This window comes from Acomys russatus, chromosome 19 (assembly GCF_903995435.1).
Source record: "Acomys russatus chromosome 19, mAcoRus1.1, whole genome shotgun sequence".
NCBI lineage: Eukaryota > Metazoa > Chordata > Mammalia > Rodentia > Muridae > Acomys > Acomys russatus.
Genome location: NC_067155.1, coordinates 23,668,558 through 23,924,321, shown reverse-complemented (window position 1 = coordinate 23,924,321; position 255,764 = coordinate 23,668,558). Strand labels below are relative to the sequence as shown.

General features: G+C 45.2%; 1 protein-coding gene across 6 annotated transcripts; it reads right to left on the bottom strand.

Moving 5' to 3' along the window:
• Positions 1 to 29,665: 29,665 nt before the first annotated feature.
• Stard13 (StAR related lipid transfer domain containing 13) lies at positions 29,666 to 243,330 on the bottom strand. Of its 6 annotated transcripts, none has more exons than XM_051162822.1 (14): positions 243,116 to 243,330; positions 84,737 to 84,808; positions 80,444 to 80,525; positions 60,742 to 60,805; positions 51,338 to 52,710; positions 49,763 to 49,936; positions 48,316 to 48,532; positions 43,424 to 43,622; positions 40,075 to 40,285; positions 39,136 to 39,250; positions 38,015 to 38,236; positions 37,294 to 37,511; positions 33,971 to 34,147; positions 29,666 to 30,933 (listed from the first exon to the last, which is right to left on the bottom strand). In XM_051162822.1, exons 1-14 carry the CDS (start codon positions 243,237 to 243,239, stop codon positions 30,816 to 30,818), a joined length of 3,366 nt encoding a protein of 1,121 aa, XP_051018779.1. In that variant the 5' UTR covers positions 243,240 to 243,330; the 3' UTR covers positions 29,666 to 30,815. The 6 variants fall into 6 exon arrangements, with proteins under 6 accessions (XP_051018779.1, XP_051018781.1, XP_051018778.1 ...); XM_051162824.1 differs by having other exon boundaries at positions 48,316 to 48,475; positions 243,116 to 243,329; XM_051162821.1 differs by lacking the exon at positions 243,116 to 243,330 and adding an exon at positions 189,991 to 190,307.
• Between the last annotated feature and the right edge of the window lie 12,434 nt (positions 243,331 to 255,764).

Sequence of the window (255,764 nt, the reverse complement as noted above, 5' to 3'; positions counted from 1 at the left end):
ACTCTGATTCGATTTGTCCCACGGGCTGGGACACGTCAGCTCTACTAGCGAATTTGCTTTACAACCTGGAGTACGACTCCTTTTTGCCCGGCATTGTTGTTGCTGTTGTTGTCTATGAGGAGATGGAATTGATTAAGACCCATGGGTTCCAATCTTAGCAATATATTCCGGTCACCTGGGAGCTCTAAAACAACCTCAGGCCCATTAGAGCAGCCTCTCTAGGGGTAGGTTACCACGGAAGCTAAAACAGGAGCTAGTAATCTCATCCTGGCTTCTCCAACTTTTAATATTGTTCAGACAGCCTTACTCTGTTGCCCAGGCTGCCCTGAAACTCCTGGCTATCGTCTAGGTCAACCTCTCGAGCGCTGGGATTACAGGTGTGAGCCATCATGGCCAGTGGCAACTTTAAAGCACATAAGATTTTACATGGGCATGGTGGTCTAAATGAGAAATGAGCCCCCTAAACTCAGGCATTTAAATACTTGGTACCCAGTAGGCGGCGCTGTTTTGAGGGACATTTAGGAGGCGTGGCCCTGCCGGAGGAAGTATGTTACCAGAGGTTAAAGCTTCACATCACTTCCAGTTCGCATGCTCCTGCCGCCACGCCTGCTGCTGGCTCTCATGCCTCCTCACCATGATCCACTCTTATTCCTCCAGAACCTTAAGCCAGAAAAAACTCTGGGTCTGCATGGGAATATTCGTTGTTTTCGCTCCACGTGCCTCTCTCTTTCCGCTGATTTACTTGCCAACCCTTGTAAGCTTAGGTGTGGAGTTTGTCAGGGTTTCTAGCAGCCACTCTTCATTTCAAGCTTGCAGAGGGATCTCTTGTTCTCTTTTTGGATTCTTTGGTTACACTTTTCCAATCATCTCCTACCGGTTTCCTGTGTCTTTGACTTCAGTGAGCAGACCTTCCTCACCTCAAAAAATGTCCTCTGTCCCTCTGGCTTGCTCATCCGGAAACCTCACAGAACATTCTACTTGGAACTGAGTGATTATTTTATTTTATTTTTTCATTAAAACAGGTTTTCCAAAGTGAGATTGTTATCTTGTTTGCCACGTTGTTCTGTAGGAGGTTTATTACTCACCCACTAAACATATCTTATATAAATGAACACCTAACGAGTGGAACAAAGAAATAACTCTTTTTCTCCACCCCTCCTTAATTACCTGGGGCCCAGTGGAATTCTTACAGGTATTTTGCCAACCAGACGTCTCTTTACCAATACGTGTGATGGTGATGGTGTTCGTGGGGACCACGCCCAGGCTGGAAAAGTCTGGAGTTTCTCAGTCATTTACTAAGGACCATATTGGGATATTTATTTTATCTTAACAGATCATCATGGACTGTAGTTTTTCAAGATTAAAATATAATAAAAATCACCATAATAGCACAGTGACCATTAGTTAGTTTAACAAATAATTAAAACATACTTAATGAGTGCAGGATAATAGAATTATCAAATATAATATTCCAACCTAGCCAATTTAGATATATTTGAAAAGCTTTGGCTATCAGAGGTGCCAGATGATGGTTTGCTGTAATTCATATACAATGTGATATTTAGTTATCTTCTTGGTAGACATTCAGCAAAAATGGTTTTTTTAAAAGATGTATTTATTTATTACATATACAGTGTTCTGCTTGCATGTACACCTGATCACCAGAAGGGGGCGTCAGATCTCATTACAGATGGTTGTGAACCACCCTGTGGTTGCTGAGAATTGGACTCAGGACCTCTGGAAGAGCAGCAGTGTTCTTAACCTCTGAGCCATCTCTCCAGCCCCCAAAATATGGTTCTTTAAAATAGTGCTATGTGGGACTGGAAAGCCAGTCCTTTGGTTCTGCTCACAAAGAGGACCTAGGTTTAATTCCTAGCACCTATATGGTAGTCCACATGTTGAGGACGGGCTATATGGCCAGTGTTCTTCCATCTTGTCAGAGCCTAGGTTCCTATTTCTCCAGGAGCCTGTCATTTACCAAAAACCAGCAATGGTTCACAACCTCTGAGTCTTGACCCCTTTGACCTTTCTCAGGGTCGCCTGAGACCACAGGAAAACACTGAACTTTATTATGAATTTATTAAACAAAGGTACCTCCCTTACAACCCGACTACCCTAAAGAGGAGGGAAAGGAGCTTAAGGAGAACAAGAATGAAACCTTCTGGGTGTCAGTTCCGCGGGGTGAATCCCTTGGCGTAATTCTCTGGGAATTTAGCAGATCCTCTACCTGACGGAAGAAACTGCACCATTCATGGGCCAAACCTCCAGCCTTCTTTTTCACACTCACCTCTTGCTCCTCGATTCAGCAAGCACTCAAGCCCTCAGGTCACCCTGGTTCCCTCCTCCCATTGATGTCATGTTGCAATACAATAGCCTGGCCTGGAGTCCCCAGGCCCCTGTCTTCAATCCTGGACCCATATGCCTCCTCTCAGCCTATCACAGATGATTATCTCAGTGGGTCTCAGTGGACTCAAGCCACCCAAGACTGCTTTCACCTTGGGCCCAGTCTAAGGCAAGGTCACATTCCTTCCACACATAACCGTAGCAAAATTACAGTTATAAAGTAGCTACAAAAATACTTTTATAGTTGGAGGTCAGCACAACCTGAGGAACTGCAGACAAGGGTCACAGCATTAGGAAGGTTGAGAACCACTGTATTATAGTGACCTTTACAATGAGGTTGAGTCTTTAATTCTTTGCTTTCCTAGTATGTGACAGTAAAGGACACAGTGACAACTTATAAATTTGTATGGCACAGCCTGGCGTGGTGGCACATGCCTGTAATCCCAGCACTCAGGAGGCAGAGGCAGATGGATTGCTATGAGTTCGAGGCCAGCCTGGTCTACAGAGGGAGTCCAGGACACAGAGAAACCCTGTCTGGAAAAACCAAATTAAATTTTTTTTTTTTTTTTTTGTCTGACACTGCCTTGAGCCATATTAAAGAAGCAGGGGTTTTACCCTACTGTTTGAGTCTTTCTGAGGTTTCATCTTGAATAAACTAGCATATATGAAGAAGGTCTGGGAAAAGGGCGATGATGAAGAAGTTAAGTTAAATAAAGTTAAACAAAGAATTGTTAAAGGAATAAGGAAAAGTCTCCAAACATTAAGAATGCTCTCGCTGTGCAAAGTGGAAGGGATGTGACAATAGTACAGTCACTGACACTAGTCTGTGAAACTCTGTAAGTCTTAAGGATGAAATACAAAATATGTAATGTGCAACACTTTAAGTGGAATTCTATGGTGTGGCATCCCTGCACACACTGAAGATGCCACTCGCTTTTCTGGGTGGAGTATAGGATGATGTGTTGGTGTACTCTTAAAAACTTTTTATTTTGGGTTCCTTATATCTCTTTCTCCCTTCTCCACCCCAATCCATTTTAGCACTCCAACACCAGGTAGGGGAGAAAGAAGGTTAGTGGGGAGAGGGGGTGCAGTTTCCCTTAGCTACTTTGTGCTGTTCACGGTCGTTGTGGTCTTTGGAGAAAATTCAATCTTCAGTTCAGGAAATCTCCAACTTCTTCTCATCACTGCATCAACAGCAACCAGGAGCAGCAGGGGGAAAGTTCCAGCAGCCTTCTGCTTTCTCAGAGCCCCCAGACTCTTTTTAGGTCTGGCTTTTATCTCCACAAAGATCACACCCCCACCCGAGATAATTCACAGCTGACAGACATCACATGCCCTCTGTCAGCAGCCCCCATACCCCACACTTGGGATTAAAACAAAAACATGTTTACATAGAAACCAAAACTTCCCCAACAGTGATGGGCATGAAGGGCTGGGGTTCAGGGAGAGAGCACTAGACACTTTAGTAAATTAAAGGATGAAGCCTGTTACCAACAGTATCATCAGCACACATGAGCCCAGCAGTTGCAAAGCAGAGGCAGGAGGAAGGTCACAAGTTCAAGGTCATTCCTAGTTGTTGCACGTGAGTTTAAAGCTAATCTGGTATACAGGAGACCCTGTCTTAGCCTCTGCCCCTTGGCCCCTAGAAAACAAAACAGCAAAGAATGCTAGTAATATAATATCATAAGCATATGTGATATTTATACCAGTGTTATTCATAGTTGAAATTCTGAAACAAGGCAAGTCCCCATAGAGTAATAATTTAAGCTATTTTTTTTTTTTTTTTTGTCACGTAGTACTTTCAGTCATTAAAAAAAAAAATCACAACCAATCAAGTTAGTTAGGAACCCTTTGGAGCATTCATGAATGAGAAACTCTAGCTGCAGAGGTAGGCAAGGGTCGAGGAGACCACAACACCGAAATAAAGAACAGCAAAGGACCCAGCTTATGTGGGGGGAAGCAGAGTACAGAGTTTTATTCTTAGCTGTATTCTACCATTCCAGGTCTGACTGCATAAGAGAACAACTTGTAAGGCTTGCTTCTTTCTCGACAAAGTGCAACTTTGTTGTTGTTGTTGCTGCTGAGACAAGTTTTCTCTGTGTAACCCTGGCTGCCCTGGAACTCTCTGTGTAGACCAGGCTGGCCTCAAACTCAAAGAGATCCACCTGCCTCTGCCTCCTCAGTGTTGGAATTAAAGGCTTGTGCCACCATGCCCAGCTAAGGTGTATTTTTCTTTCTTTCTTTCTTTCTTTCTTTCTTTTTAAAAATAATCTGAAGTACTTAGTAGGTTTCTTAGCACGCTATAATGTCCTGTCCAGCAGGACCAGTAATTACGGGGTCGCGAGGGGAGCCATACCTGAGGGATGAGATGGGAAAGAAAAAGATGAAACCAAGTAGCGTTCCTATCAAGGTCCGTTTATTGAAGCAAAAGCAAAAGCTTATATGGGGTGGAGGCAGGAACTAAGCAGTAGGGGGGCGGGCACGAGAATGTCTCCAGATAATACCACCAGGGGAACATCCTGTGGTTTTTCTCAGAGCAATTTCTATCTTATCTTAGCTAACTATCTCTCAGAAAGCCCCGAGCTAACCTGCTAAATAACATCTGCAGGGGGTTAAGGGAGGAAGTTATGCAGAGGCTGAAAGGAAGAAGTTATGCAGAGGCTAAAAGGAAGAAGTTAGCTTTGGATCGGGGCATCAGTATCTTTCCATAGCCAGTAGACTCTTTTAGCCTTGAATGACCCCGGACTGGCAACATCTCCCCCTTCTTTATTATGTAGAAGCAGAGTGAGAGAGAGAGGGGGGAGTAGAGGCCTGACCCCCCTCGAGATGGGCGTTGCATTAAGAGGTTAATGCGTGGCCATTTTTTCAGGTCACACATGTCCCCAACCTCCCAGATGCGTTTGCGGCGGACAGGAAAAGGATAGTAACATCCTTTATTCGCGTCAGCCTGTATGCAGTCAGGCGTGCTCCTCAGGAATCTACCGTGGTGTCTGGCATGGTTCCCTGCAGTGCTTAGCCTCGCACCCTCTCAAATGAATAAATGACTCAAGCCCTTAGTTCTCAGCTTGTTGAAGTCGAGGCCACTTTTAGCCGCATTATCAGGGGCGGCACGGTCATCCGCTTCGGGGTCGAGTCGTTGGAGCCTGTGGTAATGAACTTCCACATGGGTGGGTCCCTTTATGGCAGAGTCTATCTGGCGTTTGACAAAGTCAGTGATCTTTCTGAAAGTCCACAGTCCAAAAGATATTAGTAGTAAGAACCCTATAAGAGGTCCCAGCAGCGAAGGGAGGAGGGTAGTCAGAAGAGGAGAAGCCCAAAACCAATTTTTATACCAGGATTCAGCTCTATCTCGCTCCCGCTTGCGATTTTCTAAACTTTCTCTGACCTTCCTCATGCTATCCTCTACGATGCCAGTTTTATCAGTATAGAAACAGCATTCTTCTTTGAGTGTTGCACATAAAAACAGCAAATCTAGCCCTCTCCTATTTTGCAGTACCACTTCTGCAAGGGAGGAAAGCGAATCCCTTAAAGCTTCCATAGCAACCTGTATTTCAGCAATATCCTTATCTATGGCTGTACTAAGGTGGTGATAGTATTGATTGGAGATCACTAAAGAGGAAATGCCTGTCCCGGCTCCGACAGCCCCAAGCCCCAGTAGAACCACGATGGTTGCGGCCATAATAGGCTTGCGTTTGATCCTGGATGGTGTACCCGGAGGAGTCCAGAATTTGAGAAATTTATCTGTAGAATAAACTGTTAATCGAGGAAGTAGCTGAACAAGCACACAGTAATCATATTGTTACAGGAAGGACTGTACCACAATAAACGGGGTTAGGCCAGTGGAAAGTGCCAAATAGGTATCACTTGGGGCTACCAGGCAGGTGGAGCCACCACTGACCTCAAGGGTCTGATTACACAAAGGGAAAATAATGGAGGGTAAATGCATCCTGGGTCCCCTGATGCAGAGCCCCGGGCCTGAGACTTGGGCCAGGGTCGTGCCTTCCCTGGCTTCTGGGTTCCAGCGAACCAGGGAGGAGTCATTAGTAATGGTAAGATCGCCAAGGATAGCAATGCCCTCATAAAAAGAGGGGAAGCATAGTAACATAACCAATAATCATCTGCAAGGTTGGGACGAATAGAGTGCAGGGCAGACCAGGATACATTAGCCATGGTCAGGATAATATTAACAGAAGATGAGGGACTGGGAGGTATGGTGGGTTAAAACAGGGTGGTATGGGGTGTAACAGTGGCTGTTGGGTGGCGTGCACCCATAACAGACTGCTGGTTCTGTAAGACCTGATTTGGGCCAATGGCCACTGGTTTTGAATGGGGAATGGTCTTGAGTAGTTTAATTTTAAATGTGATGCCAGGATCATATCCAATTGTATATAACCTAAGTCTCCACTCTAGGCCTCGGTCCTCCCAGGTGGCCTTCCTTCCTTTGTCAGTAAAGGTAATCACAAGGGGGTTACATCATTTACTACAGTCACGCGTGCCAGAGGGGTCAACTGTCTCTGGGGGATCCTTTCTTTTAACAGTTATATAATCCCAAGAAGATGAAGGTTTCTAATAGGTATCTCCCATGGTCTCACATCCTCAAGCGACACAGTAAAAGTCACTAGAGAAGCCGCATTTTTGACCAAGGGAGCGGTCTCTGTGTCCCCCAGGACACACATAAATGGGTATTGCTCCCAAAAAGCACCTTGGCACTTGTCCACCACATCCTGGTTGGACACTCTTAGGCTGGAGATCCAATGGCTTATCTTGGGGCATATAATGGGAGGGGTTCCCCAGGCCTCGAAGGACCCCAAGGCCAGCATACATAAGTCCAATTCCAAAGTAGGCCAGGGTGTTTGATGAGTGGTAGAGGAAGAGGAGTTAACGATGTCCCCTGCCCCATTCATAATTACCCAGGTATAGTTGTACATCTGATAGGAGGCAGACAAGGCTGTGCGTCCGAGGCAAGCCAGGAGCAGGAAAAGGCTGAATGAAGTCATAGCACAATTAAAGCCTTTCCTCAGGGCATTTTTCCCTGGGTGAATCAATCTGTTTAATTAGGCGCTCAGGTAGCCAATGGGCATTTCCCTCCTTTGAGTCATAGACACAGGCATGTCCCTTTCCCCAGATAAGAATAGGGTTGGGACCCTGCCACCAGGAGGTGAATGGATCTTTCCATAAGGCTTGGGTATAAGTCTGAGAGGTTGTAGCATGCCATAAGCGATCCCCTGCTGATCTGTGATTTTTGTCTAGGGTAAAAAAATTTTGGGGCCAGAATGGGCCACCTGGAGGGCAGCTCCTATTGCCAGATGTACACTTTGGGATATTTTATGGGCAAAGGGGTCAACATCAACACAGAGTCTGATATAATCATTAATATCCTTACCCCTCATATGGCTGCGCAAGGTGGTTTTATAGGCACCATTAGCATTTTCATAAGCAAGCTGTCTTAAAAGCTTATTTTCAGATTCGTCTGGCCCCAAGACCCACTCTGCGCTCTCAAAGAGACCGATTGGCCAAGTTTGAGCCACTCTCCTGGGACAAGGTAGCCCTCGGGGGCTAGAGAATCGAGCAGAGAAAGAGTAAAAGGAGCAGTGGGCTCATAGTTTTTAACCGCACTATGGAGTTCCTTTAGAATCTTGAATTTTAGGGGCTTAAAAATTGGATTGGGGTCTGAAGGGGAGGGGTCAGAGCCCCGCTGTTCCTCATCATCTGAGCCATGACCATCAGTAACTTTTAAATCATTGGCCGTCTTGTCACCCTGTGGCGGAGAATCCTCAGTAGAAGCCTTGGAGCCAGAAGACTCGTTGGAATTGGCTTGAAGCCGAGTCATCACAGGAAATGCTAGCATAGGGCATTTTTTAGAGGGGTCCTTGGGGCGCTGAATTGTGGCCCCTATCGTGGGGGTGGGAGGTAGAAGGGCTTTTCGGAGGGCATCTTGGAGGGATTGGACCCCCATAGAAAATTCAGAGTATTCTTTTTGAAGACTAAGAACCTCTTTAAGGTCTTGACTCTGTAGTTTTAAGTTGCGTTTAGCCAACTGTAAGGAGGATTTACTGGGAAGGTGAGGCTGAAGTGCGGGGGCAATAAAGGGAGGGGGCCGATAAGGGGGCAGGAAAGGGGCGGCCAATTTGGGTTATGGTACCTGGTGGCCTCTTCCTCTAAGGTAGCTTTCCTCAGAGGAGCTTAAGTCATCCGAGGTGGGGACTGTCTTAACAACAGGATAAGCCTGGGTTGCAGGGTCCTGGCTAGTGGGGGCATCATCTGCTAAAGAGAGCTTGGACAGGGAAGGATATAAAGGCTTATTGGAGGCAGAAGGGTCATCCCCCATGTCTAGGACAAGAGGGGCAGGGAGATTTTAGGGGTTGTAACAACTTGTAGCCGTGCGACTCCAAGGAGGCCAAGGAGGCAGAACGAGATAAAGGCCGAATGAAGGCCTCAGCTGAAGCAACCATGGAAGAAATGTCAGGGGTATCAGAAGAGATAAGATCTTTAACTAAAGTCCAGTAATTAAAAGTTTGAAGAGGAATAGTCTCAGGACCATGTTGGGAAGAATAGGAGTCTAACTCTCGACGAATACGGTCCCAACGGTCAGGATTAATATTAGGACCATCAATGACAAACCAAGGACAGGCTTGTGAAACAAACAAACAAAGCAACAACAACAACAACAAAACGTACAAGGTCTTTTTTCTTAACTCTAACTCCTCTTTCCCTGAGACAACTTTTTTTTTTTTTTGAGACAACTTTTAAGGTGGCAAATAAATTGCGCTTCCTTCGAGAGACTTTTACCCATTGTATTGACAGAGACGAACACTTACCTAAGTGCGGAGAGGTCCTGTGAGCGGCAGGCCCTCACCGGAGACAATCGGAGGTACTTTCAGTTTGACCTCGGCGAGAAACTTGACCGCGGCGGTTTTCGAACTATTGCCCACAAAGGGTGTCTGTCGCAGTAGAGAGCTCGTACCTCGTGGCCACGTTGGGTGCCACTTGTCCCGTCCAGCAGGACCAGTGGTTACGGGGTCGTGAGGGGAGCCATACCTGAGGGATGAGACGGGAAAGAAAGATGAGACCAAGTAGCGTTCCTATCAAGGTCCGTTTATTGAATCAAGAGCAAAAGCTTATATGGGGTGGAGGCAGGAACTAAGCAGTAGGGGGCCGGGCACGAGAATGTCTCCAGATAATACCATCAGGGAAACATTCTGTGGTTTTTCTCAGAGCAATTTCTATTTTATCTTAGCTAACTATCTCTCAGAAAGCCCCGAGCTAACCTGCTAAATAACATCTGCAGGGGGTGAAGGAAGGAAGTTATGCAGAGACTGAAAGGAGGAAGTTAGCTTTGGATCAGGGCATCAGTATCTTTCCATAGCCAGTAGACTCTTTTAGCCTTGAATGACCCCGGGCTGGCCCCGAACACTATAAGAAGAAAGAAATGTTGGAAGGAAGGGGGAGAGAGGACAGAGACTGAAGGGTCTTCGGGCAGTGTGGTGAGCATGGCTCACTCTGGCAGGCCTTGCCCTTCTCCTCGTCTCCCTGACTTGCTGAAAACCCTCAGAGTACATGCCTGAAGCTCCTCTCCAAGGTCTAGTTTTTTGTTTGGCCACTTCCTCCTCCTGAGGCTGACTACCAAGGTCTCTTGGTTGGCCACTTCCTCCTCCTGAGGCTGACTACCAAGGTCTCTTGGTTGGCTACTTCCTCCTCCTGAGGCTGACTACCAAGGTCCACTTCCTCCTCCTGAGGCTGACTACCAAGATCTCTTGCTTGGCCACTTCGTCTTCCTGAGGCTGACTAACTACCAAGGTCTCTTGTTTGGCCACTTCCTCCTCCTGAGGTTGACTACCAAAGTCTCTTGTTCGGCCACTTCCTCCTCCTGAGGCTGACTACCAAGGTCTCTTGGTTGGCCACTTCCTCCTCCTGAGGCTGACTACCAAGGTCTCTTGGTTGGCTACTTCCTCCTCCTGAGGCTGACTACCAAGGTCCACTTCCTCCTCCTGAGGCTGACTGACTACCAAGGTCTCTTGTTCGGCCACTTCGTCCTCCTGAGGCTGACTAACTACCAAGGTCCCTTGTTCGGCCACTTCCTCCTCCTGAGGCTGACTGACTACCAAGGTCTCTTGTTCGGCCACTTCCTCCTCCTGAGGCTGACTAACTACCAAGGTCCCTTGTTCGGCCACTTCCTTCTCCTGAGGCTGACTACCAAGGTCTCTTGTTCGGCCACTTCCTCCTCCTGAGGCTGACTACCAAGGTCTCTTGTTCGGCCACTTCCTCCTCCTGAGGCTGACTAACTACCAAGGTCTTTTTTTTTTTGGCCACTTCCTCCTCCTGAGGCTGATTGACTACCAAGGTCTCTTGTTCGGCCACTTCCTCCTCCTGAGGCTGACTAACTACCAAGGTCTCTTGTTCGGCCACTTCCTCCTCCTGAGGTTGACTACCAAGGTCTCTTGGTTGGCTACTTCCTCCTCCTGAGGCTGACTACCAAGGTCCACTTCCTCCTCCTGAGGCTGACTACCAAGGTCTCTTGTTCGGCCACTTCCTCCTCCTGAGGCTGACTGACTACCAAGGTCCAGCTATCCAAGTACTGGAGTCCAGCAACCAAAAGCCCCCCTGTGGCTGCCGGAATTCACCTGTACATTTAAATTTTACCACCTCATCCTAACACCCTCCCCCCCCTTTGCCTTTATAAACTGCCGCTTTCCTACGTGTCCCTCTGAGGAAGACACCCCTCCTCCCTCGCCCTGAAGTTCCCTTCCCCTTCTCTTTCTTTCTCTACCCTCTGTCTTTGTTCTTCCTTCCCGCCCTCTGTCCCTCTGCGGCAAATAAATCTCCTTTGTGCTGAGAACTTGGTCTGGGTTGGGGCGGGGGAATGGTGGGGCCTGAGCGGATACTCAGAAAGAACAGAGGTATTGACTCTCAGAGGCTCCCTTTTTGAGTGATTGTCCAGCTGGTGGTGCCCTGTGGAGAGGGTGCGGAACTGGGGTGGGGCCTAGCTATCAGGTCAGATCAGTAGGAGTGGGCCTTAGAGGTCGAGACCCACCACCAACTGCTCCAACACCCCCCTCGAAACCCCTCCCTCCCTGTCAACCCTGCCACTGGCTCTGGCCTCCCTTACTGCTCGTCTGCCTCTTGTTACACGCAGACTCGCTACCATGTTCTCCCACTGCCACGACCTTTACCAGACTCCAGTTCTCACAGTGACTGCCTTATTGGGGGTTTCTATTGCTCTGATGAAGCAGCACGACCAAAGTTAGTTGGGGAAGAAAGGGTTAATCTGACTTACCTATCCCAAGTCACAGCCCGTTGAAGGATGTGCAGGAAGCAACCAATGAGAGGCAGAGGCCAGTTCAAAGATTTGTAACAACCCTATTGGCTACTTAACATAACCTTTAATTCTATTGGGTAATTCTATAACTATGCCTCTGACCTTTAATTCTATTGAGTAGTTCTAAAACTATGCCTCGGCCCGAGGTGTTCACAGTCAGAGGAGATCTTGTTGTTTTGGCTGGGGGGGGGGGGGGGGTGCGGAGTCGCCAATGGGGTAATTTCCTGATTGTGTGGGCTAGAACTGTCAGTTCTGCAGGGTGGAATTCCTCAGGGCCTGGCCCCCTTTTGACCCTGCTTCAAAACGGAGTTACGCTGGATCTCTCAGAAGTCAGGACAGGAATTCAAGCAAGGCAGGAACCAGGACACAGGAGCTGATGCAAAGGCCATGGAGAGGTGCTGCTTGTGGGCTTGCTCCCTGTGGTTTGCTCACCTGCTTTCCCCAGGACCTCCTGCCCAGGGGTATTTCTGCACACAGTGGCCTGGGCCCTTCTACATAGGTCATGAATTAAGAAAATGTCCTACAGCTTTGCCTGCTTACAGCCTGATCTCGTGGAGACATTTTCTTAATTGAGGCTCCCTCTTCCCTTCCTCTTAGGTGGCTATGGCTTGTGTCACGTTGAAATAAAACTAGCTGTTGGGGACGATAGGCCATATGGCCAATGTTCAGCCATCTTGTCCAAGACTGTACCTTTAAGTTTCTGTCTTTCCCAAAGCTTGCCTTTCACCAGAAACTAGCTGACTCTGTTGTGAGTCAGCAGCTAAAGGCAGATAGGGATGGAGCGACCCTGTTGTGAGTCAACAGTTAGCCTAAAGCTAGATGAAGACAAAACAAGATACCCTGTGTGGCAGGACACTATGACCCTGCTTGGAATTCCCTGTGTTTTGAGAAATGTCTGCAGCTGGGTTGCTATAGCAATATGCTCCCCTGCCTTCTGACTTATAAAAGCTGCTGCCTGACTAATAAAGTTTGAGAGTTTGATCAATCAGACTTGCTCTCCTTCTTTGTATCTTGCAACAGGTGACCTTCCTCCCGAGTTTTAGTCGAACCCCGCAGGTCGGGTCACTAGCCTGCATGATTATAGACAGAAAAGTCCTCTGAAGCCAAGAGCCAACATAAATCCTTCTGCCTTTGAGTCCTCTGTCAAGTGCTCTGTTACAGCAAAGAGAAAATAACTAGTGCAGGAGGGAAAGAGAAAGATTGACAGGTGATGTGCCACAGTTATCTCCAGATCCTGAAGGGGCCTAAACAACTCAAAACAGCTTCAGGAAGTGCCTGAAACTGACCAGATTCACCAGGCTCCTCCCTGTCAGAGTAAGCAATACACGCTGAGAGTCCATCTAAGACTAGTGAAATAGAACTGCCAAAAGACTCAAGAGGTATAACAAGCTACAAGCCAGGTAGGGGTGGTGCAGGCCTTTAAACTCAGCACTCGGGAGGCAGAGGCAAGCGGATCTCTGTGAGTTCAAAACCAGTCTGGTCTACAGAGTGAGCTCGGAGCAGCTGCCTGGAAGAAGCAGAAACCAGCCGAGCTGCCTGGAAGAGGTTTTGGCCAACGGAGGCACCTGGAAACTCTGCATTCTGTCGGGCTGCCTGCAGGCTGTGCAGTGTGCGTTAGGTTCCTAGCTTTTGTGGATCAACACCCATGCCTGGGAGGACCTTGGTGATGTTGCCTTTGAGTCATTTCTGCTCCTCTAAGTAACCCCTCACCCTTATTCCTGTTAGGGACCCCCCAATAAGACTCACTGGCTCACCAAGGCGGACTTTGATGGTTGCCCAAACTTTGGTCTGTCATGGCTTCCCTGTCTGGGGTGAGTAGATGTGTGTTGTGTCTCCCCAGGAAAAGGTTTGTCACATAATCGCAGAGGAGAACAGAGAGAGGGGGTGGAGTGAGAGGGGGTGAGGGAGAGAGGGAAGGAAACAAATTATTGGAAAAGCCACCTCCATGCTCCCCTACACACCCCCTTCCAAGGCCCCCTCCTTCCCCCCCCCCCCCCCCCCCCGTACACGGTGTGACCTTCATTTACATTCTGCTCTTGGGATACAAGAAATAAGATAAAGCTTTAGCTGCCAAGACAAGGTTCAGTCCTCTTTGTTCTGGTAGCTGTTACTCACCTGTCAGTAATTATTTTCCACCCAGCATGCTGGAAGAGTCTTTTTTTTTTTTTTCTTCATTTTCCCAACCTATTAGCTAAACACAGGAGCGCTGAGTTTCTTTATGGCATCGTTTGTCAGGCTGCGTTCTTGCCATAGAAAGAAAGAGAACATTATATGGTCATTTTGCTGAGGCTGGCAGTTTAATGTAGCAGCTATTTTACCACCTCTATATTTTAGAATATTTTAATTCCTAGGGGGCGGGGTGGAGGGAGAGGGGAGTGATCTTACATAGCTACAGTTTTCTCAGTTCCTCGAGGCTTGACACACTAGGAAAAACAGGAATCTATGTTGTACAAAACAGTGGGACCAGGTCTTTAAAATGCTGCTGGGGACTAAAGAGTGGTATGGTGGAGCAGGCTGCTTCCAACACAGCTTTTCAGTTACCTCTGCCCTCTGACTTTCCTCTCATGAGGCCGTTAACTCCTCGCAGAGGACCACTTCTGTTTTGGTTCCTTAATAAAAAGCTTAGGAGGGGCTGGAGAGATGGCTCAGTGGTTAAGAGCTGAGAGCGCTTTCCTGCTCTTGCAGGGGCCCTGGCTCGGGTCCCAGCATGCACACACTCCTGTAACTCACGTTCCAGGGGATCCCGTGACCTCTTCTGGACTCTGTTGGCCCTGTGTGCGTGTGGTACACAACACTCAGGCAAACACTCTTATATGTAGCTTTAAAATGATAAAATCTTTTTCTAAAAGAAGTCTGAGGAACTTGAAGACCCACCTGCTGTATTTCTTTATAAATAGTTCTTATCATGTATATATATGTATTTATACATATACATACATATATATTTATTTATTTAATTATTTTACAACCTGGTCCCAGCTGCTTCTCTCCTCTCCTCCCAGTCCTGCCCTCATGCTACCCCCTCCCCAATAACTTTTTATCTTTTTTTAAACTTTTTTTTTTTTTTTTGAGATAGGGTTTCTCTGTGTAGCCCTGGCTGTCCTGGACTTGCTTTGTAGACCAGCCTGGCCTAGAACTCACAGAGATCTGCCTGCTTCTGCCTCCCAAGTTCTGGGATTATAGGCATGTGCCACCATGCCCAGCCCTATAACTTCTTATATTGTTTTTTGTTGTTGTTGTTGTTGTTTGTTTTTTGAGACAGGGTTTCTCAGTGTAGCCTTGGCTGTCCTGGACTCGCTTTATAGACCAGGCTAGCCTGGAACTCACAGCGATCAATCCACCTGCCTCTGCCTCCCAAGTGCTGGGATTAAAGATGTGTGCTACTACGCCTGGCCCGGCTAACTTCTTATTTTTAGTGATGATTTATCTTTATTAACTAACCCTTGAGGCAAGTACCGCCTTTGAATGACTCCTTTCAAAGATAAAGGTGTCAGATCAGTCTTGGCGGTCACTCCATTTGCTTCCTGAGAGACTGAGAACGACTCTTTTATAGCTTCTCCTTTAAAAAGAAGACACACACGCACACACACACACACACACACACACACACACACACACACACACACAGCTTTTGTGAGGCTTCTGGCTGCTCAGAATCTGTACCTAGCATGCTGCCAAGAACAGTTCTGCTCCTGCAGAGGTGGGTGATTATGGGAAAGTAATTTTTAGAATGGCCACATTAAACAATAACGAAGAAAGACTCCCTGGTGAATCTTGCCGCTTTGTGTGTGACCTTCCTTAATCTGAATTTCAGAGGTGATAACGCACCAATCAGAATGGCTACTGTGTTTTTGATTTGCATAATGATGTTCTGAGCATAAGCTCTTTGGAGATGGCTGGAGAGTGAGCTTGACAGTGAGTCAGCAGGCAGCCCCTGTGCCCTTGGGTGCCCACTCTTGAGGACTTCCTGCAGAGCTCTTATTTTTGGACATGCGCAATCTCACAAACAAACACTGCATTTGAAAACGGTCGCTGTTTATCATTATCTATGGCCTTCCTGTGTCCTGCCTACCAACCCTTTACTCAGTGGCTCAGGGATGCACTGTGGGAGGAGGTAATGCTCTCAGTAACCCAGAATCCCTGTTGATGGAGAGGGGGTCCCTTTATCATTCATCTTTCTGGAGTGTGCACTCAAACTGCATCTCCCAGGAGGGAAGCATTTCCTAGATGGTTGCTGTGGGGAATACAGAATTAGGTGAAGTAGGCGGGTGGGATGCTTGATGCCTCCTGTTTCTCAGAGAGGACTGGGAGACAGTGGGCAGGCTCTGGCAGCCATCGCCACACTCCCAGCATTCACCTCTGCCCTCAGGACCGCTGCTGTCCGTCTCCATAGCTTGTGGAACCAGCTTCCAGCGTTCTGAAGTGGCAGCCATTGTGCGCATTAAAAGTAGCAGCATCCTTCTGCTCCCCCCCCCCCCCCCACCACACACACACACCACCCACCGTTGTCCCTCTCCGCATGCCTAAGTGCGAGGGTGTCCCAGGACTTCAGTTCTGGCCACTTGGAGAGGAAAATGGGTTTCTGCCGATCCCTCCTCCTTAATTAGTGTGGGAAGAGCTTAAACAGGAAGACGGTGTCCGGAGAGACCAATCCAGGACCAGAACAAGGTGGGATAATGCTGTATTTCACCTCGGAGTGCTTGGCGCAGCCTTCCCAATGGCCACAGTCTTTTGGCAATCTAAAACAGTGAAGTGTTAAACGCTTAACAATGTACTCACTGTTGTAAAAATGTACCTACACATACACGGTGCACAGACAACTCAAGCGTATACATGCACGTTAAATGAATATTTTAAAAATTAAAACTGCACGTTCTATCAAAGTAACAATTGACACCCACAAGTGTGGGCGCCCTTCAAAAGGTGGCAATGATAAATGCTGCTGTTGATGGGGATAGAGAGAAACCAGAATCCTCAGGCTTAGCTGGCAGGGGCATAAAATTAGCTCTTCAACTTTGGAAATTAGTTGGGCAGTTGCTTAAAAGCACTAAGCAGGAACGGAGCACAGGACCTTGCAGTCTCATGGCTGACACCCGGAAGTTCAGTTCCACCCACACAAGTCACTCGTGGGTCTAAAGAAAGTTCTGGGACTGCGGGAGCTCACATTGGCTACAGCTGCACGGGATCTTCTGCAGAAAGACAGAGACAGTTACAGCTCATATAAGGAAAAATTGCTTCTCCCCATTTCTCATTACGAGATCAGGCAGAGCTGGTCTCTCTCTAGTCTTCAATTTGTACTAAATATGTTTTCAAAAGCTCTTCATAGCCAGGCATGGTGGCACACGCCTTTAATCCCAGTACTTGGGAGGCAGAGGCAGGTGGATCACTGTGAGTTCAAGGCCAGCCTGGTCTACAAATCGAGTCCAGGACAGCCATGGCTACACAGAGAAAGCCTGTCTCAAAAAAAAAAAAAAAAAAAAAAAGAAACAAAAACAAAAAATAGCTTTTCGTATTATTGTAGTCAGGTTGGGCTGCAGGCCTCCTGTGTTCACATCTGGCCGTTATGTCCACCTTTGAACTTGTTCCTAGTCTATTGGCTTGTTACAGAGTAGCAAGGGGCGGCTGGAGACTCAGAAAGCTGAATTCTCAGTTGCCTTTTTATAAATCCCTCCAACCGAGCTGGGCGTGGTGGCGCAAGCCTGTAATCCTAGCACTGGGGAGGCAGAGGCAGGCGGATCGTTGTGAGTTTGAGGCCTGCCTGGTCTACAAAGTGACTCCAGGACAGCCAAGGCTAACACAGAGAGACCTTGTCTCGAAAAACCAAATAAATAAATAAATAAATAAATCCCTCCAACCAGGGACTGATAGCATGTGTAGGAGCAACTGAGTCCCCAAGTGCCTTGCCACTGACAGCTGTTCAGATGACTGAGGTCTTTAGTCAAAGGCCGGGGTTGCCAGCGATAATCTCAGTCTTGGGACTAGCCACACCCAGACACATCACTGAGTGAGAGCTTGGAGGTGTGTGTTGGGGGCGCTGTGCATAGGGTGCACCCCAGAAATTCTGAATTCATCAGGAAACTTGCTATGCAGGTCTGAGTCTGCCACGTTTTCATTACGGAGATCATCTGCAAATTATACTTAAAGTTTTGTTCTGTCTCGGCAAGAAAACTCCAAGGTGTCTGCTCCGGATGGCTGCCATTACCCCTCTGGAGAGCAGCCTGGTCCTCAGTGAGGCAGCAGAAAAAGGATTCAATTGCCAGGGTTTCTGTCCCGAGTGGGTAATTTCAGGAGAGTTTCCTCTGCCTTGTTTTATTCTTTAAAGCACCATGGGAGTTAGTATTGGACTAGTGCATAAATTCTGCGTCTGTTTAAATTACGCAGATGTAGAGATCATGGATTCGGTGCATCTGTAATGGACTCACACAACAAAGCCTGGGTGTATGCAGGTGCGGTCATTTTTTTCTTAAGGAGAGAGTAGAGCTTTCAGCTCCTGAGGCTCTTCCGAGTTGCAGAGCCCTCAAAGTCACCTTGAACAACCTATTTCCAATCTCTGCATAACATCTTGACTTTGGAATGTGCAAACTGGAGACACTGTTTGTTTTATGCTCACAAATCCTTGAACCGGAATTACAGCATGTTCTTCTGTCTTCCCTGGGAAAACAGGCCCCCCCACCCTTTCCTAGTGGGTTCCGTAGTTCTGGAGCCCGGCTGAGTGAGCTGTTTAAAACCCGCCCCCCAAATCCCCATCTGTCCAAGTCCCCTGCTGGCTGTCTGCTTTGCATCAAGCTGATCCCAGAAAGGCATCTAGTTCACCAAGACTGGACAGGGGTGGGGCCCTGTAGACCTTGGGGATTCATGGGGAAAGTGAAAACAATTCCTCAGCTAACTCCTGCTTGCCTCTAAGAGGCTGCAGGGCTGGTTAGAGCCTGAAGCTGGGTATAAACACTGCTGGGTTTTGTCCCAGAGCTCCTCAAAACTGATGGAATCTGCCACTTCCAAGTTGCTGTGGAATAAAGCGTCCCATTGGCCTGGGAAATAGTCATGTCCTTGGTCTTCCTCTGGTAAAACCAACTTGACAAAGCTGTGTCCTCTGACACAAAGCAGGCTTAGCAAGGGTAGGACTTCCCCACAAGCAAAGGTTTTGGGGTTCTCCTAAATGAAAAGACGAGATCCGGGCAGCTTCTGAGAAACTGTAAAATTGTAAAATACAAGATGCTTGTTCGCTTGTCCAGCCTTGCTCGCCTCCCCCAGTTCTCATTAATGCTAACTTCAAAAGTTCCACCCTAGTTCCCAGAATAGTTACATGTAAGTTTCCATATATCAGATGTCCCCAACGGCTTTCAGTAACCGCTCTGGAGACCCACACCCAAGCCCCCACAAGGAGCTTCCCAATGCCAGATGTCCTAATGTCCATATGGTCTAACTTGATAAGCAACCCCACCTGCTTTGCGGTTTTAGCCTTTAAAACTAGCCTGTAACAGCTACTCGGGGTCCTTCACCTCCCGAGTGCTGAGGGGCCCTGACACATCGACAATTGGGACTTCTGATGTGTAAGTAATAAATTTTACCTATACCTCCAGCCTGTGTGACTTGAGTGGTCTCTCGCAGCGACCTCCTTCCTGAATTGGACTCCAGGGTCCAACACTTCGAGGACAAGACAAGGAGAGAGATTGGAGACATTGTGTGGCTAACCATAGTTGTCACATTGGTTACGCTGAGGAATATGTAGTAGATTACTGACACATACTTCGGGGTGTGCTTCGGACTTGGACCTAACGAACAATGGAGTCAGTGTGTGACTGCAACTACAGCTGAAGTTGGGGAGCATATTTTGGGCTGAGTCTAAACCAGGCCTCTTCCTCCTGCTCTGCTTCCACCCTGAGGTGAATGGCTGAAACTTTTGAGCCCAAAATAAAAATGTCCCCTCTCCATAGGTCATTTCTGCCAGGATGGTAAAATCAGTAAATGAAGGCTGGGTCAGGAGGAGGCTGCCAGGAAACACTCTTCTGAAATCAAGGCAAAACTGAACTCGTCCTAGAAAGTTCTGGAAAAGCACAGCTCCCAGGCTTCCAGAGAAAGTAATATCTCTCTTGTCTTCCCCTTCCTTTTTCCCTTCTTCTCCCCCCGCCCCCCAGTCTGTCTCTCTCCTGGACAAAGCTTTTGGCATGTTTGCATCCCTCACTCTTTCTCTGAAGAGCCAGTGTGACCACTTGCTGATCTTGAGTGCTCATGTCTGCCTAGTGCAAAAGACATGGCCTTCTCTCTCTTCAGTTTCCTCCTCTGAGCTACGCCGAGACTCACACCTTGCCTGGGTTGTTGTTGTTGTTGTTTTTGGTTTTTCGAGACAGGGTTTCTCTGTGTAGCCTTGGCCATCCTGGACTCACTTTGTAGACCAGGCTGGCCTGGAACTCACATCGATCCACCTGCCTCTGCCTCCCGAGTGCTGGGATTAAAGGCATGCGCCACCACGCCCAGCTAGGTTGTTGTTGTATTGTTTTAATTCTAAATGAATTGTCCTTGTGCTCCCTTCCGAGTCTGTTCCTAAGCTCTGTGGTTAGTGAGACTAACAACCCAAGAGACAACCCCCCAACACACACACACACACACACACACACACACACGCGTGCGCGCGGGATGGGTACTCAGCACACTGATGAAAAAGCAATTTCCATTCATGCCATTTTAGCAGCTGTAGCATAATAAAGGATGGGTACTGAGTATCAGTATCCTCTGAGCAAGTCTCTACCACAGCCCCTCCTGCTTGTCTTGTCTGTAACTGCAAAACTTTCCACTGTTTTTTATCTCATTAATTATTGTTATTGCTGCTGAGCGTGGTGGTGCACGCCTTTAATCCCAGCACTCGGGAGGCAGAGGCAGCGGATCGCTGTGAGTTCGAGGCCAGCCTGGTCTATAAAGTGAGTCTAGGACAGCCAAGGCTACACAGAGAAAGCCTGACTCAAAAAAACAAAACAAAACAAAACAATTATTGTTACTGCTTCTTGGCCATTTGCTCATTAGACAATGTGCTTGTTAGATTTTATTTTATTCTACTTTTTTTGTTTGTTTCTTTCAGCTTGCCACAAGCTAGGGTCATCTGGCAAGAGGGAAACTCAGTTGAGAATATGCCTCCATCAGATTAGCCTGTAGGCAACTCTGTGGGACATTTTCTTGATTAAGGATTGATGTGGGCTGGCTAAGCCCACTGTGGATGTTACCAACCCTGAACAAGCCCCATGGGAAAGGAAGCCATGAGGGAGCAAGTCATGGGGGAGCAAGCCATAGGAGAGCAAACCATGGGGGAGCAAGCCATGGGAGAGCAAGCCATCAAGGAGCAAGCCATGGGTGAGCCACGGGGAAGCAAGCCACAGGGGAGCAAGCCACTGGGGAGCAAGCCATGGAGGAGCAAGCCATGAGGGAGCAAGCCACTGGGGAGCAAGCCATGGGGGAGCAAGCCACGGGGGGAGCAAGCCAGTGAGCAGTGTTTTCTTTTCCATGGCTTCTGTTTCCATTCTTGCCTCCAGGTTTTGGCCCTGACACCCCTTGATGATGGCCTACGATGTGGAAGCAGAAATGTGAGCCCGATAAACCCTTTCCTCCCCTAGCTGCTGTTGGTCATGGTGTTAGTCACAGCAGTGAGAGTAACTAATACAGACAATGAATTCCATAAAGTGATGCCTCACAGACTTCCCGTGGATGTTTCCTAATGAATGAATTAACTAAAGGTTCCTATTGATTGAAAACAAATGCTCCAAGTTTGAAACATGTTCCATATTAGAAACAGTCACAGTTAGCTTTTTAAAATACCAGCTAATTCTCTATTCTTTGCACTACTGGGTTTTGTTGAAATTGTCAAAACGCAGTGCAAAATATGTTACTTTCTTAGATCATGAGTCTTCTGTGGTGTCCCTGTGTATAAACTGAGAACATGATGGCTCCATGGTATGGTTAAAGAGAAACTAGATATTGTTGGATCTGTTTCTTAACAGTTAAACTTTATTATACAACTCAACTAGCTTACACACAAGGGAAAAAAGGTTAAAGGGAAAAAAGAGTGAACCTTCCAGTATCCATTTCAGGGGACAGGTCCCTAGGTGTCTCTGGCCTGCGCACTGGTCTGGCCTGTTCGCTAATCCTCTTTCTGATCCATGTGTGCTCAAGCCCAGTCTGAACCTGCTGCTCCTCTCTGTCCTCTCTGCCTGTCTGTGTCACCTGCGAAGGGTGGTCTCTCTCTCCCATTGAGGGTCCATTAGAAACACAATAGTCCAGGTAGAGTCCCCAGGTCCTCTTCCTGAATTCCAGGGCCAGGATGGCTCCACCCAGTCTATCTCAAGGTTAATCTCAAGGAGTATCCGTGGTGTGTCCAAGGGCAAAGCCCATCAAGACTGCTTTCACCTGTGACAAAGCTTACACTCCTTCCCACAAGATATGGTAGAAAGAGAGAAAATACCCAGAGATATCAGAAAAATCCAGAGCAGAGAGAGAAGTAGACTGAACATGGCCAGCAGACTGGACCTGGCAGTAAGAGAAACAGAAGTGTGTGTGTGTGTGTGGGGGGGGGGGGGTGTTAAGGGGAAGAGAGAGAAAGAGGGAGGAGGGAGAGAGAGAATGAATGAGAATATGAGAATAATGAGTAGCTAGGTGGGGGACACCTTGAGCTGGGGGAGTTTAGGGTAGGGCATGAGGTGAAAAGGGCTAGGGTGCTAGCATGGTCTCTGAAATGTGTGACTGAGGGAGCCTGGAGGCTGACATGAGCTTTATTATGCTAAGTTTTTGTAGGCACCACAGGTAGCCAATAGGTACCACAGGTAGCCATGTGTCCCTTCTGCCTTTTGAATTTGGGGAGATGGAGTTTCCTTTGGACCTGACTCCTTGCATAAGAGCTTTCATTTTATGATACCTGTCATCTTTATGCATGGGTCATGGGCCTGATTGACTTGGACAAACCAATGAGTGACATGTCAGAAAGTGCTCTACACAGTGGGGAGACGTTAAATAGAGGCCAAGTTCTTTGAGTTTGTATTGAGTGGGAGAGTTATTGACACGCAAGAAAATGTTTGTTTCATACAACCAAAGGGATGGCTCCTTGGGTGAAATTACTTGAGATTCATGTCATGGAAGAAAGCAGCTTACTTGTGCAAGTTGTCCTCTGACCTCCACATGCACACATGTATGAGTGTGCATGGCAGTGAAAGAGCACGCACACGCTCTCTCTCTCTCTCACCTTAATAAATAAATAATGATAAATACATGTGGTTTAAAAAAGAAGTATACACAGAAACAAGTGTATGTGACAGGGAATGTTAGGAAAGACCGTGGAGGAAGTGCCTGAACAGGATCTCAAGGATACGTGGGAACCAGTGACCACCAAGGTGGACATATCAACTTGAAGTCACAGAGATATCAAATAAGGGTTACGAATATAACATAAGTGCATGGACAGGAAAGGAAGGGATGGCACTTGACTATGCAAATGAGCCAAGTGACATATTTCCAGCCTTGCGTGCTTGTCACGCTCCTGAACTTCCGACCTGTGCAGAGACAGAACCAATAAAAGATTGTGTATGTGTGTGTGTACACATGTGTTTAATATATGTGTATATAATATAACTAATTACATATCATTGTTATTATGAAGGTAATATTAACAATCATACATCACATAAATATACATCTTGGGTCTATAGGATGATATCAACGCATGAAGTTACAGAGGCTGAAAAAGTCCCACAATTCATGGTGTACAGGCTGGAGACATGGGATTTGCTGGTGTTACCTCTCAGTCCAAGTCTGAAGGGTTGATGGAGGCTGCTGTTAGGAAACCGAAGCCCAAAGCAGAAGGCATAGAATGTCCCAACTCAGTAAGGGAGAAGTACAAGAGAAAAGTTTTCTTTTACTTGCTATTTGTGCCTTCTGTAGATTGGATGACACCCAGCCACCTTGCGGTGGGCCATCGACCTCACTGACTCCTCTAGTCTGTCCGGCCACCCCATGGTCCACAGAGAGTGGACCATCATAGACCTGTATGCTCAACTAATGGCTTGGCATCCCTGCCTCGGATGGGCATGGGGGTTCATGGCAAGTGCTGTGTGAGCAAAGTTCCAAGATCATCTTTTCCACAAGGGCTCCCTCCCTGCCTACTGCCCGTCTCGAACAGGCATTTCCTCTCCATGATTTCTTTTTCCATTAAGAACTTTTCCATGTGCAAAAAGATTCAGAGATGTGGTTTGAGTGAGAAGTGTCGTCCCCCATAGATTCGTGCGCTTGAGCACTTGATCTCCAGTTGGTGGTGCTGTTTGGGGATGTGATGGAACTTTTAGGATGTGGAACGCTGCTGGAGGGAGTATGTCCCTGGTGGGGCAGGCTTTGTAGGTTTACTGGCTGGTGCCACCTCTGCTCACCTTCTGGGTTTCCGTTGTGTGTGCATAGAAGTTCGATTAGATCGGCTAGCTTCCAGCTCCTGCCGCCCACACCCTTCGGGACTTCCCTTCTGGAAACCTGAGCCACATTCTTCCTTCTATAAGTTGCTTTGGGTCATGATATTTTTATCACAGTAATAAAGAGTAACTAATAAAAAGAGTCATTTTGAATGAATTTCTTTCCCCCTTTTTCATAGCCAGCTGTTAATACAGTTTATTAGTTTTGGTTCTATTATATCATTGAAAATATACCCACTCACTTCCCCACAAACGGTTCTTCCTCTGGGTTGGTATAGCCACCTTCTAGTGGGATCTTGTCATCACTCTACCCTTCATCCTGCAGACATGTTCTCAACCTAACTGCTGGCTGTTCAGGTTACCCACCCACCTGCAGCCTCTCCTCAGCACCCAGCAGGCTTTGGGCTAGTTAGAGACGGGCAGACTCTAACCTGAGAAGTTCCATGCGGGAGCTGTCCTGGAGTCAAAGCCGTGGTTACAACATCCATGGTGCATTCCCATTTCTATCGTCTGCCTGAACATGTCCTGATGTGGGAAATGTGGGGTATCCTTGAGTTTGATAGCGACCTTTGTTCTTGTCAAGAGTTAGGATGCCAGAGCTCACAAAACTTCCACAGAGTGAGTGGCCTCCGTGTTCTTGTCTCACTAATTTAAAGAATGAAATTCACAGAGCACAGCAGGTGAATTGTAGGGAGAAGTTTATTATAGATTAATAGGTGGGGGCTACAGAGAGCAAGAGTGGGGTTGAGGCAGAAAGCAGGGATGCAGGGATGAGGTACCATTGAGATGTTGGTCTGGGGCTTTTTAAAAGACTAACAGAAATTGAGGTGAAACATGGGGAGGTGGATGAGCCGGTCTGTCCAGTTGGCCCAGCCACAGGTGTCCAGCTGGATCCTCTTAAGTAGGCCTCCTCATCACACATGCAGGCACAGGTAAGAGATAACAAGAGACCAGGGAGCCAGATCTCTTGTCCTCTGGTATTTCTGGTCTGCAGCGAAGAAGACATCATTGGAGTTGTTGCTTGGGGTGCCTGCTCTACCTGGGGTTCTAGCTCCTCATGCAATGCTGAGTGGGCACTATGCCGATGAAGCAATGCTTTCTGCAACCAAGCTGGCTTTGGAGCTACATACAGTTCTGGAAAGGCAGCAGAGGCTGATGGGGGCGGGGTAGGGGTAGGGGTGTGAAGCGGGTGGGGGTGAGGGGAATAGCTCTCTTCAGTAAATGGAATGAAATCTCTGGCCCAGTAGGGGCCTGATGTTTTAGTTGGGCCAGTCAGTCACCTGACTTAAGGGGGCTAAGGGACCCCTTAAGGAAGCAAGGCTACCTTTAGCCATGCTAAACAGATAGTATGAGTCACTGTGAGTTTAATGAGATACTGTACTTTTCTTACCAAGAATTCCTGGCCCCTAGCACAGTCCTTCCAGAGTCACCATGAGGTTCTCTGGGGTCTGCTTGCTTTTCAGAAGTCTATGTTCTCTCCTGTCTGCTCAGAAGCTGGCCAGAGCCTAAAGTATGCTTTCTCTGGTACCTGTAGAGACCAAACCAACACCATTTTGTATTCAGGGCCTAGCACCTGAACACCACCCCCTCCCTGGAGTTTCCAGGGAGAGCCACAAACAAACAGCTAACAACTGTTCCTAGGGTAGCCCTGGTCCCCCAGCCAATCAGCTTAATGGGCTTAAAGGCCCGCCATCTTCCCTTCTCATGAGGGGGCTGACGGTCCAGGCTCTGAGCTTGACTAATAAACAAGACTTTGTGTGATTTGCATCCAGCAGGTTCCTGGTGGTCTTGGAGGTGGGGTCTCATGACTAGGGCATCACATAACCTTTTGCTTTTTCTCTAAAGCATCCCACCCACCCCACCATGTGGCTGCTTGTCTGCTGCGTGGCTGGCCTCCAGCCTAGCTCTAGAAAGGCATGATTTTTTCTCACTTTCTACCTCTGGGACAGAGCTGTTGAGATTTATAGCTGCCCCCTTGTTTCTCTCTCTCTTTCTTTCTTTCTTTCTTTTCTTTGTTTGTTTCATTTTTCAAGACAGGGTCTCTCTGTGTAGCCTTGGCTGTCTTGGACTTGCTTTGTAGACCTGGCTGGCCTTGAACTCATAGTGATCAACCTGCCTCTGCCTCCCGAGTGCTGGGATTAAAGGCATGCGCCACCACCGCCCAGCTACCTCATTTCCTGGTTTTGTTTTTTCATGAATAAAGGTGTGCTCAAGCTACCCTTTGAAGTCATTCTTCAGTTCTCATTATGAAGATTAAAAATCACCAGGGAACCCGGATTTTTCCACTTCCTTGCAGCGTCTCTGCTGAGACTTCCCTACATTCCCAGCAGCAATACTGGGAAGCCGAGTGTCAGCTGTGCACAAGGAGGGTGTGAGCTCATGTCACCAAACTGGTGGCTGGGATTATCTGAGGGAAGCTGACCATGACCCATGGCTTCGTGACACGCAGCAGCACACATTCATTTGGATTTTTTTTATGACACTCCACTTGCCACGCGGAAGGTAGCACCTCTATTGTTTGTCTATGGAGGACTGACAGCAGAGGTGGGATCATTTTGGGTTTTTGTTTGTCTTTTTAATGGGCTTTATGTCATTACACTGCTGTGGCTTTAAGAACCTTTAGCAGAGGGGCTCAGTAGTTAAAAGTGCTTACTTTCTTGCAGCGGATGTAGGTTCACTTCCCAGCGCCCACAACAGGTGGCTCACAACTGTCCAACTCCAGCTCTCAGGCTCTCACAGGAATCTACACATAAACTCACACAGGCACACATACATGTACATATTGATTTAAAAACAAATACAAGCAGACCTGTAGACGAGGCTGAGGGTACCTTACCTACCTTACTTACCTAAGGGTACTTTAGTTTTTAGAGAAGGATCAGGCATAAGGCTGAGGCATCTGTGACTATGCTTCATGCTCTTCTGGCAAAGAGAAGGCATTTTTATCAACTCTCCTTTTCATGTCCATTTAACAAAAGTAAAACATAGCTAATAAAGTTGGATGTGGTGCTCACACCTATAATCCCAGCACTTGCGGAGTCAGAGGCAGGAGGATCTCTATGAGTTCGAGACCAGCCTGGTCTACAGAGTGAGTCCAGGACAGCTAAGGGCACACAGAGAAAACCTGTCTTGAAAAAAAACCAACCAATGCTGTAAGTTTGAGGCCAGCCTGGTCTACAAAGTGAGTCCAGGACACCCAAGGCTAACACAGAGAGACCCTGTCTCGAAAAACCAAAAAAAAAAAATAAAAAAAAAAAAGAAAGAAAAAACCAACCAAACAAGCAAAATTAACTAATTAGTTTACTATTTGATTAAGATAAAACAAAATTTTTTAAAATGTCATTGTTGTTTAGTAGTTAACATAGTCAATTCCCCTGAACCTTCCAATACTACAAATATTACTACTTGTTAGGATCTTTTTTAAAAAATATATTTTATTAATTTATTCATATTACATCTCAATTGTTATCCCATCCCTTGTATCCTCCTATTTTCCCCTTACTCCCCTCCCCTATGACTGTGACTAAGGAGGGGCCTCCTCCCCCTGTATATGCTCATAGGGCATTAAGTCTCTTCTTGGTAGGCTGCTATACTTCCTCTGAGTGCCACCAGGCCTCCCCATCCAGGGGATGTGGTCAAATATGGGGCACCAGAGTTCGTGTGAAAGTCATACCCCACTCTCCACTCAATTGTGGAGAATGTCCTGTTCATAGGCTAGATCTGGGTAGGGGTTTGAAGTTTACTGCACGTACTGTCCTTGGCTGGTGACAAATTTGTTTTATAACCTCCAGGCTAAAGAACAATTAAATATGTTTAGAATGCCCCTATTACTTTTATGCCTTAGACCCAAGGCATAAAGAATTACTTATCATTAAAAAAAAAATTTTTTTTTTTTTTTGAGACAAGGTCTCTCTTTGTTAGTTTTGGCTGTCCTGGACTTGCTTTGTAGACCAGGCTGACCTTGAACTCACAGTGATCCACCTGCCTCTGCCTCTCAAGTGCCAGGATTAAAGGCGTGCGACACCACCGCCCAGCTAAAATTTTTAACTAATATTTTCATACAATATATCTTGATATTTTGATCATATTTTCTCATCCTCCCAACTCTTCCCAGATCCACTTCTTTTCTCCTTGTATGTGACTGCATGCATGCATGTGCCTTTGGAGGTCAGAAAAGGTCATTGGGTCACCAGGCACTGGAAGTACAGGCAGTTGTGAGCCACTGTGTGGGTGCTTGGGAACCAAACCTCGGTCCTCTGGGAGAGCAGCAAGTGCTCTAACCACTGAGCCAGCTCTCCAGCCCTGACACTGGACATCTAACCCGTTAGTCAATGAATATCTGTGGACATCTTTGTGTTTGGAGCCAAAGGAGTTAATCTTATGGAAAACTGCCTTCTGGAGAAGTCTTCCCACTGAAGCAAGCTTTCTACTTACAGAATGAGTCATGAAAATCCACATGTATTTTATAGAAAATAGGAAATATTTAATGTATATAAATTTATCTTCCTTGGCAATTATTTATTTACAACTGATGATTGATACCAACAATTGAGGTAAAAATATACATGAGGTATAAATATAATATTTTAATGTAATATTTTATTTCCATCAGCAAGTAACAATGAATAAAATACTGTGGCACTTGACAAACAAGCCCGATGCATCACTTCCTCCCCTCCCGTTTCCCTTTATTTTAAAGATAAACCTTGTAGTTAGCAGAAGTGGTGAGTGTTTGCATAAAACTGAAGTCAGGCAGGCTAGAAGGGAACAGGGGTCGAGGACCTACAGTCACACTACTTTATTCAGTGCGACATATTCCCCTGCGTCCTGGGCTCGCATGGCGTGTCCTTGAGGCCAGCATCCCTCAGGCTCATTAGAAATACAGAAGGGCAGGCCGGATTGGAGCACTTTAACAAGGTCTTCCAGGGATTCCCAGCCCATGCAAAGTAAGGGTGCTCCTTGGGGGACAGTGCCACCCATCCTGGGGTGCCCATCCTGCTTTCAAAGGCATAGTGCCCCAGCAGGAACAGTGTTGGCCCAGACCAAGCTCCACTGATGATCTTGCCAATACATAAAGTCATCCAGCCTGGCATGCATGACACAATGGCAGAAGGAAGTTTGTCCACTCCACAGAGCACTGCTCAGATGGCAGCTTGTGGTCTGACTGCCACTCTCCCAGGCAGACATGAGAACGAAAAACTCCTACCCTGGTTCTCCTTGTGCCACACGAAACATACAGAAAATATCTCTATTCCTCCCAATAAAATGATTGCACACCACAGATAAAACATCACAGTAGTGTCCATAACACAACGAGAAAAGCCCTGAAAACACACACTTGTCTTTCCCTTCTCTTTCACCACTAATTGCTGAATCAGTCTCTGCCCAGACAACCTAAGAAAAATCTCTCCTGGAAGCCAGACGGTAAGTGACCTCTCTGCAGATGTTGCATTACAATAAAAACAGTAAATCCACTCTCACTTGGTTAAGGGAAGCCAGTTTGCTCAGTCTGTACAATAATAAATAAGGTTAGGGGCAAATGCGCTGGCACCGGTGCTGGGTGATAAAGAAGCTGGAGTTGGTACATCTGCCTGGAATTTTGACAAGTAACCAACGGCACAGTTTTGGTCTTCCGGTTAGTTTAAAACCCCGTCTTTTAGATGGCAAGGTTTTCAATGACTTAGACTGTAAGAGCGTCATATACAGGACACTTGGAATTCCCTGAAGCTGTGATGACCCTGGATGCTCGATGGACCACCATCTCACTTTGTCTGGTGTCCAGAATCAAGGTCAGTGCAAGAACATGTTGAATAACTGTGGCCATTGAGGCCACTGGTCGAATAGATCGCTAAACAGCATTGTAAGAACTGTCTGAATCTAGAGAGGGCATGCGGCTCCTTTTGGCTCCGTGGAGAGGCTCCAGTGTTTATTCCTAAGGCGGGTTGTGTTAGTACCAGCTCTGTTTCGGCCCCTGGTGTTAATTCCAGCAGTCGCCAGACATCTCACTCAAATTTCATGGGATGGGCCCAGAGGCGATGCAAAATCTAGTCTTGGATTTGGCAATAAGCTCTCACCTGCTGCTTTGTGTTAAAGAGAAGCAAGTATTATTTCCCCCACTTTATCATAATACCACCCACTCCAGTTTTTAAACATCACAAATACGAGGCCAACACGTGGAAGATGATTTTAACTTCGGTTTTCTTTGGTTAGCTAATCTTTGGGTAAGCATCTGCAGACAGACGAGACTACACACTTCATGCTTTGGTGTTTGGCAGCAGGCTCTGCTCAGCTGGCAGGACAGGAGGGACGTAGGGTCTGCAGCAACCCAGAAGTGCCATGTGAGGAGACTCACAGAGTCAGATACCGAATTATATACAAAACTGGTATTTTACATATATACAGTAAATGGAGATATACACACATATACAAATGCTACAGTACAGTTATTTACAGCCAAGACATGCTTCTTAGAAGCCTTTAAGTAGCAAATTAGTCAACGTGTAAGAATAATCCATTTAATTTTAAGCATTATAGATAAATGTTCCGACAGGTATTAGTAGGGATCAGCCATCTCCAGGCAGGCTAAGAACGTTCTCCGTGGTCTCCTGTTCCCACAGTGACACACTCTCCTTCACATTCACGCACCCTCCATGCTGTGAGGCTTTATCACTTCCGGTTCATCACTTCCTGTTCCCTGAGTTTGGTGTCACACTGGGGAAAGATCAGATCTTTGTTTCTGGACCCTCAGCAATGAGAGGCTGGAAAGAGTTCCTAATTCTGGCAACTTCTGCAGCACAGAGGTGTCCAAAGCCTTTGCTGTACCATTCTGGGGAGTGACCCCTGCCGGGAGAGAGCAGAAAGGAAGTGGGAAACTTGTCAGAGGACTTGGGGTGCTGGAGGAGGAATAGTCCTTGGGCTTGGAGCAACAGTATTCTGGGAACAGCTTGTGGCTGTCGTGTCAAGGGTCTGAGGACCTCATCTTGTCACCCAGTATTTCTGTCACCAAGCACTTTGTCTTCGCAATTCATCAGGTGCTTCAAAATGTTACCAACTTCTCAAAGGGAATGGGAAGACTCACACGGAATCTGGAAATTGACCAAAACCCAACAACAAGCTGCCAACCCCAGCACTGGGGAGGCAGAGGCAGGCAGATCTCTGTGAGTTTGAGGCCAGCCTGGTCTACAGAGTGAGTTTAAGGACTGTCAGGGCTACATAGGAAACACTGTCTTGAAAAACCAAAACCTCCAAAACAAAACAAAACAAAACAAAACAAAAAACCCCAACAGTTTCCCAAACCCAATAACAAAATGCAACTAAATTTATATCTACCTAAGCAACGAGTTCAGCTTTAGCACCATGAATGCCTTAAAGCATTCAATTTAAATTAGGATCAGTGGTGGGTGGGGAGGGCACGTGTAAAAAGCAACACAAGACAGCCTGAAGAGAAGGCTCCTCCAATGAAGAGTTTGCTGTGGCCAGGCGTGGTGGCGCATGCCTTTAGGCCCAGCACTCGGGAGGCAGAGGCAGGTGGATCGCTGTGAGTTCGAGGCCAGCCTGGTCTACAAAGTGAGTCCAGGACAGCCAAGGCTACACAGAGAAACCTTGTCTCAAAAAAAGAGTTTGCTGTGCAAGCTTGAGGCTCCAAAGCAGCAATCCTCAGCACTATGAAAAACACTGGGTGTGGCACAAACAGGGGCGCAAAGGTCTCTGCTCAGTGTTCAGCCAGCTGAGCTAGTGAGTGAGCACCAGGTTCAGTGAGAGATTCTGCCTCCTCCCCTCCTCCCCTCCTCCCCCCTCCAGGCGCCCAGAGGGAGAACCCGAGAAAGACACCTGGCATTGACCCCTGGCTTTCACATGGGCACGTGCAATAAAATACATACACATGAATAAAAATAAGAAACAGAATAAAATTCACAATTACTGAGGCGTGATGTATCTGTGTGTTCTGCATGTGTCCTCAAAATAGAAAATAAGGACGACACCAGGAATTATTCACAAAGGGCTGAGCTGTGGGATTACCCTAATGTGAAGTGCTATGTGGTTAGATAAAGCAAATATGGCAACTATAATGTATCAGTGGCTCTCATCATAGTTATGAAGTAGCAATGAAATGATTTTATGGTTGGGGGTCACCACATAAGGAATTGTATTTAAGGGTCACAGCATGAGGAAGGTTGAGAATAACTGGTATCTATCATCTATCTATCTATCTATCTATCTATCTATCTATCTATCTATCATCTATATATCTATCTTTCTATCATCTATCTAGTCATCTATCTATCCATCCATCCATCATCTATCTATATATGTATCCATCATCTATCATCTATATATTTATCTTTCTGTCATCTATCTAGTCATCTATCCATCCATCCATCATCTATCTAGTCATCTATCATCTATTTCTCTGCCTATCTACCTGACAGTTCTTAGTCATCTTTACCACAATGAAGCTGAAGGATGTCACTATGTTCAACACAAGAAGCTAAGTTCAGAATGCTGCGTACTGCCTGCCCTCGCCTCTACGTGGACCCTAGAAACATGGAGTTCCCTGGTTTACAGGGTAGAATGGTGCTGCCCAGAGACCACATAGAGAGAGGCGCTGATCATATGAGGCCAACTGGGTTTCAATTGGGTTGCGGCTGTGAGCAATCATGATGACTATAGTTAACTTTCCTCATGGAGAATTCAGAGATTTGTGGCCCGCGTGCTGTAACCAGCACATGGTAAGGCGTGTCTCCACTTCTTTGACCACTGGCTACACTTCTCTGCTGGGACCTGTGTGCCCTTCTAGTTGTTCTGAAACATGCTGCAGGCAGCTGTACCTGTGCCAGAGAAGCAGCAGGAGCGTTTTGGGAGCCTCTGGTGATTTTCACTCTAACACTCCATCTCCTGACTCTAATGACTTCCATTTCACCTCATTCCACAAGGTTGACTTGCTGGCCTCCGAGAGTGGTCGTGTGCTACTTGGGTGACTGTAGGGGAAACAACATGTTCTTGTTTTTTTTTTTTTTTTTTTCCCTGAGACAGGGTTTCTCTGTGTCACCCTGGCTGTCCTGGACTTGCTTTGTAGACCAGGCTGGCCTTGAACTCACAGCATCCACCTTCCTCTGTTTCCCGAATTCTGGGATCAAAGGCATGTGCCACCATGCCCAGCATGTTCTTGGTCATTGTTAGATATTTTATTTATTTATTTTTGGTTTTTTGAGACAAGGTTTCTCTGTGTAGCCTTGGCTGTCCTGGACTCACTTTGTAGACCAGGTTGGCCTTGAACTCACAGTGATCTGACTGCCTCTGCCTCCCAAGTGCTGGAATTAAAGGCGTGTGCCACCACCGCCCGGCGTTGTTAGATATTTTTATAGCTTGGCTTGGTGATTCTGCTATGTGGACATGTGTCGAAACATCCTTGTGTGTGCCACAAACACCACACCTTTACTTGTTAGTGAAAAGAAAGGAATAAATTAGAAAAAGAAAAAAGGAAAACAAAGAAAAGCAATTTCTTTCTTTTTTTTTTTCTTTCTTGGTTGTTGTTTGTTTTTGAGACAAGGTTTCTCTGTGTAGCTCTAGCTGTTCTGGACTCACTCTGTAGACCAGGCTGGCCTAGAACTCACAAAGATCCACCTGCCTCTGCCTCCCTGAGCGCTGGGATTACAGGTGTGTGCCACCACGCCTGGCAAAGGCCAAAGGTCAGCATTTTAGGAAGCAGGAAGAAGTAAGATGAGGGCATGTGGTCCTCTGTGGAAGCTGGTTCATGTTGGTGAGAACAGACTAGAGGAAGAAGAAACCAGAGCAACAGACGGGGTTCGGGTGCACACACCACGAGAGCAGAGGCTCCTGAGGACCCTGTCTACCAACATCGGGCGTGGCCACTTACTTCAGGTCTATCCTGCAGATATGGGTCAGCCTGGACTTGCCAGAACCGCAGGGTTCTATCAGGTACTGAGAGTCCATCACTGCCGCCCGCACACCACCCATCAGCTGGGCTTCTTCATGCTCCACAGACAGGGACACCAGGGTGCACATTCCTTTGGGCAAGTCAGTCTTCCAGGTCCTGGAGACAAGCAAGCCACGAATGAGAGTGATGTCTCCCAGCCGCTCCAAACCTGGGCTCTAGGCGCTGGTGTTAGGCACTTGGATTAAGCTAACTGCTTCTGTGAGCTTCTGTGAAGTTCACACTGTGAGGTTCAAAGAATGGATCTCAGCTTCCTACTTCCAGACTTGGGTTTGGGACCCTAAACTGAGGCCCCGTCCTGGTCTGCCAAAGAAGCTCCTGCCCATCATCGAAGGGACTCCAATTCTGAACCAGCACTTACTCATCTAATTGCTCTCTTTGTCTATTGAGTGCACCCATGTGCTGGGCCTGAGAAGCAATGGAATACATGATGATGCATTCAGTGTTGGAGGAGAGACAACCTGAAAAAAGTGCAAGGTGTGTCTGGGGGAGGGGACAGAGGAGGAATACACTTCCTGGAGGAAGTGATAAAAGGTTTAGCAACCACAGGATCTGCCTAATTTAAAAGAAACTGAACCTTCACCAACCCAATAGCTTGGCTCAGATAGCTGAGTAGCTCTTGAGTGGGAAAAGAAATAAATAGAGTTGCTTTGAGTCCAGACAGAGAGGCAGGAGGGTCATTAAAGCCCACTAGGGGAAAGAGATGCCTAGCTGGCATAGCCCCTGTGGATGGCACGGGCCCCACGGTGGATGATGTGGTCAGACGGTGGTTAACTCAGGTTAATCCGCTCTTGGGTTACCTGGCGAATGAGTTAACAAGTTACTAGAGGAATGGCTTTCCCATGGAAGAGCTTTCTGTGGCAGGACTGCTCTGTCCTGCCATGGCCTCTGCTATGCTGTGGCTGGGTGCTCTCAGACACCTCAGCCCTCCAGACTCTGGAGCCAAATCCCTACCTACTCCCTGTAGAAATCGCCACTCTAGACTATTTCATCACAAGCAACAGAAAAGCGAAGAGGCCTGATGAGAATCTGAGGGTGCGGGGGCCCGATATGTCAGAGAGATGGTGCCGTCCTCACCCTGGTGAGACTGCTCCTCTCTCCTCCCTTTTCTCCTTCTTGAATCAAACTTAGGGCATTTCTGAGGGCATGAACCAGGTCTGGGGCCGAGTTCTTGCACTGAGTTTCACAGCCCATGTACCTTTATGTGTATGGGTATGTATGTACGTATGTATGTATGTATGCATGCATGCATATATGTATATATATAAAATGTGTGTATATATATATTATGTGTGTATCTATATATGGTACATATAATATATATTTATATATAATATATTATATATGTGTGTATATGTAGCCTTGGGCTACACACACACACACACACACACACACACACACACACATATACATGTATATATATATATATTATACAGAAATTCTATCCTCACTCTCTCCTCATGTTATTTATTCCCTCTAGGATAAGTAAGCCTGTATCCTTTTCTTATTTTTTATTGTCTGTCCCCAGCAAAATATGAAGCGGGTCTGAGGGGATTGCTTAGTTGGTAAAGGAGCATAAACATGGGGGACTGAGCTTGATTCCTGCTCTGACACAAAAAGCCAGGATGGTGCAGGCCTGTGACTCATCACTGCGCAGGTGGAGGCAGGATGCTTCTTCCCTGGGGATTTCTGGCCAGTTGGCTTAGCCACTAGCCACGGGTCTGAGAGAGAGAGAGAGAGAGAGAGAGAGAGAGAGAGACCCTGCCTCAAAAATAGTGAAGTACATGGAACCTGATCCTAGGCACGTGTGTGCAGGCATGCACACTCCTATCCCCCCCCCCACACACACATACACACTCAGAAACCTAAACTCTGAGAGGAAAGCAAGATAGGTCTGTTATGTCCACCCACAGCACCCCTTGGAGCCAGAAGCTGTGACTGGAGTAAAGTATGAGGGGATGGTCTACAAGAGACAGTAGGCTGGTAGGTTCCTTGTAGGGACCCCCTGTCAGTGTCCACAGTGTCCATTCTTGACAGCAGCTAAAATAGATGATGCCTTAATAACTGACCGGAGGCCACCCCTAGCTAATGGCCTACCTTCTCATCAGGACATGACCTCTGGGATCCACAGATATGTATGGGTTTTTTTGTTTGTTTGTTTGTTTGTTTTTGTTTTTTGTTTTTCGAGACAGGGTTTCTCTGTGTAGCCTTGGCTGTCCTGGACTCGCTTTGTAGACTAAGCTGGCCTCGAACTCACAGTGATCTGCCTGCCTCTGCCTCCCGAGTGCTGGGATTAAAGGCGTGGGCCACCACGCCCGGCACCCTCACAGATATGTAGGAGAAACAGCCACTTAAAAGTTAAGGTCCTAAGGATCCAAACCAAAGGCACAAAGGACTCATATGAAGAATCACCTCTGCTTTGCCCTCAAAACTCACTTCATAAGGCGACTATTTCAAATATACATTTGGGGATTTCGCCAGCAAAGCCTCTTACACTGCTGATCTGTGAAGAGATTGCTTGTGTTTTTAATAAAAAAAGATATATTGCTGTAATTACATTTTGTTCATGTTCTTAACTCTCCCAACCCCTGCTCTTGCTGGTGACACAGTGCATTTCTTGTGCAAACTTCCTGTGATTGGCTGAGCATCCCACTCCACACCAAGAGAGCAGAGGTCTGGGATTAAGCCCTAAGCCCACCAGAAGCATTATTTGAACAGGAGACACGGGGGCCCAGGACACTTTGCCGAGACTGAGCTCTAATGGAATGCCTGGTGTCTCGGCACGCTTGGACTTCCAGGGCTGAGCTGGAATTTCCATGCAGGGCAGTTAGCTGTGAACATGTGAGTTCACATACCCTCCCATCTCCAAGTTCCCCAAAATGAAGACCTGCTTTCTTCCTCAGGGAGAAAGGCCAAACCAGGAGTAAGGCCAGTTGGCTTTGGTTTGCATAATTTGGCAGACAAACCTGACAAACTGCACTATTCTGAGGCCTCTGTTCTAAGGAAATGAGTGATATTCATGGCCCAATAAACTGCAGGAACCACAAGGAGAGGGGCTGTCAGAGAGCTGGGGTGAGCTGTAGATTGTGGGAAGATGCCGGAAGTCAGGCATAACTAAGGCAAGGTCACAGAGAGCTGAGTTTAGAGCCCCAGAGCAGGCTGGGAGGACTCCAAGAAGCCCTTCTGTCATCAGCTCTCATCCGGCCTTTGGAGCAGGACCGTGTACGCCACCGAGTCAAGCTTACCTGAGAACCACGAAGTCTCTGGAGGGATGTGGGGCCATGCTGTTCAACACATACTGGTAGATCTCTGTTTGCCTGTCCAGCGTTTCCACAACCTTCCACTGCAGGAAGTGCTCATCCCACAGGTGGCGCTCTCTTAGCACACGATTCAGCACCACGGAGGGAGGTGCCTCCACCTCCACAGATGCTTTCCACAGCTTCAGCGGGTTCCCGTCCCCCACCTTGGTAAAGACACAGGGGCAGGAGCTGAAGAGGTTACTGGGGACCACCCAGACCTACCTCCTTGTACTGGGCATTCCAAACCATCACTGGATATATATAAGGTGAGTAGGCGATGCCGTACCCAGAGTTAAAAGGCACACGCTTCAGTCTTTGAGCTGATGAGGAGAACGCTAATCAAAACAGCCACAGGCACAAACACACTCGAGCTGTGTGAGCCAGGCACGCTTTAACCTACTTGACTTGTACGTGGTTCTCCTCTGCCAGGTTCTCTTAGAATGTTCACCTTCACAAGCGAAACATGCTGGTCACTGATTTTTCCCCCCCCCGGCATCATACAGAGACAGGCACAAAGCAGACTGGGACCCAGAAACCCTCTGGTCCAGCCTGGGCTCTGATAGGAGTGCTACTGGTGGCTTTCTGAACAGCACCCGGACCGTCACCATTCCGGCAGGTGTGAAGTCCTGGGGTTCAGCACGCATTCTGCAGCAGAAGTAAACTCTACCTTTTTGAAAGCAAGGTCTGTGTTGTTGGGACTGGAACACGTGACCCATCCTTTGAATTTCTCCTTAGCTTCTTTCTGGAGGCCTTGGACAAGATGCTCCAGGTATGTGTGGAAAGTTGCCCCGCTCTCTGCCAGCTGTGCTCCCAAGTCTTCCAGGCTGGGTGCATGGATTTCGGCCTCTAAGTATGAGCTCTGAGACTGGGCTACCATCTCGTGTGGAACCTGAGCCAATGAATGCACGAAAGAGCAAAGCAGTTGGGTTAGAGACGCTGAGAGGGACAGAGGAATCCAAGTCATCCCGTCCACAGTCAAGGTCCATCTGAGATCAGGTCCAAGGCTGAGAGAGACCTTCTTAAAGTTATGAAACACACATGTGGTCCTGGCCTATGTTCATTATGCAAAACACTGAGACTCCTTCCCAGTCCTGTGTTCCATTTTTCTTTTTATTCCATCTGGCAAGAGTGGGCTCAGGCAACTTCACTCATTCATATACACTGACACACTGAGGGAAAATTCAGTTATAATTCAGAAATGGATGGCTTCACAGTTTTCAGTACAGTTTTCTCACTGACAAATGCCAATGTTGCCACAGAGCGTGTGCCTGGTGTCTCATCCACTTGCCTCTTAATGCATGCACGGTTACCTTCATAGGCTGTCCTTGATTCTAGTGACTGGGATTGCTCAATGCTCATATTCAAGTACATGTGCGCACACACACACACACACACACACACACACACACACACACACATGGAGAGAGAGAAAGAGACAGACAGACAGACAGACAGACAGACAGACAGACAGACACATAGAGAGAGAGGGACAGAGACAGACAGACAGATGCACACACAGGAGAGGAACAGAAAGAGAGAGAGAGAGAGAAAGAAGGAGGAGGAGGAGGAGGATGCTAATCAAGTTTGGGGTAACAAAATATATTGTAATTGGCCAACTGGCCTTAAAGCTCACAAAGGAAGCAAAGTTTCTATCTGCATTAGAAACTTTCATCATGCTGAGCCCCAAGCAGCCGTGACTGCCAAAGCCTGACTGTATAGCCAGCTCTTTATAGTAGAGTGAGGGCTAAGACTCCCGAGTGTCTGCTCCTTCCCAGGCCAAGAGCTCACCTCAAAGAGCCGGTTGCACTCTGTGATCATGTGGGCGAGCCCCTGAGCTGCAGCTAGATTTTCATTGAGGTCCTTTTGATCTGGCTTCCCGGTGGCATATTTCTTCTGGATGACTCTGTAATTGAAAATGAATGTGCTGAGCAGGTTCCCCAAGCCAGAGTGTGCTGGGGTTCCCTGATCATCCCATCTGCTTGACGTTTAGCCCCAGATGCCGCTCAGATCCCAGGCTTTCTCATTTCCAAATAAAAACCAATGACCACACATCTTTACATGCTCCAAGTCAGGCTGGCAGGCTGGCAGCTCACAACCAAAAGTCATGGAAAAATACAATGACAGGAAGAGCTGTAGGTGGGAAAATGATTTTTTTCCCCACTTAAAACCGCTCAACTGCAGGTTCCCATGCTGTTTTTTAAATATAGCCTTTTAAACCAATGATGGTGAAATACCTTTTTTTGTATTTTCCTTCTCCTTCCCACTCAAATAAAATAGGACAAAACTTCTCAGGCTTTCCGGACCTGAGCTGATGCACTTCAGGACTACCTTGGGAATGCTATGAGTCCCTGCCCAGGAATGAGGGCAAGTCATTCTGCTCCCACAAGTGTCCCCGTGATCATCTATCTGAACTGGACCAGAGAACACTTTAGTTTAATTTTACTTCTTAAGAAAATGGGTCTTAGCCGGGCGTGGTGGTGCACGCCTTTAATCCCAGCACTTGGGAGGCAGAGGCAGGTGGACCGCTGTGAGTTTGAGGCCAGTCTGGTCTACAGAGTGAGTCCAGGACAGCCAAGGCTACACAGAGAAATCCAGTCTAAAAATAACCAGAAAAAAAAAAAAAAAAAAAAAAAAAAAAGAAAGAAAGAAAGAAAGAGAGAAAAGAAAATGGGTCTTGGAGGAGGGACCTGGTTTGGTCTAGTGATGCTGTCAACGAGGAAAACTCACTTTGGTGAACTTTCTTTCTTCAGTAAGTTCAGGTGGAAGAGGGAGGGGGCCAGGCACACGGCCAGGTTCATGGGCGTCATCTGATTCTCTTCCACTAAGTTCACCACATCATTCAGGAAGCACAGGAGTGTCTGCAGGGCCTCCCTGTTCTCATCCGCCAACAGCAGGATGGCCGCCTGCACGGCCTGCAGCCGCTGCTCTTTGGGGACATCTGAAGAGAAGCGCAGGTACCAGGTTATCAGAGGGACAGTGGGGAAGAATGCATGAACAGTCTTTTTTCTTTTTTCTTTTCTTTCCCTGAGACAGGGTTTCTCTGTGTATGTAGCCTTGGTTGTCCTGGATTCACTTTGTAGACCAGACTGGCCTTGAACTCACAGCCATCCACCTGCCTCTGCCTCCCAAGTGCTGGGATTAAGGCCATGTGCCACCACGCCCGGCTGCATGAACATTCTTGTATTCCAGACAGAAGACACTTGGAGACATCAACAGAGCTGGAGTGTGAACCTCATCCGTCAAACTCCAGGATCTAAGTGTCCTGCTCACCCTCTTTGGCCAGGTAGCTTGGGTAGCACCTTCAGGGACAGCCATGGCTGGGAAGGACACAGCTGTGAAAGCCACTGGGTAAAAAAAGCAACAAAGACCTGGCCTCTGCCTACCACAGTAGAGTCCCAGGCCCTGTGGTTGGCATGGCACAATGAACCACGAGCAGGGAGTGGGTGAGCTGTTTGCCCTCGGCCACTCATAGGGAGCCAGTGCTTCCTGGGTCAGCCTGTCCCTGTAAGCCACCAGGGCTCAGTTTGCAGAATGTGCTAGCTTGACTTTGAGTGGCCACCCCGTGTTGCCTTTTTAAAGCGTGGGCTTTGAGTTGTGTTTGAGGAACAGGAGCCAGGTCCCCTGCAGCTGTGGGGAGTGAATGGCATCTCAACCTCCCCCAGAGTGACTCCTGTGGAGGCGGTGGGCATTGATTATATAGGCTCGAGGCCAATAGCTCAAGGACACAAAGTGGAAAATGGGAAAATTGCAACAAGTTGGGCTTGCATTTTGCTGCCCTTCCGGTTGTGTTGTTTTCATGATCAATTAGGTTTGATTCAGACAGGAGCCCACTTTGGTGAATATGGTTATCTTCCTTAAAAAGCCACACCCAGAAGTGGAGGTCTCCAAGGTAGGGTGTTTGCACACCTGGGTCACGGGGCAGGGTGGTCCTGACAATCCCTTGCACTTTCAACTGTGCTTTATAATGTGCAAGCAACCTCAGTGTATATCACGTGTCTTTAATTTATTAAGGAAGGAAAAATAGACACTCAGATATTTATTACTGGGGGAAGTGTGTGATAGAAAAGAACGGCATTGCCAGGCGCGGTGGCGCACGCCTTTAATCCCAGCACTCGGGAGGCAGTGGCAGGTGGAGTGCTGTGAGTTTGAGGCTAGCCTGGTCTACAAAATGGAGTCCAGGACAGCCAAGACTGTTACACAGAGAAACCCTGTCTCAAAAAAACCTAAAGAAAAGAAAGAAAGAAAGAAAGAAAGAAAGAAAGAAAGAAAGAAAGAAAGAAAAGAATGGCACTGGCTGCTCCAGAGCCACAGGTGCCCCCTCACCCGCGTCCTGGCTCTGTGTGTGCTCCTGGCCTACTCTAGCATTGTCCAGAAGGCTAGGAAATCCAATCTCTAGGACAGCGTGATCACCCGCTAGTGGTTCGCCCTGTGTTTTGTGTCCTGGCTAAGCTCTGCTGCGCTCAGCACCGCCCTGCTCTGTCAATGAGTGCCCAGATAAAATGAAACCTCTCTTCGACCTGGCTTCTTGGTTGTAAGCCTAGGCAAGAGCCAAAGGAATATTTATCTCTTGGAAACAATTGAGCTTTGCCCATAGATAGTGTCAACTTCAACCCAAGGACTGATTAAATGTTAACACTCATATCCATAAGGACGTCTAATGGAAAAACAGAGCGTGACCTCTCTCAGCAACATGGCCCTGAGCTTTCTTTTGGGCTCTAGGAGCCAATATCATTAATTCAGTTTCACCTATTCCCTTTGACGAAATAATATTTATTTAGGGTGTCATCCCTTCATTCTGTTTTTACAGGTGGTACTTAAAGTCTTCTCTGAATCTGCAATATTATACACCTTTTAAACACATTTGCTATGGAGTCTCTCGAGTGTGGGGGGGGCGGGTTCTGATTGGAGCAATTCCTTCTCAGGACCCCCTTGAGGCACATTTTGGTGTAAAAATCAAAGTCTGTGAGCCAGTTTCTCCCTAAGAACTGGTACTTGGGCAATGAAGCTGTTAGCCAGTTGTAATGATTTCATTATCCCAGTGAGAAAAGACCTGCGTGCTCATTTCTCACGTCTGCCTTTGTAACTTCATTTAGCAGAATGGGCTTTTAAATCAATTGTCCCTCTCATTACTACGTTAGCTAAAGTGGCTTTGTGAAGAACAACTGATTTAACGTCACTTCAAATCCTCCAAATGAAAAGTATAAGTTAGCCGAATTAAGGTATAACCTCGGTTTGGTTTGCTATCATTTCACCAGATGAAATGCATCCACGTTCTTGTTTGTTTCCAGCCTTCAGGATACATTTGACTATAAATCTACTATCACATTTTATATCCAATTGAATATTTACCTTTCAAAAAAAGTAAGACAGGTTTAACACACACACGTACACATACACACAATTCTATTGGGTTCTTTTATGTTCTAAATATATTAGAAATACATTGGAAATGAGCTTGAGGATGCACACAAAGGTGCAGTGAGTCAACATGTATGGATGTTGAGAAGGTGTGTTTAGACACATACAAAACTGAGCGAAGGCTATTTCTGAAGAGGTAGGTTTGTAACTTTTATATACTTTTTCACAGGTTCCTGAATTACTTGTATCATTAAAATGCCATCTTTTATGGGGCTGGAAATGTGGCTCAGCAGCTAAAAAGTGTTGAACGTTTTCACAGAGGACCAAGGTTCAGTTCCCAGCACCCACATGGTGGCTCACAACCACTCGTAACTGCAGTTACGAGACATCTAGCAGCCTCTTCTGACATCTGTGGGTACTGCATGAGTGTGCTACATATACACTCACACACACACACACACACACACACACACACACACACACACACACGCAACAAATCAGTCTTTAAAATTCCATCCTTTTGGCCGGGCGTGGTGGCGCACACCTTTAATCCCAGCAGACGCAGGCAGTTCACTGTGAGTTTGAGATCATGCTGTTCTACAAAGCGAGTCTAAGACAGTCAAGGCTATACAGAGAAACCCTGTTTCGAATAACAAAACAAAACAAAACAAAAACATCATCTTTCGACAGCCGGACGCATGGTGTTATTGGCACTTACACTGGTAGATGTGGAGGAAAGTCTCACTGAGCTTGTTGGTGAAAAGGGGCTCGGGAAGGTCCCGGAAAAACTGCTTCACCATGTCTGCCACGTCATACGCAGACTGGTCTTCATAGTTCACGTTCGCAGGGAAGTTCTCGTTCATCTGGCGTAGGGCGTGGATGCGAGACTTCACTCCTGACTTACGGAAAAGACCCACCTGAAATGAGTCACAGGAACACGTCAGCCAGGGCTCCTCTGGGTAGGACTCCTGGCTGTGACGAGGTAGCCTGGGGCCAGGATCGGAGGAGCTGGGAGTCAGACCATCCTACCTCAACCACTCTGAATTTCCAGTATAGCTACTTTAGGTAACAGCCAAGGATTGACTCCTCCCATCCAATAGAGACACACAGAGCTACAGTGGAAACTCAATGCGGAAACACACTCAGATAGATATTCTTTCTGAGTTGTAAACTCTTGTGTAATTTTGTTCAGTTTTTTAAACAAGCACCTGTATAAAGCATATACTAGGAGTCATTAGTGAACAGAGAAGGCAAAAATCCCCTGCACACATGTGGCGGCTCACAACCCTTTATAACTACAGTTCCAGGGGATCTGATGCCTTTTTCTGGCCTGTGTGGACACTGGGCATGCACAGAGTGCATATACACACATGTAAGCAAAAAACTCATACATATAAGATTAAAACAGTTAAACCTTTTAAAAAATAAAAAGGAAAGAGAAATCTTTTTTTTTTTTTTTTGAAAGAGAAATCTTACATTTTCATTTTGTATGGGGTCCCAGCAGGCCTGCTTTTTACCTGCCTTCAACACATCTCCAACACATACTCTCGCTCTCTCTTTTTAAAAAAGATTTATTTCCTTGTTATGTACAATGACGCTTTGCCTGCTGTATGCCTGTGTGAGGGTGCCAGATCCTGTGGAACTGGAGTTACAGACAGTTGTTAGCTGCCAGGTGGGTGCTGGGAATTGAACTCAGGTCCTCGGGAAGAGCCGTCAGCACCTTCTTTAGGAAGCAGCTGGTGCTAGGTTGTGAAAACCCCACTGCACAAGGACCTCTCTTGCCTGTGAGCTCCCCACCGAATGACAGAAGGCTGAGTGGTGAGTGTCCCTTCAGGTTACTTTCACCTGTTTCTTCTCTTTTGTTTTCAGTCCCTAGCTACCACAAAGGCAGGGCTCAAACAGTAGTTTACATAGATGGTCCCAGATCATCTTTCCTGTGTCTCAGGTAGTCAGCTGCTGAGCACCCGGAGTAGAGAATGCTTCCACTCAAAATGTCTTCCCAGAATTATTAGGCTTTTAAATCTTGAGGCTCCATTAGAAGAAGTGGTTGGGCGTGAGTGCTGCATTAGAATTCAAATTTCATCTAAATAGTATTAAATCTCCTCCCTGGTGTGTGTCCCTTATGCTAATCCTTGCAGGGCTTAATGATGTTTATCAGGGCTTCCATTTCCTCTTCTTTAGAAATGGGCCCGGCTAATGAAGAAAGGTTAGCCTTATTCAGAAAGCAGTGTGTGTGTGTGTGTGTGTGTGTGTGTGTGTGTGTGTGTGATGGGCAGTGATTCTGCACCGTGTTGGCTGAGCCTCTCGCTGCAGGAGCTTTGTATTTATCAGGAGCCAGGATTAACCTGTGCTGCAGCACGTGGGTGATTTAGGACGGATGTGAGAGCTCATACAGCAAAGCAAGGCTAGTCACGCGGGCTACCATGTCAGAAAACAGGTGGCTGCAATTGAAGGCTAACCCTCTTCACTCCATCTACGAGGGTGAAAGGGATACACTGCACTTCCTCATACATAAACTGCACAGCGCTGGGGAGTATGGGGGATACGGGTCAGCAATGACTGTTTCAGGGTTCCGTGCTGCTGGCTTTGATAGCCTTTTGATGAGTGCTGGTATTTCAATGACTGTTTAGCCTTAGGGAAGGGACCCCACAATTACAGGTGGCCTCCTGAGGTGCTCAGTGCCAGAGCCATACATAGACCGTGGCTGACAGGAAGGTTGTTTGAGGGTAGTCTGGTTTTCCACAAGCCTGGACTGAGAGTGCAAAGTCCTGTGCAGAAGTGAATCTCTTCAGTTCTGACAAGACCCAGTTGGCAAGGGAAGAGCACCTGCTCCCTTGCCCTCCTAGTCCTGCCTCCTGCTGTATGGACTCATTAGCTTTCATCTGCTCTAGAGCACCAGGGCAGCCTGTCCCAGCTGCCTTGGCTTCTTCCTGCTTCTCTAGTTTTCCTTGTTTCTACTTTCCTGTTACTGCTCTTTGCATTATGTGCTCCCCTATACACGACATGCAAAGGGAAGGCGATACACACGGCACCATCTATGTCCCTTTGGACAACCCACGGCTGCTTGTTATCTATTTATCTATTTGTTTGTTTGGTTGGTTGGTTATTTGCTGACCCAAGAGAAGCATCACCTTCCCAGGCAGGCTACATTGCTCATCAGTACCTCTGCGCTCAACAGGGTCTTCTCCTACAGAGGTCTGTACAGAGTTTTTCCACCAAGGGACCCTCTCAGACTGACATCGGGGAGAAGCCAGTGTAGTCGGTCTGAAGAAGTCTGTATGCCCACTCTCCTCTATTCCTATGAGTTACTTTCTCTCTCCAATTTTGGCTTCAGAAAGGGAGATGGGCCCAATCATAGGAGTGATTCAAGTGTAGATATGGCTAAGACTCCATGGGCAGCGGTGTTTTCTACCCAGTGACATTACAGTTCATTCATTTACATCCAAACTGGTTCAAGAAACAGCATGGCTTATAATGATCTATGAAAGGGACTAGAAAGGAATATTACAGCAAAGAAAAAATAAAAAGGAAAAAGGGGGAACTCAAGCTGGGAACGAGGTTGCAAGAAATTTGTGGCCCGGAGAGGTACCTACATTTCCTATAGGCAGGATATGCCTCTGCTTCTGAGCTTTCTAGTAGGCAGTACAGAGAGGAAAACACACCCAGTTAGATGAACTTGGAGTCTACAATACAAAACACAGGCCAGTGGGCCAAAAGAAACACGGTCCTCCAGTACCGAAGCCATGGACTTCCTCTCGTTCTCACAGAACAGGCACACCCTGGCCAATATCGCCAACAGCATCTTGACAGTGGATTTATCAATGATGGGTGGGGGTAGGAGGCATCATGCCCAAGTCTGGTGGGAAAAAGGCCTCCTAACAGTGCAGTGACTACAACAACAGGAAGTGAGGCTAGGTTTAGATGTTGGCCTCACTGTGGGGACCACGGTGTTGACACTAGCTGGGGTAGGGAGACCGAGAACAGACTGTAGTATACTTGTCTGAAACAAGCTGTGACAGTTACGATGGCTGCTCAAGCGTGGATGGGCTGCACTTCCTTTCCCCGGTCCCCAGCACATGCTGCTTGTCCTCTGAATGGCTGTACTGGCCATGCCTTTGGTATACACTTTAGACCTCAGGAAAGGACAGAGTAAAGAACTCCCAGGTAACTATGACAGGGGTGGGTCTGGTCTAAACCTTCAGAAAAATCGAGAGGTCTAAAAAAGTATGTTTGCATCCAAGGCTACCTACTTTCCACGAGCCAGAATCTTGGACATGTGCCAACCAACCAGCCCAACAGAATGGGAGCCGTTCTATCAGAGGGCATGGCTGTAATACTTTTGCCATTGGACAAGAGGTCCCAGGTTTTTCTCAGTAAGACACCAATGGGATGTCATTAACTCTGACTGTATGTGTATTTAGAGCAGAACCAGGACTGAAAACAAGAACACGTCCGTAGCCAGATTCATTGGTTTGCTCTACTAAGATGTTACAATAAATGCCAGACATTTTACATTGAAAACAAAAACAGCTACCTACCCAAATATCCAAAATGGCAGCCACCTGCCCGGTACTATGACATGAAAACATACAAAATTGTGAAATCATAGTCTCTAGGGAATAATGGTCAAAGAAGGTCACTAGCCAGTTCAGCCAAAGATGCTTACAAATAGCATTCAATTCGGCAAAGGGTCATTGTGATTTTAAGGACGGTCTCTGTTTCAACATCTCTACACATGTCAGGAGCCAAGATCTCTGAGTTCACGCGGCTTAGCCCCTTCTTGCCCACTGAGCCACAGAAGAAGGTAAATCAACCAAACACAGAGAAGGCCTCTCTGGGCTCCTCTGAACCTTGAGCGTGCTGGGTGAAAGCTGCTGCAGAACGCTGGAAGGCCAGCTGCTCAAGGGGCAGTCTATGAAGCCATTCGTTTTGGGGTGGAGTATGGAAGACAGGAACGAGGAGCAATTTGGAAGAGCTTTGTATATTATGGTATGGATCTCATTCTGCGCTTGGTCAGAGCCCACCATTATAAGGGTCCTTAAACTGTCCAGCAGGCACAAAATGACCGGACTATTTCCTTCCCGTGAACTTTCCCATCGACTCTTAGGGTTTATGTTTCAGCTGATATGGCTTTCACATTGTACTTGTGAGCTTTGGAAAAAAAAAAAAAGTAAATAAATCTGTTTTGCTTATTGGGCTGCTTTGAGAAATTAATAAAGGGAGAAACAACTAAATTCTAAATTTGTTTTTTCCCCCCAGAAGCAATGTGACAGAGATAAAAGAACGTTGTGCAGTAAATAGTTGCACTGGGATAATAACTTAAAATGCACTGCAGGTCACAGTCTACTTCCCAGTTTCAAGGGAGTGTACATTAGACATAGATACAAGGTACTAATATCAACTCTCTTTGATCGGCCAGGTTGTCACTCAACCAGCCAAGGAGTGAACACCATGGAAAGCTAGGCGGGGATGCAGCCTTGGCATACTGAACCTCGGCATTAAAGACCTCAGCGCTGTCTCCTTTTGCTGAGGCGTGCCTTGTACTGGATAGGCCTGACTCAGTCTACCATCCTCTCACCCCAAGCTCACGTTTGGGATTTACCACTCTACCTGATCCAGACAGTTGCTACGTAGAAACCTCAGTGCCTGCTGGATGCTCTGAGGCAGGGGCTGTCCTGTTCTCTGGACATGGACGATGAGAGGAACACCGAAGACGGTCTTGTCTTTGTAGTCGGGAACTTTCACCCTCTTCATGAACTTTGGAACGGACCTGGAATTCACAGAAACCAGGTCATGCAAGGTTCCTGGGGCGCACTGTGCTGACAGGCTGTGGAAGCAAGCGAGAGGGAGGCCAAATTCCTGAATAACTCAGAGGCAAAGGCAGAATTAAACTCTCTCTATGTCAGACAATCACCATCCCTGGGGCTCTCTGCTGGGCTGTCTCGGCCCTTCCCTATGTATCATTTCTGTTAGGTAACAAGATCCACATTAGCAAATGGCCCTTGTGGCTCTGTTTCCAAGTCGGGGGTGGTGAGCAATTTTTCCAATTTAACTGTGGCTGAAATAGCTCTTGTGTAGCAAATACCTAAAACTCCCCAATAGAACAACAAAAACAAAAAAAATGTATATAGCTGGGCATGGTGGTGCACGCCTTTAATCCCAGAGGCAGGTGGATCCCTGTGAGTTCGAGGCCAGCTTGCTCTACAAAGGGAGTCCAGGACAGCCAAGGCTACACAGAGAAACCCTGCCTGGAAAAAAACAAAACAAAACAAAAAATGCATGTAAAAATTTATAAGAGGAAGAACCAGCTTGGCTGGGGTTGAAGAAAGTGGAGGCAGGCAGAATTGAGCCACATTTTCTTGGCTATGTCTTTAACCAGAGCCAGCTCTACATCTTAAAGGGAATTTGAACACATATGCATATATTGATTTGACCACACAATTTATAACCTTTGAAAACATTTTTATAAACACACATTGGTTCATCTATATTTACCATATGATATAACGCTTTATATATCACTCACTCATTTATCCGCAGTAAGTCTGCATAGAGTGTTGATTTTCATTAGATCCTTAACTCCAAAGACATACTGCATAATCTCATTTTTACTTGCCAAGGGAAACAGAAGTGTACTTGAAGAATTAGCAAATTAATGCCGTAAGGGATTTGCTCTGTGCTGGCCACAAGGAACAAAATGACAGATGTGTCTTCATAAACTGCCAGCAATATTTTATGGCAGGTTTATTTCCAAGTCTTCTGCTCACAATTTATCACTCTTTACTGGCCTCTTTTTTCTTTTTTCTTTTTCCTCAGAACCTGACTCCCTTCCCTGGAAACCAACTAAGAGCTACAAATAAAGCAGTGTTTCCCGTTTGCTTCACCAGGCCTAGCCCGGCTACCCAGAGGGCAGAAGTCAAGCAGAAGGCTCCGTGGATTCCAGGAGAAGGTAGCACACAGTGCTCCATTCTCTGGACACCAAAATATAAACACTGGAGGCCTTTTATGGCTGTCCACTTAGCGCTGAACACGTGATCCCTGTGACCGTGCTACATACCAGGTCCAGCCGTGCTTGTTGGACATGGAGTACCTCTCCATGATGGCTGTGAGGCGGAGTAGCGAGAAACGCTGGAGCAGGTTCAGCTGGGCGGCCGTCTGGCTGCTGATGTGCAGGGTGGCGGGAGATGGCTGTGGCTGGTGAGAGAGCTGGAAGCTGCTCCATCGTAGGCGCCTGAAACAGATGGTCAGAGCTGCCAGTCACCTGGTGGATGGGAACTGGGAAGCTCTTGCCAGCCCTTTGGTACAAATGGCTACCCAGGAGTTTCTGTGCCAAGAAAATAACAGAGCAAAAGGAACAAAGACAGAGCTGCAGACTTAGCAAGTTGTAGAAACCCAGAATAGGGTATATTGACTGTTTCATTACGGGATTTAAATAAGAGGCAGTGTATTTTTTTTTTTTTAACTTTGTTTGCTTATTCTCAATTTTGCTCCTGAAGTGTTCAGGGCAGCTAATCAGGTGCATGTGTGCACGTGCGTGTGTATGTGTGTGTGTTTGTGTGCACCTGTATGTATGTGAAAGAGAAAATAAAAATGAAAGAGAGACACATGAAGACAGAGACAGAGAGATGGGAGAGATAATGAGGCAAAGAGATAGAGACATAAAACAGAGGGGTCATAGAAAGGGGGGAGAGGGAGAGAGGGATGGAGGGAGGGAGAGAAGGGAAGAGAAGAGGGAGAGAGGAAGAGAGAGAGAGAGAGAGAGAGAGAGAGAGAGAGAGAGAGAGAGAGAGAAGGAGGGTGGGGGGACGGAGGGGGGTATGCCTAGGAGTCTTAACACATTGAGTTTGTTCAGTATTTCCTACTTTCTATGCCTGCCTCCTCACAGTCCTTCATGCTGAGGTGGCATCTGAAGGTGACAGGCACAGATGACATACCAATGAGTCCTACGGTACATCACAGCCTCAAGGACCTCAGCGATGACCCATACAATGCTCCCAACTACAGGAGTCAGATCCCTTAGTGCACTTTCTAGGGTGCTTCTGTCCAGCGGCTTTTGTGCAGTCTATGAGCAGTAACTGACAGCAAAGGCCAAACACAAAGCATAAACAAGCCTTAGGTCTCAAAGAACACACAAAAAAAGCTATGCACAGGGACTGGGCCACAGTTGTCTCTGATCCCCCAACTACAGTGCTTGCTTAGATTTGTCTTGTACAAAACAAAGTTTGAAATAAAGGGTACACAAAGAAATGGATATGAGCTACTGACATGGATTTAGTCTTTCTGTGTACAAAAACAACTCCGTTGAAAGAATTCCTAACCATGTGCGTTACTCAGAACGGCCCCCAGGTGATGGTATAAGCAGTCTGTCCACCTTGGTTAAAAGGGATAACGAAAGATGGGCTGGAAAGGTGCCTCAGCAGCTAAAAGCCCTGACTGCTCTTGCAGAGGACTTGGGTTCGGTTCCCAGCACCCACATGGCTGGTGCCCTTTTCTAGCCTTTGAGTGTACTGGAGACACATGGTGAACATACACATATGCAGACATACATGCAATCACATACAAAGTCATAAAGAAGTACAGTCAACTACTCCGAAACAGAAGATCGGCAACTTCATAGCAGCATGTGACCCACCTGTTTGGCCTGGTCAGAGAGGCCCCCACACCAGAATCTCTTCTTTCTCTGACCCCAGTGGCCTCTGACTCATTCAGAGAAGCCTTGTCCCTTTCCATGTCACTGGGTGTTGTCCGACCTTCCGAGACTGAGTTGCCTTCAAAATCTAAAGTGATCTGATTAGGAGACAGGGATAAGCCAGGGTCGCCTGCCAGCGCATCCTGACCCTGCAGTTCAGGCAGGATGGTTTTGGACCAGTCATCCACCACCTCTTGAATGCCACTGACATGCTGCAGAATGTCATCCAGCTGCGGGAGGAGGCCATCTTTCTCCAAGTCCAACAGATCTCCTGTGCTGGCGTACAGATGCGAGCCGGGAACGTTGTCATAGATACTGACTCGGCTGCCTCTGTGGCAGGATGACATGAGCCTGGGCTCCCTCATGCCTGGGCCCTCTTGTCTGTCCAGGGAGACACCCCCGGTCCTCCAGTTTAGCACACTGCTGTCTGTGGGTGAGAGGCTTTCTATGGACAGTGCCTTGGGGAATGTCCCTGGCTTGTGGTCCTTGGGAACAAGGACCACCAAGCTCTCTTGGGAGTGAAACCCATGCATGTGGTTTTGGTCCCCTGTATCTGATAGTGCTGTCCCTGCCAGCACGTCCAGGTCCTCCAGATACATGCCCCCACGCTTGTTGGCCTCATGGTGGCATTTGCGTTCCTTCATAGATGGGGTGCTCACGCGGCTGCTGTTCGCCAAGGGGCTGCCGTCGCCACTTGACTTACTGGAGCATGGGTGACCTTTTCTGCCGGCAGCCGGAGGTGACGTCTGCAGATCTCCATTGGGTATCTGGATGCACTGCATGGCCTTAAAGGACTCTGGCTCCTGCTGCAGCACAGGCCTACTGATGAGCAGGCCGCCTGTTTGCGCCGGCCCCTTATGCCTCCCGTGTGCTCCCTTTGCTCTCAGGGTATCCATGCGCTTCAGAAGCGACTTCGCCCTGGCCCTGGCGGGTTTCTCATTCTTGGTGTGAAAAGAGTAGCTAACACGGTCTTGGGGAGACTGCGTGAGGCCACCGCTGCCCAGGGTGCCCTCCAGCACAAGTGCACCGTCTGTACAAGGATGCCCAGACTGGCTGCGGCTGTCACTGCCCCCGCTGCGGCTGTCACTGCCCCCGCTGCTTTCGCTGTGAGTGGAGCCGACTTCTGGCTCACTCAGATCTGTGAGCACACTCTCACTGCTGGTCGTGTTTCTCATCCTAGGGCCTCCTGGGGACCCGTTTCTGTCTGCTCCAGGGAACAGTGTGTGCAGGTCATCCACACGGGACCACCTGCGGCTGGTCCTCTGGAAAGTCCATTTGTTGCTGATGCACAGATCTTCCTCATCTGAGTCGTCACCCTGCAAAACATTAGGGAATCGTTCATGTCCACAGAGCATGGCTGCATGCTGCGCCCATCTTGTTCCCTCTGTCTTCTCAGTCAAACCAGGAGGTGTGAGTTTCTAACCAGGAGGTGTGAGTCTCTAACCCCTTCACTCCCCCGAACATCTTGTTTTTCCCTGGCGGCCAGAGGGCTTCTTCTAATTTACCAAAATTTCATCCTTTCACATATAATGTAAGTATGTATGTATGTATATGTGTGTGTATATGTAAAAATTAAATATATACTTTTTCAATCCTTTGGCACACAGTCCCCCCCATCCTTTCTTGGTTTCTAAGGAGTTTCCCCTGGCTGGTCATAAAGGGCGGCAAGCACCAACTGATAAGACAGCAGAGACAGAGAGTGTCCTTTCCAAAGTAATTCGTTCCCACCAATACATGACATTTTTTCCTCCACAGACACCACTCTGCTGAGTTCGAGGACCACTATTTACATCTCTCCTTCGCTGACCCGTGGCCTCATGGCACCTCAAAGTTGACACTTCTTACCTTAGTCTCTGAAAACCCCAATTCTTGTCATTATCCCTCTACGCATTCCCAGCGAAATCCCAGGCTGAGTTCCTAAAGTAGTGAGGTCCACAGCAATCTAGAGATTACACTTGAAGAGAGTCCAGCCCAGCCGCTGCGGCGACCAGGCTCCTTATGGTCAAGGAACCTGAATGAGAGCACCTTTAGCTGTACACATCTTCCAGTCACTGTGTTGCAAAGTCTTGCATTTACATGTCACACACTGACCTGTCTGTTTTTTGTTTTTTGTTTTCCTGGAATTTGCAGCCTGTGACACACAGAAGTCTGCATTCCCTGGGGCTACAGTGTCCCTGGTTGGTTTTGTCTATTTCTTGTGCCCAGAAATTATGAACTGAAACATCAGCTCCCACCCGCTCCTTACCATAATCATTACTAAGACCCACTGTGGAACCGTTTTTCAAATCACTCCCCAGGTTTGTGCCTTTGCTCTGATTTTCTTAGTCTGGGCCCTTGGCACCTCTCTCTGGCTGTATTACAGGAAAAAAAGAAAAAAGAAAAAATCAGGCCAGAACCCTGATCTCCAGAATGTTCCCCATCTAACCAGCTTCTCTCAGTATGATCCATTGTCTCAAGTTAGAATTCTTTGGCCTGAGCCTGCACTTCCAACTGTCAGGAACGGGGCTGTTTGTTTATTTTGCTCATAGTTAGATCCTCCCCAATACCACACCCCTAAGAACTGTTTAATTCTTGTTGTTCATTTTGTTGTTTCTTGAACTTATCTTCCTTTGGAATCTGGTTTATATAAACCCAGGCTCTGAATGACAGTGGTACCACAAGCCCCTCCCCTCCTGGGATGTAACTCTCTATTACCTATAAAGTCAGGCTAAAAACAGCCTCTGACTCACAGAATTTCCTCAGGGAACTAAGCAAGGTTGTGCATTTAGCAGGGCGGTTTTGCTCTTCTCAATGTTTGTTCCACTGTTTGTCTGTTTTTACTCATCTAGCACCCACCACAGCTCCCTGACTTCACCTCCCAGTGTGTGTGCATGTGTGCGTGTGTGGGTGTGTCAAAACACACAGATTCACAGTCTGTACTCACTGGGTCTATCTGTTTGTGTTAGCCTCAATTTGAACATTGAAGCACAAGATGGAAGAAACTTTCAAGAACTGCAATGGTGGTGCCATGTCAGTGAAAAGATTTAGCTTTGATTTTTTTTTCCTGAGACAAAGTTTCTCTGTGTAGCCTTGGCCGTCCTGAACTCACTTTGTGGACCAGGCTGTCCTCGAACTCGCACTTGCTGTCTTTGTCTCTCTGAGTGCTGGGATTAAAGGCATGTGCCACAGTGCCGGCTGATTTAGCTTTGATTTAAAACAACAACAACAACAACAATAACAACAACAAATGTGTGTAAAGTTTTGGTGACATAACTTGAAATATTAAAACTGCATGTAGAGCTAGGATAACTCAAAATAAACTTCTGATACTTACTAGTTTCTCTCAGGATTTTTATTATAAAACAAAACAACCACAATAACAATAAAACATTCCAAGCCAGGCAGTGCTGGTGCACACCTTTAATCCCAGCACTTGGGAGACAGAGGCAGGCGGGTCTCTGTGAATTCAAGGCCAGTCTAGTCTATAGAGCGAGTTCCAGGGCAGCCAGGACTGTTACACAGAGAAAATCTGTAACAAACAAACAAACAAACAAACAAACAAACAAACAAACTGCTTCCTAGAGCTATTGATACCTAAGGCTAAGACTGAACCTCTTGCACTTTCAACAGAACATTTTTGGGCACTTATGAGAAGGTGACAAAGTTTTAGGGCAGGCAAACTTAATGTTGGTTTCAACCACCTCCTCTCCCCTGTTTCTAACACTAGAAAATCACATACAAGTTCGATAAAATCTCCTTCACTTAGGTTAAGAAAGGATGCCAAGGCAGGTTCTGAGGACTGGAGCCAGAGAGCTAGTCCCTTCTGTGGAGCTCCAAGATCTTATTGCACCAGCCTGAGACAACAGGAAGACAGTCACAGCCCAACCAAGGCATCTGACAACATGGCGGACTCTGAGAAAGAGGAACAGTAAAAGGGCATTCTGCAGTAACTAACTTCTTTGAACCAAAGCAATTAAAGAAAAAAAAAAGTTAAGCCATGCAAAATGAAAACTGCACCCATTCCTCCTTAGCGCCCTGTGCAGAAAACAACCACAAAACATCCCAAACTGCTGATGGTGACTAAGGATTTTCCATCACAGCAGAGAAGATGCAACCATACCACACCAACACACAAAACATCTTGTTGTAAAAACCACTCTCATTTGCTCTTGTTTGTCTAGCCTGGTCATCCCTAATCCAAATAATTACATTCTAAAATGTTCTAAATTCCAAACTTTTTGAGCACAGACATGACACATTAGATAAACATCTCCACACCTGGTCTTGTGTAACGGGTTGTAGTTAAAACAAACAAACAAACAAACAAAAAGAAAAGCAAGCACACTAAAAATGTACATAATTACCTAAAGGTTACATGATAAGATGTTAATGAAATATCAATTAATTTCACACTTGGACTTTGTCCTCAGCCCCACATATTATAGATGTTACATATATAAAACATATATATTATATTTATGCTAATATATATCGTGTACAAAATTACCAAAAATATTGCATAAAATCAGCTGTAAATTCTGAATAACAGCAAATGTGGAAAAAGAGTGAGTTTCATGTAAGACTTGGGCCCATCCCTAACCTGCCTTTCTGTAGGCATAAGTATTCAAAAATCTGAAAAAAAAAAAAAAAAAAAAAAAAACCAAAAACAAAAAAAACCCAACAACAACAACAACCTAAACTCTTTTATTCTACAGCATTTTGGGGAAGGAGCAAGGAGTGCCAGGAGTGGTGGAGCACGCCTTTAATCTCAGCACTCAGGGGGCAGAGGCAGCCGGGTTGCTGTGAATTCGAGGCCATCCTGGTCTACAAAGCAAGTCTGGGACAGCCAAGGTAAACACAGAGAAACCCTGTCTCGAAAACAAACAAATAACCAAAAAAAAAAAAAAAAAAAAAAAAATGTACAAGCGCTGGGGGTGGGGGATGGGGAGTAGCACACGCCTTTAATCCCAGCTCTCCGGAGATGGAGGCAGACGGATCGCTGTGAGTTCCAGGCCAGTTTAATCTACAAAGCAAGTCCAAACAGTCAAGGCTACACAGAGAAACTTTGTCTTGAAAAACAAAACAAAACAAAAGATGTACAAGCTCTTGATGGGGCTGAAGGATGTCTGTGAAGAAGCTGAAATTGCATGGTGTAAAATATATATAATTACTCTATCTTTTAAAACTGGTTTATTTATTTTCATTTCATGTGTAAGGTCATTTTGTCCGCATATATGTATGTGCACTGCATCTGTGTTAGGTGCCAGCAGAGGCCAGAAGAGGACATCAGATCCAGAATTCCCTACCATAACCTCCAGAGCATCATGTGAGACCCAGTGTTTGTTTCAGGCAGAGATCTGTAGCTTCATAACTGTAGGACAAACTCTGAAATCACAGCACTACGTGACTTCATTTTGAATAGTAAGTATTTGAAGGAATAGCCTAAGTTTTGAAACAATGCTAAAACTTTGTTCTGCACTGCTCAGCATAAAGCGAGTTTCTTTATGATGGCTGGTATTAGAACAACACAAGAAATACTTTAGCTCCGTGTTAGCCCTTTTGAGTCCCGTGGCCAGCTAGCTTCATTAGGCTGTATGTGCAAAGCTTAATTGTATTAAATACCTTATGTACTCAGCGTTGGTGGCAGTGCTCACATAGGCATTTATTTAATGGAGAGTTAGAGGCCTGCTATTGAAATAGACACTTTCTTTCTAGTCAATATAGATGAAGAACAAGAAGTTATCAGTACAATAATGTACATTTATTATGCACACTTTCAGTAAAATATGTACAGTTTTGTCATTTTCATCTATTTCTTATTCTATATTTTCTATACTCATTTTCCCTTTTAAAATTATAAGGCAATTTTGTACTGATCATATCTAATGCCAAAAACATTTATTCTTGTACTTTCTATTTATTTCTTAAAATTCATGCTTGGCAGTTTATTCGTATTAAAATTTATTTAAAAAAAAACATCAGTGTTGACTGGCAGAGAAAATAAAACGGACAGGCAATTCACCACAGGCACTTAGGGAAACTTTGTTCTAGACCCATTATCTGTGCAAGGTCAGCTATAGGTAGTTTAGGCCATAAGGTCTCTGTTGGAGCATCTACCCCACATTGCTGGGGATGACTAGGTTCTAATAAAACTTTATAAGAACAGGAGCAGCAGCTGGCCAGCCTGTGTGTTAGAGGACAGAGTGGAGGAGCTGTTATGGTGAGAAAGAACCCTGATCCTTTCTAGAGAAAAATTGTAGTTTCAAGTTCTGTCTGTCTGTCTGTCTCATCATTTGGCCTAGTCTATTGAAATGAGTGTTTTTGGTTAGTAATAAAATCAAGGAGCAGCCTACCGCTTATATCAGGGCCAGATCTCAGTGGTGGGTGCTGCAACACGATACACTCCTCTGTGGAACCAGCCACAGACACTTGTCAGGAGTGGGAGTGACTATCGAGGGGAGACCACACGTTGGAATGTTTTTTATTTGAAAACCTAGCCTATGAATCTCCAATTTACAATGTGAAAAGCAGTATTCTATTCATGTGCACGCATGTGTGAGGCCTCCACAGCTAAGTGGGGAGTGAAAGGGTGCATGCCACAGGCAGCTGACACATATCCAAGTACGTCAGTCTACCAGGGGGACTAATGTGTGCAGGCTGGATAGCGAGCCTTGAGGAGGTTGTTCCAGGATATCTTGCCTGACGGATCTGAAAAGCAGGTGACAAGCCGGGCATGGTGGCGCACGCCTTTAATCCAAGCATTTGGGAGGCAGAGGCAGGTGGATCGCTGTGAGTTCGAGGCCAGCCTGGTCTACAAAGTGAGTCCAGGACAGCCAAGGCTACACAGAGAAACCCTGTCTCAAAAAACCAAAAAAAAAAAAAAAAAAAAAAAAAAAAAAAAGCAGGTGACAGGGCAAAAATCCCATCACTTCACACTTCAGGAAACAGCATGTGCCATTAGTTTTTGATGTTCTCTTTTGTGGGAGATCTGCACAGAGCAGCCACCTACAGAGCCTTGTTTTTAGACTCACAGGACCAGTTTCGGTTTAATAAGAACCATGTGTTACAATCAAAACAACATCTGACCCGCATGCTTCAAATAGTAAGTGCACTTCTCAAGGGGTCTGTTTAGCCAGACAGCTGTTGGGAGGTCTGTTCCCACATTTTAAATTTGTCCATGGCCTGGATAATTCATCCATGTTTGAATCTCTCTTTGGATATTGTTTTTCACTCTCTTACCTCCTCAGCTATAATCCTTGGTTTCCAGCTCCAACCCCAAATTGCTTTTAAGGTGAAGTCAAGCCAAACTGATTTAAACTCTTTGAGGGGTGCTACTTCAGAGTAGAAAAGGGGGGCTGGGAGTGGGGCTGGTTACCACGGTGAGTTAAAATGCATTAGGTATACTTATTGCTCTGTGGGAGCCAGAATAAAGGATGCTCTCTTCTTTAAAATAAGCCCAGATTCAGCCGGGCGTGGTGGCGCACGCCTTTAATCCCAGCACTCGAGAGGCAGAAGCAGGTGGGTCTCCATGAGTTCAAGGCCAGCCTGGTCTACAAAGCGAGTCCAGGACAGCCAAGGCTACACAGAGAAACCCTGTCTCAAAAAACAAAACAAACGAGCGAACAAAACCCAAAACCAAAACAATAAACAAGACAAAGAAATAAAAGCAAAACCAGCCAATCAACCAACCAACCAAAAATCCAGATTTGACTCTATACACACAGAGGTGCTACATTAAAAAAAAAAGTCCTCAGAGATTTCATCCTGAAGTTCCTTGAGAGGACCCATTCAGTGAGATTGGATGCAGAGTGGCTCAGGGAGGTGGAGCCTTGGTGTTGGAGCCAGCTGCTCCTCAGTACACTCCTGAAGTCAAAAGCTTTCCCAGTGACTCACACAGAGGCGCTGAGCACATGACAGCTTTAGTTTCCTCGTACAGAACTCAGAGAAGCTCTACAAGAATGAGATAGTGCAATGAGCTCCGTCCTTGGGTGGCAGTCATCAGCAGAGAGTAAACAGGGTTTCCCTTCACCGCTGTGCTCAGCACCCCGGAGTGTTTGGCTCGTTGGAGAGGGGTCTTGTTTGATTTTGGAATATACTCCTGGATTTTACTGCTTAATCAGAAACTATGAAATCCGTACTTGTCGGAGATCCAAAACTGTTGACCATCAGAGTGGCATTCAAACAATTTGGATTTTATAAGTGTCAGTTTGCAGCTGTCTCAGCACTTGGGAAGCGGAGATGGGATGGGAGTTCAAGGCCAGCCTTGACTACGCAGCAAGTGCAAGGCTAGTCACCCGAAACCCTGTCTCTAAGACCTTAAAACAAAGAAACAACCAGAAAAGGATTTGGGGCTGTCACAGACTTCAGATATACCACAGATGCCGAATCCTCTGTTCCTTTCTTCATTTCTCCCTCTTTCCTCTTTTCCTTTTCTGAACTGCAAATTGACTCTTAGGGCCCCAAATAGTGTGCACAGCTGCTCAGCCGCTGAGGTGTTCCTCCAGCTTTATGGCTTCATTTCAAAATTGGTGTCCCGTGAGAAGCAGCAACCATAGCAACTGTTAAATTCCTCGTGACTGGGGTAGAGTGGTGAAGATGTCGTGGCCTGGGGTGACACTGTCCCCCCATTCCTGTACTCCCACCACCAAATCAACCTGCTTGAGAATGGGTGCATCGCCAACTTGCACTTGGAAGAAAAGCTCTAAGACGAACCACCTAGAGTATGCTTGGCTCGGAGCTGTCAGCCCTCCCTGAATTTTTTTTTTTTAAAGATTTATTTATTTATCATATATACACAGTGTTTTGCCTGCATGTACACCAGAAGAGGGCACCAGATCTTATTATAGATGGTTGTGAGCCACCATGTGGTTGCTGGGAATTGAACTTAGGACCTTTGGAAGATAGCAGCCAGTGCCCTTAACCTAGCAATCAAGGTGGAGAACTGGAGTCAGACGCCGGTTGCCAGTTACAGCTGCGCAGACTTTGGAGCCACCAGTGAACCAAGATATTTCTTTATCCGAACCCTCTGCTAGAAACAACAGCAAACCTTGAAAGAACTGAAATTGCAAAGTCCATGGTCCAGCACGGTCTTAATACAGACCTTTGTGGGATAATGGGGATGAGATGGGCTATTTGCAGAGGAAACAGATAGTAGGTGGGCACATGAAAATTTTGCCTTGGCTCAATGCTGTGTGTGTGTGTGTGTGTGTGTGTGTGTGTGTGTGTGTGTGTGTGTGCGCACACGTGACCTTTGGAAGAGCAGCACTTGCTCTTAACCACCAAGCCACCTCTCCAGCCTTCATGCTTTCCCAGTCTGTGAACACTGGCTGTCTGTTGCTGTGGTCATGGTCTCCGCAAGGCACACCCACCTTTTTCCTTTGGAAGTTCACATCAAGTCTCATTGAGGCACACTTGTTCAACGTATTAAGCCGTCTAAAAAGAAAGGAAAATGCAATGATTTACTAACAGACCCAAATCTTCCAGTCTGCTAACCTTTCTTTACTTCTGGCAAATCTGAAAGGGAAGAATCAACTAGTTAGTTGTGTGGCCGGTCAGGCAGCACAGCACAGCCAGAAAGTGTGCTATAAAACGACTGAAGAGTTGACTGTCCTCCAGCTGCCTGACCAGAGAGGCTGCTGGTCGCCAACCCTTTTCCTGGTCTAAATCTGGCCTTTCCTGGTTCCTCCTCCTTTTCTTAGAAACCATTTCGATCACTTTAACTACACTTCCACCAGTCCCTTCTCCATCGCACACTGTTCACTTCTGTCAAGTCCATCCTGTTATGGATCCCCTCAAGCACATTTCTGTCTGTTTGTCTGTTTTCCCTCCTGCTCTGCATCAGTGAGCACACACAGGAAAACAAGTCATGCCACCATGAGGGCTGAGTCATGTTGTGTTTTCCCCACAAACTTGTATGTTGACGTCGCTCACTGTGAGTACCTGAATTCGGAGTAAGGATGTCACTAAAGCCAAATAAGGCCAAAAGAGAGGGACCTTGGTCCCCTGGGCTTAGCATCATGTAAAAAAAGACACCAGGGTGTGCGTGTTTGTTCTTTCTTACTTCAGGATGGCGGGTGAGCATGAGATGGTGGCACGTGACGGTGGCTTAGGGAGGAGGTCACTGGTAACCAAATCCTTGACCTGGACATGTCCAGCCTCTTGACTTGTTAAGCTGCACAGTCTGAGGCAGTCTGCCGTCAGCTAATACATACATTTGGTTTTTCACTCTCAGCTGGTCTCTCAAAATTGCTACCGAGCAGAATTCTTTCTAGTTCTCGCCTCCCATGGGGCTCTCAAACTCAGACCATCCAGGAGTCAGCTCCACATCTGATACTTGGCCTCAACTTGCCAACTGAGAAGGAAAAACAAAACAGCTCGCAGGCACATGCATTCTCGTAACCATTCCTTCCTTTTGTCATAAATTGTGTCTCCTTGTTTGTTTACCTGGCCGCTCTGGCTGCTTCGAGGGAAAGATGGTCCTTTTGTTTTTCTAACTAGCTCTGTAATCTTGTTTCTGATTGATTGATTAAATGTCAGAATGAACTAACGGGCGATGAAGCTATAACGCAGAAATGCAGGTTTATCGAAGCTGCACAGGAGGAAAAGGGAGATGCCATGCTGGGGGTGGGGGAAGCGAAGGAGAGAGGGCAGGGAGGAGGGAAAAGGGGCAAGCATGTCTGGCTTATGTTGTGAAGGGTCTCTGGGAGAGGGAAAGCCCCCGTCCCCAGGCGGACTGCAGCAGGCCTAACACTGATGACAACGGTCACTGTGGCAGCTGAGACTTAGCTGTTTACACCTCCCATTCTCTCACCGCTGAGCCCATTCTGTGTGCTTCTGAGTACGCGAGCAAGCGGCCACCACCCTCCTGTTCTGCCTCACCCGCCGCTTATGATGTTCCAACGTCCCTCTTCCTTTTAATTCTTTTGGCAAACACCTTTGTCATTTTGTTTTTATTTATTTAAGGTTTGGCTGTGGCTTAAGAGTCACTTACTAGAACATTCTCGTAGCCTTACCAGTCTTTTAGCAGTTCTTTTAGCTCTTTCATTTGGCTTTTCTCTCTAAGACCATTTTTTATGCTGCTAATTCACGGCTTTCCAGTTTGGGTGACTACACATGGAGTTTGTTCTTTCAAAGCTAAAGATTCATTTTCTTTCACTTTCCATCCCCCTCCTCTGCCTGAACCATCTATAGCCGTGTTACAGTTTCACACGCTTTTTGATAAATCCATACTTGGCATTTACTATGACCATAACATTCTATTTCTACATGTATCAACTTGAATAATTTCCATTCTCGATGTTCCAGTGCCCCTAGAGTTAACACCCATACAGCTTGTTTACTTAATATTCTCGTGTTTATTCCAACGATCTAAACCCTGTGAGACAGTCTATCAACTTAATTCCCGCAGGCAGATGTCTCTCAGTTCCAATCTGGGTTCACCACTCTTGTTTTGCCTTTTCTCAGAAGTTGATCATGTTTCTTACAATTAAGAGGTTTTTTTTTTTTTTTTTTTTGAGGGAGTCCAGGGTCCTGAAGCCCAGTAGTACAAAAGGCCTGGGGACATTAACACTCAGAATACAGGCTGACTGTCGCTGGGCCCTGTTTCTAACAGAGTAGCCCACCTTGAGCTGTGCCTGCTGCCTCAGCTTCTCTGTGGGTCAACTTGTGTTCTTTTGCTAATGGGAGGGAAATAAATTACCCTCATATACACCAGAGATATAGGTCAAAGTAGCTCCCCGCTTTCTCATATAATTTCAAACACCAAGCATCTCTCCTTTTAGATCTCCTGAGTCTTTATCACTAATTTGTTTGTTAGAGATTTTTTTGTTTGTTTGTTTGTTTGTCTTTGTTTTTTTGAGACAGGGATGCTATGTGTAGCCTTCGGCTGTCCTGGAACTTACTCTGCAGACCAGGCTGGGTGACCTCACTCCGGGTGATGCTTTTTTCAGTGCAGAGTGTTGACATGACCTCTTTTCTCAATGTAACCCGCCACATGCTTATAGATGTAAAATGACTCTCATTTCAGCCACTGACAGTCTAGCCGCTGACTGTGCACTCGTGATCGTGTCAAACAAGATACGTGGCTCTGGATTAGAGGCTGGTCAGGGAGTCCACAGCTGCGTTGGTGTTTCTCGGATTTGCTGCTACACCTGGCAGGTTGTCTTCCTGGTCAGTTCCACGGATGTGAACAGCTCCAGTTAAGGGTGGTGTAGCCAACAGTAAGGAGCTCACACTCCCATAAACAGCCCATTTTTAAAAAATTTTTTTATGCTTTTGGTAGTAACTTCAATACAATTTGTTGGGTCACCAAAACCCACAGACATAGAAGGGGACAGGAAGAGGGTTAGAAGTAGCTGGACACGAGAAGGTTATGGAGGTAAATGTGACCACAACATGTCATGCATACGGCTGGTGTCAAAGGAAACCCCATCACTGTGGATAATTAATTACATAATTAATGTGTACTAATGAAACATTAAAAGAAGGTGTCCCTATTGTCCCTTAGGCAGCTGTCCCTTGGTTGTTTAGGGAAGGGCCACAGGCTGTTTATACAATACACGTATCGAGCACACTTGCTCCTCCGATGCTGCTGAAGGCGCAAACAAATCGTCTGACTTGGAGAAAGAGGTCTTGACTTTCTACAGGTACAAGGACATCAAAGGGCTCATCTGTCTTACCCTACACATCAGCTCTACATTCATGATACATGGAGACATTTAAATATCTTAGACAGCTGGAAGGGAGACTTATCCCCATAGACTTGGTCTTTTAGTCACGCCTAAACTCAAAATTGTGTCCTCACTTAAAATTACTTCTCTATTTAAAGAAAAACTTCAGGAAGCCTTACCTATACATATATACATCTATATATGTATATAGTATCTGCTAAGGCACTTAGTTCAGTAAGTCAAACAACTTGATATTTTTGTTTTTACAACTTGATTTTTTTTTTTTTAACATGGTCTTTGTGAGGAGATTCTAAGAGACAATACGCAAATGGCTTAATAAGCACACAACGAGATGTTCACCATTTATATGTCATGGGAGACATGCCAGAAGGCTCAAATTAAAAATACTGACAACAAAAGCCAAAGAGACAGCTGAGTGATCAAAAGCACTTGTGCTTTCAGAGGACCCAGGTTTGGTTTTCAGCACGCACCCGGTAGCTCACAGCCATCCGGTTCTCTGGGATCCAACGCCCTCCAGAACTTCAGAGGCACCAGACATACATACACAAGGCGCACAGACATGCTGGCAAAACATCCAAACACACAAAATAAAATAAGTGATTTAAAAAAAAAAATAAGAAAAAAAAAAAAAAAAAGACAGCTATAAGGAGGGACCAAAGACACAGGAGTGCCAATGTATTCTTGACAGAGAAGAGAGAAAATGGAGACTGGCGCTCCCCCAGTTCAAGACTGATACGGAGGCAACACCAGAGAAATCAGAGGTGGGAAAGTAGACAGTGGACCAGCGAGTCAGGGCTCAGAGCAAATGCGGTCACCAAAGGAGCAAAGGTAAGAGATTTAAAAAAAAGTCTTTTAACAAATGGTGTTGAAACATCTAGATTGTCATGTGAAAAAAAAAAAAATCAATCTAGACGGACTTTATGCTCCTAATACAGACGAACTGCGAATGGTCCACAATCCTAAACATAAACACACAACTGTAGGGTTTCAAAATGAAAACAGGGCGAATTTACATGGCCTTGAGTATATGATGACTTTTTGTATTCAACATCAAAGGTGCAGTCAAGTGGTAGAATTTAAAGCATCTGCTCACACAGAGGACAAGAAGATAAAGTAGGCTGCAAGAAAACATTTAGGAAAGATAGCTGATAAATTACACGAGGGATACAAAGAATTTGGAAACCCACGATAAGAAAACAAATGTTTTTTTCCCCCTCAGATTAAAAATAGGTGAATTATTTTTACCTCCTTCCTGCCAAAAACAAAAACAAAACTAAACAAAACAAAAAACAAAAAACAAAAAAAAAGAAAGTAAGAAAAAAAGGAGACACGGTAGTAATAGTAAAATGTAATCAGGCTGGGCGTGGTGGTGCAGGCCTTTAATCCCAGCACTTGGGAGGCAGAGGCAGGTGGGTCTCTTTGAGTTCGAGACCAGCCTGCTTTACAGAGTGAGTTCCAGGACGGCCAAGGCTACACAAAGAAACTGTCTTGAAAAACAAAACGAAACATAAAAAAAAAAAATAAATAAATAAATATAAATAAAATGAGTATTGGGCTGGAGAGATGGCTCAGTGGCTAAGCCTGCTATATGGGGGAGACTGACATCCACGCCGTGCCTCCAGCTCCATAGTTTCTGATGCCATGTGCAGGTGCGCAGACAGACAGACAGAAGCACAGACACAGACACACACACAGACACACATAGACAGACACACAGACACACACATACGCAGATGAAATAAGAGACAATTTAAAGTGTTCGGTATCACATGTTAATTGGCAATTAAAACAGTCATGAGCTACCGTCATATAGTTAACCAATGCTGGTGAGAAAGGGAGTGACAGACACTCTCACTCTTCTCTGGTGACAATAGAAAATGGCTCAGGTAAAACAGCCGAACAGTTTATTACTGTGAAACACACCCTTCGATGCAGCAACCTAACTTTTTGGTATTCACCCAAATGGGTGTAAGATTTACTTCCATGTGTAAATGTGTAAACAGTTGGTGTTTACGGCCACTTTAGTCATCATTGGTGAAATTCAAAAGCAATCAGGATGCCAGGTGAATGGAAAGACGAACTAGGATACAACCAGACGATAAGAAGTTGATAATTAGAAATGAGTTATAAAGACACAGATGGCATGGCAGGTACTTCAAGACCAATATGGAAAGTCTGTAAATTGTGGTTTGAGTTATAAAGTACTGTGGAAGAGTTAGAATTATGGAGACAGGAAAAAGACCAGCGGTTGCCATAGACTACAGAGATGGATGGATGCCTAGGCAGGACATAGGAGTTAGGGTAGTGAAACGGTTGTGCGTGCCACAGTGGTGGAAGCATGCCATTATACACCTGTCAAAACTGCAGAATTAACATAAAAAGCATGAGCTGGTGTGTACACTGTGTCCTCCTGCTGCGGCAGATGGGCCGCTCTTTGGGGGATATTGATAGTGGTGGAAATGCCTGTGTGTCAATCCTTTCTGCTGAAGTTTGTTATAAACCTCCAAGTGCTCTAAAAACAGTCAATATTAAAAGGCATAACCTTATTTTCCTTCTTTCTTCCTTTCTTTCATTTTTGTTTTTGCTTTAAAGATAGGGCTTCCCTGTGTAGCCCTGGCTGTCCTGGACTTGCTTTGTAAACCAGGCTCATCTCGAACTCTCAGAGATCTGCCTGCCCCTGCCTCCTGAGTACTGGGATTACAGGCACGTGCCACCACTATTATAATTATTAATATTAATTATTGGGCTTCGGAATTTGGAGAAAATTGGAGACTTTTTCTTTGCATGTGTATGTGAGGCCATGTGTGTATGCACATTCTCTTATGTGTGTCCATGTGCTTGCACATGCATGTGCGTGTGTGTTGTGTGTGTGTATTCTTATACATTAAGGCAGAGTCCCTCATTTGAACCTCAAGCTCATCAACTCAGGCTAGAGCAGTGGTTCTCAATCAACCTTCCTAATGCTATAACCATTATTTATTTATTTATTTATTTTGCTATAACCCTTTAACACAGCACCTCATGTTGTGCTGACCCCCAACCATATTACTTCATGACTGTAATTTTGCTACTGTGATGAACTGTAATGTAATTATCTGTGTCTCCTGATGGTCTTAGGAGAGCCTGTGAAAGGGTCGATGGACTCCCAGGGTCTAGAGAGTCAACTTGAACGCGCCCCCCCCCCCCCCCGCCGCTATCTGTGTAGCTCATGTGCGAGGATTGCAGGAGGGCCATGCTCCCTGAGGTTTACACGGGCACTGTCTCCAGCTCAGTGTCTAATTAGATCTCGGTCCAATGCGCAATACTATCATCACTGGAGGCATCTAGAAATGCTGGGTACAACTTCATTCACCCTGTATACAAACCATCCTGAATTTTGTAAAACATTCCAGAGGAAAATACCCTTTAAGGTAGTCTGAAACTATGTTCCTCTTCGTGGTGTGATATAGCACTATTGGCTTGTGACTGATTCCACATAAGGTGAGGTAGACAACGGACAACCCTTCTAAGCACACAGAGGAGTGGACGAAACACATCGTAGAGATTGAAGAGAGAAAGAACTGCCTCTCTCAGATCTGGCTGCCATAGGCAGGAGAATACATCACACACCAGAAATGTTCACTGCACTCTACCAGAACTGCTATACCATTCAGGTGTGAGTGAGGGCAATCTTCAGTGAGGACAAATACATGGCTCTGCCATTTCTTTCCATTTAAACTTAATCTTAAGTCGTAAGACAAACGGTCGTATTACTCAGATGGTCTGGGTTGATGTAGTCGTGGTTGCTGGCAGGCTGTTCCGACAGGAATGAAAGTCTCAATTATAGAATATATTTGCCTTCCACAAACTAGAGCGTTTCTCAAGCTTACGCCATAATTTAGTCTTCTTCTAATTCCCAGAACCAGTGGTTCTCAACCTTCTGAATGCTGTGACCCACCTCATGTTGTGGTGAGCCCAACCATAAAATTATTTTTGTTGCTATTTCATAACTGTAGTTTTGCTATTGTTTGGAATCGTAACATAAATATGTGTGTTTTCCAATGGTCTTAGGTGACCGACCCCTGTGAAAAGGTCATTCAATTCCCAAAAGGGTCTCGACCCACAGGCTGAGAACCACTGGCCTAGAAGGACCTTCTATATGAACGCTGTTTGCAGGACACCATCGGTATCTTCCGATCACTGCAGTCCACTTGGCACAGGTAGGACTACAGAATCCATTGTTACTGAACACGGTCGCCTACAAGCGGCACCTGGTTTGCCTCTGTACTGCAGAGCAAAGAGACAGGACCAAAGTGAGTGGGTTCAGCGGATGATATGCTGCCTCCTAGGAGGACCATTGGCTCAAGGGAGCCAAACATGAGTGATATCGGGCTGGATGTTGGCCTATCTCCTTCATTTATTGCTTCTGTCTACCTCAGGGATCATTTTAGTAGATCCTAGACAATAGAATGACGTGCCTCAAGCTTGGCAGTCCCTTTCCCTGTTTACCTCCTGTTTAAAGAGAAAACGGTGAAGCCTGGCCTCTCTGCGTTTGTAGCTGTCTGGGTTCAGTTATTAAGGCAAACAAGGTAGTCTTGAGCCTTTCAGGAAAAATGGCCAAAAATTTTTAAGTTCTGCTGCTTTTGGCATCATCTTGTAGATGAACGAAGTAGTGCTTTCATTTCAGGTGCCGAACTTGGGGTTCTAATGGGGAAGTCAGAAGGGAGAGAAAAGCTGATATCCGTCCGTCTAAGGGGTGATCTGTGCCCCAGGAAGAGGCTAGCACACAGAGATGAGACAAAGGTAGTTCTTGTCCTTGAGTCTCTCATCGTCCCATGTGGGCTGTGGGCATGCTAAGTAGGAGAAGAAGTAAGGGTGCTAGATGAAAAAAGATAACATTCGAGCAAGATGGTGAAGAACTAAGAGAAATCTGCTGCCCTGTCTAGGATAAGCATCAACAGGATGATGTTACCTAGGAATCGTGGGTACCTGGATGGGAGAGAGGCAGGGGCTGGACCATGGAGGATCGGAATGAAAGGATTAGGAGCAGTATGTGGGCACTGAGGAGATATTATATGTAATATAAAGATATATAATATGAAGGACATGACACTGGGGAATGTTATCATACTGAGATATGTACCTAAGGTGGGACAGAGGAGGAATTTAAGAGGGACGGTTGAGAGATGGTTCCAGAATCTGGATGAGATACTGGCTTAGTAGTCCGGAGCACATGTTGCTCTTGCCGAGAACCATGCAGCACCCACACACACGGCTCACAACTACCTAACCCAAGTTCTAGGGTATCTGACACACTCTTCTGGCCTCAGTGGTCACTTGCATGCATTTGGTGCACATAAATCCATATAGGCACACACATACGCATAAAAAAGAAAATAAATCATATTTTAAAGAATCTAAGTGATGCCAGGTGTGGTGGTACACGCCTTTAATCCCAGCACTCGGGAGGCAGAGGCAGGTGGATCATTGTGAGTTTGAGGCCGGCCTGGTCTACAAAGAGAGTCCAGGACAGCCAAGGCTATACAGAGACAGCCTGTCTTGAAAAACTAAAAAAGAAAAATTTAAGTGATACACTTCTGCTCTTTTCTTAATAGCCAGAAACTGGAAATGGTCTAGATGTCCATCAATGGAAGAATGGATAAAACAAAACAAAACAAAACACACTGTACATTTATACAACAAAATATTACTCAGTTGTTTAAAAAAAATGAAATGATGAAATTCATAGGCAGATGGATGGAGCTAGGAAAAACAATTGTCCTGAATGAGGAACCCAGACTCAAAGAGACAAGGATGGTGCGCATTCACCTATATGGACGTTAGCTACTAAGTTTTTAATAAGAAGGCTATGATCCGTAACCACAAAGGTTAGGTACTGAGTCAGGGACGAGGGGGAGGGATGGATCACCCTAGGAAGGAGAGAGAGAAAGAGAGAGAGCAGGGAATTATGGATGAGAGGGGTGGGGGCTGCAATGGAAGTATCAGAAGCAGAAGGGAAGGGAAGACAGGGGCTGAAGGAGAAGAGGAGGGAGAGACAGCTAACACTGAAGGCTGAAGGCTGTTTGAGCTCTGGCTGGCCTTGATCTCAAAGAGATCCACCTGCCTCTGCCTCCTGCGTGCTGGGATTACAGGTGTGTGCCACTATGCCTGGCTGACACCTCCAGTTCTGGGAGTGGGTTACATTTAATTGAGTTGTTGGCTAACGGGGTCCCATGAAGAGCCCCAAACAAACCAGGCTATTGTTTGCCAAGACTATTGGTTTCTCTCCACAAACTGCCAGTAAGGCTCCATTGATGAAGACAATATCTACCCAACTATTGAACCCAGAGAAGTCAAGCTGGTGCCTACTTAGAGCCTTCACCCCTACTCATTAGTGCTCACGGCCCTGGAAGGTACTCTGTACACTACTGGAGGATAAATGTGAACACCAAGTAAGCCACAAAGTCTTAACTCTACAATGGTGGCCTGCCTGCAAGACACACTGGTGTAATAGTGACACACGCTTCTGAGAGTAACCAGACACTATCTGATTGGATTTAAGACCCACCCATGAGATAGAACCCACACCTGACACACTGCTTGGGTGGTCAAGAACCGAAGAATAACTATGCCAGGGACTTAGGGGAAAACCATGTGCTACTGTTTTTTAATGGAATATAGCAATAAAATCACTCCTAATGACACTCTGCTTCACTCATACATCAGTGCTTGCTCAGCTTCCTCCTGCAGCAGGTGGGAACAAATACAGAGACCCACAACTGGACAGTATGCAAAGAGTGAGAGACTGTTGAACACTCAGTCCTAAATGGGATGTCTCCATTGATCCCTCCCTTTTCTGTGGAAAAGAGGTGAAAAGACTATAAGAGTCAGAGGGGAAGGAGACCACCAAAAAAACAAGACCTTCTAAACACAGTAGGACCAAAGTGTCTATGGTGGCAGCACAGCACGCACAGAGCCTGCCCGGGTCTGCACCACAGCACGCACAAAGCCTGCCAGGGTCTGCACCACAGCACGCACAAAGCCTGCCCGGGTCTGCACCAGCTGAGGTCTCAGTGCTGAGAGGGGCAAGTGGCAGAAGCCTCCATCTCTTAACCAGAAGCTCTAATTGATAACTGTTTGCAAATGAAAAATTAGTTTTCTCTAAAGGAGTTTCACTGGTTGTACAAAACACATGCGAGGGCAGGCAGGCCGTGAGGAGCAGTATATGGCCACCACAAGACAAACTCAACAGTTACAGTAGTTTGTCCATTTTGTTTGTTTTGTTTTGTTTTCTTTGGACATTTTGCTTATATAATATTGTCGTGGTTTTTTATAATATGGTTGTGGTTTTATGTTGTGTGGAAACATGCATGTCTCTATAGCTATATGTATTTCTTAGGGTATTTTTCTGCTATTTGTTTTGTCGTATTCTGATTTGTTTTTATTTTATTGCAATTTATTGTATTATTCTTTATTGTATTCTAATGAGGGAGAAAGATAGGTTGTGGATTTAAGTGGATGGGGTGACGGGGAGACTCTGGGAGGAATTGGGGGAAAAGAAACCATCATCAGAAGATACTGTCTACAAAACTATTTTCTTTCCTTTTTTTTTTTTTCTTTTCCAAGACAAGGTTTCTCTGTGTAGCCTTGGCTGTCCTAAACTCGCTTTGTAGACCAGGCTGGCCTCGAACTCACAGTGATCCACTTGCCTCTGCCTCCCGAGTGCTGGGATTAAAGGCATGCATCATCACTGCCCAGCAAAAACTATTTTCAATAAAGAAAAAAGAAACCTGAATGATAGACAGCAAAGTGGTAAAGAGAGCAATGTGTCCATGAGGGTGGGCTGTGGCGATCAGCTCATATGGAAGATGGGGAGGCAAACAGAGGGTGAGCTCAGATTTCAAGGTTTTGTGAATGTGCTATCAAGTGTTGACAGCAGTAAACTACGGATCTCAGTGAGAGGCAGGGATATGAGGGAGAATGAGCTCTGGTCTGTATATGGTAAAGCTTGGGGCTCTTGTGGTCCAGACCCACTGGCGAGTTGGTAGGATACAGATGATAAGTGGACGGCATACACAACAGAGGAGATCGATCCTCTATTTTTTTGGAAGATTGGTTCCAGGGGCCCCTGTAGACACTCAAGTCCTCTTGTGCTCAAGTCCCTTATGGAACATAGCACAGCATTTGTATACACTCCTTCAATCCTCTCGTATATTTTAAATCAGTCCTGTATTGTTTATAATATTTTAAAAATTTATTTATTATGCCTACAATGCTCTGCCTGAATTTATGCCTGCAGGCCAGAAGATGACATTAGATCACATTATAGATGGTTGTAAGCTACCATACAGTTGCTGGGAATTGAGCTCAGGACCTCTGGAAGAACAGTCAGTGCTCTTAACCTCTGAGCCATCTCTCCAGCCCCTTGTTTATAATATTTAGTACAGTGTAAACATCGTGCAAGTGGTTGCTTCATGCTTAATGTGAGGTCGGTTGAATTCAGGGATGGTGACCCCATGGATATCAAGGGCAGAATGTAACTAAAACCAAGTAAACTAGGGAAACAAATTCAGAACCCAGGTGAACTCCAGTGTTTAGGACCTGGGGCCAAGGAAGGAAGCCAGCCCGAGGAAGGTAAAAGTCCGAGTGTGCGTGCGGGCCACCACATGCAAGCCTGAAGCTAGGACGCACCCAGTGCTATCTTAAGAAGTCTGTGAAGGCTGTGTGTGTTGGTGCTCACCTTTAAGCTTAAGCAGAGGCAGGTAGATCTCTGTGAGTTTGAAGCTAGCCTGGTCTACATGGCAAGTTCCAGGCCAGCCTGGGTTGCATAGTAAGATGGTACGTGAAAGAGGAGGAGGAGGTAGAGGAGGAGGAGGAGAAGGAGGAGGAAGAGGAGGAAGAGGAGAAGGAGAAGGAGGAGGAGGAGGAGAAAGAGGTTTTTAGCAAAGGACAGCATATTAAAGTATTTTCAAGAGAAAATAAGGAGTTTATCATCATATATTTCCTATCCAAAGAAACAATATAATAATTTGTGGGCTGAAAGACTATTTCTGCCAAGTCCCAGTTAAACTTAATGGATATTTATGGACGTCCCATTTGGGACAAGGCCCTGTACCCACAACGTGCAGCTGTGTAGGATGAAGTCCATGACGTGGAGCTGAAAGTCTGTCACAGCTCAGAGGAGCAGAGCAGGAGCCAGGCAGTGGTCAGGAAGGGAAGGCAGACAGAGAGGAAGTCCAGGGCAAGGGAGCAGCAGTGTCAGTGTGAGGGGCTAGGCGCAGGTTGACAGGGCCTGACTCATGCTCTACAAACGCCTGGGGACACCACAGGCTGTCCACCCTCCCTTAGCGACCACAGGAAAACAGTAGGTCCTCTCCTTCCTTCCTCATACTTTAGGCTTCTGGTGGCTATTGCCACTGCCAGACCTCAGAGGGGTCACGAGGTTTCCTACCCCGATCTCACGGCTCCTTTCCTGTGATATTCTCTATTTTCCTGCCAAAGGCATGGGAGGGGCAGCAAGCAGAGATGGGCGGTAGTCTCTCCCAGGCCATTCCGATGCCATTCCAACGGCCTGAACTTCTTACCCTTGGCTCCCCCGTCAGGGTGGAGGATGGAGCCCTGTCAGCTGAGGAGTGTTCTGGGTGGGAGCCTCAAAGACATTCAAAGAACCACAGTCAGTGAAGATGTGCTGTCTAGCTTGGGTCAAAGCCCAGCCCTGATGCGGGGGGTGAGGGGAGAGGAAAATGGGGGGAGGGAGGAGTCCTCCATGTGCTGTGACCCCAGGGTGTGGGAAAGGGCTTGGTGCTGAGTGAGTCTGGCAAGCACAGATTGCGGAGAGCAGACTGATGGCTCTAAGCCACACGCACACAACTCTGCTAGGTAGCTCTCAAGACTTGAGGGTGTCCAAGAGTCACAGGCCATGCGTCGTCGGAAGGCCTCATGTGTCTGGGGGTGGCATGGGCATTAGAAAGTAGTTTGAAGGAAGCAAACGACTGTCACCACGCCATTGTGGAGCCAGCAGGAAGTGGATGCACTTCCCTAGGCGTTCCCTTTGGTGGTCGTCCCCCCCCACCCCAAGTATCTGCAGCAGGAGCAACCACTGCTGTGCTAATGGTGAAACTCCGGAACTGCCTCTGGACATCAGCTGAAGTGTGAGCAGAAAACAGGGTAAAGGTCACCTACACAAATGGAAAAAAAAAAAAAAAAAACCCGTGCAGGCTGTGCTGTCAGACAGGGGCTGTGTGTGACATAATCAGCTTGCACAAGACAATTATTGCCATCGTCATTGTTTTATTCTATATGTATGGGCGTACTGCACGTATGTCTATACCACTTGTGTGTCTGTTACTCATGGAGGCCAGAAGAGGGTGTCGGATCCGTTGGTACAGGAGCTGCAGTTGGAGGCCACCATGTAGGTGCTGAGAATTGAACCTGAGTCCTCTGGAAGAGCAGGAAGCGCAGGCGGATCGCTGTGAGTTCAAGGCCAACCTGGTCTACAAAGCGAGTCCAGGACAGCCAAGGCTAACAGGGAGAGACCCTGTCTCGAAAAACAAAAACAAAAAAAAGAGCAGGAAGCACTCTCAGCTATCAATCTACCTTTTTAGCCACCTCTTTGATATATATAAATATATTATATAATTTATATATTATATAATTTATATATAATTTACATAATATACTTATATGATGTATACAATGTATTATATTATATTTTTATTCCTTTGGGATTAAAGGCATACGCTACCACCACCTGTCTATGAATTTTTTTTTTTCCAGACAGGGTTTCTTTGTGTAGCCCTGGCTGGCCTCAAACTCACAGCAATCTGCTTGCCTCTGCCTCCCAAGTGCTGGGATTAAAGGGGTACGCCACCACTGCCCAGCCTTATGATAAATGTTTTTAAAGGGAAAAGATTTATATTATTTTTCACAGAGACTGTCAAATCAAACAGCGGTGTGTGCCGCAGTGAACCTACAGCTTTCCCTCCCACTGTTCTTTGCTTCTTGAGAGAGGCACCATCACTTCTCATCATTTTAACAAGCAGGGGCTGGACTGGCCAGGCACAGCTGAGCCTATCAACAAATGACAGCAAACACAGCTCTGTGCCCTCATCTGTCACAGGCTATAATTAATTAGCATCTATTAATGATATTCATTATGCAAATGAGCCGCTATCCTCACATTAATTTAGGAATACAAAGGTCGTGTTCCTATGTCTGCAGCCAGCCGCAGCAAACACTGCAACGTTGCAGATGGAGCTCCCCCCAACCACCCAGGGCTTCGGCTGGCTGTGACATGCATCAAAGGACAAACTTTGCAAGCTATTTGGACACCTTTTGTGTCCTCAGAGTGTCCCATGGAGTTAAAGTTCCAACCAGCTCATTTAGGTAATTAGATCTGCAATGAACTTTGCAGGACACACAGCCCATCCCTGTGGAGCCTGCAGGACATTGCTTCCCTTCCCCCACTCCCGCCCCCCCCCGCATCCCTGCAGGACACTGCTTCCCCCCCACTCCCCCCACCCCTGCATCCCTGCAGGACACTGCTTACCCCCCACTCCCCCCCCACACCCCCCTGCATCCCTGCAGGACACTTCTTCCCCCCCTCAACCCCCCCCCCCACATCCCTGCAGGACACTGGTCACACCGGCAACCCTACAGCCACAGAGAGAACTCAGCTGCCATCCAGGTGCTTCACATTTTCAGCAAAGGCAGCAAACCGGTCTGGTTTCTGGGGACTAAACCTGAGCGCTACAAAAAAAGGGAGAGGTGTTCCGGAGCACATGCACCCTGATTCCTCCGGGCAGTCGCACCCTCAGCAGGTTCTGTAACATCTCTGTGGCAAACACCCTACTGCAGGGGACTTCCAGATTGCCTGCCTGCCTCTGGGGCTCCCTGTGGAAGCCAAGGGAAGGAGTGCCCTGTGGCATAATCCCCTCCACCTGCCTGCATGACCTCAGCATTTTAATCAAGCACGAGAACTGCAGGGCCCAATAAGACTTAAAAACAAAGTAGAGGGGTGGGGGAGGACAGACTACAAGGTGAAGGAGGCTGCGGTCAAGCCCAAGGACCCAAGTTCAATCCCCAAGGCCCGTGCTGGGGGACGAGATAAGCAGTGTCTAAAAGGTGTCATCTGGTCACACATGCACACTGAGGTGCCCCTGCCACACAACAAACAAACAAATAAGCAAACAGATGTAATTTCAAAAGTTAACAAAAAAACAAAACCTAAAGATTCGCTGTCTTTGTGAATGCAGAGCACAAAGAAGAAAACGAACAAAATCTCACTCCCTCATGGCTCTCTGGGCATTAATCAATACTTACCCTCTGAGAAGATGAGTTTCTAATTAGCTGCTTATTAATCTCAAAAACTTTTTAAATGCCATCATTCTCCTCCAGCGGGAGATAGTCTGTCGCTTTCTGCTGTTTGCAAGGCAGGAAAATCTGTACTGTGAGGAACTCATAGTGAGCAGAAAGCATTCCCCACGCCTGTTCGGCCAGCCACCTCTGGCTTCTCTCTACTCCTCATTTCCTTTGATCCACCCAGGGCGTGACTCTTCCTTTGGCCTCTATTCTACCCACAGCTCCCGTACCTTGAGAACCGAGGCTCACACACTTCTGGCCAAATGCTTTTTTTTTTTTTTAAAACAAGAATTAATAAGCCAGCCTAGGAAGACTTTACAAGCTATAAAACAATATCAAGAATGATATTCTGGTAATAAAAACTGGATGTAAAAATAATAGCATACACCAGAACCAAGAAAGTCTTAGGTACTGTAAAGTCCACTTCTCGTGCTGTGAATACAGTTCCCCAAACACACTGACTGCTGGCCAACACATAAATTTAGAGCCAATGAGACGGCTCAGTGGCTGAAAGCACTTGCCACCAGACAGGACAGCCTGAGTTCAGTCCCCAGTCGCCAGAGGATGGAAGAGAGAACCAGCTCTTGCTTGTGGCTTGTGTGTCACAGATGCACACATAACACACACAAACGCGCAGACGTGTGCCAAGGGGACTTGAAGACGGCAGTCAAGTCCTCTCAGTAGGTATCAGAAACCACTAGACACTGAAGTGCCAAGCAAGGAATCTTGGCTCAGGTCTTGTACTTACTGAGACAAACTCAAATTCAAAATATACAAGATAACATACTTGTGACCTCATCTTAGGCAAGGACATTTTTTTTTCAAGACAGGGTTTCTCTGTGTAACCTTGGCTATCCTGGACTCACTCTGTAGACCAGGCTGGCCTCGAACTCACAGCAATCCACCTGCCTCGGCCTCCCAAGTGCTGGGATTAAAGGCGCGCGCCACCACACCCTTGCATTTTAAAATGCAAGGACATTTTAAAATATGAACAAATTAAAGTGAACAAAATAAAACAAATTCGGCTGGCAAAACAACAACAAAACCCCTCATTCTGTGATTCTAAAAGGATCTACAGGCTGGAAAAAACATTTCTAAAACACAACGGACAATAAGAGGGTATCTATAACAACAAAATCCACTCAAGAATCAGGAATAAAACTTATTATTCGAATAAAAATGCGAGAAAGCTTGAAAAGATATTCTTCAGGAGAAGATAGGCTGGTGAGACATGGAAGGATGTGTAGTGTAAAGGTCACTAAGAAAACGCACGTTAAAAATCAGAATGCAAGCCAGGAGCAGCGGCAACACACGCCTTTAATCTCGATATTTGGGAGGCAGGTGAATCTCTGTTTGAGGCCAGCATCATCTACATAGTGACAGCTGAGGCTACACAGAGAAACCCTGTCTCCAAAAAAAAAAAAAAAAAAAAAAAAAAAAATCACAATGCAGTAATAGCCAGACACCAGTAAGACCATCTATGGACGAAACAAAAACATACCCCAAAGGGCCAGGTACCTGAACTCCTCAATACGTTGTTGGAAACACAAAATAACAAGGTCACTTGAAGTGGTTACTGGCTCCTTATAAAGATAAAAGAGAACTGTCATGAGCCCCCACAGTCTCATTCTTTAGATTTAATTGGAAAGAAATATCCTTTTGTTCTCACACAATGTATCAGTGTTAGCGTGTCCATATATCCTTAAATTGGAGAGCCATGAAATCTGTCTGTACAATGGAAAGTAATATATTTTGAAATGGAAAAGAAAGCCACGAATTAACCTTAAAGACATTACACTGACAAAAAGCCAAGCAAAGCATCCATACACTGCTCCATGTCATCTCTGTGACAGCCTCATAGAGCCAGAAGTGAAGGCACAGAAAACTGACCTGTGGGTGCCAGAGTTCAGAAGTAGGGGTGGACATGGAGGACAAGGAAGTGGTAGCTTCAGGAGCAGTGGACGAAGCCTTTTCAAGCCTTGCCTGTATACGGGTACTAGTCCGTTTTGTGTATGTGTATGTACATGGATACATGTATATATAAAATAATGCTAAATATAAACCCATTTGCTGGTCATGATGACGCACACTTTTAATCCCAGCGCTTGGGAAACAGAGGCAGGCAGATCGATTGATGTGAGTTCGAGGCCAGCCTGGTCTACAAAGAGAGTCCAGGACAGCCAAGGCTACACAGAGAAACCCTGTCTCAAAAAAACCAACCAACCAACCAACCAACCAACAACCAAACAAAAAACTGGGGGGAAAAAAGCTCATTTATAGAAAACAAATTTAGAAGACTTAATCGGAAAAAATAGTAAAACATAATTTTAAAAACATGAATTAATATTTTTAAAGTGCCAGCCAACAGGGATATATTTAATACCTAAAGGGGAAAAAACTGCCGGACTATAAAAACTGAAAAAAACTGATCGGACTGTATTGAGTGGAGTGAGTGCTTTTTCAGAAGGATCTGTTCATGCCGAGGAAGTGCCTTCCGGGTGAAGAAGAGAAACTGCTCTTCCAAGTCAAAGTTCACCTCACAGGCTCCCAGAGAGGGCGTGGTGTGCTGATTTGTCTTCCAGCCTAAATAGCTTGTATCCACTCAAATATATGATTGACTGCATGGGTGGTGTATGTACAAACGCCATGGTGCATGTACAGAGGTCAGAGGACAACTTTTGGGCATTATCTCTCTCCTCCCTCCCTGTGAGTCTCAGGAATCGAACTCAGGCAGTTATGCTTTGCAGCAAGTGTAACCAACCAGCCCCCAAGTTCATGATTCAGAGTCCTTTTTTATTTATTTAAATTTTATGTGCATTGGTATGAAAGTATCAGATCCTCTGGAACTGGAGTTATAGACAGTTGTGAGCTGCCATGTGGCTGCTGGGAATTGAACTGGGGTCTTCTAGAAGAGCAGCCAGTGCTCTTAACCACTGAGCCATCTCTTCAGCACCACCCACTCTCCCTTTTTTTTAAGTGACAGGATTGATATACTAAACTTAAGCAGATACACAGTATCGTTTTTGTGAATACTGAGACCATTCATTACCACAAATCCTGTAAGACAAACAGGAACATGGGCTGAGCAGCTCAGAACACAAAAGCAGATTTAGGGATCCAGCAAGCTTGGGATTATTTACGCTGTTTCTGGCATGCCTTAGCATCTCTGTGTTCCTCTTAAATAGTCATGTTTACCAAATGCAGCATACATAAGAGCAGTGGACTGAGGGTCACCGGTGTAGGATGGCCTGGAGAGTGAGCTTCCTGTAGCTGACACCTACCCCAAGAGCATTAGCCACGGCACTGCAGAGTTCACGGGCACAGTTGACTGTTCATGCAGAATCAATATGGATTCCATTGGCTCTTTTAAATTATTAGCTAAAGTTTAATTGTTACTTATTTGTTCATTTGCTCCTGCCTTAATTTCTCACCTGGGCTTTTCCAACTACCCTGTGAAGTGTTCTGAGGGGAGGAAATCCTCACATACACATCTTGGCCTCTTTAGAGAACTCATCACACAAGAAAGGTTTAAATACGTCAATCTGCTGATGTATTTACTTGACCTTATCTATTCCTATTTGAAGATATAACCACTTGACTTTATATGTGTAAAAAATAAACCTTAGGTCCAGTTGAACATACTCAAAGGATGTCTCAGCCTTCTCCCTGACAAAGCTTGAGACGGCTGGCCAGCCCTGGCTCCTCCCACCCCCTCGTCTGCGTATCCTCAGTTTACATTAAAAAAAAAAAAGTTATTTAACATACTCTGAAATATCCATCGCTCTTTCCCTCTTTCTTCTCTGTCCCCTTCTGTCTTCCTTTCTCCTCCTCTTCCTCTCTCTTTTTCCTAATCTAATGTCTGAAGCCCCCTATTAAGATTTAAACTCTCCAGGAGCGGGAACAGAGCATGCTACTGGCGACAGCTGCCACACAGTACGTATTTACTAAGTTGGTAAATTCAACCATCAACTTTGTGCTAGCCAAATGGAGACAGACCAAGGAACGAAATAAAAACCAGGGCCACTTCACTGATCTGACTTACCTGCAAAGAGGTTCTACAAGGTCCCTTTCAAGAAAATCATGGTCTTTCTTGACGGCCACAATGTTGATGGGGAACTGCGAATCTGAGGGAGAAAGCGGGAGAAGAGGCTTAAGCCCTTCGCTGTATGTGACCGCTGGCCTGCGCACTCAGGCCACCGGGCTCTGCGCAAAGCAAACCACCAACCGTAACCACAGCTACGGCTTACTGCTGTCGCTGACGGTATTTAAAAATAGCATGTGATTTTATTTTTATCACAGAAAACACTCTGAGATACGGTGCAAGAGTGAACTACGAAAATAAGAGCCTGAACCTTGGACAGGACTCCTTGGCCTTTGTGTCCACTCTTTGCAGACATTCCTCAGAGAACACGGAGAACAGTTTCTACCGTTGTCCCTTCACTACAGCACAGGCTGCAGACAGACTGCATAGAACTCTTCGTTGGGCAGATTTTTTTTCCCTTCACAAAGGACATTTCTAAAAACATCCCAAGTTCAATGGGCTCAGATTTTCTTTTCCTCCCTTCCTTCCTTTTTTCCTTCCTCCCTCTCTCCCTTCCTTAATTATTTCCTTCTTTCTTTTTTTGGTAACAAAGTTTTCAGTCATCTTGAAGTCCCCTCACTAATGCTTACAAGAGAAGAGATCCTAACTCCATGAGTGCTCCCCAAAATAGGACTCCTGCCAACGGGGTTGGGTGGCTACTGTCAATACCCAGAATGTGGCGATAATTTTAAATTTTAAAAATTACCTATTTTATATAGGAAAACCACTTGATGTCACTTGACAAAACAGCTAAGGTAAAATTTAATGTCAGTTCATGGTGACCGCCACGCCTTCCTACTTTGCACTTCCCAGATCTTCCCAGTTATAATAAAGTTAATGCTTTTTAACCTTCCTCTGAGCTGGAAGCAGACACACCCCTGTTGTTCCGGGGACACATGGGCCACACAGTAAAAGCTTAAACGCATTACTTTACTGATATATTTGCTTGGCTCCATACATTCCGATCTGAAGACGTAACCAGTTGGCTTTATAAAAAATCCAGTCAAGCTGGATGAACTCAGTCTTTCGCAGTGACTGCATCCCTCATGGTCCCCACTGCATGCCACCTCACTCTCCTGGCATGTGAACGCACACCACACTGAGAAGCAGAGACACAGGAGGCCTCTAGTTTTAAGTCCTGATGACTTTCTTTGCTGTGTTGCTCTGGGCAAGTAGTTTTCCCCCAGCTGTACAGGAAGTATCACAGTCGTGACAGCTATTTTATGGCAGAAGTGGATGACTAGTGAATATCGGTGTTTGAATAACAGCAGGCACAGAGTGAGCTCTGTTCTCATTATGTTTATATATATATATGTATATATACACACACATATATATGTATACACACACACACATATATATGGATTAGACACAATCTGATGCATCCATGTTCCTGAGCTAGAAGAACATCTTTGATACCTATGGACTGCTCACATTTGTGTCTCATGGTAGCTATAGCATATACATTATAGTGTGTGTGTGTGTGTGTGTGTGTGTGTGTGTGTGTGTGTGTGTGTTTATATTATAGACTGATGGAGAATCAAAAAGGCTGGGATTTTTACTTCTCATCCTTCCACGTAAGGAGAATGAGTTGCTTGTTGTCAGTTTTTTTCCCTTTTGTCTTGACATAAACCTACACATTTTTGGGAAGAGGGAATCTCCCCCTGTCCCCTGCCCCCAACACACATACATACAGGATCTTTCTGTATAGCCTTGGCTGTCCCGGACTCGCTTTGTAGACCAGGCTGGCCTCAAACTCACAGCGATCCTCCTGCCTCTGCTTCCCAAGTGCTGAGATTAAAGACCTGTGACACCACACCCAGCGGGAAGAGGGAGTCTTAATTAAGACTTAATTTGTCTGGCCTGCAGACAAATCTGTGGGTATTATCTCACTTAATGACTGATGTGGGAGGCCCCTGCTCACTGTGGGTGATGCTCGCCCAGGACAGGTGGTCCTTCCTGGCTTCTATAAGAAAGCAGCTAGCTAGTAAGCAGCACTCCTCCATGGCCTCTGCATCACTCAGCTCCTGTCAACAGGTTTCTACCTTGAGTTCCCGCCCAGATTTCCCTCAGTGAGGGGGTGTGGCCTGAGAGTGGTGACCTGACACAAACCCTTTCCTACCTACTCTGGTCACAGTGTTTGTTGCAGTAACAGAAGCACTGACTAGGACAGAGAGCTGGCTAATACTCTGGGCTTTTCTTTCCTAATTAGTAAATTGCTGGTGGAGAGAAGGAGACGGGGATTGCATAGACTTAAACTATAGGAATCTTCCCTCCCTCCCTCTCTTTTCTTTTTTGATCAAAAAGGTTATGTACGAGCCTATGAAAAATTTTATCAGAGATTATGAACTTCAAACTACATTCCAACATTAACTTCCTTTGTCCTCACAGAATTTAAATGAACAAAATAGAAAAAAGCAAACCTTTTGGTTTTTAATATAAAATTAAGGTTTTTAGTGAAAGGACAGTTATCTATAAACAAAGATTAATTTTATTGGCTCTTTCCATCTTACACAATGCTTGTGCCATTAGGAAGAGAAATTGCTCTGTTTTCATGTGCGAAGTATCCTCTCTTGAGCCCTCAGACCCACTGTACCGTCGTCTGTCACTTTGTTTATGCTTTGAGAGCCACTGTGAAGGTGGATGGTGTCCAGGAAGCCTGTACCCTCTGGCTTCCTTTTGTGTTTGGTCAACGGGAAACCATGGCTGAAATGCAAGGAGGCATCCCTTGGCTCTGCCATGGGCAGCTGTGTGCTCCCCCCAGGGGTACATGTGAGGTTCCTTTTCCCTGGCCTGTGACACCCTCCCGCCTTGGGCCTGTGGTAGTGATAGCTCCATGAATGACAAGCCCTTGGCTCCTGTGTACACACAATTTTGTAATAAGTACTACTAGCTACAGTTTTCCGTGGATGATCTCAAGAGCGCCCCCTGCTCACCCCTGGGGCCTGACTGCTTCATGATGTATAAGGATGAGCTACAAAACAGCAAAGGTGTGATCACGGTGTTAGACATCAGGAGGACATAGATAGGCGGGTATGATGGCTAAACGAGAACGGCCCCCCACAGGCTCCTTATGTCTGAATGCTTGGTCCCTAGCTGAAGAACAGTTTGGGGAGGATGAGGAGGCGTGGCCTTTCAGCTGCTGACCCAGCACCATGTCTGCTGCTGTGCTCCTTGCCATGATGGGTCACGGATTCTTTTTTTTTTTTTTTTTTTTGGTTTTTCCAGACAAGGTTTCTCTGTGTGGCTCTGGCTGTCCTAGACTCACTTTGTAGACCAGGCTGGCCTCGAACTCACAGCGATCAGCCTGCCTCTGCCTCCCGAGTGCTGGGATTAAAGGCGTGCGCCACCATACCCGGCGGGTCATGGATTCCAACCCTCGAACACTGCAAGCTCTAAAGAAACATTTTCTTCTGTAAGCTGCCTCGGTCACAGTGTTTCTTTCTTTTTTTTTAAAGATTTATTTATTTATTATGTATATAGTGCTCTGCCTGCACATACACCTATAGATCAGAATTGTGTGTCACATCACATTATAGATGGTTGTGAGCCACCATGTGGTTGCTAGGAATAGAACTCAGGATGTCTGGAAGAGCAGTCAGTGCCCTTAACTCCAGAGCCATCTCTCCAACCCAGGTCACAGTGTTTTTATCACAACAATAGAAAAGTAACCAAGGCAGCGGATTATTAACTGTTAACTAAAGAATCAAAGACCAGAAGAATAATGCTGCCAGGAGGAGCCACTTACCCAAAACTCAGGAGAAGGATGTCTGACCTACAACGTTTTGTCATGTATAACATTTACAAATAAGGGCTATCTCAACGCAACTAGTTCTGAGACCTCTAAGGAATTTATTAACAACAAAGTTGTTGCAATCTCAAGAAAACTGAGCACAACAATAAAGCAAGAAAACCATGCAAAAGCTTCTGGAAAGCAAGTCATGGTGGACACTGGAAAGAAACTGAAAGCCTGTTGGAAATGTGTGTCAGAGCAAAGGCCCAGAAAGCACCAGGCAGGGTCTACGTGGTTGGCGTGACCTGAGTTTGTTCCCTCTGTAAAGAATGGATGGAGGGCTGGGTGTGGTGGCGCATGCCTTTAATCCTAGCACTTGGGAGGCAGAGGCTGGTGGATCGCTGTGAGTTCGAGGCCAGCCTGGTCTACAAATTGAGTCTAGGACAGCCAAGGCTACACAGAGAGACCCTGTCTCAAAAACAAAACAAAACAAAAAAGAATGGATGGAAAGGCCCACATACCTTCATACAGCTGAGCATACTGCGGGAACCCAGCAGCTCGGAGCCAGTCACATGCTTCCTTTGCCTCGATTTCTGGAAGATGCAAGAAAAAGAGCACCGTGAGTCTGACAGACACGCCCCGGTTCTGGTTCTGCTGGTGCTCTCCGTGTGAGTCATGACATGGCAGAGCTGCCCCCCAGGTAGTCTTGTGCGAGCCAGCCTACCCAGAAGGGAGGCTACAGAGAATGGAAAGGCCACTTGAGCACTTGTTCCACGTCTGCTCAGATCATCTTCTCTGTGGAGCGATGGTTCATGGATGATAACCAAGCACAGAGGGCAGAGCACTAAGGCCAAGTGTCCCACAGGGAAAAATACCTGATGTGTGCACCAAGGAACTGGGTGAGGAGAGAGAAGAAAGACATAATAATTATAACCCTCGTTTTAGTGGGCCATTTAAAACTTTCCAAGACAAATCTAGGATTATTTATTCGACCTTGCTTTACTCTTTCACTCAGGATAAAAAAAACACAACAGGGTAGTCAATTTTCTCACGAACGGAGGCATTCCAAAAATCCAGTCTCACCGATGGTTTTAATTCCCAATACATTGTATGAAGATATTCATTGGTCAAGCATATTGGAATGACTTCAAACTCAGAGAGCAGAGAGAAAAGGACACCAGATCCAAGCCTCACGGAGCTGCCAGAACGGGGAGGGCCACACCCACAAGGCTGGCAGGCCTTTTGGATGACCATTTGTGGGGTGGGTACCCCGCAGCCCACTCAGCCACCTCCCTGAGGGACTCTGTGGAGTGAGATGGGAGGAGTGACAGTGTGTAAACCAGGTCGTTCTCTGACCTTGTGAATTCTGGATTATTTCACAACCACCATGCTGTTAGATAAACATCAGCCTAGGGAAAAGAGATTCATCTGTCAAAAGTTCAGCTTTTCCAAATAGAAGGGAAAAGCCTAGGGAGAGGACCCAACCGAAGCTCTCCTAGGCGCTGGGCACTCAGTCAATGGTGCTTGCTTTCCTCTGTAGTCAAAACTGCTAGTAAAGGCTGTTCTTGAATCCTTTACACAAAAACCTTCTGCACTAGCATGGGCCACAGGCCTGAGACTGGGCCCCCTCTCAGTAAAAGCTCAGCATGTTTGACGCGGCAAAGCCACTTACTGTGTATTAAGAGAACCAGCTAAGGCCAGATCTTAGCCACTAAACATGTGCAAAAGCAAAACTTCATGGGGGCCGAGGGTCCCTGGCTTGCTGCCACCCTGGCGATGGCTTTTGTCAGAGTCAGGAGACTTTGCTAATTCTGACCAGCATGGGTCTCATGGTCGTTTCAGGCTGTGCATCTGCAGCTGCCTTGGTATGACGCAGGGCTGAGGTGAGAAAACACAGTTCCAGACATGCTTTAAGCTTAGGTACGAGCTGGGAAGGGATCACAGAGTCCTGCACTTTCTAGCACATCACATCAGTCTGTGCATCTTTCTGTCTTGTTTTTTTGTTTTTTGTTTTTTTTGAGATAGGGTTTCTCTGTGTAGCCTTGGCTATCCTGGACTCACTTTGTACACCAGACTGGCTTTGAACTCACAGCGATCCACCTGCCTCTGCCTCCCGAGTGCTGGGATTAAAGGCAAGCGCCACCACGCCCGGCCTTCTGTCTTGTTTTTTTGTTCGCACTATGATCAAAACAGTTTTAAGCGGAAAAAGGTCCAGAGAGCCAGGGAATGAAGACAAGGAGAAATCTATGAGTCAGGTGCTTTACAGCTGGAGGAAAACTCAGAGAGAAATTCAGGGAATTCAGGGAAACATGGGACACTACACCCCTGGGACAAAATGATGACAAGATGTGGGGAAACTAGGGAGCCAGGGATCTGTTAGAATATCTGCTGGGGTTACCAAGAAGAGACTTGATACCCTATGAGCATATACAGGGGGAGGTAATTGCCCTCAGGAACAGTCATAGGGGAGAGGAATAATGGGAAAATGGGAGGGAGGGAAGAATGGGAGGATACAAGGGGTGGGATAAACATTGAGATGTAACAAGAATTAAAAAAAAAAAAAAAAAAAGAATATCTGCTGGAACTGAGAACTACTATGGTCAGGCCATAGGACAGGGCAGACTGCATAAAGCCTCCCTCAGACCACGTCATCTCCCAGGAGGAACACTGATGATGAGTTGAAACACCATTCGTACACAAACACAAATCATCAGACCTTACCCAGCACGGGCTACCTCAGGCACTCAAGTCAGCTAGCGTGTAAAAACCTCCTATGACAAGTTTTTAGGTTTCATGCTAAAATCACAAATTGCAAGAAGTAAATAAATTAGAAAATGCCACTCAGCATCCATCAAGTCTCTCAAGAGACAAAGGTCATTATGCAGTGATAAAGGCATCGATTCATCTAGAAGACACAACAGATATCTGTGCAGCTGGCATCAGGCACCTCAACAGGCAAAGCCAATATTAAGAGACTAAAGGGCTGGCCTAGCATCTTGACATCTCAGTTGAAGAGCAAAACAAACTTGCCAACCAGCGACAAAACGACCTTGTATAATTACCGCCATTACATTTCACTTTGTTGAACTGAGTTGGAAAGGGGCCTCAGGATGTCCCTGGCTCACCCACAGTCCCATCTAATGCCGATCAGACAAAAGCTGTTTCCCCAGGGCCTTTGCAGCGGCCGAGACACAGGAAAATTAGAGGGGAGTCACATTGCCAGTGTCATTTCACAAAGATCTGCCTAATGGGATTTAAATGACACTTGATGAGGAAAGCATGGACATTTATTTTTTTAATGCGATCTTGGTAACCATCACTGTATTATACAAGAGCATTAAAGGCCATTAAAACCACATTCTGGCTGCTCCCCATTTGCAACCCTCACCTGGCCCTGTAGCAGCTCTAGGAATGTATCAATTCACTGCAGCTTTCTTGCTGAAGACTCTGTGGGGTGGAACCCAAAATGCCACTGGAATAAAGGGCCCACAGACGTCTACCAACATTACTGGACTAGAGATGCCCCCCTTTACCTGCAGGGATGTGACCCCAGCTCCCAACGGATGCTGAGACCCCGTGTGTAGTTTAAACACAATAGATGCCAGGCCTTGTGATTTGATAATTGAGGATGGCTTCCAAGCAACTATCAGGTAGGTAACACGTACAGCGTGCACCTGTGGGGCAAAAGGGTGATCCCCATCCCCAGGGTGATACTGTGGGGCTCTGTGAGGTTCCACTGTGCTCCCAGAACTCATGAACTATTTCTGTTATTTTGGTTGTTCAGTGTTTTCTGAGGTAGACTTCAAGTACCTGAAGTCATGGGAAGAGAAGCTGACTGGATTATTGTACTCTGCTGGGGAGAATGCAATCCACTTGGGTGGACGTCATGACAAGACTTTTACAGAACTAAGGAAGAAGTGTGTGTGTGTTACATGAGTGTGCACACGTTCAAGTGAGCACATGTGTGCAGATGCACAAGTATGAGAACGTGGCAGCCTCAGGTTGACCTTCCTTTAGTGTTGGCCACCTTGTTGCTTGAGGCAACTGTCACCAAATCGAGAGCTGAACATTCGGCTAGCTCTCCTGGCCACCGGCCCTGGGGAGCTCTGCACCGCCACCAGGATAAAACTCACGGGGACCCCCTCTTCCCAGCCCCTCCTCTATCAGCTTGTAAAGCGAGCAGGTGATAATCATGTCATTTGGGTCTGTATCACTAACATAACTTTGTGCAATGGTGTTTTGGTGGTGGCCCCAAACCCTGTGCATACTGTGAACCCAGTACACACTAAGCATCTCCATCAGATAACAGAGACAGCTACCAAGTGAAGGAAAGAGAGTGTGTGTGGCCCGGGTGCTAGGGACACTGCCCAGCTCTACCAGTACAACTTCTTTCTGTGGGGAGCCTCTTCTGGTGTAAGTGAGGGTGACCACCCTGTCTCCCAAGCCACACCCCACTGCTGTGTCCCTAAAAAGCCCCCTTCTTCTCCCAAGGTGCAGACCAAGGAACCCTATGATCTTACATCAACTGCATTTGGGGGCTGAAGCAACTTGTTTTTCAGCATTTCCTTTAGTGGCAGGTCTGTACAAAAAGCAAGCATGCTTCTGACTGGCGCCTGCACCGAGCTCAGCAGGCGTCTGGCTGGGGTAGTCTCTATGCCACCCGTCTATGATTCCACTTGACAGGAAGTTGCAGGCCTTGACTCAGTTGCCTTATCTTCTCCTGGCTTCCAGTTGCTCAGTGTGAGACAGAGAATCTGTTCAGGGATGGACCTGGTGAGGGTGGGGGATGGAGGCCTGTGGGAGTGGGGGGCTATCTCAGGCTGGATGTTCTTAGGGGTATGAGAATAAAGGCACAGTAGAGACAAACCCTGACTAGTGATATGTTTTTTTTTTTTTTTTTTTACAAAATAGTGTCATGTTCCTTAATAATTGTACATGTTCAATTGTAAAACATTTATCGAAGAAAGCCCAAAAGGTGTAATCAAAGTGAAGTTAACTCTTGTTCCATTTCCCAACACATTATTAGTGCAGGTTATCTGCCTGACTGCTAACATCACAATATCTTAGCTTTGCTGCTCACAAATGTAATTATGCACCGTGAGTAATGTTCCCCTACAATGATGTGATGTACAAAGCCATGGAACTTATTTTGTTGGGAAATGATTTCTTAAATATGTGATATCTGAAGTTAGAGACTAAATGTAGTTTTCAACTGGTGCTCCCATCAAAACACAAATGCCTAGCTGAGTGGCTTCATGGCATGCTCCGCATAGCTAACCCAGAGGCCTTAAGGAGCCTTTCTAAATGGCCGTATTAGAATGAATGATCAGAAATCTGGCTGCCTAGAAGGAGCCAGGGCCCCTCTACTGTGAGCTTTAGTACTGCAGTTTCAGTACTGGCATATTCACTACTGTTGTCCTTACAAATCTCCTGCAAACCTCACTGACAAGCTGGCTACAGTTTGAAGCAGACACTTCCTAAACGGTCATGAAACCACTCAACAGTAGTGATACAGGAAAGGGGGCTCGGGGAACACTGGCTTCGCCCCTAACCCCGCATCGAACCGGCCAGTATACTGTGTCTTCTTCCTAAAGATCTTACTAGCAGTGAAGGATAACTCAGTTGCAAGATGCCTCCTTGGATGCAGTGACCAGGATTATAGTATCTGGAAGGTGTTAAGACTTCAACAGGCTCCTGGTTTGGATAATTCATACCAATGAGTTAGCTTTGTGAGTAACGGAGTACTTAAGGCAGATGACGCCTTTGCCTTTAGAGAGAGCTTCTCAAGTGAAGGCCCTGCTTATTAAATGTCTATTTCTTCCGCAAGATACTAGGTGGATTCTGTTCAAATTAATGCCAGGCTTTCCACCTCATGTTCAAATGGCCGTGAATAACGTGCTCATTAAGATTATCCAGAGTGCACTCTTCCCCCGGTTCCTTCCCCTAGGAGGCCATTATAACCTAAATTGCAGGTGTGTGGAACACAGTCTGGTTTTCTCCACCTTCAATTTCGCCTGAAGTCAGGATCCTTTCCTGCACCTTTGTGAATCTGTATTAAGTTTGTTTTGATGTTTTCAATACCTGAATAATTCTTACACACACACACACACACACACACACACACACACACACACACAAACACACACCCCAAATATCCTTTTTTTGTATAACATTTTCTTTATATGATATTTATTAAGGATAGGGAGCTAAAACACAGGTCATCATTTAGGGCAAATTTAAGATTACCAATCATTACTTGATGTTTTTCAAAAACATCGAGTCAATTTATAAGCACCTGCTTTATCTCGCCACAGTGTCAAGCAACTCTTTCCTTGTTGCTAACAAACACACTGCTGCCAGCAGGGATGTGACTATAGGAAGGCAAAACCTAGGAGTTCACAGACACACACCATGCTGTGGCACCTAATTCCATTCTATCAAAACAGAGGCACCCGGCTCTGGGCATGCGTATTCCTTTCTCCAAGGCCAGAGTCACACGCTGACGTAATGTCCCACCACCAAGTCTTCTTTTTTAAAGATTTATTTTATTGCCAGGCAGTGGTGGCGCACGCCTTTAATCCCAGCACTTGGGAAGCAGAGGCAGGTGGATCACTGTGAGTTCAAGGCCAGCCTGGTCTACAAAGTGAGTCCAGGATAGTCAAGGCTACACAGAGAAACCTTGTCTCGTTAAAAAAAAAAAAAAAAAAAAAAAGATTTGTTTTATGTCTATGTTTGTGTGTGGGCATGCTCTTGTGAATGCAGTTTTTACAGAAGCCGCGCGTGTGTGTGCACAGGATCTCCTGTGGCTGGAGTTACACATAGTTGTGAGGCACCATAAGGGTGCTAGGAATTGAACCCAGGTTCTCTGGCTCCTTTAACCTCGGATCTATCTCTCTAGGCTCTTCATCCTTTCTTTTGTTTCTGCTTTTCAATACAAGCTTTCTCTGTGTGTCACCCTGGCTGTCCTGAAACTCATTTCGTAGACCAGGTTGGCCTCAAATGCACAGAGATCTACCCGCCTCTGCCTCCCAAAAGAAGGTGTGTGCCATCGCACCTTCATCTTAATGTCGGCCTTCGAAATATCATCTGCAGGATGGAATAGTAGCAAATCTAGTCACTAAAATAAATTCTATTAGAGTAGCAGGGGGTAAGTATATTTCAAGAAATAGGTTTATTCCTAGTCACCTAGAGAGCTATTTTTAATTATTCTTTTTCATCAAAGTTGGGAAAAATCACATGTATGTGTGTAGGACACACATCATATAGCAACGATATCTATAAGATACATAAATTTACTAATTAAGTATTTACAGACACTTACTGCATTATTTTTTTTAATAATCAAATATATAATAATTAAAGCATATACCCACACACTAATTTTTCCTTTTATGCTTCCAATGGCCCCTACCCTTTTCCAGCAGCCATGTGGCTCTCTGATGGCAGTGTGACCATAAGACCCACTTCACCCAGTCAGAGGTAAGCAGAAGTAACATATGCTAATTTAAAGCAGAAACACTTAGGGGTTGTCACCTTGCCCTGCCAGCTTTCTCTTTCTTGTCCCTGTACTATGAGTCTGCATGTCCCAGGTAGAGTTGACACTTCAGTCTAGGTCTCAGAATGACGACAAAGGGGTCACAGCAAATCAGCCACGGGCATGGACCGGAGTGAGGGGTAAGACTTCTGCTGTTTTGTCCCACTGTGGTCTCAGAGACTTGCTGAAGCGGCACTGTCCCCTGCGAGCTAATTTCAGCTGCTGGCTGTCATTCCCTACTCCAAGCACACAGAAAACACGACAAACCATTATCTCAGCTGGAAACCTGAGTGTCTGTTGGTATGGCACAGGAATGAATACAGCTGCAATCATTTCTTCTGCAAAATCTGCATCCTTGCCTGCTGCACCCGGGGAACGTAAAAGGTCCCATTTGTACCACAAAAAAAAAAAAAAAAAAAAAAAAAAAAACCAAAACCAAACCAAAACAAAAAAAAAACAAAAAACAAACAAACAAACAAACAAAAAAACCAACGTCTAGTTCCAAGAGAACAAGAGAGCTTCGGGGATATAAACGCCACTCTCCACCATAATCCCAACAGCATTTAGTGAGATAAAAATGTGCAATCTCCCCCACTCCAGTACCAAAAGAAAAAGCGGCATGCTCGTCCAGCCAAGTAACTCTGAGCAGATTGTGTCGACTCCCGTTTTCCATTAGGGAGGAGAGAGCCTCAGTCTCCTCTTTGGTTTGGGACAGCCTGTTCCCATTGGGCGGTATTTCCCAGGAAGGTTGCATGTGTCCACAAGTGTGTGAACATCCTTAGCCCTTTGAAGTCACAGACATACTGCTTACTGCTAAATTCTCAAGATGGAGCCAGTTAGGCAAATGAAATCAAGGTAGGGAGACAACAGCTGATTCTATTCCGAAGGCTAGAATTTTCAGGTGTTGGCTAAAGTGCCATGCCCACCATGTGAAAGGCTCGGGCAGTGCTTTTTGGAACTAGTACAGTCTCTCCCTCTAGTCTTTTTCTAGAAAGTCAAAGAAGAACCTGCAGGAGTTGACTTAATGTTGGCTCCCCAGCATGAGGAGTTCTAAACTCTACATTGGACGGGCTCTGAAGTCCTCCCTGCAAGGTGTGTAGGCTGCCAAGTTGCTGGTTTCTTGCTTCCCAAGAGGCACTCTTCCATTCTACGTTGCTCTCAAAAGCATTTTTAAAAATGTTGGTTTTTATTTATGTGTAAGTGTTTATGTCTCTCTATGTGTATATGCTTTCATGTGCAGGTGCTTCCGGAGGTCAGAAGAGGGCACCAGATCCCCTGGAGCAAGCGATACAGACGGTTGTGAGGTGCCATGTGGGTGCTGGGAACGGAACCTGGGTCCTCTGGGAGAACAGATGGTGTCTTAGCTGCTGAGGCATTTCTCCAGGCCTTAAAGCTCATTTTTAAATATTAAGAAGTATGAATGTTCTTAGGGACTCAAACTCCTCTTTTAGCAATATATATCTTCAGGCTATATCTGGATGTTTGTACTTAGAAGAGGTTACCTTACCCTCTGACCAGTTCAGCTCAACTCTTCCACAGCTCTGTGACTCCAAGGACACCAGAGACTTCCATAATATCAGTGAAAACCTTGCCCTGAGGGTAAAAGAAGGAGCCTGATTTTTTTTTTTTTTTTTTTTTTTAAGGATAAAGCAATGCCACGCATCCCCCATGCTTTCTGTACGTTTTCACTCCTCATAGGCTGGCATGGCATAATACGACTCGGCCAGAGGCCTGGCTCCTGCCTTGAGACTTGTGATGGTCTTGCTCTCCAACTACAACGCCTGGATCAAATAAAACCAGTTTTTGTTTCATTGAACCTCAAGGAAATGTTTGTACACCTCAGGAATAACTGTTGTGACCTGTGTGAGAGCTTGTTGTTGTATGTAAGTGCTTCCTTTATTCTTTGGGATAGGTTTAGGCTGTAAATAGATTATTTCCTGGAGGTGTTACGGTGTGCCTTTGGCAGGTTTTAGGAAGCCTTTCCCTCTGGCTGCTGACTGAGGGTGGCACTGGCTTCGTGGATGATTTTCTTTTTTTTTGGTTTTTCAAGACAGGGTCTCTCTGTGTATCCTTGGCTGTCCTGGACTCATTTTGTAGACCAGGCTGGCCTCGAACTCACAGCAATCCGCCTACCTCTGCCTCCTGAGTGCTGGGATTAAAGGCGTGCGCCACCACGCCTGGCTTGTAGATGACTTTCTAAACACACACCACTCATCCCAGAGCATAAGAATAGGACTCGAGAAATTAAGTTCTCATTGTTTCCAACTGCTGAGTCATTTCTCTCTGTGCCCTTCTAGGAAAAGAAGACTATCAAGCGAAAAAATGTGCTAAGTACTGGGATTTTTTGGGTGTGTGTGTGTATGTGGCATTCATTAACAATTCCTTGCAAAAGGAATTTTTTTTTTTTTTTTCAAGAAGGGTTTCTCTGTGTTGTAGCCCTGGCTGTCCTGGAACTTGCTCTATAGACTAGGTTGGCCTGGAACTCACAGAGATCCGCCTGCTTCTGCTGGGATTAAAGGCGTGCGCCACCACATCTGGCTTGAGAAGGAATTTATAAATAAATTCAGATAGTTGAAATAGACTGACCTGAATTTGGGGTAGAGGAGCCCAAGCTTTAACTGAAGAGGTAGATATGGACTGGGCCAGTGGAACCTGTGGTGATCTGAGTAAGAATGGCTCCCACATGCTAATATATTTGGAGGCTTAGTTCCAGAACTGTTTAAAAGGATTACAAGAGTTAGGAGGTGTGGCCTTGTTGGAGGAGGTATGAAACTAGAGGTGGGCTTTGAGGTTTCACAAGTCCATGACAGGCTTGGCTTCTCTCTCTCTCTCTCTCTCTCTCTCTCTCCCCCTCTCTCCCTCCCTCTGTCCCTCCCCCACTGCTTACAGACCAGGAAGTAGCTCCTAGCTACTGCTCCAGAGCCACGTGTGCCACCATGCTCCTGCCATAATGGTAATAGACTGACCCTATGAAACTTTGAGCAAGTCTCCAACTAAATACTTCCTTTGATAAGAGTTGACCTGCTCATGGTGTCCTTTCACAGCAGTGACTAAGACCCAACTGTCTTCTCACCAGGCACACAAACACAGTTCTGGGCTATGGACTAAGTATGTGACACACCGATCCTAAGTCAGTTGACAATGTTTCTCTTAAGAGAATTCTAGATTTAAGTAAACGAGTGTATGTTCGTGAATATATGTAACATTTAAACAGAAGATCATTTGTGAGGGAGAAGGGGACCAGCAAATGGGGAAAAGTAGTAAAACTGGGGGGGGGGGAGGGTGACTTTGAACCAAACATAATTACGTATAAGTATAAAAAGGTCATAACAAAACACTCTTTCATGTAGTAAGTAAAATTCAAAAAGTCAAAGACAACTTAGATACTCCACAAATCCATGGTAAATGTAATCTATAGGTAGTAATTAAATAAAACATAAGTGTGCTTTTAAGCCTCTTAAACCCTTATTTAGTTCAGTTTGAGTGTCATGTAACTCAGAATTAAAAAGGATTCTTGTGGCATTTGTCATTTGTTCCAAAATCTTAGGAACAACACAGGAAACAACAGACACATGGGTCATGTAAGTAAAGAGATACTCCTAAACAGAGGTTTGCCCACACATACGCGTCATACGACATGGATGAAACAAAGCGCCACACCTACTTTCAGGGGCATATCCCGTTATTTGTGTTGTCACTATGACAGGAGCTTTGCCTAACATGTTTGTCCAAATACTGACTATATTCAAATACAAAGGATAGTTTTCTAGGGCTGAAGAGGTGGCCCAGCAGTTGAAAGCACTGGCTGGTTCCCAAAACCCACATGTCTACTCAGAACCATCTGGAACTATAGTTCCAGGGGACCCTGAACTCCCTTTTGGTCTGTTTTGGGTACTGCGCGCGCGCGCACACACACACACACACACACACACACACACACACACAAGGGGGGGTGCAAATATTCATACATATTTGGAATACAAATAATAAAATCTAAAAAGGGTAGCTTTCATAAGAACAGAGTTGAAGACGTAGCAAAGTAACTTTTTATTCCTCCTTAAATGGAATTAATAGAAGGGTAGCATATTTGAGCCACAGGACAAATAGGGACTCACCCATGGACACTCAAACCATGGCTGAAGTATAATGAATACAAACCCATTCAACAATTCAAAATGTTACCAATGCTCTGCTCACCACTGTAGCCACCGCAGCACCAGCAAACAGGGAGGGGGACACAATTACAAGACCTGGAGATGCTGATTTCAGCGTGACACTAAGCCTGGCAACTGCATGAGCTGGCAGAGCTGTGAGGACGCCCAGTAGGGATGCAGAGCAAGGGACAACACTGGTTTTCAGCTGTGCTTAGAGAGCATGGTAAGACATGCCGCCTCAAAGAGGGCCATGCTGTAAAGAACACTTTCGTGTAAAGATACAATGTTTCCTTTAAACATCAAATAAAAGTACAGCTGGCTCTCTCTATCTTCTGTATTCTGCCTGCATGACCTCCATCAACTTTGATAAGGAAAACAGGCCTGAGCTGAACGGTACAGACACCTTCCCTTGTCTTTGCCCCGTAAGCAACACACTGAAACAACTATTTCCACAGCATTTCTATCATTGGAGGTATTTGGTGTAAGACATCTAGAGACCCCAGAACAGACAGGAAGCTGTTCACAGGCTGCGTGTAAAGACACTACTGTCAGTGAGAAGCTTTCAAGATCTTGGTGTCTGAAGGGTGGAGCACCCTGCAACCAATCCAGGATGATGGGGGGTGGGCAAAGACAATTTCAATATTATCTCTCTCTCTCTCTCTCTCTCTTTCTCTCTCTCTCTCTCTCTCTCTCTCTCTCTCTCTCTCTCTCTCTCTCTCTCTCTCCTATGCAGAACATTTTAATACAGAGGCAGGTTTCCATAGCAGCCACGTATGGTGGTTCCAAATTCTTCACATTACTATCAGTATTTGTTCTTTTCCCTTTTTTTTTCTTCTTTTTAATTTGTTTACTTTACATCCCAATTGTAGCCCTCTCCCTCATCTGGAAACAACCTAGATGTCCTTCAACTGAAGAACAGTTAATACAAGTGTGGTACATTTACACAATGGACTACTACTCAGCTATTAAAAACAAGGAAATCTTGAAATTTGCAGGCAAATGGATGAAACTAGAAAAGATAAACTTTCTCTTTATAAATAAAAAGACAAACAAAAGGGGAAAATGAAAGGAAAAGAATGAAATAGAAAATGCCCTGAGCCGGGCGTGGTGGCGCATGCCTTTAATCCCAGCACTCGGGAGGCAGAGGCAGGCGGATCGCTGTGAGTTCGAGGCCAGCCTGGTCTACAAAGTGAGTCCAGGATGGCCAAGGCTACACGGAGAAACCCTGTCTCGAAAAACCAAAAAAAAAAAAAAAAAAAGAAAATGCCCTGAGATCGAGGCCAGCGTGATCTACAAAGCGAATCCAGGACAGCCAGGGCTGTTAAACAGAGAAACTCTGTCTCAAAAAACAAACAACAACAAAACAAAACAAAAAACAAAAAACAAATAAAAAAAAAAAGAAAGAAAAGAAAATGCCCTTAGAGGTGAACATGTTTAGTTAGCATGCAGTTACTTGTCATTTTATTATAAAAAGTGTACATATTGGGGTTGGGGATTTAGCTCTGTGGTAGAGTGCTTGCCTAGGAAGTGCAAGGCCCTGGATTCAGTCCTCAGCCCTTGGGGGGAAAAAGAGACTAAAAAAAAAAAAGTGTACATATTGCCTGGTGGTTGTGGCGCAGGCCTTTAATCCCAGCACTCCTGAGGCAGAGGCAGGCGGACTGCTGTGAGTTCAAGGCCAGCCTGGTCTACAGAGTGATTACAAGACAGCCAGGGCTGCACAGAGAAGTCATGTCACACACACACAAAAAAAAACCTTAAAAAAAAGTGTATATATATATGTGGGCTAAGTATATTACTTATTTATTAACTATAAATAGTTATTTAATTTTAATTGTGTGTGTGAATGTGCACATGGGTGCATGTACACTTAGAGGCCAGAAGAGGGTGTCAGATCCCCTGGAGCTTGGGCTACAGAGGGCTGTGAATGGTGGAATGCAGGTGCTGAGGACTGAGCTCAGGTCCTCCGGAAAAAGCAGTAAGAGTTCTGCACTGGAGGGTTCTTAACCAGTTCTATGCAAAGCCCTTGCCACTCTTACTAGTAGGCTTGCATCTACCTATCGGCTCTTCACTTGGCCTCAAAAATGGAAGGCACTGATGTCTTTAGTCATCCTGCAGACAGCTGTGGCGTGCCCCAGTGAGAAAGCCTGCTGGCAAGTGCTGTAGAAGACTGTATAGCTCCCGACACCAAGTCAGGCAGAGAACACACACACACGGCTCCAGCATACACTGGGAAAGCACACCACTACGGGCGTTCTCTGGGACTCCTCCAGGACTCACAGCAAAGCCCGTGTTTCTGGCTAAGGTGACCACTAAAGCCCAGGAGGTGCTGTGGAATTTGAGTCAGATGGTTCTGCGGTGGAGAACCCCTCTTGTGTGCACCAAGAGCCTTGTGCCTTCCTGGCAGCAGGTTCTTACAGGCCTTGAGGCCAGACAGCACCTGTCTGCCTTCATCCACTTCCTTCTGTATTTCCATATTCCACAGAAGGCCACATTACAGTCTCCCTACTACGTGATATGTGCAGGGGGCGTCATACATGGGAGGTGACACTTTGAGGGTGGCAGGAAGGCTTCTCCTAAATGGCTGTCACTTTGGGAATGTGAGCACCAGCCCAAGGAAAGGCAGTTTTGCGGTTACGATTTACAACGCGCGTACCAGTTAATAAGTAAAATATTAGCCTCCCTATGCCCGATACACAGTGATCTCAAGGTCAGAGATGTCTTAAAACAGAGCCAACCACAGCAGAGCCTTGGGAAAGAGATCTCTATCAGACATGTGGGCTGCGTCAAGGGAAACACACTCAGAGCATCGATTTTCCATGTGATGAGGAAAATCTGAACAGACGAATAAAGCATGAGGAAAGAGAAAGGACTTGGTGTGGATTAACGACTTGGAAAAGCTGAGAGGTGAGGTGCAGTCCAAGGTCACTGACCTCAACAGGAGTTGCCCAGGGAGGCATCACGCCAACCCCATTGTGAAAAAGACTCTAAGGTCTATGCACAGATCTGCTTTTTTATGACCGGAACAGGCAAACTCATTTAGACCTCGTGCAAACAAACTGAAATTCAGTTACCTTTACACCAGAGGACTATTCTGAGCTCATGTCTAAAAGTTTATATAATGGCAGTGATGGCACACACCTTTAATCCCAGCACTGAGGAGGTAGAGGCAGATGGATCACTGTGAGTTTGAGGCCAGCCTGGTCTACAAAGAGAGTTCCAGGACAGCCAGGGCTTCACACAGAGAAACCCTGTCTGGAAATAGACAAACAACCGAAAAAGATTATAATGGATGCTCTCTGGCTGCTCACACTGTACCTAATGTTGAGCAGGAACTTCTGAAAACAGTTTTCCATGGCCCTGTTTTTCCAAAGTAAAGAGCAAGTGAATACTGATACATACTTTTAAAAAATTGAAAAATGATAGGAATTCTGCCTTGACTAATAATAATAATAATAATAATAATAATAATAATAATTTTAAATTTTATTTTTTGAGAATTTTATAGATGTCAGCAATATATTCTGGTTCTGTCTATCTCCCACTCCCCCACACCCAATTCCTCCAATGTCCTCCTCTCAATTCTATATCATCTTCCCATTAAGAAAAATCCACCGAGTCCAACTACTGAGTCCAGTTATCCACATGTGTGTGGGACTGTTCACTGTCATACAGGCAACCTACCAAGAAAGGTAGCTGGTAGCTGCAGCACCTCCACGAGTCAACAGCTACCAATGGCTCCTCACGTGCCTTTCTATAATCTGGGGGTTCTTAGCCTGAGACTTTTCAGTAGGATTCAGGGGCCAGGAAAGGTTGCTGCATTCAAGCATGGCTCTGTGTGTGTGTGTGTGTGTGTAGGCGTGCACACATGCATGTGCATGAGTGCCTGTGTGCCTGTGTACATGTGTGCCTGTGGGCATAGTATGTGGCTGTGTACATGTCTTTGTCTCTGTCTGTCTGTCTCTCTGTCTGTGTGTGTGTGTGTCTCTCTCTGTCTCTCTGTCTCTCGCTGCTGAGGCTACACAGATACTCTATCACCACAGTACTCACACTTTGCTTGAAGTCACAGATGGCCAGTTCTAGTCTATTCTGCTTCATGTGGGCCACAGATTTTTGAAACTTGGAGAAATAAGCAATTTAACACACACAGACACTCTCTCTCTCTCTCTACACACACACACACACACACACACACACACACACACACTTACATTCTATATACACATGGAAGAGTAAGTTGCAAGCACTTTTTAACAACTGTGTTATCTTAAAGTATGACACCATAGATACACAACACCAGGCTGGAAACTAGACTGCATCTTCACATCTGCAGTTCCCCCCGCGCCCCCTTTTTTAAGTTCCTTTAAAAAAAAAACAGCTTTTTAAACATTTGTCTATTTTGTATTGTGTGTGTGTGCATGCATGTGTGTGCACACACATCATGGTGCTCACCACAGTGCAAGCGTGGAAGTCAAAGGACAGTTTGAGAGAGTCAATTCTCTCCTTCCACCTTGCAGGTCCCATGGATGGAACTTGGGTTCTCAGGCTTGGCACACCCCGCATACACTGAGCCATCTTACTAGCGCGCATCTCTAGTTCCGAGGCGAAGGTCTTGTAAACGGTTTATATTCCGTGCATGTTGGCAGAAGGCCCATGTGCTCTATTAAAAACAAGCTGCAGATCTGGAATCCAACAAATTCAAAGATACCTCTCTCGGATACTCAAGTTCCCCCAGTCCCACAGGTGTGTGCTGGTGGGAGAAGAATGCACGATGAAGGGCCCTGGAACTGGGAAACCCTCTATTAAAAGAAGGTATCATAGGGCTGTAGAGAAGACTGAGCAGCAAAGAGCACCTGTTCCTGCAGAGGACCTGGGTCTAGTTCCAAGCACCCATCCGTCAGCTCGCAGCCATCCTTAATTCCAGCTCCGGGATTTCTGATGTCCCCTTCTGACCGTGAACTCGTGGTATACATACATACATGCAGGCAGAACAGCCACACATACTACATAAAACCAAATAAGACTGCGAAAGAAGAAAGCATCACTGTTCTTCTAGTTGTGAGTATGCCAGTGGGGAACTGTCTGTGATAACCCTAGGCAGCACGGTCCCTGCACATCTGGGTGTTGCCCCTGTCCTATGCTGACTGGAACAATTATTCCTAATGGCTCAATCCCTTGAACCACCCCCCGGCCACTGGATTCAACCCTTGGGAATTCCAAGCACACAGAAAATTGCAAGGTTTGGTGTCAGAAGATCAGCTGTAAGAAAAGACAGAAGGCAGCGACGCAGGTCATGCCTGTAATCCCAGCATCCCAGGGGTAGCGGAGGCAGGAGGATTGCTGAGAGTCTGATGTCAGCCTCCTCTACATAGTGAATTCTAGACCAGTTTGGGCTACAGTGTAAGGTGGTGTCAAAAAGTAAGTAAATAAATAAAAAATAAAGGAAGGAAGGAAGAGAGAGGAAAAGAAAATGCTGCCTCACTTTACTCTTATAAAGAATCAGGGTCCCTTCTTAAGGTAGTCAAGGCCATGAGGGAGATAGTTCTAGTTGAAAATCACTCATCTTTGAGTCACAATAATAGAAAACAACACGTAGGACTTTCAAATGTTCGACCAGAATCGTTGTTGTAAGATGAATGCTGTATAATTCAAATTGTTGTGAACAGGTGCATACTTACATCTACACACACATAGAATGAAACAAAATTTCACAGGTAATAGCTACCCTTTATGTATCCAAACTCACCCCTCCCCCTCTCTTCTTTCCTCTCCCCTCCCCTTCCCCTTTCTATTCCATCCTACATCATCTGACATTGCTGGTCATAAGCTAACACCATTAGTCTTAATTGCCATCTTGATTGGATGAAAAGTACCTCAGAGATTAGGTGGGTGAGCTTCCAGAGAGGATGGCCTAAGTGGAGAAGATTGACCCACAGGGGTAGCACCATCCTGTGGGCTCCTGGTAGGGGTGGGGTGGTGGGGAGGGTGGGGGTGGGAGAAGTGTGGGGAGGGAGTGCAGTGGGGAGGGGGTGAGGGTGGGGGTGTGAAGGGGTGAGTGTGGGGAGGGGGTGAGGGTGGGGGTGGGCAGAAGTGTGGGGAGGGAGTGCAGTGGGGAGGGGGTGAGGGTGGGGGTGTGAAGGGGTGACTGTGGGGAGGGGGTGAGGGTGGGGGCAGCAGATGGAATAAGGAAAGCCTTCACTCCCTTTCTCCATCATGGCCACCCTATCATGGTAGGAAAACTGCTGGAACCCTGAGCCAAAATAACCCCTTCTTCCTTGTGTCTGTCACAGCCATAGAAATCTGGCTAACACACATCTTGCCTTTGTGCCTTAGGTTACACTTGGCTACGAGAGAAGAATCTAGTTAAATAAACGAGTAAGTCGTACGACATTCTATCAGTCAAATATCTTGGGGTCTCCTTAGACTCCCCTTCTTCCTTAATTCTCCAAATTTACAAGACAATCTCGGAACCCGCTAAATGTGGCAGTGAGATATTTCCTAAACCCCTCCTTTTTTCCTCTTTAACACCATCCCCCGCTCCCCGCCCCCACCCCCTGGTTTAGACCCTGGACCCACTATTACTGCAGTAGAATCCCCTGAAAGTGTTTCATCATCCCTGTCACCAGCTCATCAGTCTGGCTACCTAAGCCTCCCTGGCCTGGCCGATGCCAGCCAAGGCTCACACCCATATGGCCAGCACTGCCCAGTGCCCCCCAGCCCAGGCTGTGGTTCCTGCCCAACACTTAGTTCCAGCTGTTTCCTCTGTCTTTCCATCCGTCACAGTCCCGTGTCTTCCCTTCCTGACTCGCTATCGTTTATCGTCTACTATGATTCAGTGAGACACTGAAATCCCAGGTTTCCCTGGTCTCTTCTCCAACAGTCCTTACGACACTATCTTGGAACGTTCCCAGAGCACATCTGCCTCTTCCATCTGACCACAGCTCTTGGAGGACCGTGCTTACTCTGGCACCATGATGCCTGGCAGAGCACACGGAACCTGGCGTGTGTTCCATAGGTGTTGAACCGAGGAGCAGCTAGGAAGGTTTTCTTGTTCTGCAGGGTCCAGAGTGCTTTGTACACGTATTCTGCCAAAGGACTCTGCCATGGAACCTTCTTCTCCCTGGAAAATCTCCTTTGTTTTCCTTTTCCTGGTTTGATTCAGGGAGGTTGGGGGACACATGCTGGGAGCCACAGCTTTGCGGTTCACCCTATTAGAGAAACATGATGCACCTGTTTCTGGGCTGATGCTGGGCAGAGTGCCAGACCCCAGGCTTAATCAATAACGAATCAATGACATGCAGTTTAGAGGCCTTCCAGATGTGGCTTTGGAAGAGTGCTGAGGAGACAGCTGTGGCTCAGAGCTTGGTCCTAGGAGAATGGGGCTAGTTCTGGTGGTGAGCCAAAGATCAGGACTCCTCCTCATTTTGGCTCAAAAATCCGAGGCTCAGTTCAGTACGGACATGCCAGAACTCCCTGGATATCCCCCGAGGAGCCACAACTAATGGGGAGGGGACATGGAATACTATTAATGACAGCAATGCCCGAACCCTGCTCAATTATAATTATTTGGATTCTCAGGAAGAGGAAGAAAGTGGGTAATGTTTTAGGGTACGCTGACTTGGAGCACCCTTTGTTCTATTCTGCTTAAAGAAAGACTTCCTTTGTCAGAGGTGCAGCGCATTAGACACTACTTCAAAGGAGTGTTCTCGGAACTGTCTAACAGGGTGTCTACCCCTGCACTATGACCCATGGCCATCTTGAATTACCACGTGATCTGTTTTCTGTGACCAGGACTTCCATCTCTTTATAGGCTGAAGCTGTGAGCACAGTGCATATGGCGACAGTAGGGGCTCAATATAGGCTTGTGATACTTGTGGCTCTTGTCAATAACAGAGAAAAAGCCATGGCATGGCTGAAGATGATGATGATAATGACAATGATGTAGGTGACTTTTGTTAACCTCTACAAGCCAGGAGAAAGGACAGAGTGTCTTAACTAAATAAAATAAAAACAGAGAGAGAAGGAAGAAGAACAAGTAGATATTCCAGACAATGACCAGACAACCAAAAACCACCATGAGGAAAAAAACAAAGCAAAACAAAACAAAAACAACAACAACAACAACAACAAACCACCATGAGGAAAAAAAGGAAGCAAAACAAAACAAAAACAACAACAACAACAACAACAAACCACCATGAGGAAAAAAAAAAACCACCATGAGAATAAGGTGGTTGCACTCTAGGGCTCCCCAAACAAAGGGCTCTGCAACCCACAGCCTCAGTTTCCTCATCTGCAAAACCTATATCCCATTATGTGTACTTATCAGAGAGTCCCCGAGGGTGTGAGGAGCACAGGACAGGATGGGCAGTTAACTTACCTTGCAAGCCTGTCTTGGACACAGGGATTTTGACTTTGTTTTGTTTTTACAATTGTTGAACAGAATGAATTTTCTATATAGACACTCGTTTAAAAACTTGAAGCCTGGGCTGGAGAGATGGCTCAATGATTAAGAACATTGGTTGCTCTTCCAAAGGACCCAGGTTCAATTCCCAACACCCACATGACAGGTCACGACTGTATGTGACTCCAGTTCCAGACACTGGACAGACAGACAGACAGACAGACAGACAGACATGCAGTCAAAACACCAATGCACATAATAAATAAATAAATAAATAAATAAATAAATAAATCCTTTGAAGCAATTATTCTTCCTTGAAATGAATCTTGTGGGTTTTTTTCCTTTTCCCACAGATATACCTGAACTGCAGAGAGAAAAGGCGGCCTTAATGAAATTTGCATTTTCCTATATGTAGTTAGAATGTAATGTGCACATACTTTTTTTTTTTTTTAATACAAAAAACTCTTAATTGTGAGGAAACGATGCTCCAGGGAGATGTATGATTCTGCATTTTCGCAAGACTCCTGGCCTGAAGAAGCTCATATGCAACTTAAAAGAAAAAAAAATCTCACTTAGAGAGATCTGTTTATTTTTTATTTTTTATTTTTTTTTAAATAACTGCCCCTCTGTGTCCCACATGCGTTCTGATGCCATAGTGGGACCCAAAGGCTCGGGTCTAAAGAAGCAAGAGACAGGCGGCCAAGGGTTAGCGGAAGAGCAGAGCTTAGCTAAGCTTAAGATCACAGGAAAAGTCAGGTTCTCTGCTCAGCCATAAAAAATGCTGGCTTGCAAACAAGGACAATCTTGGACGCTCCATGAAACAGCAGGATGCCTCACATGCATTTTACTCAAGAATGCAGCCATCCTTAGCAAGGAGATGACTGCAGACGGTGTCCATGGTTCTCCAATCTCTCCACAGTGAAAATGCACACACCTCAGGACATCATGGGATCCCTAGGTGCAGGTCTCAGTGGGAGGTCACCCTGTATCTCCCACTTCCTAGACTTGCATACAAGGGGTACCAAACAACCAGGGGTTCTCTGAACTGCCCCACCCCCACCATATCCTGGATGTTTTTTCCTTCCAGGATGACCTTGTCCTAGTTCATCAGGCCAGCTAATTCTCACTCATTTCCCCTCCTCTTCCTCCTTAGTTCTCAGCTGTCTGTGCTGTCTCCCTGCCACCCAACGTTCACACTTCCCTCCCTCAGTGTCCCGGGTCCTCCCACGCACACTTACCACAGCACTAGACTTTTTCGTTTACTCCACTTCCCTGCTCCCTTCACAGCCACCAGGCCCTGCGTCAGCCCAGTGCAAAGTACCCCAAAGGGGCTTAACTAATGTTTTCGGGAAGACTGAGGAAGCTTCCGGCACGGAGGTGCAGACAGACTCAGAGCTGGGAACAGAGGATCACCCTCTCTCCCACTTCCGGCCACTGGGAGCAGAAAGGAGCCTCACTGGTCCCCAGCGACCTGTGGGGCCTGAGCGAGATTCCAATCCTCCACACTTCCTCTCCCCATTCATTTTGTTTTCATTCACATGAAAAAGAAACACCAAGAATTTGCATCAGAGCCACAAGAAGGAAGATTCTGTCTGGAGTGGAATGGAGTGGAGTGTCTGACGAGGCAAAACCCTCAAGGGGACTCAAGTATAAAGTAGGGTATGCCCCACAGACCCCCTTTAATAGCAGAGTCCTCAGAAGGAGATGGAACTGGTCATACATAAAGATGTAGCTCATGAGTCATTCTGAAATGCCGATGGCTTATTATCTTCTGTTGGAAAATTCCAGATCTTTCCATATATACCCTTGAAGATTTTAAACATGTTGAAGCTGTTCCTTGGGGCTGAGGATGTAGTGTGGTGGCATAATTCCCTGCTGAGAACACAAGGGGCCTCTGGCTAGACAAGACAAATGAAAAACCAAAATATGACACATTCCACAGCTGATTAAATGCAGCCAAGATGGAGTTTCTGAGTGACCTCCTTTTCCTTGGCGCAAAGGTATAAAGCAAGCCCGTTGGTGTCCATGAGTTCTCTTGTTTTTAAATTTAATTTAACTTTGGTATTTTTGAAATAGGGGCTTGTTGTACAGGCCAGGCTGGCCTTGAACTCACTACCATAGTTCAAGCTTGCAATCTTCCTGTCTCCGCTTCTGGAATGCATATGACGTCTCAGATGTCTTTGTCAACTGTGGTTTCTATTTACATTCTAAGCTATATGTTATTAATTATGTATTCCATAATGGTACTTATTTCTTAAAATGACTGTAGTGTCAGCCAATTTGGAATATTTGAAATGAACAAGAGCTCACGTACTCTTAGGTTTACCACATTGTCGATTTTTAAATTTTTTTTTTTTTAATTTTAGAAGCATGATGACTTCTATCCCAAAGGCTTTTTGCCAGAGGCTGCCTGAGAAGCCACTTCAGGCATTTGCGCTCTTTCTCTTAGGCTGCGCAAGGAGCTTCTGTGTCCCAGTGCAGATCTGAGATGCCTGCTTGGGGACAGCGGGACAGCGGAGGAGTAATCCTGGAGCTCACATCATTGTCATTTCTGACATCCCAGCCTGCTCCCTCCCCCTTAGGGAAACTTTTTCAGACCTATAGTTCACCTCTCACTACCCACACTCGATTCCCCGGGCCACTGAGTCACTTCCTGTCTTTCAGACTTGCTGCTAACCTTCCCTTTGTAAAAACAAAAACTAAATAAAAGCTTAAAGAATATTGTGACAGAAGCAGAGTGGCCATTTGACAACTGTGGGTTCCCAGAATCCTTTGTGGTTAGGCTTTGAGAGGGAATTCACCAAAGGCATGTATGTGGGTCACTTGGCCAGGGATCCCCACCTGCTCTCCTTCCCCAGATGTGCCAGAGGCTACATGTGGAAGAGGCAAGAGCTTGGTGTGCCCAGATGTGATGACGTCACCGCCTCCAGGGAGAGAGGGAGACACGTTTGTGGTTCTTAAAGACCACGAACATTTTGAACAGAGAACTCTGCTTTATTGCATGTTTGGATCCCCAGTGGCCGTTGTATGTCTGCAAAACTGTGTACAGCTAGCATTTGTGTGAACATTGAAAGTAAGTTATATAGTGAATAAGTATATATACTTTTAAAAAAGGAGTAGTTCTGTAGCAAACCTCTGTGCACATTTTCTGCTGTGTACACACACACACACACACACACACACACACACACACACACACACACCCCTTCACTCTAAATATTACTCAAAAACTCCTTTGTCTCTTGTTTTCACTTTTGCTTCCATGGAAACCACGCAACTTTCTCCAGGCACTGCACCAAGCTAGATTTTGTAACGGCTGCTTTTGAAAAGGACTCAATTTTTTCCCTTAAATGACTATTTCAGTTGACCTAAGAAATTTGTTTTAGCCCTGTTTAGTTTTTAGAGAATTAAATGCTCCCCCCCCCCCCGAGACAGAGTTTCTCTGCGTAACTTTGGTTAGTCTTGACTCTCTATGTAGACCATGCTGGCCTTGAACTCACAGAGATCTGCCTGCCTCTGTCGTCTAAGCACTGGAATTAAAGGTGTGCACCACCACATCTGGCAATTAAATGCATTTTAAAAAGAAACTGGGGATTTTTAATATTTGAAGGGCAAACCCCCTAGTGGGATACCAGCAAGGTGGCTCAATTTTCCTTGCCAGGAAGAAAGCTTTTGTGCCTGTCAGATCACCAGTCCATGGAACAGGATGCTTTCCCTCAAAGTCCCATAAACCCAGCTGGATGCTTGGATTCTAAATTCCAGTTCTAGGCTTCAGACTGCCTGGACACTTGGCATTTCTTTGTGACTGTTCTTTATCATTGGGCCAGGCAGCAGTGTCTGTCAGGAATGAGCCAAGGATTCCGAGGCCCTGTAGTCCTGCCTTTCTTTTGCCATTAAAAGGGTGCTATTTCTTGAAGTTTTCTTATAAAAACAAAACAAAACAAGCAAAAAAACTGTGCCATAAAACCAGAAGGAAGAGTTATATACTGGGGACTTTAATTCCTTCAGCATACTTTTCACAATGATAGCAGGTCCGATGTACCTAAGCAGGAGGCTCCAGAGTAAGCACATTTTTAAAAAAAGATTTATTTAGTTATTATTATGTATACAGTACTCTGCTTGCATGTACTCCTGCAAGCCAGAAGAGGGTGCCATATCACATTACAGATAGTTATGAGCCACCATGTGGTTGCTAAGACTTGAACTCAGGACCTTTGGAAGAGCAGGCAGTACTCTTAACCCCTGAACCATCTCTCCAGCCCCGAGTAAGCGCATTTTTAAAAAACTGGCACTTAGCCAGGTGTGGTGGTGCACCCCTTTAATCCCAGCGCTCAGGAGGCAGAGGCAGGAGGATCTCTGTGAGTTCGAGGCCAGCCTGGTCTACAGAGTGAGTTCCAAACCTTCGAGGACTACATAGTGAGACTCTATCTCAAACAAAGAAACAAAGAAACAAAGAAACAACACATATGTGTGTGTGTGTTCTAGTTATTTCTTAGAACAAAAATAAACAAAATAGAAATAAAAAAATAAGCATTATTTATTTTAGGTAAACATTTAAGGTAATACTAGGATTAAATATTTAAGTATTGTTTAGTTTAGATGTTAAGTCAGAAACTGTGCTGTCTTCCTTGGGTTGACCCTCCTGGGTTCACGGTGCCCCTCGGCTCACCCTGCTTAGCCTATGCTTGGCTCCCTGGCTTTTGGCAGGTGATAAGTGGGGATAACTGACTGAAATAGGACACCTGACAGCTTTTGGCTTCAACCCACTCTAAATCTTTAAATGCTGTTGTGAAAACGAGACCCCGCAACCTGACCCTAGATTTTTTTTTTTTTTCTTAATTTTAGAGTCTGGCTTTCCTTAGGACAAAAACAATCTTCCTGTTGTGAAAGGTATACTGTGATGGCACGAAGCTAAGGAATTCTTATTTGGCTAAAGTTCCACGCTGGGCAGTGAGCACCAACTTGAGGTTTCTTTCTCTTTGTCAATGTGGCTTGCATAAAATGTATTGCAAAGATTTACTGAGCCATCAACGAGAGCGAAAGCCCTAATATATTTAAGCACGCAGCTCTTGGCAGCACTGATGTGAGGGGCCAATGACAAAGGCCTCAGGGCTGGGGGACAGTCCTGTACCCAGCGTCCATGTGCTCAGTACAGAAGACACGGCCATGGGAAGAGAAGCCTTTCACCAAAGCAGCTGTGAAGCCTTCCGTGTCATTCCCACTCCTGTGCTACTCAGATTTCAAAATAACAAACAACAACAACAACAACAAATGCCTTTGGAATTTCGTAAACAATTTACAAGGGATGCTAGGTAACATCATACATAGCTCCCAAGCCCTCTGGGTGTGGTAGCACAAGGATCACAGTGAGTTCAAGGCCCGCCTGGTCTACAAAGTGAGCCCAGAACAGCTGGGATAACACAGAAACCCTGACTAGAGGGGAGGGGGAAAAAAGAGAAGGCGGGGGGGGGGGGGGGGGAAGTTCCGAAAGGGAAACTGTGCTGAAAGTTATATTCACACTTCCCAACTTTGAAGTGTACTTTTCTTGGGAAAGCTTTGATGATTCAGCTGCTAGACCATAAGCAAAGTGATTTTTAAGGTGATTTAAATTTACTTTAAAAAAAAATTATTTCATTGGTCATAGTCTATCTCTTGTTACCAAAACACTCATGAAACTTTCCTTTCATGGCCAGGCAGGTGGTGCACGCCTTTAATACCAGCACTCATGAGCAGAGGCAGGAGGATCCCTGTGAGTTCGAGGCCAGCCTGGTCTACAAAGTGAGTCCAGGACAGCCAGGGCTACACAGAGAAACCCTGTCTTGAAAAAACCTAAACCAAACCAAAACCAAAAACCAAAACAATCCCCTCCTCGAGTTTTTTAAACATGAGTTTTCAGAGTGCCGGGCTTTTATAGGTCAGGTTATTATCTGTGAGGTGAGTTGAAGGGACATAACGAAGTGACTATGCAGAGTGGCTCGCTGGCTGGCTGACCACTTCTTAGCAGGAAGAGAAAGCCTCTTCCACAGTCTCCTCACTGCACCAAAAACCTTGAGAAGATGAACCGCAACGCTGACAAGGACCTATAATCAGAGCCGCCCATGCCACTGGGAGGGGGCCAGACTCCAGAGAGGATATGCCTTCTGCTTCTGTCCTGGCTGCCTGGTGGCAGACAATGGCGACACTCATGCTTAACTGGATGAGGAACCCCCTGTGGGTGCCAGGGAACATCGTGGAATGTTGAGCTTTATCTGCCCCTTGCACTGCTGGGAAAGCTTTGTTGATGAGCCTTGATTCCAGTGGTTGAAGTGACTTCATAGTGTGGTCTCTGACACAGCAGGCTAAGCATCTCCACAGAACCACAGGCTCAGCTGCTGCTTCTCGGCCCCTCCCTTCATCCCTGAGGCATTCTTCCTCAATTTGGGGATTAAATGTAACATTTCTAATCTCTCCGTTTTTGTGATCCAACTCCAATAGAAGTGAGCATAGAGGAGGGATGCCAAACTCTGGGCCTGAGTAAAGTTTTTAAAAGTCACTGTTATTCTAAGACAGATTTTAGAATGTCTGGGTAAGTGAATGACCTTGGACTGCACCAACCTACAAATCAGCTGTTGTCACCAGGCCTTGGTGCTCGAGGCTTTGCCTGCCTCTTTCTGAAGTGGACTCAGGGGCGCTGTGACCTGCGGGGTCTGTTTATTAGCAATGTGAGGTGCACAGTTAAATTCACATGAGTTGTCACTGAAAAGGAAACAAAATTCGCGAGCACGTGAAGGCCTTAAGTATTTGTGTTGTTTGACTGGATATAAACACTTGCTATAGCTGTAGTATTTACTAAACAGGGAACGAGCTATTTGGGGGCTAAGGGTAACACAGTATTCTGTATTCCATAATTTGTTGAAACGTTGAACTTTCCAGAAAAAGGCTCATGCTGGAATGTCCTCTTTAACATAAATCATATGAGAAAGGTTTATAAAGGTCACTGAGCCTGTGCAATTTTTTTTAAAGCAAAAATTTCCTCCTAGATACTGCTCAGAGACTCTGCTACAAGAAATCTACATGGCCCCTGTTGACATGACAGGTGAGGCGTGACACCCAGAGCTTTATGTGGAATGCTCTTAAGCAACCACAGCATAAGGAGGAAGAGACTGAGGCTGAGGGCACTTAAAGAAGGTGACCCAGATCTCCCATTAGGATATTGATACTTGAAGCAAGTATTTTTTTTTCCAGCTCTTCCAAATCTTCTGAAGAAGATTGACTACACGCACACACACACAAACACATATATGCATTAATTGGTAAATACATGTATGTATGTATGTATGTATGTATGTATGTATGTATGTATGTGTGTATGTATGTATGTTAGCGCTACACCAGGTAGAAAAAAGGATGGAGACGTGCCACCTAGAAGGAAGAGCTTTATCAAACTCTGGTAAAAGTAGAGGAGAACAGGTGGAATCACTAAGCAACTCTCTCCAAAGGCCTTGGAGGTTCCAGGAGGTTCTACAGGAGAACACTGGGGTTCCTGCTGGGGTGAGAGCCCTAAAAGGTTCTATGGAGGTGAGGCAGGGGGCATTTGAACACCATCAAAGCAGAGTGTGCTATTGGCCACCCAGTCAAAGCCCCGCATGCGGCTTCTTGTCCTTGTGACACTCCGAGGTTGACTTTACCAGAAACACTTTGGAGACAGCCATCGGAGCCATGGGGAAGCATGCACACTCAGACCAACCTGAGCCCCAAGCCTTCCATCAACCACAAAGCTAGGCTGATCAAAATGGACTTTTTGCCTGTGGTAGCTGCAGATGGCTGGCACCCAGTATTTTCAGCAGGAGACTGAAACTGACCTTTTGTGACTTGGGGACAGGGGAGAGAAAGGATTCGGACTAGTAAAAAAGTAAAAAAGACAGGTCAACCCAGTCACCTATACTATTAATTAAGATTAGCTATCTGCCAACTAAGTCCTTCATGGCTCCAGGGTGATTATCAAGGGAACAGGGACTTCAGTGGCACTGATAAAAGGGATAATCCGATTGCGCACCCCCCACCTCCTGGAGCTTAAGCAAAAATATTCTTTTAAAGCCAAGATTTCTGTACTATTTTTCTATTAGTTACTAGTTCGGAGTGATCCCAGAGACCCCAAGGATTGTTAGAGCCGATTTCCACATGTACTGTGGAAAGAGAAAGAAATAATAATTTTTTGATGTTTTTTTTTCTCCCATTTTTGGAGCCCTTTTTAAAAAAAGATTTATTCATTTATTTATTATTTATGTATACAGTGCTTTGTCTGCATGTACACCTGCAGGCCAGAAGAGGGCATCAGATCTCAGTATAGATGGTTGTGAGCCACCATGTGGTTGTTGGGAATTGAAGGAACTCACAACCTTTGTAAGAGCAGCCAGTGCTCTTAACCTCTAAGCCATCTCTCCAGCCCCAAATAAATAATTCTTGCTGAGTGGAAGCGAGAGCAGCCTTTTCTTTTTCTTTTTTCTTTTCTTTTTCTTTTTTTTCTTGGTTTTTTGAGACAAGGTTTCTCTGTGTAGCCTTGGCTGTCCTGGACTCACTTTGTAGACCAGGCTGGCCTCGAACTCACAGTGATCTGCCTGCCTCTGCCTCCCGAGTGCTGGGATTAAAGGCGTGCACCACCATGCCCGGCTGAGAGCAGCCTTTTCTTGCCCTCAGTGTGGCCTTAACACCCAATGGCCTCCACGCAGCAGAGGAAAAGCCACAGCAGTGCAACACTGGACATTTTGGTTTGTGATGTGTGGGACATACACACATATCCCTTTTGAGACGAGATATTTCCCTAAGTGCTCATAGCAATTTTGTAAATAAACTCGAGTTTAAATGTGGAGAAATGGTTAATATTTTATTTTGGAAATATTCTACTTTTCAAGTCACCTTATTAAGATGAACCATCTCAATTTTTATTTTTTAGGTTTATTCATTTCGTTTTTTGTGTATAGGTGGTTGCCTACTGGAGTATGTGTACCACATCATTCAGCATCTGAGGAGGACATGGGAGGACGTCATATCCTCTGGAACTGCAGTTACGGATGGTTGTGAGCCACCACGTGGGTGCTGGGACCTGAACCTAGGTCTTTCAGAAGAGCAGCTGTTCTGTTGTCAGCTCCTGGTGCTTCCAGCAACCCCACATGATCTGGTAAATCTCATTCCCTCTCTCCAACCCTGCCCCCTTGGAGGAATGCCACATTCCTGGCATTCCTGAGAGCTGGCCCAACCCCCTCACCTGGAGCCAGCAGTTTCGCTCCCCAAGTCCAGCATATGGCAATCCTTAAAAACCCCACCCGCCGGCTATAGTCGGGTGCGGCTTCCTCTGGCCTCATCCCCTGAGGCTGCTGAACTCACCCAGGAGCCCCAGCTTCCGAATAAACCTGCCCTTTTTATACTGTTTTGTTTTGTTTGGTTTGGTTTATTGAGACAGGGTTTCTCTGTGAAACAGTCCTGCTCTCTTGGACTCACTTTGTAGACCAGGCTGGCCTCGAACTCACAGAGGAGATCCACTTGACTCTGCCTTCCTAGTGCTGGGACTAATGGCATGAGCCACCATGTGGCTTGGATTGGCTTACTTCAGCTGTGGAGATAACCACTGTGCCACCTTTATTCCTGATGTGTAGCTTTTGACTTTCAAAATATATTCTGAGTTAAAAAAAAAAAAAAAAAACTCTTATCCTTGTAAATGTAGACCCTCCTAAGATGGTAGGAATGCTAATTGGCATTTTTAAAGTTTGGAAATAGATTCATGTTTACATAACACATTGTCAGGTATCAGTTTTTGCAGGACTAGATATTAAGCAGCCGTGCTTGTTAATGGGGGAGCTCCATGGTGCTCTGGTGCTCTGTTGGTACTGGGGAGAATACTGAATAGACTCAAAATAAGTCTATTTGGGGGTTCTCAACCCCAAGACATGTCTCTCTCTCTCACTTTGGAGAAAGTAAAAATGGATTTTTTTTAAACTAAAAAGAAGAAATGATAAACCACTTTTTAAGAAAGAGAGATAATACATAAATGCTATTAGTCATTTTGAAAAATGGCCGTGGTTTCCAGAGGCTTTGACTGAAACTCCTCCGGCAGGCCAGCCCTCCCTGTGTAAACACACACGTACCCACGCTTTATGTGAGCTGCAATCTTGCAGGGACTTCAAGGAAAAACTTAAACAAAGCAAAACAAAAACCCCTCATCTTTTCCCATGCTCTTTTTTACTTCGTGAGTAAGAACTTTTATGAGACCGAAGTAAACTGTTTGTTTTCCTTTGTTCTTCCTGTCGTCCGGGAAGGGGGCACGATCTGGATGCGATCATCTTCAGCGAGAATACATTTGGACTAAGGCTCAGAGCGACGACTAGCATTTAAAACGATTCATTTTGCGGCTGCCACTTTAGATGTGCCAATTCCATCGCACTGGGTCAACACCTTCACCTATACTAACGTGATGTGTATACCAACGCCATCTTATCAACCGTCTGTTTCATCTTCAGACTTACTTATCTCTTTGCAAGTCAGCTTTGGAAATGCCTTGGCAGCCAAAACACAAAGTGGCGGTTGAAGGCTAAGGGCGCAGCTAAGGATGCAGCACCGTGGTTGAGCGCCTGCCTAGCATCACTGTGTTCAATCCCCAGCATCACTGAAACAATACAATGCCCTCCATCCCACATAACAGCGGCAAACAACCCCCACAGCCCCCAACACAATGTGAACCTCCCCAGCCTCCTTCACAGCTGTGTTCATCTGACTCTTAGCAAGTCTGCCTGTCTGGTGTTCCAGGCACCTGGAGCTGACGAAAATTTTCCTATGTGAAGGATCCCATAGCAACCAGATTGTGTCAGGGACACAAACCAGCTGTTTCAGTGCTGCCAGTGACCGGCACCCACGGAAGGTTCATAACAGACTGTTTAAGAACTCAAAGGTTCTTCATCTTTCATCTGTGTGTGTGTGTGTGTGTGTGTGTGTGTGTGTGTGTGTGCGCGCGTGCGCGTGTGCACCTGTGTGTGTGTGTGTGTGTGTGTGTGTGTGTGTGTGAGAGAGAGAGAGAGACTGTGTCCACCACCACGGTTGAGGTAGGATCTCTTGTTCTCCACAGGCTAACTGGCCCATGAGCTTCTGGGACTTCTCCGTCTCCACCCTCTCTCTCCCCATATGAGCACCAGGATTACAGATGTGAGGCCAAGCCCAAGTTTCACAAGGGTTCTGGAGACTCACACTCAGATTATCACACTGATGTGGCAAGTACTGTACTGACCAGGCCACCTCCTTAGCCTCCAGAACACAAAATGAGAGCAGAAACTATCTTGGTGGGGATAATTTGGAAATTGTCAGTTTCTCCACAGCAATACCACCTTGGTACATTAGTTAGCCTCACCCAGTCTCGGTCTCAGTTTCTCATCTGCAATGGGGCCGTGAGGACCCTGTGAGGCAACGGAACCTGTGACCGGCAGATGAGAGCCACGTGGTGCATGTACTATCGTTCGGTGAAGGAGTGCACAATTCAGACACGGCCTGTGAAAGTGAAAGTCTGCCAAACAGCGTGCAGAGGACTGAAATTTCATTTTGTGTCTTTTATTTAAATAATTTTAGAAAACCAGATTACTTTGCCAGTAGTTATTTTGTGCTGACAGCTCTCACTCAGCCTGTTATCATGGGGGTACATCGGAAGGCTCCAGATGACAGATGATGTAATAACTGAGGTGACCACTAAGAGGTGGGCAGCAAATAAATACCACGTGGGTACTGTAGCCAATGGATGAGTCAGTGCCAACAAGGATGGAGCACGGAGGTGTGAGATTACATTATGCTACTCTGCTTTGCAGCCAACTTAGAACTTATGCACCGTTTATTTCTAGAATTTTCCATTTGCTATTTTCTGACTGTGATAGGCAACAGAAGCCATAGGTAAAAAGATGCCGGATAAGGGAAATTGCTGCACACTTGCAGCAGTGTCTCCTCTGCACTGCGAACCATGAGCATGCGGGAAGGCATATGGCGCGCTCACCCCCGTGATGTGCTTCCACCCTTTCCAAATATGATGCCTTTTCCATTCGTACTGCCATGTCACTGGGTGAAGATGTTGGTCACCGAGGTCATTAGGTACCCCTATTCGCAGCACACATATCTCACACAAGGAACCCTCACTGCTCAGGACTGTAGGCCATATCTACCATTGAAGTATATAGCTATTTGCTTCTAACTGACTTAGCTGTTGAGAATGGCTTGTTTAAAAAACAGCATTTTTTTTTGTTTTTGTTTTTGTTTTTGTTTTGAGACAGGGGTTCTCTGTGTAGCCTTGGCTGTCCTGGACTCACTTTGTAGACCAGGCTGGCCTCAAACTCACAGTGATCCACCTTCCTCCGCCTCCTGAGTGCTGGGATTATTTCTTGTGTTACAATGACCTAATGGCCTTGGCACATTTATTAACAATTGTTGAATGGGTTGATGTGTGGGCCTATTCACAAAAATCATTGTTTCTTCTTTGATCCATTCTTCTCCAGGATACATATCCTAAACTTAAGAGCGGCCATCACGAGCCTCCAGACACATATAGCTATGTTATAAGATAATGTCGGGACTTAGAATAATTGAGTCTATTTCCCTTTCAAGTCCCAACTCCCACACAATGATATTTCTAGTATCAAGCTGGGGGTCCACTCAGTTATTTGTCTCTAATTATGCACTTTAATCATATGTGTATGACTGTTTTGCTTTCATGTATGTGCACCATGTGTGTGCACTACCTAAAGAGGCCAGAAGACGGTATTGGATCCCTGGGACTGGAGTGACAGATGGTATCGAGCCATTTGGGTGCTGGCAACTGAACTCCAGTCTTCTGGGGGAGGGGGGGGAGCTGACCAACCCTTTCACGGGTTTACATAACAATTTGTAACTGCAGCAAAGTTACAGTTATGAAGCAGCAATTGATTGATTATATGGTTGGAGCCGCCACAACAGGAGGAACGAGAATAAAGGACTGCAGCGTTAGGAGGACTGAGAACCACTGCACCAGCTCCTCCCACTCCTTCATTCTTTATAGGACACCAAACTCTTTAAAGTCCTTGCACTTTTGCTTGGTAGCACCGTCGCCTCCTCCCCTCTGCACCATCCATCAAGGTTCCCAGTTCTTCCCGTTGGATCTGAATATGTACGTTGCCTCAAGCCTTGCAGCTTCCTGGAAGTCACTCTTTCTTGAGCCATCACCCTCCCTGACCTAGGATGGGACCCCATGCTGTAAGTTTACTTCCCTTCCACAGCAGGTGCTCAAAAGATGACGGGTTGAAATGAGATGCATGCTACTGTGCTAACTGTTACTATGTATACTCAGCAACAGAGATAAAGGACTTGGGTAAGAGGAACATTGGGACCAAATTAGCAAATGTGGAGGGGACTGAAAAGAAACACACCCTCTTTGCTTAAGCAAGCCTGTGAAGCAGGGCATGACAACAGTCAACTCTAAAGACAAACGTATCTTCTTGTTCTTTGCTCTAACGCCTGGCATAGAAAGTTCATCTAATTTAGAGTCTTATCCTCAGCCACAACAAAACAAACAAACAAATCAACTGCTTTCATATAAACTGAGCTCAGGCCATTGTATTCCTGCTTAACTCCCTCTGTGGTTTTATTCATTGCATGCAAAGCTGGAAGAACACCAGATAGGGAGCCCCTAGAGAGAGCACAGGGTTCTTTCATGGGCTTATTTATGGTTAATTAGAAAGAAAAGAAAAGAAACTGCTTTCCATGGGCTTGCTGCAGTTTTCTCGGTGTACCCCGCATGGCGCAGTCAAGGCTGGGCCCGGTGCAGACACTGCAGACAGTCAAGGACGCAGGAAAATAAGCACGCGCCGAAGGACGACGGCTCTCAAGAGATGGCTCTAGGCCCAAGAAGCCCCTCAGCACAGTGTGGAGGCCACTGAGAGGCTTCCAGTTCTAGACTCTCAAGGAGTAAATTCTGATGGGGCTTCTTGCACTTTGCTGTAGGTGCAAGATGCAGGTGATCAGGGAGGACAATTGCACACCTCGGTCTGCACCTCTTTCCTCCTCCTTGGTTGAGGGATACTGAGTCCCAGGGCCAGAGCTAGCTTGTAGCCAACATTTGCCCTATGCTGCCTGTACTGTGTGTGTGCGTGGTATGTAGTGTATGTGTGGTGTGTGTATGCGTGTGTATGTGTGTGGTGTGTGTGTATGTGGTGTGTGTATGTGGTGGATTTGTGTGGTGTGTGTGTATGTGGTGCATACGTAGTGGATGTGTGTGGTATGTCAGTGTGTGTGTATGTGATTTATATGTGTGGTGGATAGTGTGTGTGTGTGAATGGTGTATGTATGTGGTATATGTGTGTGTGGTGCATTGTGTGTGTGTGTGTGTGTGTGTAGTATGTGGTGTGTGTGTGGTATGTGGTACGTGTATAGTATATGTGTGTGGTGTGTCTGTGGTATGTAGTACGTGTGTGTTATATAGTGTGTGTGTGTATTGTGTATGTGTGTGGTGTGTGTGGTGTGTGTGGTGTAGTGTGTGTGTGTGTGGTATGTGTATGGTATATGTGTGTGGTGTGTCTGTGGTATGTAGTGTGTGTGGTATGTAGTGTGTGTGTGTGTGTGTGTGTGTGTGAAGTCCCTGGAAGGAATGAACTAGAACATGATGCCATGAAGGTGTCTCTTCAGACTTCTGAAGCCTTACTGAGGACAAGTAGGGTTCTTTCGTGAAAACGATTTTCCTGACTGTTAAGACTTGGGTTCCCAGTAGAATTAATCTCCCAGGATTCCATTCTGCCTTCCCCTGACATTCTCAAATTGTCTACACCAACACTGCATGTCTGTCTACCTCTTGTCCACTTGGGAATTTATTTTTGTATTTATTACTGTGTTTATATTCATTTGTTAAGTGGGCATTCTCGCGTCATTTAAACAGAAAACAGAGGAATTACATAATTTACTCTGCAGTGAACAGAACATATACTCAACTGGAAGCATCTAGAAACATCTTTAAAGATGGTCCGTAAGTGTCAGAACCTTTAGGACTACAGAGATGTATCCCAAGGCAAAGCTGTACCAACTGTCAATCTTTCATCCTGGCGTCATCCCTGAGAGCACAGGGCGTGGCAGCACAGAGAACCAGGTGCACTCTCAGCATCGCTGGAGAGCTGACCTCTGTTTGCTAGCACAGAGGGAGATGATGGGCAGTGTGTACGCTGAGTGTTCGGCAGCTGCACAGCCCTGATTGGGTGGGAGGTTGTTTCCAGTTACCCCTGTGTTCATCCTGACTCAACACGCAGAGAAATTACGGTAGAATGGCTTCACCTCTGCCAGCTAGTCTGTGTAAAAAGCCATTAAGTGCAAGATTATAGAAAGCTTCCATAATTTACATAGTTTCTTCACTGTCCTTTAACAAGTACATTCAAGTTTTCTTGTTTTTATCCTCATTTGAAAGAGACCTTGAAGTAGCTAGGCTTTCCACCTCTTGGCTACAGAAATGGCTCAGCAGTTAAGAGCACATACTACGCCTTGCAGAGGACTAGAGCTCACATCCCAACCCCAACACCCTTTACCGGCCTTACAACCTCTCGTAAGTCCAACTCCAGGGGATCCTCCAGCCTCATCTGGCATCCATAGGCCCTGCACTCATGTGGCATACAGATACACACACACACAAGCGCACACACACATGAACAAGCACAAAAATTAAAAAGAATGTGTGATTAGCAGCGCTGAGGTAGGGCCTGTAGGTTAGCATTTTATCTAGTAGTGAACACTTCAAGCCTACTGAAAACTGTAGATTTTCAGTCTTAAAGGTCTGTAGGTCATTATAGTGGTCAAGTAGCTCCAGATACATAGTTACCTGGAGTGTCCCAAAAAGTGTACAATGGAAAAATACCACAAGGAACAGGTAGGGGATGCTTTCTTTTCTTTTTTTGGTTTGGTTTGGTTTGGTTTTTCGAGACAGGGTCTCTCTGTGTAGCCTTGCCTGTCCTGGACTCACTTTGTAGACCAGGCTGGCCTCGAACTCACAGAGACCTGCCTGCCTCTGCCTCCAGAATGCTGGGATTAAAGGCGTGTGTGCCACCACGCCCGGCAACACTTTCTTTTCATTTATGCAACAAATATAACTTGATCATCAACATTGTATTTAGGAGAAACAACAGTGAGGGCCAGATAGTCAAGTAACAGATGACATATCAACAAAAAACTCCAAGTGATGGCTACTGTATCAATAAAGAAAGAACAAGATAAAGACGTGATTCAAACATATACTAAGGGAATCAGGAATGAAGAAGGCATCACAGACTAGTGATATTTAAGGTAACTTTGGAATCTCAGGGCAGCATGAAAACTCAGTTTTCTACTGTTGGCTTCCCCAAAAGTACACACACCACTACTGCCAAGTCAGTGTAATCTCTAACTGTATGCAAAATACTTCTTAAAGTCACAGATAAGTATAGCTCCCACCCCTTATCCACCCCTCGGGCCAAGGCTCAGGGAACATGGCAGAGAGTGAAGAGAGATTGTAAGAGCTGAGGACCAGGATGTCTGCTGTGAGGTTGTTTCCTCTGTATACCACAGGGATGCTGAACCCATGACATGTCAACAGTAGTCACTTAAACAGGATCTGAGTGATGACAATACCAGTTGACATGCCAACATGGAAAATCGCACAAGTCCCTACCCCTAAATGAAGCGCTACATGCAATTGATGGATCCTGGGAGAGGAGAGTCAGACTTCTCCAGAGCCACGCCCTCCACCCCCACCCCCCGCCATGGGTCATCCCAAGGCAACAACCTTAAACAAATATCAACATGAGCAACACTGAATGTACTCATCAGGTTGTGTGTGTGTGTGTGTGTTACTGTGCCTATGTGACTGACTATGCACAGAAACGTGCGTATATGCATATGTAACAGTAATTAAAGAACAGGCCATGGTTTGAGAGGGGGTGAGGAGGAGTTAGTGAAGGAGAGGTGGAGATGACATCAATACAGTACTCACATATGAAACTGAAAATAAAATTAAGCACATTTTACATCTAAGCATATTAATGACTAAAAAGGTCAAGGAGATAAAATGTGTAAAGAGGCAAAGAGTAAAGCAGGAAGGACAGAGGCAAAGTGTGAAGGAAAAAAAAAAAAAAAAAAAAAGGGAAAAATACTAGAGACTAGGTCCAGAAGCCAAAAGAGCGATTACGAACGACTTAGTCTAAGGCAGGAGCTAAAACAAAGCTGTCAACTTAAATATAAAAGTGAAGCAAAAGTATGAGAGGTAGAAGTATAGAAATAGTTTTTCAAAAGCAGGGTAGCAAAGGGCCTTGGGGAGGTGGCTCAGACACTAAGAACACTGGCTGCTCTTCCAGAGGACCAGAACCCATGCAGCAGCTCACAACTGTCTGTAACTCAAGTTCCAGGGGACCCAATGCTATCTTCTGGCCTCTAGAGGCTTCTGCATGCCCGTGGCATACATAAACTCACCCAAGTACATATATACACACATAAAAATAAAATAAAATAGAACCCTCCAAAACATAGCAGAAAAAATATTTGGTGGAGCCCAGAACAGGACCATACACAGCATGGGGGCCTGTGATGGGGCCAATTGCTGGATGCGAGGGGCCTGACACAGAAAGCTGGCTGGTTCTGGGAGAGATCTGGAACATTGAAAGAAAGATATCTCTGACGAGATAAGAATGGGTGGGGTGGGGTATGAAATATTCCAGAAAAAAAGAGGTTTAACATTTCTATGCATATGGTGCCATTTGACCTTCAAGACAGCCTTGTAACAGAAGCAGAGCTGCGGGCCCGTAGGACCCAGTATGGCCTTAGGCCATACAGTTGAGTGGGTGGCTCACAGAGCCATCAGAATTCCCGTAGTGCACTCTGTCCTAGCTATAGGATATCCATGATTTAGAGGTAGCCCAGTGGAAAAGGCCCAGGGAGGTCTGACTTTTGATTTCCTTAGCACTAACGGCTGTTTACCTGTATATCACGTCAAATGAAAATGTTTTAAAACACAGCACACTTAGGCCTGCTATCTCCATTGCCTTGTATTTTATACATAACCACTTTTACTGAAACCGTTCAAGAAGATAATATATACATTTACCTGATGATAAATATATATATGGGCATACTCTACACAGTATATAGTTGGGTCTGTAAAATGGACAAAGATATTAGGCATATTTTTTTTTTTCTTTCTGAGACAGGGTTTCTCTGTGTTATCTTGGCTATCCTGGACTTGCTTTGTAAACCAGGCTGGCCTCGAACTCACAGCAATCCACCTGCCTCTGCCTCCCAAGTGCTGGGATTAAAGGCGTGCGCCACCTCCACCTGGCCGATATTAGGCATCTTAACTGGCACTGTTACCTGGTTTCTTTACATTACGGAGCTTATTGCATCAATTTAATCCAATTTCTAAAACTCCAAAGCTAATTAAGAAAATAACTGGTTTTTCACAATGCTAGAAAATTGTGAGGAGTGAATGAAAGAAAAAGTCCACTTAGTGGGAGAGAGCCATCACCACATGTGACCACTGAGTTTTAGTTTTGAGTCAGTGTGGAGAGATGAAGGCAAGGCCATACGTGGCTTCTGTGTGGAGAACTAACACCCTGCTGACTTTGAAGTTCCTCTGGGAGAGATGGCTAGACTCACTCACTCCACTTACAAGCCATGAAATATGCTTATTAAGGGGTTAAGTGTCTTTTATGCAACACAACAGTTGTGACTAAAACCCAAAGCATCTGAATGTGCTTGATGTTTATAACAAGTTTTAAATATGCCTATAAATCTGACATGAGGGGCAAAAACCAGCCAGGTATTCCTACATGGGACACACATGTTAGCTCATGGGAACTTAGGTAGGTAAAACACACTGGCTGGCTGGATCAGAAAAGGTCTAGGGCCCCACCCCTGTGGAGGACCTCCTGGCAATGGAAGGCTGCTAGGGGAAGAAGCTTCACTCTCCTTTGGGGATATGGCCGTTGGTACATTGCCTCTGTCCAGTGGCTGCTCACAGACCCATGTGCACATGGGCAACACTAACTGGACTTGGGTTATTAACAACAACAACAACAATAACAACAATAGGACAACAACAACAACAGGACATGAAGCTAGGTAGGAGGGTGGGTGACATAGAGGGCCTTGGGGGTGGGGAGGATGTAGAGCAATATACACCGAAACCTTCAAAGAATAAGAAACTTTTAATAATGGAATCAAACACACCGGCTGGCATATGAACGATGCCCCCAGACAGACACAGATACAGAGACCAACAACTGCATGTTGCACTGGGTGTGGCAGTGCTCGCCTTTAATCCTAACACTCAGGAGGCAGAGGCAAGTGGATCACTGTGAGTTCGAGGCCAGCCTGGTCTATAAAGCGAGTCTAGGACAGCCAAGGCTACACAGGGAAACCCTGTCTCAAACAAACAAACACAACCGAATGTTCCAGTATTTGCCCAAGAATATCATATATCCAACTTTAACCCCATCGAGCTTCCATGGGGGCCTGCCTACTGACATTTTTTTCCTCTGATTTGTTTCAGAGCCACACTGCAGGAAACAGACATTACAGAAAGGACAGTGAGAACAAACATTTGGTTTCTGGTTTCCCCAACAAGAACAGACGTTAATGTGGCGGTCACTACTACCGTGTGTATGGAAACCCACTTGGCTTTGGCAGTGGCACCACGTCATTGGAGGTGTCAGGGAATCGGAAAGAGGTCAGCACACAGCCCCCTCCCACGGAGAGCTGTCCCCATCATCCGTCACTGAGCCCCGTCCGGATAAATGAAATCAGTCAGTGAGGATTTTGGTAAAATGCATAAAACAGTTGTCTTCTAGGCACTGGTGGAAGATAAACGATTCCAGACGTTGGACTGTGGCCATTTTCCCACACATGCAACAGAGCTCTGACATCCATATTGGGCCATAACCCTGAGTGGTGTCTGCCTCTGCCAGTTTACAGCCGGTGCCTCCACTCTTCGTTTATACTATAGAGCCAGCTCACACAGACGCACACAAGTCTCTTGTTGCCCGTGTGGCTTAAAAAGAGATCACCTTTGGTTCCAACGTGCCTTTTTCTTTGTTCCCCCCTCAGAGAATCTGCTATTCAAGTCACTATTTTAATCTCCCACTGGAATTAGACAAATCCATGCCTAATAAAACACATGGCATCTGACATTGAATATGAACCATTTGGAGGTAACAAACAGCCACCCAGAACCATACAGTCTAGCTTTGCTTGAAAATGAATACGCTGAAAATGTACCACACATAAACAGCAGGATTATCTCATGAGTCCGTTTGTGTTCTGCAAAAAGACCCAGAAAACAGCTGCCTTCAAAAACCAGTGTCACAACAACTGCACAATTTGGAAGGCCAGTCGGAGGTTTAAACGATCTGTTCATCTACTGAGCGAACCAACGGTTAATTTCTGCCAGCCCCGTAAATCTAAAAGGTGAGCTACTGCCACACTAAATTATCTTTGAGAAAAGATACAAGCAATCTTGTTCACAGTTCCAGGAGGTTTAAAAAAGAGAAAAAAAAAAAAAAAAAAAAAAAAAAAGGGGGGGGGGTGGCGAGTGAGAGAGAAAGAAGGAGAGGTAGGAAGGGGAGATGATGAAAGAAGGAAAGACAGAAGTCCATGTCTGTAATCTGAGATCTGAAACATAAAGTAGACCCTTCTGTTGCTTTTACATGTCTTTAAAATGAATAATGGGACTACAAGTGCTGCCTGTGAGCATCAAATCAAGTTCTTGTCAAAAGAATGCTCTCCTTGGGGCCAGATCTACTAGAGGAACAAACTTCATATATACCCGAAACAAATCCCCTCGCAGCCCAGATGGGAAGGACACTTCTCTTCCCACCACCACAGCCTCGGTTTCTAACGAGCACCGCACAAACTTACTTTGTTAGAAAATGTCCTTAGGCTGTGCTGTGCCTTTGGAACAAAACCACTCTCTTCTTCCTTTCCTTGTCTGCTGTCTTGAGAACTGCCGCTCAGAAACTGACAGATGGAGCCTCCGCCTGCCTCTCACGGCTTCCTCTTCTTATCTCTGCCAGCTAATATTTCCTCTGTGCTTAGCTGTTGTCTGTGAGACGGGGGCCCACATCACTCTAACCTGATCAATGGAGTGCCTAGTTTGAGGTTGGTTTTGGCCCCGCCTTCCAGCTCTAAGAGAAAAAAAAAAAAAGAAAACTCACAGCTGGATTTTTTATAAATCTGCTCTTTTAAAACTGGCTCCGCCGCCCTGCACATACCAATGGGAAATGCTGCCAGCCTGTCTGTCATAAGCCAAGAGTGGGCTCCTTATCCGAGGTCCCCTGCCATCAGACCAAGCAGGCTCCTTACCCAACCAATCGCATTCAAGTGAGCCTAAAACTTTATAAGAAGGAGGAGACACATTTCAAACCAGGCTTAACTTTTGCCAAGTTTTGTGAGCCTCAAAAGATGAGTGCACGCGAACGCGCGCACACACACACACACATACACACACACACACTCACACACATACACACACACACTCACACACACACTCACATGCACACACACACGCACACACATACACACACACTCACACACATACACACTCAAACACACACTCACATACACACACATACACACTCACACACATACACACACACACACATACACATACCTCGTGACATGTTCATATTGTGAAACAAGATGGAAAAGGGGGACAGACTAAAATCAGACATTACAACATTGATGCATATATCTACTGTCTATCCCAAATCCAAGTCATTGCTCACACGCAGTGATGTTATACCCCAGGCAGAGCGTTGCTAATATTTACATTGTCAATGAGGTCGCTGGATCAAGAGAATACATGGCCAGATGAGTTACTAGCAAGTATAGTTAATAATGATGGCCACACAGACAGCCCATGTGAGTGCTATGAAATTAAGATGGAACACTTAAATTCTGTAGGAATCCCAGGTGAGAAGAACTAAGTTTAAGTTACAGATATATATATATCTGTATATATCTATACCTATATCTATAGCTATACCTATATCTATACCTATATCTATAGATATATACAGATATATATATACATATGCATATATACACACATACACACACACACACATATATATGTTTTGAGATTATAATCTAATCATTCCATTTCCCCTTTCCTGTTCCTCTCTCCCAACCCACCATGGTCTCTTTCAAAATCATGGCCTCTTTTTCCTCAATTGTTGCTGTGTGTGTGTGTGTGTGTGTGTGTGTATTCCTAAATACATTAATACAACTGCTTTGCTGGCATAGTGCTATTTGTATATCTGTGCTTTCAGGAAAGACCATTTGGTACCGGCTAAGCACAAACCAGAACATGTGCCACACACCTAAGGCAGAAGAATCAATCTGGAAGAGGCAGAGAGGGAGTTTGCTGCGAGCGACTGTTTCCTAGTCCTGTCAGAAGCTACACCTGTAAGTCTTACTGACAAGGCTGCCTAGTCACTAGCTGGACAAGGACAACAACAGGCTTGTGATCGTGGAATGGGGAGGTCCCAACCTTCCGACAAAGAACTGCAGGCTCAGAGAAAAAGTCTTCCCCAGGGACAAGCGCATGGATTGGTTATTGTGTCGCAGTTGTTGTTTTTTTTTTTTTTTTTCTCAGTGTCTGTGAAAATGAAAGGCATGAAGTAATCACCGGCGATCACACAGGCAACTGCAAGATTAAATGACGATGACACGGGGCTTTGTTGTTACCAGTCAGCCTTCATATTGTCCTTTTTCAATAAGAGATTATTAAATCAACATGAATATTTCATCTGGTGAGGGATGGTAGCAAACTACATATCACAGGAGGAGATTAAGAGAGGAACAGATAAAAGGGCAGTGGGAATCATGCTCAGGTTCAGTATTTGAATTCTACAGGGAGAAACTATACAGCAAACGCTGGGCACAGAGAACAGTTAACCGTGAACTGCTGGTATGCACGTGTATGCCACGGACAACCCTGGGTGCTGTTTCTTGGGCGCTTACCAAGAAAAGATTGGAGAAAAAGGCTCCTTCCTATTGGCCAGGAATCTCCCAAGTAGGCTAGGCTCCCTGGCCAATAGGTCCCAGGGATCTACCTAGCTTTGCGTCCCAGTGCTAGGATTAAAAATGGATGCCGTGCCCGATATTTTCATGTGAGTTCTGGACTTGGACTCAGGTCCTCATGATGGCAAAGCCAGTACGTTGCCAACTGAGCTAGCTCCCCGGCCCTAAGCAGAAAACTTTTGTTACCTCAGTTTCTTCAATCTCATTCAATGGAATCCTAGAACCGTTGTCTGGGAAGCCTGTGAAGGGCAGAGATACACAGCTGGTGAGTGGGTGGGACTCAACATCGGGTTAGATAAGGGCTCCTGGCTCCAGGCATTGGAGTATAGATCATGGTGAGGACCTTGGCTTGAAACTGGAATTCCAGCCCAGAAGATAGACTAGGGCTCGATTCCCTGATCTGATCCAGCTAGCTCTCTCCTCACCCCATCCTTCCCCTTGCCCACTTCCTCTTGGAGAAAGTCATCCAGCTGACAAGGGTCTGAGTCAGGAACCAGGGTGTTTGTAAACATCCTTGAATGAAAACACATGGACCTTTGGGTAAATGTCCCTAGATGGTGTTACAAGCCCTTGCTTGTGGCTAGGAAGAAGTGAGGTTCTGAGTCAAGGGGCCCCTCCTATATGAGGGCGGTGTACTGGGATCTGGGCAGCTGTGGACTCCAGGCTGAGAGAAAGGAGAGGAGATGGGTGGTGCCTGCTTGCCTGTCCTGTATGACACCTCACTGCCCATGGTGGTGTCTGTTCTTGCTCTCCATCAGGACGTCGAATATGTCATCTCTTGCTCCTAATCTAAAGGGCTATTCTAATCTGGGATTAAAAAAATGCTCCAACAGATTGTTCTGTGTGGTTATAATGTACAAAGCACACATATTCACCACAGAGGTGTGAGCGCAATGGCTCTCTACAATGGCTGGCCTCCAGGGGTTTTTTTTTGGGGGGGGGGGTTGTATTTTTGTAAAAATTTTCTTTGAAGAATTTCATTAGAATTTGATAGAGATTGCATTGAATTTATAGGCTATTTTGGTAGTAAAGTTTTTTTTTTTACAATATTTATTTTTCCAACAATGGCCTCGGTATTTTATGTAACACTTTTGGCAGTTTTGTGCAGGAGACACAGGTTCACGGTATAAAGCTTTCTACTTTCTATCACTGTGGCACTCAAAAGCTTTCAGACTTTGGATGTCTGGATTATGGATGTAAACATGCTGCTATCCAAAAGCAAGCCATGAGAACATGGAGGCCTGCAAAGAAAGCAGAGTGAGTGGGCTGCGGGTCGGGGCCAGGAACTCTGGTGGGGAACAGGAGAATCCAGAAAGTGTTTGTGTGCTCCAGCACGCTTGACTGAGGAGGACAAACTGGAAGGAGGGACTGAGGCAACGACATGGAAAGCAAGGCAAGTCCTGTGACATTGGACAAGTGACTTGTGGTCTCTCTTTGTTAGTGGATGATAACGGTGGCCCCCGTAGGCTGTTGCACGTGATAAGTGGGTCACTAGATGGGAAACGCTTGTGGCGGAGCTTGGCCCACACACCCAACACTCGATGCTCGCTATGCCATTGGCAGCATCTTAGAAACTTCACTTAGGACCAAAAGGACTGAATTTGATTCAAGCTGTAATTTTTACAAACCCGCAGATCCTCTGCAGGAACAGCTGATTGCGGTGCTTGTGTGTAAGTGTGTCTAAGTGTCTGAGCACCTGTTCTGTCAAGTCATGTTAGCCTCCTTCACGGTGCCAGGCGAATCTGCCCAAGCATTCCAAGTTGGCGACTCAGTCTACAGATGGACTCTGTACTGGATAGAAGGGTGTTACCAGCATTGCGGTCACCATCTCTCTGTCAACACCTCCCCCACTTCACCCCCATACAAGCAGGATTCTGAGCTTTAGAAATAGGTTTTGATGGGTGGAAGGCTTGACTATGGATAATGTGCTGGACAGAATTGGAGTATTCAAAAATACCGACTGGCTAAAAGCATTGCAATGTAAAAGTGTGGGGAAGCCCTTGCCTGTCTGGTGACGGCCATCATGATTTTGTCTAAATCTCCTAATGGTCTCTGCCCAGCCATGAGGTCTAAGAGACTCTGCTTGTCTGATCCTGCCCACCAAGGTAACAAAATCTGCCCCTGGTGTTGGCCTCCGGCTGGGGTTGAAACATCAAAAAGGAAACAGCTGGGGCATCGTCAAGCCTGCACACAGCTCATCGGAACTGGTTTGGTATGTGTTTGTTTATGAACTGACCAGTGCTGGTGATGGACTCCAGGACCTCCTGTGGCCCCGCTCTGAGCTACATCTGCAGTCCCTTTGCAGTCTGGATTGGCCCGGAATGGGAGCTCACGGGAGTCTGAAGCAGGACCGCTGCAGGTCTCAGGCCAGCAAGGGCTACAAAGTGAGTCCCGGGATAGCCTGGGCTACAAAGAGAGCTATGGGCTAGCCTAGGCTACAGAACAAGAACCCGTGTCAAACAAAGGATCAAGGCATCTTTGTGTCTGAAGGGTTTTGGTCCTGTTGGGTAGCCATATGATTTGGTTGTGAGGCTTCCGATGGCGTAGCTGACCCTGACCACTTCTTCACGGGTGGCTGGCTATGTGAGACCGGCTTGGTCACTTTAGTTCACCACTACAAACAGAAAGGGCACCATGAAGCCCACGGGACACCTAAGGGAGTTAGAAAAAGAAGTTCCGGCTTGCTTGACTAGAGAGCCCAAAGAGAGATGTTAATTTTGATCATAATTAGATTTTTAGATGCTAAGTAATTAGTGAAGTAAAACAAGAGCTAGAAATATACAATACAATGCTGCTTATGGTAAAGATGTAATTCCTATATAGGATGAATTTGTTCATTTTTAATAAATTATTTTTATCTTCAAGGAACATCAGGCACATTTAAAAACTAATAAAATAAGATTTGAAATATTTCTTTAGAATGTCTTAAAATAAAACCAGTACATACAATATTCAAAGCTAAAATAATGCTTAAAGTACATTCTTAACACTGCAGAATATAGACTGAAAATTTAACAGCCCACTTTTATTATTTATAACTACTAATTCCATTTTCCTCCATAAACAAGTTTGCTGTGTCCTGAATTTATGTTATATAAATGTGCAGTTACCTCTGCCTCTGGATGTCCCATATAAACACACATATTTCATGTATGTAAAACATACACACAAACACACACACACACACAAGAGCCAGGTGTGGTGGTGCATGTCTTTAATCTCAGCACTAGGGAGGCAGAGGCAGGTGGATTGTTGTGAGTTCGAGGCCAGCGTAGACTACAAAGGGAGTCCAGGACAGCCAAGGCTACACATAGAAACCCTGTCTTGAAAAACCAAAACAAACAAACAAAACCACACACACACACACACACACACACACACACACACACATGCGTGTGCACGTTATGTGCCTGGAAAAGAATTCTTTCTCACCTAAATAGGATCTGATTTTTTTTGTACTGTTCTCAGACTTACTCTGTTTATTGGACAACAAATCTCCGAGCTGTTCAGATGAACAAACAAGCAAGCTCATAGCTTGGATCCGTGGGTGTGAAGCACCTACTTTAGTCTGAGTGTGGATCTTGGGGAGTCAGGCCAAGGAGGCCGTGCCGCTCCCCAGTGCCGTCAGAAGCAAGCCCCTGCCTCTTTGGAGTGGGATTACTGGAAGCTGGCAATCTGACACTGCTACTGCTCTCCAGTAGACCCACATCCTAGTGACCAGACAATGACTGGGAAATACACAGACTCATACGTGATGCCCGTCAATTCACTCACTTTCCAAAGGCGACAGACTGCTCTTGCCTTGTTCTCTATCTCACTTCAAGGTGGACACACCATCTTCTACCGTCACATTGTTCCCGTGGATAGTCGTGGAGGCACTGAAGTGTGAGAGCTGGAAGTCGAGTTGCACCACGGGCAAGCTCTGACACACTCGCTTACATGGGTCTGGCGGCAGGAAGGGCAGGCAGGTGGCAGTGCGTAGAAGTGGGGCTGGGGACTTTCCGTACTGTCCAGGGGCATTATCTTCAGTTTGCAGCTTGTAGGTTCTGAGACCTCAGAACAAGGTGTATCCCCACTTCAGTGACATGTCATGGGTTTCCAGGAGGGTTCGGAACCAAGCAAAGCCAACAGAGCCAACAGAGTGCTCAAAAGCCCAGCTCCTGTGCCCGGTGTCTGAAATTCTCTGGCAGCCTACTGTCCCCATTACTAAATTTCTTTCTTTTTCTGGGAAAAAGAACACTGTTACTTAAGAAGGAAGGTTTGGGGGCTGGAGAAGTGGCCATAGGCGCGGTGTGTGCCCAGCAATCATGACGGCCTGAGTTCAGACTCCAGCACCCGTGTTAAAGCCTAGGAAAGCAGCGCACGTCTGTAACCCCAGCACTGGTCTGGGGGGGACGGTGCAGGCAGACACAGGAGGATTCTGGGCCCTCACTGCAGCTGGGCTAACCGAAACGGGCAGCTCCGGGTTCAGTGAGAAACACTCATCAGAAAGCAAGATGGAGCCGGGCGTGGTGGCGCACGCCTTTAATCCCAGCACTCGGGAGGCAGAGGCAGGCGGATCGCTGTGAGTTCGAGGCCAGCCTGGTCTACAAAGTGAGTCCAGGATGGCCAAGGCTACACAGAGAAACCCTGTCTCCAAAAAAAACCAAAAAAAAAAAAAAAAAAAAAAAAAAAAAAAAAAAAAAAAAAAAAAAGAAAGCAAGATGGAGAGCTATAAAGAGGATGCTCTTCGCCAACCTCTATCTTTGTGTGCGCATACACAAGTGGGCGCGCAGGACCTCCTCCAGGCCCCGCCCCCTCTGGCCTCCCACATATAAGGGGAAGTCTTCCGGATCCATTCTGGCTCCGCTTCAAAGCCATCCATCCTTCATGTCCACGATGCTCTTACTTTGAGGTGAATCAAGGTAATGTATTTGGCCACTTGCATTATAGAGAATGAACTTCCTTTTCCTAAAAAGACTCTGTAAGGAAAACCAGACGCACACATCTGCTGCAGGAAGGTTATGACGTGATGGGGGAGTGATGGCTATACACGGAGGCCGCAGGGCATGGTGGAGGAGTGATGGCGGCCGTACACGGAGGCTGCAGGGCGTGATGGAGGAGCGATGGCAGCTGCACATGGAGGCTGTGGGACATGATGGAGGAGTGATGGCAGCGGCACACGGAGGCCTCAGGGCATGACAGAGGAGTGATGGCAGCTGCACATGGTGACCCGGGGCATGATAGAGGAGTGATGGCGGCCACACACGGAGGCCGCGGGGCATGATGGAGGAGCGATGGCAGCCGCACATAGAGGCTGCGGGGCATGATGGAGGAGTGATGGCGGCCATACACGGAGGCTGTGGGGCATGATGGAGGAGTGATGGCAGCCATACACGGAGGCTGTGGGGCATGATGGAGGAGTGATGGCGGCCGTACACGGAGGCAGCATGGCAGGGCCATCACTCCACACCAGCTGTGGTTTGGACATGGCAGCACTGTTTTGTGCCTCTGCAGGATATTCCACTGGACACATATGTTTTCAGCTGTAATGTGTGTAAAATTCCACAAGCTATCCAACAGAAGTGGGCTTATATTACCCAAAAAAGAAATGTGAAAGATGATTTTTGTCAGCAAAAAGTCGACTGCCTTGGGAGTGGCATGGGGGCCTAAGGTTTCTTTTGCTGTGACAGATCGCCATGACCAAAAGCAACTTGGGGAGGAAAGGGCTTATTTCACTTTACGGCTTAGAAATCCATTACTGAAGGAAGCCAGGGCAGGAACCTAGAGGCAGGGTCTCCAACAGAGGTCATGGAGGAATGCTGCTTACTGGCTTACTCCCTATGACTCGCTTAGCATACTTTCTCATACAATCCAGGCCCACCTGTGCAGGGGTGACTCTGGCCCCTGTGGGCTGGATCTTCCTACATCAGCCACCAGTCAACAAACACAGTACAGGCCATCCAGTGCGGGTATCTTCTGAACTGAGGCTTCTTCTTCCCAAATGACTCTAGAGTCAGTACACATGGGAAGTCAGAAAATGAAATGTGATGGTACAAGGATGACTTTATAGGGCTGGAGAGATGGCTCAGTGGTTACGAGCACTGGCTGCTCTTGCAGGGGACCTGGATTCCATTCCAAGCACCCACAGGGTGGCTAAACACCATCTGTAACTCCAGTTCCAGGGGATCTAAATGCCCTGTTCTGGCTTCCTCAGGCATTGCATACACACGATAGGCACTCATACAGATAGGCAAACATTCCTACACATGAAATTAAAATAGTCTATATATCTTTTTCATTTCAAAAGTTCACAAAGTATATATGATGATTAAAAAAAAAAAGGGCAGGGTGTGGTGGTGGATGCCTTTAATCCCAGCACCGGGGAGGCAGAGGCAGGCGATCACTGTGAGTTCGAGGCCAGCCTGGTCTACAAAGTGAGTCCAGGATCCCCAACACTAACATAGAGAGACCTTGTATCGAAACGCCTGCCCCTAAAACAAACAAACAAACAAACAAAACAAAGGCTGTTCATCAAGTCATCGTCTCTTATACAATCTGGTACTGATGGAGGCACATTTCTCTATTAGCTGTCTCCCAGCAGGGAATGCACTTGAAGCTCAGGCACTCAGCTGCCCAGCCCAGGGAAAGTCCACAGTGAAGCAGAAAGTGTAAAGGCCACTTGAGCAAGCCAGGCTCTGTGTAGTGTTTGTGGCAAGGAGATGGGAGCAGCCCCTCCTGAAACCTGCGCCCTTTTCTTCCAGTATGGCTACCCCAGTTCTAACTCTGTCTGGTCCTCTCTTACCGTACTGTCTAGTGACCCAGGACTTGTAAGGATCAGATTTTATATTCCTTCAAGATTTCAGCTGTAAACTGGGCGAGGATGGCGCATGCCTTTAATCCCAGCACTGGGGAGGCAGAGGCAGGAGGATCACTGTGAGTTTGAGGCCAGCCTAGTCTACAAAGTGAGTCCAGGACAGTCAAAACTACACAGAGAAACCCTGTTTTGAAAAACAAAAACAAAACAAAACAAAAACCAAAAACCAAAAACAAACAAACAAGATTTCAGCTGTGATACCGTTTATCTTGGGCAGAGAAATAAGAATGCTAGGATACCAGGCACAGGCCTTGCTCAATTAACATGCCAATAGATCCGGACAATGAAGTCAGATAAGAAAGACAAGCCCTCTCAGGGCCCTTGTCGCTGACTTACTACTCCACCCAGTTTCCTAAGGAGCCTTGAGGGTTAGCCTCAAGCACTGGGTTGTGCAAAGAAGTTTCCAGCTCTTTTAAAACTCGCTTTTAAATTTGGAGAGGCCTGCAGACTCCATAGAATTCTCTGAAACTTGAGCAAACGTTGTCATCCCCACCCCCACCCCAGAATCTCACAAACGGAAAAGCACATTCCTCATTTGGGGGAGGGGGCTATATTTATTTGTCTGCTTTCTAACAATAGCACTCCTGGATTTGACTGAAACCAACTTGATAATCAAAGTTGGAGGCATGTACATACAACGGTTTCAGGAATCCCAGGCTCCTGAGACTTGTGTTTCTTATTTAGCTGTGAAGCGTGGGTGGCCATGAGCCGTCCTGGCAGCTATGAGGCATTCGCTAATGTATTTGACTTCAGCGTTGTTAATCACACTTATCAACACAGGCAAGCTGCGCGGCCACAGAAGATTAGCTTCTCTCCTGTAATGTCCCAGCAGTTCAAAGGCAGAACATCAGCGCTGAGTGACAGCAGCAGCTGCCTGCTCCCACGACCCTTGGGTGACTTCAGAACTCACCGTAAGCCTTAGCTTTGCTTTTCCATAACTTTACCCTCGCTCTTTCCTTCTCTTATGATGGCTAAGGCTGTGGAGCCTGTAAACTTTTAAAGGGAGTTGTGCTGCTAAACACCTAAGAGGATTTGAGTCCTGCGGGGGTCCTCACCATCAGAGTCAGGAGCCAAAGCTCTGCTCTGAGAAGTAGGAACCTCCAGCATGGCAGAGCTTTGTTTGCAGGGAAACAAGACCACAGTTGATCCTTTAGGAAGCCTTGGGTTTTAACTGTAGACTTTTTCCTCACGGCATACAGACTATTTATTGCTTCTTGCAAAGCAGTATTGGAGTGTGAAGACACTTTGCCCAGCTCAGAGGTGCGTGGGGGGGGGGGGAACAGAGTTGCAGAGTGAGTGTGCAAGGAAAAAGAACACTCGAGGCTGCACCAAGGGTCTGGGCCCCAACTCTAACTCTCACTAAAGGGTTCCTGAGCTCAAGGAGTGACCTGTTTGTCCCAGCCTGTTGTGGATCTACTAGACAGGCTTGGTCTTTTCCGATGGTGTTATTGGGAAATGATAGAACTCTTGAGAGGTGTGGTCTAGTTGGAGGAAGTTACATCACTGAAATGCTTTGACTCGGATCCTATCATTTCTCTCTTTGGGCCTCCCATGTATAGTAAGGAGGGCAGTTCGCCCCAAAAGCAATGGAGCTTCCTGATGAAGATAAATTGTCAAGGCTGTTAGCCCCAATTTAACCTTTTCTCTTTGTAAGCCAGTCTTCTCTGGTATTTCATTATGATAGTGGAGAACTGACCACTACAGCTAATATCTACTTCACTGCTTCCAAACCAGCAAGAATTCGTCTATTTTAACCCTTAGCTTAGTCCAAGCAGCCATCTACGGTGTCCTAAATATTCTTTCGCTTTGTGAACTATTTATTTACTTTTAAAGCCAAACATGATGGCACTTTGATCTGAATTATATATAGTCAGAGGTTAAGCCATGACATCACAGTGCCTATCATAGATAGGGACGGTTTCATCATAGGGAGACATGGCTACTACATACATCAGATATGATTTAAGAGTTACTGGAGTGGAAGACTACAGAAAGAAGAGACATATCAGCCTCTAGCCATGTTAAATAGGGCTACACCATCACTTCTCCTATTAAATCACACAAGTGCCAGGCACCAGGACCAAGAAATGTGCCTGTTCATAGTTGATCACTCTCCACCTATCCTGTGGGCTTTGAAATCTAGAACACTCAGCCGGGCAGTGGTGGTGCACACCTTTAATCCCAGCACTCGGGAGGCAGAGGCAGGTGGATTTCTGTGAGTTCAAGGCCAGCCTGGTCTACACAGTGAGTCCAGGACAGCCAAGGCTACACAGAGAACCTTTTCTCAAAAAACAAGAAAACAACAACAACAAAAAAGAAGAAGAAGAAGAAGAAAAAGAAAGAAAGAAAGAAAGAAAGAAATCTGGAACACTCTCTCTTATGGACCTGGCTCACTGTTGCTGAGGACACCTACAAACTGGATACTGACCTGACACTTGGAGAGCTGGTGACCTACCCCAGTCTTGCCATTCAGGGTATGAGAGCCTCTAATCTCCACTGGTTGGCTCCTTGGAAGCTCATCCAAGTAGTCTGTGTATCAGTCCATGCTGAGAAGAGAGTCTATTTCCAAGCCAGAAGCACGATGACTGTTGTGACACCACTGGATATATGGCCCCAGACACTGATACTTACAAGAGACCCAGCCCTCACAGCTTTGCAAGCTAAGGAGTATGGTGGATACCTGAACCAAGATGCACCCTCCCATGGAAAGTAAGGATGGCACTGTCACAGTTAAGTAGCCTTGCTAAAAACAAAACAAAAAACCCCAAACCCAAAAATCTATGTATCAATTAAATTAATATAATTATAAATGAAACACTAATTTTATAAAAAGATTTATTATTTCCATTTTGTGGGTTTGAGTGTTTTGCCAGTGTGCATGTAAGGAGACTGGGTATGTGTATGTTCCATAGAGGCCAGAAGAGAGCGCACTGTATCCCCCAGAACTGGAGTTACAGACCACTGCGAGCCACCATGTCGGTGCTGGGAATGGAACCCACGTCCTTGTCAAGAACAGACAGTGCTCATATTAAATTCCTTAATGCAGCTTTTATGAAAAAATTATGAGCTCAGAAACTGTGCTGGGAACGAAGACAGGGCGTGGTTCCTTCTATCAGTTAGTGAACTGCCCCTACTTAAGATCCTGTACATGCTGGGACCTCTATCTCCATCTCCTCAGATAACTGTAAATAGCAAAGACGTTCTGACCATGCCGTATCACAGAAGAGCACTTATGCGGAGTACTGGGAGCCACAAACTCATAGAAGTTAAATGGCACTTGCCAGGAGCTCAGGAGACTGGGAAACAGGAAGCTGTCTGATGGGTATGGAGTTTCAGTTTTGTAAGATGAAGAGTTCTGGGGATTCTTCCCCAAGAATGTGGATTTCTTTGCCAACACTGACAGGCACTGTTAAACATGATGGAGTAGGAGCTGGAGAAATGGCTCAGCAGTTAAGAATGCTGGGTGCTCCTGCAGAGAACCCAAGTTTAGTACCCAGCACCTCCATGGTAACTCACAACCATCTTTAACACTAGTTCCAGGAGGTCTGACTCCCTTGTTTGGCCTTCATGAGCACTGGACCTACACACAAATAAAATCATAATAAATCTTGAAAAGAACATGGTTAAGATGACTTTCTCTTACCTGTATTTTGCCACAACTAGTAAAAAAAAAAAAAAAAAAAAAAAGGTTTTTCAAGGTGGAAACCAAAGACCAGACCTTTCTGAGTTTGAGGCCATAAACGCCACATAAGTACCTGTGTGTGTACAGAGAGGCAGCCCATAATGGTCACAGACACAGAATATCCCCAGAGCATTTTCTGATCCCACTTCTGTTCATTTCTATAGTGCTCTTGCTTTCTTGTGTCTTCATAGATTTGTATTACAGATGAAGAAGGGAGAAGGCAGCCATGTGCTGTCCCTGTACATATAAATAGCAAGGCCCTAAAAAGTCTCAGCCAGTTGAAATGCTTAGCAACTAACAAACGGTTCAGCTCTCCTCTTTGGTAATGGATAACATCACAGAGAAACTGCCTTTGGTACTCTACAGAAACAGGTCCTAGTCTATCTGCTATAATTTGTCCCTTGTTCCCAAGATGACTGTTTCTAAGATGGAATTAATTTCACGGTCGTCACTGGCCTGTGAAACACTGATAAATTAAATGATTTGTAAATACAATAACTTTCATAGGAAATGGGTAGGAAACCATTTTCTACTTGGGGTTACTAGAGAATTTCATTTTGGAAAACAGACCATAGATTAATTAAGTTCAGATCTGATAGCTTAAAAAAAAAAAAAGGGAAAGAAAAGAAAAGCTGGGTGGAAGTCATCCAGCTCGTCCTCGATTACCCGGCCCTCACTGGCAGTGCTGAGAGTCTGGAGAACTGGATTAAGTTATCTGAGGACAGAAGTTCAGACAGTGCCTGGTAACACCGAGCTCTGCCTCCACCTCCTCCACTATGATGCTTTCTGCTGCTGCCATAAAACAAAGGTGAAGATAACATCTCAGAAGCTCATCTGTGGTGCATGTCTTTCAAAATTCTGTTTGGAGCCATTGAGAGAGTGGTCCTCAGCCTCCCTGCCTAGGCTCACGTCTGGCCTTCACTACTGTGGGCAATGTTCCCTGTGTGTTCCCTGTAAAGTGGGGATAGCGGCAACACTAATGTCATGTAAGTAGGAACGAATGAATTCACACATCTAAGCCCTTAAAAGAGTGCCTGGGGATATCAGATGGTCACTAAATGTGGACCAGCATTTTCCTTAGAGTTAAGAATTTTACAGATTTCAGATTTGCTCACTGATGCTCATAGAGACAACCAAGCCAAAAATACCCCACATAGGCTTGGTTGAAGCCATCATATTTTCCACTCTGGGGAATTATAATTCTGTGGTCCAAAGTACATTTGAGTTCTTGGTAGGGAGAAAAGTTAACAGCTATGTATGATAACATATAAAGTGCTAAAGTAGAGGAAGCTGGTTGACCAGTTGCCTGGATATAATCCAGAAACTAGATGGAAATATAGATGGGAAATAGTGTTTGTTCATGGCTTGGAGACAGTGCTTTGATCTTCCTAGGTTTCTATTTCAGGTGTTTGTTTGTTTGGCTGACTGGGGTGTTTTTGTTTATTTTTTGAGACAGGGTTACTTTATGTAGCCTTGGCTTTCCTGGACTTCCTTTGTAGACTAGGTTGGCCTCAAACTCACAGCAATCCATCTGCCTCTGCCTCTCCAAGTGCTGGGATTATCATATCTTTTTTTCCTCTGACTTAAATCTTGGAAGCAGTTCTTTTTATATTTTCCCCTATTAGGATGGTCCAAGTTATAGTTCAATAACAAGTAAGTCCCGAGCTAACACAGTGAGAGCACAGTTCTCTTTCTGTTCACCAAAGACTGTCAGTAGAGTGTGGTCTACCTTAGTCCTTCATAGTGTCACAGTGTTATCAGACTTGGGGTGGGGGTTATAACCTGTGCCCCAGGTCAGGTTCAGCTACTTGTCCTCAACAAGCCAATTTAAAGAGCTAAATTAAAAGTAGAAAGAAGGATTAAAAAAGGAAATTTATCCAATGTGGCCACATTGGGAAGAGTGACAAAGAAATTCAGAGAACTCCCCAAATCTATTCTGAAGTGAGGTTAGTTTAGAGGTCAAGGATAAACACATCTAAACAGTCTCAGTCAAGGTGTGGTCCAGCCACTGTTGACCCATCCTTGTCTGGGCTCTAGTTGCATCCTGTGTGAAATCTGCTTCAGAAAGATAAGCCCTTCCCCTACCCCTCTGGTAGAGGCAGTTTTCTCCTCTCATCAGGACATTCCTGGAGAAGCCCTATTTCCTTTGGATTCCACTGTTTCAGTGAGAGAGACAAGTGCCTTTTTAGACTGTCCTCGTTTCTTCCAGGACAACTTCAATTATGGAAGACTTGATTTTAGTAGCCCCCGTAGCAGTGGCAATGCAACAGGACAGTTATACACAGGCTTTTAGAACTTCTCCCTGGATGCGAACTCAGCTATTTCTATTTTTCAACAGAGAGACACAGGGCCATCCCTAGATCAATCTCATCAGGGTCCAGAAAAAAAGTTGTAGTGGAGGCAGCTTGACTGTAATAACAGTACCACAAACAGTAATTAACGCTGTCTATAAAATATAAAACAGCATTCTGTCTGCCCATTCCTTTTAATCCTGCCTTTCTGAGTGAAGTGCAAATATGTAGTTTACTGGACCTTTGGTTTCTCAGTTAAACAGCTCCTCAAGTTTTTCGTTACGATTTGATGTGTTCTCCAAATTTCATTTGTTCGAACCTTGGTCCCCAGTGTAGCAGTGTTGAGAGATGGCAGGCATGGGGGTTAAGGGGTAGATGATTAATCCACCATTGAGCTGGTGGGGTAACTGTCACAGGATTGGCTCTGTTGTAAAAGTATGCCTTCCCTATTATGCATGCTCTACCTATCCATGTGTGATGCAGCCATAGCAGCCTCATCAGGAACACACCAGTGTAGAGAATCTCTTGGATACTGCATGGAAGCATCACTTGTCAATAAAAAGCTGATGGCCTATTAGCTGAGGCAGGAAATAGAAGGCGGGAGGTCTGGCAGGAGAGCAATGAACTCCATCTAGGATAGGGTCAGAATAGAGATTCACCCCAGACTCTGCGGGAAATGGATACATGAAACTGAGGTGAGGTAACCAGCCATGTGACATATACAGAATAGAATAAACAGGTAAAATACTTTATGAGCTAGTCTGGGAACGGGCCAAAGCTTATGTCCTAGGCATTTATTCATAAATAACAAGTCTCAGAGCCGTTATTTGGGAGCCAGGGTGCGGTGGATAAGCCTGTGGTTACATGCCAGCTTCACATGGGGCCATCTGAAGAGAAACCAGGGAGCCTGCTTCCCCCCCTTCCATGCGCGATCACAGAGAGAAAGTGGCTCCCTGTAATCCAGGAAGGAGACTCTCACCAGAACTGCACCATGCTGGCTCCCCAGCACAGTCTTCTAGCCTTCAGGGCTATCAGAAAATACATGTAAGCGCTGGAGAGATGGCTGGCTGGCTAAGAGCACTGGCTGCTCTTGCAGAGGACCTGGCTTCAGTTCCCAGCACCCACATGGCAGCTCACAACCATCTATAACTCCAGTTCTAGGAGATCTGACACCTTCTGGGCTCCTCAGACACTAGACACACACACGACACACGGGCTTACATGCAGGTAAACATACAAACACATAAGATAGAAACAAATAAAAGAGGATGGCTTTTGATGCGTCTGCGATGCCAGCGTTCCATTATGCCAAGAACTGTACCGCCAACGCAGTTGTTTGGAATCCTTATTCTTGCCCAGTGCTAAGGAAAACCACTTCATTTCCAATTCCAGATAAGCTTTCAGTCACAGTTACCATGGAACGTAACTTCAGCCCTTAAGATCATTGTAAGCTTGAAATGGCTGTGGAGGAAGGCAGCGAGCAGAGGAAGTAAGGTGCTACACATGGACTTCAACCCTAAAATCCAGGTGTGTGGGCTGGAGAGTTGGCTGGAGGTTTGAGAGCGCTGCCTGCCTCTCCAGAAGACCAGGGCATTCCTTCAGAGGACCTGAGCACAGTTCCCAGCGCTCACGGCAGGTGGTTCACAGCTGCCTATAACGCCAGTCCAGGAGAACCCATGCCCTCTTCTAGCCTCCAAGGGCATCTGTACACAGGTTTTACACACACACACACAAACACACACACACACACACACACACACACACACAAATGAGATGTAACATTTTTCCCTATTTACCAAAGATAAGCACCCCATAGAATAGCAATCAACTCCAAAAGAACAAAACAAACAAACGAACGAACAAACAAAACCCTTAACTAAATGCCAGGGTACACAGGACGTAGTGAAAATAATCATTTGGCAAAATATAACATAATAGTCCACGTTAAGTCCAAGGCCCATCAGCAGAAAGAAACAGGCCCTTGATAAACTACATTGAATGTACAATAAAGAAGCAGAATCCACCAGTGTGTGTGTGTGTGTGTGTCTGTCTGTCTGTCTGTCGTTTCGTTTGGCTCTGTCGGGTTATGAAGGGCTTGGCCAGGTGGGTGTGTGTTGGAAGGATGGAGTTACTCAGGCAAAGCGAACGTGAAAGTGAGGCACGGGTGCAAGAAAAACACAGGAAGGTGTCAGGGAAATTCATGGTATGCTGGGAGTGGGCTTCAGACTTCAGGGAAGGGCAGAGCCACCTCTGCATAATGGTTCTTCAGGGATGTCTTGCCAGGGCCTGTGAGGCAGTCCTACCTCGAGTCAGGCACTTCAAACTCTTCAGGTACATTTCGTCAAAGCGAAATAACGCTGCAGTTGATTTTGAAATTATAAGGTGAAGTTAAAATCAAGTTGCTTTTTATGAAATAAGACTATTAATCTATATGGATTCTCAAGCAAAAGCATTTAGTTCCTCCTAGCATGGGGCTATGGGGAAGGCTTGGGGGCTGGGGGTGGTGGTAGAGGGGGTGGCACGAGAGCATTTGTTGCCAAGACTGAAAAACTGAGTTCCACTCCTGGAACCTGTTAGGTTTACAATCCCAGACAAATGGCAGAGGTGCCTATTTAACACAGCAAAGGAGATGCTGAGGCCAGCGTCCCTCAGTCTCTCCCTGTTACAGGGCCCTCCAGGCTGGCACATCTACCCTAAACTCTCCAGCTTGGGGCTGGGCTGTCCTTCCCCTAGCTCCCCTTCCTACACAGTCCAACCTTTTTGGGTACCTGCTCTCTTTTTGTTCCTTTACACCTCCTAGCTGCTGTACCTTGCTTCCCTATCTGCCTCTCCCTTCCTCTCTTTGCCCCCTCTCCTCAGATGGCTCATGGTCATGGCCACCCTGGACTCTCCCAAAAAGCCTTGCTTCTGACTATGTTCTTTCTCCCTTTTAGGCACAATAAACCTTCTCCTCCAACCTACCTAGGAGCAGTCACTATTTATTTGTTATTTTCAGAACCCACGTGATAGGAGAAAACTGACTCCTCTAAGTTACCTTTTGACCTTTCCTTTCTTTTTTTTTTTTTTTTTTTTTTTTTTTTTTCCGAGACAGGGTCTCTCTGTTATCCTTGGCTGTCCTGGGCTCACTTTGTAGACCAGGCTGTCCTCGAACTCACAGTGATCCGCCTGCCTCTGCCTCCCGATACCCTTTGACCTTTACACTCAATACCCTGTGACACACAGGCACCAAAACACATATATACACAAATAAAAGGCAAAGTAAATAAAGAGTAGACGGAAGTTGACTACTAGGCAGTGATCTTCCAAAGGCAAACATGACTTTTATTCCCATCACTCTCATTGCCTTGGTTGTTAAACGCAATTACCAGCCTTTAAATTAGCCACCAACAAAGAACCTATGTCTGTGGTTGCCTAGTCCTCTGGGCCACACCGAGGTCCCACGCATTTTTAAGTTTAAAAAAAAAAGGCATTTTAAGCTCTGCTGCCTATGTCCACTAGAGGCCTGTGAAGAGCTTCTCCTTAACCAAACGCCTAATACAGAAAAGAAATACGGATTCAATACTGCTAAGTCAGATCGAATTTACATGTGACCTCATGGCCAAGGCCATACTGGTGGATAAAACAAACAAAATTCAAGACTCTTTCAAAACTCCATGATATTGAGTTTTAAACATTGCAAAACAAGGAGGGAAGGACGGGGGGGGGGGGGGGGGGGGGGGGGGGAGGGGGGGGGCGGCGGTTGGGCGGCGCGGGGAGGGGGTTGGGGGTGGTGGAACCTCAGGTGAGGCAAACTTTGACTAAGCAGACACGTGTGCCAAGGGGCAAAACAACTGGAAAAAAAGTCGCTTGCAGCCTATATGAGCTTCCAGGCGCTCCGGCACATTGGGGGTGGGGGGGCGGTGAGCGCAACAGTAAACAGTACAGTGATTTAAGACAGATGAGCCCGGAAAGGACTTCTTAAATAGCGACAACAAAACAGTAAACAGAAGCCACTGAGACGCGACACAGGCCTGCAACAAGAAGGCGTGGACTGAATGGACTCTAAGGTGAAGCCTGGAGCCATTGCAGGCGGGGACTGGGCGACTGGGACAAAGTGCGCATGCGTCTGACATGCGGGCCTAGCCGCTGGGCCGTGCATATGGGGAAAATTACTGGAAGAAATGAGGCGCCTTGTGACAGCCTGCAGGCAGACTTGCCGCCTGCTCCCCAGACGGGGCATTCTTAGTGCCTCCTCAGTCAAACAAAACAGAAACATCAGGACTCCTGAAGCACACGTGCGCAAACGGCTGTGGGTCTCTTTGCAGAAGCGGCCTGCTTTCCACTAGGTTCAGTTAATGAACAAGAGAGTTGAACAGAGAGGAAAGAAAGAGCCTTTTGTTTGGAGAACCTGTGAAAATACCCCCTCGGAAGCCTGTAACTTTCCCTACTGAGGACAAGCCTTGGTGCCAGAAGGCTCTGCCATCCCCACACAGCGCGCATTTAAAAGGCAGTGGGCTCTCTTTGTTGTCCCTAGGGAGTTCAGCCTTAATGGGTTTACAATGTGCAGGCTCTTTTGGAGAGTGGCTGGGAGTGGGGGTATCCTCTGCTGCCACAATCAGAGCAGAGACAAACCCCAGTGAATCCCACAGCTGTTGAGGTGACCCTGCCTGCACCCTACGGAGAGCAGCCCTCACCCCAGGCATTGCGAATCTATGCAAGAGTTCATGGGATCCGGGAGTAAATGTGCGATTATTCTGAGCAGATGGTGGTGTTCCACGAAGAGGGGGCCTTGAGTGAAGACTGTGACAAGAATTCATGGAGTGCCAGTGTCCCCGGATCAATCCCAGGTGACAGAAAGCACCATTGTCCTTGTGCTGTCACTATATGCTGTCAGTTAAACCGTGACCCCTCCATCTCACACATCTCAATGCGGGCACAAAACAGCCAGGGCGCGTACATCTTACCGTGTGTGGCCCACCTAGCGGAGCTGTGTGGAGGACTCACTGCGGGACCGTCACCAGCCTGAGCACCGCCTCCAGCTTCACCCCCTTCCACCTCCTCTCATTTCAGAAAAACCCTCATTCTAAACCAAGACACTGACGTTTTTGTGCTTTTGAGAGTGAAGATTTCGTAATCTTTTTAAAGCGACAGCCACTGCCCCACCCCCACCCCCTTTTCAGCATCCTTCCGGTCAAGGGCTGTTCTTTTATGCACAGAATTCCCTTCTGTTGAAATCCCAGCCTACTTCCTGTTACCCTAGTGTTGACTCATCTGAGAGCTGCATTATCTCCTCTCCAGAGGGGTTGGGTTAGTCCATTAGGGTGCGCAAGGTCAGCCTCTGCCCATTTGTATCTAAGTGGTTAAGGCCCTCCCTTCACAGGAAGTACTTTCAGGTCCAGTGGAGGCAGAGGTGCCAGCTACACACTGGTGCACAGCTCACTTACATCACAGGTGTGTGATGATGAGAGTATGGCAAAGAAGATCTGGGGAAAGCATTCCAGAATCACAGAGGCCTAAGAGGCAAACTCTCAGTTCCATGGGCATTTAAGGAAGAGGAGAAAAAAAAAAAAAATGCTCAGTGCATTTCCTACTGGACAGGCTGCAACGCTGATTTGCAACCATGGGGGAGGGGAGGTGATCTACAGCTTTGAAATGGAAAGCTTTTCATCCCAAGACCCCCTTGAGGGGTCATCCTAACCCCCTAGCCAGAAAAGACTGAGAGATTTTCTCTCTGCAGAAGAGAAACTTGATGGTAGTGGGCCAGGGACAGCAATGGGAGGGGCACTGGTAGCACGCAACTCAAGAGCAGAGGAGACAAGGCTCAGAAGAGCCACAGGGGCAGTGGCTGAGAGCTCTCTGTGGCTGGACATCACAGCCTGAAGAGTTTCTACAGGGCCTCCCAGGACTCCCTCTGGCTGGCTTCACTGACAATGCCAATGTCTGGGCACTGGAAAGCTGGCCACCATGGTGAGCAAGAGAGGGTCACACATGGGGAAAGTGCCTTCTGCACCCTGAATGACTGGATTTAAAGGTCTCAGCATGAACAACTGCCACCATTCATTCATGCATTCGTTCACTTATTCCCCACCCCCCATCCCCTGCCTCCCTCACTGAACTCTAAGTTGGCCCACAGGAAGGAAAGTGACCCAGTCCTTAGAATGGTCTTGGTGAGATTCAAGTGACAGTCGGCTCTTCTGACTCCTAGCCCTGTGGCATTTCTCTGACTTTCTTTTTGAGATTTCAGAATTTTGTCTGAACAATCACGCAAGTCATGGTCATCTCAGGCCCCCTGCCCACCCTGTGCCTCAGGATGACTTCCAAGAAAGACTGAGGATGAACATTTAACGAGAAAAAGGTTAACAACTATTATGCTAAATCATTATAATAGAAGTATATGGCATCTGTGCTTGCTTCTGAATTCTCCCCTTTGTTATTTTCAGATTGCAGTTAGTCAACAGAACCTAGGCAATTAAAGCCAAGGAAAGGAGACCTACAGGTAAGGGGGGGGGGGCCTGCTCCATCACCCAGATCACAGTCTAGTGTATTCTCAACTGTACACGCCCCACTGCACGTTGGAAAAAAGCACTTGATTAATAAGTGGACCACTATTGAGTGTGCAAGGGAATCGGGGCCGGGTCTTTGTGAACACGGGAGTGCCTACGTGCACGTGTGGCTTCTGAGTACGTGTGCTCAGAAACAAAAAGGACTAGCCTGGTTCATCTGAGTAGACCTCTGAAGTGCCGTCTTGACCAGCAGATTCTGAACATCTGCTTCCTGCCACGAACTCCACATGGTTACACTGTTCTTATCTTGTGCTGACTTTTCTGTCCCCATTGTCCTCAACGCACTCTGAACTTATTCTTCTGAGAATATGCTCCTGAGGACACTGGCGACTCACCTATTTTTAACTGTCTATCAGCTTTCCTCCTAGTAGCCCAGTGTCACTAAACTCCCCACACTGTCTTCTCTCCTCATGACTGGCCATGGATTTATCTTTGGAAAAATAACTACTCAGTATTTTTTGGGAAATTTAGCTATGAGTTTTGGCAAAAATTACCTATGAAGACAGAATTTTTCAACTAGAAAAAAAGGAGAGTCCAGTTTCATAAAACCATTTTCCTTAAAGATAGGTAAATTTTTGCGATCTTAGCATTCTGCCTCCAACAACATGAGCTCTCTTGGATATAAACCATGATACCTAATCTGACATACCAGTTTCTTGGGTGTAAAGTGAAAGCAATAATTGTCAACCAACTGCTGGATTTCATCAGGACTGACTGAAAAGCATAGCTCATACCCACAGTGACACAGGAACCTTCTGCATGACAGCTTTTCATGGTGGCCATGTTGTCTGGCTCTTTCCTATCCACATCTTCTGCTACAGAAATGAACACATCATTTATTTCAAGAGTGGCAAACTTGTATTTCTTATTTGCTTGAGATAGGGTCTCCCTGTTTAACTCCAGCTGTACTAGAACGCACTCTGTTGACCAGGCTGGCCTCGAACTCATAGAGATCCACCTGCCTCTGCCTCCTGAGTGCTGGGATTAAAGGTGTGCGCCACCCACACCTAGTTAACCTTTGAGTATTAATCCCTATTTCTTACTTTCCTATAGTCTATGCATTTTAGCTATTGCTACAAAAAGTGCAAGAAAAAAAAGCTCAGAAATTTTCTTCCTTAAGTCTCAAAGAGAATATCAAAGCAGACTGACTTAAACAGAAATGGGTACATTTGAGGGCTGGAAAGATGGCTCAATAGATAAGAACACTGGCTGCTCTTCCAGAGGACCCAGGATTCAATTCCCATCACCCACATGGCAGCTCACAACTGTCTAACTATAGTCCTAGGGGATGCCACATCCTTCCACAGACATACATGCAAGCAAAACACCTATGCGCATGAAACGAATTTTTTTAGTTAGAAAAAAAAAAAAAAAAGATTCAATGGTGACATTTGATCTCTCCAGGGCACTTGGGTCACTGTGGCAAACCCATAGGGGTGCCATGGAATATTTTAAACATAGAGATTCACAGTCACATCAGGATGCTGTGGTATACTGACGAACTGAATTCAAAGCAGTTGGCACTTCCAACTGGAGACCCTCTTGACAGCCCTTTCCTTGAGGCCACACTTGGTGAGGGCAGATGCAGCATGAAAATCAGCATGCTGCAGCAAAGGAGGGCGGCGGCAGCCAATCAGCTTCCAGTTTCCTATGGAACCTGCAGCATCCTCCCAGCGCTCAGTCTCTAAATCAGGAAGATACAGTTTCTAGGGGTAAGAAACCCTCCCCATAGCCATGTGCTCCAACCTGCAGATCCAGCCAGGCCTGGATGGAAACACTGGGAAATGACTTTGCCTGTTCAGAATATGCACAGACTTTCTTCTTGTGGTTGCTTTAGTATAACTAGTCACACAGTATTTATGCTACGTTGGGTATTAAAGCCAAAGTCTGTGCATACGTTCTAAACAAATGTCACTCTATTTAATACCAGGAACCTGGGGTTTGGAAATCTGCAAGGGGGTTCTGGAAAAATCCCCTATGGCTACTAGGAGATAACTATATTGTTTTCTTCCGATTTAAGAGTATTTTAAAGAAGTCTCGAAGGTTTTAAGACATAAGTACATCTTAAGTGGCTTGATTCAATTTCATAGATAGTTCTTTTGGCCTGGGAATGGGGTCCCAAGTGAGGGAGGCAGAAACAGCAGCTGAAGCACTGAGGGCACCAGGAACCAAAGCAGCCGCAACCTTCTCTGGGGAGGTCCAGATGCATGTGCTCGGCCTCCTGCAGACTGAGCGACTCGGAAACTCTGGTGGTGACGCACAGCAATCTGTGGGACTCTAATACACATTCAAATGTCAGAAATTTAGAAACATACAAGTGTGTTTAAACCTTTGGGTGTCTAACTGGAAAACTGACATCACGGCTGTCTCTTAGCTTGAGTGACCCAAGTAGGCCAAAGAAACCCCTCAAGCATTAGTTTAAACACACACACACACACACACACACACACAGAGACACACACCCCTCTTCCTGTTTTCGGACTCATCTTATAATCTTAAAATCAGACCTTACATTACAAATTAAGAATACTCTATGCTGTATTTTCTTTTTGGCATCCTGAAGACCTACGATACCTTTTGACTCATGGACAAGGAATCTTTCTTTGCACTGCTTGGTGAGAAGACAAGATTTATGGCTGGCGGAGAAAGCAGGATCCGAAACCTCTGAAAGGAACCTGATTCTTGCCTGACCTGACAATGAGCAGATGCACTTCACACCCATTCTGAGCCTTCTTCTGACTACATCACAAAGGACCGCACGATGTGGGGGTGTCTGGGTGCAGGAGAACCCCAGGAAAGCCTGGGCTGAGCAGCACATCTCAGCACTTCATCCCCCTCCATCCTTTGGGTATTTGCAGCAGTTTTTAAAGCTTTGAGTACTAAGGCAGATGCTTACAGCAACCGTCTTCTTTAGGAGTGTTCCCAACTCCACCCTCTTTCCTTAGCAATATGGCGGCTTAAGAGCTTAGCACTAGGAAGGGGCCAAGAAGGCACATTTATGTGGATACAGTAGAAGGGAGGTCTTTGTTGGCTTGAATACTCTGACAATAGAATGATGCCAGTGAGCTAAGCCCCATTGGAGGTTAACTAGTCCTTAAGGACCCAGAGAATAATGCCTTACAACCACTATCTGACCCACGACAGCTACCCACTACCTGTCTGATGGGTTGCTAGGTTACTGAATGCTGATTTTTAGAAATTAATTTATAATCTTCTGACTGTAGAAATTCACTGGATTATCCCTAATATTTCAGGCTTCTTTAGTGTTTCATACTCTATTGATTTCTACTCAAAAAATTTGAAGGGTCTCTGTCTCCCTCTCCATGTGTGTAAATGCGAGAGAAGGAGGGAAGGAGGGAGGGAAGGCAGGACAGAAGGAGGGAGGGAGGGAACCAATACTGCCTGTAGAGGTCAGTGGACAGCCTTGGTGTCAGTCATTGCCTTCCACCATGTTTGAGACAGGGTTTCTTGCTCACCACTGTGTGTACCAGGCTCACAGGGCCACACATTTTCAGAGATTCTCCTGTCTCAGCCTGCTGTCCCTCCACAGGACACAGGAGTCATGGGTGCATGCTATCATATCTGCTTTACAAGGGCTTTGGGCATCCAACTCAATCCTCACACTTGCCTGACAAGTACTCTACTCACTGAAAATTCCCAACAGCCTGATGCTCACTTTCCTCTGCTTGTGTGCCTATATATCCTTGACACAAGGGCTGACTTCTAGGCTCTGAGGTCTCCATCCCGTTGTTCCATGTTTGTGTTTATGCCAGTACCACTCTATACAGATTACTATAGCCTTATAATATATATTGAAATTAGGAAGTGTAAGGCCTCCAACTTGTCTTTTTCAAGGTTGTTTTGGGGGCTGGAGAGACTCCCCAGAAATGAAGAGCCCTTGCTTCTCATGCCAGCACCCACGTTAGATGATAGCCCATAACCACTTGTGACTCCAGCTCCAGGGGATCTGATGCCCTCTTTTAGACTCCATGGGTGTGTGTGCATGCACACACACAGAGACACACACACACAGAGACACACACACACAGAGACACACACACAGACATACACATACAGACACACACACAGAGATACACACACAGAGACAGATACACACACAGACACACACATACAGACACACACACAAACACAGACACACACACACACACACACACACACACACACACACACACACACACTGAGAAGGGCCAGACAGACAGACACAGAGATACAATTTAATTTAAAAGATTGTTTTGGTTATTGGGGATCCTTTTAGATTTCATGTGAATTTTTTTTCTATTTCTGCAAAAGATGCCATTGGGCCCTTGACTGGGATTGCCCCAAGTCTCTTGGCAGCTTTGGGTGTGCGGGTATTCATGACAGTAAGTCTTTTCATGTGTGGCAGGAGCTGTCTGTCCATTGACTTATCTACTTTAGATTGCTGCTTGCCATTAGGAATTAATTGGTCTACCATTTTAGGCTCGTTTTCTGTCACCGTCAGTGAGTGTAGACACAGCTGATTCCTGAACAGTGGTTGTGTATAATACAACTGCACCAATTTTGTTTAGTGATTCTAAGGGTTTGGGTTTTTTTTTTCAGAGTCTTAGGTTTTCTGTGCATGCAACCAAGCTATCTTTAGACAGAAGCTAAGTGTACATCCCTCACTGGATATCTTCTGTGGGGTACTGACATCATATTATAAATGATGAGATTGTGTTCAGTTTTATTTACGAAGGTTTTGTGAGAAACCTAGGAGTTCCTGCCTATGAAGTTATTATAGAAGCTATCTTAAAACTATTTTAGCCAGGCTGGGTGTGGTGGTGCACACTTTTAATCCCAGCCCTCAGGAAGCAGAGGCAGTTAAGTTTCCGAGTTTGAGGCCAGCCTGGTTTACAGTATAAGTTCCAGGACAGCCAGGACTACACAGAGAAACCGTATCTTGAAACAAAACAACAACAAAAAACAACAGGAACAAACAAACAAAAGATTATAGATTTTCTACAGTCAATTGACCTCTGCTACTGAAAAAGACCTAAGTTATTTCTTGGCACTTGAAGACTTAAAAAAAAAAAAAAAAGTTAAAACAATGGAATGAGGAGCCTGAGAGATGGCTCAGTGGTTAAGAGCACTAGCTGCTGTGGTAGGTGACCGGGGCTTGACTTCCGGCTCTGCCACGTTGTCTCAGCAGCATCTGTGACCCCAGGTCTGGGATCCATCTTCTGGCTCTGTGGGCAACAGTAGGCTACTGTGCGTTAGCAGGACACCCAGGGCCCTCCCTCTACTCCTGGGTCTTTGAGGACGAGTTAGAGTCAATTGATTTATAGACTCGCTTTTGGGTAAATTGGGCTCATTTGTTGTAAAGCATGACACTGTGCTTTAGCAGGATGATCAGAGAGGAAGGGAAAAAAAATCAGTAGTGGGAAGACAGACAGAAAGTAATCTTCATCTGCATTTGCATCCTTGTAGGATTGTATGAGAGAGAGAGAGAGAGAGAGAGAGAGAGAGAGAGAGAGAGAGAGAGAGAGAGAGAAGAGAGAGAGAAAGAGAGAGGAGAGAGAGAAGAGAGAGAGGAAAGAGGAGAGAGGAGAGAGAGGGAGAGAGAGAGAGAGAGAGAGAGAGAGAGAGAGAGAGAGAGAGAGAGAGAGAGAGAGAGAGACACACATCCTACAACCTACACATGCCAAAGGCTGCATAAGGGTTTCTGGAGTCTTTGTACTGGGAAGGCAGCACTTTTAGCTGTAATTGAACCATCTGATGCCATACTCTGTGGGTCCCCTAAGGTGATTATGCTTGGGACGGAGGCTTTCAGAATGTCATTTATCAAGAAAAACGTGGCTGGGTACCAGTAATGAACTAATGCCCTTGAGCGACTCATTTTTCATGGCAGCCTAATTGAAATGTACAAATTGTGGAGAGCTCCCTGCTTGTGAGTGCAATGCAGGTGACTGATTCCCAAAAGGTAGCCATTAAGATAAAGTTCCTTCTTCAACAGATAATATGTCACCAATCTAATTTACGAGCAGCCACGACAAGTGGATTTGTCATTCTGTCTCACTGGAAAGAGCCTTTGTCTTCTGTGTGTGCAAAAGCTACAGAGATACAGTTTTGTTTCTGAAATAAATTCTCTCTTTCATTTTTTAAAATAGATATGTCACAGCCAGGCATGGTGACACAGGCCTGTAATCCCAGCACTCAGGGAGGCAGAGGCAGGCAGATCTCTCTGAGTTCAAGGCCAGCCTGGTCTACAAAATGAGTACAGGACAGCTAGAGTTCCACAGGGAAATCCTGTCCTGAAACCCCATCCCCCCCCCATACAAAAGATATGTCATTTGATTAATATATAAATTGAATAGGTTAACTTTTAAAGTGGATGAGGTTTATTAGAAGGAGAGAGCCTCAAGACCATCTTGGGGCCTTGAGATGGGAGGGAGCACATTAGGCAGAAACAACATAATACGTGGAGATCTAAACACGATGGAACCATGGAGGGGAGCAGAGGCTCCCCTTTAATGCCCACCCCTTTAATGCCTAGAGAGGAGCTTCATTGAGAGTAAGAACCTGACAAGCAGTGGGAATCCAGAGCAAGGGAGACGTGATGTCAGAGGGGATAGGTGGAGTGTCTCGGATCAATCCCCGAGCAAAAGAATTTTTATAATCCTTTAGTGGTTGCAGAAATTCTCATATCACATGGTTTGGTTCAATAAAACATACATGACATGACTGGGAGCCTGGAGGAGCCAGGTACCATAAACTGAAGAGTTGTTGGTTAGAGCATAGCATATATATATATTTCACCCCCCCACCCACCCCTACCCCACCCCCATCCCCCCGGCTTGGCTGTCCTGGACTTGCTTTGTAGACCAGGCTGATCTAGAACTCAAATTGATCCACTAGCCTCTGCCTCCCAAGTGCTAGGATCACAGGTGTACACCACCAAACCCTGCTCCACACACACTGAATCATTTTTTTTTTTTTTTAATTTTAATTTTAAATTTTTGAGGCAGGGTTTCTCTGTGTAGCCTTGGCTGTCCTGGACTCGCTTTGTAGACCAGGCTGGCCTCAAACTCACAGCGATCCACCTGCCTCTGCCTCCCGAGTGCTGGGATTAAAGGCGTGCGCCACCACGCCCAGCTTTGGTTCACTTTTAAAAGCCAAGTAGTCACCGATTTACAGACCACTTGGTCTCAGTGACACTGATTTTTGTGTTTTAAGAGAGAAAGCGCGCAAGACACTATCATGTTGGCCTCACATAAGAGGCTGGTGGTCTCTTCTAAGTGGATGCACATGTCGCATTTCTAGACGCTTCTCTGCTTATTAAAAGCAAAGTAGATGGGTATGACTGACTGCCTGGGCAAAGGGCAGACACTATATGCTGGAGTTCTTCCTTCCTCGCATGGAAAGCTATAATGAAGCACATTTTTATGTTTTGTGGGAATTTGAAAACCCACGCTCCAAGCCTCAGATCGAGAGCCCTAATCAGCACGTCAGGAATGCTGCTGCTCAAACACACAGCACTGAACCCTGGACACAGTTTCAAAAACAAGCCTCAACAAACGAAATAAAATCAATAAAACTCCTTTTTTTTCAAAACAGATGAGCTTTAAAAAAAGATCCTACACTTACAAACTTCTGATATAGCTTTAAAAAAAAATCAAAAGCAAGGGGCGGGTGGGTGAGACACCTCAGCAAATACAGGTACAGGCCTGTCAACCCTCAAGTCATGAGTTTGATCCCTGGATCCCACTTAAGGGAGAAAAGAAGAGATGCCTAAAAGTTGCCCTTTGACCTCCATATGCACTAGCACCCCCCCCCCTAAATAAATAAATAAATAAATAAATGTCAATTTATTTTAACTTTTAAATGATTTAAATATCAAAATAAGGAGCTTCGGCTAGAGACACATTAAATATGATATTCATGTCTTTCAATGTTTTCTGGATCATAATGGCTGCTGGTGCTAGAAAAGGGAGCCAGAACACCTTCTAATCCAGTTTCTTCTGCTTAAATAATATGCTTTCCCCAAGATTTTGAGTAGTTTTGATGTCTCTGGAAGCTGCCCGCTCCCCCTTTTTCTGGAATTCTCTGCCTTTAACCCTGCATGCCTATAGCCACACCCCTAGTGACAAGGAGGCTTTCGGAACAGGGTGAGGTTAGCTGGGAGTTCTCCAGGGCCTCAGGAGGCTGCCGTGGAAGCCAAGATAACAGAATGCTAGACATTCCATCTGGAACTCAAATAGCTGCACAGCGATCCCCTGTCACTTGTTGTCACCACATGGAGTGTCTGAGAAGGTCCTCACTTGGTGGCTGAAGTTAGAGCCTCCTCTCTGCAGATTTCCAAGTGACTTTCTAAATCCCAACTGCCAAGATGTCCACCCACCAGGCTTTCAGCACAATGCTGGCGTGCTGGAGGAAAACCACTGCTGTTAGTACCAGTGGCTTTATCTAGCAGGTATGTTTTTGACTTGAATTACAGAAAGTCAAAACCAGTTCACCATCAAACAAAAACCCAATTAGTAGAATGAGCAAATGATGTTTAGATGGCTTCCTAACTTTTCCAACATCAAATCATTTCTTGAGATTTGCATCTGAAAGTACTTTTTTCAATAAAATTGGACTCGCCAATGGTCATAAAACTTTTATGGTCCGTTGGTGCCATGGGTAGGATGATGGGGCTATAAAGGACAGAAATGTGTTTCCTTTGCCCCAGGGAGTTGTCTGAATAAAAAAATTTGAGTAAGCTGCCAGCCCAGCCAAGAAATTTTCCTAAGCATGGACCTGGCATCCAGGAGGTTCTGACCCAGTCCTCTCATATTTTTTTTTTTAAACCAGTTGAGGACAGACAGAAAGATCAGTGTCAAAAAACTCTTCCATGAACCAGACCTTAGTCAGTGTCCTATGGTATGCCCTAAGGTCTGAAAAGAACCTTCCTTCACATCTGGGGAACTCTGAACCAGGTCCCTGCTGGTGCTTCCTCAAAGTTCTGTCTGCTGGACAGATGCCCTTGGTGGTTTTTCAGAGGTGCCACAGGACCAGCCTTAGTGACATCCCTCTTTGCCCTCACTGTTCTCTTGCTCTGTCAATCATGGTCGGATGCCATTATGCTCACTATTCTTGCCCCATAATCCTCATGCTATTAGGAATAGATTTGAATGTACAAACACTTTCCAAAACATTTAGTAAGCAAAGGAACAGTGCAAGCATGCTGTGGGATTGGTGTGTGTGTGTGTGTGTGTGTGTGTGTGTGTGTGTGTGTGTGTGTGTGTGTCTCGCGCGTGGTGGAGGATAATGATGTTGAAAGTTTTTCATTCAAGGGAAATGCCATTATCCCAAAGCTCGTAAGGATCTTAGGTGAAGTGTTAGGTGAGGGCTCTTCAGAGATGTTGAACTTTTTTTTTTAAACTTTATGATGGCATTTGGCTCCAGCTGCAGGGCTAATGGGCAGGCCCCGGGCTGAATAAGATGGTGGCCTGCTTGGCCAGCTCTGTTGACAGTTTTGAAGCCTCTTTACTTGCAGGGTCCCTGGTCTAACTGTGACACCCCAGCACGGAGGGCCAGTTCTATTTATTTATGTCAAACGTTCCCTTGATTTGTAGGGCCATCATCAAGACCTGGGCTCAAGTCTCCAAACAGAAGATGATGTGTGTGGACTACAGATGGAATGCAGGGAAATGCAAACGCTTCTTTTCCAAGTTCACTGAGCACTGGACCAAAATAAATATGCATTTGCAACAGCCTGCCAGAGACCCTCTGTGTATGCCGCTGTGATGACCAACCTGTAAATTATATAGTGCTACATTGAAATGTACATACTACTGAGATGACTTCTGCCAAGCATAGAATGACCAGCCACTCCAGTGTCCTAGGGAACTCTTAGGTCAGGTGAGATGAGCCAGTTGGTCCCTAGCAGGTGGGGCATTAGGTTTGGCACGCTTTGGACTGTCCAGTTGACTGAGATGACTAGCACAGCCCAAGATTACGTCAACTTACAGCAAAGGCAAATTTGGACATAAGAGGAAGTCAAGAGAGAATTGAGGACATGACAACGTGAGGTCATCACTGTCTTACTGTCCCTTAAATTGTTATTATTTTTTTTATTTTCTGTTTTCAAGGTGTCTCAATCCTTTCATAGGTGTCACCCATATCTAATCTTTGAAAGTGTCCTCAGCAAACAGCCTCCTTAGAAAGCTCATGCATACTTATTATCACTGTGGGTATTACACAGAGAAGGACCCAAGCACACATGTTGGTGTACGGTAAGGGATGGAGACACTCTCAAATTAACAGCACTGATTTCTAGCATTATAACCTAAGGCTGAGCATTTATCAATCTACCACTCTATAAAACACACCACCCAGAACTCAGGCCAGACACCTTCCTTCAGAGCTTGTGGGCCCCTACTAGGACAGACTTGGCCCTGTGTGCACTGTCCCTACGCCTACGTAGTACTTTGTTTCACAAATATGAATCGTCTTTCTTTTTCCTTTTCCAAAGTCCATGTCCACCAACACAGAGAGACAGGGAGACAGACATACTTGCACACACCTATGTGAGGCAGTAGGGGTGAATTGCTGTGGGGGGGGGGGGCACTGTTAGAGTGAACCAGAGCAGTATTCCAGGATGGCGGTGCAAACAAGTGTTGTATACGAAAGGCCTCCATGCTAATTTTCAGCCACTAGCAACTCAAACACCCTCTGAGTATCATCCCACTGACCCGAAGAAGTCCTCAATGGACCTTCCACTGACGTATGGTATGCCCAGACTGACATCTGACACGATGGTTTACTGATTGACCAAGCTTCTTCGTCATTGACAAAAGTCAATTTTTTTTATACCAAGTACAAATGAAAATATAAACAAGCACACACAAGTTCCACTGTCTTCATCTGTGTTAACTGTCTTTTTGTTTGTGTTAGCTCAGCCCACCAAGACATTAAAGAAGCCGAGGGAGCATTCATGCTTAAAAAGAATTTTTAGTGGTGCATGCCTTTAATCCCAGCACTTGGGAGGCAGAGGCAGGCAGATCGCTGTGAGTTCAAGGCTAGCCTGGTCTACAAAGAGAGTCCAGGACAGCCAAGGCTACACAGAGAAACCTTGTCTCAAAACAAAACAAAACAAAACAACAACAACAACAAAAAAGAATTTTTAAACTTGGTTTTGTGGAGTCTCAAAGTTCTGGAATATGCCTCAGGTGCATCACCAGATCTGAGTGATGACCACGGTGATGTGTAAATTTCTACAAGTGTAGAACCTCTGGCTTTCTCCTCATCCAAAGTGCATATCTTTGGTCCTGCTTGCTCAGCCTCCTTCAGAAGGCTCCTCCTCCACTTCCCCATTTGGTGCTGTTGACACTGGGTCAGCCTTGGTTTTTCTCTTTCACTTCCTCGCTGGGCACCTGGGCAATGAACTCTCCACTTGGTACATAACTGTTGTTGTTAATTTACCAGTACGGCCTAGTAATGTTTAGTATCAGGCCTATAATTATTATTACAACAGTATTTTCTAACCTACTATCAATCAATCAAGACGCTGACACCTGTTATTCGTTGGGGGATCGTCTGATGTATTTTGATGCTAATTACTGCTTGCTGTCTGTATATTTTAAAATATAACAAGTGTCTGTGTCTTGATTAATTGCTAGCCGGGCCTATAGATAATATATGTAAAATTTAAAAACAATAGTTATATTTTAAAATAGCCTTAGTTAACCTGGGGCAGGGCAGACATTCCTCTAAACTACCTCCCATAGTGGGGCAGGTATGGGATCCCTGCCCCAATCCCATGCCATCTGCTTCTAATAATTTCTATCAAGCTACCTCCCATCAATAATCCCAAATACTTGCTAATGTTCCTCATCTGGGCCAAATCTCCATCCATGCCGGCCACGTGCTTCTCCTCCATATAACCCATGGCGCCCTTCCTTCTTTCTCTCCTCCCTCCTGTCTCTCTTCCTTCCATGATTCTCTTAGTCTCCCCACCCCGGGAACCTTAGCCATGCCTATCTCATTTGGCCTGCCCATGTGTGAAGGTCTTTTATTAATTAGCATCAAAATACATCAGACCAACACATAATTTCTCAGGTTCCTTTAGTTGTCCGCAGCATTTAACCACTGAACAACTGTTGCACATACTTTCCCAAGTCCACAGGCAGAGGATTTTCTCTCCTTTCATGGTAGTCATGGGGTTCCTGCCCCCGTCCTATAACTTCGAACCGCTTTGGAATTTTTAACAACCGCTGCTTTTGCACCTATGAGACTATCAAACCCCTCCCCAGTTAAATGAGATGAGCTCATCCACGAAGGTGATGGCAGAATTTAAAATAATGATCTACTGCCACAAGTCCTCCCTGTGGCAGTTGGTGGGGACAAAGGAGGATGGCAGAGTGTAAACTGCTCAGGTATTAATGTTTTATAATGGAAGTCACCACGGAACTCTCTATACTTAAAATACAATGTTTGCAGTAAAAATAAGGTACAATTCAGTCTCGATGTGTAGTCCTTAAAGACTGACTATAGATACAAAGCAAAGAAAACATAAATTTGTTAACAAAAAAAAAAAAAAAAAAAAAAAAAAAAAAAAAAATGGTGGAAACAAACAAAACTCTAAATAGGAAAACGTTTCCCAAAAGAAAATATATTCAGTCATTAGACTCCTGGGAAGCGACAATGACTGTGTAGCTGCAGATCTCTTAGGAAGGAAAGCCGAAATCTGGAGCCAGAAGACATCTACAGAGTCCTGTGGGCATCAATTTGAAAGCCATCCACTAAATCAGAAGATAGAGGTCCTGTGCTCAGTCTTGGGGAGGGGACATCAGTGTGATGGGAGGAATGGAGCTGAGAGCCCTCAGTGAAACAGTCACAGGAAGCAGAGAAATGAGGTACCAATGAGGTCAGAGCAAGGGGACAAATAGCGGGAGGCCAGTGGTTGCACATGCCTTCTGCTCATCCAAAATAGCATGTAATGGAGGCCAAGTACTACATACAGAGATGTGGCTGTGTGCGTATCTGTAACTGTAACCCGAACTCCTTCCTTCCTTCCTTCCTTTCTTCCTTCCTTCCTTCCTTTCTTATCAGTCTATCTTTCCATCCCTCAGTCTATGGAAGGACACAGGGAAGTGACAGGTTCCATAGCAACTGCCTTGGACTTCAAAATCCATTTGAGATGAAGGAGACTAAGAGCAGCCTGAGAAAGCACCGGGCTGATTTGAAACTAACGTATTGAAACCATTAAAAGTGACTTGTGGTCACTTTACAGGAACATTATTTATGACCCTTGAAAAAGATTTTACTTTTTCTCCATAAGAATTGTGATTAACAGCATCATAATGAGAGTCATAGATTATGAAAGAGGAGGTTGGTTCCTGTGAGCAGATTTTCCAGCCGTCTCAATTCCACCAAAGAGGGTAACGGAAACAAAGTGGTGGGACCAAATCGCAGTTTGAACATCTTGGGGAATTTGCACTTAACAAGAAAAGATCATTGCTGTAAGTACTCTGTCCAATTTGTAACAGCTGAGACTCATAAATGAAGATTGTCAAGGCACACAACAACTGACAAGCTACAAGCACGCGCTGGTGAGAGCCCCTGGGCTATCAGAAGACAATTAAAACCATTATTTTCTTCCAGCTGCTTCATTTAAACATTTTCAAAGAAATGTGATAAGGCTTCACTTCAAAGTGGACAGCTCCCCTTTTACCAGTTTCTTAAGTTAAGCAAATTTCCTTCCAGTGAAAACTTGCCCCGAGCTGTCTTCCTCAGGCACTGGTGTCCATGGTCTGGGATGGGGGAGGGGCAAATCTAGCATAGGTAAAGCAAGAGAGCACGAATGTCACTGGACTAAGTGTTTCTATAATTATTTTCCCAAAACGCCAGACATGGCAGAGAGCAGCTGCTCTAGCTTTCCAACTGAAGAACAAAAGAGAGCAAGCTTAGAATTATTGAATAGCTGTAAAGACCAACTGAAAAGAAACATATTATTATCAGAAATGAGTCCGTCCACCATCCTAGTGATTAATGGGTTCACAATAAATAACAGGGCAAAGGAAGGTCTTTGTGGAATGCACCAAGGTGGTAACAAAGCATTTTAGGCAATTTCTAAATGCAGAACAGCAATCTGTTTCTACAAGCCAATCTTGAGGCTTCACCCAACTTCTCTGTGAAAGTCCATGGGAGCATTCCCTCCCACAAACATCTTCCTGTTCCAAGTACCATCCAAATCTTTTCCTTCTAACTCCCCATGGAGACCCCTGTAAGTGTTAGCTGCTGCTACCTCTTAGTGGGGCGTCATTTACTTCGTGTACTTGCAGGTACGCTGAATGCCTACCCGCTGGCATCATTAGCTCTAGACTACTCTCTTCCCTGCTTCAAAGAAAGCTCATTGGCATTGGGGGCCATATTTTGCCTTGCCCCATTTATAACAGAACCAGACTAAACCACCAATTGAATAAACGAGGGAACGGATAACACAAGCGATCCTTTGAGAAGGAAGTCTACATAGTTTATAAAAGGTCCCCATTTTCATGGGTATTAACAACATTCTGAAATTTTTGGTTTTGTTTTTTGAGATGAGGTCTCTCTATTATGTAGCCCTGGCTGTTTTGGAACTCACTCTGTAGACTAGCCTGGCCTTGAACACACAGAGATTCATCCGCCTCTGCCTCCTTAGTGCTGAGATTAAAGGTGCATTGCCACCACACCCAGCCCAATTCTAAGATTTTTGACAGAAAAATGAATAGAAACCTCATTTGGGAGGTTATCCAGGCAAGAACCTTCACAGGAGAGGGCTTCTGTCAAACGAGAACTCCACCCACGCTTACCCTTGCTGCACCGAAATGTCCACCCCTAGTCTTAGTCCCATCTATCTTTAAAAAGAGCTTCAACCGCATGCTTGTGGGCACACCGGGGTGTGACACACACCACTGTGTTGCAAGACTTAGGTTGGGCAGTAAGGGTACCCTAAGGGCAATCCTTAGAGGAAGGTCTTATTCTTCTCCTTCTGTTAGATCTACAACACAGAACTTGGATCCGGGAGCCAGCCAGCTTGTCGGGATGGAGCCTCGTTTTGTTCTAGGCCTTTCTGATCCCTCAGCTAGGGTCCCACACAGTGGAAATAATGATTGTATGGACCGAAGGCAGCATCCCTTGTGTGCTAACTCACAACGGAAGACAAAGGACGGTGCCGTGGTGGTCTGAGTGAGAAGCGACCCCCAGAGGCTTGGGCACTTCCCACTTGGTGTTGCCCTCCCCCCACCTGGTTCACAGTGCTGTTTGAGGATGCTATGGGGCCTTTAAGAGGTGCAGCCTTGTGGAGGAAGCGAAGCCTTAGGGTGGGCTTTGAGAGTTTATAGCCTCGCCCCCACCTCATGTTTGCGGCTAAAGATGTGATTTCTCAGTGTCCTACACAAGCCAGGCTGCTTCTCTGCCTCCCCACCATCATGGACTCTGGCTTTGGAACCATAAGCCAAATGAAACTCCTCTGTAAGTGGTTTTGGCTGTGAGCTTTTAATGACAGGAACAGGAAAGTAGTTGATGCAGACGTTCACCTAGTGGGCTTGCGATAGCGTACACAGGACGGGCAGCAGTGCTCAGCGCTGCTTTAACAGTTACAGGAAGTCCTCTGGAGCCGTGCTTTACTGCTTTCTATTTTCATTTGTTAATGTGAATCAAGGTTGAGCTGTGACCTCCATGCCAGGCAGACACCTGCCTTAGTCTCAGCTTGGATAGTGTCCAAAGCTCAGCATTTGCAAAGTCCTTTGAACCAGCCATGCTCAATGGATTTACTCACACTCTTTCATGCGCACAGTCTACACAACAACTCATGTGTGAGCTGGGGCATTTAAAAAAAATAAGTGTTTGGCCCAGAGAGATGGCTTGCTGGGTACAGTGGGTAATGGTGCTTGATGCAAAACCTGACAAACTGAGTTCGAGCCCCCAGAACCCATATAATGGAAGGAGAGAACCAACGACCTCAAGGTCCTCTAGCGTCCACGTGTGTCGTGGTATGTGTGCCCACACACAAGCACCACATACAGACACTTATTTAAATGTACAATGATTAAAAAAAAGAAAAACAACTATCCAAACATTTGTGAATGACTTTATGTTTAGTTTTGAACTTGGTGCTAGTGAATTTCTCCCTCTGAAAATAGAAGGTATGTTTTTGAATCAATGGAAAGCTAGGCTACAAGCAGCTCTCATAGCTCTGAAGCAGAGCTAACTAAGCCTGCTTCTCTTGGACCTGCAAGTTCTCACTGACCTTGTCAGAAGATGCCCTGATGTACTCGTGTAGGTATCTGCTGTGCCTGTGAGCTGCAATAGGGCAACAATTAAGAGCTATTTTGTTCATAGGGAAAAACAAAGGAGTGAATTCCCTCCAATCTCTTTCCTCTAGGCAGGACCCCACTCAGCAGGCAGGGAGGGTCCTGCTCTCTGAGGAGACTGTGGTGGAGTCCCGAGCTTTGGGTTAGCAGCTTGGGTGGCTGGACACTTCTGGTAGCTGCAGAGTCGGAAACCACAAATCCACTTAGCACCTCACAATGCTCAGGGCGATACCCGCACAAAGACAGTTCCTTAACACAAAATGTCAACAGTGGCAAGGTAGGGAAGCCCATCCAGACACAGAGGTGCCCTGAGCACACAGCACGGCGAGCTTTCACAGCAGGCAAATGTTGTAGCACTCACTAATGTCTATTACAGATTTTTTTTTTTTTTTAATTCATCTTCATCTCACAGCTTGTTTTTGTTCTCCCAGCTCAACTGGGTAACATCTTCGGACTTTCTGGGGTCACCATTTATAGGCTGACCCGTAGCCCAGAATAACCCAAAGAAGGAAACTTTGATCAGTTACAGTGGCATTATGTTGCATTTCGGGTCACAGCTTATAATACGCAGTTCAGCTAGAAGGGAAAGACACAAAACACTTGAGATGACTGGCAGGCAAAAACTCTAAATATGCTCCAGCACAAAAGGGGATTAAAATGTCACCGGAATTTTTTCCCCCTTGAAGATGGAATGGCTTATGAATGCTTCATTCTTTCTGGAACAGTTAAATACTATGTGCGGGCTGCCCGGGTTCACGAGGCAGGGCAGGCCTTTCTTTTGTTTTATTGCTCAACTCTAGAAGGCTTTCCCTGGGATACTTGTGCCCACGGGTGGTGAGAAGACTAGAGCGAAGGCATTTCACTGACACGGTGAATCTGCATGGTGCGCATCCTTCCCTTTGGGACAGAGGAGAGGACCACCTGAGACTGGGGCGTGTGCCGCCCACGACGTCAAAGCCCATTTGTCCAAGGCTCAGTGGAAGCAGCTCTTGAAATGATGGGGCACACAGAGTGATTGACAGGGGTGACTCACAGAGCACCTCCTCCACCGGGTGGACAGGAGTGGGAGTGCCCGCCCTGGGGCTGCCTTGCCCAGTGCTCTGCATCACTGTCTCTCTAGTTTCTTGACCATACAGGGGCCTCACACTGAGCTGCTACCTGTGTGCTGTGGGGCTGTCTGACCAGGGCACTCAGGCGACAAGGAGTGGATCTTTTTTGACAATCTGCAAGTGACCTGAACTTTCTGGATGAGAAAACATTTGCCTCCAAAATTAACAAGTAATTACCTGTTTGCTTGTCACTATAGGATAAGATCTTACCTCACTTGAACACACACACACACACACACACATACACACATACACACACACACTCTCTCTCTCTCCCTCTCTCCCTCCCTCCTTCCCTCTCTCTTTCTCTCTCTCCCTCTCTCTCCCCCTCCCTACCTGACTCCTGCCCCGCTCTCTCTTGTTCTCACTCTTGCTCTGCTCTCCCCTCTGGTCTTCCAGGTGTAATTTACAAGTTCTATCTGAAAGGCCAGAGTCCAGTTCCCACCCAGGCTTTCGCAGTCTTTACTATACTGCATGAGCGTTGCACCTGTCTCCCAAACAGCAAAGAAAACTGCAGGTGCACATCCCAGGGGTGGATGTCATTGTGTGACAACACCACACTGCCCAGGTTCAAGTAGAAAAACCATTTCCCTCTGCAAATTCTCACTCTAGGAGCAGATGGCATAGCAAAGGAAAGTTCCATAAGGAAAGCAAGTCAATGTGACCAAGGACTCAAAACGGGACGGGTCCAAAACCTGGTTTTAATTCCTTACTAGTGAAACCCTGCAGAAGCCACTCAGGCTCCTACAGCCCAGACACCCAGCTTTTATTATGATTATAATATTCCTGGAAAGCATGGTTTTCTCACAGTGAGTCTTTGGTTCAGATAATTTTTTCTGTGGGGGTGGCGGCGGGGTGGGGGATGGGTGGGTAGGGGTGAGGGGGTACAATCTGGTACACTATAGTCCTCCACCTACTGGATGCCAGTAACACCCATTCTCCACAGTTGCAATATTTCAAAATACCTGCAAATACTGCTCTTATCTCCTCAAAGGGAAACTTATGCCTGTTTGAGAACATGAAAGACCCCGGTATTACTGAAAGTTTTAACAGAACATCTCCCACCCAGAAAATAGCTGTGGGTGAAATGAGAGACACACTGGTAGAAAACAGGAATTGGGGCAAAAATATGAACTACTAGGTCCCCACTTGGAAAGCCTTCCTCGGCCACCAGCCTTGCAGGTTTTAGACTCTGCTTGGATCCTGGTTGGGGGTAGGGGCCGGGGCAAGCTCTCCTACTCTGCGTCATGCCTTGTGGGTGTTTAATGACAGACTGTCTAACAGGTCACTGAATGCCATCTACAAGTGCTCACACAACCACAAAGAATTAGTGCCATGTAGCCAGGGAGCGTGGAATGCTGCCCAGGCAGTTTCTTCACATCTGGGGCCAAAGTCACATTGTGTGACTAGCACTCAGATGAATCAGTCAGGCACCAGCCGCATGCCAGCAAGAACGACAGCACCCAGAGCAATGGAATGTGTCAAACACATCTTGTAGCTGTTAGGAACTACGGTATCAGGCCTTCCTCTGGCTTTAGGGGAATACATTTCAGGCCTGCCAGTGGATGCCCGAACCATGGGCAGTACAGAACTCTAAACATTATTTGCGTTTGCCTTTGATAAGGTTTAATTTATAAATTAGTTACACGATGAGATAACAGCTACCAATAAAAATGGAATTGTTATACAATTATCCACTGTAATAAAACTTACGTGACTAGACGTCCTTCCTTCCTTCCTTCCTGGTTTCTTGAGACAGGGTTTCTCTGTGTAACAGCCCTAGCTGTCCTAGACTTGCTTTGTAGAGCAGGCTGGCCTGAAACTCAAGAGACACCTGCCCTGCCTCCAGCGTGCTGAAGGCTTGTGCCACCACGCCTAGCTGAAAGCAGGTTCTTTCAATCTGTATCTCTCAAAGCATTCCATTGAACTTTCACCTCTTTACCGAACGCGCGCGCGCGCGCACTTTATGGAGTTTTGGCACATTCAAACTGCTTGCGTTGAGCCTAACTTTCTCATGCTGCCAGGTCATGGGTGGGAAGGATGACTCGGCATTTTAAGAGCACCGGCTGCTCTGGCAAAGGACCTAGGTTTGGTCCTCCTTTGTCCTAACTGAGACATCCTCTCAGTGGCGTAACAGATGGGGCCATGTAGACCCTGCACCGAGGCCCAGAGAGCACAGAGCAGGACAGCATTGGATTTTAACATGCTTCTCTATTTGAAATGTAGGAACTACTGGTTTCTGGAATCTTCTGTTTAATACTTTTGGATCACAGTTGTCTGGGAATAGCTGACATTGCAAAAGTGGACTTATGAACAAGGAGGGTCTACCATCCATCCACAGATTTTCTGACCCTTTCACGGCGGAGTCGGGGTTCATAATGTCCATGTCACCTTCCTTTAAGAAGGGCAGATGCTGTTCACACTCATGCTGACAATTAGGATGTAATGAAAACACCCCACGAACTCCAGGGCCAGATCATATATTTTCCAGTGGTTCATTCCTGAAAGGAAGCGGGGAGGAGAGCCAACTAAGTGGCCAGCGAGGGCTCCTGTAACCTGCGAGGCAGCAACAGGCTACAGGGGCACCTGGCTGACAGCTGCTTTCACTGCCTGAGCTGGGAGGGAGGGAGGCTTTTGGAGGGTCCCCGATGGCTCCCCGTGAGGAAACAGACCTTATGCAGGACAGACCACTCATGGACCATCTCTTCCAATTCTGGTTCACAGAATCTGTGAGCTCAATAACACGTTTAATATTAAGTCCAGGGTGGTTTCTCGCATAGCTGGACATGCCGCTTGGATCCTACCGTTGCTGCTGAAACGTGCTCCCAGGGAACCTGCCTCATCGGGGATCAGCTCACTGCTGCACATGCGCACACAGGAGGTGCAGAAGATGCGGTTTCTTAGGTGTCTCTCAAGTACTGAGCACTCTCACGGCAGGAAAGAGCACAGAGAAGAATGCTAAGTGTGAGCCTTGAAAGAACACTCCCGTGGTTAAGGTGTGGACCCTAAGCAGCAGTTCTGAGGGGGCTAGGAGCAGCCCTCCCTCGGGTACCACCTACAGTGGCCCCTACATAGCTCTTCCTACTCAGAGAATGAGTGCGGCTGTGACCTGCCTAAGGAGGGAGCCATTGACTCAACAGACCCCACTACTCTACAGACAGACCTGTCTTAACGAAAGGCTAAAATGGCCTGTGCTTGAGGAAAGTGGTGACAAGCTGCTGTCAGGACAAGAGGAAAGCGACTGGAGTGTGCTGAGAAAATGGTACCGAGTGCTAATGGTAGAGAGGCTGCAGTGCACACTGGGTAATTCAGCAGCTTCTGTGTATCGTCAGGCGAGCTGTTCAAATTCTCTAATGTGCCTGCCTCTCCCTTGAAGCATACAAACTCTGTCGCTCCAAAGGCTCTTCAGCCATCTCATTTAATTTGGATTTAACCTGCAGTTAGACTCAAAATACAAATTAAAATTCGGTTAGAGCAGGAAAACCCCATATTAACAGCTCTCATGAAAATCCTGTAGGAATATTTTTCTTCTGTATCGGCATCAGCAGGACGGCTTGCCTGAGGCTAATAGGTATAATTTCATACTTCATAACATATTTAAACATCTTGAAAGGACTTCTGAAAGAGTTCACATTTGAAAGTCTTCATAAAATGCTGACTAACTTTGCAAATTGGTAAATAAGAGCAGGTTCCTATAGGGACATTTGTTTATTGGTGTATTTACAAATTAATCTTATAGTTTCCAGCTATTTCAAGTAAGTTGGGCCAATTTTGCTGGTGCTTTGGTTTATTCACATACACATCCTTAGATTTATTTAACTTTATTTTTTGCATAGAAGTGTTTTGCTGCATGAAGTGCCCATGAAGCCAGAAGAAGGCATCAGATCCCCTGCAGCTATAGTTGCCGCCATCTTGTGGTTGCTGGGAACTGCTAAATCACCTCTCTAGCCCCTATTTATTGCCTCTTTTTTTTGGGGGGGGGGCTGGTTTCAAGACAGGGTTTCCCTGTGTAGCCTTGGTTGTCCTAGACTGGCTTTGTAGACCAGGCTGGCCTCAAACTCACAGCGATCCACTTGCCTCTGCCTCCTGAGTGCTGGGATTAAAAGTGTGTGCTACCACGCCCGGCCCGATTTATTGCCACAGTTCAGATCCATTTTCTCATGATATTTGAGCCGAGCAGTGGCGGATCAATGTGACCAGCAATGACAGTGGCCGTTAGCAATGGAAGAACACAGGCTTTGGTCACACACAGGTCAGCTTCTGGCTTTGCTGGTTGTTTGAGCTTGAACCTGACACATGACTTGAACCTCCTTCATAAAGGAGGCTTAGATAAGATGGCTATTTACCATGCCTAGACAGGACCATGCTTATGAAATACACGCCCAGTCCATTAACTTGACAATGTCATTTGCGTGTGCCCGGATCCACCCTGCTAAGGTCTTTCAATTCCTTGTCCACTCCAACACTTTTACTTGTCCTCCCTTATGAACTCATGTAGTCACCAGCCTCATCATGTTCATTGCACTGAATTTAGCCCACAGTACAGATTTTACTCAAACCATACATTTTGGCCATCCTGCCATCCTGCTGTGGGAACACCCTGCGATCTTTGGCCGGTGTCAATACAGCTATTTCCCGTAGCTCAGCCCAGTGACCTTTCACCTTTACCTCTTCACTTTGGTGACTGTGCACACTTCTACCTCAACGATGCCTGTTGTATTAGTCCATTAGTCACCAGGAACCATATCCTCCCACGAATTGTCTATGCTCAGGGCACCTTACATGCCTTATCTCACTTGGTGGCAATCTCCTTGAGAGCAGTAATCCCTTTGTGTGGCTATTGCATCAGGCAGGGCATACCAGTCAACATCTTGTACATAGTTAACTCTGGTCAAGAGGGTTCTAAAATACTTCGTGTGGAAAATGAAATAGGGTTTGCAGGACTATGTGTGACATGTCTGTCCTCAGGTGCAGAGGCTATTTTGAAATGTTCTAGGAACTTAAAAAAGGTAGAGCTGGAGGAAATAGGTCAGTGGACAAAGGACCCAGGGGCATGTTATCTCTGGGCCATTCCTGTCCTTCCCTGTTTCCTGTTCTGACTGAATGGCTTTCCTCAGCCACAAGCTATAGACACTGTGACATTCCCCCCTTATAACAAGCCCTGAAATGTGGAGCCCAAGTCAATCATTTTTCCATTAAGTTGTTTCTCTTGGTTATTTCATTGCAGTGTGATAATTACTACACCCTCCAACAGTATACAAGATACAGAAAACAATTACATTTTGTGCTCATTACTGAAACGACTAAAATGGATCTCATGAGAAGCTGTTCCATGCTAACCCTTCCAGGAGGAATACAAACGCTAGTTTAGCGACACTGTCTGCACGGAGGTGAGCTGTCTAGTGAGGGTAGGCTCTGAGTCTTCAAGGATACTATGCTTTTCAAAGAAGTGAGGGCAGTCCATCTCTCTGGACTGGAGCCCAGTTACCTAGATTCTAAGGAAGACATATGACCAATGGATGGGGCACAATCTTCGGAAGCCTTCATCTGAGGGATGTCCTGACAGCTGGGAAGGAGCAATCTTTCCATGTCCTCCAGTAATGCCAGAATAGATGCTTTCTGCAAAATGGCTGGAGGTTGAAGTCATACAACAACAAGACACACAGCAAAGAGAGCAACAAACCAACCATCTGCCATTGTATTCCACACTCCCTCCATGACTGCCTGACTCCATGATCTCCAACACTGGGAACACGGCATGAAACCCATCCCAGGTTCACCTAGACAGTGATGTGGATGGCTTATTACAAACCAAAGCACTTGGCTCAAAGTAGGCATTTTATAAGCCATTTTGAGTGAGTGAGTAGCTACGTACCCTATCCAAAAATGAGAGGACAATAAACAAACTTCATTTCTTGGTAAGCCAGTGGAGTGGGTTACAACACAGATAGTCCATGTTTTGAGTTTAGCAGAACTTGGTAAACACACAAGACTTAAAAGGCTGCCTTTGAAAACAAGCCAAGGGGATTCTAGGCTTTGAAGATGCATTGTTGATGCTAGCCGGGAATTCTCTTCTCTTTTAGCTACTTGAAAGTGGGGTACAGCAGATGCGACACCCTTCCCTTGCTCTGATCCTACCAAATAGTACTTGAGTTCTAAACCAACTAGGTAAATATTTTAAGGGGGTGCATTTGAGGAAATTAGGTTTCATCTACGAACCATTCTCAAATGTTAAGTATTCATCTGTTGTCTTCACATTTCATCTGTTGTCGTCATGTCAGAGCTGAAGTTTAGCTCTGCACTTACAAGGTCTAAGCACAAAAACATTGCCAATTTTAACTATTTACTATTTATTTAGCTATTACTTTCAGAGACAAATCCATTCGACTAGAAAATTCCTTCCTTAAAAGTGCAATTTCTAAATTGTTCTTGTACTCGTTTTTCTTCCTCTGGGGGCATTTCACACAGGTTAACTTTAGGTCTCCCGTGACTGGGGTCTGAAGTCCACCATATCTAACTATGAACAGCCTCGCTTTCGACCTACGATGTAAACAGCTAATCCACAGTAGAACAGGCCTTATAGCTTATTGTTAGTGTCATATTTTCTTTTCTTTTTACATTACATCCATATGTGTGCAGGCTCTGCACTGAGTAATTTGCACAAATGGGAATACTTCATTCTCACGATTGCACAGAGTGGCCGTAATTATTATTCTGTGTAGTCTGGGTGTGGAGACAAATGTGCAAGGATCACGGGACGCACTAAGGTTTGGATTTGAACTCCTGTCTTGAGAATCACATCTTGAGGCTGACGTATAAGCAACACATACTGCCTACGAACCGAAAATCTCAGAAAAGGTTCAGCCTCTCAGAGCTGCGTGATAAATCAAGGTTCTGAAGTCTTCATAACACCCAAGGCAAATTAGCAACATCAATCACTAACATGCTAATTTATTTAAATGGCTATCTACCAGGCAGAGCCAGCAACTTAGTGTTCCAACAAGACAATGGCTGTTAGGAAACCCAGAGGCACCAAGCATCTCTGCGGATGTGAAGGGTTGCTGTTCTCAACAGTAGGGAAGAAGTCAGTGAAGTCCCGGGGTTCACTCGTGGCCAAGTAAACGGTTTTGGCAAGGCACCAGTTTAGGTATTCCTCCACCAAACAGTCCCCTTCGGTCTTCATGCATGGCCTCCTTCCAATTCTACTCCACTCAGGATACACAACCTTTCCGAACCATGGCCAATGCACAGGTTGATAAGCCCTTTTTAAAGACTTCATTCTTGCTAAACAGATACTGTCTCCTGAAATCCAGCCAGGTCAGGCATGCAAATAGTTAAAGCAAACAAAATAACTCTGATATGAAAACAGAGTACGTAATGAGAGGCACCTACACAGTGGGTGTTTGCTGCCTTCCAGTCTTCTTTCCTGAGACCTGAGCTAGGAGTACAGCATGAAGGCATCAAACCATCAGGGAGTGTGGTACCAGCCTCCTTTTGTCCCTCCAAAGTCCTATAAAGCAACTGTGCCTGAGGGCCTCCAGCTTGGATGGCCTTGGCTGCCTATCATTAAGCAAGGAACAGGTAACTGCACAAAATCTAGCCTTGGGCAGTAAGCTGGCCTTCCCGAAGCCCGCCTTCACTCTGCCCTGTCACAGCCCCTCAAGCTGTGACGCAGGATCTTCCACTTTAAAAGGTTTTGCTTTGCTCATGGCTACAGGAAATTATTCATTAAGGATGAAACAATGCTTACTCAAGTCAAAGTACAAAATAACATTCTTGACTCTTCGGAGCTCATGAAAAACGAGAGGGGAAATTAGAATTTGCAACGACCTCAGTGAGCGACACTATTACTCATAGCACATCAAGTCTATAAAACAATTTTTTAAAAAGCTGAGGATTAATAGACTTGGGAGCCAGTGTGAAACCTACCAAAGCGAGAGTGGCGTGGGGAGCACTGGGAATCACTATTTTTGGAAGAGAAGCAAGTTTGTGCTTAACCCAGGACAGCAAAGAATGGAGCCTCGCTCTACCGGGTTTCAGTGTCTGGGTCCATCCAGTCATCCCTACAGCGGAGACCCAGGTGCAGAAGCATCCCAGAGCTGGAGCGCCACAGTCATCTCAGCTAATTTCTCATTCACCATCTGCCTCTGGAATACTGCTGACAGGCAGGAGCTCATCTTCCCATGTCGTTAACAGCCACCCCCCCCCCCCCCCCCCCCCCCCCCGCCACCCCCCCCGCTACCCCCCCCCGCTCCCGCCCCTCCCCGCTTCTGCCCCCCCACTCCTCCGCCCCCCCTTTGCCTCCCCCTCCCGTGCCCCACGCTGCTCCCAGAGCACCGGGAGGAGAAATGAGGGCACTGGGGACTCCTCCTTAAGACAGAGCTAGCCTAGAACCCAGGCCTCCCGCCTCCCCGAGCTTGCCTCACTGGTGGAGGCTTTCCTCCCAAAACATCCTCCTAGAGGTTCACTCCACTCCTTTGTTTCCCACCCCGGTGGATGTTTCGTGGCTACGTGTAGCTTGTGTTTGGAAGACAGACATTCCTTAATGCTGTCTTTCGCTTTAAAACCTTGACTAGTCTAGAAAAATGTCCAACTGCATGCAGTGCGTGCGCACTGCGGCCAAACACCACCCACCCCTCTCCCAGTTAACACTCTCCCCTGACTCCCCTGAGTGCTCCCCAGCACAGCCAGCTCCCCAGTCTCCTAACATAAACAGCAAGTTGTGCAGCAAGAGAGGAGGTCTGTTTATTATTTTTTGACCCTGTTTTGCTTCTGGCAAAGTTTCACAAACAGCCAAAGCTGGCAGAGTGCGGGTTGTTTCTTCTGACAGAAGCTATGGCTTCTGTTCGGCAGCTACCGCAGGGACTATTCTGGTCTAAGGTTGGAGTTGTCCAAAGTGCTGGGGTGGGGGAGAGGGGTGTGTGGGGAGGTGTACGACACGGGGGCGGGACAAGGGGGATGATGAAAAGGCTCATATAAACCAGGACCTCATTTTAAACTCGCTCTTTCTTGGAATTACAGGGCTGAGGATTTTGAAGCCACTGTCCCCAGAGCAGGCCCAATACAAGACCAGCTCCTGTCTGAAAAGACCCACTGTGGAGGTGTGTGGGTCGAGCCTTGGAGGCCTCGGGAAGTGTGGGGGAGGCTGCAAACTTCACCCAGGCATTTTCTAGGGAGAAAGGCTTCATTTTAAAGGGCCGGAAGTGGGGAAGTTAGGGTAAGGGTGGAGAAAAATCTTTCCTTTCCCTCTTTTTGGGCCAGGGCCTACCTAACCACGCTAAATTCCGGCCTCTGGCAAGAAATCCTGGGGCCCTGACATTTACTTTGGACACAGAGTTCTTGATAAAGAGCAGCCAGCTTTGGAAAGGCAGTGGGAGGGCAGTGGGAGGGCGTTGGTACAGGATCCTCACAAGCAGCTGGTTGTAGCTACAGTGTTCTCCAGCTATAGGGGGCAGGGGTGGGGGGTGGTGGTGGGGTGGGGGTGGGAGGGAGCCAACTGTGTCTATAATGACAGAAAAGAAACCATCTTTGGGCCCGAGGAAACAATGCCTGCCTATAATTAGGAGAAGGAGAAGGGCGGGGGCGGGGGGGGGATGGGGGGGCGGCAGTGGCGAGCAACATGGGCTCCTAGCTCATCCAGGCTTGAGTTCAGAGTGCAGCTCCAGTACTCACTGGCTGTGGGACATCAGGAAAGTTCATGTAACACTCTTGGGGCCTTTGTTTACTCACCTAAGAAAGGGACAAGGTGAGCCTAAGGCGTGAGGCTAGATTATGCCTATTTTCCAGATGAGTAATTGCAGGTCTTAATGAAAACGCAACAGGAGGACTATATCCAACTATGCAAGATTCCTTTAAACCAGTTGGTAGATTATCCTGGGCAAGGCTCTAGAAAGCCGAAGACTACTGCTGCTAGATGTGTGCGCCATGCATGCCTTTAATCTCAGCCCTCCGGAGGCAGAGGCAGGTGGTTCTCTGTGAGTTCAAGGCCAGCCTGGTCTACAAAGTCCAGAAGAGCCAAGGCTACACAGAGAAACCTTGTCTCAAAAAACAAACATACTGCTGCTCTGCTTAAAAGTGATACACACTCTAATGCTTAAGAAGTACGATGAGGGGCTGGAGAGATGGCTCAGAGGTTAAGAGCACTGGCTGCTCTTCTAGAGGTCCTGAGTTCAAGTCCCAGCAACCATATGGTGGCTCACAACCATCTATATAATGAGATCTGGTGTCCTCTTCTGGCGTGCAGGTGTACACGAAGGCAGAACATTGTATACATAATAAATAAATAAATCTTAAAAAAAAAAAAAAAGAAGTATGATGTGAAATACAAAGACCAACTGGTTAACCCAGGCCTGACTATTTCATCTTCGTACATACAGATGTTAATAAACATTGCAGGGCACTTGTCTCTACAAGTGGGACCCTAAACTTTTTTACTGGCCTGATGTCATGGAAATGTGAGGCAGGGCTCACCCCAGGCTCCGGGTCCACCTGCAAGGCTCTGACAGACTGAGAAAGAGTGACTGACTGGTGATGAGCTGAAAAGAACTTGTCTGCACCCTATGTGGTTCCTAGTATTACATAACAAAGCAGTAGACTTTAGTGCCTAGAAGTTACAGTGTCCAGGCTGGGCTCTGAAAAGGTAACCAATAATGAAGGGACCAAAGAGTCAGGAAAAAGAAGACAGAAGGAAACAGAAATAGAAGAGCCTCCTGCAGAAGGGAGCTGCAAAGCTGGAGGGGAGGAAGGAAGAAAAAGTGGACGAGGAACAGTTTCTCTCCTAGTAGTTAATGTTTTACCGCTGCAGCTGTCAGTGCTGGCTTCCCTATTCCACCAGGTGAATTCATATAGAGTGTGCCACAGAACCAATCAGGGAAGTGCGCTTTTCCACTCCTCAGACTTCCATTTGCAAAGCAGTGATCTGGGGAAAATGAGACCAGGGACATTTAAACCCGACATGGGGCAGCAGTGCCCCCTCCTAGATGATACAGGCTAACAAGGAAAAAAAGCACCAGCACTGGGAGTGAGCTACCTCTTTGGGGGCTGTTGGTCAGTGGCGTCGCACTGGCCCCCCAAACACTGCAGGCGATTGCCAGTGCTACTGGTTACTGTCCATAACTTGACCCCACTGCTGAAGACACTACACACTTGAGTTCTAGACTAGGAAGCTCTGCCCTATGTCCTAGCTTTCAGAAGTATTTCAAAATAGGAACATTTATTTATGGTTTGTCATGTCTCAGAAAAGCATATTGTAGGGAGCAAGGCCTCCTAATCAGTGACAGTGGAACCAGTCCACATGTGCACGCATTCACACGTAGACGTTCAATGAGACAATGCGCTTGGAATTGCTCCCCCAACTATCAAGCCACAAAGCGGGGGTTACTCAGCCTTCCAGGGTTCATTATATGCCACACGTAGATGTCAAATACTGCATTCTATAAAGCAGGGTTCTGCAAGGTTCAAAATTAACACTGTGCTATAATGCATGCAGAAGGTGGTACTTACTGTTCTGTTCCTAGGGACATCTATCTAGAGGGGATTAAACGTTTATATTTTCTGCCGGGCGTGGTGACACACACCTTTAATCCCAGCACTTGGGAGGCAGAGGCAGGCAGATCACTGTGAGTTTGAGGCCAGCCTGGTCTACAAAGCGAGTCTAGGAGAGCCAAGGCTACACAGAGAAACCCTGCCTCAAAAAACAAACAAAACAAAACAAAAGTTTATATTTTCTACAAAATCAATGAGTGTTATCTGTCAAAAAAATGTCAATACATTTACTTCTAAGAATGAATCTCAACAACTATCTTATTCTTGTTGTTTCATCTTCATAGCTGAAGGAGTCAATAAATAAAGAGATAGTCTTCAATTAACAGGGATGAAGCCATTAAGAGAAATGAGCTATTAAAAATTTTAAAGAACTTATTAGAATTAGCATGGAAAACAGAGAGCTTAGTTTTTAATTTGTCATCTAGGCCAAAGTCTCTGCTGACTATACATTAAGCAGGGGACCAATAGCTAGGGTTTAAGGAAAAAAAAAAAAAAACTGCAAAAATTAAACAGCAAAAGCTCTAAACCATCCTCCAATCGATGGACGAACTGATGAACTGACTAGCCGATTTCAAAAGAGATATGGATGGCCAATAAATACTTGAAAAAAACATTCAATATCCTCAACCACCAGGGATTCGCACAGTGAAACAGCTCTGAGATTCCATCCAAGGCCAGGAGGAGTGGCTCTCGTCAAGAAAAACGAATGGCATGTGCGGAGAGGCGAACCCTTTCTTACCGCTGCAGTCGCTATGTAAGTCAGTTTGGAGAACCTTCCAGAGACTACAGATAGAACTGCCATGTGACTCTATGGTCACAGTCCAAAGGGCTCCATGTGTGCATAGAGCAGAGGTACTTCACAGACATGAAAAGAGGAAACCGGTCTAGACATCCATTAATAAATGAATGAATAGTGAAAACAGGCTACACCTACACAATGGATTTATTTTTACTCAGCTGAAATGACACATAAAGTTGTGACATTTGCAAGAAAATGGATAAAACTGAAAATCATACAATTAAGCAAAATAAGCCAGAGTCAGAAAAATCCCATGTTTTTCCTTTTATGGTACCTAGATTTAAAGGTATGTGTGAGCATGTGCATGTGTGCCCATGTGCTGGTAGTTTTATGTCAACTTGACACAAGCTAAAGTCATCTGAGAGGAAGCCTCAGTTTAAAAAAAAAAAAATGCTTCCATAAGAATGGGGCTGTTGGCAAGACTGTAGGGCACTTTCTTAATTAGTGATTGATGGAGAGGAGCCCAGCCCATTGTGGGTGGGGCCATCCCCTGGTCCTGGGTTCTATGAAAGAGCAGGCTGAGCAAGCCTTGCGGAGCAAGCCATAGCAGCACCCTCCATGGCCTCTGCATCAGCTCCTGCTGCAGGCTCCTGCCCGTCAGTGACTTCTTTTGATGAGTTACTGTGATATGGAAGTGTAAGTTGAATAAACCCTTTCCCTCCCAAGTTGCTTTGATTGTGATGTCATCATATCAATAGTAACCTTGACTAAGACAGCATGTGCATGTATATGTGTGTGAAAGGCAGTGCATGTACACGTGCGTGTGCATGTGTGTATGCGGGACTGTGTAAACATGTGCGTGTGTGTGCATGTGTATATGTGTGTACACTTGTATGTGTGATGTATGTACAGTGTGTGCATGTGTATGTGTGAGTGTATTTTGTGTGCTTGTGTGTATGTGTGTGTGTATGAGTGTATGTTTGCATGTATGTGAGCTGAAACTACAGATTAGCCCACAGGAGGAGGGGGACAAGATCTTCAGGAAGGCAAGACACAGAGAGAGCAGTGCAACACATGTGATCAGACAGCAGGAGGGGGGACCTCACTGGGAAGAGGAAGAAAAACAACTTGGTGAGGGAAAAGGACGGAGCGGAGGACAAGGGGGGGGGGGGGGACAAATGACAGCAAATTGTAATGATGCTTACGCAGGAAGATGACAAGCTGAAACCTGCTGCTTTTATGCTGGCTTAAAAATTAATAAAAAATAAATGAATTTTAAAAAGTGAAGCTTACGTTTATTTTTGCATGTTCTTTCCCAGGTATTTTTTTACAGGAACATTTGGAGTTGGAAAGTTCCTGTAAGATTAAAAGCCTGAGAGCTCTGTCAGTTCAGGAAATCACACCAACTTGGAAGGAGGGGGGCAGGTAAATTTTAAAGATGTATTCTTCATCCTTTGTCTTCAACTCAGAGCCACTGTTCACAGGGTTCTCCTCTGAAAACACGGGGTGCAGACTGAGTGGAAATGCTTCGGACCAGAAGTATCTCAGATTTCCATTCATTTTGCAGGGTTTGAAATATTCATGTATGCATCATGAGATATCTTTGGGGACTGGGCCTCGGCTTTAGCGCACGAAAGATTCATTTATGTTTCTTCTGCTGGATGGCGGTCTTATACAATGTGTTCAGTGAACAGCCACATTGACGGCATCCTGCCACCCGAGGTCAGGGGAGGAATTTTCCACTTGTACTCAATGAGCTTCAGATCCTGGGACCATTTCAGATTTCAAACCTTTGGATTAGGGGTGCTTAGTGTGATTGCATGAGGAAAGAAGCAACTAGTCACGGAGACTTATAGATACACGATAATTAAAATGGCCTTTTCCTTCAATGAATTATAACAGATGGAACTGGAAAATATATACCTGGTCAAGGTTTTAGTCTGAACTATGTCTTCCTCAAATGTGTATGCTGATGTCCTAAGCCCCAGGGCCTTGGGATATGACTATAATGCGAGATGGGCTTGACAGTAAACATAAAATGAGATAGCAAAGGGACTCTGGTCCAATCTGACGGTTGTCTTAATAAGACAAGATTAGAATACAGGCAGACAGGGATGATGTTATAAAGGCTGAGGTTGGAGATGGTCATCTAGAAGCTAAGAGACCTGAGAGAAAGCACTTTGCTCACAGATTTCTAGACTCCAGAATGGTGAGAGAACAAATTTCTACTGTCTAAGTGGCCCAGTCTGTGGTTCTTGGTTATGGCAGCCTCCCGGCCATCCCCAAATGAATACAGTCTATTAGCAGCAGTGGCAGCAATGGCAGTGGCAGCAGCAGCAGCAGCATATTCTATAAGTTTATATGACTCATGGTACTAATCCTTATGTATAGCTTTTCCCAACACCAGTTACAAAGGGATGTATTTACAGCTTGAGTTTTGTAAGAGGGAATTAGGTCCAGAAGACTCACACTATCCCTTATCCAGGTTGGGTGAGCTTCCTGCTGCAGACCCTGCATACCCTGGAGGGGTATCAGTGGTTGTGCATTAAAAGATCTTTATTAAAGAATGCTGCAATTTACCCCTAGATGCCCATGCACAGAATCTCACTGTTACTGATGAGTGATCCCCACCCCCCACCCTCCCCAGGCCTTGATCTGAGTTTTCTCTTCTGTCAGCCCTTCACTCTGTCACAGCACCATTCCTGGAGCTTCCTGATCTCTCCCAGCCTTAGAATTCATCACCACGCGATGTCAAAAGTTAGGGACACTTAGAATCAAATACCACTGCTGCTGTCACTACCCAGGAGGGAGGCCCAGAGGCTTTGTTATTGTCTGCCGGGATGGAACCTGGTTTGCAGTAGTCATTTCAGACCAGTTCAGAGCACTGGAGAAAGAACCACTACTTAGCAAAGAAAACTACAATTGGGAGAGGTAACAGTTTTTGCTATACTTAAAAAAGGAGAGAGAGAGAGAGAGAGAGAGAGAGAGAGAGAGAGAGAGAGAGAGAGAGAGAGGAGTGGGGAGAGAAGGAAAGGGAGAGGAGGGAGAGGAGAAAGAAAAGAAAGAAGGAAGGAAGAAAGGAAGGAGAGAGAGGCAGAGACAGAGAGACAGAGATCCTACAAAATTCTTGTTTTATAACTCAAAATTTAGGACAGGCACTCTTTGAGAACACACAAAACTGTGACATTGTGTGTGACTGCCATAGTCACCACGGCATGTCCTTTGACCGTAACTTGCCACTTCTTAGTACATGGATGTTCCATACAGATTTTCTTATAGCAGACGTCTACTATGCACCAGGCACGATGCTCTGCGGTTAGTATGCCCTCATTTAATCCTTTCAGTAAGTTAGCTGCAGGTTGGAGCTTCACTCTGTCTACCCGAACCCGTAAGAAGCCTTATCATGGTCACTGTTCTGGGAAAGTGTAAGAGGAGCGATTCAACGCAAGGTACATAACCCCAAACCCGCAAGGGTGCCAGACTCCAGGTGTTGAAAGCTTGGGGGCTTACATTGAGTGGATGGGAGAGCTCAGAGGAGCTCCTGTGAAAGCAAAGCCTTCGAAAGCGTCTTCAGGACGTCCTGTAAGGCCGACTCCTGTGCTTTCTTGCCAAGGTTTTTCCCAGCCTTCTTCTAGGAAGCCAGCCATAAAAACATCTAAGCAGCTTTGTCTGCCACACAACGCAGACCTGGAAGCACAGCAGGTGCATGGGTTTGCACGGAGGAAGGAGGGTCTCGGACCTTTTGACCCATGGCACTAATGGCAGAGAAGGAGGCAGTCTGATGACCACAGATAAGATAATCAAGAACGGTTTACAGAAGTCCCCTGGACAAGGGCTTTGGAGTGGATTTCATCATCTATTTTGAGAGATGAATTTAATAGGAAATATTCTGTGTCTCACAAAGTGTTGGGTGGGTTCCTTATAGTTCTCTCTTAAGAATTCCAGTTTGGAGCCGGAGAGATGGCTCAGAGGTCAAGAGCACTGACTGCTTTTCCAGAGGTCCTGAGTTCAATTCCCAGCAACCACATGGTGGATCACAACCATCTATAATGAGATTTGATGCCCTCTTCTGGCCTATCGGTATACCTGCAGGCAGAGCACTGTACACATAATAAATAAGTGAATCTTTAAGGAAAACAAAAAGAACTCCAGTTTGGTGAGATGGCTCTATGGTCAAGAACAGTAGCTGTTCTTGTAAAGGACCTGTGTTCTTTTGCCAATACCCATATGGTGGCTCACAGCCATCTGTAACTGCAGTCCCAGGGGATCCTCTGGCCTCCATTGGCATGGCAAACACATAGCACAAATGCATACATGCAGGCAACACATCCATATACATAAAAGAAAAGCAAAAGGGAGGGCTGGAGAGATGGCTCAGCGGTTAAGAGCACTGTCTGCGCTTCCAGAGGTCCTAAGTTCAATTCCCAGCAACCACATGGTGGCTCACAACCATCTATACTGGTATCTGATGCCCTCTTCTGGCCTGCAGGTGTACATGCAGACAGAGCACTCACACATAAAATAAATAATCTTTTAAAACAAACAAAAACCAAAACAAAACAAAACCCAAAAAAACCCAAAGCAAAAAGGATGCCAGCTTTGTTTGGATAGGTGCACTTGGAAAATCAATGCTAGGTTAGAACTTAAACTATTGTAAAAAATTTCATATAAGAGGAAGATAGGACTTTATAGCTATACAATCGGTCCTTGGTATATTATTTTGTGAATCAAATGTAAGTGAAGAGCCACTGTTCACTTACAGAAACTGAATACTAATCAAAGGCTCTTACCATTCTTATGTGTGGTGTTTCAAAATTAACCCAGAAGGGGAATGTACCCCAAAAGACTGATGCGAGTCAGATACATGGTGACTGGCTAATTCCTCTTTACGTGATCTCACTCTAGTGGTCACGAGACTGTTTGGCAGGCAGAATAACACAAAGTAGTCAGATCTTAGTCAACCCTGCCTCTGTGAAACCTTTAAAATATATCCCCATACCTTATAAGGAATCATTTGTTAGTACGGCCATATATTTTGGATTTATTCCCATTTGTTTTCTTCATCTAATAAAGCATCATATTCTGTAACTTGAAAGTCATTTTTTCAGTGAAAGTTCTGGCTTAAATTTCTTTAGATATTAAGTTGAGAGAGAGAGAGAGAGAGAGAGAGAGAGAGAGAGAGAGAGAGAGAGAGAGAGAGAATTTCTGTGTCTTTGAACATTGGCACATAAATTTTCACAGCGATGTGTCTCATTTTTCACTGATTGCTATGGTCTGATATACTTTATAAAAGAGCCTGAGGCCAGCTAGGAAGATATTTCCTGTGTTCCTTTGCAGGATTTTGATATATTGTGAATTTCTGTTTAAAAAAAAAAAAAGGACTGTGCATCATACAAGTGTTCAAATGCTATGTCTTTGACAACAGAGGGAAATATATTAAGAATGTATCTGGAAGCTTCCTGGGAATATGCAAGTTGCTTATAAACTCAGTTCAACAGATCTTACTAATCAAAATGACCTATATTCTGTCTAGTTCACTCTCTTCCACTGTTGAGAACACTTTCTCCTCCTTTACACAGAGGGCCTTGAGATCACGAAGGGCCCATCCATTCAGTGCATCCAAAGAGAGTTCTGGAACATGACGTCAGAAAGTGAAAAGTGCCACCCATTAGTGTCTGGCTTCAGTGAGTTGTCTGCCACCTAAAGCGAAGGAAAGTTGGATACTGCTTAAGGGCACCCTGCAGCTTCCCTGTGGGTCCTAGAATATTGTCAGTTAACCACAGAAATGCCTGACCCCTCTCCGAACTCACCCAAGACTTCCATTAGACCACAGGTTAGACCAACTCAAAGCCGGAAAGCAGCCCTTTCCCACTTCAGGCGATCAGTACTTAGGTTTTACTTCTCTGGGACTAGCTGTACCTTCGTGGTAATCAGTAACTACCTTTGCAGTAATTAGACTCAGAACAGAATCTTCATTTCATCATTTTAATTTAAAAACAAAACAAAACAAAAGATGGCCACTTGGCTTCTACCCTGTTGAATTCTCTTTTCTCTCTCTCTTTTTAGTTTATCTGTTTTGACTTTCTTTTTTTCTCCTTGTTTTGTTTGTTTGTTTTTCCTCCCCACCCCCAAATGGGGGTTTCTCTGTATAACTGCCTTGGCTGTCCTGGAACTCACTCAGTCTGGCCTCGAACTCAGAGACCTGCCTCTGCCTCCCTGAGTGCTGAGATTAAAGGCATCTACCACCACGACCGACTCAATGTTTTGTTTGTTCCAAAGAGAGAAAATGAAATTAGGGGGTGGTAGGGAGAGGTGGGACAGGATCTAAGAGGAGTTTAGGGAAGGCCAAAAAAACATGATGAAAATATACTATATAAAAAATGTTTTTTAAATGTGGAATCAGCTATTTTTCTCTAACAAAAAAATTGCAATATCACCCTCCCAAAATAAAACTTCTAACCAGGTACTGCCTGATTCATACCAGAAACACAAAGAGAATTATCTGAACAAACCGCAGGCCACGTATTTTCCTCAATCAGTATTTCCACCCCATCCCAGAGAGCCTTGGTTTTGGAAGATGCCACTTTCTGGTATCTGGTGGGACGTGGTTTCATGACGAAAACTGGCAGTTTAAACAAATGTAAGCTGCTTTCTACAGCAGAGTTTCTCTGAGCCTTCATGGTGTGTAAAGCTTCAAGAAAGAGAAGAAGACACATCATTTCCCAAATTACTTAACTACATTAGTATTTCCTGCTGGAATACCCATCTAGTGTGGTTCCTGTCCTACAGTGATGACCTGGGGGCTTGCATGAGGTCTCCGTGCTGGTTTTTAAACTGTCTGTTAGGCACAGAAGACTCATCCATTCCCCCCTCTCCCAGATACTTTCTCTGAGTTATAACTTGTGGCAGTCCTAAACCCACCTCCAGGTGTAAGAAATTAATGCGGCCCAGAGAGGATGGTTCAGTGGTTATGAGCACTTGTTACTCCTGCAGGAGATTTGGGCTCAGTTCCCAGCAGCAACGTGGTGGCTCACAATAGTCCACGACTCCAGTTTCTGGGAAGCTGATGCCCTCTCCTGCCTCCACAGGTACCAGGCACATATGTGGTATGCAAACATACATGCAGACAAAACACTTCCACACATAAAATAAAGTAAATTTTTTAAAAATGTAAAGGAAGTGACACTGTTGGCGGCATCACTGTGGCAGCGGCTGGACATGGTGCCCAGCAGAGCTCCTTACGAGGGTGCTGTGGGGAACTGCTCCCACAGAGTCTTTAGAGGAAACTATCTTCCAAACAGCAAGTCCCAGGAGAAGCTTATGATCTGGTACAGCCTCTTTTGGTTGTGTTTTCTTCCTTATACATTTATGGATATACATAGTGAATTTGAAGCCGAAGTCCAATTTGTGGCCCATTTTTAATAACTATTTAGGGGATTGTATATTTTACACTTCTGTGTAATAATGCTTTTTTATTTTATCTTATATATTAACTAGTGTTTTTCTTCCTGTTGGGTTTTTTTTTTTTTTTTCCTTTTAAGATCTTACTGAGTTGCATATTCTTCTACAAGCTACCCACACTAACATATGATGCCTTTCCCCACACCAACTCATGTTCTAACTGTCCCCAGGGAAACGTCAAATAATTTTCAATTTGATTTGCATTGTGTTCAAATACCTAGTGTGTGATTCATGGTTGGCTTTGTCTTCTTGTGTAGTCTTTGTTGGCGTCTCATAACTAGCTGCGTACCTTGGCTAAATGACATTTCCCTGTTGAAGCCCCAGCCCCACCTTCCCCTTTATAGGAGATTTATTGACGTTCACTTGTCATTTGCTCAGTTATTTCGGATCACCAGTTGACATTCGCTGGGACCACCAATGTCGGGTTGTGGGGGTGGGATGTAATCTGTGCTTCTATCTCGGCCCCTAAGTAAGTTATCTAGAAAAATGAGCACTCTTACTTTTTAAGAGCTGGCCACTACTTGTGAATTTTACTAGGAATTAAAGTACAGTTGGTGAGGGATAGAAAAGATAAAAGAATGTAACATGAATATATCAATAAAAAATTAAAAAAAAATAAAATTCTGAATGGAAATCAATTAAAAAAAAATAGAGAGAAGATAAGAGAATAAACCCTTCTTTTAAGTACTGCCACAGAATCCAGATTTGAGAAGTGCTTGGATGTGAGTTGTGTTTCTGGAATCAGACAGTAGGAGCAGCAACCTGCAGCTATGGGCACATGCCGTTACGTTCATATGGGGATCTCTCTTTCCCTAAGTTCTTCCTGGGGTACACTTGTCGACTCCTCACGTTTTTCTTTTTACTATACAGGGAGGCTTTAAACATTACCGGGAGTTGTTTGGCCTAAGCCCCTGACCTGTTTGCCTGTGACTTTGGTTAAATAGTACCCTTTCTGAACAGGCCCTCTAGTCACCCACACTGAAGAAAAACAGGCTCTGATTTAGAAAATATGACTCGTGCCAATTGCTACACTCTCTTTTTTTTTTCAGGGATCTTGAGCCACATGGATGGCAATGGCGATGGCTGTGTTTGCTGTCCTCTGTACTTCCTTTGTGCTTTTGCCAACACATTCACCCTCTTATTCAGAAAGTAGTTGGGTATGAAAGGACCAAACATTTCAGAGGAACACATGATCGTTTAATTTAGGCTGACACTACCCAGTTGGTGGGGGTGGGGGTGGGGGGTTCTCACTCACCAGGGATGGGCAATGCTCACCACTTAGGTTGGGCAAATTCCCAAGATGCCATTTGACAGAGTAATGAGGGAGAGAGACTATTCACTCACACCCGCTTGAATTAGCTGGGGACTGAAACAAATTCCACTTGAGTGCTGTGTCTCTTTAAAGATTATCTTAGATTAAAGGTCAAGGAAAAGTGGAAGGGCCCAACATCCACTACTTTCCCTAGCAGTGAGATTTTCCAATTTCTCTTTCTTATCAAGCAAAGAAACCTTGTGGTGAGCACAGGGCCACACACAGACACAGCCAAGCCACTATACCCCTATATTGGTCGCACAGGACAACAGCTTCATATGAAGGCCAGGACTCCTGAGGGAAAAAAAAGTTTCTCTATAATTACAGTAATTACAACATTTAAATAGACCACAGACCGCGCATGCTCAGGGTCTTAGGACATGAATAACAAAATCACTCAGGTCAGGCCTACACAGGCAGATGCTGAGGGTCGCTAAGGATGATGGGAGGAAGAGTCACCAACAGGTGATTTGCCCACCTCAGACCTGAAGGGACCTTTGCAGAGAGCTTAATCCAAACCCTTACTGTATGAAATAAATTCCTGAGAAGTTGTGTTTCCCGAAATACTGGAGCATTTAATAGTAAGGGCAGAATAAAACCTGAACTTGCTTCCCTGCTTTCTTCAGGAAAGTTAGAAGCCACTGCTTGACTCCACATGGCGGACACTGTGGCTCTTTTACGGGTTTTCTCAAGTCGGATTTAAGTCCTTCTATTCATTCTACTCATAGCCAAAGAATTCCTGACACGAACACAGACAATCCTAGACTATGAAAATGGAAATCGTGGGCATGATCACAGTCTGTCCATATTGCTCACCCAGAAGCAAAGGTCCAGTGATGACTGGGAAACTGCCACTATGGAGAGAAGGAGCTCAGCCTGGGGCCCTGACTCTTTTTCCTTTCATTGGTAGATTTTACTAAAATCTGGGCCATATCATGATGGGTTTTTGAGAATTTCAAGTAAAATTCATAATAGATTAAAAAAAAAAAAGACAATTATGGATCTGCTTTGATTTAGCTTATTCAAATAGCATGTGCACAGGTGTGAAAACACGATGTTTCGATAGCCTGAGGTAGCAACATTGGAAGTCTGATTTTTCTATGACACCTAGATTATGGTAGCTACATTTTAAATAGGAAATATGGTATAGACCCACAATGGAATACTACCTAGCATTCAGATGGAACCAAATTGTGTGAAAATGCAGCAATTCAGACGAACCTAAATGGCAGTGGGTCAGAGGAAATCATCCAGTCACAGAAGACAAATACTGTGTGAGCCTACATATTGAAGGTGTGTGGTTAGCCAAGCGCATGGAGACCAGAAACAAGATGCTGGTCAGCAGGGGTTCTGGCAAGACGTGAAAGCAGTGGATATAGACAGTAACAGTGGCTGTAGACACCATGATAAAGATGGCTGCCATGGTAAGTTTAAGTTGTATATATTTCACTATAATGAAAATTAGAAAACAAGTCCAGTTTGACCTAACTAGACCCTCACGGCCACGTCCTCTTTTCTCTCTACCCACAGTGCCCCCTAGTGAGGAGGATAACTAGTGAGGCCCTCACGAGGGCCAATATTCCTTCCTTTCTATTTCTCCCACAACAATTTCCCAACTTGTTCAAGTAAGAACAGGTTGGAGGGGCAGAGTCTGGAGCAGTGTGACTTCTGGAGGGTTCTCACTCTGCTATACGGCACCCAGCTTTGTTTGTTTGTTTGTTTTTGTTTTTAGAGACAGGTTTCTCTGTGTAGCCTTGGCTCACAGTTTGTAGACTCAGTTTGTAGACCAGGTTGGCCTCAAACTCACAGCCATCCACCTGTCTCTGCCTCCCAAGTGCTGAGATTAAAGGTGTGCACCACCATGCCCGGCTTTTTTTTTTTTTTTAAGATTTATTTATTTATTATTTATTTAGTCTTCTGCCTGTATGTATGCCTGCACACCAGAAGAAGGCATTAGATCTCATTCTTGATGGTTGTGAGCCACCATGTGGTTGTCAGAAACTGAACTCAGGGCCTTTGTAAGAGCAGGCAGTGCTCTTAACCTCTGAGTCGTCTCTCCAGCCCTGATGGCACCCAACTTTTAACTTCTCTCTTTTTAGCTAGAACTAACTTCAGAGCAATCGTGTAAAATGATGTGTGCATGTTTTGGAGTGTGCCTCAAGACAAGCAAGCCTGGATTCATCTCGGGCTTGGGTAACAGTTCTGAGCTCAAGCATCATCAAAGGGTTCCATTATTTCTTTCTCTCCCTTGTTTTCCTTCCTATCTGCCGCTGAATCATGTCCCCACCATTCAATGATTAGCTCACTAGAATGAGGTCATCGGCGAGCAACTTACTGGTCTCTGTACTCTTCCTACAAGCCACAAGAAATCATAGTCATGGTGTTGCACATGATGTTGACACAATGCAAAACTTCCTTTGGAAGATCGAAAGGAGAACGCTGTGATTTTACTGCTGTGGCTGACATTTCCAGGTGCTGATATACAAACATAATACTTATGTTAACTTTATAGGCACTTGACTTTAATTGGATGATTAAACGTTGTTAGTAACATATCTTGGAATCCTATACTACTAGGTACTAACCGTTCAAACATTCCAAAACTCACAGGATGCTGCTCCCACTACGGAAACAAAACCTAATCAGAATCACACCGAGAGTAGCCAGCTGGGATGTGTAAAGGAGCCCTTGCTGTCTTTAGTTAGATGGTCGTTGGTGTGTTATAGAACCCAAACCACATCACAGGTCCAGCACTGTATCTAGCATTCGTTATAAGTAAAAAAATCAAAACATGGTACAGAGCATTGAGGAGCATGAGTCTCAGATTTGTGTCCAAATGGCAGCTCCACTGTGCAACCCTCAACAGCACGAGCTTCTGCTTTCTCATCTTCACAATGGCTCCAAAGTGGCACCGAACTATAAGCGCTCTTTTGAGAGAAAAATAAACCAGCATTCACAGTTCTCATAGCCTGATATGTTGCAAGTGCTCCATTAATGTTCTGTGCTGTGAGAACAAACCAATCTATCAATATAGTAAATCTGATAAAAGTCACCTGTGTCTGCTCACTAAACATTGTATAATATTAACCCATAATGTTTCTGAATCACTAAAGGGTAGGAATTCTTTCCTGTTTCCTAACTGTAGTTTTTAACTTTTAGGAACCCATTGATACCAATCATCCCATTACCCCATATAAAACAAAGGGGCCCGTCACACTTTCTAATTATGCAAACAAACAAACAAAAAAAAAAAAAAAAAAAAAAAACCAGAGATACAGTGCTCATATGTAAGAATCACCTGCGTTCAATGGCAACTCAACAAAAACAACCATTATCCCAAAATAACATAAATCAATGACTGATAATACATACAAAGAGGACTGGAAGGACGTTTCAGCTAGGTCTACATGCTATTTCTAATATGATAAGCTCTTCCTATGCACATGGAGGGACAAGTACAGCCTGCAGACGACAGATTCCAATCACTAAGTCCCTGTGTCCATAGGATCATATACCTAATGCCCCACCCCCATCCCCCACCCCCACCACGGTGAGATGTTTCTAAACCGAAATCGGAGCTGGTTCTTATTCCCAGTTGAATGTATCTTTAAATCGAGCCACAGGGAACACTTTTGCTTCTATTCAAGTGTGACTTGCACACAGAGTCCATGGAGTGACTTAATATCCTTCCTGAAATCAGACTGGTATGCAGCCCCAGGACCCTTCACACATAGCCAGTTCCTGAACCTTGACAAACAAATGCCTATTTCCAAGGAAACAATCTCATTAAATGCCGCCGCTAGAATATGTATTGTTCCTTTTGGAGACATTACAGTAAGATCTTTTAAGATTACAGACCTTAACTTCCCCTCTAAAATTCAATATAATCTCAAATTGATTTATCTAAGTGGGAGCTGTATTTTCATAATAGCTCTTGAAATTCCTGGTAGGGCCAATGTTAATGATTTGGTTAGGTGTGTGGTCAGGAGGTAGGTGGCTATTTACTGGCTCTGGATAGATGTGTCTGTCTTTTAAAGGGTCACCAGTTTCCTTCACAGTCTTTGGATATGTCCCATACAGAGCATGCTTTAAGCTTTAAGGCTTAAAAAAAAAATCATGTTTTATTAATGTTCAGGGTAAAAGAGTTTTTAATTTTCCCCCCTTGAGAATAAAAAAGGATCACTTAACAGCCTTGTAACCAATACTGTCCCCCTTTCCTTAGGAAGCCAGTGCTCTTAAGTGTGTAGTCACAGGCTCTGTTTTGAGGTCAAGAGTCACATTTATCCTTTAGCGAGAAAACTGTATCAACAAATCAGTGGTGACTGTCCACGCGCACACACAGACAGGAAGAGAATGTAACTCAAGTTGTCAGTGGCGGTTAAGCTTAGAGTCTCACTGTTCCCCTTCAGTGACGATGTCCTACAAACTACGTTAGTCCCAGATCTCTAATTAAATAAACAAGTGTCCTCCTTTAAATGTGACCAGAGTATGACTTTACCTGAGGAAAAGCTCCCCAAGACACACACTGAGTAAACCTTACTCATTTCTTCTGTTGACACGGAGAGGATTTGGAACGCATGATTCATGTGAGTTATGCGGCGCTCGGTGCTGTCACAGACTGCTTAAAACTGAAGGCTAAAGTTATCTGGAAGAGTTCCACGCAGCGTGGCGTGGGAATCCGTGCGGTGTACAGCGCGAACACTAATTTTATATACGCAGCACAAGACAGAGCCAACAGAAATAAGCGGCACCTTGGCAGTGGCCGCAACTCACCTTGCTGAATTTTAGTCACTAGGTGATGGCGTGCTAGGATCCGGCTCATCCTGTAAGGAGAGCGCCTGGCAGTCTGATCAAATCGCAAGTACATCTCCTGGCTCTCAGGTGTCATGGCATTGAGATAGCAGCAGCCTGCAGCCGGGGGCCTGGGCACCTGGCTGAACATTTCGGGAGAGTTTCCACTTCCACCTCAGCTGCCCGTGGCTCTCCGCAGCTGTCTCCAGCCTCGGTCAAAGGCACTCAGCCCCAGGAGAGAGCCAAAGACCCAGCGATTTTTAAAAAGAAAAAGCCACAACTCAGAATTCCAAGCCTCCGGGGCCCTCATGTGACCTCGGGAGCCAATCAAAGCGGGAGGAAAGAGTACTGGGCGTGTTCCGTCAACCCCAAGCCGGGCCGGGCGGCTGTACCAACAGCTGAGGGCTTCCTCACTGTACTTCAAGCTAATAGAGGGTTGGGAGTGCCCTGGGGCTGACAAACACGCCCCCGCCAGAACCCCAGAACTGAGAGAGGAGAAGGGTCACAGAGAAAACAGGAGGGGCCAAATAGGCTGTGGCATAGGAACCTTTCAGGTTATGAAAGTTAGAGAAAGCTTTTCGGCTTTCCTTAAAGCTAGCTGCAACTAGGCTTAAAAACAAACAAACAAAGGTGACTGTGTTACGGGCCTTAAAATAAACCATTTCAAAAAAAGCACGGGGCGCTGGGTATAAAATGCTAGCCTTTATTACAGCTTAATTAATAAAATAAATTTCCAAAGAAAAAAGAAACGTTTTAATCCTATGTTGACACCGGAGGTAAATACTCTCCAATCAACCTTCGATGGAGCATCCAGCGCTCTTACAGAAAAGATCTAAAAAGACGACCAGAGCACCCAGCCTTGCTCCTTTAATTTGTCTACTTCCCCGATTTTTAATCACCACTAAACAAATGAAAAGCACTGGTTACAATGAAGCCACTGCCAAGAATCACTGCACAGGATGCAGGTGTCCTTGCAGACTGGGGATAGACAACCTGCTGGTCCACAGGGGGTGCTTGTAAATGCTTATAGTAAGTGGCCACATGCACAGGGTCTCAATTTAAAAAGAAAAAGAAGCATCTTGCCCAGGTCCGCTAATTCTGTTAACTAACACAGATAATTAACATGGTAATTAAATTAGGTCTCTTTCATGTAACATTTTCTTGTTATATATAAAGAAGCTACTTTCCACAAACTGAATTGACAAGGAGAAGAAGAAGAAGAAGAAGAAGAAGAAGAAGAAGAAGAAGAAGAAGAAGGAGAAGGAGAAGGAGAAGGAGAAGGAGAAGGAGAAGGAGAAGGAGAAGGAGAAGGAGAAGGAGAAGGAGAAGGAGAAGGAGAAGGAGAAGAAGAAGAAATAAATTGCACCTTAGCATCAAAAAAGAAAAAGAAGCTACAAGTGGTGGCAGGTGACTTTAATCTCAGCACTCAAGAGGTAGAGGCAAGCAGATCTCTTGTGAGTTCCCTAAAAATTGAGTTCCAGGGCAGCCAGGGCTACTCAGAGAAACTGGAGAGAAAGAGAGAGAGAGAGAGAGAGAGAGAAACACAATGGCATTTGAACAACAGTATTTCTGGCTCTCAGAGTGATGTTAGCAAGCCAGACATAGCCAGAGAGATTGGCTTAAAATAAAAACCAAGACCAAAAAAATCCCAAAATAAACAATAGAAAGAGTCTGGGAATTCTGACAGGAGAAGCTGGGGAGAGCTCTCTTTGCAGGAGGGTCCTGTACTTATATGCATGCAGTCTAGGAACCAGAGTGTGTAGTCAAAGTCACATTTAGTCGGCCTGATGATAGCTGAGGAACCATATGGAAGCAGTAAGAATTTCTCCTCCCCGTTTTTTTCTCTATAGAAGTGTTTGATGTCAAACAAACAAAAAAGCTCACAGAAGGCTTACAGAGTTGTAAGCCTGGAGCGGAATGAATAAAGTTCTCCGGATTGAGAAGCTCACGCACAGGTTGTTTTTACTTTTGGCTGACTCGAAATGTAGCCTAGCTACTAACTAGACATTTGCAGTTAAAAGTTTAACAGGGAGCTGGTTAAGAACACTGGCTGCCCTTCCAGAGGACGTGAGTTGGACTCCCAGCACCCACAAAGCTGTTCACAGCTGCCTCTAATTCTAGTTCCAGGGATCCAACACCCTCTTCTGGTGTTTGTGGGTACTGCACCCGTGTGGTGCACCTACGTGCGCACAGGCATATACACAGAAATAAATATTTTTTTAAAGTTTGAGACTCCAGTTAAGAGCTCACTTCTCCTTACTGTTGCTACATACTGCTGCTCATCAGCATTTGGTGCCTTTCCTTGAGCAAAGTTTTGCTGCCTTGATTTTATATCATTCTCTCATGGCAATAGCGAAAGTGCTTCAGCTGGTGATGATGCAAAGAGAGGCGAGCTAGTTTCCAGGTACAAAAAGAAAAAAAGTTATAGGATCAGCTCATGGGCTTTGTAATTGGGATTACTGTAGAAGGCTAGATATATGTAAGGCTTGCCATGTCAGGAGCCTGGCCTGGACAGTAAAAATGTTAAACTCTGTGACACAGCATCAGATGCCATTAGCCAAGCTCACAGAATCAGCACTGGCTGCTGTAGAACTGCCATGCTACTGCCAGCTACTTTGGGCATGCCTGAAAGGACTGACAGTTCAACAGGGGGTGGGGGAAGTGCGGGAATGAGAGAGGGTGGGGGGTGGGGGGGAGAGGTGGGGGGCATCAAGCCAGATGTGAGTAGTTATCACTTTTTCACTGAACCAGGATAGAAGAAGGTGGAGGAAGAGAGAAAGAAGGGCATGCGGTTTAGAAATATTCTTTGTGTTCCAAGAAGCTAAGTAAAGGCAGGAAATAGTGTGTAGTCATTTTATACCTATGAGTAACCCTTAAAGGCTGGGCATCTCAAGTACCAGTGGCAGCTCATTGCTTTCTTGCTTACATTTTAAAGATAAATGGAATGATTCTTCCTCAGAAGCACTATAGTTAAAAAAAAAAAAAAAAAAAAAAAAGAGGGAGGGGGGACGGGACAATGTTGTCCTGTCTCCTTGTTTGTGTAATGAGGAAATGCACTTTGAGAGAGCCTAGGTTACCTTACTCTGAAAATATCAAGATTATAACTATGTATTATTTGGCATATAAACACATTAGCACGAAAACACATGGTGTGGATGGGCCACAGTGAGCACAAACTCAATTTGAAGAGGTGGTGAGGGAATGGATCCTTGATTGAAAGAAATATAACTTAGAATAAAGACTGACATCACCAAAGCCAGCCTTGTTTTAACAAGATCATCCAAAGATACGAGCCTCGTGTCCTCCGTGCCATGTGCAACGCCCAGGCTCTAATATACAAGGACCTCAGTAAACTCATTGCTCTGCCAAATGACAGTGGGGTAGAACGATTTCCTCAGTGTGTCACCACATTCTTGTCCTCTGCTTTTGGCTTATTTCAAGGCCGAGTGCAGTGGCCTGGCCTTCGCTGTAGTGTTCATTCTCAAGGCAAACACTCCAGATGCAGTCAAAACGTTGAAATTTGATCTCTGAACGGACACTTGGGATCTTTAAACTGTCTGCGTCTTTTGACAGATGCCCCCAGATTAGCAGTCACTGGAATCCTGCACCTGTGTTGCAGAGAGCTAGCTGGGAGAGCTTTGACCAAAGCCACAGGACGCCCCCTCTGTCTGTGGCTCCTACACACACACACACACACACACACACACACACACACACACACACACACACACACACGTCCCAGCCTCCTCAACAGGCCTTCTGTGTGGAGGGAGCCAAGGTGCTGCCACCAAGGCGGGGAGTGCTTGAGATGTAAGTGGAGGCAAAAGAAATGCAAAATTGATTTAAAAGGCTGCTTTTAAAATCATGTGAAGCCATAGGTTGCAGGTACATTTCGGAGCCTTCCCACGGAGTTGACACTAATTTGTGCCTACTTCTATACTAATGGCCTTCCAAGTCTACCAGCACCACAAGCCAGTGTTGGCAAGCCAGTGGTGCCAACACTCCCCCGCCCCCAGGAGCACAGCTCTTGGGGACAGGCATCCTATTGGATCCTTTTGATCAGAACCCGAGCTCCAGACCATGGCTCCCATTTGACGTCAGATGCTGCTACAACGAGCACGGCCAGAGGTCACTTTATCCTGAATGGGCCTCTCGGAGGAGTTGGGAAGCACCAGGGCTAGTTCAGATAGCCAGTGACCTGGTCTGTCCTGTTCTGGTACCACAACCCAAGCACAACCAAACCAAATCTCACTTTTCTCACTTCTTTCGTGGGTCAGAGGTCCTCTCCTCTGCTGTTCATATGGCTAATCCTGGGGCTGGAGAGATGGCTCAGCAGTTACGAGCACTGGCTGCTCTTTCTGAGGTCCTGAGTTTGGTTCCCAGCACCCACACGTCAGCTCACAACCATTGTAACTCAAATTCCAGGGGCTCTGACACCTTATTCTGACCTCCAAAACACTGCAAACACGTGGTGCACGTACATATGTTCAGAGAAAACACTCATCCACATAAAATAATTTTTTAAAGAACCCTATAGCACAGGCCTGTAATCCAAGCAGTTGGGAAGCAGAGGCAGGTGGATCTCTATGAGTCCAAAGCCAGCCTGGTCTACAAAGTGAGTGCAGGATAGCCAAGGCTACACAGAGAAACCCTGTCTTGAAAAAACAAAAAACAAACAAGTGAAACACCCTATTGCTTTCTGAAATATTATTATGACTAGTCTCTATTACTAATCAGGCTTGTGAGCAGTCATGTGACATGTTAATTACACAAGGCTCTTACTTGCTCATATCTGATCCGTGTGCACACTACACCTGCTGTGAGCACTTTGTAGGGCTGGGGTTTATTTGTCCCTGACTTCCCATACTTCCCACAGTCTCTCACAGAGAACCCCAAGCTGTTTAAGAAGGTTCTTCTGTACAGTTTCTAGTCAGTGGCTCTAATTCTGCCATGGGGAAGGAGGCCAGGACCAATCTTTGTCTTCTCACAGAGGTCTGTCCTTCAGATGCTTTCAGCCATTATATGTCATCTGTAAGAGTCTTTGTAGGCTAGACATTTCTTCTCATCCCACCTCAGGACATAACCATTCCTCAAGTTGTTTGCTTTCTTCTGCATTTACCTCAGTCTGCCACCGTCCCTTTGAAAATGCAGCCTTTCTCCTAAGCTCAGAACCCCAGGCATGGCCGGGCATTGCAGCATTACTGCAGTAGGCACACTTAACAGAATCAGGGGCTTGCCTTTTTGCAACCTAGCGGGGGATTATGGGAAGATTTGTTTGTTTTCATGTCTATTTACATATTTGTGGGTTCAGCCTGCGCATCACTGCTGTAGGTGTGAAAGTAATTGCCTGACAGTGACTCTGTCGAAGACGATGTGAAAGAAAAACCACCATTACACTAAGCCTTAAGTGCTGTGTGGGAGGCTTTGTCTGTTGACCCGAAAAGTTTTATGGCTGATAGAAAGCTGTGTGGTGTTTAGGTATTTGCCTAATATCTTCCATTAACTGAATGTTCTCTGTATGCAACAACTTCGAACTCAAGGATAAGGATAAGACTTTCAAGTTTTTGGAATCTGTGAGATGGTTTCAATTCATGATTCTTGTCTCCGGTGATTTAATTTTACCTAGTTTGTTCCCTGATAAACAAAAATACCTATGAGACAAAAGTCAAAGGGTATATGCATTTGGCGAATGGTAAGGTGAAAAGAGACAGAGAAGAGACTTTTTTTTGAGAATTACAAGCCACCCAAACCTGTGCATTTGGTAATGGTAAGGTGAGACTCTTTGAAGGCTGCTAACCACATTCCTTGGCCTTAGGAAAAAGGGTTATTTCTGGCATTCAAAAAAATATCTAGAACTGTACATATTTTACGTTTGTGGTGTAATGGTTTGCTATTGTACTAATTACCACAATCAAGTTAACATATCCACCAATACCCATGGTTGCTGAGGTGAAGACATTCAAAATCTGATTTCTTATTGTAGTGGCTGATTTGTGTGTTAACTTGACACAGCTAGAGTCATCAGAGAGGAGGGAGCCTCAGTTGAGGAAATGCCTCCATGAGATTCAGCTGTAAGGCATTTTTTCTATTAGTGAGCAGTGGAGGAGGGCCCAGCCCACCGTGGGTGGAGCCATCCCCTGGGCCGGTAGTCCTAGATTCTATAAGAAAGCAGGTTGACCAAGCCATGGGGAGCAAGCCAGTAAACAGCACCCCCCCCCACGGCCTCTGCATCAGCTCCCACCTCCAACCTCCAGGTTCCTGCTCGTTTTTTCATTCCTGTCCTGACTTTCCTCAATAACGAACAGCAACATGAAAGTGTAAGCTGAATAAACCCTTTCTTCCCCAATTTCCCTTTTGGTCACAGTGTTTTGTTGCAGCAATAGAAACCCTAACTAAGACATTTACCAAATGTTAAGTAAACAATGCAGTGTGATTGACTATAGTCACCTCTGCACAGTGATCTTCAGAAATTATCCAGCTGTGATGGAGAAGTCTCACCCCCTGATCTGATCAATGTCTCATAGTCTACCCATCTCCCTTCCTAAGTCCCCAGCAAGCACTGCTCTACTCTCTCCTTCTATGAGCCCACTTTTAGATTGTACACGCAAATGAGATCATTCAGCATTTTTCTCCATTTATCTGGCTTATTTTCTGCTTAGCGCAGTGTCCTCCAGGTTTGTCCACTGGGTGGGTCTGTGTGGCCTTTTGGGGGAAATGCTTATTTATTAGAGAACATATGAGCACGAACACGTAGGGCTTCTCCTGAGATTTCTTATAGCGTCAGAACTCGGTGACTATCGGAGTGCACAGTGGCCTCTGGACAACCTCCCAGAGCGCCACCATAATCATATTGAGTCTCATGGTACAGACCTGTTTAAACAGATGAGTACTGCGCGGATCATCAGGCATAGCTGCTTTTTCCTTAGCATGCCCCAGCCAGCATGACTCATCACTCATCAATCACAAGAGAATGCTTATGAGCACCGAAAATGTGGACGGAACATCCCCGAGAGATGCTTGAGATGTACAATCAATTTAAAATCTCTACTTTTATTTCCTAGCCTTTGGGGGCATCTCAGCGGCTCTCCCTGGCTTTCCTTCTTCTCAGTATGGATTACATTAGAAGGCCTAGTTTTGGTGTTTCGTTAATCAATGCTTTGTAAGTGAAACATTCAGAAGGCAAAGCAGTGTAGAAAACACAATGTTTAGCGTTTTTAGATTATAAAATATATAGTATAAAAGTATAAAGAAAACATAATGACAGCAGTGGGTTATGCTTCTTAGATTTCCACATTTCAGACATTCTAATTACATTCCTCATATGATGAAAAAATAAAGCCGAAATTGGGCACAGTGCTGCACACCTGTCATCCCAGCACTCGGGAGGCAGAGGCAGGCGGATCGCTGTGAGTTCGAGGCCAGCCTGGTCTACAAAGTGAGTCCAGGACAGCCAGGGCTACACAGAGAGACCCTGTCTCTGAGGGGTGGTGGGAGATGGTGCTGAACTAACAGTCACACTAGAGGATGCGGAGGAGATGCGTCAGCCACAGGGCAGTTCCAGCATTGGCTGTGATTGAAGGCAGAGAGGTAAAGACACCCATTGGCCCAAAGACTGCACACACTGTCCTTCGGGGATCAGGCCCCTCGGTGTCTGACACAGTTAAGCAAAGTCCCAGTGTTCAAAATACCCAGGGAAGGGAAAACAGAGTCTACTAATTTTTCTTTCCAAACTCTTGCCATGTGCGTTCGTTCCTGCAAGCTTGCCTCCATCCCAGGGGTTGGGTCCCCTGCCTGGAGGACTGACAATGCTATGTCTAGTTGCCTACACCCTCACCACCACCACCACCCCCCGGAACACAGGAGAAAGTCTGGCTTCTCATGACACCACTTCAACAACGCTGCTTTTGCTCCTGTTGCTCTGCTGTTGTAAACCATCAAACACGACAAACGCCTACAAATGGTTCATACGCACACACACACAAGCTTAGACATCTGTACATACATGCACACAGGCACCCAAACATGCTCATACCCATGTGCACACGCACGTATAACCTGACCAATGTGCACATTTACTGACACTGCTCATATTAAGTGGATCAAAATCTAACTGTAACTCAGGACTAAAAACGAGGTGGAGATTAATCTTGTGTGAGTTAATATCCAATGTGCATGAAAAAAAAAAAGAAAACATGGTGCCACTTCCTTGTAGTTCCAGTTGTGGGGATGCGGATATAGGGGTGTATGGATGCATGGAGCTCAATGGCTAGCTATTCCAGCCTACTTTGGCAAGCTCTAGGCTACTGAGAGACCTCCAGACAGTAGTACCTTTGAGGAATGTAGTCTGGCTTTCACAGACTTGTACATAGGTGTACATGTGCATACACACACGCAAACACTCACATAAATATGGACACACACACACACACATACACACACACACCAGCTGTAATTTCTTAATGCAAGTTCTGGAAGGTCCCTCTAGGTCCTCTGCTGTGAGGAGGATTGCTGATTTTTTTTTCCAGTCAACCCCTCCCCAATATTGGTATTCTTCTGTGACTTCCACTTTTGATTTTTTTTCCCTTTGGAAAACTTGGACTCATATATTTATTTCAAAATGATTCTCAGGGTTATAGCTCTACTCATTTGAGCCTACAGAGAGCGCGCTCAGGAAGACTTCTCATCAACAATTGGAATAGAGTTTAGTAAGACTGGCGTGCTCTGAGGCAACATTAGGGCAAAGGATGGCGCTGTCCTGCCCTGGTAGTGATGATGGTGAGAGAAAAAGAAGAGGCAAATGTGTAGGGACGTGCAGGAGAGAGTAAACACAAGGATGGCACCATCAGCAAAGCCTGCCAGAGGCATCATCCATGCACTCAGTGCTGGACTAAGAAACTCTACAAGTAAAGAACTGACTATAGTATTTGGTAAATATACCAAGTGCATACTGGGACCACTCACCTTTGTTGCCAGATGCTGGAGTTTTGGCAGCTTTCATTTTTTTTTTTCCTGAATAGATGAATGTTTATTGCCAGAAATAAAGGTGACTAGTTCACCAAAGTTATCACTCGGTAGCCATTTTCCAGCACATTGCCACAGCATGATGCCAGTTTGTTCCTTATGAGTTACATCTCTACACCTAGTTAACTTTTTTTCTTTTTTTTTTTTTTTTAATCACAATCTCTATTACTCAGAGTCCTAGAGAAGAACAAAACTGACAGAATGAATATATATTACAAAGGATATTCAGTTTGATTGCACGACATGGGTTCAGTGGTCTAACGATGTCTAGGTACATGCTGGGCAATGGCTTGCTGCTCCATCATCAGTGCTGCACTGTAGGACTTGCCATCTTTAAGTCCATGATGGAAGGCAGGGAGAGTCTTCCAAGTCACCAAGTCCTCATGTGCATATTTAGATCCTGTATTTGTTCAAATAAGTAGGGTTTTTTTTTTTTTTTTTTGAGTTCTTACTAGATACTAGAATGGTTTTTTAAATTTTAATTTTATTAATTTATTCAGATTACAACTAAACTGTTATCCCATCACCTGTATCCTCCCATTCCTCCCTTTGAACACTGCGTGCCAGTCAGCGTTTCAAACAGTCCTTAGAGCGAGTGACTGTTTCTCATTGTTTGCATGCTGCGGAAAATATCCTCTGCTCTGGCTGGTCCCATTTGTAATTATATGATTTATCTCTGGAAGCAAAGCCCAATATTTACATATTCCCACTAAGGATTGAGAAAGTCTCCAGCTTCAGTGTTCTGTCTGGCATTGACGCCGTGTACCATTTTAAAATGTGAGCATTTGTAGATTTTGACAACAGTAAGATCTGAAAATTAATTCCCCTGAATACCGAAGGATGACTTTACCAAACTCCAAACATAAAGAGATTAAAAAAAAAAAAAAAAAGATCCTTCCTCAATTGAGTATGCCAATAATTGGCACAGTTGCAATACTGTACAGTTAAAATGATGACATAGTGACGCATGAGGTTCTGTGGGAGCACATGGACAGCTGGGTCAGCCTCCTTGTGGAGGACACACAGTGGGGACTCGGAGAAAGGCTTACATGTAGTCTATAGCTCATGCTGGTCTTCTCCTTGGCACCTTGGAAGTAGACTCAGTGTCTAATAAAGCCCAAATTCAACATTAAGAGCTCAAACTTTATGCTACCCCTCTGTGTTTACGGTGTTCCCTTCACTTCTTCCTTTAGCAATCACATAATAGCAAGAAGCTTCTTTATCAGAAAGCTACCACAGAGTATTTTAAACAATGGCTTGTAAAGAACAGTCTTGGTGTTTCCTTGCTGCTCCACTCTTACCAAAGTGTTGCCTCCTTAGAAATGTGTCCAGGCAGAAGTCCATTGTTTCACTCTGCCCCTGGACTTCCTGGATCTCCACACCAAGGAGCTATATTTGGGGGAACAACAGTCCTATAGCATACAGAGCTCCATAGTAACATTTGCTGCAGGACACTTGGCAAGACCCTCTTATTGATTGTCTCAAGAGGAAGGAGAATTAAACCAGACAATGATCATCACCCATTCTAGAATCAACCCATTTCCCAAATTAACAATTTATATCTTCACTTGATTATTTCTTCTAGCAAAAATGCTCCTGTGTAGATAAATGACATGCAGACACTGGGTCAAGCAGGTATATCTGCAGGTCATGCTGTAGCCACCATGCTTGAAGAACCTTGCAATATAGATTTAAAGTATTGAACAGCACCTATCAACTTGCGTGTGTGCAGTTTTAAAAGTGTGTGAATCCTATAAATGACCTTTGGGCTTTCATTTTTCAGTCAAATGTCTTTTAAAACATGAATTGTCTCATGAAGAATATAAATTTGTTCTGAGTAAATGGCTCAGTTGATTAAGTGCCTGCTATGGCATAGAATGGAGACGGTGGATTCCTGGCCCTTGCTGACCAGTCAGTCTAGCTAATTGTAGAGCTTCAGCTTCAGTGAGAGACCATGACTTGGAAAATAAGGTGGAGAGAGAGAGAGAGAGAAAAGAATACCAAATGTTGACTTCTGACTTCTGGCTTCTATAGGTACACACATACAAAACACGTCCCCCCATGCCCCCCCCCCCAGTGTATACACAATGTTTCCTGTAAAGGAGTTAGGGATGAAGAGAGAGGTGTGCTCAAGCTCTGACTAGCCTGTAGGCATAAGGTCACTGTGTTATTCAAATGCTGATTTCTGTACAACCCCTCTCCCACCCCAGACATGCAATCTGGTTGCAGTCCTTGTTCTGGGAATCTCCTGTCTCAATGTTGTGTAAACACTGCTCCCCAATTGGCCCCTGATATATCAGCAAAGCAGCCTACAGCCAATCACTGAGCAGGCGAGAGAATAAGACTACTTCCTGCCAGCCAAAGAAGGGGAGTTAGAGGAAGAAGCAGGGGATTCAGCCACAGAGAGGTCCAGAAAGTATCAGGACAGAGAAACCTGGCACAGAAAAAGGTACAAAGAACAAGTATCTCTGGAATGTACCCTGGGAGGAAGCCAGATTAATTTAGAGGGTTAAGAATAGAGTTAATACTGCTCAGTTATTGTGCTGTGAAGCTTGTTTAAATAATATAAGAGTCTCAATTATTTGTGTGACATTCAGGTTAAGAGAGAAATTGAGAAACACTGTAAAATTGTAAAAATAACATTAACACTAGCCTGATGATATATGTTTTCCTTCATATGGAATCTAATTTCTAGAAGTTAACTAGAGATATAAATGATCTACTAATGATTTATTATTTTAAATCTTCACAGATGGTCTATTTTCTCCAAAAGAGGCAGGGAAGGGGGAGGAAAAGGAAAAGGTTGGGGGTGGGGGAGTATGTAGATTTGCAGAGAGAGGCCATCTGCTTCCTCAATGCCAGACATCTGACTCTAATGCTACTCAGGGCTTTTTCCAACTAGTTCCTGCTCCCTATTGTCCTAGGGACCAAACCCAGGCCCTTCTGTATGCAAGGGAAATGTTGTGCCCTGCGACTACATCTCAAGCCCTGAAACTGTTATTTTCATCTAAAGGTCGGGGAGACAGCAAACAGCTGCTGCCTGTCTAGTTCTTGGGAAACTATGTTGACAACAATCTCTCTCTCTCTCTCTCTCTCTCTCTCTCTCTCTCTCTCTCGGTTTTTCAAGACAGGGTTTCTCTGTGTAGCCTTGGCTGTCCTAGACTTGCTTTGTAGACCAGGCTGGCCTCGAACTCACAGCAATCTGCCTGCCTCTGCCTCCCGAGTGCTGGGCTGTCTTATGCGTGTAGATGTTTTTAATTTTTTTGCTAACGAAAATGCTGGTGGCTCTTCGAGGCACAAATTAGATGAAAGCATAAGAAAGTAGCTGACTACAAGGAAGTAGTGTTTTCTGGACACTGCAAGGGGACTTGCACTTATGAACTCATAGCGTTTGTCACAGCATGCACAAAACCTGTACAAGGTAGAGTCAGGAAAAGTCTCAGCATGGAGACAAGACATGGGCACAAAGTCCCACCCCCAGCTAATGGTGAGAAAGACATGGCCCCCGGTCATGGTCCAAGAGAAGCTCACACCCCAAGACTTTATGGGTAGTTTAATAAGAAAATAAGATAAGAAAATGCCAGGCAATAGATGTTATGTGGAGAAATTTATTAAATGAGCATGGAGAGAGAAAGAAAGAGGGAAGGGGTACCCAAGAGAGAGAGAGAGAGAGAGAGAGAGAGAGAGAGAGAGAGAGAGAGGAGAAGGGAGAGAGGTGAGAGAGTAAGAGAGAAAGTGGGTAAGTTGGAGGTGCAGGTGAGTCTGTCCTTTTATATACTGGGCAGGGCCACGCCCCTGTGGCAGGTAGGCAATGACTTCACAGGTAGGCAGATTGAACAGACTCCTAACAGGTAGCACCAACTGTTTACAAAAAGAACACAAAGTTGGGTGGTTGGGGGGAAGGGATAGATTGATCTGAGAGGAGTGTGGGGAGAGGGGGGAATATGATCAAACTACATTACATGAAATGCTCAAAGAATTATTTTAGGAAAAGAAAAAAGTATAAAATGCTGTTTTGTTTTTTGAGACAAAGTTTCTATGTGTGTAGCCTGGGCTGTCCTAGACTCACTTTATAGACCAGGCTGGCCTGAAACTCACAGCAATCTGCCTGCCTCTGCCTCCCAACTGCCAGGATTAAAGGCATGTGCCACCACACCTGGCTCAAAGAACTAATTTTAGAAAGAGAAAGAGAGAGAAAAGATTGCAAGAAAAGAAATCATTATATGACTGCAAAGGGGAAATGATTTTTTAAAATTATATAGCAGGGTGTGGTGGTGCACACCTTTAATCCCTGCACTTGGGAGGCAGAGACAGTGGGATCTCTGTGAGTTCGAGGCCAATGTGGTCTACAAAGTGAGTTCCAGGGCTACATAGTGAAACTCTGTCTCAGAAAACAAAAGCCAAAAAGTTCTTTCTATCCCAAGGATTACAGCCTTTTCATCTCTGTCTCCATTAGGGAAAGTCATGCATCCCTAAGCAGCAGTTCATTCCATTGCACAGACTGAGACACAGTAGTGATTATAACACTGAATAGGATGGGCAGATTTAACAACATCCTGCCAATTCTTTTGTGATACCAAACTTGCCTTGCTGGTTCCTCTTCTTTCCTTATATTGAATAACAGAACAAATGAATGTGAGCATTCATGAGAGATCGTCAACATTCCAAGCTTGTTGGAAATAGGCTGCTTTCTCACTTCAGCTCTAATAAAATTGAGTCAAGTGAATGCAATACTCTCAGTCCCTACTGTGCTAACACACCTCAACGGCGCAGCCCAGACCGAGATGGATTTAGGCGGAAATTATCTGCATATTCAGTGGCTCAGCTTGAATGAGGAAGTGCCCCCATTATCTCAGGCATCTGAATGCTGGGTCCCAGAAGCTGGAACTGTTTGGGAAGGTTTGGTCGTGCAGCCTTGCTGGAGGAGGTTTGTCGCTGAGGTCACTGTCTCTGCTTCATGTTGTGGTAACGGATGTGAGCTCTCTGCGTCCTACTCTGGCTGCCATGCTTGCCATCTGCTGCCATGTTTTCTCACCATGAGCACTCTTAAGTTCTAGAACCATAAGCCAAAATTAACTCCTTCTTCTCTATAAATTGCTTGGTCTCAGTGCTTTATCACAGGAATGGAAAAGTATCTGATAAAACTAATGTTTTATTGCTTTTAGTCTGAGCCAAATCTTTTACTCTAAAATATCTACATTATTTCTTCTGGACTGTGGGATAAAGTGATTAAGTGTTCATGAATGTTATGTTAGGTTAGGGTGGGGCCAGGGTCCACTCTCAACATAGGTGGGAAACAGCTTTGTACATGAGACATTGTTTATGCTATGCTTTTCATGCATGTAGATTATCATGTAAAGTTCCATGGTGAAGGAAAAACGATGTTCTACAATTTCTTGAAAAACACTCAATGTTCTTGGTATAAGATGTGTCCACTAGCAGGGCAGTGGTAGCACATACCTTTAATCCCAGCACACGGAAGGCAGAGGCAGGCAGATCTTTGAGTTGAAGGCCAGTCTGGTCTACAGAGTGAGTTCTAGGACAGCAAGGGCTACACAGAGAAACCCTGCCTCCAAAAAAAAAAAAAAAAAAAAAAAAAGTTGGGTGTGGTGTTGCACCCTGTAATCCCAGCACTCTGGGAGAAGGAGGCAGGCAGATCTGTGAGTTCGAGGCCAGCCTGGTCTACAAAGTGGGTCTAGGACAGCCAAGGCCACACAGAGAAACCCTATCTTGAACTTACAAACAGACACAAAGCAAAAAGAAAGTGTCCACTCAACGTATCTAGTTCCAACCAGAATAAATAGTTGTCATTCTTTTTAAAGTTGTGCTTGAGCCATCACATGATGTATACATTTTTTTCCCTTAATACACATATACAGTGATAACTTATAATCACAAACCATTTTTACTGTTTATCTGTGGTTTCATTTATTTCTGTATCCAAACCTAATTTTTGAGAAATTTTCACTACATTTCTCATTTATTGGAGAGTATGAGTATGTGTGGAGGTCAGACTACAGCGTGGGCGAGTTGATTTCATCTGCCGTGCAGGTCCCAGGACTTGAATTCAGGTTGTCAGGATTGGCAGCAAATGCCTTGACTCATTGATTCATCTGGCCGGCCCACCACATGCATTCATAAGCAGCGACAACTCATTTGACCTAACAAGAAAACACCACATTCCCCTTTTCTTTCTCTCAAATGCCAATTTCAGATTTCTCTCAAATGCCAATGCCAGTTTCGAATGCCACCATGCTGGGGAAGATAGTTTTTCAAGTCACAATTCCCTTGGCAGGGATATTATGAGCCGAAACTCCTGTCCTGAGAATCAGAAATGCACATTTCTGTTCTGCCCTCCTTCCTCTGACTTCCCCTCCACACTGGCCCACCCGGGCTCCCTGTTTTAAGCTCAAGTTTAAGAGCCAGCCTCCTTAAAACAAGAAGATATGAAAATGGGCAGTTCCCAGTGTGCTGTGCAGGAATCCTTTCTGACAGGTGTGATGATCTTTGCTACGCGGCCTCATTCCTTCTGTATGAGTCAGCTCAGAATGTAATGCTAATTCATTTGAGCAGGCATGTGGCAACATGGCTTTGCTTTCCTAATCAAAACACGTGAAAACTTCACAAGAGATGTGAGGATACCTCTTATTAGCTTTGGAGTCAATGTTATTTGGGAGCACCCTATTCAGATCAAAGCAACAACAAAACCCATAATAACAAACAACACATATTCCACAAAGAATGAAGAACAATTTCCCAGTTGAGCCAAATTTAACAGGGATCGAGTCAACAACTTTTTCTAAGCAATATCATCTTTTGTAGGTGGCGATGACTCTTAACCAATTTAAATAAATCCCAACATGCTTAGATTAGAATTATTAGAATTTAAATTCTCAGCCCAAGTTTATGATTTGCTTTTACTCGCCTTTTAAAATGACCATCTTTGCAGTTGCACCCACAAGAACACTGTAAGGCATCTGGAAACAAACATATTTAAGAATCATATGAGCATCTAGCAAAAGGAAATATAATTGAAGATGTCATTTTTATTTTATTTTTATTTTTATTAATTTATTCAAATTACAACTCAATTGTTATCCCATCACTTGTATCCTCCCGTTCCTCCTTCCCTCCTGCTGTCACCCTATTTCCCTCCCCTAGGTGTATGACCAAGGGGGACCTCCTCCCCCACTATACGGTCATAGGCTATCAAGTCTCATCTTGGTAGCCTGCTTATTCTTTCTTTGAGTGCCACCAGGCCTCCCCTCGAAGATGTCATTTTTGGAGAAGCTTTTCATTAATGCATTGCCTGAGATATCTGGTTTTAGAAAAACAGGGCATTTAGAACATGAATAAACACTTGCTTTTGTAATAAAAAGTTAGAGAAACCCCATGATTAAAGCCAGTGACTGTGGACTAGAAGGATGGCTCAGAGGCTAAGAGCACTGCCTGCTCTTCCAAAGGTCCTGAGTTCAATTCCCAGCACTCACATGGTGGTTCACCACCATTTATAACCCTCTTCTGGTTTACATGCAGGCAAAACAGTGTGAATATATGATAAATAAATCTTTAAAAAAAAATCCAGTAGCTGTGCTGAATATTTCCATCTGTATGTACATCCTCCTGACACCCCAGTCTGTGGTCAGCAGCCCTAGGAGCTGGCCTCCCAGCTTCTTATACGTTCACGTCTGGACATCCTGCCAGAAGACTTTCTTCCATCCACCTCATCCTCTTGTGGACTTGTAGTTAACGTTTGTTGTTGTTGCTGTTGTTCATTTTGCTTTTAGCAACTTCGCTCCTGAAGACCATTTCACACCTACTTGTCCAAATTATCCCTTAGAGGACTTGCACGCAGCCCCACATTGATGGTTTTTTTTTTTTTTTTTAAATTCAGCTGGCATGCAGTACAATTCCACTCCTTTTTTTAGTGTATTAGTAATAACACTGGCTCTGGGAGAGATGACCACAGTGACACTACCAATGATAAGAAGTCAAGACACTCATCTGCATCCTTTTTTCTCTAGGACAACCAGTAAACCCTTCTCACATGACTGAATTCATATCTGCTTGTCTCATTTAAAGCTTTTCACTTGTGTTTGGTATAAGAATCTCTTGTTTTTCCCAAGCACTTATCTGACTGCTGACCCAACTCTGTCTTTTTAACAAATGCACTTCTAATACTTTTATATTTCACTCTTTGGAGGTTATCTCTACCACATTTGTAGCTGTGGGCACCCTATCTGGAACTGTAAGTCAGCCCTGCCCTAGTATGTTGATCCCAAGAGTAAACTGTAACATGGACTCATGACAAAGACGTGGTGCAGGGCTGGTATCTGGAAAAAAATCCATTGTAAGGAATGCAACAAGAACAAATTGAATTATGAAATACGTCAAGCCACACCCAGTCCAAGGGATAAGATCTGTACTGACACCCATGTGTGTAGGCACAGAGGCACCACATAAACTCCAAGGCTGGCAAAAATCCAATAAGGACAATCCCAAGGGCAATAGACAAAGCAGTCATGGGTCATCAGCTACCCTCAGGCACAGAGAGTATTATTCCACGATGAGTGGCATGTCATAAGCTTGGGAGAAAGGCTCAGACATTACTAAGATAAGGACTTTATCACAGTGCACTGTGGCAAAAGGCCAGTTCTCTGAATCAAGACACAGGATGAAAGCTGCCATGATTGCAACTGTGATTAAGAACTCACATCCCGTCAGAATCCTTGCTGTGTATGTTCCTTTCATGCACATGATTAGTGAACTCTTGATAAGTGAATGAAAACAGTACCCCATTTAGTTATTAAAACAACCAGTGATACAGCCGAACACCAAGTGATATCAGGATTATTACTCCCATGCTATGAAGAGAGAGTCATAAAATTACATGGGAGAGGCAGAACTTACTCCTAGGCTAGTCACAACACCAAAAGCTGGTATATTTATCCAATAACGATGCTTCCAGTAAAGCACTGGTACCTCATGTCCTACTGTGTAGCATGTAATAGTGGAGTTCTTGAGACCAAAAGTTATGTCATTTATAATCACAGGATCTGGTAGTATATCTTGTAGAATACACATGATTTACTGACCTGTGAAGTCAAAGAACAAGATAGCAATGAAATAAGTGATGAACAAAAACTTTTGTAAAAGGTTTGAGAGAGCATGGCTGCTCAGTAGCAGTTAAAAATGTTTGTACAAAAAAAATAAATAAAAAATAAAAAAATTAAAAAATTAAAAAAAAGAAAGAAAGAAGGAAAATTAAAAACAAAAAGAAATGTCTGTACAAGAGGTGGACGATGTATGTGCTCTGTCACACCCTTGGAAAGAGAAACGGCATTAAACACTCTTGAAAACATTCTACCAAAGAACGGACTTGTTCATCTCTGTTGGTATCAACCAAAATGCTCTTACTCTAGCTCCTCTTGGATGCCTGTCTCTGTAATACAAATACGAAGTGAAAACTACAGAAGCACAAATCAGTGCATTAAAGTTCCTGGTAAAACTTCACTTTCCTACTTCATCCAATTCATGAAATCCTTCCATGGGGTTGAGAAGGACTTTTAGGAATATTCAGTGTGAAGTGATTTGAGTATCTGGTCGACCTCTTTCAGTAGAGGTTGGGAGTTAAAATTAAATAACACAGCTCTGAATTTATTCGCATAAATCAGACTTGGAATATTCTATGTAAACAGAAGCTTTGGCTGTCTCATAGGACCAGAACATCCCTAAAGTGCTCTAGTTGGCAAAGCCATCATCTAAGAACAACTATGGTAATTATAAACCCTCTGAGATATCTTCACCATTAAGTGAAACAATCTTTGTAGAACTTAGAAGTTGTGCTTTTTTTTTTAAAATTTGTCTTGGTTTTATTTTTGCTTTTCTGAGACAGGGTTTCTCTGTGTAGCCTTGGCTGTCCTGGCCCTGCTTTGTAGATCAGGCTAGCCTCGAACTCACAGAGATCCACCTGCCTCTGCCTCCCTGAGTGCTGGGATTCAAGGTGTGCACCACCACACCCGGCTGAAGCTGTGCTTTTTAAGTCACAGACTTTCACACTGGGGTATTTCATAGACTGAGAATATTCTAAAAAAAAAAAAAAAAAAAAAAAAAAACGAAGGAAACCTAAATTTAACATGTTTTAACTTTGCTAAGTCAAAGTATTCAACACCTCCATCATTTTATTAAAGCAATAGACATGTTAACCATCAAAAGGGAAAGGCCAAAAGTCTTATAATAAAGAAAAAAATGTCAGTTGGAAAACTTACATAACATTTTCCCTGTGGAGTCCTGAGCTCCAAACAATTGACACACAAAAAACAACATTGCTTTATGCTCCCAGATGGCGTGGATTTATCTCTAAAATGAGTACTAGGGCTGTGGACTTGCCTTGCATGTTTGTGCTGCTTCTAGCTAGTAACTGTGGTTGTTTTCAAACACAGCTCTACCTCCCCTGAGCTCTTTCTTAATTAAGTGGAAATCATTTAAAATCACATGAAGGTTACGTAAAGATCACGCTGACTTTAGGGATCTTTGCATCTTATTTTCTATCTTTCTCCTCAGTGGAAACCTCTTACACCTTTAGGCAGCCTTTTGACACACTCAAGATCACTCACACATGGTTTGTTTCCCTTATCAGAAATATGCCTCAATTCTTCTTTCCCAAGAGAGTTCCAGTCAGAACACGGGCGGGTCTCCTCTTTTGCATAGCCCTCTTTTCCCTACAAAGCAAGGAAGAGTTGTCCATAATAAGCGATGTAGAGCAGCAAGCTTGCTTGGGGTGGGGGTGGGGCATAAATAAAATCAGCACAAGTGGGGAAGTGGCTCAGTGGTAAAGTGTTTGCTGTATGAACAGGAGGAACTGCATTGGTTCCTCAGCAGCCCAATAAAAGCTGGACACGGCATCCGTGCTATAATCCCAGCAATTGGGTAAAGACCATTAGTTCTATGGAGCTCACTGGCCAGCCTCTAGTCAAATTGGTGAGCTTCAACCTCTCAGAGAGACACTGTCTCAAAAACTAAAGTACAGAGCAACGGAGGAAGACACCTAATGGCAACCTCTGCCTAACACACAAATTTGGAAACGCACATGTGCACAGATACACAAGAACCTCTATACATGCACAAACTTTACACATCAGTAAAACAAGCCGAATATGATTCATTTATTTTTATTTATTTTTTTTAAAGAGTTATTTATTTATTCTGCCTGCATGTACACCTGTATGCCAGAAGAGGGCATAAGATCACAATACAGATGGTTGTGAGCCACCCTATGGTTGATGGGAATTGAACTCAGGACCTTTGGAAGAGCAGGGGGTGCTCTTAACCACTGAGCCATCTCTCCAGCCCCCTATGATTCATTTATAAGGTGGCAGTTATGTGATGGGAGCTGTTCCAGAATAGGATCGGCGTGGCGATATCATGTGAGTGGTGTGTGTTAGCCTCTGCAGCTAATACACAAGAGAAAATAAGTCCAGCCCTTAGACGGGGATTTGCTTACAGTCACAAAAACAAGAATTGGTGAGCACATGTTTGTCTGACTCCAGAGCTTAAGCTCTTTTCAATCCACTGTGCTGCCTCTGAACTGGACCTCAAGCTACAGGTGCATGATGACTGACGGGGGCCACAGCACCTATGGAGGCTACTGAATTTATTTCTTCAACCTCTTGTCTTATCACAGACCTGCTTTGCCAGGCAACAGCATTTGCCAGGCTCACCATTTGCCCAAGTCACTAGTAATCTCCATCTTGCCTTTTTTTTTTTTTTTTTTTTTTTTTTGTGGTGACTTTTTTCCTTATCTTTACAGAAAATTTTGAGACTGGAGACCAGTCTCTTCCTATTTAATTAACTCTTCACTTGGCTTCTGGATGCCATGTGTTCTGTGGCATCACACTAAGATTCCCTTCTTATCGCCTCAGGTTCCTTCCTGAGTCTTTCCTCCCCAAGCTGAGACAGATTTGCTTCAGGGTCACTTCTTGGCCCTTCCCTTCTTTCTATGGCTTATATAGCCAGGGAGCCTCATCCAGGCCCGACTTTAACAACTAAGAACATCCTGGAGTTTCTCCAAACTGTATCATTTAGTGATGTGCTCTTCTCCAACCTCCAGACTTGTACCTTAGTTGCCTGGTTTCTCCACTAGCTCTCCAATGCCCTGATAGAACTCTGTGTCCACCTGCCCAGCGCGTTCTTTTGTAAGCTTGTCTCTCCCTTAAATGGACCCCCATTATGTGCCTATCTTTTAAACCACATCTTGAAGAGTCATCCTGCTACCAGCTGACCAATAAACACAGCCTGGTCAGACGTCAATCATTACTCCCGCCCTCGAACCTGCTCTCCTGCTGATTTCTGTAGCAGCCTGCTCCCATTCTTGTCCGCACTGCTTTCTTAGTTTGCACCGCACGCTAGAGGCTCATCTCCTCACGCCGTTTAGATCTCTTCCCACACATCACCAGCTTTGATGAGCCTCATTCTCCAGACTCACTCCTGACTCTAAACTCTGTTGATTTTTCCTTTGCCTACACTTAATCCTTCCTGGTGCTGTGTTACATGTTTATTGACTTATTGCTTCATAGGTCCTCTAGTACAAAGTAAGCCTCGTATGAGCAAAGGTTTCATCTCTTTAATTTGCTTATTCTAATAAAGCCATGTGGTAAGTTTTCTTGAATAGACAGGTGACTAAATGAATAAGTCTCATGACTTTGTTTTTTAATTAATATATAATATTAGTACTTATATCGCTTCTCGGCCTTTTGGCTAAGATCAAGTGCAGTACTTATTTGTGGATAAACACACCAGTAACTTCTTTTTAAAAAACTGAGCTGGGCCTCTGTCTTTATTAAATAATATATATGTTACATGATACAATAAGGCATTAGTACCCTCATTTTATAGATGAAACAAGAGAGATATTGTTATAGTCCAATCATCTGGAAGACAATACAGCCAGCAATTAATTCTCTCGTTTTGATTCATAAGGAATTGGCATTCATTTTAATGTAAGAATGAATGTGTTGATGGGGTGCCAGAACAATTCAGTTTAACACACCGTGTAAGACAATTGACTATTCATGTACAAAAGAGTGAATTTAGACCCCTACTTGGCATCACTCTCATTGTGTGTGGGTATTCCAAATAGACGTTCAAAAAGAATAAACATCCATTCAAATTGGGCTATTATGCAGCTGGGCATGGTGTGGTACACCTTGAATCTCAGCACGCAGGGAGGCAGAGGTGGGAAGCGCTTAGAAAACAAAGTCTAAAAGTGCAGATTCTGGCAACCTTTGGTTAGGCCCCTTTTCTTTCTTAGAAATGACATGTAATCAGGATATGAAGAATTTAAACTGCAGAACAAGCAGGTAACTTATATTGCTAATCCCACTACACGGGAGTAGCTCTGAGACTGGCTGAGACATGAATGCCTAGGCATAGACAATGCTTCTTGTTGGCTACAGAACCTATGAATTATTATTAGATGCCATTCTTCATATGGCATGAATGAAGATTTCCAGATGTCTGTTTTTTTTCCTCTGCTCATAAGAAGAGCAACCAGCCTTAATTGTTCTGTGCATCATATATACCTCATGCACTTATAACTTTAGGACTGTGTAATGCTTGTGAAAAATTATATGCTTTCAGAACAAAAGAACCGGACACTGACATTGGATCAGACTTGACAGAATCCATTCCTTTCAGCATGCTGGACACCGACATCCTGTATCCTTCATGTTCCAGCACTAAGGGCTTCAGTTGCTGTTCACCATCAGAGCAAGACAGCTCCCAGGACACTTTCAAAGAAAGCTTCTAACCCAAATTAGTCCAGCATTTCAGATTGTCTCACACAGGGCTCTAATTAAGCCTAGAATTTCTCAACATTTAGAAACTGGACCACAAATGTGATTCCTAACTTGTTTAATCATTTCCCCAATTTTATTTGGGCCCCTACTAGGTAGTATTTGCCCCTAATCAGCCAGAAGAAACCTTAAGAGAATGACGCCCCATTTCCTTTAAGGGGGATCGGGTAGGTTTTGTTTTCTTTCTTGGGTTACAGAGTGTTATTATCAATGAGAGTTGGTTACAAGTTATTATTGGTCTTATTTAGAAAGAAAACAAGGTTAGACTCAGCGATGTCTCTCTTTTCCCGTATCTTACATTCTTAGATTTGGAGATAGGGGTTGAAAAGAAAGAAGGGGGAATATAGAAATATATAAGGATGATAGAACAAAAAGTAGATTAGTGAATCTACTCTTCAACTTAATGCCTCAATTGTCACTAACAAGGTTATTTTTCCTTCACTGGTATAGAATTTTGTATATAGAAGCAAAACAAGTTTAATTCTAGATATCGTGGTATAGAATTCAAATATAAGTTTATTCTTCACACACATTATGTATGTGTACATATTTTTATTCTAATATGAGGTATTGTACCCATATAACTCAAATATAATACAAAGTTTACTTCCAATACTTTGAAAATGCTATTGCAGGCTGTTTAGGATAAATAAGTTATACAAGTTGATTGTTAATTGATTAGATCATGGTCATGTCAATTGTTGGTCTACTTTTATCACAATAATATACATCTTAGGTGTGGCAGATAGATATGATTCTATAGAAAGATAAGGTAGGATAGTTTGATAAGGTCTTCAAAAACTTTGGAGACATGCAGAATGTGGCATTTAAAATGTTTTTATTATTTTAAAGATTCACTGACAATGAGACAGGTTAACTCCTGGCAATACCCAGCCTACCTCAAAGAGGATGATGAGCATCAAAGAACCTCCTTATGGAGATGGGTTCAAATGTGGCAAACAAGCCACTGGGCAAAATGTCCTCATTTCTATCACAGACAGAATTCTGCTTTAAAAAGGGTAAGCTTGGATGCAGGCGGAGTTGATGGCCAAACTCTGCCAAGGCAGGGTAAGTAAGTCCTCAATAGTTCCTGCCTCATAAATATGTCTGTCAGGTATATTGGGCCAGAAGGCTGAGAAAGATGCTCCATCATAATAGAGAGTTTTGGGTGACTGTTCAGGTAGCAAACTGTCTCTGTCATCTTCTCATTTGGAAGGCTACTAACCTGCACTGCCTGCATACTCAGGTAATCAACTTTACTCCTTCTCAAGTCTCTGATGGGGTTGAAGACCACGTAGCTTAGTTTCACAATGAAGCTTAGTTGTTTAGGGATTAAGATGTTTTAAAGTCTAGATAGATGCTTTAAGCTAATAAAGACAAGATGTAATGGGGATTGATTTACATTCAGCATTTTAGTTGCACCAAGATAGGAAAAATGTTTTCTTCAAGGCTGCCCAATACAAATAGCCAAAACACTAAGAATGTAATATTTATATAATTCCTGATTGTTTCATGGTTCTTCTTGCTGTAGGTAGTTTATTGTATATATGTGTAATAATATAAATGCATATGAAAAAATTTTAAACATTTTAAAAAATTAATTTAAATTAAACACACACACAAATCTCAAAAAAAGAAAGAAATGACATGTAAAGAAATAAAGAGAAATAGATAGACTAGACCTCAATAAAATAAGAAACCTGTGCCTAGCAGAGCATTATCAAGTCAATGAAAACAAATCAACTTCACAAGAAAGTTATCCTCTTAGACTTCAGAACTCAGAAACAAGAAGAACTCTTACAGCTTAACAAAGACAAACAGTCCAGATGAAAAAAAGTTAAAGACTTTTAATTCACACATTCCTCAAAGGGTATGTACAGCGTACGTGATGAGTTACTTTCCCAAGTGAGGCCTTCACCCAGATCCTTGGAGGACACTGTTCATGTTCTTTCTAGGACAGCTGCGGAGGGTGCTCATTAGCCTGTTGGGAAAGTTGAACCCATTGCTGGCATAGAAAACAAAGGAGGAAGGGAAGAAGAAAAGCATAGATGGTAACCTCAGTTCCTTAAAAAGTTAGATATGGCATCACCACACCATCAAGAGAGTCCAACCATTCTGCTTAAAGTCTTGGGTCTACCGTAGCGCTGGTTGTATGAGTGGTGAGTGGCCTGCAGTGTAGACTTGGCTCTACCGTAGCACTGGTTCTATGAGTGGCCTGCAGTGTAGACTTGGGTCTACCATAGCACTGATTCTGTGAGTGGCCTGCAGTGTAGACTTGGGTCTACTGTAGCGCTGTTCCATGAGTGGCCTGCAGTGTAGACTTGGATCTACCATAGCCCTAGTTCCATGAGGGCCTGCAGTGTAGACTTGGGTCTACCATAGCACTGATTCTGTGAGTGGCCTGCAGTGTAGACTTGGGTCTACTGTAGCGCTGTTCCATGAGTGGCCTGCAGTGTAGACTTGGATCTACCATAGCCCTAGTTCCATGAGGGCCTGCAGTGTAGACTTGGGTCTACCATAGCACTGATTCTGTGAGTGGCCTGCAGTGTAGACTTGGGTCTACTGTAGCGCTGTTCCATGAGTGGCCTGCAGTGTAGACTTGGGTCTACCGTAGCGCTGTTCCATGAGTGGCCTGCAGTGCACACACTCCTCTGGAGAGAGCAGCCTCATGTCCTCGCAGTTTTGAGAAAGAGGAAATAAGATGTAAAGCTGGAAATTTCCTTTGGGGATGAGGAAATGATCTTAAATGAAGTCGGGGTAACAGTTGGACAACTTTCTGAACACACTAAAAGCTACCTCAGCGTGTACTTTCGAAGGGCACTCACTTCAGGGGACTTGGATTTCACTAAGTTTTTTGTTCTTAAATAAATAAATCAGTAAATAAATCCCACGTTACCTTATTTTTTGAGACTGAGTGTTTCACTAGCCTGGATCTCAGCAATCAGGCTAAGCAAGATGGCCAAGGATCCCCGGGGATACACCTGTGTCTCTCCCCCAGTAGCGGGGACTGAAAACATGTACTACCAGGCCCAGATTCACATGCAGGTCCTGGGGATCCAGCTTAAGGCCTTTATGCCTGTGTGGCTGGCACTTTCCAGAAGAGCTTTGAATACAGTGCGGCCTGTCCCTGAACCCCCATCTCTATGACTTCCATAAATAAACTGATGATAAATATTAAAGGCTTTGCTTTAAGTACTCAATGTATATCATGCTGTTACTGTCTTGTTTGTTTGTTTGTTCCAGACAGGTTTTTCCTGAGTAGCCTTGGCTGTCCTGGACTCACTCTGTAGACCAGGATGGCCTCGAACTCACAGAGATCCACTTTCCTCTGCCTCTGAGTGCTGGGATTACAGGCGTGCGCCGCCACCACCCAGCTTGTTACTGTCCTCTTACATATATTATCCCACAAAAAGGATTATCATCTCCATTTCAAAGAAGAAGAAAGAGAGTTAAGTGAGGAAGGACCGGGCCCGAGCCTGGCAGCCACATGGTGATAAAGATGAAGAAGTGGCTTCCTGCCCTCTGCACGCCACCGTGGGCAGCGGTCCGCAGGGCCCCTCCCTCTCAGCCGAGACCTACCTACCTCCTTTCCACGTGTCCTATCAACAAACCTTGCTGCGAGGGGCTGTTCTTCACTGTTCTTTCAGTAATTCTAAACACAATGTGTAGAGCTTTTATTCATACTTTTTGGTCAGTTTTGTTGCCTTTTAAATATTATAAGGAATGCTTTTTTTTAAAAAAAATCAGGTAAACTTTTGTTTCATTACTAGAAAAAGGCTTCATCTTCTAACATTTAAAAAAAATTTCTTCTATGACATGTGAGCAGAAGAATGTTCTGAGTAAGGCAGGCGTTTGGCAGCAGACCCCATCAGTTCACGACTCGTTAGTCAAAGTGTCGAGACTAGCATGTATGTGACTCCCAGAAAATTCTTATATCTTATTTCAGAATACACTTCTTAAACCAGTTTTACATAGCTACTAATGGCCGTACCCAATAGCCTCATTTATATAATAATTCAAACCAGGTGATAACCAAGAAAGGCTTGTATTTCCTCACAAGTGTACACAGAGTACAAATAAACAGCCTGGGATCTTAGTAACACAAGCTTTTGAAGCAATATGCTCTGTAAGGCCTGGTGACACAGTGAAGGCACTTCTTGCCAGTGTGCTTATATAGTCTGGCTGAGACCCTTAAAATGCCATGAACACATAAAAAATATAGCAAATAAACCAGGAATTATGCTTTGTAGCTCAAAAAACATTATTTTCTTCAAATAAAACTTAAGTGAGGCGTTGGTGGCACACGTCTTTAATCCCAGCACTTTGGAGGTAGGGGCAGGTGGATCTCTGTGAGTTCGAGGCCAGCCTGGTATATAAAGTGAGTTCCAGACATCCAGGGCTGCACAGAGAAACTTTGTCTCAAAAAACCAAAAGCCAAACCAAACTAAAACAAAAATTTACACCTGCTCGTAGAAATGTCAAATGTCTGAAAAGAGCAACAAATGCTGGGCTGCACAGGCCCCAACAGCTGTCCACATCACAGATGCCACAGCAGAAGCTGCAGAAATGCCAGCCCAAGGTTCAGAAGGTTCTGGAAAGCCCTCTATGTTGATTGACAAAGACATGATACATTTCTCTTTACAAATCAAGCTTCCCATTACTTCAAAAGGAAGAAATGGCCATCTACAAAAGCATAAAGCATGCCTTACAATCCTAGTCATCTGGCTAACAATCCAGTAATAAAATAATAATCCAATAATAAAACACCCACAATCTCTAGACACAGTTCCTAGCATAATATACAGTTATAATTCTCGCTACAGCTGCCAGCCCATTGTGGGGAGCTGGAGTATAAGTTTCTTATCCCTCCACATGGATTCGGATGAAACTTGGACCGCAGACGCAGACACAGGTAAGGACTACTCTCAGGAGCTGTCATTTCACTCTCCCCTCCCACCACCATGTGGTCCCTGGGAGCCACACTCAGGTCCTCAGGCTGGCTCAGGCATCTTTACCTGATGATCCGTCTCCCTTGCCCAAGTCCCATTTCTGTTTTTGTTTTTCCAACTGAAGAAGTTAAATACCTCGGCCTAGAACTACCATGTGGAGTCCACCAAGTATGAAGTAAGGAGATCTGCAATGTATTAATGGCCTCCACTGCTGTAACCTGCTTAAACTCTACAGCCCCTCCTACTTCAGTTCTTAGCATAACTCCTCTGTTAACACCGGCTGCTGCCTTTTAGCATATCGGAAGCCATTTTTGCCTCCAAGTCGCCATTTTGCCTCCAAGTCTCCATTTTGATCATAAGGTGAAATTAAGTTCAGTATCTAAGGCCCTACGTGCCTGAGACCAGGATAGTTCAATATTTGCTGCTTAGAGTAAAACAATAGATAACAAATCTAAGTTTGGCTTCAGTTAAAGATAAATGTATGTTCTATTACAGTTAAGACCACGACATCCTGCTATGTTCCCTTATCCTAGAACACTGGGGAACTGGAAGGTCCCCAGGCCTCTATCAGCTAGCCAATCAGCTTAAAATGCTTTATCTAGCTACTTGGACACGGTGTGCTCGGAAGCAATTTGGTTGCGTTTATCTAGTCAAAATGATGTAATGCTGCCCCCCCCCCATCCCCTCGCTTTCTACACCTGGTTACCTGGTTCCAGTTTTTCATATAAGAAAGCCTGCCTTAGAAACAGACTGGCATCATAGTCTGGCTCCTGAGTCGATGACCAGCCAGTTTTAGTTCAGCGTTCAATAAACTCTCACCAGTCTGAGTCTGGTATTGGAGTGGTCAGTGTGCAGCTATCCCTGAACCCATAACCACCCACCAATCTCATCTCTCGCTGTTCTTGATGACAGAGCCCGACACTCCCTTTCTAGCCCTGCTCTGGCCCATGTGCTTCTGTGCTGCCCAGCTTGGAAGAGCGATGTTGGCCTCTGCTGTGTGCGCTCTTTCTAGACTTTCCTCAGGATGAACTCATATTCATGTGCTGCTCCTCGAGGATGCCTCCTGCAGCTCTGTGTACGTACCAGCACACGCCTGCACTCTGCCACAGCACCTTGCTCTTCTACGGTGCTTTACAATGAAAGATAAAGTTTACCTCATGAAGGCAATGTACCACCAGAGTGCACGGGACTGTGATGAAGACTCCTTTCCAGCTATACCACACAACTCAGCAAAATGCCTTTCCCCAAAGAGGCCCACTGAATAATAAATGCCTGTACTTACGTTCTAATTATATCAACTTCAAAGCCCCACTTCCAGCCGCTTGCTTTCTCAGTTTTCTACATTTTCAACTAGATCCTCTGGCAGTCAATTTGCTTAATACCATGAGAAAAATGATGTTTGGGGGCAACTGTGGGCAGAGGTATGGCTGGTGTTTACAAGAGTCTCTGGGATTCTGCAAAATGGCGCAGTTGGAAACACTCTCTAGCTGCCCTTGTCTGTCTGATGGCTGGCCCGGCACAGTTCCGCAGCCTTCACAGACTCCACTGACAAAGAACACTAAGACAGACCCTGGATTCTTCTGAGCAATTTCATAAAGCTTTTCCTACTGCTGATGGAAACGGACACCGGGCAAAGGGAAGCAAAACAAAACAACAGAGAGACAAACACATAAACACAATACTTCGCAATGGCCGACAGCTGGGTCTCAGAGTCAAAGTGTGCTTGGCAGGTGTGTACAGCACTGTGAGGAAGCTAGCCCCATCATGTGACACACTCAGAGTCAAAGTGTGCTTGGCATGTGTGTACAGCACTGTGAAGGGCCTAGCCACATCATGTGACACACTCAGAGTCAAAGTGTGCTTGCCATGTGTGTACAGCACTTTGGAGGAGCTAGCCCCATCATGTGACACACTCAGAGTCAAAGTGTGCTTGGCATGTGTGTACAGCACTTTGGAGAAGCTAGCCCCATCATGTGACACACTCAGAGTCAAAGTGTGCTTGCCATGTGTGTACAGCACTGTGAGGAAGCTAGCCCCATCATGTGACACACTCAGAGTCAAAGTGTGCTTGGCATGTGTGTACAGCACTTTGGAGGAGCTAGCCCCATCATGTGACACACTCAGAGTCAAAGTGTGCTTGCCATGTGTGTACAGCACTGTGAGGAAGCTAGCCCCATCATGTGACACACTCAGAGTCAAAGTGTGCTTGGCATGTGTGTAGAGCACTGTGAAGGGGCTAGCCCTACCACATGACACATGGACTTAGCACTGTACGGGGCAAACCCAGAACATGTCTTTTTACACCCTCCTAATGGTGATAATTACTACTCTAAAGTGAGCAAATCCACATTTGTGTTCAAGTTCAGCATGTTACTTGAGAATACTCAAAAGCATTTGCTAAAGGGGTGTGAACAGTGTAGACTCTTGAAAATCCATCTGTGTGAGTCTATTACCCAGCATTGCCCATCTGGGACATTCTTCAACAACAAAAGCCCCCTGTGTCCAGGGTGGGGCATCATACCTAACTTAGAAACAGGATTTTTTGTGAATATGTTTTTCTCCGGAACCAACTCCATCAAACACAAACCCCAAACTCAAATTGAACAGAGTGAATCTGACAAAGTCAAAGAGATCAATAAAACCAAACTACAAATTGTTTGTGAAAACAACTTGAAAACACTCGGGTGGATTCTTCAGGAGGAGGAGGTTCACACATCCTCCCCACAGGCCACTTCCTATGATTTTATTCCACTTTAAGGAAAAGACATTACAAACCACTGCTACAATGTGTGTGTTTACAGAGGACTAAGGTGTCTGCGTGCCTGAAATCTACAGCTCTGTGCCTCCCAGGTGCCTTGGAGGTCACGGTCAGTCTACATCCTCACCGTGTTTTCTCCTAAAACCTGCTGCTCTGGATACGGGTGCTTCTCCAGGCTGTGGAGTGAAGGCAGCTATTCCTACCTGCCCTTTGTTCTTGTACCCTAACGCTGGCTTCACTGCCATTCATTCTCCCTCCCTCCCTCCCTCCTCCTCCCCACCAGCTACAAGGGGGAAGGATGCCGTGTCTAGGTTCTGGGTTGGTTGCTTATCTCAGGCAGCTTGCTGTCCCTCTCGGCATCTACTGGAGTGACTGTGTTATCAGTGCAGCAGATAATCACCAGCTTAAGTGAAGGCTCAGCTGAACTTATCTTGAGCCTTGGCTTTGGCAACCAACAGGAAAAGGGTTTTTTGGGTCTTCTGCTTCCTGTCAGCAGCTCTACCATCAGAAACATAGCCCAAGTATGCGATACAAAAAGAAGACATAAAATATGGAAAAAATCAAACAAATAGAAACTTTTAGTTGGAGATGGGCTTTTAATTTTTTTGAGACAGGGTCTCTCTGTTGTAAGGTGTGCGCCATCACCTCACGCAGCTCGGTGTTGTTGAAACTGAAGCCTGTTCTGAGGGTCGGTGACAGAGGAAAGCAGCTCAGGGGAGAAACATATGCAAGTGCTTATGGAATACTGGATGCAAAGTAGCCCAGATAGGAATTGTTAAAGCAAATGGGATGGGGCGTGGGGCTGGGAGATAAAGGGTAGCTTAGGAGGTTAGTTTTCTGCCCAGCCCAGTGTACTGGCATATTAAAAATCTAACAGGTTTTTGCCCTTTATTGATATGGTAAGAGGTTAAATAAATATCAGCTGCAATAACTATAGGCTATAATAATAAACATTAACAGCCTTCTTATTTTCAACAACAGCTTGGTGTGGGCTTTTGAACTCTTTTCAAAGTTTTGTTTTGTTTTTAAATCTCAGGAACTTTATTTTATTTTAGGAGAAAGAGAGGGAGGAAAGGAGGGAGAGAAAGAAAAAGAAAGACAGGAGAAAGAAAAAGAAAGATGGGGGGTTGGGTGGGCACGGCAGAGAGAGACAGACACAGACAGACAGACTCATTCTGTAGCCCAGCTGACTACGAACTCACTGTTAGCCCAGGCTGACCTTGAACTCTAGCAATCTTCCTGCCTTCCCGAGTGCTAAACCTGTGGGTATGTTTATTTTAAAGAAAATTTAAAGTTATTTTAAAGAAAATATTTAATTATCTTCCCTTTTCTTTCGATCTCTTTATCAGTGGAATCAAACTATGCAAATATTAAATATCAAAGGGAAAAATAAGCCTGGATGCAGGGAAGAGCGATGGAGGCCCAGGTTACTCGCACTGCCTCCTGGGATAACTGTCTGACCTCACTAGGCCACGGCCCCACCCCCACCTCCACCTCACCCCCACCCCCACACGCACCACCTCACCCCCCCCACCCCCTTACCCCCCAGCTCACCTCCACCCCCACCGCCACCTCACCCCCACCCCCACCGCTACCTCACCCCCCCACCCCTACCGCCACCTCACCCCCCACTCCCACCTCCACTTCACCCCCCACCCCCACCTCCACCTCACCCCACCCCACCCCCGTGAGAAGCCTGACACTGTGAGAAGCAGAAAGGTGAAGCTAACAGAATTAGAAAACATCCACTTCTGAAGAGTGTGAGCTTTTCGGTGCCCCTCCCTTTCCTCTGAGAATACCATCACTGTACTCAGCGAGGTCACAGACCTGCTCTCCCTCACAGAGCGACTGGGAGTCACAGGACGCAGAACACCATTTTACATAAGTAACTCGAATAAACAGGAAATCTCCCTCAGAGCACCTGGCACCACTCTGGCTCTTTGCCTGGGTTCGCAAAGGCCTGCAGAGGTTTGTCCAAAGCACTTTATTCCCTTTAGCTCAACACCTCAGGGTCCACCAAGCCTTAAAGAGATGGTCAAGATGAGAGGCTACATTTGAACTGAGATGTCATCTTGGCTTGTTTTGAGGAAAAGTAATGTCAGTCAGACATGACAGTCTTATCTGCCATGTTCCCTGGCTTACACTATTGTCTTTTGGCTTCTTCCTGTGCTTGATTAGCGCGGGAAAACGTGAGGAAACCATGCTCAGAGCATCCGTTTAGGGATAAAGTGGTATTTTTGAAGAGGGACTCTGGATTGATTATCTCTTAATTTCCTAAAACACACCTTTCAAATGTAGCCTGCCCGATTCTCCTCACTAATTGTGTGCTTTAAAAAGGCATCTCAGGGGTTGGAGAGATGGCTGAGAGGTTAAGAGCACTGTCTGTTCTCCCAAAGGTCCTGAGTTCAATTCCTAGCAACCACATGGTGGCTCACAACCATCTACAATGAGATCTGGTGCCCTCTTCTGGCCTGCAGGCGCACGTGCGGGCAGAGCAGTGTATACATAATAAAACAATAAATCTTTAAAAAAATAAAAATAAAAATAAAATAAAAAGGCACCTCAGCGTGCTACTTTTATACTAACACCCGGTTATCAATAAAAGGACTTTGCCAAGAGTGTCTGTGGGATGCTGTGTTGGCCGCTGGTGGGTCGGCCTGCACAGCCTTTCATTCACAGAGGCTCTGTGCAGCAGTTTTCTCCATGCAGCAAATTCAAATTTTGCTTTACAGATTTTTATGAAAATGTTTTTTTCTTCCTGGTAATTTTAATCTTTGGTTGGTAGAATTCATGGACATAAGACCCAAGAATACAGAGGACTCATGGGAGTTCTGTCAGCCTATCAACGCCTGACTTACTGAAGGCAGCTATGAGCTCTTGCCCAGATTCCCCTACTTGTAGGACTGTTGGCTGGGTCAAACAAACAAAATGAATGAAATCATGACCCACTAAGATTATAAGTATTATTTTTGCTGAGATATATGCTTGGTACATAGCTGGCAAAAATAAATAAATAAATAAAAGCAGTTTTTGCAATAATTCCTGATGGTGTGCGTAAGAAAATTGGGTATTTATGAGAGCTTCTGGTTTAGTGCACTGCATAGTATATGTGAATGTTCAGCAATGTTATATTTTTAATATAGTTCATAAATAATAGCTATTTATATATCCATTATCACCATCAAAAAGATTTTTCTTCAGAGATCATACTGATGCCCTGCTTAAAACTTTTTCATAATGCTTTCTGGAGTATATTTTACAAGTATATGTGGTATCTATGGATGATTTTCAGTAGACAACATGTTTTTATCATTGGAAATGAATAAATAAGAATTTTGAAGAAAGGGAAACTCGTCCTTTCAGCCACATTGTAAAGGTGCCCCGTCTCTGTGCTGTGCACTGGGCTTTCTTTAAGATCATTACATCACTCAAGGTCAAGTCAGGTGGGAAGAAGGCAACTAATCTTTGGTAATAAAAATTGAAATCACACCAGAATTGAGTAAGAACTCTATTCCGGTATGGCTCAAAGCTGACAGTTCCCAGAGAGGAGCTTCTACGCACTGTTAGGGTGAAAGGCAAGGCTGTGATGTCACTTGCATGTAATATCTCAGTGTCTCTAGAGATCTGTCTCATTTTGGCTGGACCTTGTTTAATTCCCTACGTGTTTACTTTTTACAAGTGGCCTCTCCGGGGTTCTGTGGCTTGTTTCTTTCCTACAATAAAGGGTTTCTGTTTGTGGTTTTTAGATTAACCGGGAGGTTAGTGTAATCATAGTCTCTGACTTGTTATGAAGTAGTTTATCAGCTGGTTTAAATCCAAGTTATAGCACTCTTCATCTTTAAGAAGCCAGGCCAGCAATCATATCACATTGTAGGGTCTAAGGATTTCATATAAAATAGGAGTGTGAACAGCACTGCTCCCAATAGGTCCTTAGGGGAAAATAAACTGATGCAGATGGCATGCTTGGCAGGCCCTGCTACCCAAAATGGGGACCCAGTCAGTAACTCTTGAGGGCTTTGCTAGGCTCTCCATTGCAGAAAGAAATGGACAAATCCATTCATCTTTCCGAGAGATAAGGGTAAGAGGAATGTTATGAGACAGACAGGACGTTGTCTCTCCCACCATCGTAGCAGCTTCCCAAATTTAGCCCATGATTCCCTTGGGGTCACAAGTACAGCATGGCTGTTTCCCACATTCCAAGCTGAGGACCGGGGATCACAACAAGATGTGTGTGTGGGGGTGCACAGTGACTGAGCACTGGAGGTGGGATCAAGCTCCACATTGTTTGCACTTGTTTTCTACCATGAGTCTCTTGCCTTTCATATGCAGATACTTTGTGATGCAGTGCTCCCATTCAATGCTTCTAATCAAGAGAGCCACAGAGCATCTACTTCATGTGTGTCACGTTGTTATTGCCCTGGTGACATTTGAGAGGCCCTCGGGCGACCATGGATGTCTGAGGACTCCAGAGAGCAATCCTATGTGAACACAAAGGGTGAGTGTTCCGCCACAGCTGTTCAGTGCAGACTCTGGAGTAGGAGCTGTGCACCATGAATGAGAACGTTTCTTCTAGCTCCCCTCCCCTCCCCTCCCCTCCCCTCCCCTCTCCTCCCCTCCCCTGGACTCTTGTCAGTATGTTACAAACATTAATTCAGCTTTCTATGAGGCGTTGAACTAATGCATAATTAAATTTAAACACTACTAGGAATATAGTAAAATTATATGATTATAACGCTCCTTATAATAAATTTAAGATGTCATTAACAAGTACCAACTTTCTGGAAGAATGTATTTTATCTTATTGTTTTTATTTACCCAGTACCTAGTATACAGGCTATTAATAAATGTTTGCAAATTAATACATGTAGCTGCTGAGGCATTGCTCGGATCTCCTTTTCTGTTCTTTTCTTTTCTTCTTCTTCTTCTTCTTCTTCTTCTTCTTCTTCTTCTTCTTCTTCTTCTTTCTTCTTCTTCTTCTTCTTCTTCTTCTCCTCCCCCCCCCCCCCCCCCCCCCGCTCATCCTTCTTTTGTTTTTTTTTGAGACAGGGTTTCTCTGTGTGGCTTTGGCTGTCCTGGACTCACTTTTGTAGACCAGGCTGGCCTCGAAGTCACAGCGATCCGTCTGCCTCTGCCTCCCGAGTGCTGGGAATAAAGGCGTGCGCCACCACCACCTGGCTCAATAAGGGAACTTTTAAAAGTAATTATTGGCTAAAAGCCTCCCAAGAAATAAATCAAGAAGTCATATTAAGTAGTCTACAAAGCTGCTGTAGTTCAGAGCTTGAATTCATGGCACTCACTTTAACTTCAACCCTGTCAATCCAAGCAACTGCACCCAGGCTTGCAGTGCAGAGGCCCTGAGCTCCTTTGTGGATGTTAATCCAGCAAGAGCCATTTCTACAAGCCACGGAGGATCTCATGCTCTTTGCCATGATCCATGTGAAAGTAGTTCTTGAACAAAGTCATTTTAAAAGTATAGATATGAGGGCCGGAGAGATGGCTCTTCCGGAGGTCCTGAGTTCAATTCCCAGCAACCACATTGTGGCTCACAACCATCTATACTGGGATCTGATGCCATCTCCTGTCAAGCAGGCATGCATGCAGATAGAGCACTGATATACATAAAATAAATAAATATTTTTAAAAGTATAGATATGAGCCTGTAGAGATTGCCCAGTGGCTCAGAGCACTGCTTGTTCTTTCAGAGGACCCAGATTAAATTCCTGGCACCTCCATGGTGGCTCACAACCCTCTGTAACTTCAGCTCCAGGACAATTGACACTCTTTCATGACACTAGGTATGCACTTGGTACACAGATACACATGCAGGCAAAACATCCACACACAGTTTTCTAAAAGCATAGATATAAAAATTAACATGAGCTTGTGAAAAATTCACATATTTACAGGTAGATAAACTTGACTTACGATGAGACCACAGGGCTATGTCCAAATGACCTATCAGGGTTTGAAAACATCAAAAGTTAAAAATTCTTGTAATACACCTAGCCTGCCTATCATGCTCGCATCGAGAATACCTTAAATATGTTCGGTTACATTAGCCTATGTTTGGGCATAAATATAAAGAAGAGTCGGTTTAATAATGAAGTCAGGGCTACTTCACACACACACAGAGATATTTCAAAGAAATGGCAGATGAGAAAACCAAGTACCAATATGCAAAACGAACAAACTCCAACAACACTGGCAATAGCTTGTTGTCAAGGATGGGTTGTTTGAACACCCAGGATGGTGTGTGTGGCTAGAAACTCCAGGTTATAGCTGATGCTCGGCATCTCAAGAGAGAGTCAGCCTACGTGCTACTAGCTCAGGAAAAAGGGGAGCGGGGAATCAAAACTTGTAGAGTGGTTTCTACTGAAGGCATGTCACCACACCACCAGAAGGTCATGAAGCTGCCAATCACCTATGATCCAAATTTACTTAAGAAGAAGCAGGAAATCTCCTATGGGCAGAAGACGAAGTGTAAGACCCATGGCTGGCCTGCCTAGCGCATCTCAGCTCATTCTCCTGCTTCTACCTAAGTCTTAGTAGTATGGAGGGATTCCGGATGCAGTCTCTTGCCTTTCTTTGCATGCAACCTGTCCTTCACAGAGTGCAATTTATTTGTTTGTTTGTTTATTACATAGACAGTGTTCTGTCTGTATGGACACCTGCACGCCAGAAGAGGGCACCAAATCTAGATGGTTGTGAGCCACCATGTGGTGGCTAGGAATTGAACTCAGGACCTCTGGAAGAGCAGACAGTGCTCTTAACCTCTGAGCCATCTCTCCAGCCCACAGAGTGCGATTTTAAGGCTCCCCCTCTGCCAAACCCTCTTCATCCTCAGTGGCTTTCTCATCCTAAGGCCACGATACTCATCCCTGAAGGTTAGGCTATGTGTCCTTTCCACGTTTTTATTCTCAATGAGGGGCACAGCAGATGATCTGACACAGGATGTTCATTCAATACTTGTTATATTTAAGCATAACTTTTGGCGTAAATCTTTCAATTGGGGTATCTGAGAGTCCAATTGTTTAGTTAACTCCACTTAAGATGTTTCCAAGTGAATGAGCTAAAATAATTTTTCCCATTGTGTAACAAAGGGCTGGTCAACATTTTTTTTTTCATCCTTCATCAAGCCCTAGGCCTTAAAACTAGAAACTAAACATTTTGTGTGTAGCTGCACAAGGCTGGCATTTCTGGGGAGCTCCAAAGTCTCTTGCTTACACTCTTGACTTGGGCTCTCTTTCCTTCCCGTTTTGATACCCAGTCTATGGTTCTGTTTATCCACGCAAACTGCCCAAGATACCAGGAATCCCAGCCCTCACATCCAAACCAGCGCCCCTCCGGTCTCCAGTTCCTTGACATTTCGTGTTCTTCGTGATATTTATAATGTTCACACAATGTGCTTATTGTTTTCGATCTCAGCCAGTCAAACGGAAGCCATGCGAAGGCACCGATTTTGTCTGTTGTGCTTAATACTGAGTGGCCATAAGCTGGGGCAATGTTTCTCTGCTGGGTGCTAATTTGCTGAATAAATTAAGGGAATGAGAACCTTGGTAATATCCTGAGAATACAGTTATGATTTTGGAAATTTTTTCTTTAAGCCATGTTGCTTTCTCTAGTTCCTTTATCATACCAGAAAATGGCTCCCAAGGAACGTTTGCATTTTAGACAGAGGATTAATAAGAAATTTAGTTAAATGTCAACTATGGCTTGTCCATTTTCTTCACCTCCACCTGATGTGTAACAATTTCCTCTAAAGACAAAACTCCATATTCAAGGCAAAGCTCCTAAGGAACAGGATGTTCTAAAGCAAGGTGAAGTATTCTGTCAGGCGAAGTAAACAACACAAAAGCTTCAGGAAGTCCCTGAAACTGACCAGATTTTCTAGGACCCTTCCTATCCTACCTTATATATGTAGTAAAGGCTCTTGAAAGAGTGTCTCAGGGGAGCCAAGCTACCTGGAAACCAGAAGATCAGCTGCTTATAAGGAGCTCAGATACCCCTAGATGCCTGAAAAATATGTTCATCAAGCTGTTGAGCTGCTTCTGGGTTTTATGAACCATTATTCATGCTGAGGTGGGCATGCCTTTACGTCGTTGATGTTCCTCTAAGCAACATCTCACCTATACTCCGAAAAGTAACTTCAGTAAAGCTCATCCCATCAAGTTAGATTGTATTTACCTCTGGGCCGTGGTGGTGCACGCCTTTCATCCTCAGGAGGAAGAGGCGGGTGGATCTCTGAGTTCCAGGGCAGCCTAGTCTACAGAGTAAGTTCCAGAGAAACCCTGTCTCAAGAAAACAAAAAACAAACAAACAAAAACAAAACAAAACAAAACAAAACCCAGATCATATTCATGCCCAGAGGTTGCATTTTCTTGGTGGAAATAGTATCCCTCAGCCTGTGAAAACGTCGTTTTTGAAAAGGCAGCAAAAGTCTCTATGTAGGAACATCCTACCAGGATGTCTGGGCATAAAATAAGAAAGGAAGGGTAATGTTAGGCATAGTGTCTGGCATTCAGTAGGGCACACTGCAGGGTAGCTGTTACTGGAATGATACCAGTAACGCATCTTGGGATGAGAACACGGGGCCTATCTTTTGCATTCCCTGGAACTAAGCTGGAGATGGATGGATCCAAGCGCTGATCCAGGAGACCTTCTGCCAGTGGTCCTGTGGCTTACGCTCTAAACACTGACAACAGTGCTATGACCATTTCAGTTACTACAGACTTAGTACATGCCATCTGGAATATAAAACTTGTTATGGATGTTCTGGGAAGCAGCCACACACCTCATATTGCCCTTGTGGTCAGAAGCAGGTACACAAAGCCACTGTCACTAGCTTCCCTTCATGGGTCACCACTGTGCCCACCTGAGGGCCAGCCAGGATCCTATAGTCCCGCAGGCCACCTGTGATGTGATGTCGGTGTGTGTGAATAGTCAGAGGATCTTAGGTGATCCGGGCCAAGAACAAACAAAGCACTCTTCTTTCTTTCTTTTTTCTTTTTCTTTTCTTTCTTTCTTTTTCTTTTTCTTTTCTTTCTTTCTTTCTTTTTTCTTTTCTTTCTTCTTTTTTCTTTCTTTTTCTTTCTTTCTTTTCTTTTCTTTTTTCTTGTTTTTTTTGTTTTGGTTTTTTGAGACAGGGTTTCTTTGTGTAGCCTTGGCTGTCCTGGACACACTCTGTAGACCAGGCTGGCCTCGAACTCACAGTGATCCACCTGCCTCTGCCTCCGAAGTGCTGGGATTAAAGGCGTGCACCACCATGCCCAGCTGCACTCTTCTTTCTTTCTTTCTTTTTTTGAAATATGTCAGAGAGCACTTGGATTTTTTTTTAAGATTTATTTTTTATTACTATGTATACAATGTTCTGCCTGCATGTACACCTGTATGCCAGGAATGAGGATCAGATCACATTACAGATAATTGTGAACCACCATGTGGTTTGCTGGGAATTGAACTCAGGACCTTTGGGAGAGCAGTCGGTGCTCTTAACCACTGAGCCATCTCTCCAGCCCCCTGCACTCTTATTTCTTAAAGATGTGTTTATTTTTTATTTTATGTAAATGAGTGTTTTGCCTGCTTGTATGTACTTGTACCATGTGCATGCAGAAACCAGCAAACACAGAAGAGGGCATCAGATCTACTGGAACTGGAGTTACAGATAGTTGTGAGCCGCCGTGTGAGTGCTGGGAACTGAACCCAGTCCTCTGCAAAAGTAGCCAGTGCTCTTACCCACTCTTTCTTTAGTCATCTCTTCATCCCCAAGCTCTTATTTTCCTAATTGTACAGAAATAATCACCTTTTTTTTTTTTTTTTTATACTGGCAAACAAGTAGTTCTAGGTACAGCTGCCATTGGTAAAGGAAAGTGTTAACGTATGCAACGTGTAAGATCAGAGTCTATCTGCATGGACACTCTTTCTAAGACAGACGGGCATTATGACAAAATTAAGTTGTTGGCAGACAGAGTCAGAAAATCCCTGGTGATAAATGAGAGGCTTTATTTTTATTGCTAATTTTCTTTTCTGGGTAAGCACCACAGGTGACCACAGCACAGGAAATAGCGTCAGTGGTATAAATAGAAATGATTTAATGAATTAATTTGTTATGGACATTGTAAAAATAACTAAATATTTCATCAAGAAGCAGCTTAATTAAGAAGATTCAAAACACATATCTGGAGGTGTAAAATGCCAAAGGTTGTGCTTTGTCCCAATTTCCTGAAATGCTTTAAATATAGACATTAAAATATTAGCTTCAATGTATGTAATAAATAAATTATAGTCATTTTAGGTCTGTGACAGTCAAGGGCAATGCTAGACTCAGCAACACTGAAAAGGAACAGTCTTTGGAAAATGAACTTACAAAGCAAAGCTTCCTCATTCTGTAAGGGCCAGTGTTCCACTAAGTCCACAACTACTTATCACGTAAGGCCTCGTGCAAAGTTAAAACGGAGCTGAGTTATTTTTTTTTTTTTAAGAGTTTCAAAATGTGAACACCAGAAGCAAGGGGCAGGGACTGTGTGTGTGCTGGGGGAGGGGGTAGGATAACAGATTTCTGTATAGGAAGCTTACCTGCCCCTGAGACCAAGCAGCCCAGCATGACCGCCATGCAGGGCCCGTGGGTGCATGTGTGTGTCAGGGGTGGGGTGGGGGGCGTGCATAGAATAATTGTCAAGAGTGGGTTCTCTCCTTCCGCCATGGAGGTCCCGGGGATTGAACCCAGATCCTCAGACTTGCAGCAGGTGCCTTGGCCTGTGAGCCTTGTTGTCCACTTGTACAGGTTTTAGGGGTGTTTTCAAGCCCGAGGCCCTGCCATATTGTCTCCTCATTTTTTTCTCTGATTTTGGCAGACAGAGTTCCCATTCTAGAAGGTACCTGTTGTGAGATCATGCTGCAATATACTAAGAGACCAAGAACTGCCTACGATGGATTTCATGGACAGCCCGAGCTGTCCTCCAGCCTCCTTGCCTCTCTCATATCTCAGACCATCGCCCAGAATCCACACAGCAGGGGGATTAAACAAAAATAGGATGCTTATTTAGCTCTTTAGCCTAATTACACAGTTTCACTGAGAAGCTAAAATGGGACCTTAGAGGTTAACTAGCTCAACATCTCTCTCATTTTAATCAGATTTTCATCAAATTCCACTTAAGCCAAGGGCATGTGCCTGATTCTTGGCTGTATACTTCCAAAGTCAATAGTAAGTTCTACAGACAATTCTAATTGATCATGACTCGAAAAGATAAAATACTCACACAATCAATGGATGTTAAAATACAAATGGGTCTGATTAGGATGCTGCCATCCACACTGACAACATATTTAGCATTTAACTATTTGAGTCTTTGTCAGGATAAGGAAAGGAAGACTAAGGTCCTAACCACTGGCCCTTGAGAGACTCAAACATACAGGAACTAGCAGATGAATCCAGCATCGAACTGACCTGGAAGGTGCCTGACAGTTACTGCTAAAAGAATCTTGTTATCATCAAGATCTTATGTCTCTGGCACTTTATACCTCAGATAATGTTTTTCCTTAAATTAGCACTTATGTATTATCTACTGAGGGACAGACATGGAATGGACTTTTTTCTTTTTGTAGATAACTTAATTCTCCTAACAATGCAGAAGTGTGTACTTTGCTTAGCCACCCTTTTGACAACAAGGAAACTTAAGACCACTGAGGTGACTTGACCCCAAACCTACACCTTATTAGCAGAGTTAAGATTCAAATTCAGACACACTGCAGCTTCCACAACGAGATGTTTTCTATGCTTCGTTTTTTGTCTTTTGTCGCATGCGCGCGCGTGTGTGTTTTATTTTGGGGGGAAGTTGCAAGGTACCAGGGGCTGGGGAGATGAGTGGAATTGGGGTGCATGATGTGAAACTCCCAAAGAATGAGTAAAAAGAGGAGGAGGGGAGGAGGAGGAAGAGAAGAAGGAAAAGGAGACAGAGAAGGAGAAAATTCAAACTCAGGTCATCTTAGCTCCACCAGCTGCTAGAAGAACAGGATGTTGTTGCCCAGGATCTGTCACACACCAATACCATCAACTGCTCCACACCGCATTCCATCATTTTATGATCCAAGAGGGGAAAAGCATATATTGGGACACCAAACACCGCTCCCAGTACTACAGGCATGGTTATGACAAATCGTCCTACGGCCTGGTAACTGAATAGTGATGATTTCACACATCCTATACAGCTGTACCTTGGTGTGGGATGTCCCAGACAGCTCCTGTCCCTCTTCCATCGCTGTGACTCAGCTCTGGAGAATTGAAAGTCGGGTTCTCGCATCACTATTGTTTGTTTTTTAAGAGCTAGAAATCCAAGAGTTTTTTTTTTTTTTTTCTTCAGAAAGAATAAGACAGCCTGTAAGACCTACTTGAAATACCAAACGCTTCTCTCTAAATGTATTTTCACTCTATTCCTCTTTTTCTACAGTGTTTGTACTGTTCTCTTGCCACTGACAGAATATCTCTTGCCATAGATCCCAAGGCCAGGAAGAAAGATAGCTCGTTGTGGCTAGGAAAGGTATGATGTTTGTCAGTGCTTTCCAAGATCACTGTAATGAATATCGTTCATGTTAGGGAAGGGAGGGAGGCATTGCAGCTTCATCTTCATGGTTATTATGATGACCCGTACATCCTCATGAGAGATTAGGGTATAATTTAGCCTTGCTATAGTTTCCAAGTGAGACCGTACATTTGCATTTTGAGGTGGCTGTTCCAAAAAACAAAATTTGAATTTTCACAGAAAAACACTCTCAAGGCATCTGAAAGTTTTCTACTTTATCCAGAGGGAGACTGAGGAGTAAGTACTAGGACTCTCCAATGTGGTGCAACTGTTACAGAACGCGCTCATTTGTAGGGGTTCCCCAAGATGGATGGTTGTCAGCCTTCCTCATGTGGCAGCCCTTTAATTCCTCAGGTGGTGACCCCTCAACCATAAAATTATTTTTGTTGCTATTTCATAACTGTAATTTTACTGTTAGAATCCCAATGGTCTTAGACAACCACTGTGAAAGAGTTATTAGACCCACAGGTTGAGAACCAGTGCTCTAAGCTGTTTTTATTCATTTAAAGAAAGAAACGTTCAAAAACACCTCATATGCTGTGATGTAATATAGATAACATAACCTATTGTGGACATTAATCTCAGCATAGAACCATACTGTTGCTAAAAATGTGACTAAGGAGAGATCTGGCCCGAGAGTGTGAGCCATTCAGCATGGTGTCTGCAGACGCTATACTGAGCAGTTGTTGCAAGCGCCATACTACCCTTCGCCATTTCTGGATGCTCACTCCACTTCGGGCCAAAACATGAGGTAAGTGACTTGAGCAGCAGAATAAAGTGCACAGGCTTTGCAGGAGAGCAACTGTAGAGTAAGGTTCATATCCTGTAAGTCTGTCCCCGTGTGCTTTGACGAGGATGTCATGCTCAATACATACTTATTGGCTGACGGCAGAAGTGACACAGATGTTTGCCCTTCAGCTCCACTGGCTGGCTGAAAGCCTCAGGAATGTTGTGATGCCGTCCATGCCACTTCTATTTTCATTTTGTAATAGCATACATGTGGGTTGTGAGCCTTGCCTTTAAGGCCTGGGCCGTCTCTCCAGCCCTTGTGATACCGTACATACATTTGCACAAGGACAGAGTATCCTTGTGCACGACTCTCCAGAAAAACCGCAAGGTCACTGGGCAAAGTTTTCTCGATAAGCATATCATGTTTAACATAAAAATTTAAAAAGCACAACAGAGGAGAGAACGTGTTCTGAGGCTACAGATCGTTGACCGTTCACACACATGCACACCACAGGGCGTGTGGGATGGTTTTCTGGAGGACTTTCAGACATGACCAGCAACAAGCATGGCTGTTTCTCTGTGGCTATTGCAGGACACTGTTCACCCCAAGGGCTCGCCTAAGCATTGCAGTCAAGCTAGGCCAAGGTGAAGCTAATCTTTTTGTTTGTTTGTTTGTTTTTCGTTTTTCGAGATTTCTCTGCGTAGCCTTGGCTGTCCTGGACTCCCTTTGTAGACCAGGCTGGCCATGAACTCACAGAGATCCGCCTGCCTCTGCCTCCCGAGTGCTGGGATTAAAGGCATGCACCCCCATGCCTGCCCAGTTAAGCTAATCTTGAAAACAGAACTTTAGGCTGTTGGTTACCTGTTTTCCTTCGAGACATTTTGTCTCTACCAACATCTCTGTGGGTAAAGTATAACTGGCAATGTCAGTTATTGAATGCAGAATTGGAAAAAGTCAATATATAGGATCATCCCAACTGAGCTTTGATTACACTATTCCTATCTGGCATAAGACTCTCATCCTGTTTTACACAGGGACCCTACAAATTACAGCGAGGAGAGAAGGCTTGGTGCTAAGACCTCTTGTTATTTCATTACTATATTTTTCTAATTTATAAGTGTAGGATGGGGGAGAGCTTAAGAATTCATTCCTCCATTGTCATGTGTCATTATCTGCAGGGTCTCTTTAAAATATGTATATTGATGCTAGGTCAGGAAGTGTATGTACTGTAATAAAATTCTGATTCTAACTAAAAAAAAAAAAAGAATTCATTCCTCCTCAGATATCTACATCTATATATCTATAAATATATGACATATAAAGAGATTAATATTTATAATTATATAATATGTATTAGGTATAATAAATGCATACATATAAACACACACACACACACACACACACACACACACACATACACATATGTTTCTCAAGATAGGGTTTCTCTGGGTAGCCCTGGCTGTCCTGGAACTTGCTTTGTTGACCAGGCTAGCCTCAAATTCTGATATTCCCTGCCTCTGCCTTCTAAGTGTTTGAGTTAAAGGTGTGTGCCACCACACCTGACTCCTCTTGATAATTTAAAAAATATTGCTTAAAATGTTTTATTTTATTATGTAATATATATATATATATATATATATATATATATATATATATATATATATTTTTATTTTTTTATTTTTTATTTTTTTTGCCCGAGACAGGGTTTCTCTGTGTAGCCTTGGCTGTCCTGGACTCACTTTGTAGTCCAGGCTGGCCTCGAACTCACAGCGATCCACCTGTCTCTGCCTTCCAAGTGCTGGGATTAAAGGCGTGCGCCACCACACCCAACTAAAAGGACTATATTATTTTTAAATTTATCAACAATTATAGTGTCATATGATTATATCTTCCATAAAAGGTTATTCATTATAGTATGAACATCTTACTGAAGGAATGAAGAAGTTGGGACAAGATTGCTAATGTTTTAGTAGTGCCCCTAAGAATGTATTGCTCATGTATATTCATATCTAATTGCTCTGTTCTAAATAAGGAAAGTCCTAGAATGGCCCCTCTCCTTATTAATATTCACTTTCTAAGCAGCCCTGCCCAGTTCCACAGGCTTCTGGAGTAGTGAGATGTTGATAACTTTAAACCTATTTCTTTTATTAAAAATTTTAATTTCTTTATTAATTTTTTACATATATATTAATATTATCACACATATATACAATAAACTACCTACAGCAAGAAGAACCACAAAACAATCAGGAATTATATAAATGTTACATAGATAGTGTTTTGGCTATTTGTATTGGCAATCTTGAAGAAAACATCTTTCTTATCTTGGTGAGTCTAAAATTCTGAATGTAAATCAATATGTATCATATTTCATCTCTGTATACTTAAGACTAAAAATGTCTTAACCCCTAAACAACTAAGCTTAGTTGTAAAACTAAACTATCTGGTTTTCAACCCCATCAGACACTTGATAAGGAATAAAATTAATTACCTGAGTATATAGGGAATACAGGTTAGCAGCTTCCCAAATGAGAAGATGACAGAGACAATTTGCTGTTTAAACAGTCACCCAAAATTCTCTGTAGCATTGGAGCATCATCTTCAGCCTTCTGGTTCAATATATCCTACAGACATATTTGTGGGGCAAGAACTATTGAGGAGTTGCTTACTTTGTCTTGGCAGAGTTTGGTCATTGACTGTCTGCTTGCAAAATTGCCCATTTTTAGGCAGAATTCTGTCTGTGGTAGAAATGAAGGCATTTTTCCCAGTGGCTTGTTTGCCACATTTGAAGCCATCTCCATAAGGAGGCTCTTTGATGCTTATTATCTTCTTTGAGGTAGGCTGGGTGTTGCCAGGAGTTAACTTGTCTCATTGTAAATGTATCTTTGAAATAATAAAAATGTCTTTAAATGCCATATTCTGTAGGTCTCTGGGGTTTTTGAAGACCTTATCCAACTATTTTACCTTATCTTTCTATAGAATCATATCTATCTGTTATACGTAGGATGTATATTCTTGTGACAAAAGTAGACAGGTAATTGCTATGACCATGATTTAGAGAGAAAACAAGGTTGGTCTCAGGGATGTCTCTCTGCTCTTTTATCTCCCATTCTTAGGTTTGGAGATAGGGGTTGAAAAGAAAGAAGGGGGAATATAGAAATATATAGGGATGGTAGGACAAAAAAAAAAAAAAAAAAAAAAAAAAAAAAAAAAAAAGATTAATGAATCTACTCTGCATCTTAATTCCTTAATTGTTACAATGTTATTTTTAATTCACTGCTATGGATTATGTATATAGATGCAAAATAAGTTTAACTTTAGATACATTGGTATAGATCATAGAATTCAAATGTAAGGTTATTCTTCACACACATTAGATATATGTCTACTCTAATATGTGGTATTGTACCCACACAACTCAATCACAAAGCAAGGCTTACTTCCAATACTTTGAAGGTGCTATTGCAGGCTGGTTATGATGAGTAAATTATAAACTCTATTTCTTTAGCTTTGCTTTTCATCTCAAAGCTGGATTTGCAACCCAATTCTGGCTTTTGCATGTCTAATAGGCACTTCAGAGTTCATGTGGCAGAACTCTGAAGTTCATGGCAGAGAGCTTTTTGTTCTTCCTGCGTTCATGCAAACCTGGCAGTGGTCCTGTCTCAGCCAGAAGCATCTCCCCCCATTACCTTTTCCTACCCAACCCTACAGGTCCTCACTTCCTTGTTTCCAGCAACAAGTTGGTCAACAATGGTGTCTCCACCTCTGAGGCACCTCACCTATGTCCCTTTCTACCACCTCTCCATCCATCCTTTTCCACCACCATCATCTTCATTCCTACCTGGTTTGTGTCTTAGCTGTTCCACTGTTGGTAGCAACTACTCCTTTTTCTCTTCATAAGGTCCATTTTAGATGCAAATCCAAGTTTCCCCCATAGCAAGCCCACCCTAAGCCTATAACTTGATCCTGGCAATGTGGATGACATCATTTCTTCTCACTTTCTTCTTCTTCTTCTTCTTCCTCCTCCTCCTCCTTTTTCTTCTTCTTCTCTTCCTCTCCTCCTCCGTCCGCCTCCTCTTTCTTCTTTTTTATCACTATTGCGCAGCCGCTGCTGACTTCTCTGCTTGCTCTAGCTCTATAATAGGATGAACTCATTCTCATTTCACTTAAGCAAAACTTTGCTTTTGTGCTTGCAGTGGAGTTTGAGTATCTTTTGGCCAAAATGCATGCAGTGGTTTTTTTTTTTTTTTTTTTTTTTTCAGATTTTGAAATATATTTACATATAAACATCTTACGGATGGAACTCGAATCTAAACATAAAAGAAGTTTCTCATGCTCCATATGCATGTTATATGTGTCGCCTAAATAGAATTTTATACTAAATGTTTAATACTTTCATGCTTGATAAAAGTCTGTATCTCACAGCTAAAAGAGCCCGGAATCTTCTGTACCTTAGGGATGCTGAGGAAGTTGTAAGGTACACACATTTGACTGCCATGCATCGTGTGAGGACAGGTGGCATGTTCTACCTATGGCCTCCTATCAACACTTTCTTTTTTTCTTTTTTTTTAATTCGGAGGTTGGAGCATTTCAGATTTTAAGTTTTAGATTCAGTCTGCTCATTTTGAACCGCAGTACATTAATTATTGTGGGGAACTTAACATAAATCAGTGGTTCTCACCCCCAGCTGCACACGGTCCCACATCTGAAACAGGGTGCCGGGGAGGGGTTTGGGTACTGATGCTCTGAAAGGCTGCGGTGGAGGTTGAGGGCTGTGCTCTAGCTGATAAGCCCTTTTTGGATTTTGTCATTTGACTTACATGTTTTTGTGTCAAGATTAAGCAGTGACAGCAATGACAAAACCTCGTGAGAGCAGCATGCCAACTCTTCATGCTGGAGTGAGAGTCTGGAAAGATAGCAGACCATGAAAAGAATCGGCTAGGGCCATCCGGTCCTTGTGACGTCATGGCATGCAGTTAGATTTTAATAAGGGACGTTTAATGGGCCGTGCTTTATTCTCCATCCGGCTTTGCACTGAAGTCCCAATCTCTGTTTACATCATATCACGACAGAACACTGCTCTTGACTTTGAGACTCGAGGAACCTGTCTTAACAAGAACCCACTGAAACCTGGTGGACTTAAGGTTTGTAACACAGCTGAAACTTTTTAGTGTTTTAAGTTAGTATATTCTTGGCAGCAGTTTAACTTCCTCGGAGAAATGATTTAACATGAGGCTATTAGAAAAACAAAAAAACAAAACACAAAAGACTTGGTATCGATTAACACACAAGCTCCCTAAATATTGTCATTCGAACAAATGTGAGGGACTCAAACACACTGGTGGACTTTTGGTATGAAGGAGAAGGAAGCCTTGGGAAAAATCACTGGGATTTTCCTCAATCATTAACATTTGAAAAGTAGCTCAAAGCGCTGCGGAATGCCAGAGGGCAGTGGGTGTGCTTTGCCTTAAAGAACTTAATGAGGCTCTGGGCACAGAGATGAGGCATCACCAGTCATCCGCAATGGCTAATGGGAGAGCTTGGGGACCCAAAGGCCCTGTCACTCACCTACCTGGAAGAAATGGTAGTTCATTTAGAGTTTACAGCTGCCTTAGGTCTGGTGATGGGCGGGGTGAACACCTACGAGCCCCAACAAGCAAACTGTATGACTATTGATTTGTTTTAAGCCTCTATAAGCTAATACACCAGCCATCGCTGTGGAATGATTTGAGAATGAGCTTGGTTAGGTGCAGAGGGTTAGCCTGGCTTGTCCTGGAGAGAAGTTTTTGTTAAGGCTTTTAAGTCCAACTGCAGGAACATAATGTCTCAGCCAGTCCCCATATTTTCTAAAAGCCAAGGACATGGGCACAGATGCCCTCTAGCATTATCTGAATTTGAATCCTGCTTTGAATACACCAACTTCGTCTTTTGGGAAATAAACAATTACTACTAACGAACATGGACGTGACAGATGAGAACTCTTGCTGGTCCCGTGGAAATTGGAACTCTGGTGGAGAGGAAGCATGCATTGGTAAACGCGCCTGTCTAGTGGGAGCTCCGTCAGCTGTTACTGGCCACAGAACTGGCAAGCCCCGGAAGGAACTCCCTGGTAGTAGTGCTCTGGGCCTCTCATTACTTGCTTCATCTACATCACTGTGACCTATGTTAAGAAATGTGTTTTTCTCATTAAGTATGATCACAGGGCACAGAGACCCTCAGGCTTTGCTATGCTTATACTGTATTGTATTAGGTCTCAAACTCAACAAATGGCTGAGGGGCCTATTAACATATCAAAGCTGATGCTGGCCACCAGCTTCTCCCAGCATCCTTGTGTCCCTACCTGTTACAGGGTCCTCCTCCTGGCTGGCAAACCTGATCCCTATCCTAAAGTTCTCCAGGGGCTGGATGGGTTTCCCTTCCCTTAGTTTCTCTGATTTCTGTAAAACCCCAGACATTTTGGGTACTTGATCCTTTCTTCTCTTGGTCTCTTGGCTTCTGCCTCTCCCCTCTCCTCTTCTCCCCATGTGACCCTGTTCAGCCAGCTGGTCCTGTTCATTCTGGACTCTTCCTTAATGTCTATAATAAGAACCTCAACCCCTTAGAAGCAGTCATGCCCTCCTTTTATTTCTCTTTTTCATTCAGTTGTATTTCTTTTTTGCTTGTCTGTTGAGTTGACAGGACAACATTTTGTGAAGAACGCAGAAGTAGAAAATGGGTTTCCTAGCTGGGCATGGTGGTGCACGCCTTTAATCCCAGCACTTGGGAGGCAGAGGCAGGTGGATCACCGTGAGTTCGAGGCCAGCCTGGACAACCAAGGCTAATACAAAGAGACCCTGTCTCGGGAAAAAAAAAAAAAAAAGAAAGAAATAAAGAAAGAAAAAGAAAAAGAAAACGGGTTTCCTTAGATCCCAGTACCTTCAGATTCAGAGCACCCTGGCCTACCAACACAAGTCTTGCTACAAAGTTCCCTCAGCACCAGTCCACTAGGTTGGAGGAGAAATGCCTAACAAGCTAAAGAAAAGCCGGTGCAAAACTTTTCATAGAAAAGAAAAGAAAGAAAGCAAGATCAAATTGCAAACAAGCAAGACTGAGGTCCCAGTGTCCCTCCTGGTGTCCCTCCCGGGGGTAGATGCTCTCTGGGGGACATCCCTCTGGTCAGCCATTCTAAAACCATGAACTGAGCCTTGTAAAGATGACTTTCACCAGTGGAAAGCACATTCCCCCGGAACTGATGCCAACATTAATAACTGAAGTATTTCAGTGTCTTGTGGCCAAAGTTCCATATTTTAGCTACTTTAGCAAGAAAACCCAGGGCAATCGATTTGCATCTAAAAGCTCCTTCATGGTTTGGCCTGGTTTTGTGCCAAGCAGCCCAACAGCTCAGAGAAGCAGGAGTTGAAGTCCACTGTTTACAGGGAATTGCTTGGTCCTAGCTGAATAATCTTCTGGCATTTGCTGTTCACAGAATGGTAAGAAGATTATGCGCAAGCAGATATTAGTACTTACTAAGCATTTTAAAACCTCATACTAATATTTTATAAATTAATTGCGCTGCTCTGACTGAACTCTTACACTTAGCATTCTGGTGTTACTTTTAGCCTTAATATCTAACTTTAAATTCGTGGTCTTAAAAATCTCTGCCTGCCTTTAACCGCAACGTCTAAGATGTGTGTGGACAGGCTCTTTGAAGTCTTTACAAAACTGTGTCTTCCAAGCTTTCCCTTTGGACAAGTTGTAGTCATGGTTAGTCTCAGCTACAAAAACTTAACAGCCTTGGCAACTCTCCTGCAGAGCCTTCTTGGTCCCTAGAGCCACGGACTTAACAAACTCCACAGAGCTAAACAACAGATGCTATCAAAGAGTCAATTGCGCACAGCTTCAGAAACTAGGAAGCAGCAAGCTCACTGGCTCACAGAAGTTTCCTGACACCATCCATCATTCCACGGGTTGTCTAACACAATATGAAAACAAGATGCACTCGGGTCCGGTGGGTTGTATTATTAACTGTTACTCACTAGGGTCTGCCATGTGTCTACAGGTCTTTAAAAATCAGCAGTCAAAACTACCCGGTGACCACAATTTATTTCTGGGTCCCCGACTGAAAAGTCTGTTTATTTCTTGGGTGTTTACTAAACGAAGCCACTGTACTGGACAGAAAATATGAGTAAACATTTAAACCTTTCTACACCGAGTGTCGGAATCGTTCAAGATGCCTTCTTGTGACTTAGTTTGATAAGGGCATTTTGCTCAAAGTGACCGGGGCTGCGGGGGCGAGCATCTGACGCAGGAGGCTTTCAGGTACAAGAGAAGGTGTGCCTGTGGTGGCCTGGCTCTGAGGGCAGACTAGCTGGGGGCGGGTTGTGAGGGGGAATGGCGGGAGTGGGGGGGGGGGATGTGGCAGCCTGGTTCTGAGAGCAGAACACTAGCGGCAGACCCATTCCGCAAGTTAAACAGCAGAAAAGAGGTGTCCAAAGGTCAAATCTGTTTCACCTGCAGCATCTTTTCCTTCTACCAAGCTTTATACCTTCCTTTCTAGAATTCTCTTCCACTCCAGTGGATGCCTACTACAGGCGAAGACAAGTCAAGATTATCTCAGAAACCTTTCCAATCGCACCGCATAATTCCTGAAGCATCTTCCCACAGCCCCCACCGGGCAAAGGAGGCCTCTGCCCCTGAGCCTGGCGGTGGAATCAGTGACTTTGTCTTACTGGACAGGTGTAATGCAGCGACTACAGGGCAGGGGAGCCCAGACAAGCACTCACTGTGCTTGTGGCCCCACCAGGAGATGATGGGTCCCTGTAGAACTGATACACACCTGAGGCCACAATCCAAGGGCTTGGTGTGGCCTCTTAAGGACCCATTGGCTAGGAATAAGCACAGCCTCTCCCCCTTGCTAAGTCTTTCTCTAGAAGTTCCCAGTATGAATACACTGAATCCCAAAGGCATGGCGTGGCAGGCAGCTGTTTGCCTTCACCAACTATTCACCTGTCTACCTCCAAAGTTCTGGTCTCTCCGCCACTACCGTACACTCTTGCCAGGTCTCGCCGCCCTTGCCGGTACTCAGGGGATAAGCCACGTGGAAACGCCAAGCTGGGACACAGCCACCAGCTACCTCTGCGCCGAGCGGAGGAGGAACCTGCTGTCCGCGCACAGCCCAGCTGTCAGGCACGGTGCCCGACCTGGCTGGTCCAAACCCGCACCCAGGGACCCACAAGACCGACCTGCCAGCCGCCGCTCGCGGACGTTCCTCCACAGCAGATCCCAGGCTCTGGCGGTGGAGTTCCGCAGCTGCTCGCTCAGCGACCTCCGGAGCGGCTTGTGCACTGCTCTGCGTGGACTGCTCATCTCAGACGCGTCCTCATGGCGCGGAAGAACCTGGCCGCCGCCACTCACGCCACCGGGAGTGCTGGGACGCTCGGCCACGCGGGACCCGGTGCGCCCGCCAGGCGCCCTGCCAGGCGGCCTCTGCGCTCCGCTGCCCCCCTCTCCGCTTTCCTGCTGTGTCCTCCCTCTCTCCTTCCCTCCCTCCCCCGACTCCTCCCTACACCCTAGCACAGCAAGACAGCCCGCCCCAGGTCTTTCCCTCTCACCCCAAAGTTAGGGACTGTGCTATAGTCCTCCTGTTTCCCGGCTCTCCCCATCGCTCGCCATGCCCACTCTGACAGGGAGAGCTTTGATACTTCAGCAGTTAGTGCCCAAGTCTCTCAGGGTTCTTAGTTTAAGCACTGAGCCAAGCTGACCACGGTTTCTTTGAGTTATGCAGTACCTTCCTGGTTCCATCAGCGTGAAATAATTTTCAGAGTACAAGCTACAAGCTACAAGCTACAGTGACCATGAAGTGGACTGGGGAGCCAACATATCTGTACTCCGCCAAAGAAATAGGAATTATAAGGAGGGGAAATGGAAACTAAAAGGACTTTTATTTTCCTAACCAAAAGTACACAGTAAACATAAAATTAGAAATTAACACTGATTATGCATGAAAGTGAGAGCGAATTAATTGTGCTGGTTTTAAACAAATACACCATGGCTTTTAGGAAAACGATTGTCTTTTCCCTTGTCCACGAGGTGATGACTGACCAAGTTTCCTGGACTTCAAAGTTTTCATTCGAGAAGGCTGGTGGATCACAGCTGTAATTCCATCGTTCAGGGGGCTGAGGCAGGAGAATTTGGAGTGTGTGAGGGCAGCCTGGGCTGCTCTCTTAAAACAAGACAACCATACATACATACATACATACATACATACATACAGTCAATGTAGGTTCGTAGATTGTTAGATATGGTAGATAAAATAAAAATTAAAAGAATCCCAGGCAAGGACCAGAGTACCCAAGGCCTGTCCTTCTGAGGGTATCTTGCAAGGTTTTATTTGTAAAGTGTTTTAAGGGTATCAGAGAAATTATACTATTTGATATAATTCAATGACATAATTAGCACAAGCCACATAAAATTTGATGTAACTGAAAGTACCTCAAAAGAAAATTTCTGATTCTGTTTGTTTCTGAAAGAGGGTCTGGCACTGTAGCCCAGGCTAGCCTGAAGCCTACAATGTAGCCCAGGCTGGCCTCAGTCTCTCCAGTGATGGGGTTACAGTACATGCCACCACACCTCGCCAGAGAATGCCTAGATTCTTGCAGTTGTTAGTTTCTCCTCTTTCTTCCTAAGTGTCTTTCCGACTGCCTAACAAACTATTTCCACCCTCTAGATGTCCTGTGGGAAGCTTAAAAATTCAAGTCAACAATTTGAGCCTTTAGTTTTGTAAATTACTTAGACTGGAAATTAAAGCTAACTACACAACCTCTGCTGAGGCTTACTTGTTTAGAAGGAATGCCCTCCAATGATTTATACTGCCCTAGCAGAACAGGGAGAGGGACCATTACGAAGACGATCTTTTATATTAACACATTTCGTTGTAATAGACATAAACATGTCCACAGTTGAAGCACATTTCAAAATGAGCTAGAAAGCCTTGCTGAGCATTTTTGGTCTTAGTAAATCTTGGAAGATGAAGCAAGAAGGCATAGCCTAGAAGTGGACTTGAATTTATGGTAGCCGGTACCAGACTAATCCAGACTGCCCTCTGGACTGGCACCAAATGCCCTGCTGATTACATCTTCTGTTTTGTGTGCTTGTAAGATGCTTATAACTGCGCATCTTACAGTTGCTGCAATAAGGCATAACAATTACGGAAAAGCTGACCCTCAAGAGCTCCCAGTTGAACTGGAGCCAGTGTGCCACATCACATACATGTAGAACAGAACAACACACAGCCAAGCCATTTCAATGATATATGAGCTGCGAAAAGCCTGGACCCTAATGCTTTTTTCCTCATCCTAATAAGCGTGTGTGTGTGTGTGTGTGTGTGTGTGTGTGTGTGTGTGTGTGTGTGTGTGTACCCTGCCTTAGGAGTTTTTCTTAAATGATGGATTTGAACACAGGTCCTGGCACTGAAGATTTGTCTAGTTCTGCCTGTTGGATGGTCGTGAACTGGGGGCTGTCACGGAGAAGCCAGACGATCTGCTCAGGACAGGTGCTGCCCAAGTAGCTTGTGCCACACAGTGTGCACAGCCCTGCAGGAGCCAGCTGCTGCTGTTGGAGGGAGTCCCACAGCCCAGAGCGGCTCAGTCTACCCAGGTCCATGCTCATCCTCCACCACGTCTGTTTCCAAGCCCTCCTCTCTCATGGGGACGGCAAGCCAGGGGAAATAAAACGTCACCTACTTCAGATAAGAGCAATCCCTGGCCTGTCTGCCGTCAAGCTTACTCTCCTGTCCTATCACATCAGAAGAGAGGTTTTTCTTCCTGCTCAGGACCCAGTCGCACCCTGTCCTTTGCTCTCTGGCCCTGCCTGTGCCTTGGGAAATCCGTGGCTCCTGTTATTTCTTGTAAGTCCTCCTCTCTGCTGCTCTAGCTAACCTAAGCCAGAAGCCAACAGAAGTCCCGCTAGAAAAGCAGAGCAGCTTGGCTTCCTATCTCTTGGGATGTGGGTCTCCCTGATCCGCATGGCACTCTTGCCTCCTCCCTGGCTCACTAAAGTACCCAGCTCGTGTCACCTGGAATGGCTGCTTGGTCAGTCTACAGGTGTTGTCCTCTCTGGAGCACTCAGGCCATTGGATGCTGAACATCCTATTCCTCCTGTTAGAATCCCATCATGTTCGCAGCATCCTCCTGGAGGCCCCACACGGCTAGTCTCAAAGTTCAAGTTGGTACCGAAAGAAATTATATGAATTCAAGATGTGGCTGGAGGCAGAGTGCCCATTGGCTCAGCTTTCTGCCCCTGGACAATAACTCTCTCGAGGATGGGGTTGTGGATGCAATGACATTAGCCACTTGTCACATGGAAAGCATTCACTCAATGCTGCCAACCGTAATACTATATTATTACATCGCTGTTCCTGGCCCAAGTCTTTCCTGAGTCCCTCTACTCAACTATCCTGACATCCAATAGAAATAACCCCTTTGGCCTCTCTCATGGCAGCAGGTTGATTTTCTTAAGAGCACTTGTCACTTCCGGATGTTTTGCTTGTTGTCAGGCTCTTGGGAAGATGTGACAGTGAGGGTGTGTTTGTCTTATTTACTGCAGCATCCTTGTATCTGGAACAGCAACCCCCCCACCCACACCCCCAGCCCCAGTCACGCTCAATGAACACTTATAAAGCACAGGTCTGGCTCTGCTTTGCTGTCTTACGTGAACTGCAGCTCTGATTCTTTTTTTTATCTGTGTCTCCCATGCTGCCCAACCAAAGCTGCCAGTGTCCAAGAAAGAAAGGTAGCAATCACGATGATGACCCTCTCCGCAAGCCTTTAGGTCAGTTTTGTTTCCAACTCTCCTCTCCATTCTCCTAGTGTCACACTCTGGGGGATAATTGCTTTCTCTCCACTGCACATTCTTAGGAGTAGCCCTAATTGGGTACCTTTATTCCAGTTGCTTCTGAGATAATGTCTCATGCCTCCAAGAGTGATCTCGAACTTAGCTGTGCATCAGAAAGTCACTCTGAATTCTTGCTGCCCCTGCCTCTGCCACCGGAGTGCTAGCTTATACGTATGCAGTCCCATACCTGGCTGATGCAGTGCTGGGGACTGAACCCAGGACCTTGTGCATACAAGGCAAACCCTCTACCAACCGAGCTGTACCTCCAGTCTCCTTCCCATATGGTTTTTGTGTACTTTTAGGAATGAACATTACCAAATGGGGAGAGACTGAGTCAGTGTCTCATAGGTTTTTGAAGAAGATGCCAGTGTCTGCATTCATCTTGGCACCTGCTTGTGGAGAACCCGTGCCATTCTTCAGCCTGCCCATTTCAGAAAGGTTGAATCAATTGAGCTAAGCACACAGCTTGCTTTCTTATGTTGATATAAGGAAACCGGCCCCTTGATATTCATCTGTTCTGCTATGACAGCCCCAGAATAGAGTGATTTCAGGTTCTGTGCCTTTGGAGAAACACGATGGGAAAATATACACCAATAATACTACACCGTGAAAGCCAGTCGCACCCTGGGAGTGCAGGATTTGAGGGCGGCTGCAAAGGAGGTGGCAGACTGACTCTGCAGTCTTGACAAATTATCTCTCTTTTCTGTTACCCAATCTCAGCACTTAGAAGATGAGGATGATAATGTTGTTTCCTTCATGGAGTTCTTGGCAAGAATAAAATGCAGGAACATAAATTCTGATGGTGCATCTTAAATAATTAACATTTATTGACTGTTAGCTTCTATCATCATATCACCACCACCATTGTCATCACCACCACCATCACCATCATCATCATCACCACCATCACCATCATCCTCGTCAGCATCAACATCATCATTTCCCCTAAGCCACTTATGCATTTCTTACATCATCTTGGTTCAGCTAAGTCAGAATAACATTCTGCTAACTAAGGCTCAAACCTCAGCTGCAAGTGACAGGTAGGGAAGTTAAGAGACATGTAACCTCCCTGTCCTTGGTTCCTTATGGACCAAATGCAGAGAAGAACATTCTGTTCTCCTCACACTAACAAGAGGAGAGTACAAGAGAGAGTGCTTTATAGATTCTAGGTGCCACCCAGGGGGAACGGTACTATAGGCAAGAGGGAGGGTTTGGAATTCGTATCTGAAGCATTCGAATTAAAAACACTAAGTGGAGGTCTCTATCTTCAAGTGGCACAGAGTTCCTCCCATGGCCCTGGGTTCCGACTGCTGACTGGATTTAAGGTTAGTGAGGTGTCGTTGAGTATTGACAGAAAGGGCTGTGTGCCTGCTTCCATGAGGCAACCCTTTTACTTATCTATTTATTCCACAATGTTTATTGCCATCTTTATTTTTTTAAATATTCATTTATTATTATCCATACAGTGCTGAAAAGGGCGTCAGATCACATTATAGATGGTTGTGAGCCACCATGTGGTTGCTGGGAATTGAACTCAGGATCTCTGGAAGAGCAATCAGTGCTATTAACTGCTGAGCCGTCTCTCTAGCCCCTATTGCCATCTTTAAAGTCACATGTTTCTTTTTCCAGAGCAAAGTTTTTCAGAGCCATTTCAGCAGAACGTCCTGTCTCAGTACTTAAGCTTGTATCAAGTACAGCAGTATATGTGTGGATAAAGCAGTTTGTACACGTCATTTAATGTAACAAAACACACTTTAGGTATTGCTGCTGCTGCGACTTCTCCTCTTCCTCCTCCTCCTTCTCCTTCTTAAGATACTAACTCTTAAAGACATGAAACTGGCAGAGGAGGTGGTTCAGCGATGCTGCCTGCCTTCCTCTGGTCCGTCAGAGGACCCTAACACCTCTGAGCTGGCTCTTCAGAGTTCTGGTCCCTGTAACTGAGTACACTTGTTGCCTTTCTAGTTTGTACAAGTCCATGGGCTGGTAGACAATACATGAGAGACACTGAAGAAATGTTATCTTTGTCAACGAGGAGAGTAAACCATTCCATTCTTAAGTCACTCTAGACTTGACATGTATGAATGTGTAAGTGAGCCCTCAGAAAAGAGCAGTTTCCTACAAGTATGCCTTGAGCAGAGAGATTTCAGTGGAAGAATTACTTCAGTATGATTCCTGGTCCTCTAGTCTGTAATAATTTTCAGGTAGCATGAAGACTAATGAGGACCAAGATTGTGTTCTATCCACACACTGTGACATTTGTTACTAACAGGACCTGATGCCTTAAAAAATTCTCAATATGGAGTCTCCAATTTTTCTTTACCAAAATTAGTTCAAAAGAATTTTGTTTGTTTGTCTGTTTTTTGCTTTTTTGAGACAGGGTTCCTCTGTGTAGCCTTGGCTTTCCTGGACTCACTTTGTAGACCAAGCTGGCCTATAACTCACAGCAATCCGCCAGCCTCTGTCTCCCTAGTGCTGGGATTAAAGGTGTGCACCACCACGCCCAGCTTCAAAAGGATCTTTCAATGTTGATTAAGTTCTTTCTTTTTGGTGCCCTTGGTAGCATGGTAAGCACAGAGGGAATAGCCAAATTTGTTTCTGGAGCAGCAACAGCTGCTTTAGTCACTTAATGTGTAGTCTTCTCCTTGCCTCTGCTTTCATGAACAGCTTTCCTTCCATGTGAGAAATAGATTATCAATTTATTGCTAGATCATCTGTACTCCATTGGCCATCTGCAGCTGATAATCTTATATTTTGGACATTTGTTTTAAAAAATATTTTGCAGTTATCTTTTAGAATAAAAACATGATATTGATTAGGAAAAACCAAATTCCTTTTTGGCATCCTGGGAAATCATTCTGGACCTTTTTTTTTTTTTTTTTTTTTTTTTTTTTTATTGATACCTCTATTTATTTGTATAGCAGGGCCCTGCTTTATATCTTCCTTTATTATTTTAAGTACAACAACAACAACAACAACAACAGATTGTTCAAGTTCCTTAGCTTTCCCATCTCCACCTTCTCCTCTGCCGCACCAAGCTCGGGTGTAGCCATTTGCAGCTCCTTTGCTCCCTGTTTTCCAGGGCCACCTCCAGGAGCACTCTCAGAACACAGTCATGCTTGCCAAGGCTCATGTATGCTGTTTCAGCACCCTCACCATCATTGCTTGTCTGGCACCTCGAAGGAAACCAAAGAATCCCAGCCTCGTTGTGCCGGTGGCTCCACACTTGTCACTCCTGCTCAGGGCTCACTGACTTTTTCCTTTGTAAGGTCTAGTCAAACCGTATAAAGCAATAGTCCCGTCCCTCTATTGGAGGTGACTTCCTTGAATGTCTACCTGCCAAGGAGCAAATATAGTGTACAATGAGCTAGTTCTCCTTTATTCTTGATTTTGCTTTCTACAGCTTTAATTACTCCCTGCCAATTACAGACTGGAAATATTAAATTAAAAGGCATTAAAACATTAAAATAAACTTGGCAGATAAACAACTCGTATGTTTTAAGTTACTTGCCATCCTGAGTATGTGACCAAGTCCCTGTCTGGGATGTTCATCAGCCCTCTGCCCTCTGCTCACTGCAGCCACACAGAATGTGTTGCTCAGCTGCCAATTGCTTTGCTCTCATCTCAGTTATTAGTTGGTGTGGAGCGCTCCCAGGGCTTGTGGCCAAGGAGCTCTTAGAGAAGAGCCCTGCGTGATGTCATGACACCAACATATGGCGTTCTATGTCACCGCCTAAGCATGTTACCATCGTAAGAATGTTACTCATCGTAAGAATGGCAAGTTAGCCTGGTGGTGGTGGTGGCGCATGCCTTTAATACCAGCACTTGGGAGGCAGAGGCAGGTGAGTCTCTGTGAGTTCGAGGCCAGTCTGGTGTACAGAGTGAGTTTAAGGACAGCCAAAGTTACACAGAGAAACCCTGTCTGGAAAAACCAAAAAACAAACAAGCAAACAAACAAGAGAGAAAGAGAGAGAGAGAGAGAGAGAGAGAGAGAGAGAGAGAGAGAGAAGAAAGGTGAGCACAGTACAAAAAGGTCCTGAAATGTGTTTACATAACTTGCATTATAATATGTTGCTAATAATTGTGTGTGTGTGTGTGTGTGTGTGTGTGTGTGTGTGTGTGTGTGTGTGCGCGCGCACTTAGACAGTATTTATTGTGCTTTCAGCCAGCTACTGGAAGCTGGGGCTTTGACACATCCTTTCCTATGGAGATCAAGGGAGGCTGTACTGTAACACTGTGCTCAATACATAATTGACTGAGGAACTGAAAACCAGGGCAACAGGATGAACATAGGAAGCTGCTGCTCCTGCTCAAATGCCGAAATAGCGAACGGACCATTTTAAAAGGCAGAAATCATGGCATGTGCCAAAGACATCTAAGCTCTACATTATAACCGATGAAATAACCAAAAACGGCAGGGCATTTCAGGAAAGCGCTAAGTTGCGGCTCAGTGTGATGAAGAACGTTTTGAAGTATTTGATTAGATTGATCCTTTACAGGGTTAGAAACCCCCCTCACTAGAATCTATATTTCATATTTCAGAATGCGAATCTTGTCAGAAATCAAGTCCTTCGCTCCCTGAAAGCCATATCTGGAGCCTGGAGCTGTGTGTGTGTGTGTGTGTGTGTGTGTAGATGTAAAATTAGAGTCAACAGTAACTCAAAAATGAAAGTTAATTGGGTTGTGTTTGACATGTAAGAGAGTACTGTGTCTTTAAATATATCTGAATGAGAATGCAATATTTAAAATATAGTGCCTTTTCTAAAGGAAAACCATAACATCGTTTTGGGCAAGACTTGTGTGGTTCTAAAGGAGAATATGATAATAATATCATGACTTTTAAAGCCAGCGAGGTGTGAACAGTGAGGTGGAAGGAGAGGGACAGTGGACTCTCCTTGCGCTGCCTCCGGTGCTGGCACAAGAGTGGACCTGCGTGGATTTGGTCAGGAGAGAGGCGGCTGCATGAAGTAAGAACGCTGGGGTAAAACTGGTTGAGCCCCTCCCACCTCGGTGAGAGATGACGCCAGAGTGAGTTGATGAGGTTGAGGCTCTGCTGACCTCACACAGAAAGGACCTAAGCTCCCTGGAGTAAGACCAGAGGACAGACAGAAAGGGAGGGTGGGTCTGAGTGAGGAGGCGGGGTGGGGTGGGGTGGGGCTAGGGGTGTGGGGGCGGCGGTGGCGTGAATAACTAGGAAAACCAAGGGAGCACCGCATGAGAGGAGGGGCTAGGAGGGGCTGCATTATGCTAAGGGAACCAAACTGGGGAAGGGAAGAAAACAGTGTAAAGCTACCAAAGCTACAGGCGTGGGGCACCCTGACAGGAGACAGCTAGTGCCTTGTGTCTCTCTCTATATACTGTTAGGAGGTCAGGCCATGTGGGTTGGCTTAAATGGCTAGGTGAGCCGCTACAGCAAGAGCCCAAGGAAGACAAGGCAGAGCTTAAACACTTGGGATTCCCCTGGCTCCTCAGCCTGGGTCCCCAAAGCTTCTTGGCTAACGGGGTGTCTAGGTAGAGTGAGAGAACAGCAAGTGACAATCCTCTACCTCAAAAACCATTAAGAACAAATCACACCGTCTATGACCCGCCCCCCCCCCCCCCATCCAAGGAGGAACAACAGAGTCCGCCGCCTATCTGCTCTGCACCTAGAATGCGTTTCTTGGTGCAACCATGAAAAAATACTAAGATATTAGCAACATGTGACACAATTTTCATCCATCACTGATTTGGCTCCCAGCAAGTTTTTTTTTTTTTTTTTTTTTTTTAACACTCTTAGCTAGAAGATTCCACCACAGGGTCATAGTATCTCCTTACTCCTGCTTTTCTTTCCCTGCTGCTTGTCATCAACCAAGTTGCAAAAGTGGTGTCCAATTTGCAAATTCAGCTTTATCAGACGTACGTGTGTATAGGTCAACACACACACACACACACACACACACACACACACACACACACACACACGATCTGAATATATGCCTGAAGGTTTAGGGGTCCATTGGGTAGATTAGAGAATTCCTTGTGGGGCTGGAGAGATGGCTCAGAGGTTAAGAGCACTGACTGCTATTCCGCAGCTCCTGAGTTCAATTCCCAGCAACCACATGGTGGCTCACAGCCATCTATAATGGTGTCCTCTACTGGTCTGCAGGTGTACATGCAGACAGAACATTGTATACATAATAATAAATAAATATTAAAAAAAAAAAAAAAGAAAAGAAAAGCCCTTGTGGACAAGGGAGTGGGAACAAGTGTACTGGGCCCTTTCCAGGTGATGCTATACAGAGTACCGTAACACTGCCCAGGGAGTAAATGGTTGTATACTTGGCTACACCAGTTAAGAGCACTTCCATATAATAATTCCTAAGGTCATGCGGCAGGCACCGTAAGAAATATGGGACCAAATTCTGCTGTAGATCTTTGGATGGATTTATACATGTTTCTGAGGTTGACAACAGATGTTCCTGTTAGATGACACAGTTTCCCTGTGCCTCATCTGGGCATGATGGGCTTTCAGAGCTATGTCTTAGAATAAGTTCTCCCAGGCAGGTGCAGTGGTGCACGTCTGTAATCCCAGCACTCAGGGAGGCAGAGGCAGGCGGATCTCTGTGAGTTCAAGGCCAGTTTGATCTACAGAGCGAGTTCAGGACAGCCAAGGTACACAGAGAAACCCTGTCTCCAAAACCAACCAACAAACAAAACAAAACCAACAAAGAGAAACAAAGGAAGAAAGGAAGGAAGGGAGAGAGAGAGAGAGAGAGAGAGAGAGAGAGAGAGAGAGAGAGAGAGAGAAAGGAACGAAGAAAGAAATCAATAAGCTCTTCTGTGACTAACAGGAAGTTATGTCTAATTTTAGTGGGCCATAAAAACCGTAACCGAGCAGCTGCTTTTCACCGTAGATTTCTAGTTTCTCTTTTCAGTTTCCTAAGCACCTGCTTTGCCATCTAACCCTGCTGTGCTTCCTTGTCGCAATCCTCTCCTGCCGGATGATGCTGCCGCTCCTCCCTTAGTATGCTCAGCCTTTTAAACACCTGTGGCTCCATAACAGGGACAGCTTTGTCTGGCTGTTTTGCTCAGCAATAAGTTGACTTACCTGTCAAGATAAACCCCACTGTTCATATTACTGGATCTCTGGATTAATGCTTCATAAGAAAGGGCTCTCCCAGTGTTGTGTGTATTTCATAAGCCTCCAACACAGATTCCTTCTGGTATTATATCAACAGCTCTTGAAAGGAGCTTAAGGTTGCAGGTCCAAAGGTGAATGCGCTATTATGAAAGCTGATTTTTGGGATGCAAGCTTTAATTTTTTTTGCAAGCTTTAATTTTTAAAAAATGTAAATATTTATTCATTTTAGTGTGCATGCATGTTTTGCTGTGTTTATGGATGTGCACCACCTGCTCGCGGTGCCCATGTGGGCCAGAAGAGGATGATGGGCCCCTTGGAACTGGAGTTACAGATGGTTGTGAGCCGCTATGTGGGTGCTGGGAACTGAACTCAGGTCCTCTGCAAGAGCAGCAAGTGCTCTTAACCACGGAGCTGCCTCTCCAGATCCTGAAATTCATGAGTTCCTGAAAAGTCCCATGAGGGTCTTTTAGTGGTTATGATAAGAGGTTGTTGGGGCCTGAAAGAAGAATATCATTTAAGTATGTGGTCTTCCAGGCCGCCTTTAAAAGTACATTGAAGTTGTCAGACAGCTATCTGATTAATGACAGCAGAAACAGGAGGCACATTTGCCACCCTCCTGTCACCATGGCGATAATGTATTAAGACTGGGAGAAAAAGCACACTTTTTAACAGGTCAGAGATGATCTACACCATAGTCCAAAGGACTTAGTTTTCAGCCATTTTTCTTTTATAAAGCATATGCTATAAATAAAAAAGGAATGCTTCCAACACTCTCTGGATCTTTTTAAAATTTATTTACAATAAAGCATATATATTGGTGAAAATGTCCAGCTGTGTTTTAAGCCTGAAGACAGTCCTCTGCCTTAAACAATTAATCAATGCCACCTAAAAGCTGATTTCCATTAAATTCAGTCTATGAGAGCTGTGTTCCAGGAAACTGCAAAGGAGGTTGATAAGGATTCAGACCATCACTTCCCAAAGATGAGGTGCACTGAAAAGGATAAAAGGATTCAGAGAGGAAAACCAGAAACATTTCAAGAAGAGCTCTTTACAATTTAGTTGTCTGAAGAGCTTTACTGTTGAATTTCCCTTCAAATCTTCACTTCTGCTTTTGTCAAAGGTCAGAGGACAGGTGGCTGCCTGGCTAATAAGCTTTCGCCTTGTTATCTAATGTATATCAATTGGAGAGTGTTGGGGGGCACTCTCCTTTCTCACAGACGGCCATTTCCCCCAGCCTGCAGCCAGTACTTCAGCAGAGTGTGGTAAGCACTTCACAGCACTTAAGAAGGTTTGTAGTTTTCTGTGGCTTTAAGAATAGTGTAATCTCTGGCACAGTACTAAGTGATCCTGTCACTTCCAGATATATGGCTTTTAGGGGAGGAACCCAAAGGCAGCTGTGAGAAACCGCCTCCCCCCTTCCTGATAACAAGGTCTGGGGTTTCCTTCCTCTTCCTCCTCCTGTTTGGTCCTGCAGGCATCTCTCTCCACTTCAAACACTTCTATCTTAGGAGAGCAAGTCCCATGGTTAATATCTGCTTCCACTTCCTCCTAGAATTCCCTGACAACTCTTTCCAGTGTGTCCCCAGCTGTGTGGTGCGGAATGAGTCTTCTTCCCCGACCCCGTGACAGCTTCTATATTGTAGGCGAAGTCCAGTCAAATGACACTTGAGAACTGCAGGTAAATCTTGTGTGTGGAACCATTCACCTTTGTGTACCTCGTATGTACCGACACTGTAGGAGGCATGTAACTTAGTGACACTGTCTGTAATCCTGCCTTTCTCTCTGGGCTTTTATATATTAAAAGAAATAATGAAGTCTAGGAGGGAACACATTTATCCTGTTTTCTCTTCACTGTTAGTAGAAGGAAGCATCAGCTAAAACAA

What these genes read in the sequence shown, in the direction of transcription:
- Stard13 (XM_051162821.1), bottom strand. Translation starts at nt 190,159, where the DNA reads ATGTTCAGCCAGGTGCCCAGGCCCCCGGCTGCAGGCTGCTGCTATCTC. An exon ending in CTTGTAGAACCTCTTTGCAG is followed by an intron (nt 60,806 to 80,443) that starts GTAAGTCAGATC and finishes CTTTCTTTTTAG; the next exon opens with ACGGCTTAATACGTTGAACA. An exon ending in TCTCTGACCAGGCCAAACAG is followed by an intron (nt 49,937 to 51,337) that starts GTGGGTCACATG and finishes CATCTGTTTCAG; the next exon opens with GCGCCTACGATGGAGCAGCT.